At 38.3% G+C, this 288358-nt stretch overlaps 1 protein-coding gene and 1 pseudogene across 1 annotated transcript; one reads left to right on the forward strand and one right to left on the reverse strand.

Annotated features, from left to right (window-relative positions):
- Positions 1-46518: 46518 nt before the first annotated feature.
- Positions 46519-46632, reverse strand: LOC123830084 (annotated as a pseudogene).
- A 21354-nt stretch (positions 46633-67986) lies between these two features.
- Positions 67987-228666, forward strand: ABCA12 (ATP binding cassette subfamily A member 12). Its single transcript, XM_045853702.1, has 53 exons — positions 67987-68101; positions 81233-81326; positions 120174-120327; positions 129740-129831; positions 131889-131986; positions 134365-134550; positions 138679-138857; positions 144695-144807; positions 148911-148986; positions 152299-152417; positions 153615-153721; positions 158645-158898; positions 158989-159101; positions 160529-160653; positions 162303-162476; positions 164368-164532; positions 164837-165047; positions 166072-166211; positions 168230-168349; positions 171468-171558; positions 173916-174095; positions 174666-174981; positions 177750-177864; positions 184040-184369; positions 185445-185514; positions 185603-185737; positions 186732-186878; positions 187788-187974; positions 190080-190298; positions 191475-191671; positions 192355-192515; positions 193126-193362; positions 193704-193854; positions 196319-196571; positions 197173-197259; positions 197957-198050; positions 200799-200926; positions 202801-202888; positions 204544-204649; positions 209264-209318; positions 209888-210065; positions 211526-211641; positions 212582-212741; positions 213855-214108; positions 216166-216370; positions 217421-217530; positions 217831-217972; positions 219007-219141; positions 221016-221119; positions 222334-222426; positions 223517-223622; positions 226284-226421; positions 227750-228666. The coding sequence occupies exons 1-53, from the start codon at positions 68033-68035 to the stop codon at positions 227849-227851; spliced, it is 7779 nt and encodes a 2592-aa protein (XP_045709658.1). The 5' UTR covers positions 67987-68032; the 3' UTR covers positions 227852-228666.
- The last annotated feature ends 59692 nt before the right edge of the window (positions 228667-288358 follow it).

Genomic DNA, 288358 nt, shown 5'->3' on the forward strand with positions numbered 1-288358 from the left:
TACCCTGAGACAAGATTTTGTGAGTATAAGGACATGATCCTGTATATTAAGCTGGACAAGAATAGATGTTAAAAGTCACCAACAGTCATACTGACAGTTGAATATGCCTTCCATTCTAAAATTTGAACAAACTGTGACTTAAAATGTATAGTTGGAGTAATATTTAAGAGCTTGATATCAGTCTGTTTCCTGAGAGTTATTTGCTGAAAGGTATCTCGGTAAATTGTACCAAATAAAATAGTGAGTACCAAGCAAAAATCTGTTAGACTCCTGGCAATTTGTAGGGTTGTAGCACAGTGCTGTCACCGCGTGGTCCTCATCTGGTAGTATCTCAATATTGAGAAGCTTTTTTATAAAGGCAAATTCTCTTTGATATGGGCAATTTTTTTAAAAAAGAGAGCAATTTCTAAGTGAATCTTAAGGAGAAATAGAGCCCTGGCTGGCGTAGCTCAGTGGATTGAGCGTGGGCTGCGAACCAAAGTGTCACAGGTTTGATTCCCAGTCAGGGTACATGCTTGGGTTGCAGGCCATGACCCCCAGCAACTGCACATTGATGTTTCTCTCTCTCTCTCCCTCCCTTCCCTGTCTAAAAATAAATAAATAAAATCTTAAAAAATAATAATAACATTTAAAAAAAGAAGAAATAGAAAACTTAAATAGCCCTATAACTCTAGAGAATAGATGTGCAAAAACTATATACAAAAAGCTACAAAACTTTGCTGAAGGAAATCAAAGAAAACTTAAACAAAGGGAGATATTTGCCAAGCATAACTCGGAAGTCTCAGGATTAAGATAGCAATGCTTATTCAGTTCTCTCCATATTGAACCAATGTAATACCAACCAAAATCCTGGCAGGATAATTTTAAAGGAATTGACAAGCTTATTCTAAAATCTACATGGAAATTCAAAGAACCCAGAAGAGCTAAAACAATTTTGAAAAAGAAAAACAAGTTTGGAGGACTAATAGTACCGATTTCAAGGATTACTGTAAAAGTATAATATTCAACACAGTTTGGAACACAGATAGAGACACCAGACATACATCCACACATACCGGGCCCAACTGGTTGTCACAGATAGACTTGCGTGCTTTAACGATGCTGAAACAATTGGATATGTGTATGGAAAAAAGTAAACCTCTATTCATACAGGATACCATACCTAAAGCTAATCTGAAATGGACCTAAAAGTGAGAGCTCAAACTATCAAACTTCAGGAAACAAACAGAGGATAAACAAACATAGAGTTAGGCAAAGAGTTTTTAAAAAGGGCAGGAAACACAAACCATGAAGGTCATGCAATTTCATAGACCTGAGTCCTTACCTGCTGAACCGTAACCTCTGATTGGTGGAGCTCAGGAACCTGCTCTAACCAGCTCTGCACACTACAGTTTGACATGCACCATACATAGCAAGTATGAAAAAAATTCAAATTTCTCCTCATTTCACCAAGAAAGTAATTGGAGAGTAGAAGAAGTATGGGAAAGACCTCTGAATGTTTTGGGAAAAAAAAAAAAAAAAACAACAGACGTTGAGAGTTGAGACAAACTAGAGTGCCCAGTATGGGGCATGTTGCAGGAAGCCAGATCACGTGATCGGAGAGTTGAGGATAGGAAAGGATGAGTATGTGGTAGGGCTTAAGGAGTGGAAATCTTCAGGAGATTGTCTCAGCCTTAAGATTTTTATTTAAGGGACAAGGGGAAAATAAAGATATTGAATTCACTTTACCATTCTTTAAGAAACTCAAGTTAATGAATGATTTTAGAACATTTTTCAAGTTGCTTTTGGTGGCTTGATTATGTTTTGTTGAATTCAATACTACTCGAAGATTTTCCACGTGGGTCTCTGTGTTCCTAACAATTACTAAAGGTCTTTTTGTCTACTGCTCGATTACCTAACAACTATTCATTTCATGAATATGTGATGTACTTGAGAGCACACTTCTCCCAGGCATTGCTAGGTTATTTAAAAAGGGCCATTTCAAAAATGGGTCCACATCAAGGTGAATGCGTTGCCATTAACTTTGCAGAGTTTTGTCACCTCTCTCTGCATTACAATTTGGGTGTTAGGTGACATGCTTTAGGATGGTAGGTAGAGTTCACAAGAAAGCTTCCTAAAGGTTCACCTTTACAATGGCCCAGAGACATACCCTGTCTATTTAAAACGTGTGCTTTATGTCACGAATTCGATCCAATGTCGATTAAAATGTAGTCTGAAACACACAGCTGAAAGAGCTTGAAAAGGGGGCTCACAGGACTCACAGATTATAGAATCTAACATTCTAAAAATACTTAGACTGGCACCTGTCACCATTAGGAAACACTATATAAGTGTTTGATAAAAAATAAATTCAATAAAGTGCACACGTTTATCTATTATTAACATCTACCATATAGCAGGCACTGAGCAAAGTGCCGGGTTAAATGATGAGCCAAAAAGAGGAGATCCTTGTCTTCATCTAACTCAGGGTCTAAAAGTGAGACATGCAAATAATCACATAAATAAAGATATAATTAATTATAAATGGGGAATTAAGCATACTTAGTACACATAAGCCAAAGAGTAAGATTTAAGCTGAGTTCTGTGTCAAGGATAGGAATGAACTGGGCCAAGGATAAAGCATGTGTTCATTCTCTGGGCAAAGAATAAAATGGCACTTTCCTGAAAATAGAAGCAGGTTTATTTGATTTATAAAGAGAATGAGGCCTAAATGGGTGTACAATGAAGCTAGAGAAGGTAGGTAGGCATTATTTTTGCAAACCTATTAAACCATACTAACATAAGGATGTAGATCTTCACCCTAAAGTCAGTGGAGGACATCAGAGGTTTTAAAGACAGACTGTCTGTGTGAGCGTGTGTATATCTGCGTGTGTGTGTAAGAGGAGAGAGACTATTTGTAAAGAGAACTTTGGGCCCTGTTTGGAGAATGGGGTATGAGAGCTTAACGAGAGTCCACTAACTTCCATGAAGACCACTCTGACTGTGATGCTGGATTCTAGGTGCAGCATGGGGATGAACGTGAGCTTCAGGGCTCTCAAGAAGCATGTGGTCCAGTGTAGAGGCTCAGACAAGAGCACACTATCACAGAAATTTGTGAAAGCACAATAATAGTACTGCGTAGGGCAAGGAAGGCTACAGAGTAATGTTTCCCACTGGCCGGAGTGGTAAAATGTCACCACTAAGAAAAATGTTGGGGAAATTTACATGCCAGAAAGATCTGAGAAAACAACCACCACCATCAATTTGCACTATCATTTTATAAAGAAAGGACACATATTAATACCCCTCCCACAAAAAAAAAAGAAGAAAAGAAAAAGGGCCCTGACTGGTGTGGCTCAGTTGGTTAGGCATCTTCCCCCAAGACAAAAAGTTGCCGGTTCGATTCTTGGTCAGGGATGCAGCATTAGCTCTTGGTTGGGGTTGCATAGGAAAGGCAACAAATCAATGTTTCTCTGTTGCATCGATGTTTCTCCCCATCTCTTTCTCCCTCTCTTCCCTCTCTCTAAAAATAAATAAATTTTAAAAAACTGTGAAGGAGAATATCAAAATAAACAAAAGTTCTTTAAAATAAAATGAATTTCATTTTATTGAGAAAAAAGAGACAATATTAAAAGTTTAATGAGTAATGCCTGTTGGAGTTCTGAGAATGTCAAAACAGTTTTTTAATTTTGAAAGGAAATAGGACTTACCTGAGTCTTTTAGCAGCTGTGCTTATTATGGTTAGCAGAGATAAGCTTTGGGAAATTCACATGTGGGTAACCCAAGCAGAGGAAAAAGTCCTGTGTTATTTTCTGTAGCATACCATGGGCATTCAGTAAGCTATAGATCACAATTTGGGTAAATACAGTGAATATTAAACTAAGCAATTAAATAATAAAGCTTTGAACCTAATATCAAAAGCATTTAATTGCAAATTTGAAGCTTAAGTTGCTTTTTAAGAAAGTTGTTTACTTAAAAAGTATGTAAATGTGTGTGTGTTTATATACAATATACTTACTCTAAAATTTTTAAAAATATTGCTTTTAATTGATAGGAATATTGAGTAACTTTATGAATGCTACTCTTGACTTTATCTCTCCAGGTCTTTCTAGTTTTAACTAAAGAAGTAAATATACTTGTTCAACTTTTTAAAAAAGTGATGCACAATATCACTTTTTAAAAAAGATTTTATTTATTTTTAGAAAGAGTAGGAGGGAGGGAAAGAGAGAGGGAGGAAAACATCAATGTGTGAGAGATATATTCAATCAGCTGCTTCTCGCACGCCCCCTACTGGGGACCCGGCCCACAACCCAGGCAGGTGCCCTAACCAGGAATTGAACCTGTCTTCTCGTTTGCAGGCCAGCACTCAATCCACTGAGCCGCACGAGCCAGGGCACAATATCACTTTTTGTATGAATACTAAAAACAACATTTTGGATTATTAGTAAATGTTCCCAGTGGGCATATTTAAAATCAGGCTTTCTACTCAATATGATAGTAAAACTAGACCTTTTGGAGAGTTCAGTGAACTCATCATCATTTAATTAAAAAAAAAACAGTTGCATGATAGTAAAACAACTTTGTTGAAAAACAGAAAAAAAAGTGGTCTTTTTATGCCTTGTTTCCATTAATACCATGTTTGAAAACAATTAATTTACACACAGTTAAAACAAACTTGCAGATATTAGATTTGTATGCTTTTTGCATTGTATATTTTTTAAAACTATGTTTTATTAATTATGCTATTGCTATTGTCCTGCATTTTCCCCTTTTGCCTCCCTCCACCCAGTGCCCTCTCCTCCCTACTCAGGCAATCCTCCCACCATTATTCATCTCCATGGGTCATGCTTATAAGTTCTTTGGCTAACCCATTTTGTATTTGGTACTTTACATCCCCATGGCTATTCTGTAACTACATAGTTGTACTTATTTTTTTAAAAGATTGTATTTATTTATTTTTAGAGAGAGGGGAAGGGAGGGACAGAGGGAGAGAAATATCAATGTGTGGTTGCCTCTCATGTGCCCCCTACTGGGGACCTGGCCTACAACCCAGGCATATGACTTGACTGGGAATTGAACTAGTGACCATTACGTTCGCAGGTCAGCACTCAATCCACTGAGCTATACCAGCCAGGGCCTATTTGTACTTCTTAATCCCCTCATCTCTTCACTCATTCTCCCCCTTCCCCCTTCCATCTGGCAACCTTCTGGTAACCAACTTCATTTCTCTTGTTTTTAAAAGTCTCTACCTTTAACCTTCAGCCTTTTAATAACGATGGGTCTTGGAGTGGGCCTCTTTGCATCCATCATAATTGGGACTCTGCACTTCCTGGACTGCCTGTCTATTTCCCTCACCAAATTAGGGAAGTTTTCTTTCACTGTTTCTTTCAGATAGATTTCCAATTTCTTGTTCTTTCTCTTCTCCTGGTACCAATATAATGCCAATGTTGGACCTCTTAAAGTTGTGCCAGAGGCTGTTTATACTAACCGTATTTTTTTGGATCCTTTTTTCTTGTTTTTCTGCATAGTTGTTTTTTGCTTCCTTATGTTCCAAATCACTGATTTGATTTTTGGCTTCATCCATCCTACTGTTGTTTCCCTATGAATTGTTCTTTATTTCAATTAGTGTATCCTTCGTTTATGACTGGGTCTCTTCTATGCTGCTGAGGTCCTTACTAGGTTCCTTGAGCATTCTTATAAACAATGTTTTGAACTCTGCATGTGATAGATTGCTTATCTCCACTTCATTTAGCTCTTTTTCTGGAATTTTGATCTGTTCTTTCATTGGGGCATATTTCTTTGTCCCCTTATTTTGGCAACCCCCCTGTGTTTGTTTCTATGTGTTAGGTAGCACTGCTACCTAATAGGTAGCAGAGTTTGACTCTGTGTCTTGGCAGTGTGGCCTAATGTAGTTGGTGTCCTATAGGGTCCAGTGGCATAGCCTCCCCTATCTCCCAAGCTAGGCACTTGAGGTGTGCCCTTTGTGTGGGCTGAGTATACCCTCCTCTTATAGATGAGCCTTGGTTGCTGTTGGCAGGTCAAAGGGAGGGATCTACCCAGGCCAGTAAGCTGCAAAGAATGGCTGTGACCACTGACCACAAACCTCCACCCTCCACAGAGGATCAGTTGTGCAGGGGCAGGGTTGTGGTGTTCCAATATATTCTGTGGCTGTCCACTGGGTGTGTTGGCCCTGGGATTTACTGGGTGGTGCAGGCCAAGGTTAGCCCCCATCTGTATTCTGCCAGAGCACCCTGCCTGAGCTGTAAAACAATCTGATATGGCTGCGACTTGTGCTAGGCTTGGAGATTCCCAGGTGAAGCCAAGCTGTGAATCTAATCTAGCTGCTCCTAGGGCTCACTGAAGCCAGTGGTTGCTTTTTTGATAGGATTTAGGAGCCAAGACCAGCCATTCCTATGGAAAAGCAGTTTGGGTAGCCCCTAAGTAGGGTGAGGTAGAGCCTCCATGGATCTCCAAGGTGGGTCACACCATGTTGGCCATGTTGATGGAGTCTCAGATATGGTACCAGCCTACTGGCTCTATAGGAAGAGGGCTCAGCAGAGGGACAATGGTCTCTGCTCACCCCAATGCCAGACACTTGAGTCTTTCCCTATGTACCACTGGTGCCCTTCAAGCTGCCACCCTGGTGCTAGAGCTCAGAGGGAGAGATTCTGAGTAGGTGAGTTCATGTGTGAGTTCCTCAGGAGGAACTGCTTAGGGCTCCAACAGCCTCGTCCACCAACTCAGTCCCCACTGGTTATCACAGCCAGAAGTTGTGGGGACTTATGTTTCTGGCATTGGAATCCTGGGCCAGGGGCCTGGTGTGGGACTGGGACTCTTTGCTCCTAAGATATCCCTCCTGAAATTTTATCCATGTGGGTGTGGGGCCAGCCCATTCCACATCCATGCCTCTCCTACAAGACTGGATGGATGTGGTTTCTTCAATTCTGTAGTTGTCAGACTTCCATTCACCTCAATTTCTGACCTTCCCAAGTGACGGTTGTTCTATATTTTAGTTGTAATTTTGATGTGGTTATGCGAAGTGGTGAGCCATGTCTACCTATGTTGCCCTATTGACTGGAAGCTTGCATTGTATTCTGAATTTACTTTCTGCTGATTACTTTAAGGTAACCTGTGTAGTAAATTACATTACAATTCAAACTTTCCCAGTTAAAATGTTAAGCTCAATGTTAATGGCTCCTTCACTCTGTAACATCCTGCTAAATCTTCTAGCAAGTTCCCTAATGATCAAAGTTGTCTTCTTGCTTTGTGACTGCCTTGTCCTGGAGATGCATTGCAAAGAGTGAGGTGCATATTTACAGACAGAGGAAATCCTGCACTGAGAATAGCTGTCAATCAATCCAACTCCCTACTCTCCTTACTATAAAAAATGCTGATAAAGATGAATGCAATGGACAAAATAAACAGGAATAGAAAATGGAATAATTTGAGATCTCCTTACTACATCCTGGTCACAGATCATTGAAATGCAGTTCTATCATGATGTCCTTAGAATTAGAAATGTATCTTATTATTGCATTTGTAGACAGAAATAAATGTTACTTAATATTCTCAAAGCATTTGACTTGCACCACTTGTCTAGTTCAGCCTATGGGATTGAGTAAGAGACTTGTTTACTGATCTTACATACTCAGTCTTTAATGAAGGTATGACTACAGTTTCTATCCACAGTCACCAAGACCTGGGTATTGTCTATGCTAACACTCTTGGCAAAGGAAAAGGCACCATGAAAGAGGGATGCCTCCATGTTGTTGTCTTACCGTACAATCTTGGCAAATCATCAACAGTCTACTCTGCCTCAGTTCCTTCATCTCCACTGGGATCTTTTCCCAGGGGCTGTCCCTCCTCACCAACACACACACATACACACACACAGGGTGTGAGCTAATTGCTCATTATGCACACCAAATTAGTACCTTCCCTAATGGTATGTCTAATCTAGAAAAATAACTCATGTGGATTGCAAAGCTTGAATAGAATGCAGGTACATCTGAGGTACAGAGACACTGGTAGGGGGCAGGTAAAGCTCTTACTCGAAGCTGTGGTAGAAAGACCGATAGCACAAGAAATGGATTGGAATAGATTAGATTCATTACAAAGATATTTCCTGAGCTTCACTTATTTACCCACCTTACAGAAGGCGGTGAGAAGAAATACTATTAGACAATGGAGGGTGAAGCATGAAAGAACTGTAGGAGAGGGCTCAGTGGTGCTATTTATGGCAACTGCAGTTCATCCCCATGTCTCCCTCGAGTTAGACCGCAGTGCCTTTCAGGGGGACTTTTTTCAAAAAGAGTCCTTGGAATGCGACCTTTTTAGATTTAGAAGCAAGCCACTAGAATTAGTTAATGTTTAACTTTCTGTCCTCAGGTGCAAGAAGGTGGAGGAAATCCTGGTGATAATCTCGATGTAAAAAGCATAAACCTGTAAATCTGTGGGACAATTTGACACAGAGAGACAACCATTTAATCCCAAATGTAATCCTGGTTTATATATGTGTTTTTTGGGGACTAGTCATCAAATGTTTTACTTACAGGAATTTTATTTTATTATTTTATTTTTCAATGCTGCAACTTTATGGCAAATTCATAGAATTGACTCTCTCTGAAATGTTAGCTCTAATTCCTAAAGCTGAATGCACAAAGGAAAGAGAGAAAAGGTCTTAGCGATTTTGCTTTGCTTTATTTTATATTCGAGTAAATTATAATAACAGATGTGAGCTAAATTGAAAGTACAAATGGAGCGAGTAGCAGCTAAAACTTCTTTCATTGATATCTTCAGGACTATAAACTCGCCCAGGGGTACTTTAGGGCAAACAGATCAAATCAGAGTTCATTCAAGTGTCAACATTATAATGTGAGAAGAACAAGAGCATCCATTCTGTGTGAGGGCGAGAGGGAGGGACAATTCATTACCCACCAATAAAGAATGCCAAGACGGCCAATAGAGTCCCTATTGCTATTTTTGAAAAATATGTGGGTCAGCATTTGCAAGCCTGGCAAAACAAACAACTATTTCTTCACAGACTAGGACAAGCTGTATAATGATCAGATAGTACTTTGCTAGTTGATCATGATTAGTACTAAACTGAAGTTTCTGCCACCATCTGATTTTCTTTTATTTCATACTAGAAAATGGATTACTCCACATCATTGTCCTTATTTAATAGTTGGTATTACACTATATTATACATAATATATATTATATATGAGAACCATGCATAAATATAATATACTATATATTATATATTATGCTATATATGCACAAACATACAATATTATGGTCTGTCCAGAAGGTATCCAGCCATGTAATATGAAAAATAAAGACATTTATTGAAGAAGATATAAGAAACATTGTACATAAGATGATGATGCCTCAGTCCCCTTCAAAGTAGGCACTGTGGGACCTCACACAGTTCTCCCAGTCACCATCAGCTGCTCCATCGTATTTTCCTAAATTTCATAGGTGGTCTGAAATCTCTTCCCTTTCAAAGGTGATTTTAGTTTTGGGAAAAGCAAGAAGTCACAGGGTGCCAAATCTGGGCTGTAGGGGAGTGTCTGAGTCACTTGGGTGGTTTAATGTTTTGCCAAAAAACTGCAGAAGACATGATGTATGAGCGGGCACATTGTCTTAATGAAGCTGCCATTCACCAGTTGCCCATAACTGTGGCCTTCTGAATCATCCTAATAGCTTCTGCGGAGGAATGTTCAAGCTTAATGCAAAATTTGATGTGGATTTATTCCTTTATTTGCTCAGTTATTTTGAATGCAATGGCTACACAGTACGTTTGCTCAGTCAACAATGTCTACCGCCACCACTAACTAGTACAGTGAAGTCATCATTGTTCATGCATGCGCATACCAGGCCACTGTCCTTGGCTACCAGGTTTCATTGATGTCATGCAGACCATTCTTGTTACATTAACAATGGTTGGACTTGTTCCAGACAGACCACACACACACACACACACACACACACACACACACCATATACATACACAAATGGTATTATAACATATAAATTGTTATGCAACTTGTCATATTTTTAACAAAATATCAAGAGCATCTTCTCACGTCAGCCCACATTACATGGTTCTTATTGGTGGTTGCAGAGTATTCCATAGTCTCGGTATAATTATTTAAATAGACAATTCTGTGATTGAAGTTGTTTCCCACCTTTATTTTTTCCAATTTTTAGAATTATTCACTCAATTAAATTTTTTAAGGTTCCCCAGTGTACCGCCAGAGAGCAGGTTTTCAAGGGATGGTAAGCCTGGATGCCACCGGGCTGGCCTTAATTAAATACTGAGGTAGACCTGGCATGACCTTGATCCTGAGTTCTCAGAGACATTGGTTGATCTGGCAGAGGCTTAATAGTTTTAGCAGTGCTGAATATCTCCAACTTTTTGTTAAGTTTTAAAATACTTTAAAAATAAATTATATTCATTTAAGCCTTGTATGCATTGGCCATACTGCTAGGTTTTTTTCTAATATTAAACTTTTATTGAGTGAGGTATAGATTACATAAAATAACACTAACATTTATTCTAATTTTCAAATTTTAATTGTGGTATATATGATACATCACATATACATATATGGTATATGCATCATTGTTGGTATGTATAGTTGTATATAGCACATATGTATAAAGTTAAGAATCATAATAAAATGAATACTTATGTACTCACCACTCAAGTTAAGAACTAAAACTTGATTAGCACCTTAGAAAACTTAGAATGCTCCACTTCGACAGCATCTCCTCCATCCCCACCCCAACTCCAGGTTACCACTGTACTGATTTGGTATGAATAATCCCTTTGGTTTTCTTTATAGTTTCATCACCTAGTTTTGCTACAGATGCACCCAGTTGTGCGCTCGCAAACTAAAGTTTAAGTTTCCTTATTTTTGAGTCACATATACGGTAGGTGGCACCACACAGTATGTATGTTTCTGGGGCTTGCTTTTTTTGTTCATTCTGTTTTTGAGTTCATCCATGTTGATATTTGTAGACGATTATTCATTTTCACTAATGTACTATATTACATTACATAAATATACCATATTTTATTTATCCATTTTACTGGTAATGAATTTTTGTGTTGCTCCTAAATATTTGTTATCATAACCTAACATAATAGTGCTGTAATAAACATTTTTTTGGCTAGTCTCCTGGTGCACATATGTAAGATTTTCTGTAGACAGTGGTATTCGAACATTTTGCTGAAGTTGCACAGTAAAAAAAATGTTTTTTTTCACAATTCAGTTAACACGTATACATAATGTGTGAAGAAACAATTTTGCAAAACAATACTTACTAATTGCACTACATTCTGATTTGTCTATTCAATTCTTTTTTATTTCATTTATTTTATTTAAGATTTTATTTATTTATTTATTTATTTATTTATTTATTTATTTATTTTAGAGAGGGAAGGGAGGGAGATAGACAGAGAGAGAGAAACATCAATGTGCGGTTGCTGGGGGTCATGGCCTGTAACCCAGGTATGTGGCCTGACTGGGAATTCTTTTTTATTTTTGAATGAGGACGTCACAACCCACAGTTTGACATATCTTGACAGGAGTATATATATAAATATACCTAGAAGTGGAAGTATTGTGTCACTGTATATGCACATGTCCAAACTTATTGGAAAAGGCCACATTCTTTCACATTGGAAACACATTCTTTCAATGGTGTTTTGTGCCTCTTTCTTCATTCAGTCACTCGTTCCTTTGACTATTTTTCAGCTGGCCTGTCTTTTCCTTACTGATTCATATTGTACATGTGCTGGATGCTAATCCATATCAGTTAAATATATTGCAAATATTTTGGTCAATTTGTAGCTTATTTTCTCACTCTTTTAATGGTGCCACTTGAGGAACAAAAAAGCTCTTTATTTTTTAATCTTTCTTAAGGTTATTGATTTTTTAGGCCTTGCTTAAGAAATCACTTTTTTACCCTGAGGTCATCAGGATATTCTTTTATATAATCTTCTGAAAGTTATATATTATGTCTTATAAATCTTTAATCAATCTGAAATTGAATTTTTATATGGTATGAAGTAGGAGTCAAATTTCATTTCTTCCATATGGATATGCTAAATTATTTCAGTACTATTTCTTGTAGTACCTTTCTTCCACTTCTGCAATGCCAACTTTATTATATTATCTGTGTGGGTCTCTTCCTGGACTCTTGGTACCCATACTTCACTGTCTTAATTGTAGCTTTATAGGAAAGCTTACTATAGGTAGGTAAAGTTGCTTCAACTTGCTTTTCTTCTTCTGTTATGTCTTGACCTTTGTCCTAAGCTCTTCTGCACATATTATTGTAGAATGAGTTTGATAATGGCCCCAAAATAACCTTTGGAGATTTTGGTCAGGACCACATTGAGTCTCTAGATCAATTTGGGAAGAAGTGACTTCCCTGGGACAGAAAGTTTTCCCACCCAGGGACATGGTTCGACTCCTCGTTTCATTTAGGTTTACTTTAATGACTCCCAGTATGTTTTATAATTTTCTCTATAAGGATTTTCCACTTGTTGAATTTATTTAGGTGTATGTCACATGTATTATTGCTATTATATTTTTGTTGTGTAAAAATGTGATATATTTTAAAGTATTTTACATCTACAACTCTTTACAGTGTACTATTCTGTCTATACATCATTTGAGGTTTATACTGATACTATCATATCATTGATAAATAATGACATTGTTTTTCTTCCTTTCTGATTTTTATGTCTTCGTCCTCATTTCTTTGTTGTAATATCCTGGAGAACTCATGAACAATTTTGGCTGGAAGTGGGAGCAGCGGGCATCTTGTTTTGTTCCTGACCTTAAAGGGAACCTTTACAGCATTTGCCACTGAGTGCTACGCATGCTCATTCCGGTTTTGTGGTAGTGAAGCCACCTCCGACCAACACTATGAAAACTTGCCTCTAGCACTTCTTACCCTTCTCCTGCCTGATTTTCCCCATTAGCATTTATCATTATTACATATATTCAACTTTTGTACCATACATTCAACTTTTTTATTTGGGGTTCTATTTCTCAAGGAAGCAAGCAAGCCATACAACTATTTGACAGTGAATGAATAAATGAGCTGTTATGTTTGCATTTTACTCTCATTATTTTTATGAGATATATCTCCTAAATATTTATTTTTTTGTAAAGCCTTGCAAACTTCTAGAAGTTTCAAAATCACTATAACTATTTCTATTTTCTCCATCAATCTGAAAATAAACCTATCCTTTTTCTCCAAAGAAACTACAAGACAAATTTTGGATGTTTCTTCCAGTTTAGATATTTCCTCTCAAAATGATATTGTAATAATGATGTTTTATACAGTTGTTTATAGTGAATTCACAGTATTTAAATTATACATCTTTTAAAATTTTAATTGTTCAAGTACAGCTTTCTGCCTTTTACCCCCACCCCAGCCCACCTTCCCAGTCCTCCCCACTAAATTGTACATCTTGTTAATATGAACATTTATGACATTTTCCTCCCTAGGAAGATTTTCAGTTGTGAAGAACCAATTTACACTTGGATCAAATTTAATTTATGCTTCACTTGATTAAAACTCTTCCCCCATCCTATTACAAAAAAGTTTTAATGAGACTGAAATCACTCCATTTTAATACTTAATTTGAGTTTTCTAGCTCAGTCTAAAATAATAAATATTGCAGAAAGAGGCATATTTTTCTAACAATGAATTAGCTAAATTGTTGGGTATATATGTGAGCAAATCAATTCTGAGCCTCATATTTTTTATCTATAAAAAATCCAGTTGGTATGCTGGCTTATTTTCCTCTTCAATCTTCACCAGTCTTCCTTACCAAGAAATCTTCAAAAATAAAGTTGGCACTAGGATTCTTCTAGGAAGGAATGATATTTGGTTTGGAGAATAATTCTTAAATCTCTTTGCTAGTGGGGAGCAGTGTACACACGGGAAAGCGCCTTGAGTAGGGGTGGGGTGGGGAGCAGAGAAAGCAAAGACATCTGGGCCCAACAGCATGGGTAGGGGTTGGAGCTTAAGTTGATAAAAATAGTTAAAAGATTAAAAAAAATTTTTTTAAGATTTTATTTATTTATTTTTAGAGAGGGGAAGGGAGGGAGAAAGAGAGAGAGAGAATCAATGTGTGGTTGCCTCTCACATTGGCCTGCAACCCAGGCATGTGCCCTGACTGGGAATCAAACCTGCGATGCTTTGGTTCTCAGCCCGCGCTCAATCCACTGAGCTGCACCAGCCTGGGAGAGTTAAAAGATTTTTTAAGTTGGATGGTTACTATTCAATTTAAAATCTTTTGTGTTTCTTAAAAGTAAATATCCTCTATTTCCAAAATGGCCCAAATGTTACAGTATAATTTTCAAATTTAATAGTATGACTCTCATGCAAATATAAAATGTATGCAATTCATTAGTTAATACAGGAAACTATGATATGAGGCTAGTTCAAATGAGAATAAACATGAAATCAAGAATGCTGAAATGAATTTGCTAATAGATGCCAGGCTGGTTCACTTCTTACAGACCAGTAACATTTTGTGTTTGCAGTCAGTCTTTTCTGGGAGGCAGAACTGAATAGTATCTTTATGAGACCAACTTTATTTCCTTTGCTCTGGGTAGGAATCATTTGCATTCCTATCAGTTTTTGACAATCCTGAGAGAGTTGTAAAACAGCCTAGTTAATAGAAAGATAATCAGAGGTACACACCTGTATAAAACCAGGTAATCCCCAAGGGTCCCCTGGACCATATCTGGGCCTTCACTGATAGGACACACAGTAATCCCAGTAATCTATTTTGCTCATTTCCAAGTCACTGAAAATTTTTTCTTGGCAGAAGAGATGAGTAGATACATTAAGCTGTGTGAAAATTCAGGAAGAAGATCGGCGTACCTGTTTGCACTGATGTGTTGAGGGAAGAATAAAATAGCACGGACAGAATAATGTGACGGTTCGTGCAGTGATGAGACCTACTGGCCACTGGATCCCAACACTTGGATGATCCTAAGAGTAAAAACTGGGATGTCTCAGGGGAGGACGTTGATTACTTTTGGGAGGTAAACAGGGGCCCAGTCAAACTCCTCTGGATTTGAACTGACTAGGTGAGCACAACCACCACTGATATCATGGCATCACAACTGAATACCACTTTATGATAAAGTGGTATTCAGTTGTGGTAAGGGTTCTACTCAGTTGAGGTAAGGGTTCTACTTCTTTCAACTTTCATGGGGGAAGTTTTGGAAAAGAAAACATTTCAAACCTATTCAGTAATGGTAACATCTTCGAACACAGCAGTGATTTCATTCCTTTTCCAAAGGTTGGTTAGCACTTTGGTATGTCTGAAGATGAACAGATACGCTTTAATCAGCAATGGCTTTTGAAGTGCACCTGGTCATAGTGACTGAGGGTTATGCTTGTCTATTTTGCCCATCTCCGTCCTAGCAGGGGGTGTAGATGGCCGTTTGATGAGTTTGAGTTTGGCATCAACGAGGGAGATCAGATTCTGACTGGAGTACAGTTCCAACAGCCACATCAAAATTTGAAGTTGGCTGTTCTAGCTTCTTAATACTATAGTGTCATTTCACAATCTTTGGGAGACATTCAGGGCTGGTTCCATGTCACAGCAAAGCAAAGTGGTTGAAAATTCTGGTTCTACAGCCACACTCCCTGGTTTTGAATTATGATGCTCCCCCTCACCAGTCACGTAGCCCTCCACAAGTCACCTAACTTCTCAGGATGATGGGCGCATCATTTTCATAGAATTGAAGTGAGCATTAAATAAATCAATTTGTGTAAAATAAGCCTGACACATACTGAATACTATATATCTATATCTATATCTATATCTATATCTATATCTATATCTATATCTATATATATTATATAGTATGTGTGTATATATATGTGTGTGTGTGTGTGTGTGTGTGTTAACTTTCGTTCCTAATTGACAGTTTTAACTCACAAGGTCAAAGCTGGTAAAATATTTTCATGAGTGATAGACTTCCAAATATATACATGCATATAGAAAATTTAGCAGAGGTGTATGGTATGTGAATCAGAATTCTATCAGAGAAATAGAACCAGTAGGATATACACACATGCACACACACAATATGTATGTAACATGTATTCTACACATATATGCCTATTACATACAATATGTGTATTATATATGTATATGATGTACATATATAGAGAGAGATGTGTGTATGTATATATGTATATATACATGCATGTATATGTGTGTGTGTGTGTGTGTATATATATATATATAGAGAGAGAGAGAGAGAGAGGAGACTCATTGATTTAAAGGAATCAGCTTATGCAATTGTGGGGTCTGGCTAGACAAGCCCAATATCCATAGGGTAGAACAGCAAGCTGGAAACTCTTGGGCAGCAGCTAACACTCCAGTCCACAGGTGAGATTCCTTCTTCCTCAGGGAAACCTCAATTTGGCTCTTAAGACGTTTCAACTGATTAGACGAAGCCCACCCATATTGTCAAGAAGAAATTCCTTAAAGTCAGCTGATTATAGATGTTCATCACATCAGCAAAATACCTTCACAGCAGCTCCTGGATTAGTGGAGTGTGCTGGAATGGTGGTTACTGTAGCCTGATCGAGGTGACACACACAACTAACCATCACAAGAGGCTTTCCATTCTAGATTGTGCATCCTGCTGTCTAGGCTTTTTTTTTCCCCACTTTCTAATTGTTGTTCATGTACAGTTGTCTCCATTTTCCCGCCACCACTTTTCCTCCCCTCCCACCCTCAATCCTTTTCCCCTTTGGCTTTGTCCATGGGCCCTTTATACCTGTTCCTTGATGAACTTTTCCCTTCTTTCCCCCCTTATCCCCCTCCCTGCTTCCCTGTGGTTACTGTCCATGTGTTCTTTATTTCCATGTCTCTAGATATATTTAGCTTGCTTGTTTGTTTTGTTAATTAGGTTCCACTTATAGGTGAGATTCACTGCCTGGCTACTTCACTTTAATACAGGATTAAGACAAAGACATTCATCCTGGCACCACTTCACAGGCACCATTTATTTTTGATTCAGAGAGATACAATTAAGCAGCAATTTGTTAGCAATATCTAGCCACAATATCCAGAAGCTAGTTTTCTCACTTGATAGCACTTAAAGAAAATCAAGAAGTCAATTGTCTTGGCACAGGATTTGTCACCTCATAATCCACTTGGGGGTACAACTTTCCTCACTGACACTGAAGAGAGCCTTGGACTTGGGGATGGGCCTTGCTCCTCTATGTCCGAGATGCCCAAAGGATCCAACCTCACACAGCAAGTCAGTGTCTGAAATAGGTCCACAGCCAGGTTTTCTAATTCCCAGTTGAGTCTTTAATCTCTCCTGATCTTTTCCACTCCCCTATTTTTGACCTACATGTTTTCCTCAGCTGTTTCAAAGTATAGTGACAAAAGGGTTAGCATTAAATCCAATGATACTATAAAGCATCTTCAGATTTGCTCAGCAAAGTGAATGTTAAGTTAAGGCAGGCAAGTTAAGGCTATAATTTCATTATTTTTGTTTTATTTCTAATGGCAGTGGGGTGAATGGTAGAATATTGATAATATAATGCTGCTGATAAGCACAAGAAAATCTGAAGACAGAATAAATAGACACTTCAGTTTGAATCACTAAAAACCTAAACGTTTATTTTTTAAATATCTCAACCTGTGTGAAAGTGGGTAAAAAGCACTGTTTTATTGGTGTAGTGACCACTAAGAGTTACAAAATCTGTCATCCGGATTCCAGCAGGATTCTTCCAAGTGAACACTCCTGTGTGTGGACATGAAAGACGCAGTCAGGCTGGTATTAGAATTGCTGGTATTCGAATGAGCATGTCTGTCTCCGTACATGCTCATACAGAAGCCTTTTGATAATCAAGTGTCATTCATCTTTTTTCACCTCTAATGCCTAGAATATTCTTGACACATCTGGCAATAAATGTATGAGATGAATTAAGTGCACTCCTAGAATTAATATCTCCTACTTGCCCTAGCATAGGTGACTGATGATGGCAAAACACTTCCTAGTTCTTTTGAGATGAAACAAATAGTTTGTGCCTTTTGAAGTTCTTTCATGAATTCTCTCTTTCTGTTATTTCTTTTTTTTTAAAACTTTTTAAAAAAGGTTTTGTTTATTTATTTTTAGAGAGATGGGAAGGGAGGGAGAAAGAGAGGGAGAGAAACATCAATGTGTGGTTGACTCTTGAGCACCTCCCACTGGGGACCTGGCCCGCAACCTAAGCATATGCCCTGACTGGGAATTGAACTGGTGACCCTTGGGCTTGCAGGCCAGCACTCAATCCACTGATCCACACCTGCCAGGGCTCCTTATTCATTGGACACCTATTAATTGAACATCTAACTTGGGCCTGTCTCTTTTCTAGACTTTAGGGAGAGAGCAGTGAATAATATGAAATTCCTTGATCCCATGGGGCTTACATTTTAGTAAGGGATATAAACAGTAATCAGACAAATTGATTTATAAATTGTGGGCTGATAAATGCTAAAAAAAAAGTAAGAGAAGGAAAAGGAAACAAGGAAAGAAAAGAAAAAAATCAGAGTAAAAGTTTGTTCTAATGGAGAGTGATCGAGAGGAAGGTTGTCCTCACTCTCAGGGATGACTGATCTTTAAGTCCCTCTGACAAGCACGTCATAATCCCTTTACAACCTCAGTTCTCCAGTGTGCAATCCCAGTCCCTGTGCTCTGGAAGCTTCACTATCTCTCAGTAAGGAAAGAAAGCTACTTCCCTTCTTGTGTTTTGACAGTGTTAGTGTCCAGATCTTCAACCAGATACAAAGGTGTACTTCCCTTTGGGTAGGAATGTCAGGCTCTGAAAAAGGGTCTGTGGGTTCTGCTCCCTCAAGGTGTGGGGGAGAAGCTGAACCATCAAAGGCTACAACTGGGCTCCTCCCCAATTACCCAAGGCCAACTCCACTTGCTAGAGCAAACATTATTTTTTTCCTAAAACAACACAGTTTAGTCTCCTATGAGGAAATCATCTCTCACTTTGTAATGTGGCCTTGACTGCCCTGCTTGTGAAACAGCAGCCCGGGGCTGATCATGATAAGCAGCCTGTGACTACTTCCTGTGGCAGTTTGGGTTTGAGGGCCACAGCCCTACTTGGATATGGTGAGGAAAACCTCCAAGTTGTCTCAAGTCATCTCCCCACAGACTCAGGTATAATATTTGGACGTTAATTCTATAGGCCAAAGAGATGAAAGAATTGTTTTAAAAATCCAAGGACAGGTACCAGCTGAGCTTTAGGATGAATCTCAGACTAATGATAGGATGTACCGATAACAACAACAACAACAACAGCAACAAGTAGTCAGAAAATGACTGCAGGCTCTTAGATGGGAAGCACTGATGTCTGTGTTAACATCGTGGGAAAAGTCAGAGATAGATTCAAGGCACATTGCAGAAAGAAGCTACAGAGCTGGCAACAAATGAAATATGAGCAACAATGGAGAGATACCAAGGTTTCAAGTTTGGAAACCATGTGAAAAGAAATAAGGGAGACGGCAAGAAGTGAAGGGATGATTAGAGTCAGGATGTGGGGCTGAGGAAAGAAAGAGTCCTTGGCAAACGTGTGGAGTTTTAAGTGTCCATAGACATTCTATGCTGTCCATGAGAAAACTTCTCAGAAGCAGTTTTGCGGGTCCTGGAGTTAGATGTTAGCTTGAATCTTGCCTCCACTCATTGCTACTCATGTGAGTCTGGCAAGTTACTCTCTCTATTCAGTGTCTTCATCTGTAACACAGAGTTAACAGTTCCTTCTTTCCAGAAGGCAAGTAAACCACTTTTGTGTAATTCTTGGAATACTGTTAATGGTATATAAAAGTCATAAACTTTACTCCTTATTCACTGTTTTATTTAACCTTACTTAAAAACTCATATAAAAATCCAAAATTATCCACATGTAGCATAGGATCACTTCCTCTTTGTTTGGTTACAAGTTTGATTCAAGCTTGGTGGTCAATAACTCAGTTTGTTATATTGATGAGACACTTTTTTTATATTGATGAGATGCTGACAGAGTATTTGGCAAAACTCACTGCCTAAAGAGATCAGGAAGGTTTTGTACACTTTTCAGTTGGTATTCATGATGAGAATTATGTGCCAAATCTTAATCAAGGAGATTTCAGTTGAACATGTGTTTATCAAAGGGTTGATCTAAAAAGAAGGTGTCTTGTATAGAAGGAGTCCCCTCCCTGATGGGTGCACAATAGCAAATCAGTGTTGTGTGGGGTATGAACAAACAAGGTGTATCAGAACCATCTGAACGCCCTCAGGGCTTATGAATAAATGTAATACCCAGATGTGTGCTCTTGTGCTATTAGAAACAAAATGTCTACTTTAGGACTTGGCTATAATTCCTTCAAGTTTAAATGCTTGCTAGCTCCTTAAACTTAAATGCAGATCAGGCAATCGTTATACAGTTTATAAATATTTTAAAGAAGACCCTTCATTTATTCAACATTTGAGTGCAGGCCCCATGGAAGAGAGGAAGCAGACCTAGTGAAATTTGACAGATCTCACCTTGAAATTTATCTCTGACTTTCTTCAGATTCCTATACATCCCTGAGTCTAGTTCTCCCTTTAAAATGGAGATAATAAATCCACCTTGCCAAATTGATGCTATCATTAAATACAGCAATGTCTTCAAAGTGACTAGAGCTGTACTTGTATTAAGTAGACTTGATTAATTTGAATGTTGATATTATTAAATTAATATAATTTTGATGTTTTACACTATGTTTTATTGATTATGCTATTATAGTTGTTCCAGGTTTTCCCCTTTGTCTCCCTCCACCCAGCAACCCCAGTTCCTCAGGCAATCCCCACACCATTGTTCATGTCCATGGGTCATGCGTATAAGTTCTTGGGCTACCCCATTACCTATACTGTACTTTATATCCCCCTGGCTATCCTGTAACTACCTATTTGTACTTCTTAATTCTCTCACCTTTTCTTCCATTCCTCCATGATGCCCTCCCCCTGCCCCCAACATCCGGCAACCATTAAAACCCTCTCCAAATCCATGACTCTGTCTCTCTTCTTCTTGTTTGCTTAGTTTCTTTTTTAGATTTAATTGTTGATAGATGTGTATTTACTGCCATTTTATTTTTCATAGTTTTGATCTTCTTTTTCTTAAATAAGTCCCTTTAACATTTCATATAATAATGATTTGGTGATGATGAGCTCCTTTAGTTCTTTCTTGTCTGGAAAGCTCTCTATTTGCTCTTTGATTCTAAATGGTGTCTTTGCTGGGTAGAGCAATCTTGTCTGTAGGTTCCCACTTTTCATGACTTTGAATATTTCTTGCCAATCCCTTCTTGCCTGCAAAGTTTCTTTTCAGAAATCATCTGACAGTCTTATAGGAAATCCCCTGTAGGTAACTGCTTTTCACTTGCTGCTTTTAAGATCCCCTCTTTAGCTTTAATCTTTGTCAATTTAATTATGATGTGTCTTGGAGTGGGCCTCTGCATCCATCTTGTTTGGGACTCCCTGTGCTTCCTGAACTTGCGTGTCTATTTTTTTCACCAAATTAGGGAAGTTTTCTTTCACTATTTTTTCAAATAGATTTCCAATTTTTTGCTCTTTCTCTTCTTCTGCATCCCTATGATGTGAATCTTGGATTGCTTGAAGTTGTCCCAGAGGCTGCTTACACTATCCTCATTTTTTGGATTCTTCTTTCTTCTTGTTGTTCTGATGGGATATTTTTTGCCTCCTTATGTTTCAAATCATTGATTTGATTCTTGGCTTCGTCCACTCTGCTGTTGTTTCCCTGAAAATTATCCTTTATTTCAATTAGTGTATCCTTCATTTCTGCCTAGATCTTATTTATGTTGCTGAGGTCCTCACTAAGTTCCTGGAGCATCCTTTTAAACAGTGTTTTGAACTCTGCATTTGATAGATTGCTTATCTCACTTTTGTTTAGTTCTTTTTCTGGAGTTTTGCCTATTCTTTCACATAGGTCATTTTCCTTTGTCTACTTGTTTTGGCAGCTTCCCTGTGTTTGTTTCTACATATTAGGTAGAGCTGCTCTGATTCCTTGTCTTGATACCATGGCCTAATGTAGTAGGTGTTTTGCAGGGTCCAGTGGCACAGCTTCCCCTATCACCCAAGCTGGGTACTTGAGGTATGCCCTTTGTGTGGGCTGAGTACATCTTCTTGTTGTAGTTGAGTCTTAATTACTGTTGGTAGGTCAACAGGTGAGATTTACCCAGGCCAGCCAGCTACAATGACTGGCTGTGACCACTGACCACCAACCTTCACTCTCCCTGGAGGATCAGCTGTGTGGAGGCTGTGTGGTGGTGCTCCGACATGGTCTGTAACTTTCCACTGGGTGTGAGGGCTCTGTGGTTTCCCAGGAGGAACAGGACAAAGTCAACCCCCACCTGTATTTTGCATGGGACCTCCCTGCCTGAGCTATAAAGCAATCTGTGATGGTTGCTACTTGTGTTGGGCTTGGAGATTCCCAGGCTAAGCCAAATTGTGAATATAGGCTGGTTGCTGCTAGTGCCAGGCCTGGGACCACTTAGCAAGAGGTATAGGGGTTGAGTGTTTCTAGTTTGATAAGATTTAGGAAGTTGTGAAGAATGAGCCAAGACCAGCCATTCACGTGGGAAAGTCATGGTTAACAGACTGGGTGGGCCCATAAATTGACTGGGACAGAGTCTCAGGGAATTTCCAGAGTTGAGCAAACAGTGTTAGCCAAGTTGATGGAGTCTCAGATTTGGCACCTGCCTGCCAGCTCTGAGGCTCTGTGGGGGGAGGGCTCAGAAAAAGAACAATGGCCTCTGCCTGCCTTTCTGTCTCATAGGATGTTGTCCCCCAGCTCCCACCTTGATGCCAGACACTTCAGATTCTCCCTGTATGCAACTGGTGCCTTTCAAGATGCCACCATAGTGCTTGGAGCTCAGAGGGAGTGAGTCTGAGTAAGTCCATGTGTGGGTTCTTTAAGGGGAACTGCTTGGGACTCCAGAAGTTTCTTCCACTGACTCAATCCCTGCTGATTTTTATAGCCAGGAGTTATGAGTAGTTATCTTTCTGGCACTGGAAACCTGGGCTGGGGGCCTGGTGTGAGTCCAGGACTCCTCTCTCCTGAGATATCCCTCCTGAAATTTTATGCACAACACATGGATGTGGGACCAGCCGGTTCCACATTTCCACCCCTCCTACCAGTCTGGATGGATGTGGTTTCTTTAATTCTGTAGTTGCCAGACTTCCATTCAACTCAATTTCTGATTGTTCTGAGTGATGGTTGTTCTTTATTTTAGTTGTAATTTTGATATGGTTGTGTGAAGAGGAGAGATGTATTTACCTATGCCACCATCTTGACCAGAAGTCTAAGTTAGAATAATTTCTGACTATTAAATAAATGTTTAATAAATGGAAATTACTGCTACTATTATTGCATATGCGAAGTACTATAGTGCATAAGAGACAAGTACACGGTCCCTGCCATCCAGTGTCTCTAACCTCATGGAGAAATACACAACCCTCTTCATGGTGACATAAGGTTCATCCCAAATTTTACAAATTAAGAAATTCAGTTAGAGGCCCTAGCCAGGTAGCTCAGTTGGTTACAGCATCATCCACACAGGCCAAGTTTGCAGGTGTGTTCCCTAGTCATGGTACATGTGAGAATCTGCCAATGAATGCATGAATAATTGGAACAACAAATCAATCAGTTTCTCTCTTCTCTCTCTCTCTCTCTCACACATACACACACCTACATCAATACATTTTTTAAAAGGAAGAAAGAAATTAATGTAGAGTAGGTTTCACAGACTTTCCTGTAAAACATACAGTCTTCCTGAGACTAAGCTTGTCTTGTATTCAAACTCTTTTTAAGAAATGAGTTTTAGGTCTATCAAAGAATGATCAGTTTATAAGTACCAAACCAGAAATAGTTTCAACCCTCAACAAATTCTAGCCTAGTTGAGACCCTGTTGAGTGATGGCATCTGCCTGTGGTTTGGACAAGCAGAGGATTTGCTTCTATCCTGGTGTACAGCAGTGGATCACGATAACCTGATTTCTCTTCCTAATGAAGTGCTTCTGTGTTTCAGCCATTTCACATTTTCCTTCTGGCACATTTGACCCTGCAGAATAGTAAATGTAACTTTATCAGTCCTATCTACATGTAACAAAGCTATAAAAGTTTGAAGCACATCTAAGAGGCTGAGGTTCTCTCTTCAGGGAAGCTCACCTGATCTTTTAGGAAGCGAACTGCTTGAAAATGGATGAATATCACAAACCTAATATAGAGCAAGAGAAGTAAGGCACATGAGATTGCATATAACATGATTCATTTATACAAACAGGCAAAACTAAACTATATTATTAAAGGAGGGTAGGACCATTTTTTAGACAAAGCAAGAAGATGATGATAAAAAGTGTCAGGATAATGAGAGTTAGAAAGAAGGTGTAACTAGCTGGACTATTTCTCAACCACGGTGCCTCCCAGCAGCCCTCCACTGCTCTCAGTGGTGCTATTCTGGCTTTCCCATGAACTTGAAAATACCTTGGAAAATAACACCCCTAGTGATTTGGAAGGTATTACAGTTACTATCATTGCATAGCAAACCACTCCAAACCTTAGTGATATTTTTAAAAAATTATTATGCTCACAGGGTTACCCAAAGATTAGATAACTAAATTAATGGCTAATCTAGGGATTGAATCAAGGACCCCTGAATTTATGAGTTACTTTGGGCACTCTGGCTTTTGGCCTCCCTTTCATTGCAGCTTTTCCTCTTCCCCTCCAAATATTTTGGTGTGCAGGTAAGCAGGAATAATAGGGGAGGCAATTATTGTCTCATGTTTTTCATTTGCTAGGGAAACTGCGAAGCTGAGGATAGCTTTGAAGATCTGGCTATTGATTTGTCTGAGAGCTTTTCATCCACCGGCCTCTGCTCAGGCCGACACATGGTTGAGATAAGGAGAGAACAGAAGAATCAAAAATATGTTAAAGGAAACAAGTCAGCTGAAACACTAACTAGGGAATTGTAATTAGGATGGAGGAGGGAGGAATGATTGATCTTCAAAAACTGTCCAAAGAAAAATTGTGGGCAAGGTTAGACAGGGTGACCCACACCTTCTGGACCTCTACACAAGGCTGTTTGTTGTTTCGGCTGTAGAAGGGATCAGTGCAACTCGGAGTAAAACAAAAGCTTGGATTCTGACTGGGCTTTATCAGGTTCCTGCTGCGAGTGCTCTCTTCCTTACAGGTGAGGTTGGCAGGTCTGCTGACAGACTGGCTCTCCCCTCTCCCAGGGGCACAGACTCTTTCTGTGTGTGGTGTGTGGGGTAAAGGTCACGTGGCAGAAGCCGGCTCCGAGGAGTGAAACAGCCAGGAGCAGATTGGCCATTTATGCTCAGTGTTGGCTGAGCCATCACTGCCATAAAAATAAAATTCCAGGGCTTAGAGAGTTGAAGAGAATATGAAATACTTCTTTAAAAATTATTTATTTATTTTAGAAAGGGGAAGGGAGGGAGACAGAGAGGGAGAGAAACATCAGTGTATGGTTGTATCCTGTGCTTTCCCAACCGGGGACCTGGCCTGCAACCCAGACATGTGCCCTGACTGGGAATCGAACTGGCAATCCTTTGGTTCACAGGTCGGCACTCAATCCACTGAGCCACATCAGCCAGTGCTGAAATACTTGTTTAAAAATATTTGTGTGTGTGTGTATGTGTGTGGCAACTAATATACCAACCAAACCTTACTTAGGGTGGACATCACTGTGATTTTTCACAGTGACAACTTCTGAGCTCTCTTCCTTCAAACACTGTATGAATGGTCCTCCGCTCATGAAGGGACTTGACTCACATGTGTTCCCACAGTGCAGCATTTCTCACTCTTTCCTGGGTGGCCAGCTGTGCTGCTTTCGCCATTCCCGTGGTTTCCCGGACCTCCTTGCTGGCTCCAGCTCACCACCCCTCCCCCACCTCTTGACTTCCACGGAGGCAGAGGGGGTCCGCATGGGCAAGGCCCCAGCTCCCTTCAATTACGTTCTTCTTTCTGGCTCTTCTCCATCACATGGCTTTTACATGACTGTCAGTGGAAGTTAGTAAATAGTCACACATCAGTGAAAGACAGGCAGCAGGCTGAAAAAAGAAAGACTGAAGAAGTCTGGATAATCCCTAAACAGTTGTTAGTCACTTCTTAAAAGATGTCAGGGGTACCATTTTAGAAGTTAGCCTATAAAGAATATTCAATTTTTGGTCAACCAAAAGATTGTGCAGTCTTCTAAAATCAAACTGTCTCCATTTCTTTCTCTCTCCGAGTTTTGGCTACATTTTGGCTCATGGTTATTCTTTGAAATGACTTACTAATTATATGCAAAATAGAACAAGTTCAGCTGGATAGCACAGGCTATTCCCAACATCTCTAACGCACTTCATTGTTTGCCCAAGAGTTGAATATGATTGCTTTAATTTTTTACTTAAAGAAATAGAAAGTTCAATGATTTGCACACAAGATCACTTTTTTTCATTATGGAATTTGATAATCATTCTAAAAGTGTGTAGAAAGACAATAATTTTAACAAAAACTGAGCATCCAGTTATGTATATAATATCTTATGCATTGAAGTATGTCCTGCAAAGCTAATTGAAGATACTGAAACATTTTAGACTATCTGGCAGTTTTTTCACCCCAGCAATTTGGTATATACAGGCCTTATCTGAACTTCCAAATTAAGGAATAATTTTGCCTACGAGGCAGCCAAAAGCCAGTGTTGTGTTAAAAAACAAAAACAAAGTAACAGCTTGTGAATGAAATAGGCTGTGGTAAGAAATGACCAGGATGGATTGAGACCATCAGAAAGATGGTTTTAAGAATGTGTAGACACTTTGTAGTTTAAAACTAGAAGAAAGCAATTCATGTTTCAGTGCAAGCTCGGTACTATTTACATAATTGTCCTATTAAAGTTGAAATAATATTGTAGTTGATCCTTTACGTTTAGGAACTTTATTATAGAATAAATTTAAGATCAATACATGTGAAGTTCAAGAGACAGTCATTGCATGAAAATGTTGCTAGTGATAAAAAATCCTACAGTAAATGCCTAGAACATGAAAATTTACACTGAATTTTGCATTTAGATATGAGACTAGTATATAAAAATGGGTCTCTATAGAGAATTCTTAAAACCTAACTCTTGAACAAAACTTTGGGGTCTTCTTGCCCCCAAAAAGAGTCTTTCCTGTTACAAAGACCAGGTTCCTCTTTGCAGTGCACCAAGGTTAGTCTTCCCCACATACCACCTGGTGACGGTGGGGATTTTCCTCTTAGAGACGGACCATGCAGAGGTGAACAGTCCTGCTTTGTTCCTCACTGCGGTTTCCCTCCCCACTTCATTACATCAAGTGCAAGTTCATGTGAAGTTCAAGAGACAGTCATAACCTTCAGTGCAAATGAAGGTTATACAGCTTGGACTAGACACGAAGTCTCAGAAAGTCCCTTCCGGCCACTGAGATGTCTCTTCCCCTGAAATCTCAGGAGGCCCCTCACTAGGCCTTGGCTCCTCTGGTTATCTGTGTTGTCTGTCTTTTTTCCCCTGAAATAAAAATAACTTTAATTTTTGCCTTTATTATGAATTTTCATAACATTGCTTCTTTTTGTTGCTATAGCTTTTGTTAGCTGTAAGATCAAAGCTGCTCTATTCTTCCACCTTCTGGGATTCCTTTTGGATCCCAGACAAATATTCATTCCATTCACTCAAGCACTCTGCTATTTTGTTTTGGGGAAATCTTGGGGGGTCCTTTTCCCCATTATGAGAACGTAATTTCTTCCCCCGACAAATTCATTCAGCTGAACTCTCAGTCCATCACTGAAGCACTTTTAGACTCTCTCACCTGCTTTTCCACCAGCAACATGGGTAGAAAAATTGAACTCACCAGATATCAGTAGACCATCCAAAGGGAACTGCTCCCAATGTTCTAATAAATAAGCTTGGAATTAGATACAAAATCATGAGCATTTTTCTGAGTGGTTATTTGTTAGATGTATTTGTTCCTGTTTGGATTCATTGGGGGTTTGTATTTTTTTATTCTCTTTTCACTTTTGTATTTGAATAGGCAACATATATGTGTGGTTCAAAATAGACAAGTATTTTCAAAACACATGCACAAAGAAGTGTGTGCTTTCCCATTGATGCTCTTATATTCACACATACAGACAACCTTTGTAATTAGTTCTGGTTTATTTTTTCTGTGTCTCTTTTTGCAAAAATTAACAAATACATACATGTTTGTTTATGTTATTTTCCCTTTTTCTTATGCAAAAGACAGCACTGTGTATACATATGTTTGCTTTTTAACAATAAAAAGCAGTTCATAGAGATTTTTCTTTTTTTTTGTCAGTGTCTACACAATACTTCATTATATAAATATTGTAATAAATATTTTTTATGAAAATCTCAAAATAAACTTACAATGATGAAAACTTTACATTATAAAATGTGTTAAAGATTGAAAGTCTATGGAAGTATTATTGGGAAAGAGTTAGTGGATATAATACTCATAAAATAAAACTAGAAAGCTACAACTCCACATGATAAGATTTATCAATCACTAAAATCTGATACCAGAATCAAACATTTTTGACAAAATTTAGATGTATCAAATTTGACCTGTGAAAGCTGAGTTTGCTGGAGGAGCTATTAGAGAAAAAAGCACAATAGTAGAAGCTATAATTGAAAAAATACAATGTTCTCAAGAAATTCAATAGAACAATCATAGCTTTAGAGTAGTATTTAAGTTGGAAAAAATCGATCTCAATAAAAAGTAATTTCAGTTACGTTAAAGATAAAAGTGAAAAAAATAACTGTACTGTATAGAAAATTGATCAAAGAATCAAATTGGCTTAATGGAATAAGCTTCAGAAAATATTTTCTTGATGAAATGGATTATGTTTGCGTAATTCTACTTAAAATACTTTATACAGGATCAAACTATCTGCTGGGATATGAATGGTATCAGAAAAAAAAAAACACCAAAAACTGTCCTAGCATATCCTGGGCTCCTTTTCTACAAGTCCTTAACTTTTCATCTCCTCTTCTCTTCACTGTCTTCTAGGACAGGGGTCCCTAACCCCCGGCCACGGACTGGTACCAGTTCATGGCCTGTTAGGAACTGGCCGCACAGCAGGAGGTGAGTGATGGGCCAGTGAGTGAAGCTTCGTCTGTATTTACAGGCACTCCCCGTAGCTTGCATTACCACCTGAGCTCAGTGCAAACCCTACTGTGAACTGTACATGCAAGGGATCTAGGTTGCGTGCTTCTCAAGAGAGCCTAATGCCTAGTGGTCTGAGGTGGAGCTGAGGAAGTGATGCTAGTGCTGGGAGGGAGCCCAAACCTTGAACTCTAGGCTCAGGTCTGGGACCCTGCTTCTTATTTCCAGAGCTTTCTGATGTTTATCAGCCACTGTCCTGGCTAGACCTCTGAATATGACCTGCCCCAGACTACCCATCTCCAGGCTAACTCTTATTTAATTAAATGCCTACCCTTTACCAATACAGATTGTCATTAGCAGAGAGGTTTGACTGCAAAGAGACCATAATAAATCAGTTGCTTATGGACTCATATCAAAGCCCTATGAGTGAGTGGCAAGTGACAGTTAAGCTGGATTTGGTGGCAGGCTATAAAGCCATCTGTACTGTACCCCTCACCCATGCTCCATGGAAAAATTGTCTTCCATGAAATGGATCCCTGGTGCCAAAAGGGTTGGGGACTCCTGTTCTAGGGTCTTCGATGTATTATTTCAAGGATGCTTAACTGTGAATCAACTGATTTTTTCTTTGAAGCTCTTTTTCTCCTTCCATTGTCTAACAACTCAAAGCTTTCTTGCTTTCAAGCCCTTGACTGTATCAGGTAGATTTGATTCTTGTTTTCTTCTTTCCATCACCATCATGAGTCATATATCATCTTTGCTGACATTTGCATATTTCAAATATTCATTAGCATGTTGAAGAGAGGAGCCAGCCTTCCATGCGAGTGCCCTTGTCACCTTTTAAAGAAACTTATCCTCACCGTCTGGCTCCCTGTCTGTCTCCAATCTCTCCCCTAACCTAAGCTCTGGATTCCCCAAGGCACATTTATGCTATCTCTGGCTGGGCCAGTCCTTTTCTTGGTTGAGTCAATTGCAGAAGCCCTTGCTGAGGAGCTCCCATGATTAAACATCTCACCAATCCTGCTACCATTTCCCCGTTGGCACTGTGCCATGTCTTGATAGTCATATTTAGGCTTGTGCTTTGATAAATCTTCGATCATGTGTCCTAATTCCAGACTCCGTACACCTGTCTTCTTACTTTTTGTCCAAGTTTCTGTTTTTGATAGCCTGCTTGGTACATTAAGGCTGCATTGTCAGCCTTTTTAAGGCGTGGAGCCCAACTCTTGAACTCTACCCTCAGGTCTGGGACCCTGCTTCCTATTTCCAGAGCTTTCTGATGTTTGTCAGCCACCTTCCTGGCCAGACCTCTGAATATGACCTGTCCCAGACTACCCATCTCCAGGCTAACTCTTGTTTAATGAAATGCCTACCCCTTACCTCATGTCGAACCTCCTAGGCTTTGACCGCTTTACTAGACTCCTCTCCAGATAGGATTTATGTCAGATTATAGTTCTTTCCATTTTTAACAACACCTCTACTCTGTAGCATCTGCCCAAATGCTAGGAAATAATTTCTTGTCCAAGTCTTGGTTTGAACTTTTGTTCCAAATTCCCACTTTGACAAAACCTTTAACATATTTAAGTGCCTAGATTAGCACTTTAATGTATTATTCTTCACCTTTTGGGGGGATTACACATTAATGTTTATTCCCTTTTGGGAGAGATTATTTTTGATTTGTTGTTTGTTCTACAACGCTCTCTTATTTATTCTTAAAATAACAAATAATCTCCCCACTGTCTACATTTGGTCAAAGATTTCATATCATCATTGTTCCTAAAATAGGAAGGTCATCCCTGATTAAGGTATTGAAAACTTGTTATGTACCAGCCCACATGAAACACAAAGGTAAATAAAATATGTTGTTTGTCCTTAAGGAGCTCGCATACCTCACAATTACAACACAATATGATTAAATTTTCACTAGATGGAATATGCAAGGAACTCTGGGAGCAGAGAAGCCTTGACTTACCTGCCTTGGAGTAAGAGGATCAGGGTGGTCTCACAGCTTGAGTTGGTCCCTGAAGGATGAGTAAGAGTTTGACATTGAGGGCAAGTTATTCCTGGCTTAAGAAATAGGAAGTAGAAAGATACCCAGGCATGCCAGAACATGGCCCATTCCACTGAAAGAAGCATGAATAATCCAGGTGGCCCCATTGTAAGCTCTGTTGAGGGGGAAGGAGCAGGAAATATGGCTGGAGAGACAGGTTGGGGACTGATGGGGAAAGATCTTACATGCTATGCTAAGGAGTTGGGACCTAATTCTATTGGTGATAGGGACCTATCCCTGACAGTTGAGCAATTCCTCAACTACTTTATGGAGTAATCCAGTCCTTCTTGCCTGCCAAAAAATGTATTCACAGCATCTTAAGGAATCAGTATGACTTTGATATTCTAGAAGTTACATAACATTGGTATGATTCTTCCAAAAGGCAGATACCATTCTAAACTCTATCCTTACAGATATCTTTTCTCACATTTTACATTAAAATATATTCCCTTACTTTGTGGATACCTTGCAGAAAACTATACTTAATATCACTTGATATCAGGTTATTATGATATTCTAATTTTTATTTATTCACTTATATTTGAATTTTATTTGATTATAGAAAATTTTTAAAGGTTTTATTTATTTATTTTTAGAGAGGGAAGGGAGGGAGAAAGAGAGAGAGAGAGAGAGAGAAACATCAATGTGTGGTTGCTGGGGGCCGTGGCCTGCAACCCAGGCAAGTGCCCTGACTGGGAATTGAACCTGTGACACTTTGGTTCTCAGCCCTCACTCAATCCACTGAGCTATGCCAGCCAGGGCTGAAAGAAATTTTTTTATGGAGAGTAAATTTTTGTTTGTGTATTTGTGCATGCATGCATGAATATACTGTGCCTGTGAGTGGAAAAGAGAGACAGAGGGAGTGCGAGATAGAAGGAGGGAGGGAGAGAGAGAGAGAGAGAGAGAGAGAGAGAGGTAGGTGTGTCCTGACATGGCAATGTACATTTGTATTTCTCATGGTTGTTTTGAACATATATGGTTTCTTCTCTGACTTACTGTTAGGATAAGCTCTCAAATTTTTCTGGCAAGAGACTAACAGCTTTAATTTTATCATATAGTTCTATAAAAGAAATTATCAAGTAGCCATGAAGATATTTTCATAACTCTTCCCTTTTACAAATATTTTCAACAGCTGTGCTGAAGAGAAGCATAAAAATATACTCCTGAGAATGGTTGATTTTCTGCTTCATACGTGTGAATTTTAATGAAGTCCTTTATTTATTCATCATTTATATAGCATTACTATACACAAGGCACTTACTCGACTAGGTACTAGTTTACAAAGATAAAGGGTGATTCCCTGCTTTCTAGTGCCATCCTGGTATCTGTTAGTTACTTCCTCTTCTGTCCTCCTAGCTTGAGGCTACTTCACTGTCGTGGGCTTTGCCCCACCACCTTCCTCAGAAGATAGTGCTTGGACCACTGGAATTCACTGCCAGCATCAAGCCAGAACAGAAAATACATAGGCATTTACGTTCTCTCGGGGAGGCAATAGCCAATGACACAGGGATGTGACTTCATCTGAAATTTCTTCTGTGCCTGGCTCCCCATTTTCTCTCTTGCTTGTTCCACTCCCTACCAGTTTCCTCAGAGCACCAGGGTGATTTCCAAGCTAAGACGCCAGCCATGTGTACCAGGCAGGGTTCTCCAGAGAAACAGAGCCAATAGAATCTAGATATAGACAGACATATATATGTAGGTATATGTGTATACAGTCAATTTTTGTCACTCACAATGCACAGCAGTTATATTCTATTAAGTTGCTGGAAGGACTTAAATAACAAATGCTGAACCATTGTTCATGGGGGATACAGAGTGGGTTTCCTGGGGTCACTGGTCACACTGTTTTTGTCAACTGATCAATATATATTACATATTATAGATTATATGTTGCATATTACATACTATATATGTATTTGATTCATTAGCATTGAACTCATGGCCAACAGAACTCAACTCATGCCTGAACAAAACTTATCTAACACACATATGTTCTCTGTAAGGCATGTCACAACCTTTTTGCATCAGAAACACTAAACAGCATTTCAGTACTATGCTGGGGGTGGGATGGGGTGTCATTTTAAACAGCAAAAGAAGCATAAAAGTGCAAAAACTGTGGCATTAAATACACCACAAAAAGGACATGTCTTTATGGTATGAAAGCTGAAACAAGAAGGTTGAGATTTGCCCATCTGACCTCAGATGGGAACATGTGCTTTAGGTGACTCAGATTTTTTGCTCTACTGTGCATGTCCCCAGATGACTACAAAGGCACTGTGAGTATTGACCTGGGGGATACTAATACATTTTAGCACATAGGCAAATTGCAACTATAGAATCCACAAGTAATAAAGATCAATTGTATATGTGTATGTTTTATGTGTATGTGCATATATGTTATATAAGCATATTGCAATACATACATATATAAATATGCATATATTTTCTACATATACATATATACTGTCAACAAAAGGATGATAAACCCATACAGAATTTTATGAGTTTTTTAAATTTATTTGAGTCAAACTTACGACATGCTGGGAAGCAGAATCTCAAATGCTCTAGACAATGACAATTTTGCAGTTCTTTTTATAGATTTGGAATTAAGAAGAGAACATAAGGAAGATTACATGAAGACAGGAGAAAGCAAGATAGAGAAAATTCTATGATTGGATCGCAAGATAGTAGCAAGATTATGTGCTCCCTTGAGAGTGGTTACCCACTGAGGGGTCTGAAAAAGAGGATTCCTCTGGCATTTCCAAGGTGTGTTAACCTACAGGCACAAGAACAATGGGCAGGGTTTGACTACAGAAGTTATAGGCCTGAGGCGTGCCTACCCACCATCACCTGCTCAGTTAGGCATTATGGTCAGATCGCCCTGAGTTTATTTTTGGTCCTTGGACTTGTCAGACTCATTGCAGAGCCCCCTTTTTGTACACAATGCAAACACAGACACACTTGTTTATAGACTGGAAACTCAGGCAGGAGTTCATGCTGCAGCCTTGCAGAATTTCTTCTCAGAGAAAACTCGATTTTTGCTCTTAAGGCCTTCAACTGATTAAAGAAAGTCCAGTCATATTATTGAAGGTAATCTCTTTTGCTTAAAGTGAATTGATTGTAGATGTTATCCACATTTACAAAATACTTTCACAGCAAGACCAAATTAGTGTTTGCTTAAGTAATTGGGATAACTATAGCTTAGTGGAGCCAATGCTAAAACCAACCTTCACACCCTGTAAACAATTTTAATCTGAGGTTGGTTTCTTCATTCTTAAACTATCTTTGGCTATGTGGTCATCAAATATCTCCACTGACTATTCCTTTGCTGGGTTTCTATCCCACCAAAGGCTAGACTCCTTTCTTTTCTTTAGAAATATGAAAGATAATAATCACTTTGCTTCTTGGGACTATGCCTCCAGGGCATCATATTTCATCTCAAGGGATTTAGCTAAGTATTTTCTCAACCAGCTAGAAAAGAGAATTCCGTTTTCATCTTGTTCTGTCTAGATGGGGAGCCAGAAGATAAAGGGTTAATGGTAGATTTGAGCATGTGCTTGAAGGATAACTGGGATTGGAGGAGGCTAGATAGACTGGGTTTGATTCAGCAGGAGGGACAAGTGTGAAGAACCCAGGGGTGAGATGAGTGTGGAGTATGATCATGGGAAGAGAAATTGTTCTGGGCTTGTGGACTTTACATTTCATTTTGTGAGCTGTGGAAGGTGGAGACGGAGGGGTGGGCATGATCCATGTGGCAGAGACTTTTGAAAGAAACAATGAGTGATGAGGAGTTGATGGTACAAACACAGCAGCTTAGGCCTGACGTTTTTATTTTCATTCTCACCTAAAACTAACTCCTTGCATGTCCAGCCTGACTTTCAATGAAAATCTTTGAATACAGGCTGTTGGAGAGCAAAATTTGTCAGCCCCAAATGTGCCTCTCCAGGATGAGGATTATTTTATTTTTAAGAAACAAATGCCCAGGAAGAACCTATGACCATCACCCTTACTGCCTAAAAGAAAAATTAGATAGAGGGCCTGTTTCAGTAAGGGAGCTATCATCAGGGATAACTATAGCATAATCTGTACTAGGCATGATAGGGAAGGAAGTCTCACCAGGATCTAGAGGTCAGAGTTCACTCTGTGTCCCCTTGTCCCTGGATAGCCAAACAGATATTTGTTTACCAAACATTTGCTTTTCTATTTCCATATGAATTATCTTCTTTGAACCCTTTGAAATCCCAAACCTATCAACTACTTAGCTCAAGATGGCACATAAGCCTTACCTGTCCACCTTGACCTTGGACCCCATTCCTATGGATCCACTGTAATAACCAAATTAAATTTGGTTATTTTCTGCTGCTAATAAAGAGCATGTCAATTGAAGTAGTAGACCAGCCAGAAGAACTTAGAAAGTCAGAAGAAAATTTCCTCCTCCCTGACCAGGCTTTTGCTGTGCAGGCTACACTAAAAGTCCAGGAACACTGGGTGTAAGGAAGAGAAAGATAATACAGTAAAAAGAAGAATTTCGGGGCTAAACATTTAATAAATTACTAAAGAGAGTAATCTTTACCCCACTTGTCACTTGTCACTTGAGTGAACAACCAGGAGAAACACCTGAGACAGACCCATGTGCAAACATGGCTGTCAGAGGAAGTTGCAGCAGACTGGAAGGGAAACATTCCAAAATATATTAAAAAAAATCCTGCTCCTCTTTATTCGAGAGTGACCCTGATGCGTGCTGAGTGAGTCCTCTATTCTGTCCCCCAGCCTGTGAAATACAGAAATCACGAAGTATCGACTGAAAATGACTTTCTTTTGTTCCCTCTCTTAGACCTATGAGACTTTGGGAGGTATTTACAGGCAGTTCAAGTGTAAATGGATGTTGAGTAGTTCACACTTTTCAGAAAAAAAAAAAAAGAGACAGCCAAAACTCAAACAAGTTGCCTCCAGGTGCGTCCCAAATGGCATGTTGATTGACTTGGTTCAAAAAGAAATTAAGGATGTAAATGTGTTTGAGGAAATTATTACCCAAATCACAACATCCTCTTCAGACAGTGGTCTGATTGAATACTGAAAGGAACATTAAAAATCTTCCAGCAAAAGCCTTTGCCAAAGTGTTAAATGATAAACTGGTATGAATTCTCTTCTTGCCCTCTGAGAAAAGATCTTCTTTGCCTTTGATATTAACTCAAGTTTGTTTGCATGTATAATTCAGACACATTTATATGTAGCCTTCTGTCAAAATGTCGTGAGATTTCATATTTAGAATTACTAATACTTGAAGTGAGGTAATGAACATTAAAATTATTGGTCTAGACGACTGTCACCGGTGTCTTAAAGCAAATGGAGTACAGACAATGTGTCCCAAAGTGAATACGCTCGATCTGAAATAATAATCATTAAAATAGTTTTCACCTGTATATTAACCTTTTCAAAAATATTTTATATTTCTTACCTTTTTACATAGATAATAAACACCTGAAGTTTTTCCTGATCAAAGAATTCTGCTGTATTAATTGATCAGTTTATTCCTTCTATGTCAATAAAGGTCAGTCATTGTTAGACTCAAGAGATGTGGTATGAACAAGGCAGTAAAGGAAGCTGTTTCTGTGAAGTGTAAATGTTACAAAGAGGAGACAGATGATATAAATTAAGCAAATGTGCGAGAACCTCTCAGAACTTGGGCTTCCCCTCCCCCTTCTACCACTAAATCTACTATTGATGATTAATTTCATAAAATAACATCATCCATCATTTTAAAATATTGCTTATTTGATGAATTTTCAGCAGTAATTTTGTAACATGCCTATGTGGAGTTAGGAGCAAAGATGGAACAAAAAAGAATGTGAATTTTTTCTGATGTTGGATTTTTAAGTACCTAACAGATTGCACTTCCTTGTGCTTGCTCAAGGATGGTTAAGGGATAATTCTAGAAAAATATGCTGTTATTTTACTATTATGTGACTGGCCCTTTTTTTAAAAGATTTTATTTATTTTTATTTTTAGAGAGGGAGGGGAGGGCGAAAGAGAGAGAGAGAAACATCAATGTCCGGTTGCTGGGGGTCATGGCCTACAACCCAGGCTTGTACCCTGACTGGGAATTGAACCTGCGACACTGTGACTGGTCCTTTCATGATGCTCTGTTCTTGCAGGTTTGCAGGGACCTAGGAGCATAAAACATAAACAAAAATAATTCGTGTTGATCAGTAATCCATTCATTTGGTCAATCAACGAAAATTATATGTTGTAAGTTTTTCTAAACAATGTCCTGTAACTAATAATGGTAGTTTTCGATACTCAACCAACTGGAAAAAATGCACTTTTAGTTCTTAGTTGGATTGAGTCTCCCTCCCTCTCTCTCTCTCTCTCTCTCTCTCTCTCCCTCAGCTTCAAGAACTCAACAGTTGCTCTAGATCCCCAAGTTGAAGGCAGAAAGTCAGCATCCTCGAGGCAGGGCTATCTCTAGCCTTAACCCCTAATCCCATTTGTTGGGACCTTGTCTGTCTTTTTTCCAGGGACAATGTAATTTTTTTTCTGTGATATAATAAATGCACATCAGAAGTTGAGATGTGGTTGCACAATTATTGAACAGGTTGGGATCAGAGCAAACCAGCAGGAACTCAATTGAAGAGCCTGCTATATATATCTTTATGCAAAATGTGGCACAGGACCCAAGACTCTGGTCTCGTTTCAGTGCTGATACAACTTTCCAGATGCAAGAGGTGGGAGAGAGAGACTCAGCTCATCTGAGAACTAATAATGGATTTTTTTTCATTTGGCTGAGATTGGAAAATTACAAGATTATAGTTATAATTACAAGATTATATCTACATACTTTAGAAAGGATTGCACCTTGCCAATTTAATAAAGTTTCCAAATATACATATTTTTCCCCATTGTGTCATAGAGTGTTTAAATTGTACATTTAGGTCTATATCCCCTGCTTTAGAAAGAATAGTAAATTATACTTTTGTAGGAAAAAACCCCTAAAAAAATACCAAGCACTACTTTGAGGCAGAAACAATTAAATAATTCTGTGACGTCTGACAAGTCACTCCATATCTCTGGGCCTCAGTTTCTCTCATTTGTAAAATGAAAGGCATTCTTAGATGATCTCTAAGCTGCCTTTCAAGCTTCTTAATTCTTTATCCACCTTGAATAATCAGTCAGCATTAGTCTAGCTGTGCAGGGCTCCCTCATTCAGCCCCATCTGAAATCCACTTTCTCTGAGTCACCTCTCATTAAGTATGCTGGCTGTGTCCTCCAGTGACTTACAGGACTGCCCAAACGGTGAGGGGGAAGGAGAACATATTTTAAAAATTGAATATTTGACCTATTTCTGTTAATATATTGTATTTATAAAATATTTTTTATTAAAAGTTATTTTCATATGGAACAGCTATATGGGATGCTGGGGAATATGCAAAGTCCAAATACAATCAACGTTGAGTACATTTTGTTTTGCTAACTGTCTCCACACATTTGTTACATGAAAAATTATTTCCATGCCCGAGATGAAAATCAATGAACAATTCTGAAATGCTTTTTAAAAATAAATTGGAGCTGATATTTGAGAAGTGAAATTCTTCCATTTTTCATGATTGCACGCAGGCCTAGATTGCCTTACAGAGAATTCCCTTCTGAGGATCCTTTCCCGGGGCCCTTCCTGCTGCCATGTTTCTTTCTTTCTTTTTTTTAAAGATTTATTTATTTATTTTTTTAGACAGGGAAGGCAGGGAGAAAGAGAGAGAGAGAGAGAAACATCAATGTGCGGTTGCTGGGGGCCGTGGCCAGCAACCCAGGCATGTACCCTGGCTGGGAATCGAACCTGCAATACTTTGGTTCACAGCCTGCGCTCAATCCACTGAGCTATGCCAGCCAGGGCTGCTGCCATGTTTCTTAAGTCTGCTCATGCTCGCCTAGTAACCGCTTTTGCCTTTTCCCCGACATTTAGACTGTTGACCTGCTAGGTGAAGCTGCCAGTCTTTTCATTTTAAACACCTTTCTGTGGAACCATCTGTATTTATAATTTAAAAAAATTTTATTTCACTTTTTTGGTGTACAATTATGTAAGTCCTGACAAATATGTAGTCACATAACCAGCACCACAAGCAGGATGCAGAACAGTGCCATGTACCAAAAATTTCCTTGAACTGCCCCTTCTTAGTCACACCCTTCCCCAGGTCGACTGCTTGTCAATGACTGATTTGTTTTCTGACCTGAAAGTTTTACATTCTCCAGAATGTCATATAATTGGAACTACATAGTATTATTTTTTTGAGTTTGGTTTCTTTCACTTCTCAGAATGCATTCGAGATTCTTTTTTGTTGGTGCGTGGGCCCATATTTTGTTCCTTCTGATTGCTGTTCAGGACAGCACTACGGAGAGGTGCACGGTCTGTCTGTGCACCTGCTGAAAAAGGACACTGAAGTGTTTCCACTTTGGGGTAATTATGAATAATGCTGCTATAAAATTTGTATACAGGTTTTGTGTGAATGTAAGTTTTCGTTATTCTTGGGTGAATCCCTGAGTGGAATTGCTGGGTTGTGTGGTAAGTATATGTTCAATTTTACTAGAAACTGCCAAACTGTTTTACAGAGTGGCCATACCATTTTCCATGCTCACTAGTGACATGGGAGAGTTGCAGAAGTCCTCTGGTAATACTTGATGTAGCCAGGTTTTTTCTGTTTAATTTTTTTGCCAGCCTAATAGGTATATAATAAGATGTATTTTTTTAAAACCACAAGAATGTCTTTTACATTATGAAACAAAATACTTATCATTCCCATTTAATGTACTTGCACTTGTTTTAAATCACTACTATCTGGAGCAATCCCAAGGACCCTGAGTGGGCCTCTGTCTCACGTCTGCTTGGCCAAGAAGTTGTATTCAGGAGACTCATTCCCAGAACAAAGGCAGGTTTCCACAGTGACGAATCACGTGTCTTGAGCTACAGAAAGCAAGTGGATAGACTAGCTCTCTCGCCCCTTTAGCCTGCTACCAAGGGTTCAGAAATAACCAAATACTCTTCAGATCATGCTCTTACAAAACTATTTTAAATTAGGAAATATTTAAAATAATAAGAAAGACACATTTACTTTATAGCACAAGCTAAGATATAGGACTTCCAAGTTTAATATGAAATACGTGGCACCTTTCATCCTATTTTTGGTAAGAATTACATCTGAATCTTTTCTTGGAGCTGACTTCCATCCTCTCTTGATTGATAGAACTCCTGGTCTTTGGAGTGAGTGTGCCGCAGTGTTACAGTGTTCAAGGCAGGCTTTAGATGGACTGGTATGCTCACCATGACTTTTGTCCTTACAGAATCTCAAGTGTTTACTGTCTCCCTCAGTTACTTGACTAGCCTGGCTTGCCCTGTCTGCTTAGAACCTAGTATAGCTGGATGTCATCTCAAATAGCAGTTAGGGTCTCAAACAAGAAAGAAAAAACTACCTATAGTTGAAGTTACTATCAAAACTCCTTTAGGATGATGCCAGCTTGAGGCCACCACACTGTCTGGCGGCTGATTTCAGCTCAGCTAGTTTTTCCTCCAGCTTTGGAACAGGCTACTTGTTCTTCAGACGCAGTTGGCTTCTGCTTAGGGGCCATGTTGTAAGAAAACTGTCTTCTGTGTCTGAGTACCAGAATTCTATTTAGTGCATCTGATTCTCACACTATGAGAAGCTCAGCGGAGCTGAGATAAACTGAGAGAACAGATTTGTGTCTCTCACTTTCACTCATCCCGGGCATCCATTCGGCATACTGAGAGAGATGGCAGGTGGGATTTCTGGCACCAGCTTAATTTTTTTTTCTATTTGTCTTCTTTGCTTCTCTTTGCTCACCTTCCCAAGGTATACAGGTAGATTTCCACAAGAAAAATATTAGAAATGTTTGTGAGCCTATTTATCCATGCATGTAATGTAGTAACTGGGTACTGTATTCTTTCCCATTTCTTCACAATTACATGAGGAAGAGTTGATGGATTTTATATCCCTCTGAATGTCCAGCGGCACACTGGGCCAGCCCTGCTCCTGCCCTGGGCAGTGCCCCCTGCAGCGACACAATTGATGAGCTGACCCACAGAGCAGCCATATCCAGCATTGTTCTCGCGCGAGTGAGAGACATTCTGCCGCTGCTTCTAGCCGGGAGCCATGGCGTTCCCCACTCGAGGTCTATAAACGCTCAGGCAGATTATAGATTTGGGCTCATTAAAATCCGGCTTGAGAGCAATGGTGGTAACTAACAGAATATAATGTGTTATCGCTTCCATTTTCGTATTCTGAAACGACTGTGGCATTACTCATTGGAGATGCATTAGACTTTTTTGGACGTGGTTTTATGCAATTAACTTCACAAAAGTGAAAATGCCAACAAATTTCCAAAATATGGCAATGGAAATTTCCATGTCTGGTTTAATAATACAAAATAACCTGTAACTTTTATTCCATGCTATTTACTAACCACTGTTTGTATGTAAGAAACAATAATATGTAAAAATACATAAAAACTCATAAATGCACTTAATAAAATTAAAAATGGATAAGAGCTGAAAAACTGCTAGCACAGAGCCTTACATAGTAGGCCTTCATTAAGTATTCATTTCCCTGTTTTCTTTTATCCTTAACTCTCCATATTTAAAAGATGGTTTTGTTACAGGCCTATTCATGGTCAAAAGTAAAAAATAAAAAGGAGGGGGCAATGCTGAAGTTAGAAGAATTCGTCTTTGGATCATGCATTTCACTGGTTATTTTGGGAAGATAGCATGACACCATAGAAATATTATGCATCAGACAAACCTTATTCAAATCCCAGCTAGTTGTGCGACCTTAGGAAAACTACTTAATTTTCTGAGCATCAGTTTCTTATTCTTAGAATAAGCAAATATTCTTAAGATTCAAGGCAGTAGAGAATAACACTGCCCACAGAATCATTGTAATAATTTAGAATGAGGCCATTAAACACTCAATTCATTGAATTTGTTTAGCTTTGGTTTCAAACAACTTTCTGTGTAGTTTCTTAAGTAAGTCTCTCTAGAGGGAGATTTTATAGTGAGCACATGTGCTTCTGGAACTTCTCACTCATTGCTTAGTATAAACCAATGATTCGCACTTACCTAACTAGCTGTGTTGCTGTAACATAGAAAAAAAAATGCACCGCTTTCAAAAGCATAGGCATGCTGGCTACCAGTGTGTTGAGATCTCATCCTAAATGATGCTACCTTATCTCATGAGGGTGACTAAGTGAGTTCCATTTCTTCTTCCAGAGATGGACCAGCATTTTATGTGCAGGTGAAATTAAGGTTTTGAATCTACAAAGCTGAGGACTATGTGTTCAAGTGTATATATTTAACATGATAAGGAATGCCACCCAGGGAGACATGGACAGAAGCATTAAACTTCTTTCCAAACTACTTCTGCATGTCCTTTAAAATTTAAATTTAATTATTCAGAAATTCAAAACTAAACATAATATAAACATAAAAAGTATCACTTGGCTTATAATAAAAAGCTCCCAATTCCTGATACTCAAAGGCAACCACTTTTAACTCTGTAAGCTGTTTCTTCTGGTATTCACCTCCCTATTTCCAAATTTCATGCTTCTTGAATTGATTGCTTGATTTTTGGAGTTTTAGGCACTTTCTATTTATTTCATACTACGGAAGAAGAGGATTTTGCTATCTTATAAATACCAACTGATCTTCATCCCTTCTGCTAACTGACACACACACACACCCCTTCTATAGAGATAAATCGCAGTTTTGTTTAGAATCATTGAATCATTATAATGGCACGTAAGCTTTCTTCACAGCTGAGACATTGTTTGTGACTATGCTGATTGCACACCTTTTCTTGTACAACTTCTGTTTTTTCTATAATGAACAGTGAGGAATGGCCATGTCATGTGATCACACTGTAGGACCTAGTTGGGAACATATGCCTTTAAGTTCTTACCCTTCAGCGATCTCCTGTGCTTTGTGTTCTACTTATACAGCCATTACTATTTAGATGTTAGATTTCTCAGATTGATTCAAAAAATAAAATTTCCTCTAATTCCAATATCTCTGCATTTTATTTCTGCATCCTATTTTATTTTTCAATGGTTCTCTTTGAAAGGTTTCAGAACATGCTACCCCAAAATATGCTAATTTGGCATAGTGACTCTATTGTGCTAAAGGCACTTACCAGGTACAAGAAAGGCACTCTGATCTTCCTATTTCCTCTTAAAAATAGGAGATAAAACTCCCCTGTAAAGATGCTTTCCCTGACCTGGTGGAAAAGAACATTCTTATCACCAGAGTCTGGGAATTGAGGCTGAAAAGAACCTTTACAAATTAACCTTGTTAAAATAACCATTGTCTTCTTTTATCTCCTTATATGTTTCAGTTACTTTTTCACAATTACTACTCTTTATTCAACCTAGAATATTAGCAGTAGGCCTAACCACTCCTTTGAGTCTTTATTTTCTTGTGAAGTCTTCAATGTACATGTAAAAATAAAGTTTGCATGCTTTTCTCCCATTAATCTGTTTTATGTCAAATTAATTCTCTGGCTTAGGGGATGATCCTAAGAAGGTAGAGAAAATGTTTGCCACCACTGTATGTTGAAAGGTTTATTTCTGTATCATATATTTAATTTTCTTTCTTTCTTTTTTTTGTAGCAAAACATTCTTTGCTTGTTTTATGGACATCCTCTTTTCAATTGTTGCAGCATCTGCTCTTACCTTTTTAGCAAAATGGATTTAAATGCTTTAGTATCCTTTTGTTTACTCCCTTATCTTTGTTTTCTATGTGTTTCCTTTTTCTGTTTGTTCAGTCTCTGCATTTCATGTTAAACCTTCTCTTGTTAGCTGGTGGTTTCTGGCTGCTCATTTTAGAAGAAATATTATTGGGAGTTGTTTCTTGACACAATTTGGCAATCTGTGGACCTTGCCACAGGGAGATTGAATGTGGGGTCTTAGCAAAAAACTACCAAAATGATTTCTCAAGGTTTTTCTTCTGGGTGGATCAGTTTCCCCTGAAAGAATGTCTTTCATTTTCTACCTAATAATGTAAAATTGGCTGCAAGCACTTTGGGAATCCAGTAAGGACAAGGTACTAGTGAAGGGAGCAGGGGATTTTATAAGACCTTATACATGAAGAGCTCTGGAGAATGAACCACATTTTATTCATTGTAAGAACCACCATGGCATTGAGTTAGAGGCCTTACATGTTGCGACATGGGGGAGTGTGAGCAGTTTGGCTGGGACATTTGTCACACAGTTATTTGTCAGGATTAATTTAGTGTTTGCTTGATGCTTCATGTATATCCATTTAAAAACCAAAAGAGGATGAAGGGCCTTTACTGAAGCCCCATCTTTGATCAGACTGCACACATCCCTGAGTTTCTGGCTGTACAAGATAAAGCAGTCAACCTATGTATGAAGGGCTGAAACCAGTTCCTGGTACAGAAGCTATTATTAGATTCATAATTGTGAATGACTTAAAATTAATTTATTAATTAAATGAACATGTCATTGAAGTATGCAGTTTTGGTAAAGTGATCTTTACTTTGAATAATGCCCTATCCTCAAGTAGCTTATAGTCTAGAAAAGACACATGAAAAATTGATATACTAAATAATGATACTTAAAATAACATCAAAAATAATAAAATACTTAGGGATAAATTTAACCAAGGAGGTGAAAATTTACAAGACACTGATAAAAGAAATGGAAAGATATCTTATGTTCATGGATCAGAAGAACTAATATTGTTAAAATGACCATATTACCTTAAGCCATCTATGTATTTAATGTAATTCCTATCAAAAGTCCAATGACATTTTTAAGAGAAATAGGAAAAAAACCCCTAGAATGTGTATAAAACCACAAAAAAGTAACCAAAGCAATCTTGAGGAAGAAAAACAAAGGTGGAGGTATCACATTTCCTGATTCAAACTTCGTGGTAATCAAAACTGTTTGGTACTGGCATAAAAATAGACATAAAGACAAAAAGGACAGAACTGAGAGCCTGGAAATAAACACATACATATCCAGTTAACTAATATTTGACAAAGAAACCATGAAGACTCCGTGGGGAAAGGATAGTCTTTTCACTAAACGGTGCTGGGAAAACTGAATAGCTGCATGCAGGAAAATAAAATTGGATCCCATTTTACCCCATTTACAAAATTAACACAACATGGATTAAAGACTAAAATGTTAGACCCGAAACTCCAAAATTACTAGAAGAAAATGCAGGGAAGAAGCTCTTTGACATTGGCCTTAGCAAGTATTTTGGGGGGTATGACACTAGAAATGCAAGCAATAAAACGAAAGTTAATAGGACTATGTAATCCTATTTGTTTTAGCACAGCAGACAAATCAATCAGCCAAATAAAAAGGCAACCTAAGGAATGAGAGAAAATATTTGCAACCATCTATCTGGTAAGGGGTGAATGTCCATAACATATAAGGACTTCATAAAACTCAATAGCAAAAACAAAAACAAAAAAACCCCAAAACAAAAAAAGCAATCCAATTTAAAAAATGGGCAGAAGAACTGAATAGACAGTTTTCCAAAGAAGATATACAGGTGCCCAACAAATACATGAGAAGGTGCTCAGTGTCACTGATCATCAGGGAAATGCAAATTAAAGCCTCAGTGAGTTATCACCTTCTACCATTTAGAATGGTTATTATCAAAAAGATAAAGGATAACTTGAGTGGGTGAGGATGTGGAGAAATGGGAACTTGTACTTTGTTGGTGGTACAGCCACCTTCAAAAACAGTATGGAGGTTCCTCTAAAAATTAAAGATAGAACAGCCATAGGATTTAGCAATCTGATTTCTGGGTGTTCATCCAAAGGAAATGTAATCACCATTTCAAAGAGAGATCTGCACCCCCAGTTCTTTGCAGCATTATTCACAATAGCCACAAAGGGAACAACCTAAGTGCCCTTAGAGAAACGAGGCAACCAGAGGACTTCAGCAAATAGGAAGCTAAAGAGATTAACATCATCACACAAGAGAATAAAGAGGGTAGGGGAAAGCACTAGCACATAGCATTAAATGATGGAAAACTAGGTTAGACCTTTCAGCAGTGCTGGCCTGTCGTCCTTGAGGGGTGAACTCTGAGACCTGCCAGTGCTTTTCCACAATGGCTGCTGATCCTCACTGCATTGCCGTTCCTTCGAGGGTCAAGGGCAGCTTGTATTCTCAATCAAGAGACCAGGCTCAAAAAGAAGATGGTTTTTTAAAAAAGAAAACTTATTGAAAGAAAGATCTTGCAGAGCTATCGGCATCATTCCCAAATGTTATTTTTGAGCAAGGGGCCCTGCTAATCTTCTCTATATCATTCCAATGTTAGTTTATGTGCCATCAAAGCAAACACATTGCTTTGCTTATCTGTGATGCACACGGATGTGATGCCAAAGGGAGCTTCTTCGCATGACTGCCTTCAGGTAAATGGAAAACAGCCATGATTTAAGTAAATGTTATTCATCCAATAAAAATATACTGACAGTCTCCTTTTGAGTCAGGCACATTGTGGGCCCTGGGTCACGCCATGATATCGGTAGGTCAAAGATCCTGATGTGCGTACAATCCAGTGAGGGATACAGACAACAACAAAATAACTGCACACAAAAATATAAATTGCAACAGTAATAAATGCTATCAAGGTGATAAGCACAGGGCTATGGATGTTAGATTAGACATTTTTTTTAAGGAAGTGATTCCCCCAACCCCTCCAAAAAGAAGAAGAGTGAGTAGCTATGATCTTGGAGATGACGGAAAGTGTGTGCAAGGCCCTGGGGCCAGGGTGGGGGGATCCTGGTGAGACGGCACTGAGTGATGACCAGCGGAGAGAATTTGAGAGGAGAAGGGTGTGAAGAGAGGTGTCAGACCATAGTAGTTTTGGACCATAGCATGTTTTGTGGCCCATGAAGGAGTTCTGTCCTTTTCCTGAACATGAAGGAAAGGCATTGAAGGTCTTTAACGGTGGTGTGTTTCTGACATCTCTACATCTGGGCTTTGGAAAGATCACTGTGGCTGCCATCTGGAGAGCAATTTGGAAAGGTACAGGTTAGAGCCTGTAACACTGGTCAAAACTTACTGGGAACTGTTGCATGAAAGCAGCACTTAATTTATAAGAGAATAAAGCTGTAAAGGATATCAAGAAATTTAATCTGACATTCTCCTTTCAGACCTGTGGATGTTGCAAACTTTCAGGATAAATGACTTCATAAAGTCTCCAAGAAGAGAAAAATCTGCCGTATCTCTTGGGGACAGATACTGACATTTGACTTTATTACAGAGGATCCCATTCCAGTGTTTTAAAATGTGATGCCTTTTATTGAATAACCTTACAACAACAAGCTGGTATCATAGTTTCAATTTTATAGACATGGAGTTTAAGAAATTAGATTTAGTATCAGTGACTTTCTTCCAGTTCCCTGAGTTGTCCAGATGACCTGGCATTCAACAGAACTGTCCTGGAGCAAATTGGATGGAAGTCAAGTGCAATGTTACTTAGACTTGTTGGGTGTCTCCCTGAAGCTATTTCAAGCATGAAGCTACACCCTTCACCTACATTTTTATTTTTTATGTACACAATAGGTGCATTTTCGACTTAATTCACCATTCCTTTTATGTTACTTATTGACCTGTAAAGGCAGGTTTATACACAACAGTTTTATGAACTTATAAGGACTTTGCTGAGTTCTCATCCTTACTCTGTATGGATTCAACCAAAGCTGTGTGTCCAATGTAGTACAAATGGTAGGGTTTTCAAAGGGTTGATTCATTTTAATCTCATGGAAAATGGTGCATGTAAACTTTGTCTATTTTTTCCTTAGGTGATAAAGCATGAAGTCTACAAATTGTTTAAAAAATGAAATCAAGCCCTGGGTGGTGTGGCTCAGTGGATTGAGTGCTGGCTTGCAAACCAAATGGTCGCAGGTTCCATTCCTAGTTATGGCACATGCTTGGGTTCCGGGCCAGGTCCCCAGTTTGGGGTATGTGAGAGGCAACCACACATTGATGTTTCTCTCGCTCTCTTCCTCTCTCCCTCCCTCTCTCTAAAAATAAATAAATAAATTCTTTTAAAAAATTAAGTCAAATTGTTACAGTAATATTCTATCTTAAAGGTTAATTTTAATTAACATTTCTTGTTTGATTTAATTTGTAATATTGACTCCCAATTTTCTAGAGTTTCTAAGACATTTTAAAAGTGTATGATATTCTAAAATAATTCCTGGAGAGTGTCAGTGGGAGCAAGTTTTCATTATCTCTCTTCTCCCAAAACAGGCATACCGCTGGCCTGGAATCTGAACTCAGGATTTTTCATTAGCTCTTTTTAAATTGCATCAGAGAAAGTAGTTTAATAGTTTGGTTATTCACCACAGTAGGGCATTATCACAGAAGAAAATATTTTTATATCATAAAATGATATTATAATAGATAGTAGAATTTATCTTTGAAATGCTGGCCAAGCATACAGTGCTACATCTGGGTCATTCAACTGTAATTGCCTGAATAATTTGGGCAAAAGCCACTTATTTATTTTTAACTAAAACACCTGAGTAACAGAAAAAAGCCTGGGCTTTATCGAAATTATGCATATTTTTTATCTGAACTTTTATACCCTGTCAGGCTGGTACATTTTCCTGAAGAGATTTCTGATTATTTAGTCCAAGTGTTTTGAACTTATTGGGTTCTCTAGTTGACTAAATAGAAGTATGGGACAGTGAATTTAGTGGGTAAAATTAGTAGATAAAAGTTCAAGGAGCTGCAAGATGTTAACATAGTCTCTAAGTGTCTCTCCCAAAGTACTTAGCAGACTCCACCTTAACCCAGACCTCAAGATTAATATCTGATGTTGATACAATGATGGTGCTAAGACGGTGTGCTGGAGAGAAACTTCCTGCTTTTTGGCCATGTGTACTATGGTAGAAGAAGAAGCCTGCTAAAAGGTAAGCCCCATCATGTTTATAAGTCAGGGCCATCATTTTTATTCAACATAGTTTGTCTACTATACTGTGAGGGGTTAATAAGTGTTTGATTCTAAGCAAGTACTAATTTATTTGACATTTAGCGAGCATCTGCATGCATGTCTAGTATAGAACACACACAGAGACAAACATGTTAAGGCAGAATTCTATAAAATTTTCTGTTACATGATTAGGCCTACACTGGGTTCCAGAATTTTGATATAAGTATCCACTGTGGGTCTTCCTAGTCCAGGTATCTTTAATTCAGGATTTATAAAACCAACAAAAACATAATTGACATTAACCCTTAAGTAAAATACATATCCATGAGTCCATATTAATATAATAATAAGTGAATAAATGTGCAAAAAGTAGACAAGGGACAACACTCCTCTACAGAGAAAGGCAGGAGATAGAAGATCAGCATTATAACACCACAGCAGTAGTCGCTGCAGATCCTCCAGTGGGTGCTGAAATTAGTGGGCAAAAGTTTTAAGCAGGAGCAAGGTATTTATGTAGTTTCAAAGAACCTCTTCCAAAATAAGTAACTACACAGTGGAGAAAACTGGCAGACATCCCCTTGACCAGGGACTCGAGGTTAATGTCACCAGTAATAAGATATATTGACATCGTGTGCCCTTCGAAATAATGCCCTGAGAAGGGTTCTTCACCTCTCTGCTATCATTCCCAAGTAATGCAAACCTCATTCTGACCATGAGCCAGCAAGCCAAACTGAGGTATATTATATTCTGCAAAATGACTGACCAGTTCTCTGCAAAAGTCTCAAAGTTGTGAAAAACTGAGGCACAGTAACAGATAAGACACAACAAAACACTGTGAAATCCCGGATCGGTTGGATCCTGGAATAGAAGAAGAGGTCTTTGGTGGAGAAATGGGGGAAATCTGAATAGTCTGTCACTTAGCTGAAACAGTGTGGTGCCAAAGTTTTCTACTGGTTTCGATACTGGTGCTATGGCCGTGCAGCATTGGGAAAGCTGAGCGACGTGTATACGAGAACACCCTGGACTATTTTTACAGCCCTTCTGTAAACCTAAAACTATTTTAGATTCTGGTTTTCGTAAGTTATGTTTTTTCCTTTTTATTAAGTTTATTGGGGTGACACTGGTTAACAAAATGATACAGGTTTCAGGTGCACAGTTCCACAACACATCTGGGCACTGTATGGAGTGTCCACCACTCCTAGTCAAGTCGCCTTCCATCACCAGTTTCCCTCCATGCCCTCCTCCACCTCCTCCGCCCCTCTCCCCCAAACAATCACCACACTGCTGTGCATGTGCATACGTTTTTTTTTAAACAGTGAAAATGGAAGCTGACACCATGAAATGAGCACAATATTCACTGTTGAACGAATACCGAAAGTGGGGAAGCCTAGGTGGCTAAATCCTTCACCGCCTGTCTTCTGCTCCATCTCCACCATGTGAAACATGTTTGTTCCTTAAATATGGGCCTTTTGATATGTGGTAGTGGCTCGATGTGACTGTCATTAGAGGTAACATAATATTCTCTTGACTTTCACTTGTATCTCAGCTTTTATAGCATGCAAATCAATTTCAGCACTTCCCTAGAGAGGAATGGTGAGAGGATCTTTAGAGCAGGTGTCGTGTGAGAAATATTTCAGTCTCCAGATCAATCAGGGTGCTTATTTCTTCAGCAACTTCTGGGTCTTCAAAGCGCTTTCTTTGCAAACAACCATTAGTTGTTAATACATCTTGTTATGTGGGTATTATTATCTGCAAAGTAGAATATTAAGGCTTTTTTGTTGTTCAAGCTAACTTATAATTTGTCCCACCTGATAGCAATGTTCCTTTTGCTGGAATATCTTGTGTAAGAACATGGCAAAGCAGGTCTCAAATCTCTTGCATAGCAGTCACTTCCAAAAACATTTAGACAATTTCTCAAAATGTTAAAAATAAAATTATCATATGACTCTGCATATGATATTAACATACTCCTAGGTAAATATTCAAGGGAAATAAAAACACATCCACACAAAAATTTATACACAAATGTTAAGAGCAATGTTTTTCACAACAGCCTAAAAAGTGTATACGTACACTTGAAGTATTCAACTAATTAAAAGGAGTGAAGTATGAACAGATTCCACAACATGAACTTTGAAAACATCCTAAATGAAAGTTACAAAAGACCACATTCTTCATGATTCACTTACATTAAATGTACAGAATAAGCAAATCAATAGAACCAAAATACATTAGTGATTGCCAGAAGCTAAGACAGAGGGGAAATGGGGAATAATTGCTAATGACAACAGAATTCTTTTTGGAGTGATGAAATATTCTAAAATTATGATGGTTGATCAATTTTGTGACTCTACTAAAAATGACTGAATTGTATACTTGAAAGGGTGAATTTTATGGTATGTAAATGATATTTTAATGAAGCTAATGTTAAAAAATTATTTATGTCATATGGATTATTTGTGGTAGAAGTGTGATGGGAAGGGCTATCATCTTGCTCTTAGGGCTTATAATTTTATGTATCCTGCTGTTCCATGATTACATGTCTGTTCTATGTATGTTTGGGAGCATACACATACACATAGCACATTCAACAATACCGCCAATTGTTTAATTTATAATACTCATAAAATCAACATAATTATATCATAATATAATAGCTAATGTGATATGATATGATATAATTCAGGAAAAAATGTTCAGCAACATGTTTTCTAAAACTAATTTTGTATCCGGATTTATATCTTCAAATCTCAAAAATTCTTCATCTTCAACCATGAGAAATGTTTGGCAGTATATAGTTTTTTCGTTTGCACTTTAAACCTTTTTAGATTGAACTATAGGACAATTTTTTTAATATTAGTAAAGCTTGCTGTTGTTGTGGTGTGATTAATGAGAACAAAATGTGTTTGGGGTACCTCATTTTTCTTTAATAATTTCTATTAGTCATAGTTTTCATTATGACTGAATCAAATGTAATTTATCATGACTCTTTCTAACAGAAGTTTAGAAGATTTTCCTTCTGCTTCTGAAATTCTAAAGAAACAAAGTTGACATTTTGTTTGTAATTATTTCTCTCAGAATATGAAGATTGCAAACTAATTTTTTTCTTGAAATATTCAAGGTCTCTATATAATTAAATAACTAAGTTAAGTGATATTCTTAAAAGTTACTTTATTTACTGCTATAAATACTAGTACATTAAGCTATTCTACAAAGATTAGGAGCATGGTATTATCTAATTTCTGTTATTATTTTGTATTATTACATTTTTGAAAAATGAGGTATAATTGACATACAATATTGTATTAGCTACAGGTGTACAACATAATGTTTTGAGAGTTGTGTATATCATGAAATGATCACACCAGAAAGTCTAGTTAACTTTCGTCATGGTCCATAGCTGCAGAATTTTCTTTTCTTGTGATGAGAACTTTTCAGAAATACTTTCACAGCAGTGTTCAAATATGCAACATAGTGTTATTAACTATAGTTGCCATGCTGTGCATTATAGCCCCATGACTTATTTGTATTATTACCCAATTAAAAATTAATTGGGCTAATAATTATTATATTTGTAATAGTTATTCATGATTTGCTGCATTAGAAGTCACACCAAAATTAGTGACCTAAAATAACAATAAACACTTATTATCCTCACTTTTGTGGGTTAGAAACTTGCTGAGCCTTATCTTGCTTGGCAGGCCTGGCTCAGGGTCTCTGTTGAGACTGCATGCACAGGCTGGTCAGGATGGCGTCATCTGAAGCCTTGACTGGGGTGGCGGACCCGCTGCCAGGCTGGCTTACACGTAGGACTGACAAGCTGGTGGTGGTTGTTGTCTAGACCCCTCGTTGCCTCCCAATGTGCCTCTTCTCAGGCTGCTCGAGTGTCCTCACAACATAATGCCTGGCTTCCCCCAGGACAGGTGATTCAAGAGAGAGCAAGGCAGAAGCCTCCATGTCTATTTTGACGTAATCCTAGAAGTCATACTGTGTGATTATTGTTTACAGAGGTCAGTTCTATTCGGTATAGGGAGGTACTCACCAAGGGCAGAGATATCAGGAGGTGAGGGTCCCTGCGTTCCATCTTGGAGACTTGGTACCACAGTAGTCTTTGTAAAGGTAGCATGCTTGTGCATTCTGTCTTAGCCTTCATTTTAACTGTCAATCTATTTTCCTATTTACTTAACAATTTCAAGTTTCTTAATAATAATAATTGATTTTGTACTTTAAATGAACAGCTTTCCAAGCACATCATTGTCACCGCATTTTATGCTTGCTATAATGAATATACATTTATATGTCAATTGACATAGAATTTCAATGACAAGCACATAAACAAATTTCACTCCTAATTATATCTAAAAATTTTACCAATATTGGAAAGGAATAATTAAGATAGTAATAAAAAAATCCAAACAACATGTCTTATTCTTATGACTGACTATGAAATTTTGGTTAGGCATAATGGTAACATACACAGTGACATAACCATAGTGATACACAAGGTCCAAGTTGTCTGAAATGACATTTGCTAAAGTGTTTGACTCTGTCTTCCAGCAGCTGAGGCTGTAGGGTGAATTTCGGTCAAATAATGAGGCCAGAGCTAAACTTGAGGACAGTTCTACTATTAAAAAACCCGGTGACTTCTGATAAGAAACTCCACTTCGTCCTTACTAAGGAACTAGTGCTAACCCTTATGGGACTATAGCTGTCTCAGAGGGTCAGTCTGGATCACTGGGTCCACTTTGCCTTATCTTCCTCCACATTTCCTCTGTGCTAGAGGGTTTGATGTCTGGGGGGCATTCAGGCACTTGATTCCTGACTGTAAATGCTTTTTAACCTGTGCTTGGCAGAAAGACCAGTCTTGATCTTTTAATTTCATGTTGCTTCTTATCACCTGGGCAACAAAGAAATTCCACTTGTACTCAAGAGTTTCACAAAATCTCTTGCGAACATTTCCTTCCATCAGGTTTTGACTCTCATATCCCTTTAACTTCACTGATTCACATTTAGTTTAGATTTCCTGAAAAGGAGCAGATGCCATGCACTCCCCTTCTTATCTTTCTGTTCTAACTCATCCTCAAGTAAAATTCCTTTCTTTTCTTACTGTTATAAAACAAACAAAGCCTTTAGGAATATTCATGGACACAGCTGGGGAGTAGGTTTTGGGGGAAATCACTTGACACCATTAATATTTCAATCCCAGTACTTTCAGCAAAAGAAACAAGAACACATATGTTGAGATGAGGTTGAAAATTTACTCATGCTGCCATAAAATGTGCAAATAAAATGCAGCTTCATTTTCTTTAATAGATCAGAGCTTCCTTACAACATTTTAGTTCACTGGGTAACGTGGAGGAAAAGACAATTCTACAAACTTGGTAACATCGTTTAAGTCTTTTCCAGTTTACATAACCTTTTTATGATGGCTCAATGTGTTTGGGATAAATCTCAGTTTTTCATATTTCTTCTTACTGTTGTGATCCTCTCCAAGATGATGATGAAACTTATTGAGGGTTGAGTTTATGAACTAGAAGTATCAGCGGTCAAGCTGGTTGTGAGGTTTGGAAAATAGGAGGCCCACCCCACCGTTCCACATTCATTATGAAACCTCATTGGTCTCTTCTGGAATGACAGGTCTTGTCTGTTCCCTGGCCTTGTAACCCCTCAGGAAGTTCTCTCTGATACTGTGGAGCATCATGCTGGTACCCACCACCAAAGGCCACTCACCAAGACTAGTATTGAAGTTTTCCTACACTACAGTCCCTTAGTTGTTCATCTGATGAAGTTGTTCATCCAGAGAAGTACAGAGCACTTGCTTGAAGCTTTCCCTGTTCTGCAATCAACAATGCTATTTTATAAGAAGAAGTTATCATTTGAAAAATGTATTGAAACCAAATGCCCTTTTCTCCCTTCAAGTATTGTATGTAGATGTGACTGTTTCAGAAGCTTTTTAAAAATCAAGAGATAAAAAAAATTTTGAGAGGCTAGTTTCCAATACCTAAAAAGTCCTGCTTGACTTAAATTTTCATTTGCTATCAATTTCTTATGATTGCTGAACATTTGCATATCATCAGGTTGTTGCGGCCTTGCGTCCATCAGGGCCCCACCAGGGAAGCAGAACCAGCAGGAAATCTATATTAAGACATTTATGTCAAGAAGTCCACTTATGCAATTGTGGGGGCTGGCCAGGCAAGTCTGAAATGGGTAGCCTGGGACATGGGGATGGGCAGGCTCTAAGTCTTGGGCTAAACCTGCTACTCACAGGCTGACACTCTCGTCAGGGAAGCCTCAGTTCCACTCTTAAAGCATTTCCACCATTGAATCATTCCCACACAGATTATCTAGGATAACCTGTTACTTCAAATTAACTGACTGTAAACTTTAATCACATCTACAAAATATCTTTATAGCGACATTTAGCTTAGTCTTTAAGTGAATCCCTGGGGTTTTCCTGACACATGGCAAGACCATCACAGGCCCCTAAATTCTTGTCCCTAGAGGTTCTCGATGTTGCTCCTGATCTAATTTTCTATTCTTCATGCCTTTAAACATAGCAGCTCATGTGCATGTTTACCTGATAATTTTTGATATTTAAATGGATTCGTTACTAACTTACAAAAAAGAGTCAGTATATTCTAAATGTAGGAAATGCATGTTCACAAAAATCATGCATGATATTAATTTCTATAAACCTTTCTTAGTTCAGACTTTATATTTAACCAGAACCTTCCAAAAAGCAACCTTCTCTTAATTTGAAGTACAACTAAGAAGTCTTGATTTATACTTAGTTTTTATTTTAGTTTTTTAAATTTATGTTATTTATTTATTGTATTTTTTCCATGACCATTTATGTACTCTATATCCCCTTCCACCTTCCCTCCTCCCACTCCCCCCACAATCACCACGCTGTTATACTTTGTTTTTAGAATACTAGGAACAAGTCATTTACTGCTACTTTCCTTTTTCTGTGCTGACACTAACATTTTTAATACATTTGTGTGCATTTGTTCAATACTACTGTGAACATATAATAATTTCTGTACTAAGTCCAACCTTCTTTCCTCACTGATTCTGTATAATTCAAATAATACTTGCTTTGCATCACTATATCATATTAATGATGTCAAACCAAAGCCTTAAAATATATTAAAAAAACAGAACAATATTTAGTTATGACTTATCATTGCTACAGAGAAGTATTACTTTTATAGCTTGTAGAAGAATTGAACAATTCTTTTTTGAGTTTGAGTTATAATAGCAGAATCATATTAGAAATATATAATATTTGAGTTATAATAGCAGGATATATTCAAAATATATTCATTTTCATATTAGAACAAGAGAACATAGACAAGTTTGTCAATTCACTGAAAGGTTGAAAATTTGTACCACAGATGATTATTTGACACCTAATTGTTCATAAGGCAGTAATCCGGATGAAGCAGAACAAGCTCGCTTTAACTTACAGAAAGTATTAGAAACACAAAAGCTCCAAAATGTTAAATCTTCAAAAAGAACTACAGATCCCTGAGAATGTGTCACAGATCCCAGACGGGTCTATACTTCTAATCATACTGCTTTAGGGATAGAAAAAAATAGAAAGTGGCTATAGTTCATATGGCCTGATGTGTAATGGAATATTGCTTTGAGTTTGAAATAATTGCTGTGGAATTAATCTCATTATCTTCCTTGATTGTCATTGTTCTAGAAGTTCCAAGTGATCACACATTATTTTAGGTAGTAATAATAATATTAAACTATAAGGAGTGGGTGAAACTTTTAGTCCCTTAGGAGCTGCTGCTAGAGTTTTTCATGGAGGGAGAATAGCTCTTTTTCTAGTTACAGATCAGCTTGGGTATAAATGCATCCCTCTGGAGTCTGGAGCTCAGGAAGCATAGAAGCTTCAAAGAAGGAGGCAAAACTACTCAGCAAGAGAAAGGGAGAGGGATTTAAGAATGGGAGAAGCAAGATGGAGTAAAGAAAAGAAGTAGGTGGGAGGGGGCTAGAGAAGAGATTGAGTTGGTGAGATGGAGAGATCAAACAATTTGCGACCCACTACTCTGCAATAAAGGTAGTGTGCTCATCGAATCCTTTGTGTAGCCTTTTGTTTTTGTTTTCCTGTATAGACCAACATGGCTTCAGTTTCTACCTGTGTTGCATAGGATATTAACTCATGCCACATGCATAGACTTAAGAACTGAGGGACAGAGAGGCCCTAGTGAATATTCATATTGTTTACATTTATTTGATCCTTTAATTTAACTCCCTAACACATCCGTGGGCTAAGCAAAAGTGCTCTGCACTTTTAGACAGAGCATCTGAGCTTCAGAAACCGACTTAGCTGGGAACATCTGAGTGGCTTCTATCTCCAGCTCCTCACTAGACCCTCCTCCGCTCTTTTCCTCAAATCACTATGCTTCATTGCTAGGCAAAACAAGTCTGCTTGGAAAAAGCTCTCATAGTGTTCTCTCCCCTCATAGTCAGTGCCTTCTCTTTCAACATGATTTCTCACATGGCCCCTAGTTTAAGGAATGAAGCTGTTATATCAAAATGGCATCTTGCCAATGATTTCCTGAGGCAGCAGAATCACAGCATCAACACAACTACATTTCATGAGCTCCTTGTGCTACACAAAATGCTTGTTTGCTCTAAGCAGTGAACTTTCATTATTGAAGGAAGGCTGAAGGTTTGAGGGTCAAGCTGTAGGTGAGAATGGGATTATGTTTCCCATAAGAGCCTTAGTGGTAGGAAAGTTGGTGTAAGCCTCTTGGAGAGTTTTGACCAAGGTTCTTCTTTATTATAGTCTATATACAGATTACGACCAGTTTTCACAACAATTCCATGGTCCAGAGAGAAACCCAGGGTAGTAGCAGAATGGGCAAGATTCACTTCATTCTAGTCATTCAATTGTTACTTTATATTAAGATAAATTTTTTTATGTTATGTGTGAGTACTTCCCCATAAGAAGAAGGTTAATGTAAAAACTTAAAAATTAATGGACATGTAGTTCTTTAATTTACAATGGTTTTGAATTCATGTGCTTAGAAAAATACAGTGGGTGTATCTATATGCTACAATTTTTTTGTTGTTGTTGTTCAAAAGATCTGTCCAGTTTTCTGGCACAAGACTTTATTGATATGGCCATATGCTCTATTTGTCACATGCTATTGATAAAGCACCCATTACAATGCATACCTGGAGGGCCAGATGTTTCATTTTTATTATGCACCATTTTCTTTGCTTTTACAACCCATGTGTGCTCACATAATGGCTAAAATTTTGTAAATGTTTCTGTACATACTTATATGCTTTGTATCTCTAGCTACATGTTTATAAAGAAGCATATGTGGGCATATATTTATGTCTATAACAACACATACAAAAATGGATATTTTTGAGTCTGAACTTGGGAATTTATTTCATCCTATATAAAAAAATGGTATTATCTTGCTCAAAAGTCCAACTATCAGATGCCAATATGCATGATGATTAGGTACCCTTTTCCATTTCTATCTGATACCTTTGCTTCTCCTTTGTTTCAAAATATTGCTCATGGGGGGACAGGGCTGATGAAAGGGAGGTGCTGTTAAAGGGAGGCCATATGGAGGCCCCTGAAAATAAGGATCTTAATTCTCTGCAGACTGGCCTATCAATGATTTCTTCACCGAACTCTTCAACTAAAATATTTAACTACTGACTTGAATTGAAATCATTGACCAGTCTCTTTTCCCCAGTCCTATGCTTTCAAAGTAATTTAACAAGAATAAACATAGAAAGCATGTAGAAAAATTTTGTGTTGTGCAACACTGAAGGGACAGATCATGGAATCTTCTTTTTCCCATACTGAAGGTTCTGAATTTCAAGATGCTAGGAATGATTATTTTCTAGGTTATTCAAGAAAAATCAATTTTTCTTACAAAGCTGGGCACCAAAGGCTAAAACACATGCAGAAATTTGTTATTGTATTTTTTCAATAAAGAAAAAAATGGCACTAGATAAAAACATAGATTTGTCTTTTAAGCTGCTTTAGGTTTTATGGCAGAAAAGATGTGAGAAAACAATAGTCTTTTCATTTTTATGTTTTCCTTTAAAGTGAAGGATTAAAAGTTAATTTTTTTCTATTTTTAATCAATTGGCCAAAAATACCATTTTTCTTATTTCTTATTTCCAGAAGATTATAGAAACACATGTAATAAAATTAATTCAACATAGTTTACCTGTTTAACAAAGCAAATTATTACTCATCCTGGTTGAGTGGGTGAGTAATTCTTTGCAAGATTCTAAATCACCCTGAAATTCCCAGACTCACACGGCTCAGTGGTAAGTAAGATAATCAGTTTATCAAGCTGGCTCACCTGACAAGACCATGTTATTTGTGATGAAGCATTCTGTCCATTCTGCCTGTGCCAATTGTATCATCCTGAAGAGAAAAGATGCCTTATAATTTAGCTGGATTGAGTCTCGTTGAAACCTCCTTAAAATATGTCTTACTTGGTTTTGTGGATCTTTACCAGTTGTTTCCTGACATAGTTCATCCATCCCCATCATCAATGGAGTGTCTCAGTGCTGATAAAGCACCTGAAAATTCAGAATCTGATACCTCCTTCACACCCACCTGCTTCACAGCATTGGCTATCACTGCCTTACATCGAAGGTGGATCTTAGGTAATGAGGTATTAGCAATTGGTGCTTCATTATCTTAAATGTCTGGTGGAGCCCCACCCTTCTCATAAAAAAAAAGGATGCTGTTATTTTTGCCATGAGTTAGCTTCAGTTTCCCAACTTATTGCATGTTTCTACCTGGGTTAAATGTGTACACTTGCCTTGTTTTCTTATCCATGCTTGCTTTATGAGGTCCTGCTGAAGAACAGGCTTTGCAGATACAGAGACCAAAGTTCAAATCACTGTTCTGACATTCGATAGCTGTGTGACTTGGGGAAGATACTTGATAGATAATAGTATTGACCTCACAGGTTTATCATAGAGATTAGATCCTGTATATGATGACTGTCCCATAGGACCTTAGTGTAAAACTCAATTAATCATGGGGAAGAAGTAAATTGCCACTGATGCCATGGGCAAAAACCAGTTTGGAGGTGAAAGAGTATATTTACAAAGCTGCTTACCATTAAATACCCTAAACTATTTCATTTCACCAGCAATTTAATTCCACATTTTTCTCCATTCAAAACAGAGGTTTCAGGTCTGAACCTGAATCTCTTATTTTATTAATAATTTCATTTTCTCACAGCACCATTTCTACCATGCTCTGTCTCTTTGGCTGAGTTGCCAGAACTTCCCATTTAAATCCTCAAGATGGTATCCTGTGTTCTTATCATTAAAATCTCTAATTTCTCTAACTTTATCTTCTATTATTTCAAACCAGCACTTATACCTAGTCAGGCCAAGATTCTAACCATTCTTCAGGGACACAGAATTAATCCCCAACTCTTACTCTTTCATAAGGCAGGGTCCTTGTCTTCAAGGGTCTCAGAGAGCAGACAGCAAGACAGACAGACTGTAATAGTAGCTAGAAAGAAGTAGACTATATTTATGAACAGAGATCCATGGTAAAACAGATGAAGAGGTGATCAAGTCAGCCAGAGGTGGAGGCGTGGTGGGTGGAAGTGCTGGGAAAAGCTTCAGAGAGGAAGTAACATTGGAGTCATTCATCGAAGAATGAGCAATGAGCAGGATTTCATTTCGGGCAGAGGGAGTAGCATGACGAAAGCCTGAATGTAAATATCCTCATCGAGGGCATTCCAGCAGGTGACAGGAGGGATGGCTGAGAGTGGAGAGACACACCTGGTGAAGCTGGCAAGGGCCAGGCTGGCACTTTCTTTGATGCTATACCAAGAAGCCAAAATAGAGCAATCTTCCTTTTCTAAATTCCTGGTGCAATTATTCTTTGTGCATTTATTTTGATAATATTTTTTTCATTTCCAGTAGATAATCTACAAGTGATTTATAGGCTCTGAAAGAACCAGAAAACCCCTGAAGCTATTTACTTTCCTTCTCAGCTCTCCCCATGTCAAACAGTGCATAAGGTTGGAGGCAGCACAGAGATGAAAAGAACAGTTAGCATTTGAGTTCCCTCTCTGCTGCTGTTCTCATTGTCTTCCTTCTAACCAGGTGAACTTAGGCAAGCTACATCACCTCTCTGAATATCACATTTTTTCCTTTGAAAATGGGCATAATACTTGTTTCTACATGATAGGCCTCCTATGATGATTCAATAAATGCTTAACAAATGTTTGCTACTCAATTATTCAATAAACATTAATTAACCATGTACAATAGGGCAAAACCTGTGCTAGATTTCTACTATACAGTGGTGAGTTAAACAGATAAGACAGGGACTTTGCAGTCCAGTATTTCTTATTATTACTATTATTTTTTCAGTACAGATCTCTAATAAATGCTATTAAAACAAATTTGTGTGTCTCAGCTACATCAATATCCTGTTCATGATTGGACTGATTCTCTCTTGCCTTGGTTCTGGAGTATGCTACATGTCAGTTGACTGACAAGAGCTGCCACCTTTAATGCTCATGGAGCCCATCAACCACACAGTGTGCAGCCCTGGCAGGGCCACCATTCTAGTCAGAGTCAGCAAGTGAAGTGTCCTGGAGGGAATCCTAGAGAAGGCCAACTTCAGGAGAATGGTCAAGCAAGCTCCAAACTAACTGTGGCCATGGCTCAGTCAAATTTGGGCTGGTTGGTCCACTCTTCAAAACTTGTGATTACTGGAGTTTAGGAATGCAGAAGGGTGGGATTTGGGGATTAGCTAATTTTTGTTCAAGCTCTCCCATGATAAAGCTATATTTTTGTTTTTAATGCTGGTCATGTGAGTGAATAAAAACAAGCAATGCCTAAGTTCTGGTAGATGTGACAATTCTTTGCTTAGTAAAGGGATGAACCGACTGATCACTGAGAAGTAGAGTCACCAGCAGAGAAAGTGAGTGGAGGCACATACTATGGACAAAGACTTGGAAGTCATCCTAAAGACACGCTGGGTCTGCTGGTCTCTGGCAGAAGCCCTGGAATGATTGAGCGTGTGGCAGATCACCATAGACCTGACAAACACAGTAATTTAACTTCTCGGTACACCTGTAAGAATAAAATCTGTGAACAGTTTTCTGGTAAATTTTGTGGGTTGTATTTTTCTATTTTTGCCTTTGTTTATTTTCTGCTCAGTTTAGCTTTTTGCTTTTTTTAAAAAAACATTTTTTTTTCAGTAGCTGTGTGTCCTGGAAACAGCTTTTTTCTGGTTGCAAAATTGTTCTCTTTTCCTTCAAGGGGAAATCCTACGATATCCACCAATAGCCCCCCAATCTACAATCAGGGGTGGATTCAAAACTACATCTTACTCAGTGAAAAAAATTTCTCTTTAATCTCCTTCCACATTCTCTCTCCCAGATACTTATAGTTGGTCAAATAATTCCTTCAAGTTCTCTTCTGATCAATGGTTATAATTACTGATTTATGTAAGATATAATAACTTCTAAGATTATTGCTAGTCAACACATTTTCTACAATGAAATCTTAAATTATGTTTTTAAAATCAAATTTTATTTTATTTTTTGCTTTTATTGTAATTCCCCATTACCATTTAGTTCCCTTACACTCCGCCCCCGACAGTCACCACATTCTTGTCCATGTCCATGAGTCCTTTTTGCTTTTTGCTCAATCTCTCCACTCCCTACCCTCCACCCTACCTTAGTTGTCATCCTGCTCTCTGTCTATGAGTTTGTTTCTATTTTGCTTGTCAGTTCAGTTTGCTCATTAGATTCCACATATGAGTGAAATCATATGGTATTTGTCTTTCTCTGACTGGCTTATTTCACTTAGCATAATATTCTCCAGGTTCATTCACACTGTAACAAAGGTCAAACTTTCTTCTTTTTTATAGCTGGGTAGAATTCCATTGTGTAAATGTCCCATAGTTGTTTTATCCACTCATCTGCAGATGGACTCTTGGGCTGCTTCCATAGCTTGGTGATTGTAAATAATGCTGCAGTGGACATAGGGGTGCTTATGTTCTTTCAAATTAGTGTTTTGGGTCCTTTTGGATAATTCCCCAGAAGTGGGATCACTGAGTCAAAAGGCAGATCCATTGTTAATTTTTTGGGGTATCTCCATGCTGCTTTCCACAGTGGAAACAGAAATGTACATCCCTATCAACAGTGCAAAAGGGTTCCCCTTTCTCCACATCCTCACCAGCACTTGTTGTTTGTTGATTTATTGATGATAACCATTCTGACAGGTGTGAGATGATATCTCATTGTGGATTTAATTTGCATTTTTCTGGTAATTAGTGATACTGAGCATATTTTCATATGTCTGTTGGCCATCTGGATGTCCTCTTTGGTGAAGTATCTATTCAGGTTCTTTGCCCATTTTTTAATTGGATTGTTTGGGGTTTTTTGGTGTTGAATTTTATAAGTTCTTTGTAAGTTTTGGGTATTAACCCCTTATCAGATGTATCAGCTTGAAACCAAATTTTAAAAGAAATTTGAGAACCTTAAAGAAAACTCAGAAGCAGATATGGTCAATATAGATGCCAAGATGTAGAAAAGTGCAAGTACCATATGATTTCTCTCACATGCAAGGTATAAAACAGAAGGCAACAAATGAGCCAGCAAAACAGACTCAGAGGCACAGACAACAGTATGGTGGTTTCCAGAGGGTTTGAAAGGGGCTGAAGGGATGATTAAGAGAGCAAAGAGGGTCAAATATATGAGAATAGGAGAAGACTAGACTTTGAGTAGTGAGCACAGAATTCAATACACAGATGATGTATTATAGAATTTAACACCTGAAACTTACATAATGTTATTAATAAGTTACTCTAATAAATTTAATTTAAAGATAGAGTTATTCAGAATAGGGCAAAATTTGGACTTCTGATTGTCTATATACCCAATTTAAACTACTTTGAATGATATTTTGTGAAAGATTACCCCAGTCTCCAAGGAAAAGAGTGTGATGTTTGGTGCTATGACACGGTGTGCCTTCAAGAATAGTGCAAAAATAATCTTACATACATGAACCACTTAATGTGTAGTTTTGAAACTGTTTTGCAGAAATAATTCTGGGCAGTCATGAGATATAATAAAATACATTATCTTCATCAGAAAATTTGAGGTAGTAGATGAAAGTGCCTGAGCACAGGCACTTTTCTCAGCACAGGCTGAGAAAAAATCTTTCACCAAAATTAAATAAACAACAACAAAAGCACTCCATGATTATAGTGGAGAGGTGATGAGCAGATGCTGGGAGAAACCATTTGGAACTTTTTGAGTTGACCTCTGACCTGCATCAATCGTGTGGTGAGTCAGTACTTTTTAACCTGAAGTAACCTGCCTGAATAAAGTGACTGTGTGCCAGTAATGTACCTAGACACAGAGTCACATGTCAAATTCCACCTTGTCTTCATAACTGAATAATTTTTATTTGTGAGCCAAACCACTAGTGAATTGTAGTCTGTGCCAGATGGCAGAGAAAGGAGATGAGGAAGCAGGAGTTCAAGTCTTCAGCAAAGCTTGAGAAAGCCAGATGAATCTTGACACTGCATTTCTGACACTGTCAGCTGTCTGAAGAACACCGTGTCTTTAACCTTGTTTGGAAAACAATTAAAAGGCCAAATTCTTGATATTCAGGACATATTGCCTCATGAGGAATGGAGTCTTTACAGTAGGGAAAGAACCACATTGAGGCAATGGGCATGTGCCAGCATGGGTCCACTTAGCCCCAGGCTGGCTGTCATCAACACTGCCGAGTTGGCATGGAGACCAGGAAGCTGAACATGAGGGACCAGGAAGGGGAGCACTTGCTGCAGGTGTGAAGGGAGAACTCAAACATTGTTTTAACTGATTTCACAAATAGAGTGATGGAAAAGTGTATCGAAAGAGAGCTTTACCAGCTTTGGCTCAGAGTGATCATTGAGCACTGATCATGTATGAAGAATTACTGTCATATAAAATAGTCTAGGCTCTCAAAGAATTTGCAATGTAATGGGAAAATAAGACATACAAAAGTAGCAATAAGGGAAAAATGTTAAGTTCCTTGAGATAGGTAGAAACAAAGAATTATACTGGATTCAAAGGCAGGAGAGAAGATAGTTCTTGCAGTATATCTAAAAAGGCTTCATGGAATATTTGTTTTAGATCTGTGAAATATGCCATTGAAATTTTAATAGGAATTGTGTTGAATCTATAAGTTGCTTTGGGTAGTATGGACATTTTAATGTTAATTTTTCCAATCCATGGACACGGTATATGCTTCCAATTATTTGTATCTTCCTCAATTTATTTCTTTAATGTCCTATAGTTTTCTGAGTACAGGCCTTTTACCCCTGTGGTTAAATTTATTCCTAGGTACCTTATTTTTCTTCTTATTGTTGTTTTTGTTGCAGTAGTAGATGGGATTGTTTTCTTAGTTCTTCTTTCTAACTACATCAAAATAAAAAGCTTCTGCACAGCAAAAGTAACCATCAACAAAATGAAAAGGGATCCCACTGTATGGGAGAGCATATTTACCAATAATACATCTTACAAGCAGCTAATTTCTAAAGTATATAAAGAACCCATACAACCCAACACCAAGAAAACAAACAATCCAATTAAAAAAATGGGCAAGGGACCTGATTCAACACTTCTCCAAAGAGGACATCCAGATGGCCAACAGACATGAAAAGATGCTCAATGTCACTAATTATCAGAGAGATGTAAATTAAAACCACAGTGAAGTATCACCTCACACCTGCCAGAATGGCTACTGTCAATAAATCAATAAACAACTAGTGCTGGTGAAAATGTGGAAAAAGGGAACCCTTGTGCACTGTTGGTGGGAATGCAGACTGGTACAGCCACTGTGGAAAACAGTGTGGAGTTTCTTCAAAAAATTAAAAATGAAACTGACTTTTGACTCACCAATCCCACCTCTGGGAACATATCCTAAGAATCCTAAAACACCAATTTAAGAGAATATAACCTCCCCTCCCATGTTTATAACAGCGTTATTTACAATAGCCAAGCTATGGAAGCAACCCAACTGCCCATCAACAGATGAGTGGATAAAAAAGTCTGGTACATTTACACAATGGAAAACTATGTGGTTGTAAAAAAGAAGAAACTCTTACCTTTTGTGACAGCATGGATGAACCTGGAGAGTATTAGGCTAAGTGACATAAGCCAGTCAGAGAATACAAACACAATATGATCTCACTTATATGTGGAATTTAATGAACAAAATAAACTGATGAACAAAATAGTAACAGAGGTATGGATACATGGAATGGACTAAAAGCTGCCAGAGGGGAATGGGGACAGGGGACTGGATGAAAGAAGGTGAAGAGAATAGCCAAGAACATATAGGCATGACCCACGGACACAGACAACAGTATGGTGATAGCCAGAGGGAAGGGGGGGAGTGGAGTCAGAGGGTGGGAAGTGGAGTCAGAGGGTGGGAAATGGGAAAAGGGAGGGAATGGGAACATCTGTAATAGTGTAAACAATAAAAATAAAGCAAAAAAAAGACTTCATAGAAGATGTCAACTTGGGAGTAATTTTGAGAGGCAGCAGTTTAGGGAGGGGGAGGGCAGATAGAGAAGGTAGCATAAACAAGTCAGGGACCAGAAGGTACAGATTATGTTTGCCTATTGTAATACATACCCGTTTGGCAAGTGGTCAAGTGCTTGTAATATGCTGTCGGGAGGTGAGATTGGAAAATTGACTGGAGTCAGATGGTAGAGGCATTAAATATTAGAGGGAATGGGCTTTCATTAAGGTGTGTAAGCAAGGTGACTTCTGGAAGCCTTTATGCCACGGTTCTCCATTACATATCCCCTTAATCACTATTAAAATTACCTGGTGGGCCTATGTTTCCTTTAACCTGATTGAAAGAGCTTTTCTATAACATATGCAGGAATTCATGCTTCCAAAACGAGGAATCCATTGTGTGCTATTTATGTCACCTATTGCCACCTTTTATCTTCTGCATTTTGCTTAACCTAGTAAATTGTGATAGAAGGTGGGACCTAGCCCACATAGTCACTTCCCCTGAAATCCAAATATTCAACTCAGCTTTAAACTGAGCTTGAGACTTTCTCTGCACATCTAATGATATACTGATATTCGGAGCTTTTCAGCTTAGCTCTGGTCTTATTGACTTAAAACAGCTTAATGACACTGTAGATATTGTAAAAGTCACTGGACTAGAGTCTGTAAAATACTCCTTACGTCCTGCCTCTGCCAGCACAGGCACTATGTGGTAAAGTAGGCGAGAGAAACTAGGACAAGTCCTACTGGCCTGGCAAGAGTCCCACCTAATTCCTCATGACGTGTTCAGCGCAGGTGACACCTTCTTGAAGGTGTGGACAGGCAGTTAATTTCGTGGAGAGTAGGAGGTGTAGGTTCAGCTTTTTTTTTTTTTTTTACAGTCAGGCTTTATCCCAATGACATTCATTCTCTCTTTGAGTCTGGACTTCATACAACAACCAGCAACTGGAGGTTATTTTAAAATAAGCAAAAGCCACTGAAAGATCCTGGTCTGGGTCCTTATTTGGGAAGAAGAGTTGGTTGAGAAGTGCTCCTTGGTGAAGAATTAAGCCAATCCTTGCACAGGAAAAGAAGATCCGTGGCAGGGAATTGTGGGTTTCTTACCCCAAGTGCCAGGAAAGCTATGCCGTGAAAAGGCTTCTGACCCCTTGTCAACAGCAAGTTGGACCAATTCTTTTTTTTTTTTGAGGGGTAGAGTAAAAAAGACAATTTCTGTTGTTTGGAGTGTTTGAAGGATGGCTTCCCAGTTTCACCAGCTCCGGGTCTTGGTTTGGAAGAACTGGCTCGGTGTCAAAAGGCAGCCGGTGAGTGAAAATAAGGGAGCGGGGCTTGGGGTGGTGCTGCAGGCGATCATAAAACATGATGCTAATGAGGTAAAAAGAGAAGAGTCTTAATTTAATTTTTAAAGCAGGAAATAAGATAGTCAGAAATCATCCCTGCATCTGCCTTCCAGCTAAAGGCACTGGTCTCAACTTGCCCCGAAAGCAGCCTTTGATTTCAGTACAAGAGTAAACCAGGCTATGTCCTGGGCAAAGGAAAGGATGTGTCTTGTTAGCAGGGGGAATTGGATCTAGTGTTGAATTCTAACTTTCTGGCCAAGATGCTTTCAGAAGTTTTCTTAATGAATTTAGTTAAAAAATGAGATGAAGAAATGTATTGGATGAAAAGTACAATCGCATAGGAGAGAAATATACTTGAAAACCAAAAGCAATAGACAGCTTGGCTGAAAAGTAAGAAATGGAAAAGAAATAGTCTGAAGGCTGTTGGTGTCGAAAAGCTCCTACAAAATTTTAGTTATCTAAAAATTATTTACTAGACATGCCAAGCAAGGGCCCATGTGCGTGCCATACTTGCAGAGTCTTATGAATCACTTAACTTTACTGCTACAGTCTGTCTACTCTGCTCATTGCAACATATTTATTTGTCTTCTTACATTCGTGTTTGCTTTTTAAATTATAAACCTAGCTATTAGATCCTCATGAGATAGGGTACTGGTAGACCAAGAAAGGAACTGGCTTTTATGAGTTACCACATACTGGGAAGGATGTTTGAAAACTGGAGAAATCCAAAGAGACACTCAATATACTTCATTTTGGAGTGGTAATTCCCAGCCTTACATGAATAATATAAATATTGTGCACATAGTATGTGTCATAGAAACCAACATTTTATCTCTGCACCTTATCTTATTCTAGGTTTCCTTGTAGTGCCTGAGTCCTTTCATAAGTGTTCTGACGTATATATTAAGAGGGAGAAGTAAATGATCAAACCCTCCTTTGTGAATCTGGTGTGTAGAATTTAAGATCATAAATTGGGTTCTTGGTTTTGCTCCCTACCAGCTATAAGACTTGAGTAGCATAGCACAATTTCCCTGAGCACTGGCCTTCCCCTTTCTAAAATGGGCATGAGATCTCTAGCATCTATCTCATGGAGCAGTGAGAACCAAATGTGCTAATGCATTTCAAATTGCTTTATACATGGTGCCAAACACCTGGCAAATTGATTATAGAGGGATTTGGGGCAATGTGTTGGCATATTTTATTTGCTGTAATGATGAAAGGAAATCTAGAAGAAGGGGTTGTGGGAGAGAGAAAGAAATTTATATAAAGTTCTTAAGTGATGAAAACTTAATAGTTTAAAATAAAAGCATAGAGGAACTGAAAACGTATCAATTATTGCTGATGAACAGAATGCTGAAATTTTCTATTCTTCTTACAACTCCATTTTACCTAAAACTTAAAAACAAAACCCTCAGGTGAATAAAATACTTCACTGAGAAATTTTATCCCTAGAAACTCTAAGTTTCTTCCTTATGTGTAACATAGCTGATATAATAATTTTCTACTATAGACTTTTTTTTTCTATTTCTGCTGGACATGGCATATTAAGAGATGGAAGTTAGATATGCTAAAAGGTTTTTGCTCTAATACTGTATATTACTCTCATTAAGCCAAAAATCCCTAAAAAGCCCCTCTTCCTTATGTTTGTGCCTAGGGCAAGAGAATACATAAGCTATCAGTTTATTTTGGGACATCAAATGAAGTTAGGTTCACCTTGTGAGAATGGGACCTGGGGCAGAAACATCTTTGTTTCAGGAAGAGTGATTAGAAAAAGCCCAGAATAGGGGGTAATAAAGAGGGTTCCCCTGAATCCATTATGACCAACTACAGGAACACAGAGGCCTTTCAAAAACAGTGATGATGCCAAAAGGAGAAAGAAAGACAATTCTAAGTGGAGGGTGAAAGAGCAAGGGAAGGACCCAGGACTAACTCTGTATCTTGGTAGTGGAGAGACGACTTGAGGACACAGGTAGGAAGGATATGTATGGGCCAATGTTATTTAAGAGAGAAGAATGAGAAAATGAAGAGGTTGGAAAGTTAGGGTTAAAGATCTAAAAGGAGATGAGGCCCTGGCTGGCGTAGCTCAGTGGATGGAATGCGGGCTGCAAACCAAAGCATCGCAGGTTTGATTCCCAGTCAGGGCACATGCCTGGGTTGCAGGCCAGGTCCCCAGTGGGGGGGCCATGTGAGAGGCAACCACACATTGATTCTCTCTCTCTCTTTCTCCCTCCCTCCCTTCCCCTTCTCTAAAAAGAAATAAATAAAATCTTTTAAAAAAAGATCTAAAAGGAGATGAAATGAAAGAAAATAAGAAATATAGTCAAATTAGAAGACAGAGAAATGTGCAAAGCGGTGTATATAAATTTAAGGAGAAGACACAGTCTTTCGGTAGGATTTGGGGTTGTCATCCCTCAAGAAAGTATACTGTCTCTCTCTCTAGTTGTTCTGAATGGGTACTTTAACATATATGTTTATACAGAAGAAAACAGAATTTTAGTATGTGTGACACTGAAAATGTATAGTCCTTACTGAATGTAAAAAAAATGCTAGCATCACCCCTATGGCATTCTCGCCCAGTCTGTTTTCAAAAGACCCTATCGCAAAGCAAGGCAGTGGGAAAGACAGTTTGTAAATGAGGGAGACAGGGATTGTTAATGAAGCAACAAATGATATATGAGAAAGAATAAAAAAGAAATGAAGATACAGTAAAAATGTTAGTGTGGAATTACTAAGGAAACATTATAAAAATATACACTACAATAGAAAATGAGAGAAGAATTTCAAACAGCGATACAGTCTAAAAAATAGAATGATAACAAAGTAACTAAATGTTGGATTTGGCTGCAAAATAGGGAAGACGTGATCTTTACTTTTTGAGGTGATCCTCCTCAAAATTGTTCTTAGAGTAAATGTTTCTTTTTTTAAAAAAATATCAAACACCAGAATTCTGGAATATTGGGATTATCTAAATGCTTTTATTTTATAGAGTTTCAGAGTATTCAAGAGGCTTGTCCAAGGTCACATAGTGAATTTAAAGACTCAGAGATAGATCTATTCTTTCTATTACTTTCTGCCGCTTCTTAGTTGCTCCTGGGTTGAGTTTCCTTTCTCAATATTTTCTGATCTCTGTTTAGAGTTCAGCTCACCAACAAAAACACCATATTCACTATGGAGGCCTTAGATATTGCTGTTTTTTTAAAATATTAATAATAATATCAATTCTCAGTTACATTGTTAACCTAAAAAATAAAATGCGAAGGCAAGGGTTTTTATGAGAAAGGGAAGGGAAATAATTGCATGAAGGTGGAAGGAATTTCCACTGGTGCTAATAAGCTAGGATATTCAGTTGCTCTGTGTGGCTGTTTACTGATTCTAAAGAAGGCCTTGACTCTCCAGTCTTTGTGATCAAGAAGTCTGCTTTCCTGTTAGCGCCACAGATGGTTGTTTGGAAGACAAGGCTGCTCTGGCCCAATCCAAAGGTTATTTTGTCAAAGTCGAACAGTCCAAAGTTTCAAGGAGCAAGACGTGTGTGGCCTTTTCTCTGGGAAGGTGGCTCTGACTTAATTTTGAGTTGGCTCCATTTATTTTATTTTTCTTATTTCTCCATTTTAACTGAGATCTTTCCTTGAAAGCATTGCTGATCGACCAGTGGAAAGCAACATTGATCAGTTGTTGAAAGCTTCATTGATCTGTTGCTGGGAAGGCTCATTTCCAGTATACCATGTCCCATATAGAAGGGAAAGTGGTTTCTTTAGGAGTCTTAAGCCACATTTAAGCAACGAGGGGGTGCCAGAATAAAGGCAGGTCTTACTGTCGTGTTTCTTTAAGGGCAAACATCTTCTGTAGTCAGTTCCTTGAGGTTTTTCATATGAAGTCTCATAGGCCTTAATAATTATCTCAAAACTCTGAGCAGTCATTATCCAAGTGACACCTTTACAACATCAAGCTATGTAAAGCAAACAAAATTTTATAACAAGAACTTCTGTAATGACAAACAAAACGCTAAGCTGAATTTGGAGAATAAACCTGTGTAGGAGGAAATGCTTGAGTGTAGCTAGCTGAAAAGGTCAAGGGCCCTGGGATGTTATCAATCAGGTATTCAATAAGAGGCATTTCTGTGGAAACAAAAGAAAAACAAAGGTTAGGGGTAAGAAACCAGTTTCTGAGCCACAGGGGAAGCCAGTCAAGAAAAATTGTAGATGTCAGAGTTGAAGCATCTTTTGCAGTTTGAAAGGTCTCTGATGATGTCATCCATTGTTCAGGTAAATTTTCAGGTGGCTTACACAACATCAGGCATGAAGATTGTTCAAGCATGAGCAATTGTGGTGATTTCTGTGGGCTTTATATCAAGTTGTTTCCAGTCCGTATGCAGGGCTTCCGGAAAAATGGCAGCTTTAGTTCTCAATGATTCCAAGAAAAATTGGAAATGTTAGTTTGGAGAGTTGTAGCCAAATACTTGAGCCAACTAAAAGAATTCAAAATTTAATCCAGTTTACAGGCAAAAACAAAACCTTAAAGACAATTAGCAGAACTGATATCCATAAGTGTGTATTACAGCTTCTATTGAAACATAGTTTTTTCTCTCTCTGCAGTTATCCAATTTTTACCAAACACATTTTGCAAGCAAATTAGTTTTTCTATAATTAAGTCAAGTTTTAGTAAGCTTGGCCCAATTATCTACATAAGTGCATCAAGTATAACAATTGATTATATAGACTCTTTTAAATCTGCTTTGCTGGAACTTTCAAAAAGAAATCTTGAGACTGAACCTTTAATAGCCTCTTGAGGCTAAGAGTCCAAGCCAAATACTTGTCATCAGACTTCACCTGTAGTACCTTTAGATTTGGGTTAATTCCTCTCATCTTGAGGTCCCCAAGATATCCTGAGGTTCCAGTGCCTGCCAGGAAGTGACCTTCCTTACTCACCTGGTGAGGCTTCGAGCCTATACGTAAGGTCTCACGTTGATTTTTCCAAGGAGGCTCTTTTGGCTTCTAACCCAATTCATGACCAACTTATGACAGGTGCCTTTATTTGAGGCGTCCAGTGCTCTCCTGGCTCTTAAATGCTCTACCCATGTCCATTAATTTGGCAGCTCTGTCTTCTAAGGTTCCGTTAGCAGTAGCTTTTACCTCACGTGCACTTAATCCACAGTAACGTTTGTTTAAATAGATGCTGGTCTGGTGAGATCTGCAAAAACTGTCAGTTTGCAAGGGCCAGACCAGACAACAGGGTTTATAGCATTAAAACCTGTGTTGTTCCCTTTGGAATCTCTTTCTCATGACAAACAACACAGCAGCCAGAGACAAAGAAAAGAACATGCAACAAAAATTCATACCCACCCACCAGGGGGAAAAGAATCCCTGTGAGCTGCTCAACACCCAGGGAACTTCTTACAAGCGTGAAAGGAGCCCATCCTGAGGAAAATTCCTCAGGTGGTAGCAAGCTCCTGTGGCAGCACCACACGGGCACTGGGACACTTGTCCCCATGGCAATGCCTAACTGAGGTAATTTTCCCTTCTGGTCTCAAAGAAGGGCACTGACCTCAATCAAAAAGGAGGGAGGTCAGGGGCCTGAGAGAATTCACAGCTTCGGGAAGTGGGTGGTCCGTGGAAGAGGAGAACACAGAAGAGGCTCATTTGGGCATTTTACATGGTTCCAGGGAACTCTGGCCCATGAAGGGAAGGTCGCTTCAGGTCCCAATTCTGACACCATAATTGTTAACCTAAAGTCAAAAGCCAAAGTGAGAGGCAACAAGCATTTGAGAGCAAAGAATAGTTAACAAGGAAGCACTGGTTTAGGCAGAAACCTAAATTGTGTTCTGATTATGGGGTGTAGACAATGGATTTTTATGAGAAAGTGAAGGGAAATAGATGAATAGAAGGAAGGAACTTCTGTTGGTGCTAGTAAGCTAAGTTCTTCTTCAACTTTACACGGCTATTTACTGAGTCTAAAGAAGGTCTTTAATATTCAGTCGTTGTAGTCAGGATGTCCAATTTCCTGTCAGCTCCACAAACGGTTGTTTGGAAGACAGTAATGTTCTGCCCTGACCAGTTTATTTTTCCAAAGTCAACTATTTCAAAGGTTCACCGAGCAAGATACACACGGCCACTTCTCTGGGATGGTGGTTCTGACTCCATTTTGAAATGGCTCCATTTACGCCCTTTTTCTCAGTTGGAAAAATGAATACTAAAAGAGTGTGAAAAAGCACAGTACTCATGAACAGAAATGTTAGGTAATAGAGAAAATCAATTAGATGCACTTGCTACCCTGCTGGGTTTGTAATGTAACTCTAAAAATAATGGAAAGATGAAGATACATTCCACTGGAAATGGTTAGCAACAGGGAGGCTCATCTAATGAGATGCTAGTTAATGACAGGAAAGAGTCCTGGTGCCACCCAGAAACAGGGAGACTAGAGAGTGTAAGATGAGAGTTTATCTTTCATTAAGAAGATGGGTTCTGAATGACATATCAAAGAGTGATTTCTGATGTCTGTAGAGGGGGAATCTAATTCCAGATCTATAATCTGAAGAAGGAAAATTAACTTCAGCTCCTTATTTTCTGCTGTAACTTTATCTAGTGGATCATACTTTAGCTCAGCTGATAGAACTATTATTTTTCTATCACAGATATTCCCACAACTTGATAAACTTCTAACACTTTGGATCAAGTTTGACACTTCCTCCCCAAATTTCCACTTTGCTCATGTAACTTCCCCTCAGAGTGGCTAGAGGAAAAGGAAGACTTAGCTTCAAAATTTTGGAGCAGATTGCTGTATGAATGAAAATATTTTTTGGATGAAAACAATTTAGGATTAAACTCTAATCCTAAAATTTAAGATTCTGAATCATAGTAAAATAAACTAGGTCTTGTATAATTTACTCACCTATGTGTTTAAATGTCCCAGGCCCTTTTATCTTTTCTGGGTCTGCACCATGTCCTCCCTTAATACCTTTTAATTGTTAAAAAGAAAATTAGATCTACCTGTTGATTATGGTGCTTGTCACACAGCAGACATGCACATGCTATTAGTTTGGTCAATCAGTAGAAAGTAAAGGAGATAAAAATGTTTTAGGAATAAGAGCAATAGAGAAATAAATTAGCTTGAAGTCCAATAAAACTGTGTTGTTTTCACGTGAACTATAGAAAGTTTACCAATCTCCAAAATGTATTATAATCTATAAGTGCAGATTTCTAAAAAAATCCTTGATCCCAGTTTCCAAATGTGCCACATATATGGATGGCGGTGCTAACAGGCAGAAAGGCCCAATTAACTGAGAACTCTTGATACTTTTGTTTTCTTATTTTGGAGATTGAACTAAGGTTTATTGCAGAGCTAATGTACCAAGCCCTTACTTCAGAATGTGAACTTGGGAATCTTCTTGTTTTCATCAAGTAACAGTCATTCTTGACTTATGGGACAATTCGCAAAGGTACGAATCGAAGAGGAAGGAAGAGACAGTGTACTTTATTTATGGAAGCTTGGGCAAGTTTCATCTTCAAGTTTGCAATAAAAAGTTATGATCTGAGGTTACAGGATGACTTTTAAATTACTTTTAATGCTCTTATGGGCTGAACTAATAAAAGTATATTATTGTGGTCAAAGAGAGCTAGTAATCTGTTTTGCAATGGTTTGGCTACATAGCTTAATGGGACAGGTGCCAAAGCCAGGCACCCTGAGTTCAAAGGTCAGCTCTATCACTTAGTACTTTATGGAATGAAAGCTTATTTAGTCTCTTTAAGTTCCAATTTCCCATCTGCAAAAGGAAATGAGGTGATTATATTAAACAAGATAATGCATATTAAGTGTTTAACATGGTACGTTGTACATTCTAAGCAACCAATAACTATTAGCTATTATATTGAATTCTGATATAATTCTGATACAATTGTTAGGAGACCACTTGACAACCAGAATTTATGGTGGGACAGAAATTTTGAAATTATATTTAACAAGATTGCTGGAGGAACTGCACAGGTACCCAGGAAGAGAGGGGTACTTCGTCTCTCTTAAAATACCTGTTGAATTCTCATGTGAAAGAGGAGGCCAAACTAAGACAAATGAGTGTTAGTCAAAACAAGAAGATACTGCCTTGATATAAGCAGAAAAATCAGACAAATTGAGTTGTCCAATAATAAGGAAGTCTTATGAAATAGTTAACTTCTAGTCACTAGAAGTGTTCAAGTAGAGGTTGGATAAGCATATGGCAGAAATGCTTTCCCTGACTCTTAATGCACCAGTCATTCTGGACCTATTTCTTTTCCTGTAATATTTCACCTTCTTTTCCATCTGTGGGTCTTCACCCATATGTTTTTTCTGCTGAAAAGACACCCACTTCTTCTTCACACTCCATCCCACATACATATCTTTTCTTCTGCCTGACTCTTTCCATCTTTTAGGTTTTAGAATCAGCTCCCCTTGCTTTATCTTCCTTCCACACTCATTACTTCCTTTGTCTTAGCACTCATCCTCTATAACATTTGGTTATAATTATTCTTAGCCCTGGCTGGCATAGCTCAGTGGATTGAGCGCGGGCTGGGAACCAGAGTGTCCCAGGTTCGATTCCCAGCCAGGGTACATTCCAGGGTTGTAGGCCATAACCCCCAGCAACCGCACATTGATGTTTCTCTCTCTCTCTCACCCTCCCTTCCCTCTCTAAAATAAATAAATAAATAAAATATTTAAAAAATAATAATTATTCTTAATATTTTCTCAAAAGACTGAAAATATTAATTACTCTATCCTCAATGACTATTATACAGTATACAATAGGTGCTCACTCATTTTTATCTTAATAATAATAATAATAATAAATGATCACTATAGTTTATGTTAAACCCTAAGTTTCAATAAGACCCTTCAAGACTTTGATGGAATGGAGAGTCTTCATCTTAAATGTTTTACTTTTATTTATTTTCAGAGTTAGAGAAGGAATCCCCATTGCAATTTGAAAATTATAATGACAATTACTATAATTCATTTTGGACACAACCAATTTCAAACTACTCTAGTCCATGGATTCTATCTACCTATCATCTATCTATCTATCTATCTATCTATCTAACCATCATCTATCTCTGTGTCTACATATATTCTACATATATCCTATGGCTCTGTCTAGGCTTAGAAACAGTGGCATGCCAATAGCAACAAGCACACTCAACTCTCATCTGTCCACTACAAGAAGCTAGTATTTCCTAGAATATGGCTATTTTTCAGACTGGGACAGAAAAAGTACACAATGAGACAGAAATAACTTATAGAACCAGAAAGAAGAAAATAAATGTTATACACACATTTATAGCAATATTTCATGTCTGTACATTTTGGAAATCAGGAGTTCATATTCACATACTTACTTCTAACCCAACACTAAAAATTTTTGTTCATGCTAGTTTTCTCCTTTTCCATGTTTATAATCCCCCTGATGGATAGTGAGAAACCTGGCTCCTCTAATGGGGGTATTTACTTTTTGGTCAGCCTCCCTGTATCAAAGGAATTGTCTGGTCTTCACTCAGAACAGATACCTTCCCTACCCACCTTCGGCTGTGACATCCCTTGTCTGGTTGCTGCACTGAGGGTGTCCTCTTTAACTTGGTAGGGACCCAACTCCCTCACTGTGTCACTGTGGGGCCCCCAGTCCTAGCATGGACTTATCTTGCTGGGCACCACCCAAGAACTTTCAGGCACTGAATGTTTTAGGGGAAAAATGGGAAGAGAAAGGCAAAGAATGAGACATCTCAATAGAAACTAATCCCTGGAGAAATAAAAGGAGACAAATGTCATGGCCATTAAGAAATTATAAACTGCTCAGTGTACCTGTGCCCTTCCATGTCTGAATTGCCAGGGGAGGGGGGGATGGAAGGCAAATGAGGTATAGAGAGAAGTGTGGGCTAAATTAAAATATCAGCAAAGATATGAAACTCTTAAAAGCTGCTTTTCCCAAACTTTTCAAGTAGTCCCCGTATGTATGCATGTAAGATCAAAATGTTAGCCCTTTCTCTAAGCAAACAAGAAAAAAAAAGGCCATGACTCATCAGTTTAGTATTTGGATCCTTGACACCACATTGAATTCTAGGTTATTTATGATAATGTTTAGAATGGTATTGAGAGCAATCCTGCTGCTATGAAAATTTGAATTTTGTTTATTTCTTGCTTTTGTGATTAACTCGTCAACCTTAACATCCCTGCAATCACAGTGTGAATGCTTTAGTATTTATTATCCTTCTAAAATGCAGGGTGCAGAAATGTTGCTCAAACCTCTCTGATCTACAATCCCAGGGGAAATCTAATGATAACAGACTACTCATGGGCTTGCTGTGATTTTTACCTGTAACAGAGTCAAAGTTGCCTTCAACGACACTGATAGAGATTACGTTTCAGTCTGGATTTAAATTGTGTCTAAAATCAATTACCAAATTAACCAAAATATCTTCATGAAACCATCAAATTAGATCAACCAAAAGGCCTTTTAAAGATACCCCACAACAGATGATGCTTACTTGAATGTGAATGTACGTTTGTGTTGGTACAATTGATCTCAGTTACCCACTGATTTCTTCTGCGGTTACTGTGGAAAAATCAATAGATGCCTCTGAAAGTAGCTTTGGGACACTAACCCTACTCAGGTGAATTTGTTTTTAAAGAATAACTGTGGCCTCAAATATAAGACCAATGAATCCATAGATATTACATTTTTTAACCTTCACTCTTTACAGTCTACATTTCAAATGAGTCACTTAGAATAAATATGATACCTTGTGTCGTATCTATGGTCTTTGAAGAACGAACTTTAATTTTCAAGTATATCAGAAACTAAGCTATAATAATAACGCAACTTATTTTTTATAGCACTTGTATTTTTCCAGCACACTTTCTGTAATTCTTTCTTATTTGTTTCTCAGAACAGTATGATATCTTTTTTTTTAAAGAAAATCCTAGCCTGAGTATTTTGATATTCAGATCCTTGTCCCCTGCTCTGCTTCCCAATTGGGTATGTGACTTTGGTTAAATTGTGCTGATCTTCTGTGCCCCAGAGAACAAAAACGGGAGTTGGGTCAGATTGAGGCCTCTTAACCTCTTCTATGCTATGGCTGTCTTTGGCAGCCTCGTGAAACATATGGCTCTTCTAAGAATAAATAGGGTTACAAATAAAATGAATTATACTGAAATACAGTTATTAAGGCACTTAAAAGCAAATTTAGGAGATGGTAATGTGTGCGTCTTTATAAGCATTAAATAAATAAATACATACCACAAACCCGTAACTACTGTGATTTCAATGTCACAGTAAGTGCAGATGGCACTTTGAGGTATCTGCCACAACACTAATGCGACTTGAAAGTATCTGTGGTTTCTGTTGGTGAGCAAGTCACAGCCACTTCTAATCACGTTGTGGTTCATGGCTTACATCCATCATCCGTGGAAACTGCTCAAGTTCAATCATGAGCTAGAGAAAATAAAAATGTAATTTGTTCTTTCCTATCCAAGTTATGAATGCCCTGAATTCTACCCATTAGAGGATCTCAAAAGAACTTTCCAACAAAAATATCCCAGGACTTTATGAACAATCCTTCTGGTTCAGTGGGGTGGCATGTCCTTAGACCTGCTCTACCCCAAGTGTGGTGCTTGGAGAGCAGCACCAGCAGCGCCCACCTGCAGCTTATTAGAAATGCAGGATTCCTGGCTCTGCCTCCGATCTACAGAATCCGATGCTGTGCACAAGATCCTTCGGTGATTGGTATGCACGCTAATACTTGAGAAGAGCTGTATAGATTAGGCTGTTCGATCAGTCTGGGACCTTTTCAGCTATGATCAAACCTAGCCCCTTAGAAACCTTTACATCAATAATTGACTTCTTCCTTTTTACAAAAACTTGCTCTTAAACCCAAAGTCTAAGAAGTTGGTGACAGGCCTCCCAGCAAGGAGACCAGTGCTATGAGACACACAGTGGACATTTTCATAGAAAATTCAGGTCAGGAGCTGCTGGAGGATCAATCACTGGATGGGTCTAGATCATTTTGGAGAATTAACGAGCCCCCAGCAGCATTTTGAGATTTGGCAGAAGCACCTTGTCTCTGAAAAGTGGTGAAGGAATAATAGCAATCGGACCATAACCAGGCAGAAACATAATTCTAAGTTTTACTTGATTAATTATACACAAGGTTTGTCCTGTTAGGTTTGGTTTGAGTGCTATAATAGTTCGCATATCACAGTTAATGTTCATGTGAATACATGTTTGAAACATTTTATAAGATTGTAAAATATTAAGCAGTTAATGTCGTATGAACCAAATCATGTCTATGTGGAGATCAAAGCCACTCCTAAATTGTCTTACAGTGGAGTTCTCTAATAGAAATGTCAATGTGGTTATACATTTTTGAGTATCTATTTTGTACCCCTGATCGATAAGACACCGTTCCTGCCATAAAAGGCTTGCCCATTTATTTTGTGGGCCAGACAAAAAAATGTATTGACAGTAAAAGTATGTTAAGTTCTATGATAGAAGCATAGAACTCCCTCTATCATATATATAGTGGTATGGTAGGGGGTGTTGAATAAAACTTTAAGTTCCTGTTTACTCATCGACTCAATTATTCATTCATTTTTTGTTGCTGTTGTTCAACAATGTCTATTGAACCATTATCCAATGGCCCACATTAATCTTTCCAGCTGACCGTAAAATGGTGACTTTGGAAACTGTAAGACTGGTGTAGGGGGCAGTTGTGTGGGTGTTGCAGGCCCTGTTCAGAAGGCTGAGCCTCATCCAGCAAGCAACTGAGAAATGGGGATTTTATGTGAGGAGCTTACTAATTAGATTAGAATTTTACAAGCATTGCTCCAGGGGCAGTCATGAGAGGAAACTGGAAAGGGGTCTTCAGAAAGTCATTTTAAGGGTTTAAGCCTGGAAAAAAAAATCTTGTGTTCATTTCTAGTTCTCTTTCATTTAAAAAATATCTCATTCCTTTTTATTAATAATGTTTATAGGCAAATACCTGTCTTGTGTTGGAATTTTATAGTATGATGTATTTCATGTTGGGTTTTTTTTTGGTTCAGCAGTATAATTAATATTTTTTTCCTGTCATTATTCTGCAGCTGTGGACACTTGTCTTGATTTTATGGCCAGTCATTATTTTCATAATTTTGGCTATTACCCGGACCAAATTTCCTCCAAAAGCAAAACCAACTTGTAAGTAAATAAGATTTATTTGTTTCCCTAACTTTTGAATTCGAGTTAAAGTTTATTTGGATAGTACTTTAATGTTTCATTATAAAATTTGTTTTTTGAATAGTGTTTCCTTTTGAAAGCATTTGTAAAAATACTTAGTATGTTTTTCTTCAGTTTTTTTAAATTCATTAGAAAGATAAGCCTGTAATATTTATGTAGGAAAATACAAAGCATATAGGAGCCATGCTTTGTCTCTGAAATTTTGACTCATTCATTATTTATCTCATAAATCTCACCATGGTGTGTACGACATAGGCAAGCAGGAATCTCAGTTGGGTCTTCCTTTACTTTTGTGTTGTAGCAGAAAACATAGACTTGTTTGATCAACTGAATAAATGAAACCAAGGTTCTACAACAAAAATCTTCTTAACTCACTTCAGGGCAGATACTGGCGCGGTGCCAATGTATCGACACAGCTGAAGAGAGGATTGGTTTCCGATTACTGCTCTTTCAGTTACATTTAGTCATTGCCAAGTTATAAATTGGGCATAATGCCCAACGCTGTTCATTATTTGCTTTTGGCTCTAGAAGGAAAATGCAGAAAAGGCTCAGACAAGCCCTCAGAACTGAGGAGGGTGATTTTTTTAATGCCAATGATTTGACCATTGTTGTTTTTGCTTTTGTTCTTAAACTTAGGAGCTAGGTTTCTTAGTAGAAATACTTAAGTATTTTAATTAGAAATACTTATATTTTACTTAAGTAATTTACTTAAGTAAAAGTCAGGTGAGATGCTTCATGTTTCACAAAATTCATCTTCTAAAGTTTCTCGTTAATCTAATTTCTGTATTTCCGATAAATTTTGGCCATTTGTTATATAAGGAATACTGTGCTGAATTATTTGTAAACAGAATAATGAGCTAGTGGCATTTTAAAAAACACAGTCCTTTTCAGCCACTCAGTCCTAAAGAATAAGATGAGAGCCATGGTGGAATCTACTTAAATCGTACACAATAGAATACTTCAAAAATATACATATATCAATTCAGTTAGTGTGACTGACACATTTAAACCCTTGATGCTAGAATAAACAACTCCTTTTATTTGAAGAGGACCTTCTGATTCCTAAAGGACTTTTGCAGAGGTAATTATGTAGAATTGTTGGTGAGATTTTATTAGGTTGTTTATGAAAACAGCATAATTTTGTTCTCTTTATATTGTGTACATATTAGCTTTTTAAAGCAAATTAATTCCATTGTTAGAATTAATGTTCTTGCATATCTTAAGTACAGACTCAGCATAGTCTTAGCATGGACAGCACAGACTTAGAAATGATGCATTCATTACATAAGGACAAATACTCCAAATTCTTCTGGTTTAAGGTGCTAATTATTATTTGCTAATGATAGGGAGAGAAGGAATTTTTGGCCCCTTTCCTCAACTTATTTCCACCATTTCTTGCTTTTAAAGATTTTCAGTTATATAAAGTTTCTCTTATAAAACTTCCAAGAGAGAAATCTAAGGTGTGTGAGTGAATAATCTTGATCTAATTGGCAAGACCTGATAGGATTTAAAGATTCAAAGAGAAAATGATGAAAAGCTCTTACAATTCCATTAAATTGCAAAGAAGAAATTAGAAAAATTGTGACAAATGCATCATAGACCTAATCTAAAAATATCTGCAAAAATACAATAACTAAAAGATACCAAGAAGTTTTAGTACACTAAATATAAATATCCCAATAATAATTGATATAAAATACCAATTTTTACTATGGTCCATTATCATACTCCAATAATAATTAGCTATGAGACAGTTATATGTCTGTTTATGGGTAGGAGAGATCAAATTATGGGAAAGTTCAAACATTGAAAATATTCTCACCAGTTTCTCACTCAGTTTTTCTGAGATCTTGTCAGACTCAATCTAAAAAATAGTTTACTAGCTTGTTATTAGAACTAGAAGGGACTCTATCACTTTATAGATGAGAACACAGGGACCCAAGGAGTGTGTAATTTGCCAAAATTCAATCATGTAGGATAGGAGAGAAGGGTTTTGGAAACTACCTTTTCTTATTCTTTGTCCAGGAGATTTATAAAGTAGCTTACCCTCTTATACAAAGAGCCAAATACAAATTATGCCCAAGAATTCAATTCATCCTATAATCAATACAGTGTAAAATGCAATTTTATATTCGAAGGTGCTATTTTGTAGAGTAATTTTGAGAACTTAAAACTACTGTAGATAAAGCTACCTTTTCTTTTCTCTTGTAGTAGAGAGAATAACTTGAAAATGACAATTTGGATTTAGATATTTTTATTCTTTTTGTCGTTGTTATTTTTCTTTGTTTCTCACATCTATGATACCAAAAGATGAAAGTCATAGGCATACCTGGATCTTATACTGTGTGCCCTGGCACTTGGGGAGGTCATGGCAATGTCATTCACTTCACTAGTGAAAGCACCGGTGTGCGCAGAGGTCAAGTAACTTGACCAAGACGGCATCGTTAGTACGTGGTGATGTCAGGATTCGAACCTGGGCTCCAGAATCTGGTTTTAAGCTCAAGGATTCACATTTTTTTCTTCTTTAAATTTTTTGGATTTAGTCTTTATTGTATTTTTCCCCCATTCATTTAGTTCCCTTATACACCCCTCTCCCTAGCAATCACCACACTGTTGTCCATGTCCATGAAGGCCTCACATGTTTTACATCTAGTATCCAGTACTAATTTCTCATGTTGTGTTACTTAGATCTTGCAAACGTAGGCTAAAAATTAGATATCAGTATAAACACCTCTTCTCTGTGTCGTGCAATCAAGAGATAGGAGGGAGAGATACATTCCAATGTATGTATCAGAGTTACCCTACATATTAGCATTCAATGCAGAACGCTGCCTCTGTCTGACGAATCCCGCATGAGTCACTGTAGTGGTAGTACCATAAGAATCAGGTCCTGCGTATAAGCGTTAAAAATCCTTTCTGGGAAACTGTGACTTCTTCAGCGCTAGTTGGGCAACAGAGAGATGAAGATGAAACTTCAGACTACACCCCAGCTGAAACTCAGCTGTGGTGAGAACGGGAGTTGTCATCTTGTGGGCACATTCTGCTCCCAGAACAGCCGGACAGGTCTGTAGGACTGCTAAGTCATTCGGACCAAACTTCGTTAGCCACTCAAAGGATTCCCACCCTTGTGTTTTGATGGATGGACTTCTGGAGAGGTCTGGGTTGGGGTAAGGAAGCTGCTGCAGTCCCTTCACTGCATGGCAAACCCCAACCCAGAGCAAACGCTTCGTTTTGGCATCATCTGCTCTCACTTACTCTCTTCTGTGCTGCCATCAACAGCTTAGGTAACTAGCCTTTGCATATAATAAGTTCCAGGTAAAGGCACCTTCCAAAGCCTGCCAGGCAGGGCCTGATGCTGCTCATTCACCTGGGGGGAAAATGGGCTGAGGCCCCATGTTTGAATTAATTCCAGCCTCTTACAATCTCTACATGCAATAGCTTGTCAGAAGGCAAACTTCAAGCCAAAATATCATGGGTAGGAGCAAAGGAAAACAAAACAAAACTCTCCAAAATGCTTTTAGACTAAGCCAAGCTGTAATGTGCAGTGAGTTAATTTTGTCTCCTTTTAACGCGTTTATACCCCTGAAAGTACAGGTGAGCATTCCTAATGACTGTGGAACTGACGACTTTTCAAGAACAGTAAAATCCTGCCATAATGAGATAAGTGGACTCCAAAAATTCAGTCCTGCCAAACCAGGAGTTGCATTTTTATGAAGTTAATGAAAAACAACATTTCTGAAGTGGCAGAAAATGTCATTAAAACCACATAACCACACACTGAATTGAACCCCAACTATCTCGGGGCTGTCACTTTCTAACACCCCTCCCACTTTGGAAGACTATAAATTTGGCCCATCCCACATGTGAAAATAAGGGCTGGTGGAAGGCAGAAGCCAACTGCTGATTGAATTCTATCCAAATTTGTGTTGCCACAAAGTTATACTGAATACTACCCATCCAGGTGTAACCCAGTGGTTTTGGTCAATGCAAGATTGACATTCCTAGCATGTCTTGTGACCTCCATTGCATGCCTTTTGTCATCAGAGACAAATAAAAATAATAATAGGGATGAATACTTACTGAACACTTGACCATGTGTCAGTCACTATGCTGAGTGCTTCGCATATATTTCCTTAGTTAGACACACATCATCTCTCTGAACTATGTGATTTGATGGTCGTTATTTTAAAGGCAACAAAACTGAGACACAGAAAATGTTTAGTAATTTATCAATGTTCATATGGTTACTCTGTGACTGAGTCTGGATTTGAACCGTACAGTTTTTATGTGCAGACAGAGTGGTTTAATCCAGGTCATGAGTGCAAACCATGGCAGTACTAAGGGCTGGCTCATTTGAATGTACAGCATCTCCTTTTTCTCCCTTATACCACCTATTAGTGCTCTCCTAGACAGGATGTGCCTGTAAAAATGAACTCAATTGGTTTTTCTGCTTGTCAGCAGCTCCAGGAAAACATTGAGGAGGAAGATTGATATTATTGATTAATTGGTGTTTTGTGGGATCCACGCATGATGTTATAACTATACTACCTGAATGATTAAGAGAAAACTATTGTGTACTTTTCTGTTGAAAGTGTCTATAAGGCATCTCACTAGTGAGGGCTGTGAAAATTAGAGGAGTGAGGTTTCTTCCGGCCCCAATCTCTTGCTGCTGACTTTTTGAATAGTCTCTCTCTCTCTCTTTTTAAATGGAAGTGAAGGCAAGTGCGTGAGGACAGGATTCTGGGTGTGCCATGCTCATCAGAACATTGACGATTTAATAGTAATAGTAATGAGTGAGGGACCCCTAGTAAATAATTTGTTTTCTGTCTTGATTGGCTCAAAACCAATGTGGGTTTTGTTCTGGGAAGCTCAGAACTCATCATCATTCTTCTTCTGCCAGGGATTACCCCATCCAATTTCTCCATTCTCACATGTGCCAGCACCACTAGGCAGCTTCTCAGGTTAGAAACATCTGAATCATCTGACTCCTCCCTTTCCTTCATCTCCCACAATCACTAGCCTTAAAGTCAGAATCTATCTTGTGAAATGTCATCCTTCCTGCGACCTGCCACTCCAAAATTTCATTGTTTCATGCCTGGATTTCTTCTGTTATATAACTTTTTCAAATTTCCTCACCAGATGGTTTCCTAAAATACATTTCAGGCCTACCAAGTTTCAACTTCTGTTTGCCTAGGTTTCACCACTTTTCTAATCAGAATTCATCCACTTTTCTGCTCTTTCTGTCCTACAGCATGATGTCTGTGCCTGAAAAAGCAGGGTCTGAATGTGTCCCCCACATCCTGTCCTCATTCCTGCTTGGGTCCATGTGCTCGTGAATCATCCTCAATGTCTATTAAAAGTAGAGCTCACTTCTAAGGTTTGCCCTTTGGCTTTCCCTGGTCATTCAAACTCCAATTATTTCTCCTTTTTATCTCTCTTGCTGATGTATTGGACTATAGTGGTCTTTGAGTGCTTTATGGTTTAATCTTGACTCACTCGTTGGAAAGGCTGTGCATGAATACCAGAAATCACATCACATCACACTCATATTAAATACAGCGTGATCCCCAATGCAGGAAACAAAATAGGAGTTCACTATATTGGTCAGAATTGGATACAATTGAAAAGATTAATATGGGTGATTGAATTACAAAATACACCAAAGGATGAATAGAGAAAAAAAAAACACAACAACTCAGTGTGAATTTGAGGTGAGTAAAGGACGAGGAATTAGTTTGTTTGTGGCTTGATTATGACCTCTCAGATCCCAGAAAATCTCACTGTGCCATCAAAAATGTCCATCATGCTCATGTTGGGGAAAACAGTGAACATGAGGCTCCCTAACTCCTCCCCAGGCAGATCCACCTGAGAATTTCCATCACGAATATCTGAGAGCTCTTATGAATACATACCTAAGATTTCTGTGTGGGAGAGATGTTACAATCTAATTCTTGCTTAAGGTCCAGAAAATATCACAGCAGCTTTTGAATTTCACAGCCAAACCCCTATCACTCACTTCTTCCATCAACAAATCGGTAGTTGACAACTTTTATGGAAATGTGAGTGACCCTTTATGGCAACATGGGAGAGGAATTCTGTGAAACTCATAGAAGCTGAGATTGGGGTTAGATTGTGACTTTGCTTCCTGTCGCACTCTGCCCGGAGTTGTAGAAAAAGGGCAGGAGGAAGGTGGACATTGGCTCCCTCACACTCTTGCACAGGGACCGCTCCAGCTTCTGCTGGTAGTTGCCCATCTCCCCTCGCTGCTGACGGGAAATTCTGTCATTCTCTCATGCAACGCAGATGGACACACCTCAATGCCAGATAACATGACAAAAGGATTTCCCAACTGATGCCTGAGAGTAGGCTCGGTTCACAGGGTTGCATCACAGAACCAGAAGTACCTTGGACGGCAGTAAAAATCCAACAAGGAGAAAAATAGAGAGGAAAGGATAGCTGTTGATTGTGCCGTGGCAGATTTTTTTTTCTGTTCATTTCTATGTCATTTCTACTTTGATGATCTATCTTACACGCTTCCCAGAGGCGACAGCCTCACTGAAGGTGGCTCTGGGAGCCACGTCTTCTCTCTCCCTCTTCCCCTTCCCTTCCTTTGTAAAGAGAAGAGGGGCTCCCATTACTCACAGTCAGGAACCTATAATACTCAAGTCTATATTATTGAGATAAATAATTGGTTATTTCTAAAATCCTCACCAGTATAGTAATGTTACTTGTGGAGGTTGCCAGTATCCGCTGATGTTTCCAATATTCCCCAGAATCTAAGAGCCAGGTTAAACAAGGTCATTTCAGCCAATTTGCTTACAATTATCAGAGAGCAGAGAGCCCAGACACAGGCTCAGAGCGGAAGGTCTGGCTGCCTGGTGGGCGGGCGCTGTGTTTTCCTGAGGTTTTATTAAACCTTCTTCTAAGAATCACCCAGGAAACCTGGTCGACCAAACCTTAGTCATTTTATGCTTCTCTGTATTCAACTTTTCTCATTTTTTAAATTAGGTCACCTTGTATCCTGTGCTTTGATGGGTGAACCGGTGAATAATAATAGCCCTCATAGAAGAAATTCCACAGCCTACAATATTCACTGGTCTCTGGTCACTTAGAATTTCATTGTGCATTAGAATTAGAATGACCTATAATATTTTCACCTTTAAGAAAAGTATTTGTTTGAATAGTATATTTACATATTTATATTTATGTATAAAATTATTGTTATTATTACTGTTGTGAGAGGTGATATAGGACTTAGGGCACAGGTCCAGACCCAGACTGCCTGGCTCCAAATACTAGCCTTGGATGCTCTCTGAGTTGCTTGTAGCCTCAGCTTCCACGTGTGTATGTCGAGGCCAATAATAGCACCAACTTTCAGACAAGTTGTGAGAATTAAATGAGTTAATTCTTGTACACTTAGGAAAGTGCCTGACACATAGTAAAAGCTACATTAGTGTTAGATATTTTTATTATATTATATTATATGAGTAGAGTACAGAATCAATCATTGAGTATTCTTGAAATAATCTGGTATCTTATCATTATTTGACAGATAAGAAAACTGAGGTTTAGAGAATTTAAGAGACTTGATTAAAGTTCATGACTTTTATTCTTGTCATTGTCACATATTTTAAGAGTGCCCATTGTCTCTGTGTTGATGAAGTAAGCCATGGGCCTTGAGAGCAATCTGGTCTGTGGAGAGCAATAAGTATATCAGAAACTGTAGTGCAGTGGGATACATTCCACAGTGGAGGTAGGTCCCAGAGCAGACACAGCAGAGAAAATGGAGTTCAGACAACTTACCTGGACCAGAGCTGGGACTTCGGTAAGGCAAGTGCAGTGCAAAATTACAGGGCTGATAAAAACTACTCAGTAATTATGATAAATCATGTTTCAATACCATATTCTCAAATATCAAAATTAATTTTAAAAATCCAGGATGAGCAAAGTATCAAAATTTTATATAAAGTAAAAATCAGGATTACTGACTTTTCTTTGGCCTGGGCTTCCAATGTGGCTCATATAGCATGGCCTGTGATATCAGGACTGTCTTCACATGGAGGTCCTGTGTATTAGTATGAATCTTGAAGACTGAATAGTGGTTTGTCAGCTAGACAACTAGTGTCTTTGTGTTCCTAACAAATGGGCCGACATAAGTGAGGACACAGGACACGGATGAATCAGGTGGGTGGGGGTTGCCCTGGAAATGCTATGGGGTTAAAACATCTGTGGACTTCTCCATCACAGCTAGCTATTTCCCCAAACTTTTAAAAGCACCTCCTCCTTCAAGCCCTCACTTTCTTCCCGGATTTTTAAGTCCAGATTTCTTTCAAAACAGAGAGTTTACTTTTTATGATATGGGGGTTTTCAATGTACAACTAGCTCTAACCCCCTAATTTCCTACTGTCCAGATGAGATCAATACAATTTAGGACAATTTGGGGGAGTGGAAATGCAGATAACTAAGAAAATAATACAGGAATCATGCTATATTACAATATTTTTCCTCTTTGTCTTTTTTCTATTTTTGAGATTTACGAATAGATGTATTCACTCTGCTGTAACTAAACTCATCTAAATAAGCCTGTTGAAAGATGTGGACTCCAGGTTCTTACCCTAGACTTTTTGAACTGGCACGTGGTGAAGGAGCTGGTGGAAATGAGGTGATGGACAGGAGCTAGTGGTTGTGTGTGGGGTGATGGAGAGGACCAGATAGATAGCTTACAGAACATCCCAGGCAATTCTTAAGCAAGGTAAAGTTTGAGAGCAATCTCTTATCAACTTTCTTTTCTTATTTTAAAGTAGTTGCATTTTTTACTAGTTCACTGAGGTTAAAGCGTACCAGGAAATGCATTGAATTCTTTGAATAAGTTCGGAGAAGAATTTTGCTTTTATCTGAGTTACATTGTCACTTTCTCTGCCTCATTTTAGCCCTGGCTCTTTCATGGCTATATGCCTGTCCTCAGGATGTCAGAAGTCTCACACCATGTCTTTTCATTCTTATGTTGACAACATTTTCAGGACAGCTGAGCAGAATAGAATGCCTCCTGTCAGAGAGTGCTAAGGGTGCTGACTAAGGAAGGAAGTGTTCATAATTTCCTGAATTTTTATGCACAGGTGTTTTTCCAAGATGATGCCTTGATTAAGTTACATGCCCAGGGGAACCCAGTTCCACTCAAATGAATGCTGCTTTATATTCTACCATGGTATCACTATGCTTCTAGTTTCATAAATAACAGGAGAATGAGGGAAAGTGAAAAATCATTTCATTATTTTGAAATTGCTGCCCTATGTGGAGATGGTAAAAAGATGCATTTTGCTCTACAAGGAGGTGCCTAGAGCTGTAAAGGGTGGGTCTGCTTTCTGTCCTCGAGGTGCTTGGAATGGAATGGCGGTTGAAGAAACACACATAAAAAATTATGTGCCATAATAGATTTTAAAAATAAAAAGTTAAATGTAACTAAAGTAAAACTGTTAAATATGGCTCTTGGTGCAGGGCTTTGCATATAGTAGGAACTCAGCTACTTTTTGATTAATTAATAGTGACATGTAACAACAGTGCAAATACTTAAGAAACTAAGTATTAAATAGCAGCACTGGTAATACAAGTTATTGGATGTTTTAAAAGGAAAGAGGTTGCTATGAATTAGTCTCATCAAGAATTACCCCAGGACTTGAATTACGTTTGGAAGGGGAAAAACATGAGCGTGCTGGATATGCGACAAGAAGGGAGGTGCCCTTCAACGGGGAGGAAGGTCATGATCAAAATCTTGGAGGCAGGAGCTCTCAGGACTAACTGACTGGCTGGGGACAGGTGGACTTGCCAGGCCAAAACAAAGTTTTCACTGGGGAGCAGAGGAGATCCAGCTGGGTAGGTTTTCAGCACTAAGCCTGGGAGTTGGGCTTTTCTTCTGTAGTAACAGAAACACTGGAAGTCTATGAGGAGTTATTTAATTTTTCTTTCTAACACGGGAGGTAAACCAAAGGAAATTTAAAAGGTTTTCCACCGTAATTGTTTACCTTCATCCAGGTATTTCTATCACAGGCTTTGTTAGTCATCTATTGCTTTATATCAAATTGTCTCCCCAAACTGAGTGACAGCAATAATAAACATTTAGTTTCCTTTGGTTCTTATGGGTCAGAAATTTGGGAGCGGTTTTAGCTGCGCAGTTTTGGCTTGGAGTCTCTCATGAGGCTGCAGTCAGGAGTTGGGGTATTGGGGTAGGGCTGCCCTCCTGTGGCAGCTTGACGAGGGCTGAACCATCTGTTTCCAAGGTGGATGGTGCCTATGGCTGGGGAGCTGATAACTGATGGTTGGTGAGAGGCCTCAGCTTCTCCCTATAGTTTGTTTCAGTGTCTTCATGACGTGGCAGCTGGCTGCTCCCAGAGTGAGCCATCCAAGAAACAGTCAGGTGGAAGCGGTCCTTTCTACGACCTGGCCCGCGAATCCACAGAGCCTCACTTCTGCCACAGTCTCTTCATGAGAAACTAAACCTGACCCATATACAAAGGCAGGTGAATTAGTCTCCACCTTCTGAAGGAAAAAAGTGCCAGTGATTATGAGAACACATTTTTAAATCACCACACAGATAAACAAGAGTCAGTGGTACAGTAACAAAGTGCATTAAACATTCTTGAAATATTCAGGCCCATCACGTCAGAGTCCTCATGGGCTAGGGACCACACTGCGTTCCTGGCACCTAACCCAGTACCTGCATGAGGAGCATCACCTGTTGCTGTTTTATGGATGAAGGTGTTCATTTTCAAGGGTTTTAGTGACAGATCTCGCTAAGGAAGGGCTGAAGCCAAAATTTAATTCAGTCTTACTGCCCAAATCCTTTTCATATTCACCATGCTATCTGTTAAACAGAATCCTGCAGCTCCATTGGAAATACTGAACCTTGCTGTAGGTAGAGCTAACCAAACCGCTCTCTGTTAGATTGCCTGGCACTTAGTTGTCCACCAAGTATTTGTTGAATAAGTGAACAAATTTGGTGCAATACATGAAGGCTACAGATAAGCAGAAACCTGTTAAACCAGTCTTCCAACTCAGTGGAAAATGGGTATACAGGCCAGAATGCTTTCCTCTTGTGCAGGTTGTTATGTTGTCATTTTCACGGAAGGGATGACTTGTTTAAGGGTGGAAGTTAGATACTCAAAATACAGTAGATGTAAAGCTCTTGTCCAGGTGAAAAGCTTAAGACCACACACAAAGATTCTATGGAGGAGAAACATTGTATTATTCCATTGTTATTTTCTTTAAAAATTTTTTTTTATTGTTGTTCAATAGTTCTTTCTACAGTGAGAGTGGAGTAGAGCAGGAGAAATTAATGGGCACAGCAGGAATTTCTCTCATATGAATAGCATTAAGCATTGGCATTCAACCCACAGAAAATGGAAACAAATAAATTTGAGTACAGCATGGCATACCTAAGTTCCCATACACTTTTTCAAACAACTCTAACACTACAAACCCTGGAAAAATTTTGTAGCAAAGTTGAAGCCGATCTTCTTTGAAAACTTCACTCACCTCATTGGATCCTGTGAGCTTTAATGAGCTGTTTTTAAGGTTGCATGCTAAACAGAGCTATGAAAACCAGAAAGAAAAACAAAACAGAACTTTTTGCATGGATTACATCTTTTTCAGAAGCATGCCAAGAGCTGAGATTTAAGGTCTTTATTTTGTTTATTTATCTTTAGTTTTATGTGGAAATTTTACATTAAATATATAATCTGGGGAGTAAACGATAGGGACCAGTGAATTTCAAAGGCAGTTTCAGAGTTGGGGGTATTATAAATTCTGTGTTAACACTAGCTAATATGGCCAAACTTCCAGAACAATAAGCAATTTTTCTGCAATGTTAATGCAAACAGTATTACATTTAAGCTCAAGTAAAACCTAAAACAAATGAACGAGAGTGGGATTAGGTTAATTTCAAACATTAGGAATGTTGCCTAAGGTATTAGGGCTATTCTGATGCCTACTTTGTTACATAGGTTTCTAAACATTTAGCTGTGCTCATCCCCTGAACACTCAGCTGTTCATTAAACAAACATTTATTATAGCACTAGGTGGAATTTAAAGCAGAAGAAACAAGGTTTTTAGATAAAAACATCAATAATCAACTTGTGGGGACAAGATACACTGTACTTGATCCTACACCCATAACTGACTACCTAATCAACGCTGACAGCAGGAACAAAGAAGCTCACAGGCATTAAGATATTTCCTGTTGCACTCTTTAGAGGCTAGAGAAGTCAGAAAACTTAATGTTGTAAGTAGGATTCAAGCTGCCTCCTGAGGAAGACTAGCTGGTTTGTTGGATTGGCATGAGAAGAATGGGGAGTTTTTCAAGGGAAGAAAGAATTGACCAAGTTCATGGTGGTGGGATGTAAGGTGAATGGCCTTTGCCTCAGGGAGCCTTTCCTGAACCTCTGGACTAGGTTAGTTTTCACCCCCACACTACCCCTCTTTGGTCATTGTAATGTACTATGTAGGTACTTATTTGATGTTTGTGTCCTGGTCTCTTCTTCATGGGGCCTGTACTTAAGCCTGCCTTTTTAAAATTAAATTTATTCAGGTGACATTATTCAGTAAGGTTATATAGGTTTCAAGTGTACATTTCGATGATCCATGATCTGTGTATTGCACTGTGTGCCCCCCACCCAAGTCAAATCATCTTCCGTCACTGTGTATTTGGCCCCTCCACCCTCCACTCCTCCCGCCGCCCTTTTCGGTTTTCTATCCCACACATGAGTGAAATCTTACAGTCCTTAGCCTATTCTGACTGACTCATTTTGCTGAGCACGATGTTCTCAAGATCCATCCATATTGCCGCAAATGGCAGCATTTCATCTTTTCTTACGGCTGGGTAGTATTCCCTTGTATGCATGTCCCACGTCTTCTTTATCCAATCATCTGTCAAGGGACACTTCAGTTGTTTCCATATCTTGGCTACTGTAAATCATGCTGCAATGAACGTAGGGTTCATATATCTTTGTGAAGAAATGTTTTTAAAATGTTCAGGGGGGCACCCAGAAGAGGGGCTGCTAAGTCATAGGGTAACTCTATTGTTAACTTTTTGAGAAACCTCCATAATGTTTTCCATAGTGGCTGTACCAGTTTACATTCCCACCAGCAGTGCATGGGGGTCCTTTTTCTCCACAACCTCTCTAACACTTGTTATTCCTTGTCTTGTTGATAATAGCCATTCTAACAGGTGTGAGGTGGTATTTCATTGTAGTTTTGATGGATTTGTGTTAAGCCTGTCTTTTCCACCAAATAACAGCAGCACCAAGCACATAACAGATACTCAATAGATAAATAAATATCCCTTCCTAATTCCATTAGATTCTACAGAGAAATGAGTTTGAGTGGCTAATAATAAGAGTAAGAGACTCAGTGTCTCCAATACCAGGATGATGATATTGAGCTATCTTTACCAGATAATCAATAAAGAATAACACATGGAAATACAAATATGGCACTTTGGGTGCATTAATCAGATAGTGTGAAAAGGATAGATCAATAAACACGAGAAAAAGCTGGAGCAAGAGAAATACTTACACAGTTATTAAAATTATAAAAATTGATGGGCATTCTTACTAACAAAATTGGACAAACAACATGGAGAAGAATGAATGTCTTAAGTATATTAGGAAGAGTCAGTAGGATAGAGTGGAGATTGAATTGGGGGCAAAGCAATGATTGGAAGTGAGAGCACTCTCCTGAACTTGAATCTGAGAGTCTGAGAGAATAGTACAGCAATAACTATAACAACAGTGGTCCCTTTTATGTAATAATGTCTCTTCATTCTTATAAAAAAATCCTGAGAGTTTCTTTATTGTGAGTTCTATTTTATACATGAAAAAATTGAGATGAGAAAAGAGCCACTGGTCAGGCCCATGGGCCTTTGGTGGAGGTGTTCATATTAGGCCCAGGTTTGACCTTGAGAAGTCACTTCCTCTGAGCCTGTTTCTTCATCTGTAAAATGGGGATAATTAAAGTACTTACCTGATAGCATTTGGTGGGGGGAGTTGAATAAGATAAAGCATGTGAGAATTGGTGATACAGTGAGTGCTCAATATAAGCTTATGATGATTAGATGACTTGCCTGAGAATACACATCAAGTAAGGGGAAGAACTTCTGACCTAAACTCAGGTCTTTCGATGTCTTTGTTATGCAGATCATGTAGCTACCACAGAGAATAAAGACACAAGGATAGATCCGTGGAAATATTTGTTTACTACCCAAAGGACACTACTTAATAATTATAGTCCTGGCTTTAAGAATCACTGATCTGGTGTTTGAAGGGGAAAAAAAATCATTGGTTCTTAGCTTAGCTCTGCCAATCTCAATTATCCTAAGATTTGGGAAAGGAGGTGATTTGTTCTCTGGCTTCTATACTTGCATATGAGATCATATGTGTGAAAGTGTGCCAAGAGAAACACACTGGATAAAAATTCTCTTAATGCTAAATTAGTTCTATAATTGTTAGCAACAACCACTGTTAATGGAACTTGATTCTCTTCTTGAGTCTGCACTTTAAAACTGAAGGCAATAAAGATGTTACATCAACTATTTATAGCTCTGAAGTCAGGTGTATTTTCATAGAAGCAACATTTGAAGGAATTCTACTCTTTCCAGTAGGATTCAGACAGTGATCACCCAGGAGAGGTGACTTGATGAGAAAATGTTTTCTGAGAGCGGAAATAATCAGCAGCTTTCTGACCTACTTGCTAACTTGTAAAAAGTAGCCCTTGTTTTGCTATTATATCCTCGCTAGTATTTGTCTTGATTTTCTCAAAGATAGGCTTTTTAATAGTTTTAGAGAAGTAACTGGTACTCCTTTCATTTCAATATGCTCTGTTCCCATTCTTAAGAGAAGGGGCAGGACTATCATACAACAAAAAGCAAGAAAGACTACATAGTTTGTAAAGAATCTATTTGAGCCGAAGTAATTGGGAAAAAAAAACACCCAGCTTGAGCCATGGCTAAAAAGAACTCCATCAAACCAGAGTAAGGGTTAATTCACTTTAGTTATTCCTAGCATATTTCTGGGTTCCTTACTAATACAGTGGAAGTCTGAACTACCAAAGCCTTGTCTGGGTGTTTTAACCAAGACTTGAGCCTTTCCTTCTTAAATTTGTTCCAACTCCCCTAGCTCCTTCAATGTGCATGGTTCTTAGAGATGTTCAGTAAATATGTATGGGCTGGATGAATGCTGTGTGGAATGACTAAATTAGTGCATCACTGATGTTTCCCCCCAAATACCAACTCCCTGTCTAACACCAAAACTCTTTTGCCATCACTGATGGCAAATGCTTGAGCAGATTGAGGAATAAACCAGCTTTTTAAAAAGAATAAGTGTCTTCTTTCTCATTTTCTTTTTTTTAATAAAATAAAAATTCTCTCCTATGTGTTAAAATCTAAGGTGGGGCTGCTGACAAAAACCCCCAAATTAAGCTTCTCACAGCTTGATTTCCATATCTACCAGTCAACTCATGATAAATGAATCTAATCCAGCTTAGTCCCAGCCTTTGAAATCTAATGGTTTGTCATTATGTTAGAGTAGCCCCATTTCAATACCTAAGGAAGAATTATTTAGAAAATGTGGGCTTGTTGTAAGTGTTCAATAGATTCCTAACCCTTTTCTCAAACTGGCCACTCTGTAGGGTGGGGGATGGCTCCTCAAGCCTTCAGCTCACTCCGAGCAGCACAGTGATAGCGTTCCTTTCCCTTCACTCCCATCCTTCAGTCACCAAGTTCTGTCCTTCCTGTCTAATGTCTTTAAACTCTCTTCTGTCTCTGTCTTCACTGCCACCGCCTCAGTTTAGATCTTCATCCTGTCTTCTGCTATAACTGCAGTAGCTTTTCCTTAGGTTTCCATGCCCCTAATCTAGTTCCCTTCAGTCTCTCATATACTGATGCCAGTTATTTTTTAAAAACAGAAATCATTTCCTGTCATCCCTTTTTGATTCAACATTACTTTTGGAATAAAATCCAGGCTCTATTGCATTGTACCTAAGACCTTTTCTGATTATACTCTGCCCTAAGTCTTCAGCATCAGCTCTGGCCAAGGTCTCCTCCCCATCACTCACAACCACCAACTTCACACTCAGCCACTTTCAACGAACTGAGGGAAATGCTGCCATTATAAGTGGGGTCCAGGACATTCAATCATGTAAAAGGCAGAAGCTTGTTTTGCAAAGATAATGAAATGACCTGGTGAGCCAACTGCTCTATATCTGAATTCCAGTTATTGCATTATCATAGGGCTTTATTGCACTTCAGGCTCCTCAAGGGCTTTCTTACGTTTATGCCTTTGCATATATTATTTTCTTGCTTTCCTGTCATTGTCTCGGCTAGCTCTAACTTGTCCTTCAAAACTCATGGCAGGTACCACCTTCTCTAACACTCACCCGCCCACCTTACTTTCTGCACCCAAATTGTATTAGGAGTCCAAAGTTTATACTTTAATAACATGCCCAGTATCTGACCATATCATCACAGCATGCACTGTGCCAGTTCAGACACATGCTTGTCTCTCTTCTTTTACCTTCCCGAATCCCTCACCACCACCCCCCCTCCCCTCACCCAAAGAGAGTTTGTAAGGCCATTTAGGAATTTTATCTTTTTACATCTAGGTTTGCTCTTAAAACACAATCCAGTGGCAGGTCCAAAGAATAAATTTGTGATCTAGGTGGAAGATAAAGATCTGTATTTGGTATGAACTCTTTGAATGAGTACTTTCTATTCTGTGCTTTATAATCTGCTACAAGTATCCTGAGCCAATCTGACAATTCATGATTATTGGATTCTTCTTGGTAGACACTATTAGTAGTTGTCTGATAAGTTGAGATAAGTGAGCTCTATAGGTTTCCTCTCCCATGGTCTTGCTAGCAATTGGTATATTTACAATGAACAAATCTCACAGTTTGCCATCCACAAAAAACATTTATCAGCAAGCATGCACAAAAGAGATCACACAAGCTCAGTGCAATCTAGCTCTTTGCCCTTTGGAAAGGTGCATTGTGGGCACATGCAGCAATACAGGTAGCATTAGTGGGCATTAGCCCCAGAATTCCCTGATCAGTGCTGGAGCACAGGGCTGAATGGTTCTCCTAGACCACACATGCCCTCCGGAGGGTATTAGGATCTTAGTTTGTTGATTCTTTGCTGATGCTTTGTTTATGCAAAGGAGGAGGTGCTTTTTCAATATTTCTAGCCTTGGACACCAGTCATTTCCCTGATGAAAACTTACTTCTTATACCCTGTAGGCTACCTAACCCATTCTGGGGCAGGAGAAGCATTGTCTTTGCAGAGTGCCATCCTAGCTCAGGCCTGCAGAGTTTCTCCTTTAGGTTTAATTACTTACGGATGGTGTATTCCTGATTTGGGATCTTAAAAAGTGAACTAACAGCCCCTGAATTTTATATTAGCATTAACTTCAGAAATTAACAGATATTTGCTAGATTAAAATTAGCCAATGCTCTTAACTCCAGCATCCTGTTGCATCTTAAAATAAAGTATAGAGTAACATCAGTTAACTTATGTATTCCTTGACCTGTCAACAAAGGTTGTTGCCAGCCCCCTCCTAAAAATGGTGTACGTAGGTGCTGCTGACAGCAGTGGATTCTGGACAGAGGGCTCATGTAGCTCTGGCCAATGTAGCTGTTTGGTTGGATATTGTCCTGCAAATCGAAAGGTCACGGGGTGTGATTCCCAGTCAGGGCACAAGCCTGGGTTGCAAGTTCAGATTGTGTACAGTGGGCAGCCAACCAATGTTTCTCTCTCACATCGACATGTCTTTCCCTTTCCTTCTTCCTCCCTTCCTTGCTCTCTAAGACTTACAAACAAGTCTTATTTAGCAGAGAAATAGTATAAAATATTTCCCATTCCTTACTTTCTCCCTGTGAATATATTACGTTGTGATTGTTCTCTCATTGTCCTGTCTTCAGTGTAGGGGTCCTGACTTCTTCCACCACTATTATTACCTTTTATGTTTTATATAAAAACATATAATGGTCTTCTCAATTATATCTGGGGTCTGTCAATTATATAGTATTACTTGATCCCCTAAGTTTCTATATATTCAGTTTCCTTGTGGAGGCAGAACAGTCCTGTTCTTCCTCCTCCCTATCACAGTAATCCTAGTGTGCAGCATACTTACTTACAAACATAAAGAGCTAAAATGTTTATAGAAGGAATGGATGTCATTCCCAGTTATAGAAGGGAGAACCTTAGCCTTGTGTACATACTGCTAAAATGAAGGAGACAGAATTATAACTTATAAAACCAAATTAATTTAGACCAGGTCTTGTTGAAGTAAATCCCATTGTAAAAAATAATTATGTACCAGGAATTAACATTAATTGTGCTCAGGACCATGGTAAATCTTTTATATACAACATCTCATTTGATCTTGACAATATCACTTGGAGGTACATGCTGTTGTCTCCTTTTTGCCTTTAAGGAAAAGAGGGAATAAAATCAGTTAGCTAACATCCTACGGCAGGTAAAGCTGAAGCAAGCTTTAAGTCCAGGTCTGGGCTAACATCACACAAATCTTTATCATATCACCTTGTCAAAAATACTTTGAAATCTTCATCTGGTTCACTTAATTTCAATTAATATTTGCAACAGTGAAGAGTCCAGCACATCTGAAGTACAGGGAGCCAATGGCAATTGAGTTTGGATATTATAGCATAAGCTCCTTATATGGGCACCCAACACTGTGTCATTCACTCATTTGTTCCTTTGCTTATTCAACAATAATTTTTTGAGCTCCTATTCCAACCATACAATGACAGATCTATATGTGGCATGATGGATATATGCATGCACACACATGCACACACATATATATGAAACCTTGCAAGGAAGGCAAATTGCCCTGTATGGAGAATTGTAACTTTTAACATGTTCCTGGAATCAAATAAACACACTGACTCTTGTGCAGTTGAGATAATACTTATAAGAAACTCCGTCCAGGCTCTCTCTTTTAATGGTTAAGGATTTCCATTCAGCTTTGGTAGTTGAAGAGCTTTAATCATACAGCCATTTCAGGTCAGTGGAAGATTGTGTTTGACCTTAGCATCTGTAATTCCTCCTCCAATTTTTTATCTTCTAGCTTTAAAGAATTACAGGAAGAAAAGTACAACCATTTTGTTTAATTTGAATAATAAGACAATCATCTGTTGAGACTAATATTGACATTTGATGAATAAGAAAGGTCATTGTACTTTTTTGGTGCCTGAAATAATGCTGTCTATAAGCATAAGGTAGGATTCACATGTAAATTATATATTGACATCTTGGGCAGGTTGAAAATATTGTTTATAAGAAAGATAAAAGGTAGAAAAAGAAACTCCGTAATGATAATCATGAAAATCATAAAGACTAAGCCATACCAAAAACATTTCCATTTTGAAGTGGTAGTTCAAGGACAAAGCATACATAGCAGCTAAACCGAAGCCACTTATCATGGCATACCACATACCTGTGTCATTAGTTTGAATACCCATGATAAGCCCCTTGACATGCCACACGAGCCACTCTGCCTCAGTATACCCATCTGAACTATGGATTTATTTCAACCCCATTGTCCCCAAGAGAGCACCACAATGGTAAAGTGACTTCCGGTTAGCATACTCTAGAGAAAAAATGAAACGCAAGATTACACTAATCCAGAAGACGAGTGAGTGTGCTAGATTTTTGTTTCCGGTCTTGCAAATGTCGTGCTAGTTGTTTAGTATAAAGGGACTTGGACATATAACCTCCTTTAATGTCCAAGGACAGTAAGTTAGTACTTTCAGACCATGGGATACTCCTAGCCTTCCTCCCAGGTTCCCGCAGTGCATCGGAGCACTCTCTAGTTAACGCCTTTGTGCTGAACCCCCGAGTCCAGCTCTCTCACTCTGAGGCGCTGCTCAGGGACATTCTTGTGCTCAGGACAGTTCGCAGCCTCCTCTCTCTATCCAAGTTTCACATCTCATTGTCCATTTCCACAGACACGTGTTCTCTGCCAGGTGACTCTACATTTTAATGAACAATGGGCAGTAATCGCTGTGAATCTGTCAGGTATCTAATGTTTTACACAAATCAGGTAACATAATTTATTCATCTAATTTAAATGCACACATCTCTCAAGAACCATTACTATGTGGAAATGCCTATCATGTTGCCAAGTTAGGGAAGAGGATTTAATTAGAGGCAGGAGGGGACTTTCATACTTCCATCAGCTTTCAGATCACACAATACAAGCAGAATAATGTAGTAGAAAGAGTTTAGAATCTGAAATCACGACTCCTTGTTTAAAATTCCAACTTTATTTACAAATGTCCCTGAGCTTTCAGTACCTAAGTTCCCCTAGGAGGGGAACTGGCACTCACCTCCCATGGTTCTGTGAATAGAGTTCAAACGTGATGTTATTTGTGGAAGTTCTTTTGAACCTAAACCTAAAACATGTTATAGTTACATTTGGTCACACATGTTCCTGTTACAGTAATTGAAAAAGAGACCCCAGGAGTCAACTCTTTAAGGACATAAAACAGGTTAGGTGTATCAATATTTCAAAGACTGCTGGAGGACTGGCAGCTAGCAAGGGGCTTGTGCATGGAACATGGGGTCACAAACTCATGCATCAGCCTCTTGATTGACTCGTTATAGGTCATCGGTCCTTCTTTCCCCTCATCTCAGCCTTTTAAGCCCGTCAGGCTGGAAGCAGTGAGGAGAAAGAAGTCAAGTGGTTAAACAAGGAACACTGGCCATGTTTGGCCTACTTCCCTGTGAGCTCTGTGGCACAATTACAGAAGTCTTATTGCAAAATATTAAAAGATGTTTCATTTTTGTAGGGGGGAGAGACATTCTGTTGTTGAGGGTTGCTAGTACAGGGTGGGAGCCAGTAGGTGACTTCCTCAGCACTGAGGCTTGGACTTCATCCTGAAGGGAAGAGGCTGCTCAGAGGAGAGGGCATCAGAATGCCAGGAAGAGCGGACCAACTGCAGTGTAGCGCCTGCGTGCTGTGCAGCTGCACGTGGGCTTGAGGAGAGGGACTCACGCTTGCATCTGAGGTCTACGCGAGTGTGGGACACTCTTAATAAGAACAATGCAAGTAGTCCAGTAGCAAAAAAAATTGACCGTACCCTAATGAATTTTGGCTTTGTGTTAGAAACTTCAAGGTCCTCTATTTATTTTGGAGAGAAACCAAACTCCACCTGAATCTCTTCTTCCTGAGTACTCCTTCTCGTCCCCATTTCAGTGTCTTCTCTTGCATTTTGGATCTCTCCTAAGATGTGTATAAGTATATATATACTACATACTAGGTAATAAACTATATATACCCACACATTTAAATGTATACTTTTAAATATTAACTCTGTGATGAATTATGACATAAGTAGTGTTGTCAGAGTTTCCCTATGTCTAGAAGCAATTCAAGTAGGAACATAATAATTTGATCACCTTTATTTAGGGGGACAACTAAATCTAAATCCTATCTCCCCATTTTTGTTGGTTTGTTTTGTCAAGCAATGAAGGTGCATAAATTAAAGAGCCAATTAAGATATATTATAACTGGAGCTTTTGAATACAAATGTGCACAGTATCAGATGCAGACAGGGTAATTGATATCTTTCTTTTCCTGGGCAAATAGTGGCATCACAAAACCAGGCTTACTGTAGAAATTAATTTTTTAATTGCTTGCTGTAAAGCAAGCAGTTGTTGGGGTCAATCAACTAACTCTAACTTCTTGATCAACCAGTAGGGAAATACCTCAGCACTGGTCCAGAAAAGATTAAAAATAATGTGATTCTAAGGAGGGGGAGGAAAGAGACGCTTGACTTGAACTCCTTTGAAGGGCTGCCTGATGTTTCGAGGACTGTGTGTGTGAAGCTCTGTTCCTGCAGCCAGCAGGAAAAATGGACCATCGGATGGACCTCAGCACTTCAGATACCATTGTGGCCTCCCAGGGGGGCAGCCACTGGATGCAGGGAGGAACAGATGTTACTTATGGCCTCCAACTGGGTGGCCTCCGGGGTGTCGTTTCCTCCTGCAGTGCCTTACTTTTCTAATCTATACTGTGTAAATAAGCAATTTTGTCTCTTGTAAGTAGCTGAGGGCAGTTGTTACCTAGATTTATAAATATATATTTTTAAAGCATTCTGAAACTTAATTAAGAATATGTCTAGTTCTGTGATAAATCCTTGTAAATTTTTGAATTTTAATTACTCTTAAGGGAGGGTATCCAATTTATTTATTAAAGAAAAATTTTAAAACTACCCTGTAGGTATTAATTATAGACCTCATTCCATAAACAAGTAAGAAAAATGACGTGGGAGTAAAGATGCAAAACAGGCCTTCCAAATACATGCAGGATTCTCTGAATTACTGTATGGAACAGGAAAGGAAATCTTCACCCAGAAGAGTTATTGTAAGAACTGAGAAAAAAATATATGCCCCATGAAGAAATGCATATTAAGAATACAATAAACTGTAGTCATCCATTTGTTCCTTTACTCACTTACCCACTTATCTACTGGGACACCCAGCCCCAACCAATATGTTGGCATTAATCTTATTGGTACATCTAATTTTCATTTCTTCCCAATGTCCTATATTGTACCTGATTTTGTCAGCTTTTTTTAGATGTTGAAGGTCAATTGCCTGGAACTTAAAGTTTCTGTTAATTTTTTTTCTACAGATATTTTGAAGTAAGATGAAATTAAGAGTTGTGCAATGTTACCAGAAAGAAAAATTTTTAAAACTCTGGAGCTTATTGGGAAACCTGTGCATTCTCACCAGCAATAAGCAAAAGCTGGCAACTCATTCTGTTGACTTAAATGATGCGAAGCAAGAGGGAAAAAGATCAGGAAATGATCACATTGAATTGGAAGAAAATAGTGGGATTTACCCTGACTTACTGTTCCTTTGAAGTATCGTAAGGAGTCAGTGAAGTTGCATCAATTTTGATATTTTATAATTGGAGATCAGTTTGAGCTTTCAGGTTTCACCTATGTTTCATTTTTATCACTTATCAATATTTCAGGCAGGCACTGAGGATTCGATATCAAATGTTTAGTAAGGCCTCCTCATTTACACTTATTGTCCCAGAGCCAGAAAGAAAGTGCTATGATTTCACATTCTAAATCTTACGTAGTTGGTCACCTTTGTATTGAAAAGAAGCTCACCTCTGTCTACGGAAGGATTTTCTTCTGAGTTACAGCACAGCTTTGTGCTTCTTTCACCTTTTCCAGATATTGAACTGGGAGGAGAGAATGATGTGAGGAATGCAATTTTGGTATCTATTATCTCTGAAGACAAAGCACTTGAAGAGTTTTCACATCCTTCTGTTTTTCTCCGCATCATTAGGCTAAGAGAACAAAAGCACCTGCTTGCCTCAGACACAAAAGGGGCTGCTATAAAGTCCACTAAATATGCATAAAAAGGGACAAGAAGGAAGAAACAAAATATACAATGGTACTCACCCAGTTCATGTCCTGATTCATATTCCAGTAGAATGACTGGATTTATGGGAGGGATTTAATTTCATTGTTGCCTCAGAAATTTCTACTCCTGGGAGGGTAGTTCCAAAATAGGAAAAGACAGGTAATTCCATGGAGGTTATTGTGTCAATTAGATGTAATGCTCAGATATTAATGGCCTCAATAAAGATGGGATGACCAGGGTTTGCTTTGCTAACATGATGTACCCCATTTTTTCCCTGTTTCTCATTAGTCTTCCTAAGGGTAGAGACAGGAATGGATAGTTCTCTTGTCCACCAAGGGCATTTCCATATTAGATACATAAAAGGTGTTCAGTGGCACTTGATGGATTATTTAAATGAATGAGTAATGGTGCTACATTAGCTGATGTAGGCACAGGTACCGAAACACTATCTACCCAAGAAAGGGCAACAAAAAGCAAACAGCCTGATAAGAACAAGGACTTTTAAAATTAAGAAGGGATTGAAAGGCAACATTGCCACAATTTAAAGAGTAACAACAATTCTATGATAGCATCTGTGTGGCAAAGTCAGAGGAGTATTAGAGCAACACTCTGTCAAATAGTCAAGGAGGAAAGAAGCTTAACATGGTGCTCTGTGATCTCACGTTACTCTGGTCCACTTAATGATGGAGAAGGCTGACCAGAATTTGACAATGAAAACTGGAGGAGTCAGGGGGAATGAAATGGCATTGCTTCCCTTAGTTATCATTTTTAAAAATCTGAAGAGACTGCGGCGGTATGAAACTGACCAGCTAATAAAGCTGTATCATTTACCATTAATTGTGAGACTATCTTTAAAGCACTCCAGCTGGCTAATGGCTAACCTGTTTTTTCAATGTGAGGAGAGAGATCCTGGGAATTCACATTAGATGTAAGCTATTTTTTTTCCTTTAAGCAGGAAAAAAATTGACTACCCAGGCAGCTCACTTGATATACTTTTAATAAATTATGTCTTTTTTAACTTGCTGAATTTCCTTGAAGAATTAACTGAATATTTGCAGTTGGAAAAGCCAGTAGTTGGGACTTTGTTATGATCTTCCCACAAGGCTCCAGGCTCAGAATCAAGGGCGCTTTAAATAAGTGGAGGTGTAACAAATAAAGGGTCAGGCCCCAGGATAGTTCCAAAAATCAGCTGAATAAGCAAATATGTAGTGAGCATGTCAATCAGTTTGAACAGTGAGATGACTTTCAGAAACCTAGAAATGGTTTAAAAACATATTTATTAATAATTCAGAAAAAATGCAAATAAACGGCACATATTTGTCCACAACAAGTTGGGAGGGTTATGAGAAGCTCTTGAAGGACTCAATTAAGCTTGGTAATGGGGTAAACACAACAGCAGATGATGCTCAATGGAGAGAAAGACGGAGGTGATATATAATGAACAGTTTGGAGCCGCACATTTAATGAGTTCTGAATTAGCCCTGCCTCTCAGGAAGAGAGCTTCCCAGCTAGTGTCTTAATAAACATGGCCAGGAGGACATGGGCAGAAATCCTAGGTCAATGAGTTACTCGCCACATTTGCAAACAGGGATGGGATTTATCAACAGAGAGAGCATTGTTATAAAGCTGTTTTGGAATTGGTCTGCAGGCAGGATTACCTTATAATGAGTTTTCTCTGATAACTAAAACCTCCTAGTTAAGGTCCAATGTAATTCTAGTATATTATCATTACAGAGAAAAATGAGAAGTATTTCAAACACATTGGCAAGCATACAAATGGCAGAAACATTCATGTATTCACTACCTAACTCTATGAAACCTGAACATTTTTATGAATATTTCTTTCAGAATGTTGTTGTTTTGTTTAAAAGAAATCAAATATTCAGGCATCATCGAGGCCCCTGTGGAGACCTCCCAAGTCAATTTCTCTCTCTTCCTTCCTGCTTCCTTCTCTTTTTTCTTGAAGGAAACAAATATCATAATTTTTTAAATTTAATCTTTATTGTATTTTTTTTCATTACCATTTAGTCCCCTTATACGTCCTCCCCCTAACAATCACCACACTACTGTCCAGGTCCATGAGTGCTTTTTCCTTCTTGCTCAATCCCTCCACCCCCTAACCTCCCCCCACCACTCGCTGTCATCTGCTTTCCATCCATGAGTCTGTCTCTGTCTTGCTTGCTTGTTCAATATGCTCATGCTTATTTTGTATATTTGTACTACATCTTTATATACATGATCACTTATATAATACTATATCTTGAAGGGTTTTGAAAGATTCTGTGATTTCTGGATTTTATTGAATTTCATTGTTGTTGAGTGAGTTGACTTTTTTACCCCTTGCAGCTAGAAAGAGTGTCCACCATGAGGAACTGCAGCGTCTCAGTCAGAAGGTATTAGAAAGAAGCTGTTGTAGGATTTGGACTTCGGGTGATAATTGAGGAGGATCCTTGGAAGCAGGGTTTTGTTCTTAAATTGGTGCTGTCAGGAATCAGGGACAATTCAGTGATTCTTTCTAGAAGAGTGACTTTGAAATTTCCTTGTATGTAGCATGTCACATAGTTCATTTTCTTCTTGTCTTATTAAAAACTGTGTTGCCCTGAACCTTCATTTTATATGTCTACTAGTACAACTATATGTGTTTTTTCTAGTTTTTTTTTGAGATATAGTTGATGTATGCCATTGTATTAGTTTCAGGTATACAACATAATGATTTGACATACATATATATACACACAGTGTGAAATGATCACCACAATAAATGTAGTTATATCTGTGGTTATATATATACATCTATATCATATGGTTACAAATATTTTTTCATGTGATGAGAACTTTTAAGACCTACTCACTTAGCAACTTTCAAATATACAATACAATATTGTTAACTATAAACACTATGCTATATATTAAATCCCCAGCATTTATGTATCTTAAATGAGTCTGTACTTCTTAGCCACAGATTTTTATACTTTACATAAATGGTACACCATTCTAGAATCTTTTGTATTATGCTTTTTAAGCTGAACATTATGGTTTGCTCAGCATTGCATTTTGTATGTTTATCTCCATTGATTTATGCAGCTTTGGGGTACTCATTTTGACCCCTTCTTCCTGTATAGATGTTTCCCTATCTATCCATGGTCTTTTGATGAGCATCTTGGTGACTTTTTAAAATTTTTTCCCAATAGGATCGTGATGGATATTCTTTTATGTGTCTTGGGCACACGTGCACATGTCTCCAGGGTACATACCTGGAGCTATGCACAGTTTAAACTTTGTCAAATGTGGTCAAATGCTTCCCACAGTGGGGTTACTAAGTTCCTTTCTCCCTGCCAGAGAATAAGGGTGCCCATTGCCGCATATCTGCCCTGACACGTGATGTTGTCGGACTTTCTAATTATTTGCCAATCTGTTAGGTATAAAATAAAAGCTCATGGTCTTAATTTGTATTTTTCTGAAGTATTTTCTTTTCAGAGGAAATAACCTTCCCCCCCTATTTTTTGTCAGTTTTTTTGTTCATTACATTCCACATATAAGTGAAATTATATGGTACCATATTTTGTCATGTATAAGGTGTACCATTTTGCCCAAATTTTTGAGGGAAAAATAAGGATGCACATTATACATGAGTGTAATGATTATGTACCATGGGTATAATAAGGGGTATAATAATGTATAATGCAAAAGTGTGGGTGCTCATTATGCATGGTGAAATACAGCATTTGTCCCTCTTTGACTGGCTTATTTCACTTAGCATAATAATCTCCAGTTTCATCCATGCTGTCAAAAAAGGTAAGAATTCCTTCTTTTTATGGCCAAGTAGTATTCCATTGTGTAAAATGTACCATATCTTTTTTGTCTGCTCATCTATTGATGGGCACTTGGGCTGCTTCCAAGGTTTGGCTATTGCAAATAATGCTGCAGTGAACATGGGCCGCATGTATTTGATTTAGTTTTCGGGGCTTCTTTGGATATATCCCCAGAAGTGGAATCCCTGGGTCAAAAGGCAGTTCCGTTTTTAATTGTTTGAGGCCACTCCATACTGCTTTCCATAGTAGCTGCACCAATCTGCATTCCATTTTTCTTTGTGTTCTCCCCAGCACTTGCTGTTTGTTGATTTATTGATGAGAGCCGTTCTGACATGTGTGAGGTGATGTCTCATTGTAGTTTTAATATGCATTTCTCTGATGATTAATGAAATTGATCATCTTTTCATATTTCTATCGGTGATCTGTAGATCCTCTTTGGAGAAGTGTCTAGTCCTTTGCCCATCTTTTTAATTGGACTGTTTGTTTTTTGGTGTTGAGTTGTATAAGTTCTTTGTATATTTGGCATATTAACCCCTGAACTTTTTTCTTAGAAAAAATAGAAAATACTAATTGCTATGTTAGTAATTTTGACTATACAACTTAGGAAAATACCATTGGGGAATTTTTCTCTGCTTTTTCCCCGCTTTCCTTTCTAATGAGATAACTTTGATGAAAAGCAGTTGTACACTGAGGGAAGGAGAAGGCCAGTAATATGTTGTGGGTTACAAAGCAAGTTACAGGTCGCTTAAATTGTCTCTCTCTGATTGGCAGAGGTCTTGGTAAGGGAATCTTTGGTTTAGGAGAGAGTCAAGTCTGACAAGACGATGAGGTTGCTACCTCCCGGCAGCAGTACCTGAAAGAAAAGTTTGCGACATTCATTTTCCACCGGCAAGCTGTCACATAGATCATCTGTAAACAGGCGAATGTGAATACTAAACACCTAAGTATTACACACGCTGTTGATGGGTGACAGGATCCGGAACCAGACCCTGCTCTTCCCAAGTGAATAGACCATCTGTTGAATTAGTAAAGTTACTGAGCTTCTGCCTTTATGGGAGTTTTTTTTTCTCCTTTCTATACAATGATACTAGCAATGTATTTCATTGGCTTTATTTTTACACCATAACACATAATGTTCTCTGCGATAGTAACTGAGTCATTTTCTGAATTAAAAAAAATAGTTGTTAGTAACATACCTCTATAGACATAATTATTGAATTTTTTTTCTTCATATTATTATCTTGGTGGGTTACTAAGATCACCATTTAAAAAATTTTCTTTCCATATATTTTTCTTTTTTATTTCTTAATTTAAAAAGCTATTTTTATTGTATTTTTCCATTACCATTTATCCTCTGTATACCACTCACCCCCTGCAATCACCACACTGTTGCCCATGTCCATGAGTCCTTTTTCCTTTTGACTCACTCCCTCCACCCTTAATGTCCCCTCAGATCTGTCAATCATAATTTTGATTGTATATTAAGTACCTCATACTTCAACATGCTAATTTCCTTTTACAGGAGATTCTTCTGTTTGTAATTGTTGTGATGGATGGGTAGTCTAGATTTATTCTGCATGCCTAAGTGAGGAAATGATTCATGGTAGAGGGTTGTGGCTGTATAATAAATAATAGAAGGATGCTTTTAAACTCTCGATCCAGTCCAGTGCTTCACTCATTAGAGTAATTTCTAAAATTTCTGCCAATACATAGCTTCTGGCAACAACTCCAAAGTTAGTCTAGTGACCAGAAGGGCAAAGATTTGAGAAGATGAAGGGGCCATCTTTCCGACTAACCACCAAGCAACTTTACACTATTTTCATCATCTTGTTTGGAATTCTGTATACCACCCCATGATGACGGTGCTTCAACTTGGCAGTGACCCTTTGTTAAGGCGGTAAAGGGAGAACAGCTCATTGGTTTCTCCCCAGTCTTTGCCTCCTGGTGGCACATGCCTTCAGGATGGGTCACTCACTCCTCATTAATGACTGCAAATGAGAATCTGAATGTCCTAAGAAACTAAAGAAATGATGGGATGGTGAGCCACTTTCATTGGTGCTCCTGCTCTGGCTTTGAGTCTTAACACACTAAAACTTATCAACAGTCACCTCACTACCTTGGCTTAACTGTAGTAATTGAGCAAAACCCCTTAGTGGGGCAAATACGCGAGTACCCACTAGAGTACAGTTCTTGTTGCCTACGAGGTATGATTTCCCTCTGCCTAGAAAAAGCTGTGCATCTCCTGGCACATGTATTTATTTTTATTTTATTTTATGGACACTGTAAACTAGGGAAATAATCATTTCTTTAGTTTCTTAGGACATTCAGATTCTCATTTGCAGCCAGCATCGGATGACACGCAGGCCCTTGGTCCCTATTATTGTGCTGGCTTTATTTTTTCCCTCCCTTGTTTGTTCTAATTCTGATTTCCTCATTACCTAATTCTTTCCCCATTATAGCATGTGTACCTTTATAAGCCTCTCCAAATCCTTCTGGCATGAAATTCCCTTCTCCAAGCAATGTCTCAGACAACTTTTGCTGTAGGACTCCCACGAATAAATGCTGAGGTGCTTGCTGAATTGCTATAGTTAAGCCAAGTTAGCAAGGTGGCAGTTTATAAGGAGTTTTAGTACACAGAGACTCAAATCAAGATATTTCCTGAAGTAAAAAGTTCCCTCCTGGGGAAAAGATGAATACATTTTCATTTCCCAGGTCCCTTTTCAGTTGGGAATATGTGAGATCATGGGTTAAGGCACTCTTTTCTGAAGTGTGCCCCATGGAATATTGGTCCCCAGGATATTATCCAGGGCTACCTTAAAAAAACAGGAAGAAAAAGAAAAAGAAAGAAAGAAAGGAAACAATATTGTGTGCTCATATATGTGGAAATGTGAATCAACCAAAGTTATTCAGGATTTTTACTGAAGAACTTCTCAGAGTCTTTAATATGTAAATATATTCCCCAGAATTCAGTTCTGGCTTCCCCAGAACTGAAGATAAAGTTTAGTTTCCTGAACCCATTTGGCCCCGGAGTCTTTTATTTATGCAAATCCCGATGCTCCCCTGCTTCCACTCCCCCAGCCTCCAACGTTGTGATGGGAGAGGATTTAACCCTTCGTTTCTTCCTCCTAGGGCAGGCTTTGTGAGTTAACCACCTGGGCGGCTGGGTAATATGCAGTGGGGTCCACACTGCAGCAACTCGTCCCTCACAAGTCAGAACAGACGTGGAGGCAGGGAGGAAGCACGACTCCTCCAGAGCAGCCCCTCCAGTTGCTAGATGTTAATGGATGTTGCCTGATCTGCCAAAAGGAGGCAGTGTCTCTGGGAGGGGCTGCAACTCAGGGGGCTCATCCCGGGGCTCTCAACCCATGAGTGCCAGCCCAGCCATTCAAGTCGTGCGAACATATACCCCGCTCCCCATCAGCCCTTGCTGTTTATAGGGCACTTTCCTGGTTAGTCACGTGTAGGGAGAATTAGGGGACTAAGTTTTATAGGAAGAATGTCCCGCAACAAAATAAGGATTTAAGGTTTCTTTTCTTTTCACTTTAATTTAGATTTAAAAGGAAATAAAACAGTTGCCAAGGTCGTGTTTGCAAATGGCCATGGCAGGGAGATTTTTTCAAATGCAGTTGTGAATCTTTGTTACCGAAAGATAAGTTTCAGAACAGCAAAACATTAGTCACTATCAGCCCGTCTAACAAGGCAAACAGACCCCACTAACCCAAGATAAGCACAGGACTCAGCTTTCCTTGCCAAGTAGGAATATTTTGAATTGAATTAACGAGATGCGTATTTTTAAACTTCTCCAGATTCAGTCTATGTGGGAGTTTTTATCTGGCATGTGTGTGTTACTGTTCTGTCTCCAAACCTTTACTCAAGCCATTTTGTTTACAATTTAAATAGATCAGGCCTTGGACTTTGGAGTCCTTCACCCAACAGGGTCTCCTTAACGTTCAGAGAGGAGGGAGGCCCATTCTATTCTGGAAACTCACTAAGGTGAGTTATAAAGCCCTTTAGGCTGACATCAAGCCAGACAGACGCTTTAACATCAAAGAGATGCATCCAAAGTGATAGTAAGGTCCTCAGTCCAAATTACCTCCTCTTCTTATCTTAAAAAATAATAATAGTCAGGGCACATGCCTGGGTTGCAGGCCACGGCCCCCAGCAACCGCACATTGATGTTTCTCTTTCTTTCTCCCTCTCTTCCCTCTCTAAAAATAAATAAATAAAATCTTTAAAAAAGTAATAACAGTAATAAGCTAAATCTATAAAGAAGGCAGGAATCTTTTTCTGCTTCTTTTGTACCTGCAGTACCATAGCCAAAGTCTCTATGTTATCTTCACAGGGACACTTTTTGCATCTTTCATTGGCCGTGGTACTTGAAAGAAACCCTGAGGGATGTGGGGAATGTAGGAAAGATCCCAGCAGGTAGCACACCTTCTGAAATGACCCAAGGTTTGTTCTTGTTCTCTGTGGCTCTGTTCATTAAATATATACAGATGCCAGTCTTCGGAGTATAAGATCTTCTTACGTAATGCTTTAAGAGTTAGGCATCTTGCTTCAGCTCTCGCTGTCAGTGTCAGAGACAGTCTACCTTTTTGCCAATGAATTTGAACTTGGAAAAGCACCTGCACTATGAAGCAAGACTTGCCTGGGGAGAATTAGGAAGAATGTGTCATGGCACCACACCCACTAAGCAAGGTGTAATTGAAGCACTACACCAGTTGACACAGGTCCATATTATGAATTAGTAGGGAGAGAAACACATCATGCAATACTCCTAACCATTCACTGGCTCGAGGCACAGAGACGGGAGACCAGGTGGAGCAGCAGAGCCCCAGCCACTGACTGGAAAATAAGACAAATATTGCAACAGCAGTCTGATGAGCAATGGTAACTCATGATTCTCTGGGGCCTTTCCTCTTCTACATTTATAGTAGCTTACACAAGCTTTATCTAATTAATCTTCTCTGTGCCCTGTGAGGTGGCAAGACCCATTATCCATAATTTCGTGGATGTGGAAATAGAGATGGAGAGAGGTTAATTTACCTCTGGTGATTCAATGAATCAACAGCAAAACCAGAAGTGCTGTTTTTCAAATTCTCAATCTGCTCAGCCCAAAATATACTGAAACTCTGCTGAACAAAATGTTGTTTTCATTATTGTCATATATCGTGTAGTTCTAGCTGTATCTCTGGCATTTTATTGTTCACACGACCTTGAGCAAATTGCTTGTTCTCTTTGAGGTTATCTGCAAGACGGGTATAACACTTCTCTTGCCTATCTTTAAGACTGTCATGGAGCTCATACAAAATTATGATTGTTTAATTTCTCAAAAAATCAAGTTTTTAAACACATTTTTACTATTTATTTTCAAATATGTTACTTTTATGCATAATATTTCTGAAACTCTATAAAAACAAATGACTTCTACCTACATTTTATTTAATGAAGGTGTGATGAGCTTTGAAACCAGACTTTCTCTCTATCCCACTCTCTGTGTCTCTGTCTCTCACACGCACACAGACACACAGACGCACAGACAGAGGCGCACTATTAACCCACTTCCTTTTCTTTAGTATTTAAATGAAAAAAATCTTAATAGGAGAATGAACCTTACTTAGCACCTCACTTAGTACCAGACACACAGTATCTGTTCAGTAAATATTTATTGAATAAATAATCAATGGATTTACTTTGTGGATAATAAATTCACTTGTTGAAACTGTGGATGTCAATGTGTAATAGCTAGATTTTTGAGGAGGCCAAGATAAAGAGCCTATACCAATAAATGCTACTGGTTTTATGAATCAGTACTAACCCATCCATTTTTATAAGGCACACGAATATAATGCATTGTACTTACTATCTCCATTGATATCTTTTGATCTTACTATAATATTGGGACAAAATTTAAGTCTTTGTCCAACAAATAATAAACATAAAGATGTAGATTATGTTAAAATTCCAAATCACACAGTATTTCTGGGTAACCTCAGGAGATTTATTCATTTAGTGATTCATTTATTAATATAATTAATAATTGCTTACAATGAGTCAAGCACTGTGCTAAGAACCATGTAAGTTATTTTTTTCATATACCTAATTCTTTATCCATCTCTCAAAAAAGTACAATTTTTTGAGCTAGTGTTCATCTGCAGATCCAAAGTCTTATCAGTATTTAACCTTAGCCTAAGGTCTCTTTGGACCACAAAGGTTTTTTAAAAAGCTTTATTCAGAGGGACTGGAATCAGAAGTGTATTTGATGTGACCTGGTGATGGGCAGGGGAACAGGACCCACCCCCTCTGTCCCCCCTGCCCCGCAGAGAGCAACCCATCCTACAAAAGGAAGGTACATGAAAAGGGTAAAGGAGAACAGCAGCAGTCCTGTGGGTTCCCGATACAGCATTCTCAAATAACTTGAAAGACTAGCTTTATGCCACTGATACTTTTAGTTATGTCTTTAAAAATGTAATTGGGAACAAAATATGCTAAAAACCATAAGAAGGATAAAAGAATTTACTTCAATAAAATATGCTTCTGAGGTTAATTTCTTTTTCCATATTTTCTTTATTCATATCTGGTTACCTGAGTATTTGAAGATGACATTTCTGGACATGTTCATCTCATTTTGTATTCTTGTTATGATGGCAATTTTCTTTTTTGGTGTGGTGTTTAACAAGGAGTCTTACCATTTGTCTGATTAGAAGTCTTGATACTTATTTTGCCCATGTGACTCTGCATCCAAAAAACTTAAGAAAAATATAATCCCCACATGAATAACTTCATATTTTTAAAAAGCCAGATTTCCTTTTAAGATTTCTCATTTATGTCTTCACTGGAATAAAGACCAGATTCTTTTCACCTGGAAACACAAAAATACCACCTAGGTTGTGTTCTGACTTGCTTTGATAAAAACACAAAGAAACACAGTGGAAGTTCTCCAATTCTACAATTACTGTAATATCTACAGATGTCACCCAGGCAACCTACAGAAAGCTTCCTGAGCCTAATGGTGTCACATGGAAGTGGCTTCATTACTGAAAAGACTGTGATATTTCTTTCTTTAATAATGTAATAAACAGAAAGTAGCACTTCTGTAGACAACGATGATGGACAATGTGCTCCTGAATTTATTATGGAAGTGGGTAAAAAAATCCTTCTCTGCTGATGAAAAAGGAAAAGGAATAAAGGAGGATGTTGGAAGAATGCATTGATGGGTAAGAGATAGAGAGGTGACAGGGAGGAGGAGCAGAAGGAAGAGAGAAGGGAAATTGGAAGCAGTAAATGAAGGAGGTGGTGAGTGGAAAGCAAAGAAAAAAGATAGGGAATAGAGGAAAGGGGGTAGTCAGTGGATTAGATGAGATGAGAGAGCAGGAACAGGAGTGAGAACAAAAAATGCACAAGGCAGGAGAGGGAACGTAATGAGTGTGAGGAAAGGTCATCCTTCCAAACGTCAACAAAGGACAACCAGTAGGCCAAATCCAGCCTATGATCTTTTTTGTAAATAACGTTTTATTGGCATACAGCCAGGCCCATGGATGTACATGTTGTCTGTGGCTGCTTTCATGATACAACGCCACAGTGGAGGAATTGTGGCAGAGACAGTAGATCGATCGTATGTAGCCCAAAACTTAAAATATTTACTTTCTGGCTCTTATGAAGAAGTTTGCAGTCGAATCCAGTTGTTTTCAAACTTTAGCATGCAAGGGAATTGCCTGGAGGGCTTATTAAGATAAAGATTGCCGCCCTGCCCCAGTTTCTGATGACGCATACCTAGAGTGGGATCTCACATTTTCATATCTACTAAGTTCCATGTGATGCTGATGCAGTTGGTCCAGGGACCACACTTTTAGAATCACTGCTCCAGTCTTTACATTATGTCACACTAAGATTGTTCTGAATGAGGAGGGCTTGTGTGCAGAGAGAGAAAGGGTAATCAAGCTTGCTCTCTCTCTTAGGTAAAGATAGATGTTTGCTTGATATCACAATTGTTTACCAAGTTTCTATTGAAAAAATCTTTAGAACTGGATCTGTTTGTAAGGCTGATTTCATTCTTAATGAAAAATAAATTTGATTTAGTTGAACTCTTAGGTCATTGAGAGTTTGTTCCTAAAAATATTTTATAGTCTGGTTTGATTCAACTCCCTGAAATAACATTGGTTTCTTTCAATGTCATTACTCCTCTGCGTCAATAATGTTGACTGTATCCATTTAATGAGGGTGACCTTTCCCCTCCCATGGGTGACTCCTCAGATAACCTCACTGCCTCTGCCTGGAGCCCATAAAAAAATTAAGCCATAAGAGCTTGGAATTTTGCTCCTCACCTAGCCCATCTCACTCCCAGACTACACTGGAGTCTTCTGACTCTAATTTCCCCATGATATTGCAAGTTCTTCAGTAGCTTTTCTCCTAGAGATGGGATAAATATTGTCCTGGGTGTGAGACCTTTGGAAATTATGATACCAAGGATTTTATCATGCCTAAACACGCCATCCCAAGATCCTGACATTCCCCCCTCCCCCCTCCTTCCTGCAAGTAGTGCTGTGGTTTGCACAGTTACAACCTTTATTTGTGCCCTTAAACCTGTGCTCTGGCTGTGAATTTGGGTAACCAATTATGAGCCTTAAATTTGCATGATTCATGCTTGACCCATGGAAGTTCGGTGAGGGATAAAGAATGCTTTTCTGTTCCCTGCGTCCTAGGATAGAGGATAGAAAGAGGAATGTAATTTTAAAACCTGAAAGTGCCAGAGACACCTTCAGGATAGAATGAGTTCAGCTCAGTGTTAGCAGCTCTCTCAAACGTGTGAGGGTCTCATTCCACCCTTGCGCTGAGTGGCTACTCCCTTGCACACAGAACTGAGATGCACCAGATTGAAAATGCATTTTTTTTTACAAGAAAGCTTCAACAGAGTTTAATATGAGTTGATTCTGCCTTAGTTCTAGAGGATTTGTAGGTTTTGTGAAAAGTTGATGTGTGTGAGAAAATATACTAGAGATATCAAAGAAGGATGGGTGATGTAAATGAATGTTACATGCCTAGCACAGCGTATGGAATACAGGAGATGCTTAATAAATCAGTGCTATTGTTGCTGCAACAGGTCTCTTTGCCTTTAATGAGTGTATGGTTCTTGAAAAAAAAAAGGTGGTAAAATAAACAATGCAGGCAGTCCATGCTCTGCATGGCACGGTGTTAACCGAAACTTGTGCACATCCAAACCAATCCCTCATTTGCATAAACCCATTATGGCTGGTTGAATATCAATTATCTATATAGTTGTACAAAGTATATACAGCCTGTACTTTGAAGATCATGGGAACTTGTTTTTAAAAAAATCCTGAGAGGAATTTTCCTGTCGAGTAGACATGTATGTAATTAACCACAGCAAAGAATATTGTGGGTTTAAGTTCTTTCCCAGTCTTTTCTAATAATTTGCAAATTGTAATCAATGTCAGAAAAAGTAAAATCAGATGGAATGTGCCGCCTCTTCCCAGGTCTTTTTCCCATGACATTTTCCTTCTCTTCCTCTTCCTGTTACCATATGGCTTCTCTTGAGCTTCTGCTGTTTTCAGCACTGCCGGGCTCAGTCATACCATCACCTTGTTAAGTGGCACAGAACAGAGGGGTCAGTATTTTTGTTGCCCTGCTATCTGCCATCCACTTAAAAAACCCACTGCCCGTGTTAGGGATGGAATAGGAATAAGCCCATTTGCCAACCCACACCCTGAGTAAGCGGCCACAGTTTTGATTGGTGTAACAGGGTGGAATACCATTAGGAATGAAATTCCACTGCAGAATTGTAAAGGTCACGCTGCATGCAGTTAGTTCACTGGGGCAGAATTTTGTTAGAGAGGGATGATGTGACATGCTAACAGGCAATTTGACTGCCATTCTCCAGCTTATGCAAGAGAATGTACTACAATAAAAATATTCCAAGTTCACTGCAATTTTCACTTGGGTGTAATATTAGGAGAGACACTGACCTTTCTGGTGTCAGAAGCAGAAACTGCTTGGAAGGAAGTACTGAATAGTAAGGTGGATTTGTCTTTCTAATTTCTTCTGCATTTTCAAACCTTTGTTTCAGCTGGTATGGTTTTATGTATTAGTTATTTCTATGACTGCTATAACAAATCACCACAAACTTAGTGTCTTAGAAACAACACCAACTTATTATTTTACAGTTGCGGAGGTCAGAAGTTCAAACTTTACTCTTAGCGCTTATGGTGTCTGTAAGGAGACATTGCCCTGGAGGATCCAGGAAAATCTGTTTTCTTGCATTTCCCAGCTTCCAGCGGCCACCACTTTCCTTGACCCTTGGCACTTCCCCACCTTTAAAGTTAACAGTGTCACATCTTCCAATGTCGCTCTCTTCTTCTCTTCGGGCAAACTTCCCTGCTGACTCTTCTCTTTTATCTCCAATTGTCTTTCTTTGTGTGGATCTGTATGCAAGTTACACGAATGAGATATCTATTTATTATTCTCTCTGCTAATATATTAATTCATACTTAGCATTGTCACTCTTTTCTGTATCTTTTTACTTTTTCTTCTTTCTTTTTTGAAGTGAAAGCAGACATTTTTAATAATGAAAACACACTCTTTTCAACAGATTCATGCGGAAATTAAAGTTTTGCTTTTTAGTCTTCAGTTTGGAATTGCAGTTTCTAAATCTGCTGTTTTAGAAAGCTCAGTGTCCCCATGCCCCACCCCCCTTCCAAAGGAGGTCTCTAAAATTTCAATACCAAAACTAATTGCGGAAAGATTTTAACTTCATAGTTTGCCTATTGCCCTGACTCATGTGTATGCCATCTTCATATTTCATAAAACAAATGTTAAAATAAAGGTTTCAAAGCCCTTTACTCTCATAGCTTTTGTTTTCTGTGACATTAGTATTGAGGAAAATCTGAATATTCATTCACACCATTATTATTGGTTTTTAAATAGAAAAAATACTGTGTGCATAGGATAATTAATTTTGCTATTATATTAAATTTTGAAAACAAAAATATTTCTTGGTTGCTGGAAGATTGGCTACATTTATAATGACTTTAATTATAAAGGAAGATATATATATATTGTGGGAAAAACAGTTAATATATAGTCAATTAAAAGTAAAAATCACATGAAATATACTACCTAGAGGAAAAAAATCTCTAAAGAATTTTGTATATGCATATATTAATGCATTTTAAAAAGATTAGGACTATTCTGGTCATACATTTTTCTAACTTGCTATTTTTAATTAACAATATATTATAAACAGTTTCTATATTATTCAACATTTTTATTGATTGCATTGTCTTCTATCATATAGATATACGGTAATTTGCTTTGAAGACACTCTAGAAAACATTTTTGCAGCTACTTCCTTAGAATAAATCCCAGCAAAAGGAATTCATGGCATTTTTAATACTTCTGGTATTAAAGGGGACCCAAACAGTTACAATGCAGAGGGTAATTTCACAAAACAATGTTACTACTTCTCTTTCTCTTCCCAGGCAAACGTCATAGTGATGTAATTATTGTTTGTTTGTTTGTTTTTCATTTCAGGCTACCTTGCTCCTCGAAACCTCCCTAGCACCGGCTTCTTCCCATTCCTGCAAACCCTCCTCTGCGACACAGACTCTAAGTGCAAAGACACGCCGTACGGCCCACAGGATCTGCTCCGCAGGAAAGGCATTGACGATGCACTATTTAAAGACAGGTAGGGGCACTTCCCAAGTGTGTTCAGTTGTTTGAAGAGGTCAGACCTTATATCCTTATGAGGTATCCAGAAAGCCATCCTAGGTTAGATATGTAACTTAATTCTACATGTCTACCAGTGTGATGCTGTAAATATGAATGGATGAGGTGGTTACTAGCTGGAATTACCATGTGTATGTGGGATCAAACACAATCTACTTTGGATGAATTATCCAAACTTTGCTTTTTAAACTGTGTGCCCAAGGCAGTCCTCTTTGACTTCCCTCAAAGATTCTCTGTCCCACCTCAGGTTGTCAGTGGCATGTCACCCTGTGGCTTGATCATTAGCATAAGATGTAGGGTGATGTCAGGGGTGTGATTTCCTGGAAGAATAACATATTTATATTGCTGTGTGGTATTTCCCTGTATAACAGAGACCAAGAAATGCAAAAAAAGTAATGAAAAGTCTAGAGCAGACTCACAGATGGAGAGCAGATAACGGCTTGATGAGGGGAGTTGGGGGTGGAAGGATTGAGCAAAAAGGAAAAAGGACTCGTGGTCATGGCCAAGAGTGTGGTGGCTATCAGGGGTGGAGTGTAAGGGAGCTACATGGTAACGGGAAAAACACAATCAAGATTAAATAATTAAAATGTAAAAAGTGAGGCCAACATGTGTTTAAATTTATGGTGTGAGAGGCAGCTGAAGAATAAAAAGAGAGAACCTAGACTATTTACAATCTCAATTTTTCACCCTGGGATTCTAAACCTAGAGAGACCCCAGGAGCCCACCTGTCTGTAATGGTAAACAATATTATAATCCGAGATGACCGTGAGATCAGTTTGGCAGAGATGTATTTTTAAGTGCTTCTCAAGAAAAGTTTATATTGGACTATAATCAGAAATATTTGGTTCCCAAATTTTAATTTAAATTTCTTGGTGTATTGCTTCATTTCTCCTTTAATCACCTCATCATGATTTTGGCCATCAAATAACATGGGTGACACTTTAAGACGGAGCAACTACAAGCTGTTTAGCATAAAATATGAACATGCCAAGAACTGTCATGGGAAATGACTTGGGACACACATAATTGTTGGGTTGTTAACTCAATTGGCTTTGTTGTTTTGGTAAGTTATTTAGACTTGATGCTTAAAGCATTCTCATGTTCACTCAATGACTTATTAATTTATACAAGCAGTAATGACTAAGATGTTTCTGTGTGCCAAACATACACTGTAGGCACTGCAACACAGGTGAATTAGACAAATTCTCAGCCTATTTATCACTTTTACTCTAATGGAAAAACAAGCAAACATAATAAGCAAGCAAATAAATAAGCAGCATAATTACTGATAGTACGTGTGATAGCAAGAAGATAATGTAGGTGAAGAGGTAAAAGTTGAAAGGTGGGAATTTAATTGAGTGGTGACGGAAGGTGGCATTTAGGTAAAGACTGACATGGAGAAACCAGCACCTGCGTGTGAACATCTGGAACAGATTGTTCCAGGCAGATAGATAGCCGATGACCCTGAGGTGGGGCAAACACGACCATTTAGGGGAACAGAAAATCAGCTAATAGAGCTGCAACGCAGAGAGGAAGGATGAAAGTGGTAGGGAATATGTTGAGAGGAACACAGGGGGAACGGCATGCAGAGTCTAACATGCAGAGAAAGCAAAAGGATTTGCATTTTATTTTGGGTATGAAGAGAAGCCATTGGAAAGTTTTAAGCAGAGAACTGATGACATATCGTCTACAAGATGAACCTGTTCGGCATATGTTGTACAAGCGTCACCTCCACTAGCAGTAGTTGTAGTTCTCTTAAGGAGTCCAAAAGCTAATGAGAGCCTATGATCTCTTGTGCAGTCACTATAGAGGTAAGGTGGCAACATGGCATCCTTGGTCATTCAACCTGCTCACGTCACAGATGGTCTATGTGTCCCTATGTGAGTGGCAACTTAGGCATGATCTACACCTATGTTCTGGCAGGGGAGGTAAAATATTAAATCAATAGCAAGCATAGGAGATAGTGCAATGGAGAGTGCCAGAAGGATGGGGAAGCTAGCACCCTCCATACCCAACTTTCAGCTGGGGTAATCAGCTGGGGTGTGACTTGAACATTTCATGAACCAAGCATTAGAGAAGATATGGGGAAAATTAATGTCCACGTTTGTAAACTAGATTACAGCTCTGCCTGGGCCTTCTTCTTTACTTTTTTTTTAATGAAGAACTCAGCATGAGGGAAATAGTTAGCAGTATGTAAGAAGTATATGAATATGCCTCCTCCAAAAGGATTATTTTTCTAGGTAACGTGATAGAGAACCAAATTCATGAGAGTTGCCTGAGATGGGCTATTGAGTTAGTTTTGCAACTCTGATTAAAGTCCAGGTTTATTTTACCCTCTGTGGATTATATTCTCTAGACAGCTGACCATATCTGCTTTTTAAATTTTTATTCTATCCTCCAGATAGATTGTCTCGCTCAAGCTATATACTCAGTATTTTCTCCAAACTACCAAGTAATTGGAGCTTAATTTAGAAAATTACGTACAATAATAAAATTGCACTAATGATATTTCCCACCATACTATCAACTCTTATGCTCTATATAGCATACAGTGAAACTGAGTGTGGTTATTGCGTAAGCCGTTCCACTAAACTGCTTCCCTTTGGTGAAGAAAGATTCAGCAGCATAGCCTCATTAAGAGACAAAACGGTCTTCCTTTCTGTTTCGCAAGTGAGGCTAAAAATTCCATCTTCGGTCTCTTCCAAAGAGGCCCACAGTGTTTATTGTAATAGGATGCTCTCTGAAAGACAGGACAGTCACACGGCAGTCCCTCTCTGCTGGCCAGCTGCCCAGGGTGCTTTGATGTATTTTGGCACTGGCACTAGCCTTCTCCTTCTGTTATTAAATTCAGACTTCTCTACGCATTAGCTTCAGGATGAGGGGCTTTAAAAATAAAATCTAACACTCTACTCAGCACCAACTCTAACTAGCTGTCTGAAAAAAGACACGATCGCATTTGTGGTTTTCTTGCTCATTTGCGCGATGATGAGCCCACATCACAGGACTTGCTGGTGTGGTCCTTCCTCCCTGCCCTGCCTTCAAGAGCACCTCAGAACAGTGGGAGACCAGGCTGTGCTACTGCTCACACAGCTGGCGAGTGGCAAAGATCGTCCTCCCCAGCTCACAGGGTCATTATTCGGAGAAGCAGTTCCGCATTCCCGCAGATCCTATAGGGGGAATGCTTCTGGGGATTGGCTCCCCATCAATGTCGTGTCAACACTCATCCATGACCCGTGGTTTCCAAATTCAGATCTCCGTTCCTATCGAAAGTTCTCCTGGAGAACTTGAAATATAGCTAATCAGATTTTATTCAGGGGTAACTTTAAACTGCCAAGGCTTTTGTTTAGTATTTAAAAATATGTGTTTAGAAACTGACCTGAAGATATTATTGGGAATGTGAGATAAGAGAAAGTGGAGACACTTGTGTCCTCATTTGACTATAAAGATGCAGTAGGATATATAGGTGAAATCCTGGACTGAATTAATGATAGAGTAATTTATAACCATTTAGTAAGAATTTTAGTGAGTCTTCATGTAAAAATAAAGGTTAAAATGTTATTGATCAAAAAACAAAGTGGAAGGATGTCTTAACCGCCATGCATATATTTATTCAAAGTCTCCCCTAATATCAAATATCTTAAGACAAAGGAACATACAAAGGTATTTTCTAAATGTTAACATCTTAATTTATGTTAGTTGTTGATTGTTAAGTGGGCAGGCAGGATTATATTGAAGCATGGATGACCCTGAAGAAATAAAGTCAGGGTGAAATACAAGAAAATAATGAAAAAACAAATCAAATTTTTCTGTAAATGACTTGGTGGCAGGCAGGAAGTACAGTCATGTCAATCACTGATGGGATCCCAGTGCCATTACAGCATCCGTGGGTTCATCCTTTGTAGTGACAGGTCAATGATGAATGTCACCTGGACACTCATGAGATCAAAGTGGGTCTAGAGCGCATCCCGCATCTTTTTTTTTTAAGTGTCACTAGATATTCATATAATTCTAATTATGGGGAAAAGGGGAAAAATAAATAAAGAGTTAACTAATCCTTGGGGAAAAAAAATGAATATCAGGATTTTCTTTCCAGGATTTGCCATATGTGTCCTTTCTGGCAGGTATTCCTTTTATAGACAGACAGAATGTGCACAGCACACATGGGTACCACCTACACAGGTAGTCTTTCCACCCGCAGGAAATACAAAGACACCCAGGAAAAGTCATAAGATGATATAGAATTTATAGAAATGTGACATTTCCCCAATGTAACTGTTGGTTGACATGTCTGAGAAGCAGTAAAATCTACCCTGGGCCTGTTTTCCCTTCCGATCTCTTAAATTTCACATTTTGAATCCAAGAGTTTTCTTTTATTGACTTCCATTGCAAGATAGAACCCTTTGAGTACCACTGAGGCAGAATCTACTTCTTTAGCATCTTAAAGGAGAGGCCCTGAGCTATCTCCTTGCTATTCTTCATGTGGTTGTTCCAGTAAAAGTAGTTAAATGGTGCTGTGGGCCCCTTGGAGATTTGATTCAGGTTTTCTTGTGATGCAGACACCGGCCCTCAGTGTCCATGTCATTATGGATGAAATGAGACATTCACATGGACTACTGAGTCTGGCAGAGGAAAAGGAACAGCACGGCTTTTCTCTCAAGGGGAGCAAAAGCCTTGGCCCTTGCCGTGAACAGCCTTTATTGGGTTTCTCCGCACATTACATGATGGTCCTCATTTACTATGTACAGGTTCACTTTAGGTGGTCACCTTTTACAGAAAACCAAGGAGCCACTGCTGCTAATCACATCACAGAAAAGGGATATTTGCAAATGAAAAGGCAAAAGTAGTTGAACTGGTTACACTCATCCTTGGAAGGTTTAGCATGGATTTTAGGAAGTTACTTTTCAGTAAATGTCCTCAATTCAGGGTGAGGGAGTTTTTTAGTAAGAGTAAGATTCAAAGTAGCCTAGGCACATTGCAGGCCTGATTCCCCACAGGAGAATCTATCTGTGAGTGTGGGTTCTGTGTGTCTCCGAGTGGGAGCTGGGCCCACGCAATGCAAAACGGTCTTCTACATTCTTGCATCATCTAGAAGGTTGAATTTTCTGGACTCACATTAGCTTATATGCTGGATTCAGGGACATCTAAGTTTTGCATAATGTTCTAAAATACCTCTAAGAGGTATTCAGCCTGGGATAGCTTCTCTGAGATTTCCTTAGAACTATTCAGGGTTCCTGAATGGGACTTGTATGTCTCCTGAGTTGATTTTAGGAAGGAGATGTAAGGGTGAGTCGTCATAGAATAAATCCACATCTGTCATAGCCTAGATGAAGGTTTCTGGACCTCAGCATTATTGCTACTTGTGAACAGATAATTCTTTTTGTGTGTGTGCTAAACATTGCAGATGTTAAGCGGCATCCTTAGCCTCTGACTCTACCACTAAATGCCAATAAACCCAGCCCCTTCCAGTTGTGACAATAAAAAATATGTCCCTAGGCTTTGCCAAATGTCCCCTGGAGCTAAGGGAAGGAAGTGTCCACAGTTGATATCCACTGGCCTAGTGAAAAGGTAAAGGAAAACATTTAAGGTAGCAAGAGGTTTAAATTAAAGTTAGGATTGTAGAATCTTGCTCTATAAGAAGCACAGATGATAACTCTGATTTAGCAGCCCCTGTGATGCGTTCCCATTGTTCCCGTGCATGTTTTTACTTAGCTAATACAGTTAATGTGTAATTCCTTGTTTTCTTATTTGACTTGCACATGTATTATATATGGTGGGAACTTAATACTTGTTGGTGAGTTAATGAATGAATGTGGTGGATACAATGTAAGATTACACATTAGAGTCTGAAGTGTCACCCCTGGGATTTTTCCTCTTTCAAGGACCTTTGCAGAACCAGATATACAGCAATGGAAGGCAGACCAGGCTATGTAGAAAAGATGCTTCCATAGCTATCAATTCTTTCAAGTAATAGTTTTTATCACCTAGTATCTAATACTTGTCATGTGCTAAACACCCTAACATCTGCCAACACACACATTGTAGGGTTTTCTGAAGAACTGTAAAGCTGAAGAAGTAGACTGATAAAGAAATTAAATACTAAAATTAAAAAGGTGTTACAAAACCCTGAGTGAGGTCCTTTGCCTCATCCTGTCTCACAAGCCAATGCTTGCAAGTTCCAGGTCTGTGAGTAATAGGGGTGCATCTGGTTGCTGTCCAGAAATGTTGATGGTTCTAGTGTTCTAGAGGGATTATATATGGAGCATAGATGCACAAGCATGGGACTTCAGCTCCTTACTGATGGGTGAGGCTGTGTCTGTGCATCATCTCCTTTTGTGGGTGCTTTGACAGCTAATATTTTGGTGAGTGCTTCTGACAGGGCCCAGTCAGGCCCCTGATAAGCACATCTCATAGAGTATTCACAACAACCATGCAAGGTAGCTGTGTCATTCCTAATTTGCAGATGAAGGAGGCAATGACTGAGATGTTTTAGGAAGAGGCAGAGCTGGGATTCCAAAGATATTCTGCTACCCCTCAGCAGTACTGTCGCTTTTTATCTAATCAGCCATCTGATCTTGTGGTCCAGTGCTGCGCTAGGTGTTTGGAATAAAAAGATGGGTGAGACTTGGTGCCTACTTCCAAAAAAAATGTCACAGCCTAAAACGGAAAGGTGGTAGGAACAGGCAGGCAAACAAAGTGGTATAAAATACATATACAAAAGTTCTTAATTGTGTCAAATAAAAAAGGTACTGTTTCTCTCCTCTCATTTGAAATGTATAGTGCGCTGTCTGTAAGCATTGTCATGCTAATCACAAAGTTCAGAGATAACCATTATTAACTCAGTAAGACTATCTTTCTGCCTTCCTCTTGTAATTTAATGGAGAGTTAATGGAATTAATTACATTTGCTTGGGGGAAGTAGCTGTATTTCAACTTGCAGCTTTAATTTACCTTTTTACCCACACTATCTTCCATTTTACATTGATTTTATGGTTTCCATTTTAAAAGTTTAGAAACTAGTTTTATGTGTGTGTGTGAGGGTGTGTGTGTGTGTGTGTGCAGTGGCAGTGGACACACACCATCATAGCTCATGCTGTAAATGCAAAATAAAACTGAAAACAACTTGCAGGCAGACAGACAGACATTAAAGCACACACGATATCCTGAGCTCTCACCCCCAAACAGGAAGAGCCAAGGCCACACAAAAGGTGACAGGCCACCTCCTCACTTCCGTTATATGCAAGTCATTCACTGGTGACCATGGAATCCTGGACACTTCCTGATCAAGGACAGGTCCTGTTAGTAAAGAGGCCCCCTTACCCGGTGACTAGCCATTTTACTGTTGAGCAAATTCAGAACTGCTGAGCCAGCGGCCTCCTGGGAAGGCATGAGCTTGTTTTCCTTCGGTGTTTCAAGAACAGGTGTAGTTTCAGGGCTGTCAGCTGACTGAGGGAAGGTGGGAAAGGTGTCCTTTGCAGAGTGCATGCAGCTTTTGCTTCTCCAAACCCACACCTTCTTAGTTTCCCGTTGCCTCGTCTCTTCTCCCCCCTCCCATTTATTATTCAGTCTTCTTTGGCTCTTGCTCTTTTTTCATTCGTTTTGATCTTTGTCATTCTCCCTTTGGTTTTTGTTGCTGTCCCTAATCCTTAAAATTTTTATGAAGGCAGTGTTTCCGTATATTTTCAAAAATTGTTGATATTCAATAGTCTTCCTTATAGTGGTTCAAGCTGAAGTAAAAGAAAAAGTTGATAAAAAGAAAAATAAACCTGACTTTTTCAAGTTTTCTAAAACTTCTGTATGAGTGAAGGGAAAGGGTTCAGGTCAGTTCTTATTTTTATCTGAAAGCTTCCCATCCAAATAGTCAGCATGAGGAATGCGAAAAGATTTAGGGAAATACAGTCATGGTCATGAATAATTCAGATATACATTAAGAATGTAGAACTTTTGATGCAACCTGCACATTTTAAAGAGAATATTGAAAAACACTAGGGAATGAAAACAAATATCACCTCTTCTTATCATGTACAGTAAAAGGACACGCTGAGAAAAAACACAGGTTTTTTTTTCTTTCCAATTACAAATCACACAGTACCCTAGAACCAAGATTCAGATCTTGTTTCTAAAAAGTAAGTCAAAAGACTATACTTTCAGGGATCATTTCTATAGTTCATTACTAAAAAGGAAGTCAAATTGAACCACAGTATTAAGTAGAACTTCTTGCTTTTCCACTGTTATCTTTTTATATCATCTTCATGTAAGAACAACAGAAAATTCACCAACTTTTAGGACGTGTGAAAAATATTCATGTCCAGGTATCCTGAGTGATTTTACTCTTGAGATATATATACATCTATTTCAGGCAGTTCCTTTAGGTATATTGAGTTTTCAAGGAAATATGACATCCTCATTTTATAATAATCAACTAAGGAGGAGGTCCATTTTTTAAAAAGAGGGTTTCTAAATTGTGGGGATGGCCACAAATATTTTCTTCCCAAAGCTGGTGTGATCATGTACAAGGATTCCTAACAGCACAATGTTATTATTATTGTGCTGATATATTCAGTGCCATTAAAATCAGCCTATATTGTTATTCCTTCTTTTAAAATATATTTTTAAAGATCTTATTTATTTATTTTTAGAGAGGGAAGGGAGAGAGAAAGAGAGAGAAACATCAATGTGTGGTTGCTGGGGGCCATGGCCTGCAACCTAGGCATGTGCCCTGACTGGGAATCGAACCTGCAATGCCTGGTTTGCAGCCCAAGCTCAATCCACTGAGCTATGCCAGCCAGAGCTGTTATTCCTTTTAACATGCTGGTGCCTCCTGTAATGACACAAACCATAGTGCCTGGAATAGATTAAATACTCAATAAATGTGCGTTCTTTTCCTTCTTCCTTAACTGTCTTACAAGCATTTATCTCTGACAGTCTTCAAAATTCCATCAAAATTTAATATACAAAATTTATTTTTCTTTTAAAGTTGACAAATAAACAGACTTTTGTTTCCAACCCTGAAGCACCCTTGGACTCTTATCTAATTAAAATCCATCATCTTTTTGAAAGAAAAAATATGTATCATAAATGCTTTTGACATTTAGCTCCAATGCCTTAAGAATAATTTATTTTTTTACAAGATTAAGTAAAAACAACTATTTTAAACCTCATCTAAGTCATTTTCTCTGAGTAAGATTTAGTTTGTAGGATATCTTATCCCTTTATTGGTGTACAGTTAGGTGAGCACTTCCATTAAAATCCTGGAAAGTAGATGAAAAATTTGAAAGTTTTCCAAGAGCCCCAGAATGTGCCACATAACACATTGCTATAACTAACTGAACTTAATGTGGGCAAAGTTATAGAGTTCTTGTTTTTTTTCTTTAGTGCAATTCTGAGGAAGTCATCCAACCTGCAGAAGGACGGCAATTTATCACTCCAGAGCACCAAAGCTCCAGAAAGAAGACATGCATCACCAGGTAAGTTAGCCTCTTTCGCCAAGTTCAGAACAGGTCTTTGGAACAGCCAGTAAAGGTCTGCTATTTTAAATGGTTTATACTTTCAGCTTTTCAGCAAAGATGGAATTCCTAGAGTATTCTTACAAGATCTAAATGTTTACTATGGTTGCCTAAGTGGGGAGGTGCAATTATGCAAAATGCTCAAGAACAACTGCAAATTAAATTCTTAGTGAAATACTCTCTGGGAGCAAAAGCCTAGTTGGTACTAATGTGATGTTGAGAATTGCACACTTTGCCAGAATTGGCTAAGGACTCTGTAGTTGTTTGTGCAATGATTCTGGGATGGTAAGAAAGCTCAGAAATCAAAATTATTGGGTGGAATCACAGGCATTCGTGTAAACTTTCCATCTTACAGATGAGGAATAGGGGCCTAACGAGGTTGAGTGTGGAGACTACAGTCATCCAGCAGATCTGGTCCTACAACAATGGCCAGGCTGGGACTCTTTCAATTTGAGCCTTACTCCTCCAATGCAGCACTCAGAATCACAGTGGTTCTGTGTGATTGTGTTCTTCCTTCATTCACAGCAGGCCCATGGCCCATAAAGTAGTGTTCAGAAGGCCCAGAGGCTGAGATTTCTGAACTTTACACCAAGTGATTCTGATGCAGATGGTCCTGAGAAACACTCAGTAGAAGCCACAAATTGAGAATTCTTAAAACAGTAGGATGGTTTTACCTACATTTTATGATATTTATTGGGTACCTGCTATTGAGTCCCCATGGTGTTAAGTCTTGGGGACATATTAAGGAAGAAAACAAAAACTCCCATATGTAGGAATGTGATTGTACTTGGGAAAAAAAGAATACCATAAGATATTTAAGATTTTATGACATTAAATAACATTCTAATACAAGACACAGACCAAATGAGAAAAATCATGTGTTAATGTGGTAGGAATATGGTAGTGAGTGGTTCTGAGGAGTTGAGCTGCTATGAATGATCTGTTTGGCTGAATAGGCCAAAGCACAGTAGAAATAAAAGCATAGTGCTGTGGTCCAGTAAGCTTTGCTTTGCTCAGAAGCCACATATTATGTTTCTCACCTTGGCCAACCATCTCACAAATCTGTTGCCTTTGTCTAGAGAAATCAGTTGGTAGTTAAAAAATTTATCAGGGTGACATGGGTTAATAATACTATATAAATTTCAATTGTGCAATTCCATAGTACATCTGTATATTGTATTATGTGTTCACCACAGTTGGTAAAGTCTTCTTCCCCATGAGGACCATAATAAGGCATAGACCCTAATGATGATGGGTCAATGTATCTTTCTTTTGATACTAAGATTCTTTGCTGTGAGAATAGCAAAGTATTTCTATCCAAAATTTATAATATTTAACAGTCTGGCTTAATGAACTTCGTGCTATAGATATGAACATACTCTTCCACCTAATGTTCCTAACCCAGACCTGTCTACCACATTCCATATAGTATGAGGTCACTTCGGGATTTACTTAAGTGGAATGTACTGTAGTCTGGACTGATTGCTTTATCCCATTTACATGACCTGAAATATCATTCAGAAACCACTTTGGGGAGGAGAGAATGCATGATCCTAAGCAGATTTCAGCCTCCCAATTGAACAATTAAAGATGAAACTATTACCACCAGATGTGCATTGGCAGATCCTCTGAACAGATGTTGGGTGTGCTGGGCCTGTGGGGCTGGTGGAGGCACCTCTCATCCCCTCGGCCTGCACAGAAATTTTGGTTTACTATGCAGGGATAGTGGTGATGAAGTTTAATGACATGAACTGGAATGAAAGCAAATCACATCTGAAATAACTGAAAAACAACCAAGAGCAGACCAAAACCACCACAATTTTATGTGGGGAAAAAATAAACATTATGGAAGGTACCATTTTGCCATATGAAACTTTCATGGCCGATGCATATATTGAGCACATTCTCGTTGTGGGGTGCACAAGGGCACAGTGATATGTATGCATTCTTATGTGAACCTGCTTGTTTGTGTGCATGTGTTTAACAGCTAACCTATTCATTCTTTCTTCCTACTACAGCCACAGTATTTCCCAGTTCAAGTTCTGATTTGGAAAGTACTGGAACAGGTACTTTTAATGGTAGTGAAGTCCTTGCCAGGATCCTTGATTTGGAAAAGGTAATTTCACTCCATTTTGTAATGAACTGAAAATAAAAAACAGTTCCTTCAGGTCTTGGATATTTATTTACTTCCCTGTTAAGTCCCTTAATCAAACTTAAGATTTTCCTTAAGAAATAAGGCAGTGTTACATGTAATCTTTTTTATTTTCGTAAGCAGGAAAGAAAAAAGCTATATGAAAGCAAATGAATCTGTAACACTCATCAAGCTTGCTGCCCTGTTCATACTGATAATGCCTTTGGAAAAATTTCAACAATGGAAAAAATATCTCTCTAAAGTAGTGAAATCCTTTTCCTTAGCAGAATTTAGAGAGCTTATGTATGGATTTCCCTCTTATTTGCTAGTCATTTACCTTAATTCCAGATTGCAAGATAATACACATAATTTCTGTCAAAGGTGTAAACTGTCAGCCCGTGAGCTGTGTGTGTGAATAGAGATCTTAGATTCATTCATGCAAGTTATTTGTCTGGGTCCTGCCATTCAAGTCCTGCTTTATGTGTTCTTCAGAAATTATGAAGAGGTCACTTTCAACATTTTGCTATAGACATCTCTCTCTCTCTCTCTCTCTCTCTCTCTCTCTCTCTCTCTCTCTCTCTCTCTCATACACACACACACACAAGCACTTTAAATACATCTATGTCTTACGTAGTATACATTTGTTCCATCTGAATCCTGAGGACATATCTCTGACTTGGATTCATATTCCAGTGACTATAACTACTGCTGCTTAGTATGCCTCTGTTAGTTACCCTGAACACTCTGTATAATTAAGGCATCCCAATAAACCGGTTTATGTAAATAAGCCAAAGAACAACACAAAAATAAATGCCAGGAAAAGGCCCCATACCAATCAAACCAATTCTGTCTGTGCTGGTTGAAATGCAAGACTTTCCCATTCAGCCTCGTCTCAATGTTAAACGTCTAGTTTCAATAATAAAGAATAGTTGAGATACCTAAAGTGCCCTGTCTGGCATAAGAAGCCTCTGATATGCTCTGTTAATTCCAATGTAAAGCCTCTCCACTGCAAACAGGCTGGTGTGTAAACTAGGGAAAGTTATTTTATTTCATTCTATTTCTTGTATGTTGGTTCCTATAAGTAACCAGTCTTGCACTGGTTCAGTTAAATTCTTTAATATCTAGAAAAGAAATATTATTCTCAAAGATACTACTTCATTGTGTTAAAACTCCCAAGTTCTCTTTCTCACATGGAATACAATTTCAGAATTTTGTGAGGCAGCACAGAGTCATATATCCAAGTGGAGATAAGTCAAAAATGAATTTTCTATGTATAGATACATATTTTTAGAGTAGTTGGAGCAGTGAAGGGATGTAAAAATTAGGGTGACATATCGATGCCCTTGTCAGCAATCTCTGATTCCTCTCTTTTTCCTTACTGCTTTCTGCAACCCTTGCAAGAACGAGTAGAGAAATCATTTTGGGGTGAGTTTATGTGCAATGTTAGGAAGTAAATATGGATGAATGGCTAGAAGACCTGGCACTTACACCTTAGAATTAGTGGATACTGTTTTGTTCCATTACATTTAGAAGTTAAGTCACTGGAAGGCAGAGCATAGATTTTGTGATGTAAACTTAAGGGGAGAATAAAGTTAGTTGGCCATTACTTCACAGGTTTATAAGGATTAATTATTAGGAAGGACCCATTAAATATTACAACTAAATACCACTGGCTCTGTAAACATCTAAAGTTCATAATAGTGAATGTGATCAATATTATAGCTGAAAATATTGCCGCATCTGTGACTGATCTGTAGTGTGAAATATATGGGGAACTTATAGTGATTCCATAATGTAAGTGCTTTCCAATTATTGCTTTTGGTAATTATTTACTTTTATATATTTTCATATATATGAACATATATAGCTGTTACTGTTTTCCTTTTTTCTTCACAAGCATAATTCTTAAATAAAGTAATTGCTTTACAAATGAAACATAACCCATGTTTTTCCACTTCTCAAATAATCTGTTGGTCTTGAGAATAGAGTCTGAAGCTGTTACTGTTTGGAAGCCTTCCAAAGATCAATTTTCTATAAAGTGTCACAAAGAGTTAGAACACCCGAGTCTCTGCTGCTAAATGCCCAGGAAACACTAAACTTTTTAAGCCTGAAGATTTTTTTCCGGAGAAGATCTGATACATTTAGGTTCTCTGGTCAGAGACAGGAAATGAGTTCAGTTAAACAAATTCACACATTTGATGACTCTTCATGGGTAAACCCAGTGTCTTTAAGTGTTATTTTGCTATAAAGCAGGACCTTAAAATGACTATTGTGAAGATAGGTCAGTTTCCTTAAAGACTAGAATACTTCAATATCTATATTTACTAACAAAATTATTCTCCTCTTCTCACATACATTTTTAGCTATTGAAGCAAAATTCAACTTCAGAAGATATACGAAAAGAACTCTGTGAAACCTACCCAGGATATATTGCTGATAACACCTTCTCTTGGACCACTTTAGGGAAAAATGTTTTAAACATATTTTGCATGTCCAACATGACTGTTTTGGAGTCGTCTCTCCAAGAACTAACAAATGAATTCTCTCAGGTGAGTGTAAATATCTTAATATGATTAGATCCCATACACAATAGAAGAAACTGTATTGTTTTTACTCTTGTATACGCAATGCAACTCAACCTGAGTCAAAGAGCAGGTCAGTAGCTCACAAGGACTGCGAAATGCTGCCTGGAATATTTGCTGACTTTGAGTGTGGATTACTCACAGTGTCAAACTCTAAGGGGTGTTTGCTTTCCATTTTAATGTATAAAATTGAAATGATTTTGATGTAGAACCCAAAGTATTGCATTTTGGCTAAGGTAGATGTATGGTAAAAGTAAATGAAATATGGCTTTGTTAAATATGAATGCAGATTGATGGTTTTCCCTGAGATATTTAAGTGAGAATACTCAAGATGTAATGTAAATTTAATAAAGAAACTATTAACTCCATGCAAATCTCAGAAGTTAGAATAAAGGGTAATGTCTTTAATTTTTCTCACTAATACTGAATCTAATTTGAAAAGTTTATTTTTGGTGAAACAATATGTTTCTCTTTCCAGAATATACACTAGAACCAAAAACTTTATTTTATAGAGTGCTAATGACCATTTTTATAAGCTAGTCTTAAACTACAATGTGAAAATAAAACATTGATCTACATTTAACACAACCCCACAAAAGATGAAGTATTACAAAAACATACAGAATTGTCTTGAAATTTTATAAATAGGAATAAATGATATATGTCCACTTCTAATATTTTCCCCTTAATTCCTTGAATTTTATGATAAGTAATATTTATTAAGTACAGAATGTTTAAATTACCCTTCAGTAATCTGAGTTTTCCAAAAGAACCCAGTTAGAGACACTGTTACAATAATCCCAATTCATTTTGGGCACTTACAATCCTTTCTTAAGAAACTCAGCAGTTGTATAGAGTACAAGAGTGGTTAAGAATACATTGTTCAAGGAGAGTGCACATAGCCCACACTAGGAGGCGCAGCTGGAGTGCCCAGAGACATCCCTCTATGTCTCCTGGGATTTGGGTGAAAGGGCAGACTGTGCCACAAGGCCGTACAGGACACCTATTACATTAGTTCACTTTACCAATCCCAGGAGATATAGAGGGTCTCCCTACCACAGAGAAACAAACACATGGAGGCTGCCAAAATGGGGAGACAAAGAAACATATCCCAAATGAAAGAACAGAACAAAACTCCAGAGAAAGAACTAAATGAAATGGAGACAAGCAATGCATTAGATGCAGAGTTTAAAGTACTGGTTATAAGGTGCTCAGTGAATTTAGTGAGAACATCAACAGTATAAATAAAGACAATGAAGTATACACTAACTGAAACAAAAGATAATTTATAGGGAATCAACAGTAGATTAGATGAAGCCAATAATCAAATAAGCAATTTGGAATATAAGGAAGCAAAAAATACCCAATCGGAATAGCAAAATGAAAAATGAACTTTAAAAATGAGGATTATGAAAGGAGCCTCTGGGACAACTTCAAGCCTACCAGCACTTGCATCAGGGGAGCCAGAAGTGGGAGAGAGGGAGCAAGAAACCAAAAACCTATTTGAAAAATAATTAAAGAAAACCTCAGTAACCTGGTGAAGGAAATAGATATGCAAGTCCAGGAAGCACAGTGAGTTCCAAACAAGATGAACCCTAAAAGGCCCATACCAGGACAAATAATAATTAAAATGCAAAAGGTAAAAGACAAAGAGAGAATTTGAAAATCTGAGAGAGAAAAGCAGTTACCTACAAGGGAGCTTCCAAAAGAATGTCAACAGATTTCTCAACAGAAACTTTGGAAGCCAGAAGGGATTGACAAGAAATATACAAAGTGATGTAAAGCAAGGACCTACAACCAAGATTACTCTCTCCAGCAAAGCTATCATTTAGAATCAAAGCATGTATAAAGAGCTTCTCAGACAAGAAATAGCTAAAGGAGTACATCACCACCAAACTAGTATTACATGAAATGTTAATGAGTCTTTCAAAAAGAAAAAAAGCAGATCAAAAGTATGAATAATAAAATGACAATAAAACACATCTGCCAACAATTGACTCTAAATAACAAAATAAACAAACAAGCAGAATGGAAAGAGGCTCATAGATACAGAGAACATTTTGACAGTTGCCAGATGGGAAGAGGGTTGGGGAAATTGGTGAGAAAAAATGAAGGGATTAAGAAGTATAAATTGATATTACAGAGTAGTCATGGGGATATAAAGTACAGCATAGTTAATAATATTCTAATAGCTATGTATGGTGTCAGATGGGTACAAAACATATTGGGATGATCACTTAGTAAGTTATATAACATTTAATCACTGGGATGTTTAAATTAATATAATATTGTTTGTCAACTGTAATGGAAAAATGTTTAAAAAGATTTAATTTTTTTTAAGAGGGCATGACTGCAGGGGAAATTGCCAGCATGTCAAACTTTCAACAAAATAGAAAGGAGGAAATTATTAATCAGTCATGGTCTTGAGGTTAAAGTCTCTGGAGAGAACAGAAATTAAATTCAATACAAGGATGACAGGCAGAGAGAGAGAAAACACCACATACATAATGTACAATATATTTTTTAAAATTCTCATAAAAAGAAATAAACAAGTAGCTCAGTAGAAATTAGCAAGGATCTGAGCAGAAAATTCATAGAAAAATACAAATGACCAATAAATGTATAGAACACGATAAGACTCATTGATAATCAGGAACAATTAGATGTTACTTTTCTCAGACTAAAAAGAGTTGTTACTATTCAGCAATGACTAGATTGTGAGAAAGTATGTCCTCTGATAGATGGTGATGGGAGTATAAAATGTACTGTTATTTTAGAGGGAATTTAGAAATATTTATCAAAATGCTAAATCTGCATAATTTTTCTTTGGTTCAGCAACATCACCACTAGAAATCTATCCTAGAGAAACATATGTGCAAAAAAAAATATGTGTACAAAGACATTCAGTGAGGTATGTCTCTCCCAACTAGAATGACTCAAGCTTCATGAGAGTAGGAACTTTGTCATTTGCTCCTGTATTGGTAGTGGCTACATCAGTTCCTGTAACATAGTAGATGCTCATCAAACATTTGTGGAATGAATGAATGGTACTGAAAACTGGAAATTAATTTTCTGTTACTAGGAAATATTTACATCTAACCTATGGAATACTACAGCTGTTAAAATAAATGAGGTAAAACCATATGTACTGACATTGGAAGATCTCCAAGATCAAATGTTAAGTGAAAAAAAGAACAATAGTAAAAAGTTAAAAACAACATAAATTCCATTATTTGAGGAATGATTTACTGGATTGTGATTTACATAAATCTAATATGAGCATCCATTTTGAAGACAAGACAAAAACAGAACAAAACAAATTTAAAAAGAATTCATAGTTCAAACATATTCTCAGCATAAAAGACCTTGAATTAAGACAGAGAGGCCTGACTTGACTGGTATGAATAAGCGTGTTAAGAAAATTGCTTTGAGTAGAAGAAAATACTTTACTTCTGAAAGTACTAGCTGGTTCCTACCATCCAGAGTAAGAGCAAATGCCATGGTTTTGTTTATCTGTGTGCTTATAGTACAAGATGTGACTGACTGTTACATAGGTTCACTCACTATATTTATTATAACTAAGGGTCCTGATATTGCAAAACAACAATAGGAATATTTTATTCCATTGAGTATCTGTTATAAAGTAAACATTTTCATATATATGTATATATACTATATATATGAATATGCAGATATAAAGTTTTAAGGGTTCTCCACCCAAATAATAAATAATATAAGATCTACTAATGAATAGAGGGAAGATATGTTTGTGGCTCATAAACCAGGTCCTAGAAAAAACTAAAATACTACTCAGAAGCTGTTTAAGAAATTCATTTCCAAAAATACAATTTCAAATATACTTCTGTTTAACTATAAATGTGCCAATTTCTGTAGGTATATGGAAAAATGTAATTATATTTAAGAACAAAAAATAGTTATTGTCTTTTCAAGTGAAAGATGATTTTAAACAGATTGAAAATCTAAAAGAATCGCTAATGTGAAACTCCAGATGTTTAATGCCGTTGAAGAAAATGAGCCATGTGAGGACAAATGTTGAAGTCTCATTTTGTCCTGTTTGTGGTTTTACTTTTTAAGATTTCAAGGGACCCCAACAACCAGAAGGCAGTATTTCAGGATATAGTCAAGGCGCTGTCCTTCTTCTCCAAAGTGCAAGAGCAGACAGCTATATGGCAGCTTCTCTCTAGTTTTCCAAATGCATTTCAGAATGACACGACGCTAACCCATGTATTTGATGTTCTTCGACATGCAAACAGGTAAGAAAATGTAAGAATTAAGTGAAATGTCACTATTCACAAAAATGTCAGTTTTTAAAAATATTGCCTGTGAAGATCACCAGTAGGAAGGTAATTCAAACACAGCAAATAACACTTCAGCACCTTATTACAGATTTTAGCAATGAAGGTAAAGGTATAAGTTAAGCAAAGAAACACTAAGGGCATCAGGGTTATCAGAATGTACATTAGAATGTGAGGAGGAACACTAATGTTCTCAACTAGACTGTCAGTTGGTATCCTTGAAATCTGAGAAAGAGATGTATAATAGGCCCAACAGGAGATTGGAGTGTTGGCTCAGGCACAGCAAGAGCTCATGCACCTAGTATTTAAACGACCCAAGAATAAACTATCTCAGTAGGTTTTGGTTGATGCCATCCAGTGTACAACGACCCTCTTGGGTGGAGTCCTGAACTGAGCCACCTCAAGGGGAGTGCGTCTACCTCATGTGCAACCAGCCTGCAGATGATCTTTCTGAGCCTTCATATGGAGTTGGCTTTACTTAACATATACGACACAAAGATCTGAATAATTTTGCCAAAGAAACCTCTTTAAAGGTTTCTTTCTTCATAAAAGAGATCAGAATATGGCCAGCATTTAGAGTTTATCAAATGCTGTAGTTAGGTTTTGACTGTCCTGTCTAGTTAATTTGAAAATGTGCATTAAAAAAAATCAATGACTACATCAACAACTGTCAATTATTGAGTGTCCATTACCTGCTGCACATTTTACTAGCCCTTTGTATGAGGTCTGTCCAGAAGGTATCCAGCCATGTTACATGAAAAATAGAGACATTTATTGAAGAAGCTATCAGATACAAGAAGCATTGTACATAAGACAATGATACTTCGGTCCCCTTCAAAGTAGGTGCCTTGAGACCTCACGCAGTTCTTATAGTTGTCATCAGCTGCCCCATTGTATTTTCCTGAATCTCAGCAACAGTCTGAAATCTCTTCCCTTTCAAAGGTGATTTTGGTGTTTGGGAAAGCCAGAAGTCGCCGGGTGCCAAATCTCGGTGATGGTAGGATGGAGTTACCTTGGTGATTTGATATTTTGCCAAAAAAACTCTGCACAGGATATGGTGCATGAGTGGGCATGTTGTTGTGATGAAGCTGCTAATCACCAGTTGCCCATAGCAGTGAGCTTCTGAATCAGCTGAGTAGTTTCTGCAGAGGGATTCTCAAGATTAACTAAAAATTTGATGCAGATTCATTGCTCTATTTGCTCAGTCATTTTGAATACAACAGCCACACAGTACGCATGTTCATTCAACAGTGTCTACCACCCCCACTGACTGGTATAGTGAAGTCATCATTATTCATACATGCACATTCCAGTCCACTCTCCTTGGCTGCAGGTTACATCAACATAGCACAAACTGTTCTCGTAATGTTAACAATGTCTGGGCTTTTCCAGACAGACCTTGTATATATCACATTAAATCCTATAACTAAACTATATTTATCTTATTAATAAGGTAACAGAGGTCCATAAAAATTTTATTTGATGATTGTGCAACTAGGCAGATTCAGACCTGAGTTTTCGAACTCCAGAACCCAGCCTGCTTCTCTACAATGTCATTAAGACTACAGTGTATTCCATCTCTAATGTCTGATGCACCAGAAGAGAGTGTCCTCATCTTCTTTGGAAAGCTTCCAAGAGCTTACGTTTACTCGAAGACCTTATAATAAATCCTTCTGTTGGTCCGTTAATCTCATCTAATCCTCACAACAGGGCTCTGAGATGAAGACAACAGATATGCCCATTTTGTAGAAGAGGAAACAAACCCTTGTGGAAGTCACATGACTTCCCCAAGGTTCTACAGTTAGTGAGTGGCAAAGGCAGGACCTGACTGAACTCAAGAAATCTAAGTCCTGTGCTCTTTCCACAGTAGCATGTCATAACTAAATTACAGAAGGGGCAATATATTAGGAAATTTTATTTTCTAGATTGGTCCTCACTTTACCACTTAGGAAAATTTTTACTCACCCAAAATTTTTACACTTACTCTTCCTCTTATTTATATTCTGTCTTAGAAACAAATAGGTGAATCAATTAAAGGAGAAGAGGGATTATTTGAATGTATAGTATAACAATGGAAAGAGTCAAAAAACATTCAGACCACACTGCACACAAACTACAATGGAAAAAATTTTCAAAGATGGACAGCCCTAATTGTTGGCAAGAATGTAGAGCAAATAAAATGGCTAGTTAGAGTATAAAATGGTACAACCATTTTGGAGAACAGTGACAGCTCTAATGAAGGTAACAGTGGAGCCATATGATATGTTAGCTTTCCATCTTTAGGTATTTACCCAAGAAAATGAAAACATGCCCACACAAAGACTTGTAGGCTATTATTTATAGCAGATTTACTCATAAGAACTAAAAATTGGAGGATAAAAACAAATATTTATAAACAGAATGCCAGAAAATGAGTTTATTTATAAATTGGAATTCTACTCAACGAGAAAAAGAAACAGATTACTGAACCACCCAACAAGGTGAATAAATCTTATGATTATTATACTGGCAAAAGAACTCAAACCAGAAAATAAAAGAAACACACTGGATGTGTAGATATTGTATTATTTCATTTAAATGAACTTCCCATGTTGACAAAATTAATTTAGAGTGTTAGAAATCAGATCAGTGCACCCTGGAGCAAGTGTTGGGAGAATGAGCAAATGTAGGGGGCGGGGCTCATCAAAGTGCTTTGTATCTTATTAGTGTGGTGGTTACATAAGTATATAAACTTGGCAAAACTTATTGAACTGTAACCTGCATGTATCATATTACATGGGAATTACACCTCAATGAAGTTTGGTTACAAAACAACAAATAAAAAAGAAAAATCCCACAAAATATTATTCAGTGGAAGGTAGAAGATCCAAAAATACTTTAGGGTAAAAAATAAATGAATAAATGACTAAATAAAATACTTTAGGTATTACTTTGGTGGAATATAGTACATAGGAAGGACATTTCACTATAGCTATTTTAATTCTCTTAAAATCTAAAATAAAATAATTGCATATTAGAGCATTACACAATCGAGTTTGCTGTCAGGTAATGACTACAAATGTTGTAAACCAGCCTATATATTAATGAAGGAGAAAAAGGAAGTAGCTAAAAAGAAATAGCTTCAAGTTATTTTTTAAAATAGATGACATTCAACTTTTAACTACTACTTTTAACTACTCTTTTTGTTTGTGTGTGGTTTATTTATTTATTGCTAATTTATATATTCATTCTTTTTAATATGATAGCCTCTAGCCATATGTAGTTTTTGACTTAAGAAACTAAATTTTTAACTTTATTTAACTTCAGTTAATTTAAATTTTCAATATTGACACTTGATACTGTAAGTGGTAAACATTTTAGTATGTTTGGATCAATGTGAGAACCTACTTTTTCACCTGTAAATGTAATAGAATCTAAATACAGATTAAGTGTTCTTAAATAAAAATTTAGCATCTGAATTGAAATGTTCCTTAAGTGTCAAATACATGGTAAAGTTTAAAGACTTGGTGCAATAAAAGATTTAAAATATTTCATTAATATATTTATGTTGATTAAATATTAAAATGATATATTTTGGATATAGTGGATTAAATAAAATGTTATTAAAATTAATTTCTTTTTTTAATGTGACTACTAGAAAAATTGAACATGTGGCTTGCATTTTATTTCTGTTGGAAAGCACTTCACAAGCCAGTTTTTAAAGTTAAATTTCCTTCACTGTTGTTATTAAACTGAGGGCCATTAAAGGCCACAGTTTCCTCACAAAGGACTATATTTTATCACAAAACTATAATCTCATTGGCTTATCTTACTCTAGGAACTACATAGCAATTTTCATCATTTTCTCCAACAACTTTTTTAAGTTGCAAATTGTTATATAACTCAATCGCCAAAACCAGGTTATATAATGCTAGGGTTATGCTAGAAATGAGCAGAAATAAGCAATCACAAAAATCAAGAAGGGTATATAAAAATATTTATTATTTTCACCATTTATGAAGAAGCTTTGCTGAGGTATGTATGAATCATGGAAACTCTTTTTAAAATTATCTTCATAAGGCAACTTGTTTTGGGTAACTTCCATTATTATAAGATGACTAGCAGGAAAAATATCTAAAAAGTAAAATAAAAATATTCTGATCAGTAGTCCAAAGGACTTTAGAGAGAATGGGGGCCATGTGTCATTATTATTAAATTACATTTTAGTGAAACAAAGATGAATTAAGTCTGCTGACATTTTACTGATGATATTAACAACACTGATGCTGACAGTCTTAATGAGACTGCCACGTTTTCAGCCTCTGACAGTGTTTCTTTGGCACAGTGCATGAGGCCAGTCAGGCAGTGGGTCATGCTTGGAGAAGGCTGGTGGGGAGCTGGGACCTGAGACTGTTGAACTGGCTACCTGGTCACCAGGGTTCTTCTCCTCCCCTGCCATGCTGGGGCAAAGTTTCCGTGCCAGAAGCAAGTCGTAGAGTAGAAAGTACATGAACTTTGAAATTAGAGTCAACTCTGCTTATTAACAGGATAAAACTGTGTAAGTTATTTAATTTTTTTCAATTTTAGTTGACCCATCTTCAAAACAGGCAAATAAAATTGACTTTGTGGAATTATTACAAAATGAAATGAAATCATATATATGTTTACATTGATATACAAATACACCAATATCCATATGTACATCCTAATACTATACTAGAAACTAGGAGAACCTCCAAATCTGGCACTCTTAATGTAGCCCTCATTCATAGTTAGGAAGCTAAAATTAAAATAATCTAAATATTAAAAATGCCAAAAATATTGTAGAATGCCACCGACATGCATGCATACACTGTGTCTATTGCTAGAATGAGCCTTCAGTTGGCTGAGATACATAGGGAAAAACTATTAGCTAATTTGTACTACATTTAACTTTGCAATGACACAATATTAGCAAAGCCTTTTCTTCTACAGTTACTACTCTTGTAGATCAAAGCATTGCCTTAGCCTTGATCATTGGTATAAGTCACAGTATTTGTGAAATTCAGACATACGTGTACGATGCCAGCATTTTTAAAGATATTAATGACAAAAAGAGGATAGCATTTCTTAAGTAACTAATTGCTTTTTAGAAATATGCAATGAACTCAAGCATAAGTGAGTTTGCTGATTGTCCATCTCCAGTGCAGACTGCCCATCTCACTAGTGACATAATATTGGAAGACAGTGCCAGCTAGTCTGGGTATTAGTTCTGAGCTACCCCTGGAGTAGCGCCTGTGGACCACTTAGAGGGGAGAATGCAGTCTTTAATTAGGGCAAGCTCCATTTTTTTTCCAAAAACATAACCATTTATTTAGCAAGAGATAAATATTTATCAAATGCTTAAATAATGATTATTCCTGAAACTGGGTCCTTTATCTGGGTGTGATTTTTAGTGACAATAATTTCCAGTGTTGAATTTTTTCTTTACTTAGAAAAAAATGCTGTCCTTTCCTTGGAAGTAGCTGTTCCTCATCACTTATTTTCAAGTCTTAACTGAAATGACTGATGTGAACGTCTCCCTCACGTTCAGGGCTTCGAGTCCCAGTGCTTTAGACTCCTGGAGACGTGAAGTGCTCTGTCTGGTTCATGAACACTTTGTTGGGATTTTGTGCATGAACAGGCAAACAAGTAATTAAACAACAACCACAGCATCTTGTCTTTTCATGTTATAAGAAAGTTTTCTCTACTGTAGACATTTTCTCCTTGAGTGACCCTTTGTTTCTGTCTGCAAACCTTGCAATGCAATTTGGTTTAATTGTTCTTTGACTCGTTAGTGCGCTGCTGGCCGTGCAGAAGCTGTATCCACGTGTCACCACAAACGAAGGTTTCAGAACTCTCCATAAATCCGTTAAACATCTGCTGTACACCCTGAACTCCCCAGCTCAAGGTATTGTATTTCCATCTTACTGTATTCTGTTCTGTGTCGCAAAGCCTGTTAGAAATCTAAAAGATTGCATTTGTGGATGCTATTATTCTTAGGTGGGGGCATGTGCTAAGACTAAATCTAGATATCTGGCTAATAAAAGTGTGGAGAAAGGAAGAAATCGCTGGAAAAGACTCTGAGTTTCCAGGGTTTTTATTTAGGTGAAAAGGGTCTCTCAGTTTGTAAAACGATGTGTACACTTGGTACGGTAAACAAATATCAAAAGTAAGCCTCAACAAATAAATTTCTACCAGTACTTTTTGGAACAAAAGCCCACATTGAATTGCAGAATTTTTGCCTTGATTTCCACATGTTGGCTTTTTAATGAGGGGATTCCTTTATTGGTGAAAATATTCCACTCAACCAGCCATTTTGAAAATGCATTGTGGACATTGGAGTGTGGCTAGATCAGTATAAATCTCCTGCCAATCCCCTTGAGAAGGCTATATAGCATGTTGCTAGTGAGTCAGAAAATATCACCTTTGCATGTATACAATAGCATCATATACCACACATGTGGAAATGCACAACATATAAACACACAGAGAGAGATTTTGGGCTGTAAGGAGTAAGTCCCTATTTCCCAAGTAAAATGTTCAGTTCACATTTAGGTCTTCTGAATGAGTTTAGAATTCAATCTTTTCAATTGAGTTTTGTCAGCTTTTCAGTATGTGGACTTTCTCTTTGGATTACAAATAAGTATCGCAGGTCACAAGCTGATTGTTCATTGTAAGGTCTTGAACCATGCGTTTCCATGTGAAAAGCAGGTCTGCAAAGGCTTTGAAGAATTCTCACTGGGGGGTCTAACATACTCTTGGATACCGATTTCTGTTCATCTGGAGCATTTTGTACATCTACAATTGCAGACTTAATGACTGGCTTTTAAGATAGTTGTTAAATTCAAGGTCTTAAAGAACATTGGGAAACAAAAGACCCTTTAAAAAAAAGTCCAGGCCAGAAAACCAGACAGTGCACTAACAAACACCAATTATTTTTCTTTTTATATTTGCATTTTAAGGACTTGAGAGCTTCAAGTTTCTCCTTACCATTCTTTTCATCTTCAGCCTCACACCTTGTAATTACATAAAGTAAAAAGGTAAAGTTAAAAAGTGTTTCACAAATGACAAAGGCTCATCAGTGCTTTAGAAGCCAGAGAAGTAAGCTGCATGTATTCACTGAGGCAGCTAACCATTTTTTTTTGGTGAATCGGTTTTTTAATATTTGACAAAAGTCATGTTGCATGTCTGTGCATGTGCCAATTTTTTTTAATGTATTAAAGCATGTCAGTAGATGGTCCAAAGGACAAGGAAATACACATCAAGGAGGTGTGTTTTTATTTGAAAATTTGATATGCTTAATTAAATTTGTTTTTTAATTTCCTACTGTGACTCCATCGCTCTGAGGGTACCAGTGCAGGGGCATCAGTGTCGGTTCCAAAAAGTCTGTAACCCCAGGTTCCTACCTGTTTGAGTAGAAAACTTGTGGACTTTGAAAAATCCTTTTTAGGTAATTGTGGAAATCCTTCCGGAAACCAGAACTTGCCATTGAAGGCTGGCTGACCCAATGACAGTAGTTCAACAGCTCAGGGGTCTCTGGCCCCAACCACAGCCTCCTGCCACTTTGCCAGGCCACCTTCTGCTTAGTGTTCACAGCCTTGAACAGCATTTGTGAACACATTTTCTTCCTTGGCTTTACTGTCAGTTAAGCTGGGGCAGGGTGGTATCTCCTAGCAGACTGGCTTGGGTCCTCTCCAGTGCGTGACAGGGTTGATGGAGCTTTGAGAGTCTCATGCCGCTCATTCCGAAAAGGACAATAAAAAAAGTTGTATTTTTGTGTGTCCATGGTAAGTGCTTTGTTATCCTAAGTCCCTTTTATCATCAAAACAGCCCCATGAAATATGGTTATTAACTCATTTTACAAAGAAACCGAGGCAAGGAGAGGCAGGCCACTTCGCCTATGTTATACATCCAGCAAGTAGGGGAAAATCCTGGATCTGTCTACACCCAAAGCCAGGTCCCTTGAGCTCTTTGCTGGATGTCTCGCTCAGCCTTACTCACTGGGATGTATGCACACTTGATTCCAGGGTCTCTCAGGCCAAGTACTTGCCACCCCCAAGCCTCACGGTGGCTCCACTTTCAGTCTCTGATGAGATCTGGTTTTATTGTCCCAGACCCTTCCATGTGATACATTTTCCCACAGCCAGCACCTCATTCTCCCCATCCCATACTCTGCTTTCTACAACCTCCCCCACCCCATGTCCATCTCTGACTCAGTCTCAATTATGAACACACTTGAAGGTTTCTTCAGGAGCCTGGCCAGCAACCATGAAAATTTGGAGATGCTAAAAACACTTGGGAAGAAAGTTGTCTTTTAATTTCCTGTCTTAAGGAATTTAATTCTCAGCTCTGCCTCAGCAACTTTCCCTGCTTCACGGTTTAGTATTTAACACTTCCATTGAAACACTCTGAATTTAAAATAAATGAATAAAAATAAATAAAGACACTGAATTTTGAGAGCAAAGGTTACCTTTGTGACTCACTGAAGTTTACTCTTTTGCAAAGTAATATATTGTATCAAGTTATATCTTTAACTAGAAAGCCATTCTTAGTGGTGAAAGAGGTTATCTGTGCACTAGATTTTTTCCTATGTCTATGGGCACCAATTTTAAAGATGCCTCATTCTATAAATAAAAGAGTAAATTCTCACTTTTTAAAAGTGTATAACATTTCCCCTGATATTAAAGCCTATTCAGTGCAGTATTTTTCCCCAAGACACTTTATACTCTAGAAGAGAAAATGATGAGAAGAAAAAGCACCTACTAACATCAAGGTCAAGTCTATCATGGATATGTACAAAGTTAATTTCCATTAGTTACTCATTTTAGTAGCTCAATGAGGGAGAGAAACTCCATGCAATATATTATATGAATGACACTGAACTTGTTCCGTATTACCTTGGAGTTCAAAGTGAAAAACACTTTTACACACATGCTAATTTAAATGGACTATGTGACCAGCACTGCTCAAGTATGGATGACTCCACAATTTTGCACTAGGAACTCTTTGGAAGGCGTTAGGACACATTAACTAGAGAGAATGGGAGAGCTATTAATGCTGGTAATAAAATTTCCTGTTGAAAATGATCAGGCCAGTGTTAAAAATGACAGCACTGAAACATACTGTATTATTTATAAGGAGTAAGTAGTGTCAGAAAAGAAGACAAATAAGTGATGCCGTTTTCCTAAAGGGGCTGAATGAAAGCATTGGATTTATAATGTTTTTATTTATTCAGCAACCATTTCAAATATTTTCATTTTCAATTTTTCATGTGAATGTTATTGCACACTTACTCTTTACTGATACGACGTTATGTGGCAAGCTGAATCAGCAACCTATTTGACTTCTAAGGGCAATTCTTAATGTTAAATTAGATCTTCACATAAGGTTTCCCTTTGACCAAACTGAGTGATTACCTTCCACACTCCAAAACCTCATATTATTTGAAATCACTCGAAACAGTTCTGTTAAAATGAGCCAATTTGCATTCACAGCTGCATTCAGTTGAAATCAGTGGCTGCTTTTTGAAAGATGAGAAATATATATCAGTGATGGCAGATGTTCCTGTGTTCTAGACTACTGAAGGCAAAGAAAATCCCGCTATCCATGATGGAGTTGGCTTCATTTGATTAATAAGCCACATGGTTATACATGGGTGATTCTTAAGTACGATATTAAGAATAACCTATGTATAAATACTTAAGAATCACCTATGTCTTAGGATAAAATAATGTAACAGTTTCATGCACAAAGAACGAGTTTGTTAGAAATGCATGTGCTTAACCATTGGGATTGATTATTTTGATTAGTAACCATCTATTTTCTATAAATATCCTAAATGTTTTCAACAAAAAGAGCGTAGACATCACTTCCAAAGTCCTTTGGAGAAAAATTATGCATATTTTCTTCATTTTCCCTCTTTAATCTTACCCAAAATGATTTTTGCTAAGAAAAATAACTATTTTAAGCCAACATGTTAAATATTTACCTGGATAAATGTTGTTACTTTAGGCGGCTCCGATAATACAACATACTCGTGGAGCGAAGAAGATGGACAGTCACTTTCTCCAAGCAGCCTGGCAGCACAGTAAGTCTTTGTTGTTTTGTTGGTTTGTTCTAAATTGGAAGGTAACTTGGCTGCAACGATCAAAACAGTTCATAGACATAAATTCTTTTATATGTGTAAGACTATGGAAAAGGAAAGTCAATTGTTGACTGACCAAAGAAAAGGGTATATAGGTGGTGTAGTCAAGTTGAAACTTTGAAGGATCTCTTTTTCAATTCTAAGATTGCATAATTAGATCCAATTTGTCCTCTCTGGATTGGTTGGTTACCTTATGTCTATGAGGAAAATCTAGCTGGAGTTCCAATTTCCAACTCTTTTAAAGGTTTTTCATCATGAAAAAGGTATAAGCCTTCAATTTTTCACATTGCTATTTATTTCAGTTTTTAAAAATCGAAGTATTTCTTATGGCCATTCAAGGTAATGCAAAAATTTGTTTGCTTCAGTAGTATTTGGGTAGCAAACTGTTTATAGGTAATTCAATGTTGGAGTATTATTGGGGCATATAAATATGTCATCCCAGAAATAGGCAGTGGATATGACAGCAGCAACCTTGGCTTCTAAGGCCCATTATTACAAGCAGTTCCCTGTAATAACTGTAGCAGTTATTGTAGGCAATGCAAGCAGTTGCCTCTAGAAGCTGATTGAAGTAAATTCCTATATCAAGGCAAATTTAGAGATGACCTGTTATGTAAAAATTGTTTAGGCCTGATAAAATACACTATTGAAATTTTTCACTTTAGTCCCAAAGGACACATTTCTATGTTAATAGAAATTTGTATAAATAATAACAAATAGTAGGGCTTATTTTTAACCATGAATTTCTTCTTCTAAAATCAAATTTATGCAGTTATTTCTAATCTATTACTTAGCGAGAAGTTCTCCCACTCTGGGTAATTCTAGGCAAAATCCTTCCATAAACAACTACCTCCTATCTCTGTCCCACCCCTCTTCTCCTCGAGGGCGGCTGGACCACATGCTTCTCACGGAACAACTGGGCAGCCTTGGGAAGTTTCCCCCTAGCCAGGGTGCCGTGTTTCAAATAGCCTTTCATAGCTATCGAAAATGAATAAATAAATAAATAAAAAGCCTTGAGCCGCGATAACTGGTGATTATCGCTGAAGCCGGGTATCTCCATCAGGGCCTCGAGGCACCCACAGCATCGATAATGCTGACACCTCAGACCCACAAATTTCACAGCAAACACAGTTAGCTGCTGACAGCTCGCTGACAGTTTATTAGGGAGAACTCAGTACTTTAAGATGCTTCTTGTTGAGACTGATACCATGAAGGGATTTCTTATCTCTGCACTTCCTTTCTCTTCCCGCTTTAAAATAATTGCAGAGTGGCACACTTGGCATAAAATTAAAAAATTATGGTCCAGAGCTTTGTAAAGAAAGCTGCTCAAAAGTGTTTTTTTTTCTTAGCTCTTCTCCTTCCTCATTATTTTTGTTCTAAGGTTGTAGTTTTTATTGTTTTGCGTGTGTGTGGGTATGGACACTCACGCGTGCACACATCCACAAGCTCATCTCCTTAATGCAAGCGTTCATGTGGAGTAGACAGGATCACATATACAGGGTACATAAATTAAACCGTTAGAAGGGGTAATTGGATGTTTATACCAAGACAGTGGCACATGGATATGGAATCTTCATTTGGGGGCTATAGTAAATCCAATCTCAAAAATCTCATCAATCAAATATTATAAAACTAAGAGAATGGCTTAGATGATATTTCAAAGTCACGTCTAGCACAACATTCTTTTATTTTAAGCTTGAAATGTTATTGTGAGAACCTCCTGTGCCATTGCGTTTAGAACACAGGCGGCAAACACAAGGCCCGAGGGCTGAATCCTGCCCTCCACCTTGTTTTATCTGACCCAGCACCTTGTTTCTACCTAGTTAAGGAGTAGTTACATTTATACAGTCCTAAAATTACATTCGGCCCTTTGAAGGCCACCGTGAGGCTGATGTGACCGTTGGTGAAAACGAGTTTGACACCCCGATTTAGAAGGTCAGGCTCATATTTTGCTCTTGAGCACTACATCAGAATGGAAATGGCTCTATGCTATAATAACTAGCAGAAAGGAAGACAAACACAAAAGAGGAAAAGACAATACTGGGGAGAGAGTCCCTGGTCAAAAATGCACAAGCAAAAGCAAGAGGGCTTGGAAATGATTGCTATTTTCTTTTTACTAGGAAGGCTAGGGACTGTATTTATGTAAGGGTCAGCCATTGCACCAATTAGCTGTGCTCTGACTGCCAAGTCAGAGACTTTTCTTGACATAGATTTCTCTCTGAAGTTCCTGAAGGATCCAGTGTTGTTGACCCACATCTAAACACCCTGAGACTTTTTTCATGTTAATGCAAACATTTTCCTTCACACTTGCTAGTTATGCCAGGGTAAATCTTTCCCCTCGCTATTTGAAAATCCGAGTTAAACACATCTGACAAAACTAGTTAATTTGTGTATTGTACAGTTTGATTCAAATTAGATGGTCTCCAAATCAGTCATTGACATTTATCTTCTATCTGCCAAAATGAAATTCAACAGTAGGCATTAAGGGAAGAAGTTACAAAATGAATAGAGAAACAGCCTCACGGGGAAGCGAGGGGCATGCATAACGCACACATTTATTCACTCACATACATCTGCCTCAAAAATCCTAGGCATGTTCTCATTTACCAGTCAGAAAGAAACCATAAAGTAGTTAATTTGGTAACACAAAATTTGTTGATTGTTTAGAGTTTTAAAAAAATGTACATTGTTCAAATGGATGCCACTGTTTCTCTTTTACCACAGTGAAATGAGCTTAAATGTACTTAGAGAATGTTATAGGTGTAAAGAACCTAGCAGATCATCCAGCCCCTCATTAGACCACAGAAGAAGATGAGATCCAGTGTGGGGTTGCCAGGTTTAGAGGGAAAAGAAAAAACCGTGGGAGACTCATGGGACGTACTTACATCAAAAAGTTATTTATTGTTGACATGAAATTCCAATTTAACTTGGAGTTGTGTATTTTATCAAGCACTCTTAGCCCAGTGCTTTTTTTCTTCCCCATACATTGGCCTAAAAATTATCTTAATACTAGTTATGATTGGATATTAAAATAGTTAAATACACTGCTCATGCCAAGGGAAAGGCAAGTGCTCAGAGAACCCAGGATCAGGCTGTCACGGTGCACTTGGGCTGGTTGAGGGGAGACATCCTGATTCCCAGTGTTTCGATGCTCAAGTTAGCCTGTGTGTAAAAACCAGGGACCCACATGATCTCACAAAAATGGCTTTGCTTTATTTTCATGTGACTTAATTTACGTATTCTTTTCTAATTCTATAGGCTCCTAATACTGGAAAATTTCGAAGATGCCCTCTTAAATATATCAGCCGATAGTCCTTACATTCCTTATTTGGCATGTGTGAGAAATGTCACTGACCACTTGGCCAGGGGGTCACAAGGTAACATTCTTCTTATTCTCCTCTAAAGTAGTAAGACTTTTAAGACATTTGCTTAAAAAGTAAAGAAAATTTTAAAATCTTAGTTTCCAACCTGACTGAGTAGCTCAGTGGACTGAGTGCAGGCTGAAAACAAAAAAGTCGCCGGTTCAATTCCCAGTCAGGGCACATGCCTGGGTTGCGGGCCAGGTCCCCAGTGGGGCCCACGTGAAAGGCAACCACACATTGATGTTTCTCTCCCTCTCTTTCTTCCTCCCTTCCCCCTCTCTAAAAAAATAAATAAAGTCTTTTAAAAAATTAAAATAAAATAAAATCTTAGTTTCCATATGCATCGGTTTCAGTTTGGTGATTTGACATATCAAAGGAATATATAATCATATTATTATAATATTACTTCTCTTGCTATTGCTAGTACACCCTGGCCCCCTGGACAAACTTTCCAAAGGTCCGGAGTCATGAGGGGTTCATCCAACCCTTCATACATTTTCTGTGCCCTTAGTCATTTTAGTTGTCAAAAAATAATGAAGAATGAGAATACAGACTTCCAAAAGTAGATGTAAATTATGTGCACAAAGGGATCTTTGTGGCAGACTATTTGTACCTCCTACTGTTACACACTTTATTTTCAGTTTTCTTCCTATGTGGGCAACCATAAAAAATTGCATTTAATCAAAGGTTTCTTTTCTTTTAAAGAGAAAATATCTATGTTTTCACATTTCATAGGAGATAAGTATTCACTTATCTACACCAAAACTGTTTTTGAAACTTAATGGCAAGCAAATAGCACAACAAATAATTAACATGGTCTCCGTTTAGTGGGCATGAATTAATTAAGGTTGTAAGGGTATATTTGTGTGACAGTGATTACATAACCTGTTCACCCATATACACTTAAACTTAATAGTAGATCCAAAAGTCATAAATAAAAACATATTCAATTCACAGAGAGCCAAAATTGTTTAGCACCTTTGCTAGAAATATTTTTGTCTCAAAGCAGGCTATGTGAATATTTTTAAAATAATGAACTCTGTAGTCTCCATGGTTCAAGAAAAAGTTAAATTTTCATCTGTTTTATGTTTATACTGAACTAAGTTGTTATTGTAGAAAAAGTAATAAATTAGGAAAAAGGTATCTTTCAAATTGGTTTCCTAAATAACCTTGCAATTCACATAAGATAACTTTTCTTCCCTTTTTTTACAGAAAATTTAAGACTCTTGCAGTCTACAATTCAATTTAAAAAATATATTCTTCAAAATGGTTCCTATGAGGATTACTTTCCTTCACTTCCTGAAGTCCTGAAATCAAAAGTAAGCCCTGAAAGAAAAACATAAATGTCAACACTTCGGCAAGATGGATTTAGTTGAAGTTTTAAATCTCTATCTTCGTAAATATTGGTCTTATTTGGACTCTAGATTCATGCTGGGAATTGGTGACAGAAGTGTGCAGGTGTTAGGGTATTTTGTTTTTAATTGGTGGATGTGTCTGCATGAAATGACCCTTAAGAGCCGAGTTACAGTGTGCATATACATAAAAGAATGACTAAAAATATAGTCATCTCATGAAGCTTCATGACTTGAAAAAGGATTCATAATATTATTTCTAATTTGAGTTGTCTTTAGTTTTCTAAACTATAAAATCTGACTTCAAAAGCTGATAATGTTTTAGACTTTACAATGTGCTGAAAAAATCTCAGAAGTTGACTCGCTTTATTTTTATTATTGTCACTATGAGAAGAAACTAATAATTCATATTAAATCTTATGATATTGAAGAAAGAAGAGAAAGCAAGAAAAAATGAAAACTCTGAAGTGTGGATAAGTTCGTGTTTATTTGCATATTATTCTTTGTTTAGCTCATGCATATAGTATGCAGGTTATCATGAAATTCACTTCATTTCTTAAATAGCCCTATTAAATTTCAAAAGCAGTTTTCCTGGTAAGAACAGCAGTTTAATCTGATTTATGTAGCCAGGGATAAAGTAAAATTAGACCTTGTTTATTCAGGGCATGCGAGATGACTTGCTCTGGAGTCGACATTAAGCAGGCATCCAAATCACATATCCATGAATATTACAAATATATGTGCTAGTTAGACTACCTACATGGTAGTCCTAAGTCTTCTACACAAATCAACATTTTTAATGTACTCCATTTAGCACTACCTTAATTTGTGCAAATGAGAAGGAAGTTATGCATTTATCTGAAGAATATCTACTCATCCTTCAAGGACAAGTTCGTCATCCCAGTGATATTAGAATATCACCTGTCTTCCTGTTTCTTGGCCAGGATAATGACTTTGTGTGCACAGAGCATTTATTCATTCTTTCATTCAGTCTATCATCTGTACTCCCATAATACTAATCTATTTCTTCAAAATTCGTATCATCAATTGGAGAACTTGGAAAGGCAGACCAGTAATTGTAACATGGTAAGATAAGTGCTGCGGTATGTGGAAGGGCAGGATTCTGTGCGGGGAGGAGGGATATCAAGTCAGACTGCAAGGGATGGAGGCGGAGGGAAAAAAAAATGTCATAGAGGAGGTAATGCTTATTTGGAGTCTTGCAGGACTGTGTAGAATTCGGTTACAGTCCTACCTTCCAGACTTAGGGACCTACATTTGTAAGATGACAGCGGTGTGAACCTGAAGGACAGATACAGGCTACCTGGTGTCATGTGTCCAGCCCAAGCAGAAGGTGCCTGTGGGAGAGGCAGGAAAGGGGGGATGTGCAGAACCTGGGCCCAGATCCCAAAGACTGCTTTGTGTGTAGCCGAGGAGTTTGAACCTGATCCTGAAAAAGTTGTGAATTTTAGGGTGATAACTGCATTTTAGAAAGAGATCTCTCTGGGAGAATTGTGGAGGGTAGGTTGGAGGAAAGCCAAATAGGTGATATCTGAAGTAACCTAAGCAAAAATTGAGAGTGTGCACTATGCCAATGGCAGAGAATTAGAAGGGAGAGACACTTTCAAGGGTGCTGTACGAGGCTGAGTTAACAGGAAATGGTGGCAGGCAGTGGGGTGTGAGGTGTGAGGAAGAGATTCTGATGACGGAGATTTTCTGGCTTTTGGAACTTATACTTAGCACTATAATTTTCTGTATATATAAGGTCTATTTCCCTTACTAGAGTATAAACTCTGATTAAATTATGCATCTGCATCTCTAAAGCCCCTAGCACATAGTGGGAGCTTAAGACTTGACTTCTGAATGCATGAATAAGTGTTAAAGTCGAGCCTTGACCATGTAATTGTGTTATCTGGGCAACTACTCATTGTATTTTTCAACTTGCAAAGTAACTGAGCAGTGTACAATTTATGCTAGAGAAATAGAAAGAAAGCATTCTCAATCATTTACTGTAATGGAATGGGAATGGAGCTAAGAATAATATAAAACAGCATCTACATTTTTAATATACTGTTCCCCTAGAGGGTTATATTAAGAAAAAATTTCTAGAAGCCACCAAGATGGAAACAAATTACAATTTTGTCCCTTGGATAGAAAATGCATTTTCATTTGTAAAAGCATGGCTGCTATTTGCCACTGACAACCCATTTATCCCAAGACTACAAGCTCCATGAGGAATGTTGCTAAGTTTGTCCCTTTACTGTTATATCCTCAGCACCTGACACAGAGCGCGACACACAGAAAATATCCAGTACATATTATTGAAAGAATGAGGACAAACTATCCTAGAGTTTTACAATAAGAGATGCTTTTATTCCCCTGTTTGCCCTCCCTGGTAATTAGGACTCTGATTGTGACGGTCAAGGCCAGCCATTCAAAAACTTTATTTATTTATTATTTTTAAAATATTTTATGTATTTATTTTTAGAAAGGGAAGGGAGGGAGAAAGAGAGAGAGAGAAATATCAATGTGCGGTTGCTGGGGGCCATGGCCTGCAACCCAGGCATGTGCCCTGATTGGGAATCGAACCTGTGATGCTTTGGTTCACAACCTGTGCTCAATTCACTGAGCTACACCAGCCAGGTCCAAAAACTTTACTCATGGTATTCCTAAGAAGGTTTAGACCTTCCAAAATGTCAAATGACTGTTATTCATCGGTGACTTTTCCCTTGTTCCCACCCCTCTGTTCTAGCTATAACATTCTACTCTAGAACTTTTGTGTCCTCTCCGTCCTTCATTGTCTATTTTATTCCTTTTTCTTTCCAGTTGCTTTCATGGAAGTGTAATATGATTGGGGAACTGCAAATGAAGTAGATATTCCCTATGCTGGGCAGAAATATTCACAACACAATATGTTTATTGTTAACACTTTTACATTTTTAAATAGTACCCTTTCCCTAAAGGGACCAAGAGTGTTGCTGTTTTATAATTTTTATGCTTAACAGTATTCTGATGTGTACACCATCATGTCACATACAATTCTGATTCAGATGCATGTGGGAACCATAAGTACTAGGAAATGTAGTTGCAGCCAGAGATGGAATTAGTTACAGTCATTGTTCCAGTGAGGCCTGAGTCTTTACTAACTATGTGGAACAGGTTGGTGATAAAAGAGAGAGGGGCTCTATGTGAGGCTCTGACAAACCTTCAGTCTGGACTTGACATATATGTTTAAAGACAGAATTATAATTCCCTGAATTTATGTTGATTACTAATAACCCATATAGCACTAACATTCTAATACACATATGAACAAATTGATAAATACTAAATGGGTGTCATGAAGCTCCTTGCTAGATGCACCTCTCAGTGCCTTCCACAATATTGACCCTGAATTAGATTATTATTTCAGAGAACCAAATCTACCTCAATGGCATGGCAAGATTTGCATTTTACTTCTATTACTTTTATCTTACCAAGCCAAGATTATGCTATATGGATTTTTACTGGTTTCTCATACATGTATGCCAAACTTGCAATAAAAAAATATAGCTGGGTCTCTACTGAGGAGTAAAAGTCATTCAAATTTACTGCATACTCGAAGTCTCAATTAAAACAAGTATATTGGGCTACCAGTATTTACCCTTTTATATTTAAGAAATCACTAAAATAAAAGTCACTGGAGGATGTGCCAAGAAGGCTTGGCTCTGTTCATTAGAACTTTAATCATGCCTACACTGGGAAAAGTTGAAGGAACAGAGTGGCAAACATGTAGTTACAGCTGGTAAATGGTTGGATCTACCACATAATGGAAATTTCTCTCAGCACTAAGACTAGTAAGTAGAATTTTAATACATGTGAGTCCATTTTAAATACCTCAAATCTGGAAATCAATTAGAATATTAAATATTAAATATTGGGTTGCTTCCCCCTGTTGGCTATTGTGAGTAATGCTGCCATCAACAAATAGCTGTTTAAAATTAAACTCCCAATACTTTTAGGTATACTGTGTATATATATTAGGTATTGTGTATATTAGGTATATTGGTGTTAACAGATACAAGTCCATCTGGTCTAGTTATAGTGCACTTTCTTTTCTTTTCTTTTACTTCTGTGTAAAGTAGATTGTATAATAATTCTATTTTTAGTTCTTTGAGGAACCACCCTATTGTTTTCCATAGTGGCTACATTATTTCACCTTCCCACCAACGGGGTACAAGTGTTCCAATTGCTCCATATCGTTGCCAACACTTGCTATTTTCTATTTTAGTTTTTGTGTTGGTTGGAGGCATTTTTAAAAACAGTACCCATCTTAATGGGTATGAGGAAGATGGGCTTTTTTGAAGTTCCATACCAAACTTGCTTTGCTATCTTCCCTTACCCATAACTAATATATAAACTAAAATACAAAATTAGTTTAAATATTTGTGATTTAAATAGATAAAATTAAATGAAATCTTTTTAAACTTTGCATCTATAAGGTATGAGTACAGTTGGGAAAGATATGTCTGATAGGTCTAAAAGTTTTATAAAATTTTAAAATTTAATTTAGTTTTTGAAAATTTATTAGGGCGGCATTGGTCAGTAGGATCATATTATATAGGTTTCAAATGTACATTTCTGTTATACACGATCTGTATATTGCAATGGGTGTTTACCATCCAAAGTCAAACCGTCTTCTCTTACCAAATATTTGGTCTCCTTTAACGTTCTTAAGAGAGCAATAACCTCACCTGACAGAAAAGAGTGCTTCAGGGTAACACTGTTGCCGAATGCCAACTCACTAAACACATGAATGAATTTTTTGAAGTAAATCGGTTGTGCTTATTATCAACTACTAAGTATTTAGAATAATGTAACCTTGATTTGCCACTCTTTTCCCCCTTTGGAAAGGTGTCTCAACTTCGGCACTTGACAGAACTCCTTTGTGAACCCGAAACTTTCAGTTCGGTAGAGAAGCTGTGCCCGCTCTCTGATATGAACTTCAGAAACTTGTGTGAAGAGAGTGCGCTTCATGTGCAACTTCTGGAGGCAGCAGAGCTCAGCACCGAAATAGCAACCAGCTTACTGTACAACAACATCATCTCCAAAAAACTGAAAGATCTGCTGACTGGGGATCCGATCAAAATTAATTTAAATATGGATCGGTATGTTTTTCCACTGTCTTCTTCCTTGATGAAATCGCTTCTCAAATTATTGAAATGGCGAGTTCAATTTCCTCTTCTGTTCTGTTCCAGGTTTCTAGAACAGGCATTGCAAATGAATTACTTGGAAAATATTACACGATTAATACCAGCCATAGAAGCCACACTGCATGTCAATCACAGTGCAGACACTTCTGAAAAACCAGGTGTGTCCCTGTCCATATTTTAAATTCCATCTTATTAGAATGTGTGTGATTCTCATGCTGCAGTTTAAGGAAAGCTTTTTTGAAGTTCTCAACAAAGCCTGCTTCATATCAGCTCTTTCACCTCCGAAACCTGAAGCTTTCAAATGTGGTTACTCATCTAAAGTAAAGACACAGAAAGCTAGCAGAGAATGAAACAGGGAAATTTGATTTCACAATGAAAAGGTCTTCAAACATTTAACTAGTTAGACCAGTTACCTTTTGTTTCTCTGATATATTAAAGTGCATTCAATGGTCTGCCAATAAAGGTAGGATGAAATTTATTTACTTCTGTGAGAATAATATGATTTAAAAAACAAAATAGATGCACTGCTCTCAACATAAATTCAGAACCTCCTATTAGTATTCTGAGCATGATGCATCATGCAATGTTTCTTCTTTGCATAATACCTCAATACTGAACAGAAAGGCACTTAGAATTTCGGACAATAGGCAGCCACTGAAGTGGAAGGTCACTGAGTCCAAAAATAAAGGCAGTGTGTTTGCATGAGGGAGACTTCATAAAGAAGTTGAACGGTATTTGCAGAATGGAGATCACCATCTGCCAAAATGAAGTCAAAATATTATGCATTAAATGACCCAGATATGAAGTAATTATAATTACTGTCCTAAAAGAGTTTGAAATTAAACACATTCTATTTGAAAACTCCATTTTTAAAAAAGATTTTATTTATTTATTTATTTTTAGAGAGGGGAAAGGAGGGAGAAAGAGAGGGAGAGAAACACTGATGTGTGGTTGGCCTCTCGGGCACTTCCTTTTGGGGGCCTGTCCTGTAACCCAGGCATGTGCCCCTACTGGGAATCAAACCAGCCACCCTTTGGCTTGCAGGCTGGTGCTCAATCCACTGAGCCACATCAGCCAGGGCTATTTGAGAACTCTTTATAAACTATAGCATGCTGGGCAAAGTTATGGGAAAATGCCCTGTGCCCTGAGGCCCTGTGTTGTAGATTTAACACACCATGCCCTACGTTGACAATGTTATATAATCCAAGGTTAAAAATCATTTTGAATGTGTGTGATGTTTTAAATCAAATGGAGAGACATATATTTAGTTCACTATGTGATCAGAGTCTCTGAGGAAACCCTTTTTTCTTTGAATGAATCTTGAGTTGCAGACATCTAAGGAATGTGGTGTAATCGGTTACAGTAGGTTAGTGATACTGTACCAGGAACAAGTCTAAATCGGATAGAAGTACATTCTAAGGATGCAAAGTTTGCCAGAACTGGGAGACATTTGTTCCAGACACAAGAAATATGTGTTGAATATATGTGTTAGCTTAGAAGGTTTCTCTGTTTTAGTACAACTGAAAAAATTATATCACAATCAACATGTGAGTTTTTTTTTCTTTCCTTGTTTTTCCCCTTGCAGAACAGTTAATCGAAATGTTTAAAAATGTGGAAACACTGAAGGAAGAGATGCAGAGACTGACAGGACTGTCCAACAGGAGTATCGACAATATGCTGGCGATTCCTATCCCTGACAACAGAGCTGAGGTGGGGTGGAACGCATCTGTCCTTACATCCAGTATTTAAAAGTCTAAATAGCGTTAAATATTTGTTGGACATTTATCGGTAAAACACTGAGTAGTTGAATATAAATCTGGTGAATTTTCTATGCAAGTGATAAAATTAGAGGGCTAGATCTTATATGAAGACAGAAGAAAAATCCTGAAGCAAGAAAATATACCACTTTCTGTTCCTTTCCTTCTAGTCTTTCTTCCCTTCCTCTTGCCTCCTTGTTCCTCTCCTTTTCTTTACCCCCAGATGGTTTCCTTCAATAAGTGGTGACATCAATTCCTTATGTTCACTGTCACGATCACCTTATCGGAGGTAAATTTGCATCATAAATATCTATTATGATGATATCAAAGTTTCAGTAACCTAATTAAGGGACAAAACAGGAAGACCATTTATAATTTGTAAAAACTAAAATAAATATGAATACTTGTTTTTGTTTTTCATTTTGTAAAAGTCCCTAGACAAGACAATATATAACATAGATATGGTCAAAGGAAGTTTGTGGACGTTTTGCAGGTGTGATATACATTATTAGGGATGTGAAAATGAAAGTATCATTTCTTCCTAGGCTGATAATAGGGTTTGCTACTTGCAATCATTTATCCTTCATCTCTTTTCTAAGTCCATTGTCATCTGCAAGTGTCATAGAAGTTTTCCAAAAGAGCTGCCTCATTCATTCAAATTTTACATGTGACAGAGTGTGCCATTTTAAGCACAGCCCAGCCATTCTCCAATATTAGATAATGTTTTTTAAATGCCTCTAAGGCTGCCTTTGGAAAATACTTACATGTCCTTTTGTCATGTTAATCGCTTCCTCAATCCAAAAATGGAAACTGCTTTGACTTCACTTTTTTTCCTCTGGTTCTAGCAAATGGCATTCCTTCACCTTTTCCCTTTGATCTCACCTTTTGCTCATTTGATCCTAAGATTTAATTTCTGCAACTCTGCTTTTAGCTTCTGAAGAGCAGCTTCATTTTAATAAACTAAAGCCAGTAAAGGGAGAGAATTCATTCTTACTGCTTTCAAAAGGAAGAGAGAAAAGTTTCTGTAATCTGGAATTTCATAGGCTTTTCTTTTCATTTCAATTTGGTGGCCGTGGAGATGACATCTTGTTTCCTATATTTAACCCTCACTTTTCACACCCGCATTACTGCCCAGGTTGATTCACGTTACTGTGGGATTCTGGGCATTTTTCTTTGCCTTTCAGTTCTGAGCCCAAGAGTTCATTGGACGAGATTACAACTTTGAATGACTATAAAAATAAAATGCAATTTAAATAAACTAAGGTTGAGTTTTAAAGGCACCATGAGTGTTAAGTTAGTATTTTTCTGAAATTTACTCCAAACCAACTATTTTTCTTGGTGCCATCATGCAGCTAGGCGTTCAAGCAAGAAGTAATTGTACATCCCTCTGTCTCTTTCCCCTTCTTATTCCTTGAGCCTCCCAGTGAACTGCAGGCTTACTGCAGCTTTACTGGTAGTAATTACTGCTTTAAATAAGTATTTGATTCTGAGGACGTCATATTTTTTTAATGGAGTGTAAGAGTATAAGAAAAATTTCTCAAGATGGACAGATGGCTCTCAAAGGATTCACAGATAAAATGTTTTTCTTCCTCCGACTTGCAGATTATTTCTCGTGTGTTCTGGCTGCATTCGTGTGATGCTAATATGACCGATCCCAAGCTGGAAAGGGCGATGGAGGAATTCTGCAGCCTGCCTCTTCCAGAGCGGTCCCGGCAGTCTTACCTCATTGGACTCACTCTTCTGCACTACTTAGACATCTACAACTTCACGTACAAGGCGAGTTGCTGCCGATGAAATATCTTGATACTCATACTTTAGTATAAAATAGGCCATTACACATGTGTGCTGTCTGATACTATAAGGAATAAAATCCATTTATATAGCTTGTGGAAAATACAGCTTTATTTTAGAGTGACATGGGACCTTAGAGATTATATATGGCAAATTTGCACATTTATAGATGAATAAATTAATATTATTGACTTATTAACTCTCAGTTCATGTATTCAAGAGCAGGAATTAAATTTGAGGTATATATAATATATAAATTTAATATATACTATGCTAATGTGTGAACTATAAATGTTATGATAATTTTGATAGTGAATAAGCATTAATTTGTTAAGATAAAATTAAATATTAGAAACAGTTATTTTATTCAAGTAAACCAGAAAGAGATTTTTGGTGTGTTTTCAATAAAAATTTGTGTTTCATCAATTTAGATAGAAGCTACCATTATTATCCAGTGGAATAAAACAAGTGGTCACTATTAGAGCTCAGTAAAGTCAGCAATGACTTCATCTTGCAAAAAGTAGATGCTTTATTAGTACTTATTTAATAAAAAACTGAAAGAAAAAATAGAAACATAAGAAAACTAAGCACTCTGTTCACCCAATTCTAAAGTAGGTCAAAAATACTTACGTTATTAAAAACACTGAAAAATATGTCTCTCTCTTTTGGTACCAAAAAACAAAAGCAACCAACTGACTTACTTTGTTGAATCATAGCAAAAGGGATGAAAATGTTTTAAGACTACTTGTAAATAATCCTTTTCTGAGTCACTACTATATCACATCTATATATCTGTGATAACCTCTTATCTGGCTTCTCTGCCTCCACGCTTGCTCACATTTATTTGATAGCTCACATTTATTTGATAGCTCTTAGATCAAAGCTCTCTATTGGAGGGAGGATGCCAGTTTGAGCACCACTGTATACCCATCACCTCACCCAGTGCTGGAAACAGAACAGGCATTCAATTAATTTTCACATAATAAATGAGTAAGAGGATAAAACGACTTTAAAATTTTAAAATATTTTTAGTGTTTTTTTTTCTGCAGCAGAAATGGGATTAGGATTTATAGGATTAGGATTAAATAAATTATGTGAGCTTTGGGACAGAGCTTTTCTGCTTCTAAGGAGAACATTATGACTTTTTGACCAATAGCATACATGAAGAATGATATAATGGATATTTACCTTTCTGACTTTTAAAATCATTTTTTGGCAAGTTTATTGAGGTATTTGTATGCCATAAAATTCACTCAAGGGTACAGTTTAATGATTTTTTTAAATAAATGTGAAAAATTGTGCAACTATTACCACGATGTGATTTTAGAACATTTCCATCAGTCCAAGGAAAAGCCCATGTCCATTTGCAGCCACTTCCCATTCTGAACTCAAGCCCAGCAACCTCTACTCTGCTTTCTGTCTTCATAGATTTGCCTTGTTGAGACCTTTTACATAAATCGTATTACATACTACGTGGTCTTTGTGTGTGTTTTTTTCACTTAGTATAATGTTTTTGAGTTTCATACATGTTGCAACTTGTGTAAATACTTCATTATTTGTTCATTGCTAAGTAGTATGCCAGTTTAAGGATATATATTGTATCCTTTCACGTGGATTGTTCTCACCTGTTGGCTCTGGTGAGCAAGCCTACGTACGGCAGACCTTCAAGGCTTTGTGTAGACATATCGTTGTCATTTCTCTCAGCAAATCCCTAGGAACAGAACTGCTGGGTTTTATGGTATATTTGTGTTTAACCATTCAATAAACTTCCAAAATGTTTTCCAAAGTGGCCTTCCCTTTTAATATCCTCACCAATGGTGTGCGCAGGTTCTGGTTTCCCCACATAAATCATCTATTTTTATTCTGTTTCTTTTAGGTGTTTTTTCCCAGGGAAGATCAAAAGCCAGTAGAAAAGATGATAGAACTCTTCATGAAGCTCAAAGGCATCCTCAACCAGCTGGCTTCCGGCGCACACCCGCTGCTCAGCAAAATGAGGTCCCTGAGACAAATGCACCTGCCCAGAAGCGTTCCCCTAACGCAGGTAGGGAAGTCGCCCAGTGGCGTTCTTGTTGGAAAATTCCTTCTGTCGTATCAACTTGTATTTAAGATTAGTTATAATACATCGTTATGAATAAGGTACGCTGCAAAAAAAATCTGCAAGAAAACTCTTCTTCTCCAGCTTAAATTGAAGTTTCTCAGTCTGCATTTCCATTTGGGATACAAGTTTCAAAGGAATTGTGAAGTGTGGGAACTATAAGAATACTCTAAGTATTGTCAGGTTTTGCTCCTAGACGAACATCTGTAGCTCATACGATGTTCACAAGTCGTGGATTTTGGTCTCACAGGCAATGTACAGGAGCAATCGGATGAGCACAACCCCGGGATCATTCAGCACCATCTCCCAAGCCTTGTGTTCCCAAGGAATCACCACCGAATACTTGACCGCCTTGCTGCCCTCTTCCCAGAGGCAAAGGGGCAACCGCACCGAAGATTTGTTGACTTACAAATTAAGTAAAGAGCAAATTGCTGCAAAATATGGAGTTCCCACAAATGCCAGTGAGTATACTTCAAAATCAGCATGGTAATATCACCTAACAACATTGTCTACTCTATCTTAGCTTTTAATAATAAACGAAGTATTAATCTTCTCCGAATATAAAAATAGAAAACATTTATACCGCCCTTTCCGCATGTCAAGCATGTTGTGTATGTTAACTCACCCACTCTTCACCACGACCCCAAGAGGTACGCATGCCTGTATCTTCATCTCAGTAAGGGGGCAGAGGGCACACAGAGACTGAGGAATCTGGCCACGGTCATCCAACTTGGAAATAATCAGAGTTGTGACTGGGGCCCAGACGACCAGTCTGCCACAAAGTCTAGCCACTTATGCATAACGTTGAGAATTTGTCCGTCGTTAATCACGCCTTCCTTGCCAAGAGAGAACGTAAATACACACTTTAAATCTGTTCAGTCTGTATTTTTTTCTTAACATTCTAGAACTAGGAATCTACACCAGCGAAGAGAAGTTCCACAAACACAGCAGGACTGTGAGCTTTTAGTGGCACCTCAAAGTTATTTACCTCATCCACGAACTTTGAGATGTAAAACACGGTTGGCTGAGCTCTTCCAAGTAATATGTAGATGTTTAGTACAGCAATTGGATTGACTCATTTCTTGGTCTTTTTATTTATTCAGCAAACATTTATCAAACAGCTCCTGTATCTGGTGTATATATATGTATACACACGTATATGGATATGTGTGCATTCTAAATTAAGTGCTGGTGAGGTGGATCTATTGGAAGCAGTTTTGCAATGTGATTTCAATCTTTCTAACTCCTCTTGACAAAAACACCATCACTTTTTATGAGCGTGTTTGTTGTGTTAAACTTTTATACCTAAAAAAAAATAAAATTGTTACTGTGCTTTCTAACTTAGATATTCGGTGCTTCACATCTGTTAATAGTGCTAAGGAATTGTTTTGGGGTGTGATAACAATAATCTGTGTCAATTTATTACCATCTACAAATAGATTTGAAATACATACACTAAAATTTTTTATTACACTTTCTTTCCAGCACCATTTTGCTTCTCCCTTTACAAAGACATCATTAACATGCCTGCTGGACCTGTGATTTGGGCTTTCTTGAAACCTATGTTGTTGGGAAAGATTTTGTATGCGCCATATACTCCAGTCACTAAGGCAATCATGGAAAAGGTTTGTCCATTATAAATCAAAGTTTCTATCTTGCATATTAAAATGATTTTTAAAATAAGCAACTTCCAATTTTACCCTGACTCAGATTTCTCTATATCTTACCTACTATTACCTTTGGCTTTCTGAAACTGTTAATAATTCTCCACTTACAACCTGTCTATGTAAACAATGTAGATTGGGTGGTAGCTCTTTGAAGAGAAATGAACCATGTTGATACTTGACTATGAGGTTAGTGAGAGCAAGGCCTCGGATTTTTCAACTTATCTCCCAAAGCAGAATGTTTTTCGACAACTCTTGTCTAACTTTCTAAGCATGTAAAAAGAATGAACACTAGACAAAATAATATTGAAGCATTATATAACTAATTTAAACAAAAACAATCCCTAAATAATAGATTCTTGACTTCATATATATGGTTGTACAATATAACATCTTATATAGAATACAGAAATTGAGTCCTGGCTGCTGTGGCTCAGTGGATTGAGCACCAGTCTATGGACCAAAAGGTTGCTGGTTCAGGTCCTGGTCAGGGCACATACCTGGGTTGCAGGCCTGGTCCCCGGTTGGGGGAGTGCAAAGAGCAGCCAATTGATGTTTCTCTTGCACATGGATGTTTCTCTCCTTCTCTTTCTCCCTCCTTTTCTCTCTCTCTCTGAAAATAATAAATAAAATCTTTAAAAAATACAGAGGTTGAGAAAGACAACATTATTAGTAGTAACTATTGCTTATCTATCTGATTCAACCATAATAACATTTCCTTCTCACTTTTAAAATTGGCTTTAATGATTTGAATGATAAAGTTAACACCTTTAAAATGAGAGAATAAAAGTAAAAACAAATCTCTGTTTTCCTGTTACTTGTTTGCTAAACTGTAACTTATATAAGTGTAACATTATTGTTATGTCTATAAAAATGAACATGACGGATCACTGATTTCTAGAATGTTCTTTCTTTTTATTGAAATACATTTTAGTATCTTATTTGCTGTATTGACTACACACATCTACACAATTTTGCATAAATGAAGTCATTATAAGCTTATTTTCTAGTGAAGTCTTTTTTTTCTTTCCTTTTTGCTTGGTTCTCACCTCCTTTTTTTGTCCCTTCTTATTCTGCTCTTCTTTCCATGAAAACTCATGAATGTGAGCATTCAAGGATATGCCTTTTTATAATTTATGACATTTCTCTTATCCTTTATAAATTATTAAACTAGATATACATTCATATGCAGAGTTCTCTGGTCATTGTTTGAATTATTAAAATTAGGCTGCATTATAATACTTTCAAACGCATTGCTTTTATTCATACCACAGTACCTTGTGGAAATTTCTTCCAATTCAATAGGTATAATCTAAGTCATTCTTTTCTGAAGATTGAAAATTTTCACATCATAGAATTTACTCAGCCGGTCCTCAGTTGTTGGGTGTTCATTTTATATCAAGGGTTTATTTTTGGTTGTTGCTAATGTAAACGAGGTGGCAACAAATGCTCTTGGGTATTTGACTTTACACAAGGGTATTTTTATTTCAGGGAGATGAATGTTCATGATTGAAAGATTAAGAGCCATTGTATTTGATTTTAATGACTAATGTCAGATTGCTTTCCAACAAAGGCTGTAACATCTCTTTCCACCAGCAATATAAGAGTGTATCCTCTCCTTCTAGCCTTCCACGTTGCTGTTTTCTTTAGCAGTAAATTTGAGGGTATCATTTGTAAAATGAACAACTTGTGAGAACTGCAGAAAACATGCTTTTATTTTGGCTATAATTTCACTCTGAACATGAAGCAAACCCTAAATTTTCCAGAAATTTTATAAGTGATCTTGAACCTATAAAAGCTGGTATTTAAAAAGTTTTGACCATCTGGGAAATTTCTAGCAATATGTTTTGCCTCTTAGAAGTGTTTCTTTAAGTTATGTAACACAACATCCTCGAGAAGCCTTTTTGAAATATAGGAAAAATACTAATAAACAAGATCTGTTTTTCTTTACCTTATGTATTTTTTATTTTGTCTTTAAGTCTAATGTAACTCTGAGGCAGCTGGCAGAATTAAGAGAAAAATCTCAAGAGTGGATGAATCAGTCACCACTTTTCATGAATTCTTTCCACCTGTTAAACCAGACGATTCCGATGCTCCAGGTAAGAGATGGTTCTGTCACTCACTTTCATACAACTTATAATTCTTTGTGATTTTAATCACCTCCATTACAGGAATAGTAAGATAGGGACTCAGAATCTATATTCAGCAGATTAAAATTCCTCTCTTCCAGAGAGCGGGTCTGGGGCAGGATAACAGATCTGTCACTCACGTTCATACTCATCCCCCTTCTCGTATCACAGTTTCTCTGTAATTCAGAGATAAGCCATCGTACAAGTTGATATTGAGACATAGCTAGTGGTGGAAATCTGTTTCCCAAAAATAAAATGCTACAAAAATGAGTTAAAATATGCTTATTTATTTATTTCTGTACTTTAAATCATACTTTGCTATCATAACAGAGGCAGATGTCCTACAATACTAGTACTCTGGAAAAGAATGTTACATTTGGGGAGTTCTTTGGTTAAAACATATGACACTCTAGTTTTGGTTAAAGATTTGACCATGCAACTCAAATAGAGTGCACACTGGTTGAAAAGTAGAATTTGCTGTTCTTGTGAGAGATGTGGAATGGTTGGGAGGTGATGCAAAATAATGTGGAGAAATCACACAAAGAGCTACTGATAATTATGGACCAAGCAGAGTTGGATCAGTTATCTGTTGGAGAAGAGAAAATTTGCGGGAATGATGGCAATGCAAGCGCTTCAAAGGAGAATGGCTTGTCTATCAAGGAATTGACAGAGGCCCTTGGAAAATTGATGGAGCCCTAAAAATATCTATTTTTAATGCCTTTTTAAATAATCATACTCAAGAAGTCAATCATAGAATAAAGGATTTGAATTATACAACTTTGTCAGGAAAATTACAGCCTAAACATTCTTTACTCAGTCCTTGTTTTTACTAATAAGTAGTGCATAGTTATAATTACAACCTGATTTTTTATTATAAATGATATGAGTTTCTAAAACAGATATTTAATATATTTGATTAATATACAGTAAGCATTTCATCAAACATCTTCTCCACAATTACTATTAAATTTGGTTTTAATTATAAGGACATTCATTTTAAGTGTCCTCTTTCAGTGAATCTCAGATAACAAAGGCTACTTAGTACATTATCAGCATATGTGGAAGATTGCTTTTTCTGTGAACAGATAGATAAAAAGCCCACACATAATATTTCATTAAAGAAAGTTTTGTTAGCTAAAGTGGCAAATTAACAAAGGACATGATCTATGCATAATAGGTCTGAAGTGTGGTGATTTACTAAGAAGAAATTCTATGACCATATCCATTAAAGGATCATCATCTAACAAAAATATCTTTATTCTTTTCTAGATCAAAATGTATCATTATTCTTCATTATGAAGGAAAATCTTATTTCTGCAAATGTGCATGGAATTTGAAGTTTCACACTTTTAGCATAAGACCTGGCTATTCCATTTGTGAATCCTTAGGCCAGTTCTTTAATGTACTTGGTCTGAAGTTTATGAATCTCTACAATGGGTACTGATACCACTTCAGAGACATATGAGGATTCTCTGTGTAGAAACACTTAAACATAATATTGTATATCATAGAGAGGAATGGTTGTAAAAGGAGGTAGGGGGCAGAAATAAACTTTGATGGATCATCTCAGAAACACAGTGAACACAGTACTTCGCTTATTAGCAATGCTCTGATTCAGTTGGTCTTTCCATGAAACACAATTTAATTTCTGGTAAATAGTTAGGTTTTAAAGGACCTGGCTGTCATAGAATATAACTGTGTGATAGCCATCAGTCTGCATGCTACCAGCTACTCTTAGACCCCTCAGCAGACTTAGCAAATTAATTCTATTATATATACGTATGCTTCATGAATACGTATTATTCTTACTCATTTATCTCCATGATGACAAAACAGAAAATATTGTTAAGAAGGACAAAAGAAGTGGTACTAAACTGTCCTCTAAAGGGACAATCAACTTAAGCCTGACTTACATAAAAACTGGGCCATGAGTTTACACAGAAGACATACATAAACATTTCTTTAATCGAATTGAAATCTCTTCCTTCAACTTTCCCCTTGGGCCTTATTGTATGTTCTTAGGGGAATTTATACACTTTGTTTTTTTCTAAAGTTACTGCATTTATTGGGATGACATTGGTTAAAAAATTATTGAAGCTACGGTGTGCAATTCTACAACACATGGTCTGTATGCTATATTGTGTGCTCACCACCCCAAGTCAAGTCTCCTTCCACAGGAATTTACACACTTCTGTTGGCCCTAGCCTTGCCCTCTGTTATCTGTGCATAATCACAGTACTTGCTGCAAAGTGTTATTGAAAACTGAGAAAGCCACGGTAAATTCTATTAGACAGTGTCCAGCACATAATAAGTTCTCGGTAGGTATTACCTAATAGTACTTCTACAGTGATAGAAGTTATACATCCCAATTTTGAGAGATGGCTGTAAAGCCTTTTATATTTTAAAGCATTTATGTTTTACTTTAAAATTTTAAGTCTTTCCAAGGAGTAATTTAAAGTTTTATTATTAGCTTATTTTTCCATGTTCAGGTAGTTGCCGTTATTAGCATATAAAACATTACAATAATTTACACTTCACTGTTCTGATGAGTCACTCATCTCTACTTTACAGAAAAATAACCAGAAGCTGGAAAATGCTGAATGCTTGCTGAGAGCTTCACAGCCAGAAAGTAGTAGAACTAGTATACCAAAGAGCTGTGATGTCACATTCCATGTAGACAACCCAATTTTTTAAAAAATTATTTTTGTTTACATCAGTTCAACAAAATTCAACTATTAACCATCAAAATTTTGTATATAATGTGTTAAGAACAAATGCTATCATATCTATGGGAAAAAGAATTGCTAAATTGGATATGATCTCCCAATGCAGATCATTATGGTCATGTCTGGCTGTGTTCGCAGCTGACCAGTTTGTGTCTATAGACAAACAAAAGCCTAGCAGTCCAGGACATTACCAGCCACATGCTTTCTCTTTCTTTCTCGAGGATTGGTATGTGGCCCTTTGCAGTGTGGTCTATTCAGAACGCCCAGTAGTGGTTCCTTGATTTCATGGAGGGTATTATTAGCTGATGAGTAAACGTGTTTTCCTCTTTTAGTAAAACTAATTCTCTGTTATTGTTTGTTAGAATACATTAAGGAATCCCTTTGTGCAAGTTTTTATCAAGTTCTCCGTGGGACTTGATGCTGTTGAACTATTGAAACAGATGGATGAACTCGGTGAGTCCGTATTCACACAACTTTTATTCATTAGTGGTGTCAGAAATGTGAAAATCACTGTCCCGTACGACATCTTTTCCTTTTCTTTTGTATTTGTTTTTTCTCAGAAAAGTAAACTCCTGGATATATATCCATTTTCTTTCCCATTGGTTATACAAGTAGTAATGATTATTTGGATACCCAGTAACTGGAGTTAGTTTCAGCAATCATAAGGTGATATATTTCATGTAAGTGCAGCTTTTCCTAAAATCACAGATAGGCTGGGGGATTGCTAAGAGTAAGAAGACAGTTTTTTAGTTTTTGGTAGCTTAAAGAAAAGCAAGTCCTTAAGGACAAAGAAAGTTGAAATAGTTTATTTCTGGATACATCGAAAGTTTTTTCTCCACTGGCCTCAGAATCACTTGACTAACCCAGAGTGCAACTAGAAGAGGTTATAGAGTTAGCAAAAGCAAAACAAAAGCAATGTAGAGCTTTAAAAAAAAAACAACCTAAAAACTAAATCAGTGGTCAAGTTGGATCCTCCTTTAATGGTTGTTTAGAAGGACCAGACTGAAGAGAATCAAAGGAAATCGTCTGAACTCATGCATTCTCTCTGCCATTCCCACCTTCAACCTAAAGGATGCAAGACACCTAGTTCAGTCTGTCTGATTCACTGTTGCTATGCAACCATGGGGATGAGGAAGGGATTGGGAGCATCAGAAACTGGCAGCAGTAGAGCAAGTACCCTCCTCCTCATTCCTGGAGCTACAAGGACATAGTGCCCTAGGTCACAAACCAGTGGGGAGGAATTATGATTACATTTGTATTGTACAGTGTATATAATTACATGGACTTTATGATACCCAGCCCAGTTTGATTAAAGAAAGATATTAGTGCATTTATACTCTAAAAGTATCATTTAGGTAAGGAACCAAAATATCAGGGATCTACTACAAAGTTCTTATAAAAATTTTATCATTCCTAACTTTAAATATAGGATAGGATTTTTTAGAATTAAAAAAAACTAAAATGAATATAGCAATTGATGGTTGTATAGTTGTATATGTTGTATATGTAACTCAGTATCTGAGGCACTGTATAGTGTGAATTTGTGAATCACTGACCCTCATAACTTTTCTCTGAGACTGTCTACCAACATTTTCAAAGAATCCTTGGTGTTGTGTTAATTTCCAGTGGCCACTGGAGGACACTGTTCAACCACAATTTTGCCCCTCCCCCACCAACATCTGTATCCAGCAAAACATTTCAGTTTAAAATCTAATGAGAAATTCATTTAAGAAGTTGCCCTCTGTTAGAAATTTAGTCTTATATTAGACTGTGGAAGAGAACTGTTTAGGTTCTATGAGGAGGGATTTATGATATTCACAGCCTTCTTGGTATTCATAGTGGTCAAGTCAGTGAAAGTTTAATTGGCCAATGATTTATTAACTTCTGATTTCATATTTGCCCTTTGTCTCAGTTGATTTCTTCATGAGAAATCATGAAATTGAAGAGCAATTAAATTCTCTTTCTTCCCGAGTCATTACCTGAAATAAAATCTTGATCGTTTTATCTAGATTAATACAGATACCAATAGAGATAACCCACACAGGTTTTATTTATTTTTATTTTTATTTAATCTTTATTGTATTTTTCCATTACCATTTAGTGCCCTTATACCACCCCTCCAGCAATCACCACACTGTTGTTCATGTCCATGAGTCCTTTTTCTTTTTTTGCTCAATCCCTCTGACCCCTAATCCCACCCCCAGCACTAGTTGTCATCTGCTCTCTGTCTGAGTCTGTCTCTGTTTTGCTTGTTCATTCGGTTTGTTCATTCGATTCCACATATGAGTGAAATGCTATTTTTCTTTTTCTGACTGGCTTATTTCACTTAGCATAATGTTCTCCAGGTCTATCCATACTGTTGCAAAGGGTAAAACTTTCTTCTTTTTTATGGCCAAGTAGAATTCCAATATGTAAATATCCCATAGTTGTTTTATCCACTCATCACTGATGGACACTTGGGCTGCTTCCACATCTTGGCAATTGTAAATTGCCATAATACTGCAATGAACATAGGGATGCTTATTTAAAAGAATACATTTTTAAATTATCTTGTATTGTTGTTTGAGCTTGGATTTACTACACTTGTAACCGAACATTCTATTCAATGAATATGTGCACAACTGGACATATATTTTCCTAAATTTAGAGTACTAGATCTTTTTAGAGTAAATTCTATAACTTTCTATTATTTATAGTCTAGTTTGGCATGTACTTACCAAATCATTGTTTTTCCTCATTACTACTAGAAGAAACAACATTATACTATAACATTATAACATGCTTTCTGTCCGTTTGCTTTGCTTCTTCAGATATCCTGAGGCTGAAACTGGAGAACAGCATTGACCTCGTTGATCATCTGAACACACTATCTTCCCTGACAGTAAATATTTCCTCCTGTGTACTATATGACCGTATTCAGGCAGCAAACAGTGTGGATGAAATGGAGAGAGAAGCTGACAGACTCTCCAAAAGCAATGAACTCTTTGGAAGTAAGTTATTCTACTGAAGTTTGAGTTTCTCTTTCTACTAAAATTGGCCAAATTCTTCCCTCACCTCTTTTATCCAGAACTCAGAGAAGTAGTCTGGGCTGGGGGCGATGGTCACTGTCCCCTCTGATGTCCTTAGAAACAAGAACCTTTCATGTAGTCAAATAACCATATCATCCGAGCAGCTTTCAATTTATGTGTAATTTTGTTGGTATGCTTAAAATTAAGACTGAAAAGGATTTCATAGTTACAGGGCAAAGTCAAGTCAGTCCTTATAATTATCAAGATTAGTCATTGTAAAGTATGTGGTAGTTGTTTTTCATTTCAGTAAGTGGCTCAGAGTGAGATATTTAATCTGGCCACTCAATTTGTAATTATATCCTCAAACTCCTGCTTTGAATATCTGAGGTTGTTACTCCCAATTAGCCATCTTTTCTGTAAATTGGGAGCTGAGCTTACTGTCACATTACTACTCAATTGCCTGTTTGGAAATCCCCTACGTGTACCTTCCAAACAATGAATAATGTCAACCATAAAATAACCTTTCTGCTGTTGTTGCCACTTTATTTTTAGGTGTTATTTTTAAGCTTCCTTCTAACAGAAGCCAACACAGAGGCTATGACTCTGAAGATGTCTCTCTTCCTCCTGTCGTAAAATACACCATCCGCATGAGTCTCAAGACCTCACAGACTACAAGAAACATAAGGACTAAGATTTGGGCCCCAGGGCCGCACAATTCTCCATCACACAACCAGATCTACGGCAGGGCTTTTGTTTACTTACAGGATAATATTGAAAGAGCAATTATTGAATTGCAGACTGGAAGGAACTCCCAGGAAATAGCAGTCCAGGTCCAAGCAATTCCTTATCCCTGCTACATGAAAGACAAGTAAGTCCATGCATCCGATCAGCCCTTGTTAACAAGCAACCATTTTTTGAGAACTCATTTCTGTCCATTCATTCACATGTATCAGGGGGAAGGGATAACATTCACCAAACCTTTGTCAAATGCTTGTTTCCAGGGAAGGGTCCCGTCCACACTATAGGGCACAGCTCCACCAAAGCTGCTCATGGTTACCAACATGATGGGATCGATCTTACCAAAAGATCTATGTTTTCTTTATCATAACTCTTAGTTTTCTGAGGACTTCAGCTCCAGAATTCAGAGCATTTGACTCCAGCCTTGAGTGTACGACTGCATGATTTTCATGTTACCTACTCTCTACTGTTCTTACCTTTCTCTAGTCAAATAAGGGAGTTAAACCAGACAACCTTAAAGTTTCTTCCAACTCTCATTTAATTAAATATCTGTAAATACATGGTCAATTGTAAAGAAAATTTTGATGGAAGACATCATCAATCAACCCTCTGAGATAAATATTGTGCTACTTAAAACTATGTAACGTACGATGAGCCCACTTGCTAGGAATCTTTACCTACAGTGGTTTTGCTGAATGAACACAAGATGTAAGGACCATGTTTTTAAGACAATCAAATTTGGATGTTCAAGACATCTGCCAGGTAGCACTGAATGGCTCCTCCACTCTCACCCCAGCTTAACAAGAAAAAAAGGTCGGAGGACTTAGCTTTTCCAAGCTCATTCTCATACAGAAAAGCTTGAGACTGAATATTACCTTAAAGAAATTGTACTCATTATTTAGCCAATTTACTGCATTTTACATACAATTCAGGTGCTTCTGGATCTTTGTCTTTCTCTAGATGTATAGCTTCAAGAGCTGTATAAAGGTGAGAAGAGGTTATGTAACACTTTGTGCAGCAGTGATGGGGGCAGGCAGGTGCAGATTTTGTCAGTGAGTTGTCAAGGCGAGGTGCTGGTTGTGAGGCCAGTCAGGACTCTGCAGTCTGGACCACATGTGAAATGCAGTGACTTGCATTAACAGTGAAGAACTGTCGGTCCAATTAAATGAAAATTCTTATCTATTTTTTTCCCTTGTCAATTTTGCTACCTGGGATGGTGGGTATGTGGATGTTTCTTTAAATACTAAAAGTAATTGTGCTGTGCATTTTTTATGGGAGAATGATCATAATGCTTCATATGTACATATAAACTTTGTTGTATACAAAGTGCTTTCACATATGCTATTCCATTTGTTCCTTCCAAGAACCTCCGAAGGTAAGTGGGGGCAGGTGTTGTCGGCCATACAGATGAAAAAAAGAAAATTCAGAAAGGTTAAGTAACTTGCCCCAAATTGTAAAACTGGTAGTGCACTGGTCCTTAGATTACAAGACCAGCATATTTTTTGTTTATCCTGTATCAAATCTAAAATATACAATCACTTAGAAGAATCAATACAGGGGCTTGTTATTAACAGATGACGGCTTTTGCCTAATACTAGAGCCAGAAACAGCATCAAGGTTGGATCTGAACCAAGACAAAATTCATTCAGCCGATAATCTTTAAATGCCGACCCCATGCCAGACAGTTTCCTGGGAAGCAAAGGCACTGGATATGGCCCCAACCTTACTCCTTCCCCATCGAAAAACCCCTCATGTCTCTGATGGTGTTACACTTGGGATGCTAAAGTGAGAATGAATGATGGTGATGTCACGTTCCATTAATACTTGTCTTTTTCATAGGGAACTTGAAGGTAATTCCTTAGTCTTATAGATTAAAAAGGAAATGGCCTTGGGATCTTTCTCCAAGTAAAAGCTTCAGTGGAGCCTAATAATGCAAAACAAATCAGTTTAGAGTTTCTCTCATTGAAAACTACTCATTTGCTTAGCTCACAGCAAAGTGGCTAAAGCAGGAAGCTGTGGTTCTCAAAGTGTAGCCCCTGGATCAGCAGCATCCTATCTCCAGGAAACTGTTTAAAATGCAGATTTCCTAACCCACCCAAGTGATAAATCAGAAGCTTAAGAGTGGGGCTCAGAAACTGGTGTTTCAATAAGCCCTTCAGGTGATTCTAATGAGTGTTCACCTTTGAGAAATGCTGTATTTGAACTTTCAGGTATCATAGCAGGTCACTGAGGAATATATATGGGTCCCGATGGGGTCTTTCAGTGACCCTCTAGTTAGCATATTACCAGAATACACATTTCTACACTGTTTATGAAAAATTTCCTGAAGCATTATTTTAAGGAATTCAAGTTCTTTGTCTGCATTTTAAATGGAATGCTTTGAGTTTTATTTTATCTTATTTTGGATAATTTTGTTTAATAATCCCTATGAGCTTCCAGAGTAGGTGGATACAGTAATTTGGGAAGATACAGCTTTTAGCTAGATAAGCCAATTATCACTTAATTTTAAGTTTGTCTTTTAGATAAGAATTTGGTTTAAGCTGAAGGATTTTGAGCCTTGCAATTATGTCTATATAATAATTATTTTCCTGGACAAGACATATTCAAACACATTTTAAACAATTAGGCAATTTTATCTAGCAATCCAGAGCTGTGTTGTTTTTTGCTTTGTTTTGTTTTTTTGTTCTTGCAGCATTAGAGCAAGAAAATCATGGGCTTACTAATTCAGCTTCACATTTCACAAATGAAAGAGTTATATTAATGGTTATTCTCAATTTTAAAAAGCAGTATACTTTAAATGTAAGATGTGTTGTGTTCTTTTTATTGCTATCTGCAAGTATGACATTCATCTTGGTCACTGGATTCTCTGTTTGTTTGTTTGTTTTTGTTTTTTTACAGCTTCCTAACCAGTGTCTCTTATTCTCTTCCAATCGTGCTCATGGTGGCCTGGGTTGTATTTATAGCTGCCTTTGTAAAAAAGCTTGTTTACGAGAAAGACCTCCGGCTTCATGAGGTGAGTTGAGCATTTCTTCTTATTATGAATAAAGTATATTTCCATAATAATTACTATGATTTTCACTGTATGTATACAAACTCAGAAAGCCTGAGCCGTACCCTGTGAATTAGAAATCTATTTTATGAATCATAAAAGCAGCTGAAAATGCAGTATTACCCACTCCCCAAAAATTACAGAGATCTTCTTTTTAAGTGTTTCTGGGAAACAAAATCTGAATGATTCTGAATAAAATCTAAATACAATTTATAATCCTAAGAGTAATTTTTTGCCCAGAATGTTACCTATAGGACTTAAGATCTAACAGAGGAAGTTTAAATAAATAATAACAATAATACTATTAAAGCAAGAAGATTATTGGCATGGTAACTAAATGAGTCCACATACTGATATTAATATAGGTATAGATATGCAGTTGACCCTTGAATAATGAGGGGACTAACAGCACCAAACCCTGCACAGTTGAAAATCCACATATAAGTTTTGACTCCCCCCAAACTTCAGTCATCCCTTGGTATCCACAGAGGACTGGTTCCAGGATCCACATAGACACCAAAATCCTCAGATGCTCAAGTTCCTTATATAAAATGTCACGGATCAGTGCATACAATCAACTGTGCTCAACCTCAGATTCCCATCCATGGAGCGAAAATACTGTTTTTGATCCACAGTTGGTGGAATCTGGGAATGTAAAACCCAGTGATACCGAGGGCTGACTACATATTTATTGAAAAAAATGTGTATGTAAGTAGACCCATGGGTTTGGACTTGTGTTCTTCCAGGGTCAACTATAGATATAGGTAGACATAGACATTGACATTGACATTGACATTGACACTGACATAGACATAGACATATATAAAGACATATGGCTTATTTCTGCTCTCAGGAAGCAAATTATCTTTCCAGTATAATTTGTCTCCTTCAATTACCTTCTCCTCCCTCTCCCACTAATTCATGATTTATAGGCTAAGAATTTCATGTTAAGCTACTAAGTTAATAATATAACAATGGAAGATAGTATCTAGGATGTAAAGCATGAACTCTTCTTGAGCATATTCTTCATCATTATCCCCAAATCCAAAATATATTACTTCTCTTTAGAATTTATGAAAAAGCACTGTGTGATTCTTTTGGGTTGTATTGGAATAGAAATGATTTTATCTTCTTGTCCTATAATGAGTCTGTTCCTACACTTGTGAATGAAGAGAAAGCAGAAACATTTCAAAACTGGAGCACAATAATTATTGCAAGTCCTGGATGACAATCTGAAATAACGAAGTTAGAGTAACCTGTTAGTCTAATTGTGCTTTTCAGACTCAAATGCTTCTAGGCAATTGATTATTTCTCCTTACAAGGAACAAATTACTGCTTCATACTTTTGTTAGTTCAGCATCAGGCTTCCAAGGATATCCTACAGTCTGAACCTACAGTTCTTAGATTTTTTGTTCAAATTCTGGTTGATCCTCACAGCTGCATTTTTTAATTTCAGGTACAAGTTGGTAAATGTCTCATCAACTGGTTTGAGCCCAGTTGTATTCAGGATTGAGTATGATGGTTTCTTAATTCCAATTTAAAAACTTGGATCCACACCTTGGACCATAATTTTAGTTGCAAGTCTTTATCTTATATTTCTCTTTCAGATGTCTGGTACTTAGAAGTGAATCTTCATAGATTAAAGAAAAACTTTGAAGTAGAAAACCATAGAAACTAAAAAACTAAATTATTTTCTATTTCAAAATGAACATCTACCTTAGAGATACTATTTGTCATAGAAATACACAGTAAATATGTGTGTGTGTATATGTGTGTGTGTGTGTGTGTGTGTATATATATATATACATATATACATGTGTATATATATATATATATATATATATACACACACACACACACAAATAAAATACACACATTATATTATTTTCTGTTTAAGGATGATACTAAGTACATCTCTGTATGTCACCAAAAAGCATAATGAAGAATACTTTCTCAATTTAAGATATGAAAGGCATTTTAAATAAAGAACTACCTTCTGCTTGGTAGCTCTGTGTGTTCATTTTTCAGGCATCTGTCTTTAAAATTTAACCACCTGATCTTGGGGGTCAAAGACGTGTAATGAAAGATCAGTGAACTTGGAGTCAGAGAATCAGGCTTTGAGTCCTCCAGTTCATATTCACTTGGGCCCAATCCCTTAAATTTTCTGAGTGTTGTCATCAAACACTTCACTCAGCACTATATTTTCAGAATGTAGCTCTCTCACTGCCAGAAGAGAGAAGACATTCAATTACACATATTTTATCAGTTCCAAGGTAATGATTTTCTTCTACACATTTTAAAGCCTCTGAAATTAGGATGCATTTGATAGGGTGTCATAATTTATTTGGCAGTGATTTTTCTTTCTTGGTTGCATGTAAAATAATGGCACAGCCTAAAATTGGTAGTGTCCTAAATTCAAAGGAATCCGGTGTATTTGTGAGATGAATGGAAGGAGGTGAGGAATGACTAGAACATGCCCAGAGCCTCCTGCTCAGCCTCCCTCCACAGTCCACCATTCTAGACTAACCTCCTCCCTTTTAAAGATAAAAAAGCTGAACCCAGAAAGTGAGAAGTGACTTGTTGAAAACTATGGGGCCAGTTAATAGTAGATCTGGCTAGAAAACTCAAGTGTCTTGACTTCCAATCAAACCCTAGCTTCCCTCTTGCAATCTGATTTTACTAGCATAGAAGCTTAAGGACTTTTGAGGATGATAATAATTTCTTAGTTTATCAGAGATTCAAAATCTCTTTTTAATGCCATTATTTTTATATTTAGTTAAGGTGTAAATCTACTCACTCTCTGCTTCCTTCTATTCCAAATTAAATCAAAAAGGTAAAAAAAATACCTTTTTTTCCTGTAATTGTTTTCAAATCTGGACAAGAAAACCAAGTTAGTTGTTATTTCAATGAAACCATTAACTTTTGACCTTCTTATGATATGACTCCACTGAATTCCTTTAAGTTGCTGAAGAAGTTAGGGTAAATATTAATGATAAATAAGTTTATTGATGAAATTAAGACTGTAGTTTTTAAAAAATATTTGAAAATATTTTTCAATTGGGTTCTGTTATACATTCCTTCCTTTAAAAATCAAAAATTAAAGCCATATAAAAGCTGCTTTTTTAACACATGGAAGAGTTTTTTTTTACATATATTATATATGTGCATATTATATATTATTGTCCTAATTTATGGGTTAGTTTCATCCATTTGATCTAATATAAATCATTTATGGAGATTTATGGGTGATTTTACTGCTCATATTCAGTTGGAGTTGCTCTTTCTCAGTTTAGACAGGTAAGCTAAAATATCTGTTGGCTGCAGAGATATTACCAAGAACTACGCAAGCACTTTTAGTCCGGTGGTGCTTCACTTTAAACAACCTTTTATGCTTTTTTGACATACACTATCCATCCCCCTAGTGGGAATTTGGAACATTCCAAGTAATGATCACAACATCCTATGCGTCTTACTAAAACAATATATAAATATCTATTTTCAAGAGAGTTTTTAAAATTATGGTGGAAAATATTATTCTTTACAAATTGGTGCTTGACGCTCCTATTGAGTTGAATAAGTAAATATTCAAGTAAATATATGAATACTTGTGGTTTATTTTCCTGATAGAACCAATGCCAGTCCCTGTGCAGAAGCGTCTCCTGAATGTGACATACATTTATGCAAATATTTCTGAATCTCTTCTCATTATTTTCTGCCATAAACTGGGACAGACTTTGGCCACTGTCCAGAAGGGTTTCCTTTGGGCAACAAGTTATCAGGTATTGATGAATGGTTCTGGCAGGTTTGGAGGCTCAAGACATGTGACTCCTTACAAAGCTGGTGCCTGACAGCTGTCACTTTGAGGAGGAACCAATGACATCCAAGAAAGCATAGCCAACCATTCTCTGTGTGCCATCTTCTATCAGCAAGTTTGATCTTGTTTATTGTAACATAGTTGGCAGTGAATCTGGATAATTTGTGGATGGCTTACATGCTTTGACTCTTTATGAAAGCAGCTGTTCTCCTCATGGCATAAAATCCTGAAGTTTAACACTGAAGTTTGTTTCATGCTAGAATGTTAAGTAGTGAGTATTTTTGAGAGCACTGAACTCAGTTTGTTTCTATCAAAGGCAATAATGAGTCTCCAACTTTTACCAGTTCTTGGGAATAGGAATCTGGTCTTGAGTCTCAGAAATTTCAAAACTACAATGATAAGTACCTTTAGTTCTGGTCTTCAGGTTTGCCAAATTATATTTTAACAAGGCTATGAATGGAGAATTTTCTAGACATATAAATGTGTCCTACTGCAGCTTTCAATTGACAGGAAAGGAAAACACATTTATGCTTATTGAGTCAGCTTTTTTCACATCCTCAATAGTGTCCTGGATATTTTACATTCACTTTGTGAAATGTATTGACATTGTCTCCTACTGTCATACATTGGGGGGTAAATATTTTTGTTAGGCCACATAAAATTTGGTGGTGAACATTAGCTTTGGAATAGCCATATGGGTTCCATAACTCCTCATTTAATTATATTCAAATGGGCAGAAACTCAGTAAAAAAAACCCTCAAAATACAAATAGGAAGAAAGGTAAATAAAGAGCTAACGTATCATGATCATACTTGAGCAAGTGACTATCTCTGACATGTAGTCATGAAATGTGACACAGTAACTATCTCAAATGGGTTGGCGTGCAGGGAGAGAATTTCTAAAATAAGATCTATATGAGGTCTTTTTTCACACCAAAATGTAATTTTGTTTTCAATGGTGGATAAGTAACAATTGGAAGAAACTTCCATAGTGAATCTTTGCTCCATGCTTATTTTTTTTTACTTTGACCCACACATCCATTCCTATGGAAACATCGGGTGATGGGTCCTGGGAGGAGAGACGCAGTAGGGAGAACAGAGGGTGAGGAAAGGGCACACTTAAGAGGAAGAGTCAGAGGCTTTTTCTCAGTGGTGATTAGCTTAAGGCCTACAGCTTACACTGTTGGCAGTCAGGTAGCTGTTTCCATGGTAACAACCAGAACAGCAGAGTTATCAAAATGTGGTAAGTTGCAAAGGCAGAAAATAAAATTCACTCTCTCTTACTTACAGAGCAAAAGATCCAGCACATTTCCTATTTTTTTTCTAGACAAGTTAAGAAGGTGGGGATTGTAAAGTTAGTGGAATATTTCTTTTAGGTTATTTTCTATGAAATATTGGATTCATGGGCTTAATTTTAATTATGAATTATTAAAACTGGAAACCAGGGTATATAGGTTCTCTAAAAGTACCACACACATCACCACATTCAAGACAGCCAATGTCCAGGGGACTTTAGATCTTCCAGAACCCTCTTGAGTTAATGCACAAACATATCGTACTGGTCTGTTTTTCTACCTTTGTAAATGTATCACCAAGTTAAAAGAGTATCACCAAGTTATAAAAGAATATTAATTGAGAAGGAGATATAGAATATCTAAGATACATGAGTTAATTTTGTGTGTATGAATGTCTTCCTGAAAACAAAGATGACAAACCAGACCTAGACCACCGGTGACTTTAAAGATGGGGAAGGTGTGGCAAAGGACAGAATGTGTCCCTCCAAAGTCCCCACATTTTAAATGTTTAGGAATCAGGTCTGTTTTATTTCTCCCAGGAATATGAATGTTGGTTGTTTAGTAAAAAAATTATGTAGATTTATTATATGAGTCCCAACATTGAATTTGTTATGGTTTTTCACCCACTAGAAATAATCAGGACTGCACAAATGTCATTTTCATGTAAAATTCTTCAGGGGATACCATAAATTTTGATAGTCTACTCTAAACTAGTTTAATCTGCAGGCATCAGTTAGATACCAGTTATAAAATGGAATTGTAAAAAAAAACACCTTCACCATCCAAATTATTTACTATTTCATTATATTTGGTACACTCTGGGAGCATGCAATCTAAGATGAGCTGGAATAAATGGTCATGTTAATATCCTGTAGCAAGTATGCACCAATACTTGACTTATGAAAATGATTAAGATGCCTACCTAATTCATATATGTGAGTGTTTTGTGGGCATTTTTGCATGATGCCAAAAAATTGTTATTTGGGAATATATCAGCTTAAGCAGTACCTAATACTTTTTCCTTTTTACAGTACATGAAGATGATGGGTGTGAACTCCTGCAGTCACTTTTTTGCCTGGCTGATAGAGAGTATTGGATTTCTACTGGTGACCATCGTCATCCTCATCATTATACTCAAGTTTGGCAATATTCTTCCTAAAACAAATGGGGTCATTTTGTTCCTGTATTTTTCGGACTACAGCTTCTCAGTTATTGCCATGAGCTACCTCATCAGTGCCTTCTTTAACAACACCAACATCGCAGCTCTGATCGGAAGCCTCATCTACATCATTGCCTTTTTCCCCTTCATCGTGATGGTTACAGTTGATGATGAGCTAAGCTACGTAGTAAAAGTGTTCATGGTGAGTCAACGGTCACGTGGAATGGCCAGTGTGCAAGAAAAATGGACCCTTTTTTGTTGTGGTTTTTAGACTCTCACACTGAAATTCCATGTCACTTATTGAAATTTAAAAGTTTAGTCATTGCAAAATAAGCTTAACTGTCCTAGTGATAGTCAATTTTTCTACATCATTGTACACCCTACAAGCACAAGGCTATGAAAGGAAGCAATTTCCCGTAGTTTCTAAAACCATAAGTTGACATTGTTAAGAAATGGTTCCTGAAGAAATAACAGTTAGAATATCATATATCACATTTTGAAGAGCACCAAGAATTCTGACTTGAAAGCCCCTATTACTAGAATTATTCTCATATATCAATGATTTTCATGGTTTTCATGGCATACGACACAACTTACAGGCATAAAAACAAATGCACTGACAACACATAGTCAATTTTGAATTCCTTCCTGCCTTTTAATTCAAAAGTGCTCAATTAATTTAAGAAGTCTGATGAAAGCATTGAGATTATGAATTTTGGAAAGTAGAAGTAAACCTCTTTATTGACTAAGAGTCATATTAAAACTTTGCTTTCCATAAAGAAATAAAAGTGATAAATAACTTTCTTCTAATCTTGACTACTTTGGATTTAAACAAACTTTAAAATAATAATTTGTTGCAGTTATAAGTATTCAATCAGTTGCTATTTTAGTGTTATTTCCTCATAATACTTCTGTTACCTGAAATCAATTCATGAAGTAAAAACATAATTTGGCTTCAAACATTTCATTTGGTTTTTATCTTAACATTGTATTACTTTGTACTTATCTATTTTATAAGTTGCTGAGCAACATTTAATAAGTTTAGACATATATTTTGGACATATGACAAATTTTTTTCAAGTTATAATTTTCCTCCTCTTGTTTTCTGCCATGTCCTCTTCTCTTCTTTCAGAGTTGTAGCATGCATGGTAAGGGACCTCTGTATTTTTAAATATGATTTTATCTACATATGTCCAAAGTTTACATATGTCAAGGTCCATCTGGGTGAAAAGTATGAAATCTTCAAGAACTCTGATTGCAGTTTGTTCTCTTCACAGAGCCTCCTGTCGCCAACAGCATTCAGCTACGCCAGTCAGTACATCGCGCGATATGAAGAGCAGGGCATTGGTAGGCTCCTTTCTGTGAAAGTGGGTTTTTGTCATTCAAGACTGCCATATAGCTCACACACGAATAAATGCACGTGTTCACTTTGTAGGTCTTCAGTGGGACAATATGTACAGCTCCCCGGTTCAGGATGACACCACCTCCTTTGGCTGGCTGTGCGGACTGATTGTAGCTGACTCCTTCATTTATTTCCTCATTGCTTGGTACGTCAGGAATGTCTTCCCAGGTACGAACATACTCCCTACACATAACTTGCTTTTTATGGTTGTCACCGTTATGAGTTGGCTAACATATATTTTCTAATATTTGATTTACCACATATGATTTTTTTTAAAGATTTTATTTATTTATTTTTAGAGAGGGAAGGGAGGGAGATAGAGAGAGAGAGAGAAACATCAATGTGCGGTTGCTGGGGGTCATGGCCTGCAACCCAGGCATGTATCCTGACTGGGAATTGAACCTGCGACACTTTAGTTCACAGCCCGCGCTCAATCCACTGAGCTACGCCAGCCAGGACTGATCTTTAAAAATAAATATTTAAATTCCAAAATTAACCAAAACGCCTTCAGGATGAGACAATGCACCTAGGGGGTTCTTTCTCTGATGTTTCTTAAAAGGATGGAGTGAATTAAGAGGCATGGAATCCAGTCTTTCCAAGTGGGAGTACAAGGCAAAAGCCAAGTCTTTGCATTTGAAGGAGAATTTACCAAATTCTAATGGAAAATGACTAGTTGGATTTCCCCTTCTTACCTCTCAAGTGGTCATCATTTCTAGCACGCTTGGGAGTTTTCCATTAAGCCATATTTATATTTGTACAAATGTGTAAAAATAGAAATAAGATCAATGATTGCCTGGGACTTGGGTGGGTGCAGGGAGTATCTGTAAAGGGGCCTGAGAGAACTTTTTGAAGTTACAAAAATATTCTAATATGTGGTGATGGTTATCCAGTTTTTAAATTTTACTAAAATCATCTGACTCTGTACTTAGAAGGAGTAAATTTCATGGCACATAATTATATCCCAAAGAAGCTGTTTAAAAAGGAAAGATTTTTTTTAAAAAAGCTATGTTTTTTACTTGTAAAACTGAGAGTACTCTTAGTTGTATACAGTAAACAATGAAACTACTTCCTGAACCATTTATAGTCATCTGTTATTTAGCTATTGATGCTTAGTATTAACAATCAATTCATAGCTATCCTCTCGAATACATTTTTATTACAGGTACATATGGCATGGCAGCTCCATGGTATTTCCCAGTTCTTCCTTCCTACTGGAAGAAGCAATTTGGATATGCAGAGGTAAAGCATGAGAAGAGCAATGGCCTGATGTTTACTAATATCATGATGCAGAACACCAACCCCTCTGCCAGCAAGACAAGTAGGTCAACAACATGCATTGGTTATGAGAGAAGTGATATAAAATTTACATGATTAGTGATTTTAATTATGTTTTCCTAAATGGCAAGATTATTCTTTTCATCATGGATGAATATGTCTACACATACGTGTTTGGACTCTTATGGAGATTAAATTGTGGCTTTTTCTGGGCTCATTAGCTTAGTTGGTTAGCATATGGTGCTAATTAGTCCAAGATTGTAAATCCCTTTGTGGTCCAGTTAGACTCACACAGAGAAAAATTTTCTTGCTTGGCCACGGTCTGCACCCCAAACTCCAGCCATCTGTCACTAGTCATAAGGACTAACCAAGTAACAAGTATGGACAGTTTAGTGTAACCTATCACCAACACTGGACAGTTTAAAGTTCATATCTTACTGACATTTGGTGAGTAGTGTCACTTTTATAAAGCAAGGATGGCCCACAGAAATGGCCCTTTTGTGATGCCTGAAGGAGATGTGGAGAGTAATGAATGAACTGGATTCTATAAACCACAGGTCTGAGCTAAAGAGCCAGCCTTGTGACTGTGAAGTCACACCTTGTAGACATTTCTTCCTAAGTTGGTATCATCCTATTCAATCAGAGAACCAAACCTTAGGCTTGTTTTTTGAACATTTGAGATTTGCTGAATAAAACAGAATTCACTATAATGTTACTGTGTTTCTGGGACTGTATTTTCTGACAGAGAAGGGTCATGAAGACCTTAGAGAATGTAGCTCCACATTCTTTAACCTAGTGAGGAGGCTAAAAGCTATAACAGGTCATTTGTTTCCAGAATTATATTTTACATAGAGGGTTGTAATTTTAATTAAGAAAAAGTCTAACTCTGGCTGTGCTTTCTTTCTTGGTGAGCTTACAACAATTTCTCTTGATTTCTCTACAGGTCCTGAATATATGTTTTCTTCCAATATTGAACCTGAACCTAAGGATCTAACAGTCGGGGTGGCCCTGCATGGAGTCACAAAGATCTATGGCTCAAAAATCGCTGTTGATAACCTCAATTTGAACTTTTATGAAGGGCATATTACTTCACTGCTGGGGCCCAATGGAGCTGGGAAAACTACTACCATGTATGTTACTTTATAATGCTTATCATGGAAGCATATTATTCAATATTTCCTCAACTCTTTAAAAAATTAAGCCATTACATCTCCCAGATGGATTAAGATGGCTCAGTGCACAGGCTGAAGGATGGAGTCTGAGTCAGAGATCCCAAACTGTGGGCGCAAAGGCCAGATCAAGCCCACCAGACAGGTTTACTTCTACCTGGTATTGCTCCCCCCACCCCCAGTACTTCTTAAAATGTTTAATTCAGTGCCAATATTTAAAAATAAGGAAGTTTTCTAATTAAAAAAATATTCTTGGCATCTGTTAGATAAAACGAAGTTTTGGCAACATTGAATTCACAGTCTTGGATTGGGACAATTGGTTGGGGCATATTAGTGACTTTTCTCTTAAAGGAGGTATCTGCTTCCTCATTTACTTCTGGTCCCTACCAATTCATACAATCTCATGTTTCCAGGCTGTTTTCACTTATTTGCATTCTATGCTCACCTATAAGCTTGAGTTTACATGCTCTGGTATAAGCACACTCAGCCCCAGCTGCTCCTTCACAAGGAAGCCTTGCCTTGATTCCTAAAGAAATGAAAGAACCAGCAGCTCTCAGATACAGACCAAAAAGGGCAGAAGTGGCACATGCACTCTCCTATTGTCAGTCTTCATTTAGCTAGCATTTTCCTGTGTATGAATGGAGAAAAGATTGCAATGTTTTAGAAGTGGCATTGTTTAGATTTGGGGATGTGGTTATTTACTTGCTACACTCCACATTGCTTGTCTGGGAGCCAGCTCTAAGATGCTGTTGGCATTCTAACCCTTATTTGAGAAAAAAAGTCAGTAGCTGGATATCCTATTTAGTATCATCATAAATAAATTCAGTGGCTGCCAAGGTGTTTTTGAATTAATTTGTTTTGTAAATAAAGGGGGGGAAGGAAGGTCATGAAATGAGTGAACATGATATAACTGTATTATATGACCTGTTCAAATTCAGAGCTGGCTTTCTAGTGTGAAAAGAGTGCTTAAAAGGCAAGATCTCTAACAGGCAATGAGAAACCCATGAAGAAAAGAGACAGAGAAAGCTTTTGAAGAGGCTGTCATTTTAGCTGAGAAAGTCACCATCTTATTCTTCTGAATATGAACCTTTAATATAAAGAATGAGATATTATATGTGTTTTAATGGGAAGGATTGCATATTGTATTGGTTCCCTGTTTAGTCCGCAGTAGTCATTGGAGTTCTCAGCACTTGTTAGGTACTGAGACAGAGCAGTGAGAAAACAGATCCTTTCCCTGACCCCACAAAGCTTACATTTTAGTGAAGAAAATGGATATTAAATAATTGCCCAGTTTACCAACTATCTAAAAAATGGTCAGGAATTATCTAAGTGAGAATCGTCTAGCTACGAAGTGGACAAAGGGACTGGAGATGGCAAAGGAGTGTGCTAGAGTAGAGTTAGCAGCCGCCAGCAGCACAGGCAAGTGGTGATGCTGGCTTGCACTATGGCACAGCTGGGAAAATGGAAAGACGTGGGTGGAGTCACGGGACTAAGAGAGGAGGAAGAGGCAAAATCAGCTGGATCTGAGGCTTGTGCAACCACTGTATTAATTCACTAGATGGTAAAGGAGATAACACCAACAAGGACAGGTGGGAGTGCAAAGACCGTTAGTTAGTTTTTAACATGTTGAGTTAGAGGACCCTGGAAGGTATCTTCTGGAGACATAGCATAGCCTCTTAGATGTATAAAACAAGCCTGGAAGTGAGTGATGAGATCAGGGCTAGCGATCTACATTTGAGACTAACAACCTGTAGATACTATCTGATGCCAAGAGAGTACATCAGTTTGCTAAAAGAGAGAATGTACTGGCAATTAAGAAGTCCAACCACTTCTGTCATTATTATCATCATCATTATGTAGTATTTATGCAACACCCTAAATTAGGAAGAGCTTAATAGTAATCTTTATTTTTTTATTCCCATTCAATGCCATTTTGTTTCATAGTTTTACCTTGCCTAAGGAAATACACTGGTAACATTTTTCTGCTAACAGATGAGTTGTATTTATGCCTAAAATCTAGCTCTCATGCTTGGTTTACACCAACTTTATCATTTCTATATTTCCAGCTCCATGTTGACTGGACTGTTTGGGGCCTCAGCAGGTACCATCTTTGTTTATGGAAAAGATATCAAAACAGACCTGCACAGCGTACGCAAGAGCATGGGAGTCTGCATGCAGCACGACGTCTTGTTTAGTTACCTCACTACCAAAGAACACCTTCTCCTATATGGCTCCATCAAAGTTCCCCACTGGACTAAAAAGCAGCTGCATGAGGAAGTAAAGAGGTCAGTTATGGAAGGACTGAGAATATGCGTTGGCAACTCAAAGAGAAATCGAGCTACTGTAATAATACCAATAGGAAACATGTTCTCACAAACCAACTGATTTTTAGTTTTTTACTTCTCTGATGGTGAATACATTTAATATCAATGGAGGAATTGTTGAAATCTGTTCAACTCTGGCTTCTATATTGCCCCAAATCCTCTGTTTCTAATCTCCATGGCTACTGCACCGGTCCAAGCCCCCTAACTGGATCCCCAGGTCTATTCTCCCTTATCTAGTCTCTTCTGCACAGAGCAGCCAGGACAACCTTTGTAAACTGCAGATCAGAGTATGCCATTCTTGAGACCAAGACCCTCTCATGGCTTCTCACCACAGTCAGAGTGGAACTCGGTCATGTCTTTATCCAAGCCTACCTCTGAGGCCCTACTCGACCTGCCCCCAATCTCACTTGGGACTCATTTTGTTCTAGTCTCCCAGCATTCCCTCTGCCCTGGGCACACGGGCCCGGTTGCACACTTGCTCACACTAAGCCTGCTCCGGCCTCAGGGCTTCTCACTTCCTATTCCCTGTCCTCAGAGCAGCTTTTCCCAAACAGCCACTTGACTTTCTCTTCCACTTCCCTGGTCTCTGATGAAATGTCACCTTCTGAGGAGACCTCCGTATATAAAACTGATGCCTAAAACAGCATGCCCCAGGCGCTATTTATCTCCCGTCCCCTGCTTTATTCACTTGCATCGCACTCATCACCACCTGGCATATTATAAACTTCCTTGGCAATATGTTTGTCAACTAAATTTTCTCTGATCCTTCCTGATACACACACAGATTAGAACTAAACTGTTTATGGGTAGGAGCATTACCTGCTTACTTCTTTCCCCCAGCCCCTGAAACAGAGTCTGGCACTAAAAGGCCAGATTCTCTATAAATATTTGTCAAATGAGTGAACAAAAGAATGAGCCATGTATTCCCTCATGTTGTTTCTTGAGCACTAATTTTATAACTCCGACTAGATGATACATAATAAATAAGTATGTCAAGAATTTTCAATGGTTTATTGCACCTTGCTGAGCACATGATGGTTGTTTAGTGAATATCTATCATTTAGGGGACTTATTGTGTTTTTCCAATATTTAACTGGTCTATCTGTAAGAAATAACCACCATTCATTATTTTTGAAGGACTTTAAAAGACACTGGACTATATAGCCATCGTCATAAGAGAGTTGGAACATTGTCAGGAGGCATGAAGAGGAAGTTATCCATATCCATAGCTCTCATTGGTGGATCAAGGGTGGTCATTTTGGACGAACCATCCACCGGAGTTGACCCATGTTCTCGCCGAAGTATATGGGATGTTATATCCAAGAACAAAACTGGTATGAGTACCTTTTTATAGCTTCTCCACCCAACAGTTGTAAGTTTGCTCTCTGGGATCCATACACAGAAGCAAACTGAAGCCTTTCTGTTTATGACACCCACCAAAGGCCTCCCAGGGGCTCTTCTTTTTCCCAAGTCTTCGTTCCACCCAACTAAATTTCTGGACCAATCAGTTAATATCAATGTAGTCCCCACCGTGAGTTGACCACTTAATGGGCCTTTTTGAGAGCATGCAAATCCAGTAGACATTCCAAGTTCTGCCTAGAGGAGCTTAGAATCTAATTAGAGATACCAAACATACACAAATGAAAATAAACTGAAAACAGAATAAATAAGTGCTAACAGGATGTGAAGCAAAGAGCAATCAGAGCAGAGTGGATTAATCAGAGAGGAATATTCAAAAAGTCTTTAAAATTAATGCTTCTTCACAGTGGTGAAGGAAATGGTGGGGGTAGGGCGGTAAGGAGGGTTGGAAATAGAAAAAGAGAGACCTCCAAATATTTTAGGAGCAGCCCTGAATTTCTCTTTGGTCCTTTTGGAAGCTCCTTTTGGTCAGCTTTTCTGTTACCTCATAAATGTGAGTCTTCCCATAAATGGCAAGATTTACTTGTGCTAATTCTCTGTATCTTGGGAACTGTATTTTCATTTTTCATCCTTGGCTGTTCCACTCTGTGTTTTCAAGCCAGAACAATCATCCTCTCGACGCACCACTTGGACGAGGCCGAAGTGCTGAGTGACCGCATCGCCTTCCTGGAGCAGGGGGGGCTGCGCTGCTGCGGGTCGCCCTTTTACCTCAAGGAAGCATTTGGGGACGGCTACCACCTCACGCTCACCAAGAAAAAGGTTTGTAGGAGGGAAAATACACCTTAGTATGGGGTCATAAGTTAATTTTGTATGAAACAGAGGCAGGCCCTCTCCAACTTCATTCATTGCTAAAATTCCCTATTAGTATGTTAGAGTCATATTTCTCAAACCTGAGCAAGCCTCAGGATACCTGGTGGGTCTGGGGAAACTGAGACCTCCAGCCCCACCCCAAGAGTCTCTGATTCTGTAGGTTTGTCTGGGTTAAGGCTCCAGAATTTACTACATTTCTAATGAGCCATGTCACTCTCTGGGAGCAAAGAAGCAATTGTAAAGGCCCTGAGGAGAGGCTGTGCTGGAGCCTGAAGCACTCTCAACACAGAAAAGAGACTGTGGTTTCAAGTGACAGGGAGGATGGTGGGCAGTGAGGCTGGGGAAGGGATACAGTGAGATGGGAGAATGGAGCTGGAGAATGGTTATTTGCATGCAACCACAGGGACCCCCTGTGGGGCAGGGAGCCGCTGAAGGAAGGATGTGATTTCTGAGGCCGGGGGTGGCCCAGAAGAACTCACCACTCCCTGATCAGCACCCCAGGACCCTGCAGGGTAAAGACAAAGGAGCATTTAACTTCCATTTTTTTTCTTTCCCCTAGAGTCCAAATCTAAATGCTAGTGCAGTGTGTGACACAACGGCTGTGACAGCGATGATCCAATCACACCTCCCTGAAGCCTACTTGAAGGAGGACATAGGGGGAGAGCTCGTTTATGTGCTCCCTCCATTCAGCACCAAAGTCTCGGGGGCCTACCTGTCACTCCTAAGGGCGCTGGACAACGGCATGGGCGGCCTCAACATCGGCTGCTACGGCATTTCCGACACCACCGTGGAAGAGGTGCTCCTGGGCGTTTCTTAGAGCTGATATCATTGCTGTCCTGTTAAAATAAAGCTGTACCATTTTTTTTAAAGAACAGAAATATTTTTAAATGAACATTTCATAAAATCTTAAAATTACCTCCATATCATTCTTATATAAGACTGACTTCTGAGAAAAAAGAGAAAAAAACTGTGTTGCTCCAATGAGAGAATGCCTATCTTTTACATACAAATATGTTCACGTCAAGCTGAACTTATTTGTCTTGATAAATGTGATAAGAATGGAAAATCAAAATTGAGCCTAGAAACTAAAGATAGGTGTGATTGATATTAAGGAAGTATAATGTCTTTTCTTTCCAGGTCTTCCTGAACTTGACTAAAGAGTCACAAAAAAGTAGGGATATGAGACTTGAGCACTTAACACAAAAGAAGATTGGAAATGCCAGCACCAGTGGCACCTCGACCCCGGATGATCTGTCCGTGAGCAGCAGCAACTTCACAGACAGAGATGGTATGAATCTAAGGGTTCATTTTGCTTGATTTCAGTAAAGGACATAAGTAAGAAAATTCACGTGATAGATTTTGATTTTTGAAACTCAATTTTAAATCGTCTCTAAATTCAAAAAGCTTAAAGAAATATAAACTTTGAGTGAAGCATATTTACTCAAAATATATATTTTTAAATGTTTATTTATTGATGTTTTTTAGAGATAGAGGAAGGAAAGGAGTGAGGGGGAGAGTGAGAGAGAGAGCGGAGACACGGGAACATTGATCTGTTGTTCCACTGATTCTGCATTCATTGGCTGATTCTTGTGTGTGTTCTGACTGGGTGACCACACCCACAGCCTTGGCCATTCAGGATGATGCTCTAACTGACCTAACTACCTGGCAAGGGTCTCTATTTCAAAAAATAGCTTGAGAATGTTGAAGAGATTCCTTTTTAGGACAATGATGAGTATTCCTCTACCCACCAGTAGTCGTTTTCAACATGTAACTAACAAAGATCTCAGATTTGTGTTCAACAAGTTAAAATCCTTCTTGTAACTGGCACTATTCCACAGCTGACAAAGTAACCTTTTAAAGTAGTTCACTCACTCTTATTAGATATGTCTGAGTGGAGATAATAGTCATTTTTAAAAAGTTAAAAACATAGTCATCACTCACTGCAGAACCTCATTGGAAAACATGTCTAACCTTCCCACCTCTCCTAGCAATTCAGGTGCTGGGAAGAAATTCAGGCTTTGAGAAAATGCTTTTGGAGGAGGGTCTCTGAACTGATGAAGCTGGAGCCAATGGCTATGACTCTGTAATAATAGGTCTCTCCCCGCAACTCTTCACACAATGCACGATTGAAAAATCATGTTTCTTAACACAACTTTGAGGAATTGAACTCTTTTGAAAATAACTTCTATTCAGTTATTCTCTTTCTGACAGTTAACTTATTCCTTTGAAGACACTATTTATTTAAGGAAACATAGTAAAATATTATATAAATTATGGAATAGTCATTTCAACAGTTTGTTTAAATTGATAAAAATCTCCAGGAACAGAACTTTTAATTAAGCACTTGCCTGGCTCTAAAAAACTCAGAAAAGATCATCTCTAATGTTTGTATAATTCTGGAACTTGGAAGTCTCATTTGTCTTCCGCCTCATTCCTCATATATCATCTTTTGGGGAATATAATTGTCTACTCCATGGAATCGAGGACTTTGAAAGTGGTCATCTGCTTCAGGAAGTAAATGTTATACATTTGTCTCATAATTTGAAATATTTCTTCAGCCAAAATATACCTGTTATTGACTATATTTTAGAAATCTCATTTGCTCCATTTGATACATCTGTAAATCATCCACCTGTAATTTCTCAAGAAACAGAAAAGCATACTAATTAACTTAAAATATTTAGCTCCGTCGACAATTCCCCTCTGCAGAGATATGAGTTTGCATTTAAATTTGTTCACTCTGTTAAATTGGAGTTCATTTTAAATTAAGCAGCTTTGTATTTTTCCTTATCAGCTAAATGAAGATCATGATTTTTTGTGCTGCATAATTTGTGATGAAGAATTTTAACTACCCACAGAGCTGACAAATACTGTCATCTCATCACATGGCTTGCTTGGCGGCAGGCCTCAGGAAAGAATGTTGTATTTGGTCCTATTTTTTAAAGGGTGCTGCTGGAATTCTCAGGTGTGGGGGCACTAATGAGGAAACAGTTTACGACCTCCACAGCTTCTCTGACTCCTAGAGGCTGTGGAATTGTTCTTAGCACCCGAAGAGCATTTCAGAAAAGACAAGGGCAGACATTTTGCCTAATAAGTTCTTTTTTGTGACTCAGGTGGTAAAAAAATGTTGTTTTGAAATGCCATGTAATTACTCCAAATGTCTAAAGAGAATGTAGTGAACAGGTGTTTGAGCTAGAGTTATACTTCAGAGGAGAGCATTCTCCTTTTGTCACGTTTAAGGTGAAGCCACTGGACTTCACATTGAGAGTGAGAGCCAATGAGACTTATAATCATGAAGTGTGCCACAGTAGGAATGAGTTCTTAGACTAGGTTGATGTTTTGGTTTCTATTTATTGTATTTGAATTCAATCTCTTGGTGGAAGCAAACTCGTTAATATTAGTAATTAGCAATGCATACTGAGCCTGCACTGAGACTGGAGATTGGGGACAATGCTCATTTATAAAATTCTAGATATCCCTTTGACATGGAAAACTACTATGTGCATGATAATAATATTTTGCATATAGTGATTTATAATTTTCAAAGCACTTTTGCATGCAACACTATGACACGAAGTAGCTCAGGCTCAAAGCTGATAAATCCAGAGCTGAACTAAAATCCAGATCTTTAAAATATAAGATTTTCCCACCATACCACATTATATTATCTGCCCATAGGCTTTTGAAGTGACTCTATGAATTGATTTATCCAGGCTCCCCAGAACCATATCAAATCTCTTTCTCTTAACCAGACAAAATCCTGACGAGAGGAGAGAGGTTGGATGGCTTTGGACTCTTACTGAAGAAGATCATGGCGATACTCATCAAGAGGTTCCACCACACCCGCAGGAACTGGAAAGGTTTCATTGCTCAGGTTGTCCTCCCCATTGTCTTTGTAACCACTGCCATGGGCCTTGGAACACTGAGGAATTCCAGCAACAGTTATCCAGAGATCCAGATCTCCCCATCTCTTTATGGCACCTCTGAGCAGACTGCCTTCTATGTGTGAGTTTCCTTCCTTTACCCAAAGTGATCTTTCCACATTGCTTCCAGAGGTACGGTTGCACCTGAATGAATGCAATGAAATGCTGAAGAATAAGAACTTAAGGCCACAGTACTTAGTTCTGTCACAGGATTGGACAGTTTGATGTATTGTGACGTGACATGCCTACTGCCAACAAATAACGTTTAAGAGTTTGTGTGTTCGTCTAAAGATAAAGTTATAGTAGATCTTTATTTTTAACGACAAAACTTTAATCAAGAGAGTGAGGTTAGGTATGGCTTCCCAACTTATTGGAATGTATAGTAAATAATTTTTTATTGGTTTTACAAATTAAATAATAATGTCAGAATTTTGTGTAATATAATGTTATGTATACCATATGTAATCACTAAATGCACATGACAATCAGAAGAATAACAAGGCAGCCAAATGGAGATGTGTGGGTTTCTTCCTGTGACACTTTTTATCTCTGTGATTAAGTCTCAGATCTTTAAAACAGCAGTTGCCTAGAGAGCCTATTTTATTTATTACTTATGAGCAGCAGGTTAATATGGGGGACGAGTGAAGGAATCATGGATCTGTTTCTGGCCTTTAATGTTGCAGGAATTCTAACCCAAGCACAAAAGCCCTGGTCTCAGCAATGTGGACCTTCCCTGGCATCGACAATACCTGTTTGAACATCAGTGATATGTAAGTGGTTCTTGTCCTTTTTCTTCTCTTCCACATTCCACTCTGTGTGTGTGTGTGCACACGTACATGTGTGAGGGTGCTTGAGTGAGTAGATGTGGTTTGGGCTGGAGAAGGGCAGTGCAATGACAGAAATGTGTTTAACAGATGTATTCTGTGTTCTTTCGTTCACTCCCTGGCTATGCTGTAATAATAATAAAAAGATGCTTTATAACTTGTGAAGTTCTTTTCTGCACATATTTTAATTTCACAATCACAGCAACCCTGTGAATTACTAATCCCATTTTTAAGATGAAGACACTGAGGCTCATAGGGACTAAGATTCTTAAATAAACAAGTTTAGGCAGGAAGTTTTATGGCTAAAACTGAGACCCAGGTCTCGACACCAATTCCCATGCTTTTGCACTATGTAGCATTGCTCACTCAGACTTCCAAGATGGTACACAACACATGTGACCTGACATTAACGCATACTTTTGCTAAAGTATCCCCTTTCTGTCAGAGAAAGTAATGAAAAGAACAAAGAGAAGAATGTAATAAAAAAGCCCCATCCCACCATATTAAGACAGTTCACTGAACTTTGGTTTTAACACTGTTTAAGTACTAAGTGCTCTCTTTAAGTACTAAGATACTTTTCTATGCACATCCATAAACATGGGAATGCACACAATCCTCACTTCGATACCATTTTCACCTGCAGGAGTTGTTTAGAAAAAGACAGTCTGGGAGAATGGAACACGAGTGGAGAACGTATCACTAACTTCGGTGTTTGCTCCTGTTCAGAAAATGTCCAGGTAAGATGGAATTCAATTTTAGTGAAGTAGGGAAAAGAAAGAAATAAATATCAAAACTTGAAAGATCTATCTAGGTTACCAAAGAGTCAGTATAATTTCATTTTATGGAAGCCAGTAGCTCAGAGATGTGGACCTGGGCAGCTCAAACATACTGGCTTTGAACTTCAGGTCACTGTTGTAAATCCATCTCAGGACAAATTTCCAAAGGTGGGTAATTCCGTGATGGTCTTTGAGGAAACACTCCAAAGATGAATTTTTGGTTCCAGTTCAGGTCCGGCTAGAAAGCTCTATATTTCATGCAACAAAATGCCACCATAACTGTCATATTTGAAAACACAGTGAGACCACCCCCTGAGTGGTCGGCCGGGGAGTCAGTAATGTGGAAGTCCAGAACAGAACTCCCTGTGTCTCTAAGCAGCACCTCCAGAATGCTAGAAGAATTCGTGTCCTGAAAGAAACAGAAAAAATTGTCCAATTATCGTTTACCCTGTCTGTATTCTATAGATGTACACTGTAGGCCTATCAATTCAATAAACTTTTAAGAAAGCCAAATTCACTGGGGAAATTAAAGAGAGTCGAAGAAAAGAGATCACTATTAGTCTCTGCGAGTCACTGTGTTGTCAGCCTACTTTCCCGTGGAGAGGACTCTCACAATATTTTCTTCAAAGTTATCATGTGACTGTACCCTGAACTCTTTGTACAATATGTTAGAGTGAAAATGTTTTCAGTAAATGCAGCCTATTTTTGTGTTTTCATGCAAGACAGTTACTAACAATGAAAGCTGAGATTCAAAGGGCATCTTTTGGAATCCTTGCTTATTTAAATATTAGTCTTAACTGGTACTCAAAGAGTTTTCTAATCTCTCCTCTAATCTATTTAATTTCTGAAATTCTTTATGTATTTTGGTTAGCTTACAGTGAAAGTCAACTAACAGTATTTAAATTTGGAATCTGGATACATTTTTTTAATAAAAAAGAAAAACCGCAGGAGATTAAAATTTTTCAACCTAATACTCTGCTGATAAGAATCTAAATTTGTGTAAACAGTTTTTAAAAGTGTTTGGCAGTATCTACTAATGCTGAAGATATACATGCCATATATAATCAGTAATTCCATTCCTATTATATACCCACTGGAAATGGGAATAGGTTCACCAAGAGACGTATACTACAATATTTATAGCAATACTGTTCCTACTAGCTACCCAACTTTCCACTGGCAGTAGGGTGGAGAAATCAAATGTAATATATTTCCATTATGGAATTCTCTACAGAACAAAATGGGAATAATTGATATGCAAAAACATGTCTTACAGGAAGATTCTCACAAACAAAAGATGAGTAAAAAGGCCAAATACAAGGGAGTACCTATACTGCGACTCCGTTTATGTGAAATACAAAAGCAGGCCAACCTACCCTGCAGTGCCGGCTGCATTGCAGGTGGTAGTGACTGGGAGGGAGTGTGATGAGGGGGGCACTGTTCTGTCTCCTAATCCAGGGACAGGTTACATGGCTTCAGTTTATCAGTTCACCAAGCGGTATACAGTTCAATGTGTGCGCTTTTCTGTATGTATAACATAATTCAGTCTAAATTAAAGCTAAATTGTTACCCTGCATATATAAGGGTATCTTCTGATTTGTGAAACCAATGCCATTCTAGAATGTGACCTTCAGGTTGATACAACTTGATGTAAGGTGAAGGAAGTTCAGCAGTCATTTTTTAGAGCAACCTGCAACCCTAGGCTCTTGGTACACAGGTGTGGCACTAATCTCAAGGTGTGCGACCTTGTGTGAAGGGATGGAAAGAAAAACTGGAAAGACACTAGGCTTTCCCCAAACTAACACTTCATGGCAGTGAAACATGGGTAGCTTCCATGCGAAGTAAGTGGTCAGGAAGCGTAGAAAGCTACAACCATAAAAATAAGTGATTAAAACTAAGCTCTGAGATTGTTTAGTAGTAACGTACCAAAGCACTTAATTTTAACAAATGTGCAATTATAACGTGAGGTGCTGACAGTGGGGCAGCTGGGCGAAGGGTCTACAGGGACCCTGTATTATTTTTGCAATATTTACATAGACTTGTTATTTGGAATAATTTTAGACTTTTATAAGTACATTTTAGATTTAGATTTGCAGAAAAATAAATTAAATTTAGATTTAGATAGATGTAAAATTGAGTTGTGGCACACAGGTTTGGGACCTTAAAACTAATATAACACAAGCTTGCTTTATTTATTTATTTGTTTGTTTGTTTGTTTGTTTGTTTGTTTAGTTGTTGTTCGAATACAGTTGTCTCCGTTTCCCCCCCACCACTCAAACTTGTTCATCCACTGCCATTAGAGCCTGAGAATTTAAGCCTGTTATCTTTTCAGTTTGGGGCAAATATTTTGTTTCTTCTCTGTGAATTACTGGGGGAATTTAGTCATCTTAGCGTTTAGTGTTATTCTCCTAACATATCAAGCTTGTCAGTACAGTAAAAGAAAAATCGCACCTTAGTTGTGTTCTGTTTTGACTTCAAGTGAACCCTAAACACATGCGTAAGCTCTCTCTCTGTGATAACTGTTTGTTCTAATTTCTTGGCTTAGGCAAGATGCCTTCCTTTTCAAAGCTCTTTCAAGTCACAAGCAGATGTCACCCTCCATCAGTGACAATTAATAGACAAATCATGAGACTGAAGGTCCTTGCCATTTTTTATTTGATTTGCACTGCACTGGCCAGAAAGAACTTAATTTTTAACTTTATTTTTCAGGAATGTCCCAGGTTTAACTATTCTCCACCTCACAGAAGAACTTATTCTTCCCAAGTAATTTATGACCTCACTGGGCACCGCTTGGAAAATTATCTTATATCAACTGCTAATGAGTTTACACAGAGAAGGTAAATATACTCTGTTAATAACATTTAATTTAGCGTATCTCGCTTTCTAATTTTAATGCTAACTGCCTTCTGAACTTGAGACAATAGATGTAATGTCTATTGATTATTTACATGGTTAAATTATCTGTTTCATCTAAACGGCTTTATGTATTTAAAATTTAAGTAATAACTAAATTAAGATTCATTTGAGCAAATTAAAAAGCATTGATTTTTTTCAGCCTCAAAAATATATTGTAAAATTTGTACACTTTTTTTTCTTAAAGCAAGAGAATAGTTATTGAGTGAATTAAGCCAACCTGGAGAATTTTGAGGCATTGCTTTCAGTGACAAATGGCCTTAGTTCCAATACAAATATCTGCATGTGGACAAAATGTATACATGTGTAGCAAGGCTCTGGGCAAATACTTAAGTCACTTAAGCATTTGCCATGGATGTAAGATAGGTAGGCTTGCATTTGTGAAAACATGGATGGATCTGGGGGACACCATGCTGAGTGAAATAAGCCAACACAGAAGCACAAATACTGCATGGTCTCACTTATATGTGGAAACTAAAACAGTCAAACTCATAGAAATAGAGAGTGGTATGGTGGTTGCCAGACAATGGGTCAAAGGATACAGCAGTTTCTGTTTACAAGATGAGTAGAGGCTGGAGATCTAATGAACAGCAATGTGACAGAGTTAGCAATACTGTACTGCATACTTCAAATTAGCTAAGAGAATGGATCTTAAGAGTTCTCAGCTCATACACATAATACAGACAAAGGAAATGGTAACTATGTGAGGTGATGGATATGTTAATAAGTTGGATTGTAGTGATGTATGTCACAATACATATCAAAACATCAAGCTGTACACTTTAAATATATACCGCTTTTTTGTTGTTAATATACCTCAATAAAGCTGGGGAGGAGAGGAGTTGGTAGTCTTACAATAGCTACTCGTTTCTCCTTTCTTCTGTCTCTTCCCACTTTATTTTTCAATATACATAAAGGGCTAAAGTTAGCTGTAAAACAATTAAAATCTACAGATAAACAAAAAAAGAAAAAATAGTCTCTCTCTCCCCAAATACAACCACTGTTGGTTGTATATCCTTCCAGAAATTTTCTAGTCAAAGATACATGCAAATATTTTCAACAAAATGGGGTTGATTCTAAAACCTGTTTTTTTTAAGTGAACAATATGCTACAGTGTTCTTTGCATGCCAAAACTATAGCGCTACAGCATCGCGTTTAGGATGACAGTCACAAGAGGATCTTACCAGTGTGATGTACCGTTATGTATTTAACCCAACCCCTATTGGGACAATTAAATAATCTATTCTTTAAAGTGCTTCTTGGATTTTTTAAATTCAGTTTGTATTATTAAGAGACCATGAACTGACAGGTAGTTACAGAGACACAGCTCACCTTCAAATATCCAGGGAGAGAAAACACATGGCAAGAGGGGACAAGCTAAGGAAAAAGTTTGGGGAATTAAAGAAATGGAGTCATTAAAAAAAACAACTGATGTTATGTCTCTTTAATATTAGATTACCTAAAAAAGGATATTTAAGTTCAGAGTCTTAAGATTGTGGAGATGATGCAGATCCAGTTAAGTTGGAGGAATTTATTAGATTATATGTCATTGATTTTCAGAATGATTACTCCACATTTGCTATTATTTAGAAGGATTTTTTACTTCTAGTTATAATGTACATTTTAGACTAAAATATGATATATCAAATTGATAAACATGTAAAATATTTGTCAGGCAGTATTTATTTCATACTGTAAATGTGTTCCTAATGGAAGGAAAAGACTGTGCTCTTAACCATGTTAGATCTATTTGTGACTATTTTCTCCATCAAACAAATATAAATTGTATTCACTCTAGATACGGAGGCTGGAGCTTTGGGCTGCCTTTGACTAACGACCTTCGTTTTGATGTAACAGCAATTCCTGACAATAGAACACTTGCCAAGGTAAATTTACGAACTTTCTTCTGGGATGTCATATAAATGAGAACGTGAACTTGAAATGTTCAAGCAATTTTATATAAGGTAACAGCAAAACATAGGTATAAAACATTTGAAAAGCAGTTTGGAGTAATACAAACCCCACAGCACAGTGATTCTGGTCCTGTGTACTTACCCCAGGGAAACGTGCACACAGAAGTACCAGGATCCATATACAAATATATACATAGTAGTGTTTCTCACGTTAGCCCAAACCACAGCCCCAAGTGCCCATAGACAGTAGAACCTTTTAGCAATGGAAATGAATAGACTTAGTTCTATATAAAATACAGGCTAAGTCTCCCAAACATCATTCATAAGCAAAAGAAGAGACAAAAAGGAATACATAACTGTAAATGCATTTACTGTCAACTTTGAAATTAAGCAAAACTTAACCATATTGTTTAGGGGTGAGAAAATTATGATTTGGAAGGACACAGAGGGTCAGCGAGAAATTATTCTGGATGCTGGCAATTTTTGTTTCTCAACCTGAGTGATGGTTCAATAGGTGTTCTCCTTTTATAATTTTTTGCTAAACTTGTTTCTTAAATAACATGGAAACGTAACAGAATTTGATGGAGATAAAGAAACCCTGTTGGCTATTTTTTTCTTCTAGATCTTACCTGTGTCTTGAAGCAAGCTAGAGGCACAGAACCACACACATGTGGTTAGCCACACGATCAATAGTGGTCTTAGGAGTTTTCCGTTGCCCTTCACACGTTTCTCATTTGGTAGCAAGAGACACATACAGACTTGGGGGCAGTGGAGAACCAATATTCTCTTAGTTACTGTATTAAGCCAAGCACTAGCATCACCTGTTACACAAACTACCTCATTTCATCCTTACAATACCCTCCTGAGATAGGCATTGCGCTGATTTCATAAGTCGTAGAGAAAGTAGTAGGACGGAATATTTGTTCCTTCCCCCCTCCCTCAACACACAGAGTAAATATTCTTGTACAAACAAAGCAGTTCTAACATTAAGTAATTTCTCTATAAATCAGATTTGTAATTTTAAGTTATCAATGGGGTTTCTTGAATTAAGGCCCCCCCCCAGTATTTTAAATCCCTCTGCTATCCACAAAAAAGTAAAGTAACTCACTTTTTTGAGGCTTATCATTAGGAATAGTTAGTAGGGGGATTTCAAGATTATCAATCTTATTGCTAAGGAAACAATGTTTATCAAGGTATTTAATTTTGTTCTACAGCCTGGCATACATGTCATTTGTTTCTATTATAATTTTTAAGAGCCAGAATGCCTCTGTTTTAGTCTGAGAATCACTATAGGCCAGCCGTGGAGATGGAGATAATAACACGTTCTCTAGTTTATTTAAGGCTTTGCCTACAGAGCAGATCGGGACAACTAATAACTTGCAGCTATCATACCAAAAGAAATTATTTTCCCAGTTTCTGTCTGTCTGTCTAAATTTCTGTTTAAGTTAGAAACTTAGAAGTCTGTAGTCTACACTCTGGGGAGGTGGTTCATAATCTTCCAAGGTGAAATAAGCTATTGGGCACAGGTACTCTTATTTTAAATATAAATTCTATAGGCAGTCAGATGTAAAAACTGCCTCATTTACTTGCACACAGTTCTAACCTTGCCCTCTTTTGGAACTGCACAGGTGTGGTATGATCCAGAAGGCTATCACTCCCTTCCAGCTTACCTCAACAGCCTGAATAATTTCCTCCTGCGAGTTAACATGTCAGAATATGATGCTGCCCGACACGGTAAAGTTACTTACACAGAGCTTCTTGCCTTGCAACGTTTGCCACCGTCCATATGAAAATTCACATTAGATCCCACGCTTCCCAGTGGGAGGTATTTCATGGTACCTAAATCTCAGATCTTTAAAAGGAGTTTAGAAATTGCTACTTCCAAACTACCACCAGCTGGAAGATTTGGGATAATCCCCTTAACTTCAGGTTAATTTAGTTCCCTTATTTATTAATTCAGGATAGTAACGCTTACTTCATGCTTATTTCTGTTCTCCTACCTGCTAGTTATATTTCGTAGGAAAATATTTTATAACTATTTATTCATGCATAGGCTAAAAAATAAAAAACAATGTCAATAAGTATTGAACACAAATCTAAACATGAAGACAAAACTTTTACACTAAAAAGTTCTGTACTTGACCAAAGTGTTACCATCAATTAAGCACTTACCATATGACACATGCTTTCTATGTAGTGTTGAGAATCCTCACAGGCACCCTTTCGGGATGAGTGTTATTGTTCTCTACCACTATTTGTCAGGAGTGGGATTCGAAACCGTGTCTATCTGACTCTTGACTCTTCACTTTTCTGCTGCTTCCCTATACTCAGCCAGTTCTACTTCAGTTCGATTTCCCAAGAGACTTCCACATAGTTTTAAAATAGAGTCTATAATTTGAAAGAGACTGATTTACTGTTTTCTAATTCAGTTATTGTCATTCAGGTCATTTTTTTCTTCTTAAGTCTTGCTCAAATTATTTTGCCATACTGATCCTAAAAAAATAACAATGAAGATGAAAAAAACTAAGTAACATATCTGCTGGCCAAGGCTGAGTCTCTAGCCTGGTAGATAAGCTAACAAATAACCTATTACATAGAAAGAAAAGACACGGCAAGTCTTTGAGAAATGCTGGGGCCAGTTTTCTTCATCTCCCTGCCGTTGGGCATAATGGTGTACGCTGGATGTTCTGGTGACTGTACCAGTAAACTGTGGGGTCCAACAGGCATTCTAGGAACAGGATCTCTTGGAATCTGTATTTCAGAGAAACAGCATTTTTCTCCCAACTGCTTTGGTATTTTCCCAGCAGGAGAAACCATAAAGAGACAACAAGATTGATAGAGTCCTGATCTAGAACATCAGTAAAGGGCAAAGTCAAAAGTGGTAAATTAAGTTAAATGGTGACCAAAGCCAGGTGAATCTGGAATGACCTGGTTTGAAAGACTACTGAACACTTGACCTTCAGTAGGATGTCTCATTCAGAGTGAAAGACATTTATTTGTTGCTGGAACAGGTATGGAAGTGCAAAAACTATAGAAATTACTAAGGGAAAATGTAGCCGAGGTATGTAAGTGAGAACAAGAGACCAGTTCCACTTTTGAAAGGTCACCTATTGCCACCTGCATTCAGAGTTCATTTATTACTAGTGCTCTTTACCAAGACCAAAGCAATGGGAATCACTGGACCGCACAGGCTAGTTCTGGCTCCCACCATTGTATTTTTTAAGTTGAGTATAAAGAATTAAGAATTGTGGAACATACATTCATACTGACCCCAAAAGGAAGTTTATATTTATTTTTAATTTAAAAACAAGGCTTAGCATGAATTATATAGAGATTAATAGTAGTATGTCTTCTATTGTTTTAATTAACTTTTCTTAGACTTATGAAAGTGGTAACCTTCCTCCTTCTCTGGAAAGAGTTCGATTTCTTTAAAAGAACAAAATCCAGCCCTGGCTGGCATAGCTCAGTGGACTGAGTGCGGGCTGGGAACCAAAGTGTCCCAGGTTCGATTCCCAGCCAGGGTACATGCCTGGGTTGCAGGCCATAACCCCCAGTAACCGCACATTGATGTTTCTCTCTCTCTCTCTCTCTCTCTCTCTCTCTCTCTTTCCCTCCCTTCCCTCTCTAAAAATAAATAAATAAAATCTTAAAAAAAAAGAACAAAATCCATGTCACCCCAATACCCTTGTTATTTTGTGATGCATAGTTGAGGTCTACCACAGCAATACTGTCTTTAAAAATCAATGCAACTCGTCTCCTGCCACCCACCCACCCCCAACTATACTAGGTGTTGTAAAGCATTTTTTTCTTGGATTCTACACAAACTGGAGTTTTTGCTTTAGCTGTAAAATTGATTTTCTTTGAATTCTCACATGCTATTAAAAATCTTTTAATTAGCTTTTCTTTATAATGTCAATATCTATTATATTCATGTGGTTTCCCTTCATGGTTAATTACACAGGAAAATTCTGTTCTTGCTTCCCAAAGAATAGGTTTGCTTGTTTTCACCAACAAATGTTATAAAATGAGGCTCTTTTTCAAAATAACTGATGCATTGTTCTTGCCCCCTAGTGTTTATCCTTCCCCTTTATTGCAATAGTACAATGGTCAATGGGAAGTGTCTCATTTTAGATTCACAACTGTAGAGACAGCATCAAATGTGTTACTTTTAATACATGTTGTATGTGGGGGAAATAATTGAAAATTTAAGATAGACTAAATTTTTAAAATATGTTTTATTGATTATGCTATTACAGTTGTTCCATTCCCCCTGACTTCACTCCCCTCCACCCTGCACACCTTCTCCCACCCACATTCCCCCGCTTTAGTTCATGTCCATGGATCATACATACAAGTTCTTTGGCTTCTACATTTCCCATACTGTTCTTTCCCCCACCCTATTTTCTGCCTGCCATCTATGCTACTTATTCTCTGTACCTTTTCCCCTTCTCTCCCCCTCCCATTCCCTTGTTGCTAACCCTCCATGTGATCTCCATTTCTGTAGTCCTGTTCCTGTTCTAGTTGTTTGCTTTTGTTTTTGTTTTAGGTGCGGTCATTAATAATTGTGGGTTTGCTGTCATTTTACTGTTCATATTTTTTATCTTCTTTTTGAAGATAGACTAAATTTAATAAGCATTCATTGAATAATCACTGTCCTGAAAACATTATGCTGGATGCTGGAGAACCACAGGGAAGATTTTTACATTGATCTTTAACCCTGACACATTTACTTGATTTATCAGCTAAAGACATGTATGAAAACAATTGGTTTGGCACCATCTTTTGTAGTGGATTACACATCTTTGCAGAGATTCCTGTAGTGAAATAGAGTGTTTCTTGATTCTAAAACACAAAGCAGAAATTTTTAAAAATGTTGTTCCCCTATGTATATTATAAGGCATCAACTAGGTTTATGTAGGGTCCCAAAGAAATATTGAATCTCTGTAAAAGGAGATCCCATTAATTTACCAAAAAATAGATAAGAAAGTTTGTTCCCCAATGATGTTATTAAAATTCTAGCCCAAACTGGTTATTATTACTATTAGTTTGTTTTACTTCAACTACATACTTTTTTCTTTAATATATTACAATTGAAGAATTCAACTTCAAAGTATGTCACAGTCTATTTAATGAAAAAAATGGAAATTTAAGCTAATTGAGAGAGTAGAACTTTAGAATAATTCTCTAACATTTGGGTGTTGTGAAGGGAGGGGCCTTCATACACTAATGCAGGGTCCGGGAGAAGTAAGGCCTGCTTGAATGTGGTTGGTAGTGGTAATAATATGGGTGTAATAATTTGTGGTTTTAATTTGAAAATTTCACCTAAAATGTCATATGGTGTGCTTGAGTGTGATATTATTATGTTACAGAATTACATGCTTATGATTTTGTAATAAATTATTTTGTAATAAAAATGGGGCATTATTTGTGCTGGACCCTGTATAATGAAACATATGCTATATGAGCAATAGGTAAGGAAGTTCTCCCTCAGCTAATGGCTCTAGGAACAAGTATTTAAGGAATATCTTCCTTCCATTCCTTACCATTCTTTTCCAAAGTATAAACTTTGCCTTCACACTGTGGTCCTTAGGGAAACTGTTGCCAGCCCATTCTGATGCTGGCTAACCAACATCTTCTAAGGAAGAAGAGGAGAAAAGCTTCCTTCTAACTCAGGAAGTGACACTAACTGTGGGAGGCCCCAATAATTTAGGACCATGTTGGGATTAAGTGACTACTTTTCTGAAATCAGCGAGTCTCTCTGAATCTTCCTTGATCTCTATATTTTAGTGAAAATCCCTTGGCATGGCTGAAGCTCCAAGCCATGGGTTGGAGAATTCTAGAACAATAGGCACCGTAGAAATAGTGTAGTTAAAGAGTAGGAGGGATCCTCTGAGGAATGTGTTTCCTAGCACAGCCAATAGCACAATGAAGAAGCATGGGGATGATGAGTGGCTGTTCTTCAGGAGATCCTCATGTAATTGGCCTCCCTTTAGTTGCTTCTTTGCATGCCACACATTTCTGAAGTACAGCAGATAGAGAGAAGAATGTAGAAAACAATTACTTGAATATAACAGAAAGGAACAATGCTATATAAGACATGTAAATTCTTGCCCCTTCCCTCAAAATTCTATACAGAGTCTGAAAACTTTTTTTTTCTTTTTATGTGTCTCCAAATGTATGGCATTGATGAGATTGGAAGAAAAGTAGTTTCCTTTAAAAGTGTGTCCCCAAAGTAAAATTTTTGAGATCATAGCATAGGAAAAAAAAGTATCGTGTGTTATTCTCTAAAAATTGATACTTCTGAAGTACTCAGTACCTGCTAATGAAAAGAACTGTCTCTGCTTTAAGGTATCATCATGTATAGTCACCCTTACCCAGGAGTGCAAGACCAAGAACAAGCCACGTGAGTACATATATACGGCATGACTGCTTCCTCCTTGGCAGAGTCCAGCCTCTGCATCAAGTCCTGTAATTGGGAATCACAGTTGTATCTGAATGAATGTCAATCTTGAAAAGCTGGTGTAATATAACTCACTGACTGGGATAAAAGGACATTTCTGAAAGAGCGTACAGTGGGAGTGCCAAGTTGAACTTGATATAGATTCACAGAATCTGCTGCTTTTGTAAGTCGAGTGCCTGAGTGCTTCATCGTCTCAATTTCCCTGCATAACATTTAAGCAGTATTTCTGTGCTCAGGAACTATACATCCCTTGATGCATCCTGTAACCCTTGGAGGCTGAGGTTTTTGCTGTCGAATATCCCCAGTCAATTCAGATGCGCTAGAGTTACATTTATTCCAGGGTCACAGCCGAGTCATGCAGGAGATATTATCTGGCTGCCTTGCAGGGAGACTTATTTGTGTCCCAGCCAACCCTTAGACCGTTTTGTTGATGGTTTAGTCATGAATCTCCTTGAAAGGAAAAGAGTTCCCAAAACTTATGTGTGCTTTCTTCTCCCTATTGCTCACTATAGAATGAGCAGCTTAATCGATATTTTAGTGGCACTCTCCATCCTGATGGGCTACTCTGTCACCACGGCCAGCTTTGTCACCTATGTTGTGAGGGAGCATCAGACGAAGGCCAAGCAGCTGCAGCATATTTCAGGCATCGGCGTGACATGCTACTGGGTCACAAACTTCATTTTTGACATGGTGAGTAGCTTGTGGATTTGCAGGAAGATGGGATTGATTCGAGTAGGAGACATCAGTTTTATATTTGAGATTTATTTAAGCTAGTGTGTTCAGATTGTTACCATAACCTAAGTAAATAAAGAAAAAAATACTTTGCATTCGGCTTATTCATCCCATGGTTGGATAATGTGCTAGAGCTATCTTTATTTCAGGGTCGCAGAAAAATCCACCTGCCCTCATCTCCATGGTCGGAGGACCACCTGGACTAGATCCCCCAGGACGCTTGTCCAATGTAGATTTCTGGGCCCCACTCCAAACCTATTAGATCCCTGTCTTGGAAACAGACCTGGAAAATATGCACTTTTAATACAGTTCTTCAGGTTGTTTTATGCTCGCTGAAGTTTGAGAACCACTGCCGTGGAGAAACAGAAGTTTCACAGAATACCCAATAATCAAGGTTGTAAAAATTTTAGCAGTTAATTGTGAAAAGTTTGAAGTAACAGCCCTTGCTGAATGACACATTGAAAAAGATTAGTAAGAACAATAAAAGATGAATGTTATTGATAGCTCTCTCACTTGCATAAAATGGTCCCAGAGTTCATGGGTTTTTTTGTTTTTGTTTTTGTTTTTTAATAACTCTAAATGGGCCTGGTGATTTTGGTGAAATTGTCTGGGTTGCCGTAATGATCATTGGCTTAAAGGATTGGAGAACAATTAAATGCCTATCTATTTTGTGAATGTATCCAGTGAGGCCTGAAATGCATTTGCTGTAGAAGTCAAATCTAAAAGAATAGTAATTACTCCTCTGGACTTAATAGGAGGTGTAATGTTAAGAAAGCCTCCAAGTGTACACACTTCTGTGAAGAGCTACTGTTTAGATTCTGTTGTCATATATCTGGCTCTCACTCCTGCTTAGGAGATCCCTCCCACCCACACCGAAATGAAATGATCAACTCTTTTATCACGAGCATCCTGCTGTAAACTCTAAACACTGAGTTCTTTGTTCGCATGCCTGTGATTCCAAGAATGTGTGGGCCCCGCTGCTCTGCTATTTGGCAGACTGGCTCACACTGATAACCAAGCCTTAGAAATCAGCCATCTGAGAGAGTTCCAGCGTTCAAAATGAAATAAATTCTTTGAGGGCTGAACCTAATGCCAGGATACCTGGCTGTCTTTTCTTTGTCACTGAACCTCTGGCACCAAATCCTTCAAAGTCTCCAAGCCTGGAGGCAGAAACGCTAGGGACTCCGTGTATACCTGTACAGATGAAGGCTGGCTTGACCTCCTACCGCAGGAGACAACTTCTAGAGTGAAATCAATGTAAAATAAGCTGAATGTTACAAGCAACAGGAACATAAGTAAAAATGCATTCCTTCAAATATTTCCAGGTCAACTTGTTACAGTTTTAAACTAGATGGCCTATTGATTTTTCTTTAAACATCCTTGCTATATATTGAACATTGGTTTACATATTCTTATAGGTCTTCTATTTGGTGCCCGTGGCATTTTCAATCGGTGTCATTGCCGTTTTCAAGTTACCTGCTTTCTACAGTGGAAACAACCTAGGCGCTGTATCTCTCCTGCTCTTGCTGTTTGGGTAAGCTGCAGTGCAAGAAGAACCAACAGAATAAAACTCTCCTAGGCACAAGCTGAACCCAAATCTCACTAGCTAACTCACAACTGCCTTGGGTTTTCATTAGCCCTGAGTGATGTCTAACAATACATCATTCTTGCTAGTTTATAGTTTGTAAAGTACAATACTTCTGAAAGTCAATGTTGTCATTAAGAGTAATATCAGCTATTCATTGATGAACGCTTACTAGGTACCAACTGTCATGCTTAACTATTTACATATGTAATTTAATTTTCATAAAAAATGGAGGCTTTAGATGTCTAAACTACACACATAATGTTGTTTCTATATTAGGTTAATATAAGCAATACAGATTGATACAATCCATGCTTAAAGTAGCACTTCATTCTCGCCTGAATGCATGGTTCTATCCATTCAGTTAGCAATTGCAGCTGATGAGGGATCTCTCTGTCTCTAGTTCTACTTCATTACCCCAAAGATTGCTCAAGTATTTGCTCAAAACCAGACAGGCAGCTTCTAAGCATACCTTGACTGCGTAGCTCGCTTGCTATAATACCATTATTTCCCTCAACTTTAAATTGTAAGATTTATATTGATTAAATCCATATTTCTGAAAAGAAAAATAAATTCTTGCTTGGGGGGGCATGTAATACCATCTCTAGGAGGAATTAATTTGAAATTATAATGATGTAGGCCTGCTCAAGTTTCCTTTAAAGAGAGGATTCTTATTGTCATTTTTAACACATCCTTTGGAATTTTTTGTTGTTAAAGAGAGTAGGAAAAAAAAGAGGCATCTAGCTACATCATTCTTAATGTTTATTTTCACAATGGAACCCCATCTAAGTATGTATGTATGTATAGATGTATGTTTGATGTATGCATGCATTTAATAAAGGATAACAGCGAGTGCATAATTTTAACTCTCAGTATTATTAACATGCAGGTATGCCACATTTTCTTGGATGTACTTGCTGGCTGGGCTCTTCCGTGAGACAGGAATGGCTTTCATCACTTACGTCTGCATCAACCTTTTCTTTGGCATCAATTCCATTGTTTCCTTGTCAGTGGTGTACTTTCTGTCCAAGGAAAAGCTTAATGATCCGGTAAGGTCCTTTATTAGTCTGCTAAACTTCAGTGGATGTCTCAAATTCTTCAGTACGTCTAAAGTGGAAAGATTTTCGGTATCTTGCATTCTCTAAATGGAAAAGAGGAATTTCATTAGATTCTCTTAAGTTTAGTAGAGGAAAACTACAGCCTTTAAAATGTTTTTTAGGCTCCATCTAGGTTAACCACTATGATTGCAGGCACCTAGTGGCAAAACTATTGACGTATGATAGGGCTCGAGTGGGGTGATGGGGTGCAATCAGGTATATTGTATGGCACAACAAAAATCATGCAATCAATTGGGCAGCTAAACTCTTTACTCATTAACAAATTGTTATGGTGTAGTAGTGACGAGGACAATGGATTAGTTATATGACTATGGATTAAGATTCATTTCAACATTCACGGAAAAAGTATCCTAATTCATTCCCTTTCAATCATGTGTTGAAGACTACTTTATTGTAAGCATCACTTTCTATTCAGAGCTGACAATTATGATTAGTGAGAAAGGAAGCACTAACAGTGCCAGGCAATTGAATGGAAAAATAGAGAGGAAATGAAGTGAACCAAGGAAAAAACAAGCACACTCCAGGAGGAAGGAAAAAATTCATGAGATGTGCACGGTTGGCCCCAAGTGTGAATAATGTGAAAATGAGCCATTTGCTTCCCATTAAGATGGGTTGCTCTCTCCTTCCATCTCATTTCACCATCTTAGTCCCTCTTCAAATAGAAATAACCTTAGGTTCTGAAACTGTACTTTTCTAAATTCCTCTACTCAGACACCTACTGATACCCTGTCAGACTCCACCACCTTGGCTGTTCCTGCATTCCTACCATTAAAACAGGCCCAGAAGTGATTCGGTCTTCAGGGTTTGGCCTGATACCTTAAATCATCTCAGGAAAAATGTAATTCTTTCTGCTTGTACTTTAGGAATGAATTCCCACCATTTATTTGGTTGCAATAAATATTTATAAGCAAATTCAGCATATATGTGAAGTAATTGCCAATCTAGGTAAACTTCTCAGGTTCCAACATTTGTCTACATCTAGTTTTAAGTTTGTGTCACTTGGTTGGAAGTCTAACACTGAGCTTCATTTTTCTCTTATTTCAGACTTTAGAACTTATTTCGGAAACCCTCAAGCGGATTTTCCTGATTTTCCCGCAGTTCTGTTTTGGCTACGGATTGATTGAACTTTCTCAACAACAGTCAGTTCTCGACTTCTTAAAAGCATACGGTGTGGAATATCCAAGTGAAACCTTTGAGATGGATAAACTAGGTGCAATGTTTGTGGCTTTGGTTTCTCAGGGCACGATGTTTTTTTTCTTACGACTTTTAATCAATGAATGGCTAATAAAGCAATTCAGGTAAATACATAGTATTTGACATCCATGACAAAACTCAACTCAAAATATTCAGGGAGGGGTCAATCTATCTAAACTTTTCCATTAGTATAGAAATGTTTTGCTCAAAAAACGTTTTCAAAAATTGTAGTATGATTTACCATTCATTTCACCAAAAAAATAGTTATCAGATCTTACTATGTGTCTGCAACTATTGCTGTAGACTAGAGAGTAACGTTAAGCACAATTGTGAGTATTAAAGAGCTTAAGACTGAGTACTGGAGAGAAATGTGTACATAAACGAACAATGCAATCTGCTTATGTTGCTTGGGTTTGGAAGAACAGAAAATAAAAATGGGGAAAGAAGATTGAGTATGTAGCATATTAGAAATAGATTTGGAAAAAGAACATTGAAATATTGAGGACAGAATCATAAATGCACTGATCATTAACCCAGCAATTCCATTTCCAGGAACTTTTTTTACCACAGATATGCTCCTAAATATGTGGCATTATGTATGTATAAAATTATTCATTATAGCAAGCATTTCCTAATAGCAGAAGAATGAAAACAATCTAAATGTTCTTTATTTATGGACTGGTTAAATAAATTATATACATATATTCATAACTTAAATGCCATGCAATCATTAGACAGAATGATGCAGTTATTTGTGTAATATTTGGGATTACTTCTAATATTTATTAAGTGAAAAATGCAGGGGTTAGAACTATGTGTAAAGTATATTACCATTTGAGGTAGAAAAGAAATATGTTATTTATGCAAATATATGCATACACTATCTAATTATTTGTACCTGTGCTGAAGAGAACTGTATATGGTTGAAGGAGTTTTAATTTTCACTGTATGTTCTTTAGTACCATTTTAATTTTAATTTTGATACATGAGGTACACATATCACCTATCCAAAAACAAAACTTAAGTTAATAATAATGAAAGGAATGACAAGGGCAACAAAAGAAAGAAATGTTGGGGCATATTTAAGAAATGAGTAATGCCGTTTGTTTAGAACAGAACAAATGCAGTGAAATAAGAGCTAGAGTGTGTGGCTGGGAGATTATGGAGTTTATTGAATGCTTGGTCAAAGAGATATGGTTTGGACTTCGTTCAACAAACAGCCCATTAAAGGTTTTTGAATAGAGAGCAACTTAATCAAACGGTGCCCTGGAAGTGTGATTTTGTAGAGGTAGTGCAGATTGGAAGGCAAGAGTCAGAGACACTGGAGTAATGTGAGGTTCCCGGAAAAATCTAGGTGAGAAAGAGTAAAAGCTTATCATGGTAACAAAAATAGACAGAAAATGATTGGCGGCAATGGCTGGGTATGATAAGGCATTTCTGGTGCCAGCAGCCTGACTGCATGAGTGGACTTTGGAATGAAGAAGATTCAAAGAAAGCACCATTAATTGGAGTCTGTGAGGATATCATTCAAATACACAGGAACATTGGGAAGAAGATCTAAACTGATTAGTTGGGTTTTTTAAACTTCATTTTGTTTGGTTTGCTTTGGTATTTGTTAAGCACGATCCTGAAGTGAGTTTTAAACCTAGTGAGTTTTCAGGCCTGATAACCTTAACATATTGCATTGATCCTAGATAAGGCATTCAGAGTCAAAGGATAATAGAATAACATTCATATTATTGATGATAAAAGAAGAAATAGGATTTTTAAAAAGGGGATCACTGCTTGTAGAATTGTAAGTGTTGAGTCTTATTAATGATTCTGGTGTGTGTTAAGGAGTAAATTTCAAACCCAGACTGACCTCCTTGTTACTAAAATTAGGGATCTGATTTGTAACAGTGAATCTGTAGGCGTTCACGGCTTGGAGAGCAAAAGCCGCTTTTCAGATTGTATAATGAATAGGGTGAGAAGCACTTTATACTATTTTTTTGCACTTATACTAATTTTTAAGTTATTTGAGAATCATAATGTATAACAAATTTAAAACAAATCGAGTATGGGATAGCACACTTTTAGTGAAGTGAGAACCCATTAAAACATGTCAGAATTGAATGGTGCCATTTCAAACTCATCGATGCAAATCACTGGGTTCATTTTTCAGACTCTTCTTCCGAAAATTCAGTTCTTCACCTGTGATCGAGACAATGGATGAAGATGAGGATGTGCGGGCTGAGAGGTTAAGAGTCGAGAACGGTGCTGACGACTCAGACCTGGTCCAGCTCCACCGTCTCACGAAGACCTACCAACTCATCCACAAGAAGATCATCGCTGTGAACAACATCAGCATTGGCATCCCCGCTGGGGAGGTGAGGAGCCATGTTTTGTGTCTGACTGCCCTCCCTATTGGCGTGACAGTGACAAGTACAAATCTTTATCTTTCCTGAATCTTTTTTCTAAAAACATGAAAGTCAGCTTCTGAATCTTTTGATGGATTCACTATATAAGATGTACACAGGTCCAAGTGTTACTCACCCTAAAAATCTTCCCTCTTGGTAAAGAGGATTTATCATACACCAAGTTCTGAGCACCCCCCCAAGTTACTGCCCTCCTGGGGCAGGCTGGCAGGCAAGCAGCCTGGGGAGGGTGCTATCTTCAACTTCTGGTTTCCAGGCCTCTTCACAGGAGAGCATGAAGAAATCAGTTGTCAGAAGGCAGGTACCAGGACTGCATCCACGTTTATTCATAGAAGGAATATTAAGGCAGCTTGGAAAGGAGAAAGAGAATGTGGGCCTTTCCCTTAGTTGCGAAGTAAATGTATCAAATTTATTCAGCAGTATATAGAAATGATTGCTTCAGTAGCTTTTTTAGTGAAGTTGTGATTAAAGTTTGTGTGACTAATGTGAATTCTGTCAGTACAATGACTTTGTCAGGTTAGCATACCCTACCTGGGTATTTTATCATGTCACACAAATGTATAAAGGGAAAAGAGGAAAAAGATACATAAGTACCCATGTGTTTTAAAATTGCTTCAATTATATTTGGCATACGGTAGATTAGTTTCATGTGTACAACTCAGTCATTAGACCTTTATATAACTTATGAAGTGACCACCCTGATCGACCTCGTACCCACCTGGCACCATACATAGCTATTACAAGATTACTAACTATATTCCCTTCGCTATACTTTACATCCCAGTGACCACTCTGCAACTAACAATTTAGCACCCTTTTCTTTTAAACTAAAGAGTTTTATCAAATGCCAACTGAGCAGTACAATACCCATGACTGTTTCCAGTGATTTATTTTTCTCGGTAGTTTATTTGACCCAAGGAAAGGGAGGAAAGAGACACAACAATAACATGTCTTTGGTTTGAATCGAGGTTTACATCTTTTATTTTTCCTCCCACTAACCAGTGCTTCGGCCTTCTCGGGGTGAATGGAGCAGGAAAGACCACAATCTTCAAGATGCTGACTGGAGACATCATTCCTTCAAGCGGAAACATTCTGATCAGAAATAAGGCTGGGTATGCAAAACAAACGCTTTAATGTACCCAGAGCAATATAATTGAATGAGAAAAATAATTAAAGATCATTTATGTTATTATAGGGTTACATTATTAAAACCTCAGGGTAAAAAAAAAGAAACAGCTATTCCAGCAAGCAGAGGTTTTTAAAACTTCAAGTGTGGCTGTGATGGTGGGATTATTTTACCTCTTTTTATCACCAGTCACCATGACCAAAATAGAGCTGCCTTCCCATCGTTAGGGGACAGGGAGGGAAACACCTTTTGAAGCTCATCTGTGTTTTTGATTCTCCCAATTTAGATCTCTGGCTCACGTGGACTCTCACAGCTCCCTCGTTGGCTACTGTCCTCAGGAAGATGCCTTAGATGACCTATTAACTGTGGAAGAACATTTGTATTTTTATGCCAGGGTACACGGAATTCCAGAGAAAGATATTAAAGAGGTGAGTATAAGTGGAGCAACCTAGGTTATTTGAATACCATAGTGTTTCTGCTTCCCACCTGTCCACCCTCAAGATCAAGTTGACATCTGCAAAGCTGTGACATTTCCTCCTGACAATGACAGTGGACACAGTATTAGCTTGATAGCGTGTATCGTATTCACACCTATGAGCTCAGCTGGAGAAGTGGCTCAGGGGGGTGTGCTCAGTTACTTTTTAAGGAGTATCCGATAAAGGATCGCACTCACCTTGGCTGTGGGTGGAGCATTGGCTGGTGATGCCTGCACACCCTTTTGAGTCCAGAGAAGTATTGATACATGGAAGTAACTACAAAATGCCCAAGTAAGATAGAATAACTTCCAATTTGATTTTTCAAATGTGGCTTTGTACTTCCCCAAAATTGTTTGCTTTTGTAATGGAATGGTTAACTCTTAGGGTAGTTTCCTCTATTTTTGCCACCCCAGGGAACTGTTGAAATCCCCCTTAGGATTCCTCCGTTTGCCAGGGCTATTAAAGTACAAAAATAGCCCCAAGCACTCATTGTGTCTCAGTTCATGGGCTAAAATTCTGATACTGGGTCAGTTTGAAAAAGGCTTAAAGGCTTTGTAATCACTCGCCCCTCAGTAGGAAGAAAGATGAAACAGGGCGGACAATCAATGGGAAACCTGCCCTGAGAAAGGCTGGTTTCTGTTTTAGCGTTTACACATCACAAGGAAACCCTGTGGTAACACAGCAGAAAGAACCATCCGCAGCTGTAAACACAAACACACACACACACTCACACGCACGCACCTTTTGGGGGGAAATCCTGCTTGAAAACGAGCCTCCACAGACCCGCTTTTGTCTCTTAGATGACTATTCATTTTAAGTGGACCTGTGGACATAAAAGTAAAATATATGTTAAGTGTTTGAATTTTTTAGGTATCTCTTCACTGGAAAACTTTCTTTTCACAAACAGCTTTTACGCTCGTTTTTGTTCAGTGCTTTAAGGGTTCTGGCAGAAGAAGGTCGACCTAACGCTCTTTTCCGCCCCACAGACGGTTCATAAACTCCTGTGGAGACTTCACCTGATGCCCTACAAGGACAGACCTACCTCCATGTGCAGCTACGGCACGAAAAGAAAGCTGTCCACCGCGCTGGCCTTGATAGGGAAGCCTTCCATCCTGCTGCTGGTAAGAGCGCCATGGTGACCCAGGCTGCTGTGGGGATTGGAGCCACCCACCCAGCTGTGGGTGTAACATTTCATTCTCATTATTGGAATAAATATCGCTAACGAGCTCACGATGATGTGCTGGTGATTTTGCAAAGCATTTTCCCTGTATTATCTCATTAAAGGAATTTACATCAGCAAATAATGTGTTGCCACAACAATGGGTCCCCCAAAGTGTTTCTATCTGGAGCCTGCGCTGCAGTAGGTTCCAGAGGAAACACTTGGCTGGGAGTGGGAAGTCGATGAAACAAATTCAGGGCATGCAAATGAGCCAGGAAGGGAATAAGGTAGAATGTGATTCCCAGTTACAGCAGAAAGCAGCTCTATTGGTAACGAATCAGGTGAGCCAGCGTGTTTTTAAACTTCCAGAAGGGAGGAAAGACACATTTTAAAAAGACGTGTTGTGCTAAAATTTTATGCCCTTGTTACTTGAAACAATGAGCTGCCGAACTTGGGAGCTGATCAGTTATCTATCATTTTATCTGAATTTTTTTTAAGGCGGGAGTTAGAAAATTAAACTGATCACCTGGAAATGTAAATTAAACACAGGGGTAACGCTCTTCCCCCAGGTCAACTATTGTAAAAGTGTTTATTTCAGAGAAATAAGCTTGCCCTTATTTTGGGAGATCCCCTTCGTCTAACTCCAAAAGAGCCTTAACTGTATGCAATAAAAATCCACTTATAAATCACACATTATTCCAGAGATTAAGCCATGCAGAGGATCAATTCATGTAAACAGCCCAGATAGAGTGATGCACAGCCCATCTTTCTATAATACCAGCTTGTAATGTGTTATATCCCTGCCAATCGATGCTTGTAATGGAATTTTATTGTGTAAGTGTCCCTTAAATTGAACAAAATCCTTAGGCACTCCTGTGAGATAACAGATGTAAAGTACTTCAAAAAGTTACAAGTGCTATGCAAATGTTATATGTTAATCAGCCTCACTGAAATACAGGCTATTTCAGTAAAGATATCATTATTTTGTTTTATATGTGTTTGCTACATACGCTATCATCTTCAAAAAGAGAATCTGTAACAGTATAACCTTTTCTGTTTCCCCATATTACCACTCATTTCTTTCTTTAAATTTAATTTTAAGCCCTTACAATAAAAACAAGCCTCTGGTGATCCCATATAATACTTTCCATTACAGATACATATTTTTAATTTTTACCTAATCTTGACCCCCAATTTGCTTGTTTAATCATCTATTAGGACCTATTATTGCTTGCTTAGATTATCCATTGCTACATTTTTAATTTTATGTCTGAACAATTTTTGAGACATCATTTACTTTCGAAATATAATTTGCATCTTTCTACTTGGTAGTTTCTGTAAATCTCATGCTTATTTCCCCAAGGAGTATGAAATTTCAATTAATGACATAAAACTAAAAGTCCCCGTCAACTATATTAACTGAATAATCAAATTGTGTTCTTTCCACTTCACGCGGCGGATTATCACCCACAGCCACGGGTCTGCTATCTTGTTGCCGTAGCTTCAAATACATATGTGACAATGCAGCATTAACTGTAAAAACTCTGCTTTGTCAGTAATTGAAGCAGAATTTTTTCCGGAGAAATATGACACAAGTGTAAAGTAACAGGATGTCAGCTTCAATGAGACACTTTTTAAAACAGATTGACAATTTTAAATGATTGATTCTGAGCTTTTTGACAGCAGCAGAAAGGAGTCTATTAAGTATAAAACAAGTCAGTCACAGGGCTTTGCAAAGCGATTTCTATCTAGGGAAGGGAGATGTCGTGATTTATGTTAAGAAGCTTGTCAGAGATTAATTAATTTGATACATTTTTCTTGCAACTTTCTACTAAGGATGAGCCGAGTTCTGGGATGGACCCTAAGTCGAAACGGCACCTCTGGAAGATCATTTCAGAAGAAGTGCAGAATAAATGTTCTGTCATCCTCACATCTCACAGGTAAACTGCGTGTGGGAACTTTAAGGTCAGTCGGCACCATTCTAGGATGATAAATGGGAAAAGGTAATTCCCATGTAATATATCTGATGATGAATGTCCAGAATCAGGTAAAAGTATTTTATGCTTATAGTCTTAGGAACAAGTCAGGCAGGTTACACTGTGAGAATCCAGCTCCTGAGGTGAGGCAGGGCCTAAGGAATCTTTTTATAACCAAATTTCTTATGATTTAGGGCCCTCACAACTGAGCTCTGACTCCCCATTGCATACCACATCATGTTCAGCATCTTTCAGCTTGGTGGACAGGGACTTTCATTATCTAAATGTCTACCCTTGTTCCCCTGTGATGCCCTCTTCTATCAGCCAGTCCGAGTGCCTTGGGATTCCATACACACTCCCTGACCTTTCCTGCCCCCATGCCCTGGAAATGATCTTTCCACAAACAAAGTCTCTCCAAGTTCTAAGCTTACCAGTCCTTTACAATCCAGCTCACAGACCTCCTTCTTGAAGGAGACCCTTTCAGTCAGTGAAGTAGAAAAGCTAGTGGAATATTTTATCCATGCTTTTCTCATAAGGTGACCTTGTACAAAGTTCATCCTTTTATGGTCATTATCATATCACAGAAAAAGTATTAGATTTGTTTATAATGAAGAGATTTGTTTCTGTGCTAACCTTGCCCTAACACACTATACCACTATATGTTCTGGAGATAATCATTTATTTAATTATCATGAACTTTTGGATGAAACGGACAGAGTGATACTAAAGATTCCTCCAGTCATCACAGTCTATGAAATTAGAAAGTATATAATCACATGCAGGTTAACTAGTTTTAAATACAAAATCATAAAAATCAACCGAGTATGGATTACGAAGCATAATGAAAAGGACTCAGTATTAGTTTGGGAACATTTCTTGGGAAATGTAGGTCTTGCCTGAGTCAAAGCTTGAAGGAGCTTGAAAGAATAATGTGCTTCATGAAGAAGGCATTCCAAGTGAGAGAGATGGCCTCAGGCCTCAGGAGGAGTTATAATAAGCCCTATGTGAAGACATTTAGTTTATATTAAAAGTGGTTTTCATTCTTCAAGGGGAGAGCCATATTCAGGAACTACAAGAGTATGTGTGAAGTGCCACAGTGAAATAGTTAAGCTCCTGTTCATGAACTGAAACCCGATTTTCTGTGCCCAGAATTCTGATGTGATTGTGCTGTCTTTCAGCATGGAAGAATGCGAAGCTCTCTGCACCAGGCTGGCCATTATGGTGAACGGGAGGTTCCAGTGCATTGGGTCTCTGCAGCACATCAAGAGCAGGTGAAGAACAAAAGCGCTGTGTAACACACAGTGTAGGGTGACCCATCCAGTGGCACTCTGCTCTCCCTCAGGGGATCGCCTCAGCCGCCGACCCCGAGATGCGTAGTAAAACAGGAATGGAGAAGCTCATCACTGAATCGGATTAAAGTTAAATGATCTTAGTGAGAGTCATATGTCTTTTTAGTCAACAACCCCCAAACCTACCAGGCCTGAAAGCTGTAAAAAATATTAGTCCACAACCAAAACACCATCAAGAAGCAGTTTCACGAGTTTACTCAATAACATATTAGACCTTGACGGGTACGTGAAGGCATAGCTTTTTTTATCTAGCATATTTACTGGCCATTTGCACAGGCTTTCAGTAAGGTATTTAACATTTTTATCACATTCAAAACCTTTTAATCAAGATACATTGGGAAAATGTGCATATATATCATATTAACAAATTACAATTAAATTAATAATTTATATTTGCCAGACTGCATATGAATTTATCTCCAAACTTCATGACATTATACCTTTATCTGTACAATTGTCTTTCTTATACAATATTATTGGCCAAGGTGAGAAAACAGAGTAGACGAAGCCTCATAGTGTTGTTCACAAAAAGTCTGTTGTGACTCATTCACAAACTCTACCCTTGGTGCTAACAGTTAGCTAGTATACAAATTTTTTTAAATTTATGTTTAAAACCCAGTGATGTCAATCATTACCATTGACACCAAATCTCCAATGATTTGCCTGTCGATACCTTGTTTGCTTTAAATGATGAAGTGTTTAATCCCAGAAATTGACATCAACTGTCAATTCACGGATGTCAAAGGAAGCCAAGAATTTATATTTCCTTTCAAATGCAGCTTTTGTCCCAAGAGCCTGACTTTATAGAGTGGTAGACATACATTTTTAAAAAATCATGGCAGTGCACTCTTTCCAGTTTGCAGCATGCCCTGAACTTTTATGACAAAATAACAGTCTTTATATAAGAAAAGGACTGTAATGGTTAGCTTGGGTCCTGTTTCATTATCTAGAATCCCAGGGGAGCGATTTCAGCAAAATGTAACTTACAGTGTTTTGCACTTTTTCTTTCTAGGTTTGGGCGAGGATTTACGGTCAAGGTTCATGTGAAGAATACCAGAGTTAGCATGGAGGCTCTCACAAGGTTCATGCAACTGCACTTTCCAAAAACATACTTAAAAGTAAGAGATTAGCCTGCCTCTTCATGTTGACTGGTTTTGATAGTCTTGTATCATAGTGGATGTTAGCCATTTGCAATGTGACCATAGCTTTATTAGTAATCTTAATATATCTGTTAGTTAAAGATGCATAAGATACTCTGAAGCACACTTAGTATAAAAAAATTGGAACTTCAAATTATTCTATTCTTTAAACAGAATCTTTAAATATCTCCAAATATAGTTACAAAAGTTATATTTTTGTAACTATTAAAGGTAATGTTGTTTTTTACATACCTTTATTTATTTCTTCCATGCAAAGACTTTATGACCATACTGTATTAGTATTTCAGTTATATGAACAAGTATGTTTCTTCTGAGAAAAAAAAATTAGAGTTCCAGAATGTCACAGCCAGAAGAGATTATCTCCTTTTCTCCCCTCATCTGAAAGATAAGCCCATGAAGGTTTGAGCAGGACTGCTTGAAAATCAAGTTCTTAAAAGCCACACCAGTTGAGACATTGTTCAATTAATTTCACCTTACCTATACATTTCCATCGGATGGACACATATGAATATATGGCCATATATGTCACATAGTACAAACTTAAAATAAAATAAGTGTATCATTATAAAACATCTTTGATGTACAGGTAATTTGTACAAGGTGATTATAGCCAATCACTGTTTTAAAAGGAAATCACCTGTGGAATGGTGAAAAGAAATTAGAAGTTTTGAGTTGAGTCAAGCTCTCCCTGTATGATTTTCAGCAAGATACTTAAAGTCTCTGAGCCTTGTTTTCTCATGTATAAAATAGCAATAGTGACATCTATGTCACAAGCCTGGTGTGAGAAATAAATGATAAAATGTCCACAAAGATACTTCTTTAAGGCACCATAGTGATGTGAAGTGGTTAGAGACGGTAAAATAGAGTGTGTTTTTAAAAAACAATTATTTTATCTCTGCCAAATACTTTTGCCTCAACCTCTCAAGCTTTGTCTAACTTCTTCAGGAAGCAATAGCTTCTATGATTCTTATCAAAGCCCATTTCCTATCACCTAAATTAAAATAAAATTTAAAAAATTAAAGGACACTTTCCTTGCACAAATTGCCTTGGTCATGGTGCTTTTTCTTCCAGTGACTTTCTGGATTGAAGTCCTGCTCATTCACTGAGCGATTCTATCACATTGGCCCTTGTCTGTTCTCATGGGACCAGGCCATGCAAGACAAATGCAGTGATGATAAAAGTCTCAGTTCTCCTAAGCAGACCATTCTTCACAAGTGTGTGGTTGTTTCTAGATATCTAGAAGGGAAATAGTAAAAAAAAACTACTGGGGAGTAAAATAAGTAAGAGCCTGACCGCAGTGACAGGTGTGATGTGGAAATAAGTCAAGGAGAGGGGCTACCCAGTGAGCACAGATGTGAGAGGAGGTTTTTCCAGCAACCGAAGTCTTGAGTCCCAGGCTGAAACACACAGTCTTGGTTTAACCCATATAGCTTCACGGCGTAGACTATGGAGCAAGAAAACATCCTGACTCAACTCTGTTTTGGGAAGATTACCCTGGCTGATTTGGGACAATACTGTATTTTGCTGAGTATAATGTACTCTTGTGTATAATACATACCAATGTTTTTGGCCCAAACTTTCAGGAAAAAAACCTTTCATTTTACTTTTTTAATTCAATTTGTATTCATTTAATTTTAGAAACAAACCCGATTATCATATTCCAGGGTACTGTTTTGCATACAGATATTGTTATTGCTTTCTAGAGTTACACTTTTAATGCATGAACATAAATAAAAGAATTAAAGACATTTATATAATATAGAACTAGTACTACCCATGTATAATGTGTATCCATATTTTCCCCTCAAAAATTTAGGCAAAAAGTGTGCATTATACATGGCAAAATACAGTATATAGGTGTATGTGCTTTCTAGGCTTCTGAAGAGGCTGTTGCAGTAACTCAGATGCAGAATGAAGAGTCTCAGGTTAAGATATTGACGATACCCACAGAGAGGAAGGGTTAAACTTGAAAGTTGTTTTAGAGGAAAAATATATGGGATATGATGACTGATCAAATATGCAAAAAAGCAACATGTTAAAGATACTCCAAGGAAATAAGAATAGATTACTAAGTAGATGTATGGCCTAACATAAAGGAATTGAAGAGAATTCTAGGTTGAGTTATAAAAAAAATGTAGTGTTATTTCAATGAGATTTTTCCTAGACAGTGCTGTTGACATCTAGCCTCTTTAGCCAATACAAATTGAGCAGCTAATTCTTGGCCTTTTGGAAGAATTCTAGCATTTAAAAAAAAGAAATTTCTGAAAGTAATCTCTGAAAAAGTTTATGGGAGCTGAGAGGATAATCTGACATCTGAAACACTATTCCACAGAAGTATTTTTTACAGGAAAGACTATAATGACTCTATAAGTGCATATCAACATAGAGTGCTTTGGAATTTTCATTACCTTTTTAATTTGTTTTCTCTTTGACATTCATAAAACTTTTCATCTCATCTTTGCAAGCTGTTAGTTTCAAAAACATACCCATTATTTACACTGTAGTGTCGTTTTCAGCGGAATGAATTTCAGTGTTTTCCTTGGCTTTTGCTCAAGTATTGACTCGTCAAGTCTATGTTACCTCACATTGCAAAATACATTTTTCTCTTGGTTCCCTCAGGATCAGCACCTCAGCATGCTCGAGTATCATGTGCCAGTCACAGCAGGAGGAGTAGCAAACATTTTTGATCTGCTGGAAACCAACAAGGCTGCTTTAAATATCACGAACTTCTTAGTGAGCCAGACTACTCTGGAAGAGGTAAGCACGTGCACAACATCACATTAATTATGGCACATTCTGTTTGTCTTTTCAGTGACAGTCCATCTGCTTTTAGTTGAAGGACTATCTAATCTTCTACCTGAGAAATTTAGCTTCATTTATGTCTAACCACATTTTGGGATGTTAGGGAAAAATATTAAAAGTATTATGGTAACTATTTTTAACAGACACAAGAAGATTTTTTTCCTTTCTACAAGATATCTGTATCCATCAAGTTCTATGTATGTGTAAAGCAACAGAACATTACTTTCACCTGCAAAACCAAACACTTTCCTTATTTTCTCCTTGATGGGTTTCGTATACAGCATTTCTATTGATGGGCTTCCTGGGTTAGAGTACGATGGGATACCTAGAGAAAGTTTGGTGCCAGAGTTTTAGATCAGCTAGATTCAGGAAACCGAAGTGACAAAGGCAGAATTCTTCTGTTTTAGTCGTGTCATGTCTTAATTACATTTATGTTCAGCAACTCGAGGCTTCCTTGGGCATCCTATATATCCTTTGCACTGCATTAATTTTGTTTGGCTCAACCAACCTGTTGTATGGGGCATTTAATCACGTCTCACTAAAACAGGCTTGAAAGTGAGGCCTCCGGGGCCTGTGAGCCAATATACGGTGCTGCACCTTATGGATGGTATTCTGCAGGGGCTTTCGACCAGTATTTCTTTTCTAATACGGAATATCTAGCCTTTGGCTTATAACTAACTACCAGCACCATGTCCAGCACAAAGCAGACTCTCAATATTTTCTGGATGAATTGATGACCGATAGATTTAATAATTTAAGCAAAGTGATAAAGATCTGCCTGTTAACTAATTGGCTTCCTGAGCATAAAGTTAATGTGAAATTCCTATGCAAATTTTATTTTAATTCATTAACTCCTGAAATGAGTGAAATTCCCCTCCACAGCACCATACAAGCATTTGATAAGGGCTTGAGTGGGGACTCCTTGTTTATACTTCAGAGAGATATTGATATGGATCATATAGATAAAGTGGCTATAGCTGTTCAATTATTAGGTTGGATTTTTTATGATTATAAATGTAATTATGGTTATAGATACAGGTATTATTTTCAAACTCCAATTAAATTTGAATTCCTAAAGGAAGGACCCCTAGTGAGAGTGTGTATATAAGTGTTGGCATGGCCTATAAAACTTAATATTTTTATTTGATTTTATGGGCCATGTGAGTGCAAGGATGCGTGTGTGTGTGTGTGTGTGTGTGTGTGTGTGAGAGAGAGAGAGTGAACCTAATTTCTTCCTTTTGCTTACCAAGCACTAATGCCTTTATTTCCCTTGAAAAAACCAGGTTTTCATCAACTTTGCCAAAGACCAGAAATCCTATGAAACTGCTGATACCAGTAGCCAGGCTTCCACCATAAGCATTGACTCACAGGATGACCGGTTGTAGTCTTGGCATCTCCAGCAAGCTGGCCTCAGCAAAGCCAATGGCTTCATTTTGAGGAAGAACCGCAGAAGACATCCCTTCCTTGAAGATACTACTTCCCTAAAATATCTTAATTTTGAAGTATTGTACTGTATAGAAACTTACAATTGTGTAAGACTAACAAATAACTTTAAGCAGAAAGTTTTCTTTCTAAGGTCACTGAATGTTGTTGCTACTGAAATGAACTCCTCTACACTCAACACTGTGAGCATGCTAATGTGTACGGTGGCAACTTTTATGCCAAAATGAACCACCTGCAGATAAATGTCTTAATTTATTACTTTCAATAAAAAAGAGAGCTGAAAAAGCATGGTTATTAGTGGATGAAAACTAAGAGTGGAAAAGAAAAGTAAGGTAGCTTGGAGTAGGTAGAATTGGGAGAGCAAACAAAATATTTCCAGAAAATATCAGAATGAACATCCTCATGAATACATGTATCTACTGTGACGTGAAAAGTGCTAAGGGCCAGATTAGCATCGGCAGGAAGCAGTGGGCACAGTGTCCACAAAGAATATGTCACTTTCTGTACCTGTAAATACTTGCAGACATACTGAATCAACGCCCCCAAATGGCTTTCTACAAGAATGCCGGAGGAGGGCAGTTTACCCTGGTGGTAAACAGGACTTAGAGGTGTTCCTGCCGTGCCTCGATAATAAGAAGGCATCAGGCAGAGCAAGAAGCTGCTTGCTCTTCAGGGAAGAATGGGTGTGTCAGCTGGGCAGATACAAATCCCGAAAACTGATGTGGAATCTATGTGCTGCTGGCAGGCGAGGTCATTTTTTTTTAAGCTCTCACAAAAAGCTTCCTATTCTGGGTCTCTCTGCAGGAAAGACTCCTGTGGAGGAAAAGCGAATATGAAGATAATTTTCAGCTAATTGCCCAGCTGACCCAGAATTATCTTTGTGGCTATCAGATTGACTTCATAATAATGCCAAATAATATGGCCCTCGGGGAAGGTGTTTTATGTAACATTTGTTTGTGTGTGTGCGTGTATAAGTTTGCCAGTTTTGGCACAAGTGTTTTTGTTTTGAACATTAATAAACTCGAGGTTCAGAAACAGAAACAGTTCATGAAGGCATTTCATTGGTTAGGGAAGAACCAGGAACCTAAAAATTGGAGCCGCACGGCTGACAAGGTCCCATGTGATCTGCTCCTGCTCTCACCCCTTTGCCCCGCTCTCATCCCCTTCATTCTTCCCTCCCTCCTTAGCATCTAGCCATTCCAGCCTTTCTGCAGTTTTTCCAGAGCAGTACCAAGCTCCTTCCCATCTCCCGACCTTTGCTTATGTTGTTCCTCCTACTTGAAATGCTGTCCCCCCACTCTTTATTCCTAGCTAACAGTCTTCAGAAATGTCATTCTTTCTCTGAGAAGCTTTCCTTCCCTGTGTTCTCAGTTTCAATCCTGTCCCCCACCCCATTCTACTACTGTGCTTACTGTACCTCATACTTTTCTATCAGAACATGCATCCTAATTTGGGATATATCCAGACTAACAATATACTTGTATATCTTGACAGTTGGCAACAAAATTTCTCTTGGGATAGAAAATATCTTTGTTGAGTATAATACATAAATAAACCTTTGGAGTAGAAGGTATAACTCTAAGAGGATAAATGTGTTCAGGATCCCAACTGACAAAAAAAAAGAAGGAGAAAGAAGAAAGAAAGAAAGAAAGAAAGAAAGAAAGAAAGAAAGAAAGAAAGAAAGAAAGAAAGAAAGAAAGAAAGAAAGAAAGAAAGAAAGAAAGAAAGAAGAGAGAGAGAGAGAGGGAGGGAGGAAGGGAGGGAGGGGAAAGAAAGAGAAGAGAGAAAGAGAGAGGTGGAGGGAGGGAGGGAGGGAAGGAAGGAAGGAAGGGAGGGACGGAGGGAGGGAGGGAGGGAGGAGGGAAAGAAAGAAGAAAGGAAGTCAGGCTCCATGAAAGAATAAAGGGATGGGATTTGTTTATTGTTCATTGTGTTCATTATTGCGGCTGTTGGTTGGTTGCTGGCTTCTGAGCAATGATAGGGTGGGAAGCAAAGGGAAAGGAGAGAAAAGAAGGGGAGAAAGGAGGAACCAGTGAGGTGATGGAAGGCTGAGTACTGGAGAGAGAAGAAAGTCTAGTGAGGAAGTGGAGAGGTTGAATGGACTTCTAGCCCACGAATATCCAAATGTGTTTTCGCTTTCATTTGTTATGCAGCTATGCTGTGGCCTGTGCTCATTACCCATAAATCTTCATTAAAGTCAGCCACATTTACAGAGGCTGTGTGTGAATGAGCATCTAGTGGAAACTGAGCAAGGGATGTCTTCTTTGAAAGGGGTGCTGAACAATGACTGTTGCATCACAGAGAAGGGGGAGGCTCCCAGATGCATGCGGAATGGAGCTTCTGATCCCAGAGAACACGGGTCTGGATGTTTCAGCCCATCTTATCTGCCTCTCAGCAGGCAAGGAAGCCTGGGCTGCCTTGAGACAACAGTAATTTCACTTTTGTTTGAGTGCGTATTTAGTATTTCTCTCCCTCACTGGACATGAAGCTCTATGAATACAGAAGGTCTATTTTATCTTCCTCCTGTTCCCACCAGTACCTACACGCACAATAAATATTTGTGGCATTCAATTAATATTTGTTGGTTAAATGGGTGAATAAACAAATGAAAGAGAAATGAAAGAGAGGCTGGCATGCAGGCATGAAAACCAAGCATCTGTATTCTGCGTAAGTCTCTGAAATGCAGTGAAGTTTCTCAGGAGGTAGTTTATTCCTGGAGAAGAAAAAGGAGAGACAACGCTTGATTCCACAATACAGAAATTACTGTGATTGGATCTGGATGGGAGGATTGTTGATATCTTTTTTGAAATCAGAATTCTAGTGCTCTCTTCTTGGTCTTTTTGCCTGTAGAATGGATGATGTATAAGAATTTCATGGTACATTTTTACATATGAGTAAGGAACATACATGAAAAACAATTGGACCCACATCCCTTCTGTGTTCTCCATGAGAGATGGTGGGGTGGTGGGGACAAGGAGCAGGCTTCCGTCCTCTCGCCCCCATGGGACCCCGGGAGCCTGCTTGCTTCACGCGGGTAAGCTTCTCAACGTAAGTATTTAAATACAATGCCAGCAAACCAAGAGGGAATGTTTCCTTTAGCATCCTTTGTTGCAAAGCTGATCGACTGTCACTCCCTTCCTTGTACACCCAGACTAGTTTCCCATAATCTGTAGGATTAAATGTGAACTCCTTCACTGATCCCCAAAGCATTTCGTAATCCAGCCCCCAATGCCTCCACCTCTCTTCCTCACGTAGTCTACGCTCCTGTAGTCTCTTTAGGGGAACCTTCCCAGACAGCCTCTGGCAGCATTAGTTGTCCTGTCCTCCGTTAGGAAGGCATTGTGTGCATGCCTCTGCACAGGTATTTCCACTATAAATCATCTCTGTGTGTGTCCCTCTCTTCCCATTACACTCTGAGTTCCTGAAGAGCGGTGAACTATTTTTCTTCATCATGGCCTCTCCCATATTGAATGCACTATCCACATATTGGTGCTCAATCGGTCGTTGAAGGACCAGACAAGTCTATTTCAATTTACAAATACTTTCATAATTTCTGCTTTCACTTTTTTGCAATTATGTTTATTTGACTTTGAGGAGGCTGGCTATGAAAATTTAAAGTCACTGCTGGGGAAATTAATTCAATTAAAATGTTGACTCTGCATAAAGCATACTTCATTCAAATGTCAAGCATTGGGCATGCTATTATTTTATTAACAGTTTTACCTAGTAAGTCATCTGCCCAAGTATATTAAAATGAAAATATCATTTAAAAGCAAATACTTTCACCCAGATAGAGTTATGCTTAATCGCTCCCATTATACCATTAAAAAAGAACACTCAAGTAAGATATGTAGTTAGGGTAATCTCAGCCAGCACTTACCGACAGTTTGTCACGTGTGAGACACTGAGTCAAGTGCACCACACTTTTTATGTTCTTATTTCATTTTCACAGCATACTTTCAACGTATGAACCTTTTTTCGTTAATTGACGAGGACACTAAAGGTTGGAAAAGGTCATTTTCTTGCCCAGAATCAAACAACAAAAAAGTAAACTGGACTCCAAGGACCCCCTCCTTCCCCTCAAACAGGCTTGAGTATGTGGACTCGGACCCGTACGCTCACTAACAATGCACACAGGAGCTGCACGAGCTGTGTTCCTGTCGGGTTGACCCAGCCAGGGAGCTCTGGCCCCGGTGGCTCCCAGTCCTGCTGCTACACGGCTGCTGCGGCGCACATCTCGTGCACGTGAGGAGGCTGTCCCTGGCCATCCTCTTCCACCAGAAAGCCTAGCCTTCCACCCCCCGCATCTGGTATTTCTCACTGAGAACCCCAACCACGTCAGCTACACATGTATTTACTGATCATTTAAGTGTATTTCAACTCAAAAATGTTTGCTTAGTACTTACTGGGATTTTGTTGTTGTTGATGTTGTTGTCGTTGTTTTCAATAGGACATAATTTTCTTATTTTATTTCTCCCTCCATTTTATATCCATTTACAGTTTTACATTTTATTATTCCGTTCACGTGGGAACAAAGACTCCCATCGTAAGGGGAGCCAGCACTATGAAATGGTCTACCTCCTAAACAAATTATATCCAAAGTGGCTCTTTTAATACGTTAAAACAGATTTTCAGTTTTTGTTACATGGGGTCCATTGAGAAGTCTCTAGTGAAAGAGAAAAGCCTCGACTGAAACTGCCACCCTCGGCAACTGAGTCGAGTCACAGGCCAAAAACTTTCTCAGAGATGAAAGCTCCCCTAGCAAACCTGGAGGAAATATTTAGTACTACCAGAGAAGTTTTCCTTTCCTTTGTCAAAGCAATTGAGTTGCTAAATGAAGATATTTATTTGTTACATATTATTGGACTAAAAATTATAAGCAAGATGTACTGAAACTTTCTGTCTGGTTCTTTGCTGAGGTGCAGACTAACAAGCACGGACAAACTAAGTTAGGAAATTTTCTTTTTACGCTAACCTGCTTTAAGGAGGTATCTTGGCCCGTCTTAGGGAGAGCTTTAAAAATACTTTCCCATGTACAGAGGTCCCCCCGCAATCCTTCCTTGCTAATAAAATTAAAGGATAAATCCTCTTATTGAATAATGTATCCTTATTAAAGAGAGAGCTTATAACCTTTCTTGACAAATGTGACCTGTCTAGCATTCTCAGCTCCCTCCGTGAACAGGGAATCTGTAACCTGATCCCTAGGTGTCAAGTGCATTACAGAGAGTTAGCACTCTTGTTTTTGCTTTTGGTTAAATTTTCTTTTGCAAATCCAACTAAGGAGAGAGAACAGGCTGACAGAGACAGAACTTGCTAAGATGCCCCCCAGCCATCCTCACCCCTTTTTCTCGAGTTCTTGAGTGATTGATTTTCTTGCTTGAGTGTGGGTGGGGCCTGTGGCTTGCTTCTGACCAGCGGCTATTGGGTCAGAAGGAGAGTACTTTACGCAAGATTGTAGCTTCCCAAGAGGTCACATTGGGGAGGCCCACTGGCAAGGAACTGCAGGCGGCCTCCGGCCAACACCTGTAAGGAGCAAAGACGGCCTGCAGCTGACAGCCAGCAAGACACAGAGACCCTCAGTCTGACCACCTGCAAGGAACTAACCGCTGCCAACAATCACCTGAGTTTGGAAATAGGTTCTTCCCCAGCCCAGCATATGGATGACAAAACTAGCCCTGGCCCACACACGGACTGCAGCCTTGTTTGAGAACATTTTTCTCTGAAGTAATTCTTCTCAAAGTATGTACGTCTAGTCATTACTCAATGATGTATGTAAAAAGCAATCCTATTCACCTGATTGTCAAGATGATTTTTCTTCATCTCTCTCTGCTAAATGTGTTAACCCTTTGGTTGGCTTTTGTTTACACCTATACCATTGTTATAAGTTACAGAAAGTCATTAGCATCATCAGCTGCTGGCGGATTGATCTCAATTTAATAATAGCTAACATTTATATTACAAAGTTTATAATTACATTCTTTTTTTTTCTTTTTTTAAGATTTTATTTATTTTATTTTTAGGGAGGGAAGAGAGGGAGAGAGAGAGGGAGAGGGAGAGAGAGAGAGAGAAACATCAATGTGTGGTTGCTGGCGGTTATGGCCTGCAACCCAGGAATGTACCCTGGCTGGGAATCAAACCTGGGACACTTTGGTTCCCAGCCCGAGCTCAATCCACTGAGCTACGCCAGCCAGGGCTATAATTACATTCTTTACAAAGCAACTTTGTATGTACGAAACCATTTGACCCTCACAGGAACAGCCCTGTGAAGTGTTATTGTCCTTAGATAGAGAAATAGGATCAAAGGAATTAAAGAACTCCCTGCAACAAACACACTGTATTAAATTATAATAGCTAGCTATATTGTTAGTTCACCCTAAACTATTTTATGATTTCTGTGGCTTTCTTGCTCTTGTTCAGGATTGTCTCAATGAGGCCGTCAATGATGGTGGCCCCACTCCATCCCAGCATTAGGTTAGTCACAGAACCCCACGATTAGGTTAGAGATTGACATGTGATTCCAGCAAAGTTGGCAACCACCCTTTATTAATATTTAGATTTTGGGAGAGCTATTTCCTTTTTCGGGGACTGCTGCACTGAGTGGAGAGGAGCCTAGGGCTCCCAGTTGCCTTCATGTCCATAATGTTACAAAGAGCTTGCATACCAGACAAAGTCAGGTAGAGACAAGCAGAACTGACCAATGGAATAGTAAACCAAGTTCTGATGAGTTTTGGTTTTTTTAAACCACAGGATCCAGCCAAGCCTGAAGGACCACTCTGAAAGCTACAGAGGACACACCATAGTGAGGCCAAGTGGAAGTCAAGGCAACCTGGGATACCATGCAGCAGAATAAGGTGATAGCAGAGATGGCAAGAAAGAGTCAGATCAACGTGTATTGTGGAGGCAAAAATGACAGGACTTGTTCAGTGAGGAATATGCGAGAAAAAAAGGGAGACAGGAACAAATTCAAAGGTTTTGATTTGAGCAATGGAATAAACAGAGTTGTCATTTCCTGAAGTATGGTGCAAGTGGAGAGGCCAAGGCAGGTGTAGGAGAAAAAAATTAAGAGCTGGGTTTATGGTACACCAATTTAATATGCTTGTTAGACATTCTAAAAGAAATGTTCAGTGACCCAATAGATCAGTACATCTGGAGTTCAGGAACGTGATCAAACTGGAGAAAAACTATGGAGGTCGTTGGCATAGAGGTGGACATTCAAGCCACAAGTCTAGAGGGGATTATTCAGCCAGATGAGTGTGCCCAAAGCAGAGAAACCATCTAACGGGGGCATTACACTATTTTTCAAGTAGAGAAGGAACATCCAGAAACAACGTGTAACATGCAAGTCAAGGGAAAAAAAGTGTTTCTGAAAAGGAGGGAGTGACCAACCTTGTCTAGACAGCTGCTTGGGCAAATCCAAATAAAAACTGGAAATTGACTGTTGGATTGACATGTTCAGAGGTGACCATGACAAGCGAAGTTTCTGTGGAATGATAGGAAAGAAAGCTTAGGAATGAGTTCGATTAAAAAAAAAAACAGAAGGGGAAGTGGAAATGAAGTACATAATTGACTTCTTCAAAAGAGTAAGGGAGAGGGGAGCAGAGAAACAGGCAGATGTTGGAGAATTGCTAGCTATCAGGAGACAGAGCTTGTATGTTCTAATGGGGGCAGGAAAGAATCAAGGTTCCCAGGGGGAGTGCCCGCTGCCTCTGACAGTCTCCAGGATGGGTAATGTTGCCTGTTCCCTGGGTACTATTTTCCTTGTTAGGATTAATGACAGAAGCCTGGACTTCCATAGCTTGTGATTTGGGCTTCCGTGGCTTGGTCAGAATCTGGTAGTGCTTCCTGTATGTTTGTTACATGTTCTGTTTCTCCCTCGGGCACTGCAGGTCACCCTTAGCTCAGAGGTCACCTAGTCCTGCCAGGGTGGGGACCAAAACAGGAATACTGCTCTCAAGTCAGTGCCAGTGCCAGACTCAGTAGTAGGTGGCCAAGCCGAGACCCAGGGTCCCCTGTATTGAACCATCCCTTGCAGTCCAGTGTACTTTGACGTGGCATGTCCCAGTGTTGCGCGTGGGTCACCGGCCAGCAGTGACCACGGAACGCTGTGGATGGCTCAACGATAAACACGCGAGAAAAAACAACACATGCACAGAGACAGACTAGTTTCTGTGGGGAAGTAGGGACAAAATGGCCACCCCCCTAGTGGGGGAGCGTGCTGATTTACCGTCCATACCTGCTTTTATTAGGCTCATTTTGCATAATAATTCAGGTAAAGTACAGTACTCATTAGGGGAAGTAAGGAACTATAGAAAACAAAGAACTCTGCCGGTCTATTGAGTTGGGAGTCAAAGAGCTGTAAGACTGAGGAACAAACTAACTTCCTCCTAAGACCCTTCTCATTCAACTGAGAGCATTCTAAACAAAGAAGGTTTCATAGTAATTTACATATTCTTTCTTAGGCCTGATCACCCTGGGGAATCCGCACTTCTCAGTACCGAGCTGCACCACCCTGTCATTGTTTCAGGCTTAGGTGGAACAAGGGAACTAGGTAACCAAGAGATAAGGAGATTTTCTCCCAGACGCTGAGAACTCAGGCTATGTCAAAGCCGAGGAGTGAGGGTCCATCACCCCCTTTTGCTGCAGCCCCCCAAGTCCTTCTTTTGGGGGGGGCCTCCCAAAAGTGATCGTGCCCGGCTTGGGTCGTTCCCCCCGTGGGGAATCTTACCTGTCTTTGGCTAACAGACCAAGCTTTTTGGGGTTCAGCAGCAGAAGCAGCATACCTGCCAGGGAGATAAGCTTTTGTCTCCTTGCTGCCTTACAGTTCCAAGGGCGTTCCCTTAGCCTTAGCCTAGGCGGGGGTTTCAGCTTCTGATACCAGTCAGGGCGGTTCCCAACATCCCAGAGTGACATACCATAGCTCACCTTCCACATTAAACTCAATTAACGAACATTTAACACACAGAGACATGCGCACTCTCGTGTCAAAGCACAGAAGGTAGAAAATTAGCCCTAAGTTCATTCTTCTCTCTTCTTACCATCTATCTCCCTTTTCCTTAATTTCCCAGAATGAAGAGCCAGCAAGCCTTCTCTACATCAGATCCCCCTTCTACAATAAACAACAAACATTAAGAACAGAAGAGTGTTTTTTTACATTACAAGAAAACTCTGTGACCTGAAACTTATTCCCCGTTTTCCAGACTAAATTATTAACCTGCAAAATGGGATGGAAGGAGGAAGAGTCAAAGAAATTTAGCAAATTCATTCCTAAAATAATGTCCTGTCCTTCATGTTACAGTCCCGCTGCCTTCTCCTAATTTGTTTGCCATGAACTGGGGATTACCTGGGTCATTCCTTCCACACCCTTTCTGAAATGTTTCAAATCCCCTCAATCCCCTCCCTTATAACTCCCCACGACCCCCAGCAGATAAATGCCTTGGGCTACAGTGAGAGGCATCATAATCAGAAAGCACGCAAGAGAAAACTTCAAAGGCCAGGGGCTGTGGCGGGTCCATCCAGGCAGGTGTTTTCCTCACGGAAGGGCAGGCATTGCCTTCCGCTGCACCACAGCTCTGCAGGCTCAGAATCATGCCTGAGCAGCATGCAGAGACAATACCTCCCGTGGGTGGACTCACACGAAAGCCCAGCATACTGATGGGTAAAATCTGAGGGCCAGATCACTCATTTACAACGAGAACCTTAACTGAGCATTCTACACCCCGGCTGATGTGTTTTCTGTCCCCACAAGCGCACTGCATGGAAGCCAAGCTTTAATCAGAAGGTTGCTTGCTGAGCAGAGGCTTGGGGCAAGTTAATTATATGATTCCAACATTTAATGCCACCAGGCTTCTTGAGCCCGAAGCATCCATCTCCATAGTAGCGTACACCTTCAAAAGACTCATCCTTGACTCTGAAGACTTGTTTCCCTCACAGACCTGAGTGGGCCCTGAGCTCTGCCATTCTTTCTTTGTCTCTCAGAAGCTCTTGTCAATGCTTCTGTGGCCAACCAGCTCCCTCTTGATGGATCCTTATTTCTTTAGACATGATAATATAGCACTTTCGATTCAAGATATAGCATTTCAGATGTAGCTAGTGATTTTGTGTCATCGTTATTTATTGATTGTAATGCTTAACTCAGAGCAATGTTCCCCAATAATAAGAATCAATTAGGGCCCGTTGTTTAATGGTAATACAGCTTCCTGGGCCCTCCCCTGGAGATTCTGATTCAGTAGGTCAGCTTTGAGAACTATCTGCTGTAAATAATTGATATCTCACTGAAAAATTTCAAAAACAATATATAACTCCTCAGAGTCTTATCAAATTTTATTAGTCTTTGGTTGCATGGACAGAATTATAAATTGCATTGCATATATATATGTGTGTGTGTGTGTGTCCAGTTACTAAAATTCCTTGAAAACTTTTATTATAATTATAGCATTAAGTTAGAATTGGAAAGGAGCCTTTGAGATATTAAATAATGGTTTTAAATGATGTAAAAATCAAGTTATACCCTAGCCTTTTTAATCTTAAGCTTATGTTTGAAAAATCAATGCAGCTTTTTAGAAGATGGATATTCACTCAATTGCCATATACAAAAGGAAAAACAGCTGAGCCTGCTTAAGAGTCATTTCCCAAAGAAGCTCTTCCCCATGAGACTGCCGTGTTGGCACTCCTTTGCTTTCACAGCCAGGTGGTCCACAGCACTTACAGGTACCAAAACAGCTTCTAAAGTAGTTGTCCCATCTGCTTGTGTAGTAGTTGCTCTATTCTTTCTTGTTTTCTTAAAATACAGTGCAGAATATGAGTCATGTTGAGCTGTTCTTAAAAAGGAGGCTTTGTCTCAGAATCATATGTGAATCATTTAAATCCTATCTAACAATCCAATTAAGACATTAGGCATTATGTTTTAGTTCAGTGAGCAAGAACCACTGCAGAAAAATGTTTTGTTTTGGTTTTTTACTAAACTGATTACTTTCAGATAAGTGGCAACAGAAGTATACCTCTATCTCTGTAGATTTTACCACTGAAAAAGTGAATGGTTGTTATGACATTTCAGCAAAATAAACTTTGTGAATATTTTTTCAATTTTTAAAATTTAAATATCTTTTAATAAAAGCAAGAAGCACAACAATGTTATATATATATATATATATATATATATATATATATATATATATATATATATATATATATTATTTTTTAGAGTTCCATGAAAGTAATCTTACATCAATAGATGTGTTAATATTGTAGGATGACATGAGACTTGGCTGTCAGTCGACATACACAAGCATAACACAGAGATGGGGGAAAAGAAAAAGATTTTAATTAACAAGCCCAAATTGAGGGAGTGGGGGATCCCCCACTCTAAGCCATCCTCTTCTGCAAAACAGAGAAATCCCCTTGTTCACAAAAGGACTGAAATCCCAATCCAAGCCCAGAAACTCCCCTCCATTCTTAACTGTAGTCCAGGGATGGGCCTCATCTTTCCAGCACCAGGCTTTCTCTCTCTGCTGGGCCCCAGTGTCCAGGGCTGCTTGTGCTTTCAGGGGCCAACGAACGTTCCAGCTCACGCATCTGTGCACTGCTCTCAGGGCGAAAGAATGGGAGCAGTCCAGGACCCATGCCATGTGGCACAAGGCCAGTGTCCTGCCCGAGCCTGCTGCTGGCAAGGTGTATGTGCCACGCAGGCCTGCTCGAGACCACAGGAGCAGGGTAGCACAAGAGCCACAGGTGCGGCCTGGCATCCTGTGGGCCCATCGCTGGCCAGGTACATGTCCTATGGGCACAACTCAGCCTCCACTGGCTGGTTCCTGACTGTGCAATTGCGAGCTTCTCAAAAAGAGGAGGACTTCTGCACACCCCCCATCTTAAATCTTTCCCTACAAATCCTACGTGCTGTGGGGGTGTTCAAATTCCCATCCAGTTGGGGCCACCATTCACCGTGAGCGTCGGCCCAGCACGCTGTGTCTCTGCCCGTCCTCACTGCCAGTATCTGGAAGTGGGTAGAAGGGTTTTCTAGCAGTGCAGGGGCACCAGGACTCTGCCAGGAGTGGGGTGTCACGTTGTTACACTTGTGCTTTGACCTTTTTAATCCCTCACAGGCTCTGTGTATACTGCCTCTGGCTGTGTCATGCCACGCTGGTCCATTGCCAGGGCAATGCACACTGGCACATTCGATAGCTTATTTACTCTTGCCTCAGGGGTATGGAGTCATGCCCCAGCTCTGATTTCAATCCCAGGCTGCTTTAGGTAGTTCCCAACCCTCTCAGGGGTCTCCTTCTCCAAGGAAGGCAAACTCTTTCCCAGGCTTCTGCTTCAACCCACTGCATTGGGGTTTTCTGCAACCCCTCCCTCCCGCTGGGAAGTCAGCCTCTTGCCCCGGGTCAGGGTTCCCCCAGCCCCTAGCAATCTGGCCAGACCCCCCTTGTTACATTAAGGTTTAATAAAGGTAAAATCATTTCCCTAATTTAAAAACTACAATGCATAAAGCATCAGATATTTCTAAAATACTTTCATTCATCATTCTCATTATGTTTTATTCCATTAATATTTAAATAATTTTAAAGTTAATGAATTAATATATTTTTACAATCTCCCTTAAAACTTAAAGCATTACAGAAGATTAAAATGTCTTTGACACCATTCACAATTTGGGTTCCCTCCTCATCTCTCCAGAGAAAAACTGCTGTAATGAGTGTGTCTCACTCAACATTTTAGAGTTTTAAATAACCTCACAAATGTGCGTGCATGTGAACAATGCCAACGGGAAACAGAGAAGCTGGCTCTCAGTTCAAGATCTGCTGGACCTACCTATACCAAAAAACAATAATGGTAGATAACATGTAAAAGGAAAAAGAAAACCATACCTGGACTCAAAAACATTATTTAAAAGATAGTCTGTTTCATAGACCAGAAACAGCTGAAATAAGGACCACAGCTTTCTGAAACTCTGGGTCCCAGAGCAGGTGAGCAGGCAATGGGGAGCAAAGCGGACTAAAATTACCCCAAATGAGGTCAGGGGTACCAGAGTTTAGTTACTTATGCATCCTCAGTGAATCCTTCTTTAAATAAAAACGTGATCCTGCCTTAGCATGTGTAGACAATCAGACCCAGAGGGTTAATCACCAGGTAGTGTGCAAATACCTCCATGAAAATGGAGCTCATGGGAAAGGTCATATGGTTATATTATACTCTTCCTCACGTATTTCTTTTCCTCCCTCTGTTTACTACTTCTTTCCTACCATGTTTCAAGGGTGGCAGTGGGATCTGTCCACTCCAGGGCAGATAAAGTTAGTGTACAACATCTGTAGAGAATTTAAAAAACAATAATAGAACCAATTAAAATACATTGTTTTTTATTTCCACTTAGCTCCAACAATTCCAAACAAGGCCAGTGATAAAATATCTCAAAACATCTTTAGCCAATGTAGGTTCTAAACAATTGATGCAGTTACTACTGAATTTTAATAATACGTAAACTTCAAGTTAGAAATTTTAAAAAATTATTTATCCTTTAGTGAACATTGTATTCTTTTTTGATATTTTACTTTATTTTTTATTTTTTAATCACTGTTTTTTATTATTGTTTGAATACAGTTGTCTCCATTTTCCCAAATAGCCACACAAAATTATGAAGAAGAATAAAGAGCCAACATATCATGTTCTAGGTATTAGTTTGAAATTCAAATTTCCAGTCTTAAAAAACTGCAACATCTGACATCACTGGACCTTCATCTTTGCTTGTCAGCAATTGGCTGAAGCTTATCTGTAGCTAGGGATTTGTGTGGAGCACAACCCCCATAGCTACAAGAATGTACCCCTTGTTGGGTTCTTTCTATCTTGGACTGGCCCTAAAAAACATTTGAAATTGTGGCTTTACAAACTTTCTTGCCAAGAGTTCCTCCTACCTACTTTCCTTTCAGCTTTTAACCAAATAATACTTATTGAATATGAATCTTCATTCATTCATTCATTCATTCATTTAATAAATCTTTGTTGAGCATCTACTAAGTTTTGAGCAGTGGGGAAACAGCAATAAGCAAGACAAAAGATTTGCCTCTGTGAAGCTTACATGGTGTTTGGGGAGAGGTGAGGGACAGAAAACCAATGTGAACATAATACGTTATTTTCAGGTAGTGGAAAGAGTGGCCAAGTGAGGGAACAAGACATTTTTGCTACATTAACCTCCAGTTTAGGGGAAAAACTGGCATAGATTAATTCAGTTACATGCACACTGGAGAAGTCATTGATGAAAATTTAACTAGACAAGGTTTCCTTATTTGCAGGAAAAAGGAATTGATTGTTTTATTTGCTTGCATATATGCACTCTATAAATGGGAGAAAGCTGCCTGGTGACTGAGGAAACTTAGCTCTTCTTTAGCTCAAGAACGTGCTTCAGAGGCACAAACCATATGCATCGTAGTCTGCCCAGGACAGTCCTGATGAACACCCGTGGACCAAGCTTAGTTGTTCATAAGGCTACCTTACATTCTCAAAACTGTACAGTAAATTATGTGCTCAACTATTTATTAGGAGGGCTATATAAAATATTAAATAAATCATATCAACACGTTTTAAAAATTATATGATTACACTGTTTATTTAGAGGGCAATAAACTATATAATTTAAATGTTAATGATATCAAATACCATTAAGCAAATGCGTCCTAATTTTGAATGAATAAAATACATTCAGAAATTATATATTTCCCAATAGCTGATGAATGCTGGCCTTGTGCTCATTGCATCTTTTTTTGTGTGTGTGATAAGGACTAGGCAGAAGGCTTGGGGTTGAGAAAGAAGAACTTGTGATAGGGGAACTTAACAGTTAAAGATTGAAGCCTTAGAGGTAGTTGATAGGCATAAGTGATTAATGCATGTGGATAGCTGTTGTTCCGGGAACTGGAATGCATGACCTATATGGCTCCAGGAGGTTGACAAGCAATTCAACCTTTGTGCCCTGGGTTCTGTAAGCAAGACGTTGTCTGAGCCATTGTGTTCTAGTGGCGGAATGCAAATAAAATATTGTTGATCAACAAATAAAGAAGTACTAGGAAAATCACCACCATACTTGCAACTTTTATCCCATTAATTTTTTCTCCAACCCTCTTATCAACCTGTTTTTCTCCTTATAAAAAGGTCAGCTGGAAATGAAGTGTTAAGATGGTTTTTGAGCATACATAACCCATCTTCTCAGATCACCAGCATCTGAATAAAGTGCCCATAAAGATTCAATGCTTGTCTCTACTTAGTCTGATAATGACAGGCAGCAGCAATGCTGATATTTCTGGTTTCACTTGCTCTAGAGAAAAGGTTAATACTAGAGCATATGGATAAAAAAGGAAACAGAATTTACTTTCATGACATGTCTTAATCATGGGATGGATCATATCAGTTGAGGTTACCGAGTATATTTTACTTTATGTTGAAGGATGTGCCTTGGAGATTGAACGATAAGCTGTTCTTTAGTCAATACATTGATTTTTGGTGATGAAATAGATAAGTAGTTTAAATATAAGGATTTGAAAGGAGTTTTCTAAGAGCACATAGGAAAAGCTGTCCACAGAAAGCCTGGGAGCTAAAAGATTTACTCAGCTATTTGCTTATTGTCTTTAAAGTGACTTAACAATAATCAGACCCTGCATTAGTGGCCAAACTGGAGAGAGAATAATAGGTCTCAAATATCTACTTCCAGACCCAAGACCCAAACGTGGCTGGCAGTTTCATCCCACAAGCAAGTCCATACCCAATTGCAGCTTCTCTAAGTAGTCTGTACAAACTCCCTCCTGGCACCAAGATCTAACTTCAGAACAAGCTCATTTCCCAGGAAGAACAGCTTATAGCCTATTATATCTCCAACTAGACAATAGAACAGAGAGGTCAGAGTGGCATTCATTCATCAAGAACAAAGTTTTCTTCAGTTTCTTGGAAAGGAACATCTATGCAGAGCATACTTTCTGCCTGGATCAATATTATGTGTTGTAATCTCTTTAAAGAACATGACATCCACTATGAATGTCAAAAGGAGAAAAGAAATATACCGAAGGTAATTTTGAAGTGGTTGCATTCAAGTCGTAAATACACTCACTGAAACAGCATGTACCTCTCCTGATCATAAGAATGACCATGAACATACAGAAAAGTGAAAATAAAACCGGAACAAAGAAACTAAAAGCAATTAAGCCATTTCAGTTGGGTGTGATTTTCCTAGCTGTGTTCAAGCCTCACAGTAGAAGATTCTAGTTTTTATTTCAAAATGAAGTGGTTCATGTGTAAACTCTCCTCACTACAGGGGAGATTTTTGTCCTCACCCTCGTCATTGCCATTACCATTACCGCCTTTAGCACGGTGGAGGATCCCAGTACCCCTTAGCAACGCCCTCTGTCCCTGGTGAAAAGTAAAGAAAGATTTTCTTTTAAAAAGTTTGATATCCTTTTCTTTTCTTTTTTGTGTCTGATCTTTACTTTCCCTCCTTCTCCTCCTGATTTTGATTCTGCTTCTTCCTGAGCTGTAAAACCTAAAGGGGGTAATTATTTTAATTTTAAAATATAGTTCTTATGTAATTTGTTCTCCAAAAGAGTTTATCCTAGATAGTTTTTACTCAATAACTTTAAAATTTTTTTAAAGATCCCAGTATTTAGTATATTTTAATCTTAATCAATGTTTACAGATCTGAAAAGTTTAAGAATTAAAAGAAAATCACAACTTGGTAAGGTGTCTCAGAAACCATCGCCTGACTATGAAACAAATATAATGGGTGAAAAATCTACCCTTAATCACATAAACACATGGAAGATTGCCAATTTTTTTCTTTACAGAACTAACGGATACAAAACTGAAAACACTCTTATCACAGAATCTATCAATTTCATTCCTTGGAATATGTCCAAGAGAGTTAAAAACTTATATCCACACAAAAACTTTATACAAATGTTTACAGCAGCTTTCTTCCTAATTGCTAAAACTTGGAAGCAACCAAAATATCCTCCAGTAAAGGAGTAAATAAACTGTGATACATCTACACCATGGAAAAAAACAAGTTATAAGCTATGGAAAGACATGGAGGAACTTTAAATATATATATATATATATCACTAAGTGGAATTAGCCAATCTAACAAGGCTACATACTGTATGATTTCAACAAGGTAACATTCTGGAAAAGGCAAAACTATAGACACAGGAAAAAGATCTGTGGTTCCAGGGCCTGTGGAAGAAGTGTGATGAAGAACACAGAGGATTTTTAAGGTAATGAAAATACTCTGCATAATATTGTCACGATGAACATATGTCATTTGTCGTGGTCCAGACCCATAGCACGTACAACACTTAGAATAAGCCCTAGGTTAAACTAGGGATGCTGGGTGATTATGATATGTCAATGTAGGCTCCTTGCTGGCAAACAAATGTGCCATTCTGCTGAGTGATGTTGAATACAGGGAAGGCTATGCATACGTATGGGCAGGGGCAGAGGGGAGATCTCTGTGCCTTCCTCTCAGTTCTGTTGTAAACATAAAACTGCTCTAAGGAGATAACATTTTTAAAAACCTAGTAGAGTGTTATTTACAACACTTTCTGTGCTTCAAGGTGGGAAGAATAAAGGCTCTTCTCAGACATGATGCGGTATTAACAATATGTGGCATGATTTTTCCAAGAACCTTAGCCAAGGTCTGACATTTATGCTGAGAAGCAATGAAGGATTTAGACAGATAAAGAGGCCATAAAAAATGATACCAAGTAAACCTAAAATGGAGCAAAACTGAAAATGCTATGGTTAAATATAATTTATTCCCTGCTATAAAGCAAATGTTTTAATTTTATAAAGCATTACTGATGAATCTACATACTACTTCCTCATTAAATCAAAGAACCTGAATGTCCAATTTTTATTTTCTTTCCTCCCAATTTATTTTAATTAAACCGAAAGAGAGGAGATGAGTGAAAAACTAATACAGTTAGAAACATGCCTACAGTAACCCATAAAATAATCTCTGAATGATCTTAATCATCATAGTGATTACCATTAATTTAGTCGCCATTGTTTTTGTGTCTACAAATAGAAGGGTCATCACATTTCATGGAGTATCCTGGTTAAATGGTAAATATTATCTGTGGAAGCTATGTCACCATATAATCTGATAAAATAGACCAGACCATTTCATTACACTGGCCCTAGACAACCTAGACCAGAAGGAAGACCTACAGCAGAGATTCAAAGCCCTGGCAGCCCTCTCCCCTAATCCAGCCCTCCCTTGTACATGGTTTCCAATGGCATAGTGTTGGCTGGCAAAGTATTTTAAATTTTAATTATTTGCCAACATTCTGAAAAGCAAGTTCCTCTTGAAATCTAAATGTCAAAAGAGCCACATCCAGCATCATGGTCTCCCCAACCCTGTCCCATGCCCCCTAACTGCTGAGTGGAAACGGTCTGTCCACAGGAGATCAGGGCATGACTTGTTTCTGATGACACGTGCACAATTTGTCTGTCACGTTGCCTCCAGCTCAGAGTTTTTCCTAATCCTGCGCCTAGTCTCATGTTGCTGGCCATTCAAACGGAAGAACTTCCCCCCTTTTTTAAACTGAGTAACTCTCTAGGCCATTATATCCTCTTCTATTTTCATGATGATACTTACCATTCTCTGAAATGACCTTACTCGCTTACTTGTTTCTAATCTGACCCCACCTACAGCTGAACTGAAGCTCCAACCTAGCAGAGATCACAGTATCCCCGGTGCTTAGAATGCTGCCTGATATATTGCAGGCGCCCAATAAATATGTGTTGGATAAGTGAGCAAATTTATTATCATGTCTGCATTGTTGTTTCTCACAGAGCAGAGAAATTTTTCTGCATACTCATGCCCTTGTCTAAAGGCCCCAAGATAAGGAGTTACATTTTAAACAATGAAAATCCCAATAGACCTTGGGCTGCTTGCATGTAAACACATTGGGAACTAAACTGACGGTCATTAAGGTGATCGATAGGGTCATTGACATTGTATGAAAGACCACCATAGGTATATTTCCGGCTGTATTAATTTCCTAGTCATTGTCTCTCCTCATTTTAAATTAAAATAAATGGAAGAAAATATGTGTTAACATGATATTGAAGTACATGAAAGTCTGACCTAATTCAATTAAAGTGTATATTGTTGGAAGGAAGGAAGATCAGGAAAGGTTGGCTGGATAAAGCTATCTTTGGCTGACACATGAAAGGTCTGTCATCTGTGTGCGTGATTATCTTTTTCTGAGTCCAGTAGTATCACTGGAGAATCTCTCAAAACAAATTTCAGAAATCGCTCCTAGATCCTAAAGAAACATCCACAGAGAGAAAGAAGAGTGAACATTGAAGGTGGAACCTAAGACTTGTTTACTTCTATGTTCCCAGAATTCATCACAGTGTAAACTAGGTGTTTAATAAATATTTACTGACTTACTGACTGGCAGGAGAAATAATCAGATGCTGGGTTCTTGATGGCTGCCGCTGGTTCAAATACTCCACAGGCTTAAACCTAATATCTTAGGCTCAATTAAGCTGTAATGAAATAAATACTGGTTTTGCTGTATTGTGTCTTGGAGGGAAAGCTATTTGTCACCATGAAAAATAATGATTGTTTTTAGGCTGTTGAAGCGCCCTGCTGCAGTACATTCAGCTCCAGCAATCTGAATACGACGCCAGTCCTGTTTTTCATGTTAGGTTCCATACACATTTTTAAAGGCATATAACAAGGCACTGTGTCCTGTCACCAGCCAAATCCAGATAGAATTGACTATAAATATTCATTAGAACTTCCCTTTACCTCCCCTTAAAAACACTCTATTGAAATGGAGATTTTGACTTTTAGGATAATGAAGACTATGAAAAAAAGCCTTTATTCTTGAAAAATTAATAGATTAATAAAACGGAATTTCTCTCTTCATTAAATGAGCTTTCGTTGTTTTTTTTTAAAGAAAATTTCAGAGTATTGTGCTTCTTTTTATTAGGAAAGCACCTTGTCTTTCAGGAGGTGAAATGCTCTTTAATAATGTGCTAGAGTTTCTGTATTCTCTATTAATCTTCAATTAAGTGCAGCTGAGTTATATTTATTTTGGTGATGAGTGAAACTTTGAAGGTCTTCTTTGGCACTGGTTAAAATATGGCAGGACTTGGTTTCTGCTCCTTTAGTTGGGGACTCACTAAACAAGCCATCTGAAGTCTCCTTTGCATTCCGCAGAGTTGTTTCCTTTTCTGTCAAAAGAGAAATAAAAGAATAAAACAATAAAGTCAGTCCTGTGAGGATTCATAAGCTCCTGCTTACACAGTGTTCTTGAGTAACATTTTGCACTGAAGCTTATTTGTTTGGGGGAGACCATCTGTATTGATCATGGATAACCAGAAAATGAAAATAGAAAGATGATTTAAAAATCTTTTCGAATAGGAACATTTGGAAAAAGGTGAAATCTTCGTTTAGTTGTTTGATTCTTCTCAGTTGTCTCTTTTGTGTGGAAGGGAATTGCCCGACCCCTGGGGAACCTAGACGCCACAGAGAATCCTACCTGATGAAAAGCAATGACTCGCTGTTGCCCTCCGCCGTTCAAACTGTGTCTATCAAGTCCAGCTTCGGATTGAACAAAACAGGTGCCCTGGTGTTTTCACTTCTGCATCTGTTGTGGACTGTGGTTATAGTACTGATGTCTGTTTCGTCTGATTGGTTTCCATTGTGCTTTTGCCTCTGCTCGGGGCCTTGTTTCACAATTGTTTCACTAGTCAGCTGGTCTCTGCCACATTCCATGGACAGAGTGTGATTTGGTTTCTCAGTTCCTCACATCCTATTGTTCTTTGTTAGTGGGAACAGTAGTTTCTCGATGAGGTTTCTTTTCCAAGCGTTGTAAAGGGGATTTCTATAATTTACTTGTAATAGATTCAAGAGGCTTAATTGGAATTATTTTGTGAATCTCTCATAAAAATATGTGATGTATTGATACTAATTATTTTTTTTAAAATATTTTAAATTTTATTGTTGTTCAAGTGCAGTTTTCTGCCTTTTCCGCCTACTACTCCCCCACCCCAGCCGTCCCCACCTCTATTGGTACCAATACATCTGCAAAAACAAACAAAAGTTTACTGGAAATAAAACTACACTCAGTTCTTTGTAACTTTATTTTACAAACATAGTAATAAAATGCGATGTCAAGTGTTGGTAGGTAACCGCTGCCTCCTCAATGTTCATGCTCCTCCCCCTCCTCCCTTCTCCCTTGCTAGCCCGAATGACACGCAGCTACCGAGTCTCAAAATGCCACACATCAGTTTCTTACCTTTCCTTGCATCTAGGTCAAAGGCATGTGACCCAGTTCTAGCAGAAGGGACCCAAAGGAAAATTGGTTAGGAGACTTCTAGAAAAGGTTTTCCTTCCTATTAACAGAAAGTACATAGAGGGAAACTGCGTGTGTTGTGGCAATGTTGTCAACACTTGGCACCCAAACTGCAGCCACACTCTTACATCCAAGGGGTTTAAGTGAACTTAAAGTCCTAGACGATTCTCAGGGAATCTTTAGCTGAAGTATAGAAAGGCCTAAATCTTTCATATTATTACTGAACTGTTGAACCAATCCTGAAAGCACCCAGCCTTTGGGCTGTGTGTATGGGCATATAATTACGCCACTTCTATTAAGCCATGTGAGTTAGATATTCTATAGTTGTAGGCAAAAACACATGAGAAAACACCACATCTATAGTAAATTTGGTTATTGCGATATAATTAATACAGAGCTATAACTATATCAAATAATATTTTCCTAAAATTCTAAATTATAGCTGTTTGAATGATGTCTGTTATGTTCTCTTACTGAGGCTAAAGCAAACCTGTCCAATAACAGTTATTTTTCTGATTCAGTACTGAAAAATCACTTTTAAATATATTCAGGTTCTAATGGCATTTTCTGCCTTAAATATGGCATTGCTAATTTGGCCAGAATTCTTTGTAGACTGGTTTGTGCTTATTTATTTGTTTGGTGTGGGTTTTGTTTTTCACTCTAAATTGGTTTGGAAGAGAGCTTGCGCAAAGTCAGCTAGAGCTCAATTAAAACACTCCAACAACTGGGACTTGGTAAAACTAAGATATCGTACACCTGCACACACCTACACGCAACAACACGAACTACAGGTTGCCAGGGATGAGCAGTTTTTTAAAAGTGTCTTAATGTTGGATTCATTTCAAGTATACAAAGAAAAAAACCTCCCCTCATTTTTCTCACAACTATTCACATATATTCTGAAAAAAAAAAGCCTTCTCTTTTCAGTTAATACCAACAAAACAGGTGGGTAATTTATAAGCCTATTGCCTCCTCACGACGGAGAATAACCGAGAGTTACCTGATTTCCTGCAGCAAGGTCAGAATAGAGCTATAATCTACCATGGGTGATTTGGGGGGAAGAGGCTGGCTTTGCGAAGAAAGTAAACAAGCACTCCACTTTGGCTGATAGCCTAGATAAATGTAATGTGTGAGTGGAGCCACAGAAATGGGATAAGGATTAATGGAGAGAAGGAAACATGAATTTCACATTAAAAAGATTAGGGAAATCCCAACCTTTATTATAAAATATCTGTGAGCCTATAAAGATGATTTATAATACTGGCAAAGCTTTAGCTATGCTTTGGTTAATGCTCCTGGGAGGCTCAGAAAACATAATCCAATTTACTAGTGGTGTACAAAAGAGACACACTTTAAAATAATTGCTATTTTAAACTGTAGCTTTTGTGGGGTATTGGCATCTAACCACCACATAAGGATTAGCAGAAATTGTTAAACTGCCACTTTAAAAATGTGGTATTTTGTGTACTGTATTCCACAGCCCATGGCATGAAAAGCCGACTATGAAAAAGAATTGTTTCAACTAATGCGTGTACCTCACCTTGGCTGAGTCACCACACAGAAGGAAAAACAGAAACAAACCAGAAGTCGTGAAGCAATACCACCTCTTAATTAAACTTTTTGAGTCATCCAATTTTGCTGTTCTCAGGGAAAACCAAGCTGTGGCTAATACACTGTTATGTTTTTGAAAGCATATCCATCTTTTTAGGCATTTGTTTTTTCAAAACTCACTAGATTCAGGAATATTTTTGGTTCAGAATGAATTAATTGTAGGACCAAAGTAGAGAAATATGTGTGATGTCTTACTTCTCTTATCCCTTAACCTTATCCCTTGGAAGAAATACCCTTCCAAATTATAGATCAAATTAGGGTAACTATTGCCTCATTTTCCCAGGTTATACCTGTTGTCCAAGTATAACAGTTAATAGCCCCCTTTCCATTCTCACTGTTTAGCTTGACCATAAATACATGTTCAGCCCAGACGTCAGATATGATGACAAACGTTAGGTGGCTCTGTCCATTAGTTTGGATATCTGCATTAAACACAAGCATTATCAATAAAGAGAGATTTTTTCCAAAACGTTTTCTGAGCTCTATTAGAGACTAAGTCAATGAGCATAGCACATGCAAAAGCAAAAACATATAACTGTTTAATGTAAGAGATGATGGTAAATGGATTCTTATTCTGTCTTTGGTTGTTTTCTGACCTAAAAGTTTTCTTCCTGTTCTGTTGCAGCACAAGGATGTAATATTTAAATGTAAAAGTTCAATGAAATTTCTTGTGTTCCCTTTTCCCTTACTAATATAATTTTAGTTGGGCAAATGACCATTAGAATAAAGACTACATTTCCCAGCATTTTTGCCGTTAGGTAAGGCCATGTGACTAAGTTGTAGCCAATGAGACACAAGAAAAAGTGGTCGTACAACTTCCTGGAAGAATAATTAAGAGAAAAAGAATATACAACCCATCAATACGGACGACAGTGCAGTAATGACCAGAGGGAACAGGGTGCTGGGGCTGGGTGGAGGTAGACAGGGTGGGGCAATGGGAACATCTATAACAATGTCAACAACAGAAATTTTTAAAAAGAAAGAAGTTAATTTTTCATCCTTCTTTTGAGCAAGTTTAACGCATGTAAATACCACCATTCAAATACCACCACTCAAATACCGTGATACGACGACATTAGCCTAGGATAGGGGAAGCAAACGTATTTTTAAAGAGCCAGATAGTAAATATTTTAGGCTTTCAGGGCCATATGGTCTCTATCTCAACTACTCAACTCTGCCTTTATAGCCCAAAGCAGCCATAGACAATACAAATATTAATAGGTATGGCTGTGTTCCAATTTTTTTTTTTTTTTTTACAAATTGGCCAGGCCAAAGTATGCTGCTGGGCCCTGACTTTGACCAGTGTTCTCAAGCATGATTCGCTATAGAATCAACTGGGAAATTTAATTTTTTCCATAATAAAATTTATTTTATTTTTCCTCTGATTTTTAAAAATTATATTTTATTTATTATGCTATTACAATTGTCTTTATTTTCCCCCATTTGTCCCCTCTCCACCAAGTGCCCCCTGCTGCCTCATGCAATGCCCTCACCATTACTTATGTCCACGGGTCATGCGTATGAGTTCTTTGGCTACTCCATTTCCTATACAGCACTTTACAACCCCATACCTATTCTGTAACTACGTATTTGTACTTCTTAGTCCCCTCACCTCTTCATCCATTCTATCCCTTCCCCATTCCATCTGGCAACCTTCCAGTAACTAACTTCTTTTCTCTTGCTTCTAAGAGTCTCTCTTTATCTTTAACCTTTGACCTTTTAATAATGATGTGTCTTGGAGTGGGCCTCCTTTGCATCCGTCATAATTGGGACTCTCTGTGCTTCCTGGACTTGCATGCCTATTTCCTTCACCAAATTAGGGAAATTTTCTTTCATCATTTTTTCAGATACATTTCCAATTTCTTGTTCTTCCTCTTCTCCTTCTGGCACCCCTATGAGGCAAATGTTGGACCTCTTGAAGTTGTCCCAGAGGCTCTTCATACTATCCTCATTTTTTTTGGAGTCTTTTTTCTTTTTCTTATTCTGCATGGTTCTTTTTTATTCTTTATGTTCCAAATCATTGATTTCATTCTCAACTTCATCCATTCTATTGTTGTTTCCCTTTAAACTGTTCTTTATTTCAATTATTGTATCCTTCATTTATGACTGGGTCTTTTTTATGCTGCTGAGGTCCTCACTAAGTTCCTTGAGCATTTTTATAAACAGTGTTTTGAACTTTGCATATGATAGATTGCTTATCTCCATTCTGTTTAATTCTTTCCTGGAGTTTTGATCTGTTCTTTCATTTGGGGCATGTTTCTTTGTCTCCTCATTTTGACAGCCTCCCTGTGTCTGTTTCTATGCATTAGGTAGAGCTGCTTTGACTCCATGTCTTGGTAGTGTGGCCTAATGAAGTAGGTGCCCTGTGGGGTCCAATGGCACAGACTTCTCTGTCATCCAAGCTGGGTACTCGAGGTGTACCCTTTGTGTGGGCTGAGTACACCCTCCTTTTGTAGATGAGCTTTGGTTGCTGTTGGCAGGTCAAAGGGGGGGGATCTACCCAGGCCAGTCAGCTGCAAGGACTGGCTGTGATCACTGATCACCAACCTCCATCCTCTGTGGAGGATGGGCTGTGCAGAGGCAGGGTGGTGGTGCTCTGACATGGTCTGTAGCTGTCCACTAGGTGTGTTGGCCCTGGGGATTCCTGGGTGGTGCAGGCCAAGGTCAGCCCCCACTTCTGTTTGCTCGGGACACCCTGCCTGAGCTGTAAAGCAATCTGAGATGGCTGCTACTTGTGCTGGGCTTAGAGATTCCCAGGTGAAGCCAAGCTATGACTCTAATCTGGCTGCTGCTAGGGCTCACTGAAGCCAGCTGTTGCATGCTTGATAGGATTTAGGAGCTAAGACCAGCCACTCTTGTGGAAAAGCAGCTTGAGTAGGACTACGAGATGGGTGGGGTCGAGCCTCTGTGGATCTCCAAGGGTCGCACAGTATTAGCCAGGCTGATGGAGACTCAGATATGGCACCAGCCTACCAGCTTTGTGGTTGGAGAGCTCAGGAGAGGGACAATGGTATCTGCTCTCCCCAATGCCAGATACTTCGATCTCTCCCTGTATAGCACTGGTACCCTTCAAGCTGCTATCCCGATGCTGGAACCCAGAGGGAGTGAGTCTGAGTAGGTGAGTCCATGTGTGTGTTCCTCAAGAGGAAATGCTTAGAGCTCTAGCAGCCTCCTCCACTGACTCAATCCCTGCTGGTTTCCACAGCACTGGAATCCTGGTGTGGGGGACCTTGTGTGGGTCTGGGACTTCTTGCTCTCAAGATATCCCTCCTAATTTTTATGCACAAGGGTGAGGGGCCAGCCCATTCTGCATCTGTGCCCCTTCTTCCAGTCTTGATGGATGTGGTTTCTTCGATTCCATAGTTATCAGACTTCTATTCAACTTGATTTCTGATGGTCCTGAGTAATGGTTGTTCTACATTTTAGTTGTAGTTTTGATGTGGTTGGGCAAAGAGGTGATTCACGTCTGCCTACGTCACCATCTTGACCAGAATCCTCTCAACTGGGGAAATTTAAAATACACCACCAATATCCAGGGCCTACTCCCTCAACTCCTGATTTAACCATTCTGGGGTGAAGCACACGTTTTTGTTCATAGGTTCTGCTATAACTCTCCTGTGATTCCTGGGTAGAGAAATGCCCACCATAAGCTGCTTTTCACTGCAACCATTACTAATGTCAAGATATTCTAAAGAAGAAACAGTTAAATGTAATGGATGTTTTTGTCTCTATCTGTTGTTGTGTCTCTATCTGCCCTTTCTCAGAAAAAAAATTGTGACAGCACTTTTTTTTTTCAAGTTAGACTGTCAGTGGCCTAAAGGCTCTGGATGCTAACAAGATAATAGAGGAATAAACTCTACATTGATGCAGTTATCCCATGACCTGTAACAAATAGTGCCTTAACTTTGAAGTAATTAGGATTCATTTTTAAAAATTTTGTATTACAGTTGGCATACACTATTAAATTAGTTTTAGGTATACAACATTTGTGATTCGACATTTATTGGGTTGGTTGAAAAGTTCATTTCATTTTTTTTATAAATGGCTCTAGTAGTGCTTAGTCGTCTTTAACTTAATTTGAAACAATTTTATTACATTGATTGTGACAGCTGTCATATCAGGGTGCATTTAAAAAGAACTTATCGAAATTGATGAATTTTTGTGTAGCCATTTTACTATTGAAGATGGAAGAAAATAGACATTTTTTACATATTATGATTTATCATTTCAAGAAAGGTAAAAATGCAACTGAAACTCACACAAAAAAAGATCTTTGCCGGTCTTAGAGAAGATGCTGTGACTGATGGAACACGTCAAAAGTGGTTTGTGAAGTTTAGTGCTGGAGATTTCTCCTGGATGATGCTCCACAGTCAGGTGACCAGTTGAAATTGAGAGCAGTCATATTGAGCCATTAATTAAGAACAATCCATGTTATACCATTTGGGAGATAGCCAACATACTCAAAATATCCAAATCAATAAAGTTATTGGTGAAAATAAAAATGCGTCTTTTAATTTTTGGAAAAAACTAAATGGACTTTTTGGCCAACCGATACATAGATACATACCTTACTCTGTGATCAACTCTCATAACCATCTGTCACCATGCAAAGCTATCACAATATTATTGACTATTTTATCATTTACCTTTTTCACTTATTTTTCCAAACTCTTTTCCTCTGGCAATCGTCAGTTTGTTCCCTATTTCTCTAATTCTTTTGTTGTTATATTTTGTTTGTACATTTTTTAAAAATTCTACATGGTAAGTAAAACCATACGGTATTTGTCTTGCTCTGTTTGACTTATTTCACTTAGCATGATAACCTCTGGGTCCATTCATGTTATTGCAAATGGTAAGATTTCTTTCTTTTTATTGCTGAGTAACATTGCAGTGTACATGTATACCACATCTTCTGTATGCATTCATCTATCAAAGGACTCCAAGCTGCTTCCATATGGTGGCCGTTATAAATATTGTTGTAATGAACATAGAGATGCATATAGCTTTTTGAATTAGTGTTGTCATCCTTTTCTATGGATAAATACCCAGAAATAGAATTATTGGATCATATGGCAGTCTTATTTTTTGTTTTCCGAGGAATCTCCATACTGTTTTCCATAGTGGCTGTGCCAATTTACAATTCCACCAACAGTGCACGAGGATTCCCTTTTCTCTGTGTGCTCACCAACACTTGACTATTTGATAATAGCCATTCTGACAGCTGTGAGGTGACATCTCATCATTTTGACTTGCATTTCTTTATGATTAGTGATGCTGAGTAACTTTTCAAACACCTATTGGCCATCTGTATGTCTTCTTTGGAGAAATGTCTCTGTGTCCTCTGCCCATTTTTATTGAGTTATATGAGTACCTTATATATCTTAGATATTAATCCCTTATCAGATATATCATTTGAGAATATCTTTTTAAATGCCATAGATTATCTTTTCATTTTGTTGATGGTTTCCTTTGCTGTGTGGAAGTTTTTAATTTGATGTAATTCCATTTGTTCATGTTTGCTTCTCTTCTCTTCTGGAAGGACATATTCAAAAAGACAATCCTAAGACTGATGTCAAATAGTTTACCGCCTGTGTTTTCTTCTAGGAGTTTTATCGTTTCAGATCTTACAATCAAGGTTTTAATCCATTTTGTTTATTTTTTAATATGGGATAAGAGAGTGGTTTCATTTTTTTTGCATGTATCTCTCTAGTAGAGTTTATTTTTTAAGAAATATTGTGTAGGGAACAAAATTTATTTAGTCACTTTGTCAAACTTTTAGAAAAGTGAAACTGATATTCATCAAAGTTCTACAAATATGTTACAGAGGGAAATGACATTATCTTCAGTTTGGGGCATATTTATATATTATATTTTAAAAGTACCACTTTTGATTATTGTTGATTTTAAGTTTGAAAAGAGCTATGTAATCAAAAGAATTATGAAGCATCCAAGTATGTTACCCCATAAACAAAATTGTTTCCTGTGAAACTGTAGAAATATATTAGCATATATAACTATGTCCTGTAAAGAATTAGGTACAAATTAAAGAGGTAGTATGACTCAAGCGTTAAATGAACCTGACGAAAAAGTGAATGGCTACAAGACAGTAACAATTTATTTTTTTTAAGATTTTATTTATTTATTTTTAGAGAGAGGGGAAGGGAGGGAGAAAAATAAGGAGAGAAACATGACTATGTGGTTGCCTCTTGCACACCCCCAACCAGGGACCTGGCCCACAACCCAGGCATGTATCCTGACTGGGGATTGAACCAGCAATGTTTGGATTCACAGACCGGCACTCAGTCCACTTAGCCACAGCAGGCAGGGCAGTAATAATTTATTCTTATGCCGATCCCTAAGTTAATGTTCCAGAGAACAGATGCTGACCCTTTGAAGTGCCATCATTTTTAATAGATTGTGAGAGAATTCTTTGAAGTGTCTGACACAATTTTGTACCCTGTAGAACACAACTGAATGGTTCAGTTATGATTTGATGACTCAAGACCATCATTACGGGCATGAGTTATCATACCAGACCAGGACACATTGACATATTTGAGACCTTAGTACCTCACCAAGTTGTGAAGATAAAACTGAATTCACACATGTCAGGCCTTAGAAGGGTGCCTGGCACTCACATGTTATTTCCTTCCACTCCTTTATTTTGGGGGATGTTAAGGTCCTATCTAGGGCATCAAGAGAGCTTACCATTGGTTAACTATTTAGAACATGATGAGGCAAGCCGGGAGAGAAATAGCATCTCTGCATGTAGCACAGGACCTGGCACTAGCAGGTGAAAAGCACACTCAGACAAAAGATAGGGCTGAAAACAGATATTGAAGCCAAACGGCAGTCAAGACTTGGTCACCCCTCAGTTCTTCAGCTTTGGCCTATACAGACAGCCATAGGGTTTCACAGTTTCATCAGGGCATCCAAAAATGAGAAGCTAGCATTGGGGGCTTGGATTCGGGTCACTTAGTAGTTCAGTGGACAGGAGGCTGGCATTGGAAATGTCCCACATGTGTTAAAACAGCCCTATTGACGAAATAGGGATTCATGGACTGTCGGTAGACTCTGGGAGGGCAGGACCCCAATCCAGGAGAGATTTGAACATCAGGTATCAAAATAACACCCCGACAAACAAGGACCTCCATTGAAGCCAAGTTAGAAGAATTAAGAGAATTGGGGGCCTCAGGAATAAGAGGACTCCTGTTATTAGAACAGAGACAAGCCTTCAGGGTCAGATTCACACCACAGATAACTGAATGTAGAGCCTCAGAAGGTTGATATTCAAGTGTTTAAATTTCTATTTACCTTGGGAATTGGGAATAAAAGTGAGTTTGTAAAAAAAAAGACCAATTGGCCCCAGGTTTTGTATGGTAGGGAATAGAGCATGGGAAAGGGAGAGAAATACTGGGATTAGGAAGTTGTTAAGGCTTCATAGTTCAGTTATTTCTTGCTGCTGTCAGTCAGCTTGGCCTTAGCAGTGCCTCCCATCCCTGTCCCCACCAATCCATGAAGACACTTAGACTTTATCCTCAGCTAAAATACCCCAAACTGTATTTACTCTAATTGTGTGCAAAGAGAGAATGAGCTCTCTGAGTCCAGCCTGGGATGGGCCTCTTATAAATAAGTAACTACCCTTGAGAATCCAGACTTTCTTGTAGTATAATTTTGGCTGCTCTAAAATCTTTTCAGCTTTCTTCAGCACTGTATCATATGTTTGCCACAATAAGTTAAGTGTCGTCAAAATAAGCGAGATATTGATGTTATTTCCACTGATTCATTGCATTATATTTAACAGTCTTACACATGCACAAAAAAAGATTTGTTTCCCCCATTCCCCTCCCAATGACACCTTTCTCTCCTTTGAGGAGCAATCGAAACGGTTTGATCTTGCTGCCTCCAGAGAGTGGCTCCCCCAGCAGGGTTCTCCTGCGGCGTTTGAAGCATCCCGCTCAGTTCCCGGCTCTGCCACAGAGTTCCCCTTTGTAATGCTGACACTGCTTGAAACCGGCCCCATGGTTTACCCCGTGAGCTCAGAAGGCCACACTGCCTCTGTTCCCCTCACCTCTGGTTTCTCCTGCCTCTCTTCAGGGACCTAGATTTACATGTGGAATGCCCAGTTTTTACTGAGGTCAGACAAAATCATGTCTATCCACTGAATTTGAGGCACCAGATATTAATAATTTTGAGAAACTAATTATCAAGACATCTCTCCCTGGGCTCCCTAATTTTACTAAGTAACATTTAGAACATTGCCGGGCTGGAGAGTTCTACCTGAATTATTAATTCCATGAGCCTTGAATATTGGCTCCCATTTTTTTTTCAAAGAGTGATTCCCAAATAGAATTAATTCCTAAAGTTTACTCATATCCCTCTAGTCCAGAGAAAGGATTGTTTGCCAGTTCTTTTCTCTGCAGAAGTTTTAAAGGCTTAGCAATGAGACCTTCACTACTGATATGTTAATTCTGAAACTGTACCTCTTTTTGTCTTTTCTTAACCAGTATTGTATTCACCAAGTAGCCATTGGTCCCTATTCTACTAGGTATTTCTGCTATAGTGTTTGGTTAAGGCTCCTGAAAATGGGATTTTTTAAACAGACAACAACTTGATGACCATCTCATGGGAAATGATATTTATTGTGTAATAAATAAAATAAGCATAAACTTTGTTTTTATTCTGTAATAAGTTAATAACTCTTGCATTGAATTTCTACCACCTCTTTTCCCCAAGCTTTCCTGACAATAATTCTTTACACCAAGATGACAGACTGTTCTAAGATCTGTCAACACTGGGGAAGATCCCCTAATCTCATCTAGACAGTACCTCGAGTCTTGGGATCATAATGATTTGAAAAGTGTGGGTCAATGAGAATACATAACTGTATTCTCTATCAACTGCAGCATCAGTGTCTGTCCAGATGATGCAACAGTGCTTTCAGTCACCAGGGTCTTGAATCATTTGAACTGCTCCGAATCCCCAGTCTGGCACTGCCAACCTTCAAGAACGGACAATAAGAGGTTGTACCCAGTCAGAAGCTGATGTAGGCTTTGTGGTCCTGAAGCTTTTGCAATTTGAAGGCGCCCCTTAAGAAAAAGAAAACATAAAATTACCAGAATAAACTTACGTCCAAAATGTTTTAAAAAGTAGACATTACAGTCAACTTACCTGAAATGATTTTAAAAATCAGAAGTCTGTTGAAAGGGGCAATCCCTCTGTCCCTCTCAAGTTGCAAATCCAAGAAATGTGAGCCAGGGATTGTTGGTGGTTTGGCCTCCAGAGATGTTGGCTGGTTGCATTAGAACATAATTAAATCTACACATAGAGTCAGCGATGAGAGACAGAAAGAAGCAACCTAATCTCTGTTGTACATAGGCCCAGTGTAGAATCATTTTAAAGATGTTTTAATTAAGCAAATGAGATACACTGACACCGACTTGGACATGTAAATGGTACCACCTTTGTCACAGGTCATGTTATATATTAAAGAGCAGAGAAAACTCAGATAAAAATAATGGAATATGAAAAAAAGAAAAATATGGCTGAAAATGATAAAATTAATAGAAATTATCCTAACATCAAAAAAAATGGCAACAAAAGCATTAACTTCTGTTGATGGACCATACAGTGAGGTGACCCTAAAGCTTGATCGTCATCCACCTCACAATGAATCTGCTTCTACTTAAAAGTTTCCTCCAAGTCCCTGCACAAGGTCCCCTGAGATATTCCGGCACAGAGGGGGATGTGGCTTTGGTAAGATCCAGTTACAACTTCCATTTGTCGTACTTGGAAATAAAAAGATGTCTACACATGTCTAACTCATCCATGAGGCATGCGTACAAGAGTGAAAAAAGAGAATCCCTAACTAAAGTCGCTTGAAGAACAAGAGATGTAACTTGTACTCATGCCCCCTTGGGTCAAATATTCAGCACGCGTTTCAGAAAGGAGATTCTTTATGAGAATAGGGGCATTATCTGTTAGTTTTATCTATTCTCTTAAGAAAGGAAAGTCACGTTACACATCAGTGTCAAGGTTCTCAGACTTCAACTGGAAATTTTCACTAGGATCTCAGTTAAGACTTTTTCTTCTAATAGATCAACTTTCTCCTTAGCTCGCACAATATCCAGTTTCATTCTACCACTTGAGCTGTCTGTCCATCATCTCAAAGACAGTTTCCATCTATGTATATATACGCCTTCTGAAACTATCTCAATGTCTAGATATAACCGTTTTTCCTACATCTTTGCTACCTGTAGTGCAAATCCTTACAAGTTTGCTTTATTTTTCAGTTTCTCTACCTTTTAAAAAAATTTATGCCACTTATTTCCTTAATGCTATCAGTTCTCTGGCTCCAGGTTGTTTAAATTTTAACTCTTGTCGTCTGTATCCTCTGTGTTGCTTCTGATTCTCCCTGCATACATCTCATTGATATTTGCCCTCGAGCTATTACTTTTATGTTTTCTTCTTTGTTTCTTTCTTCAACTACTTGTAATACTTGATATAATGGGAAGAGTTATGTATCTGTCCTTTGGGAAATGTGATCACTTTGGCAGTAAAAGACCAACCTGCTCAAAGAGACCCCACTTTCTAGCTTCCATACCCTGCCTTTTCAGGATCCTCCTGATCAATGATGTTCTCTTTCAAGACAGACAATAGAACAATAGTTTGTTCTATTTTGGAAACTTGGAGGAGTTTTCAAAAACCTCCAAACTACCAGTGCCAGTTTGGAGGTTTTTGAAAACTTTTACTGATCACGCAATTATTTTTAAATGCACGTTCATTGAAATGAGCCAGAAACAAATAGCTGGCTGACAAGGAAGAGTTTCCAGTGGAGTTATGCAGCCCTCAGGTAAACTCGTTAAGACTCCACTGCTGGAAGCACAGACCTACATGGCTACCAACTCGCTTTTCTACACCCAGCATCGTTCCTTGTAACAGGGGGATAAAGATTCCCCTTCGCTATTATACAAATAAACTATTTATAATACGTTTTTCTTTTTTATTCTCCATCTAAAAAATTCACAGTATATCTGGGACCCATAATGAATTCTAGAGACAAAATTATTATAAAAAAATGAAGAGGAAGATCTCCATTTGGAAAGGGTTTTTAAGGAAGATGGTGGTGGTCTGTTTCTCACTGGCAGGAGCAGAGCAGCAGCCATGATGCAGAGAAGTAGTGGTTAGTGGTTAGTGGTTAGTGGCAAATCTCCAATCTATTAAATAAAGCATAATTGAGTTGAATCACTGATAAATACTCAATTATATAAACTATAAATTAAATTACCAGTGATATGAGAAGTTGTAATTATTTTTTTCCACATCACTTGCCAAACTGAGAATTTACCAGTAAGGATTTTGCAATATTTTCAGGGGAGGCAATTGGTATTCTCGTGGTGACTGGCTTGAATTGCAATTCCTCTAATGCACACATTCAATTACTTCTCATAGAAAGGATTCAGAGAAGTTTCCAACCCACCAAAGGCAGGCTTGACTTAAAAAAATATACATACTTTGGTGTTATTCAAGTTTTTTCTTAATGAAATAAATAAAGTGAAGCTCAGTCATTCTGTAACAAAGTATCATGTTACTTTAAACTAGAATAACATTCAAATAAAAGACTTTTTTAAAAAAATGGATCCATAATTAGTAATATTGTCTCAAACTTTAAGAAAGAATTAGATAATGCTAACTAGACTAAGTCCTCTCAGAAAGACATTGAGTTACCATGTACGTGAACTAGAGTCTAGACCAGGTTAGATTTCTGGGATACACGAAAGAATTAGTGTGAACCAGTCAGAGGTTATGTCAGGAAGCTATGAGAAATGAATTGCAATCTATTGGTAACTGAGAAAATGGGATTCAGGTCACAGCCATGTACCATGGATTGGTTCAAAGGTTGACACTCTATTTAGATCTGAGTGAATATAGCCAAGTATGGTAGAAAAATAAGAAAAAGAAAAAAAGCATCAATAGGAGATCTGGAGAGAGAGAGACAGAGACAGAGAGATAGAGAGAGAGAGAGACACACCAGTGACAGGAGGGCGGAAAGGAGACCCTGGCTAAGGAAAAGCTGTAGAGGCAAAACCAGGTAAGACTGGAGTTCTACAAACTGATTCAAGTCATTAGGGTCAAAGTGTGAGGGAAAGCAGAATTTGCCACACAAAAATGTGCCTTTTGGGATACTGATTATTTTAAGCTGGAGCACCTGCTCCATGAAGGGAGCTAGCATCATAGATAACTTTATGAACTAGGTGTGATAAACAGAAAGGAAGCTACCAAGACCCCTTTGATCAAAGTCCTCTCTGGGTCCCATTATTAAAGATGGCCCAGCAAACATTTATTTACCAAACATTTGTTTTTCTATTTCCAGGTACAGTGCCTTCCTGGCATTTGAAGTCCCAAACCACAACCTCCCTTTCCACTTAGCTCAAGATTGCATATAAGCTTTAACTACCCAGTTTGTCTCATATTCTCCTGGAACCCCCATATTTACATACATAATAAATGTGGTCATTTTCCCCTGTTAATCTGTCTCATGTCAATTAAATTATTAGTCCATCTAAAAGAACATAGTAGGGTAGAGGGAAAATTATTTTTCCTCCCTACCACTACCTGCATAAGTTGTTCTCAAACTTCTCTGATTGCTTACCTTCTTATACTCACTTTTTACTAGAGGCAGAAAAAGAAGTTTTAAATGGTCAAATTCACAGGCTCTGAACTCTAGGCACAGATGAAAGGATGTGGCATTCACACACTGGGCATCAATTAGGTATCCAACACCGAGCCTTCACTGGAGGTGATGTAAGTGAGATAAAAGACTGCATAGAAGATTGTGTCCTGATTTAATATCCAGGAATAGCTCAAAGTACTTACACCAAAGGTTTTTCCAGCATGTGTTTGATCACATGAGCTTGGTAAGTTGTACCCAACCTCTAGGCAAAGTGTAGCTTGGGAAATCAACCTACCTTAGCACAATAGAGTTGGAATTAAATCAATGTCCTGAAAACAGAAGTGACAATAAAATATTCCAGGTTTCTATAATATTTCTGAATGATGAAAGAGGGAATTAGAACACACTGGAGAAAATAATGAAAAGAAATTAGGACGGAATTGGGACAAAACCGTGAACTATGGAAGTCTACACCACCTTGGAAACAGCTGTCTCATTTTCTCTCATGGTAACATCTCCCTTTCCTGCTGCATCCTAGCTGTCTATGCTCTCTGCTGCCACACATGGGAAACCTTTCCTTTCTCCTAAAGTATGATTGGCTGAAAATCTACTAAAGCATTATTCACCCTATGGGTGTTTTCATTGCAATAGGTATCAAAGCAGTGATCCAAAGAAGGGTCATCAATATATATGCAGCTATGCCTTCTCTTTGGTCACGGCATGTATAAAAGATGACATTCTCTCCCTCTGAGACCAGAGAAGGCCACAGCATCATCCTCTACATTGGTGCTCAAGGTAGCTACAAACAGCTCAACAAAGTGAACAAGCCCATAAAACTTACCTGTAATTCAGGATCTATGTCATACAACTCTAATGGTTACATTTTAAATATTAGTCAAGATATATGAATGTGGAGAACTTGTGAACTATACGGAAGGATAAATCCTGCTGTTGAGTATGATATTGAAGAAAAGTGTTAGAAAAACCAATAATGAATCACAGAACTCATGGTAAAGGTATCATAAACCCAAATATATGAAAACAACAAAATGCAAAGAGGTTACATACAGAATCATAGATGTAGATTGTTCAGCAAAGATTGAAGCACTGTTTGAAATTTTTTATTTGATTATTTGTTATAGTTGTCATAGAATGGATGGCTAATATTCTCTGCACACTGATATGCAATGTTTCTGCTCTTCAAAAAACAAAGCCGAAATTACCGATCTAAATTACTATGCCCCATTCAAAGTAGCTGCCCTGACAGAACATACATTTACTCCAGCCATCCTACCATTGCTTAAGACAGTTTTAGTGCTCCTTTAGAAATTGCTTTCAGAGCCCGAAGCTATTTTTTTTTACAGTCCTCAGTAGTGGCAAATCTTCATTGTTTGACAGGGGATTTGATTTTTTAGAGATTGCCAAAAGTCAAGACCAGTGAATAAAGTAGTTGGTTAAATTGGATTAGACTGCTTGGGATTTCAAAAATAAGGTGAGCTAAAGTTATGAGCCTAATATTCTCAGGTAGCTCATAAAACACTTAGGGGCAATTTAAAGAGGGAATTTTTCAAAAAAGATTTTTAGTTCTCTCTTTCATAAAATGAGTGGATACCACAAGATGATCTCTAAATTCCCTTCCAGCTTTATCATTCTGTGATTTCATTATTCATTTATGTAAACATCTTGAAAGCTTTGTTGCTACTTTTAAGACAAATAACACAAATCTGAACATGATTAAAATTTTTTTTAATTTTAAAAACAATATTAAAAGAACACACATTATGTTCCTAATTACACTGACACAGATTTTTATTTGCTGTAAAGTGAAGGAGAGTCTTGGATAGATGACCCTTCAGCTGTACAATGACAAGCAATTGTATTAGTTACCTATCCTTTTAGACCAAGCTATTCCAAAATGTAGTGGTTTAAAACAACATATTATCTCACAGTTCCCGTGAGCCAGGAATATAGGCATGGTTCATCTGCGCCCTTTGCTTCAGGATTTCTGACAGGCTACAGTCAAGGTGTCATCTGGGTTGCAGTCACCCAAAGGACCTGCTTGGGAAAGATGTGCTTCCAGGCTCACTCACATGATTATCGGCACTATTCAGCTCTTCATGGGTCTTGGTCCTCGTTGGCCATTGGTGGAAGGCTGCCCTTGGTTTCTTTCCACATGAGTTTCTTTATAAGGCATCCCATAATACAGCAACTTGCTTTATCAAAATAAGTGAGCAACAAGTCAAAGAAAGAGAGTGTATGAGCAAGAGATGTCATGGTCTTTGTAACCTAATTGTGGAAGTGATATCCCACAACTTTTTTTTAAAGATTTTTGTTTATTTATTTTTAGAGAGGTAAGAGAGGGAGGGAGGGAGAGAGAGAGAGAAACATCAATGTGTGGTTGCTGGGGGCCATGGCCTGCAACCTAGGCATGTGCCCTGACTTGGAATGAAACCTGCGATGCCTGGTTCGCAGCCCGCACTCAGTCCACTGAGCTACGCCAGCCAGGGCAATATCCCAGAACTTTTGCTATATTCTCTTCTCTAGAAATGATTAATTATGTCCAATCCAGTGATTGATTAATTAAGGGGTAGGGATTACACAAGGGAGAGAATACCAGGCAATGTTATTAAGCAACCTTTTACTGTGGACCCCAATTATTCTATCTATTCCACTTGAAAAATATACTATCATCTCTCAGATCCCTATAAAACTCAACCCATCACATTAAAATCTAGTATCACCTCATCTAAATGATGTTCAGATGAGGCTGAGTCTCCTTGAGTATAACTCTGTAAGTATACAGCTCCAGTTCTTTTATAGCCATGGACTTGTGAAACTAGAAAGATGAATTATCTGCCCCCCACTCACACAATACACACTGGTGAGAGAGACATAGGATAACAGATAAAGACACTCCTGCTCAGAAAGGGAGAAAATGAAGAACACATACGTTGTGTCCTGCTCTGTCCATTTCGGTCCATGCCTGCAATATTTTCACTAATAATTTTCCCAAAAACTTTTTTGGGTTTTTAGTGTGTTTCATTGATATTTTCCTTATGAAACAAAAGCCACACCCAATAAATCCTTTTGAGAAAAGCTCTTTTCTTGGACTTCTATTGAGGTGGCTGAAAAGCACAGCCCTAGAGCTCGCTGGAGAAACTATTGTGTAATTAAAAAGATCCTTGGGGTACATTTAATCACTTCAAGGAGTACATTGTGCAACTGAATGAAATTCTGACCCTTTGTTTTTTTTAAGTCTTTCAAAAATGTTGTACAGTCATACCACTAATACATCTGTTTAAGTGTCCCACAGTCAGGCATTGCATAGCTACCAGTGCTAGCAGTACACAAAAAGACATTTAAAAAACATGTATAATTCTCCACTATATTTGGCCTGCCCATGCTCTGGAACCCTAGGAGCTCTGAAATTATCATTTTTCTATGATCATTAATTTCACAGCTACCCTGCCTCATGGACCTCTGTACCACAGGGTCTGCTGCATCTGGACCTATGGTACAGACATTACTTGCTGTGGGTTCCACTTAAAACTGTCACAACACTGTTCCAAGTGTGCAATAAAGTACCTTAAGAACTCCCCAAATCTGCCAGGCATTGTGGATGGAAAATGTGAAGACACATTAATATGATGTCATCAATTCAATGGACCAATGTGACACTATGCAGATGTTTAAATTGCCTAGGACCCTCCAGACAATATCATGACAGCAAGTTTCAGAATTAACCTAATGAGGCAAGATCATAGATATTTATGATCTTGAATAGAAATTTTTTCTGAATCTTTTTTTCTGATAAAGATAAAGAATGTGTGTGTTATATATATAAGTATATGTGTGTGTGTGTGTATATATATATATATATATATTTGCCAAATTAATGACTGCATGCCATGTATCTGAAGCTATATTAATCTTCTGTAACAAAGATACTTCTTCTAGAATAGCAACTGCAATTAGTGCTACTACTTGGTTTAATTTTCAGTAATCTATTTTCATCTCCCAGGATCTATCTCCGTTGTTCAGGGAGCAAAATAATAAATTAAATGGAGACACAATGGGTCCATGACCTCTGCATCTTTGATTTCCCCCTAGGATGATATATATATATATATATATATATATATATATATATGTATATATATATATAAAATAAATACAGGGTGGGGCAAAAGTAGGTTTACAGTTGTTCATACAGGAAGTAATACAATAATTAATAAACAATAGTACAAGAATAAACTGTGTTTCACATACTCACAACTGCAAATCTACTTTTGTCCCACCTTATATTATATCTTTTACTTACAATGTTGTACAGGTTTGGGAGGAGGGAGGAGAGTTAGAAAGGAGTTTTAGACATTTCCACTTGACCTTACCACTGGATTAACTCTGATTCTGCAGTCTAATGAACTACTAACTATCAAGTATCTCCATCCCAATTATGTCCTGGGACAAAGAAATAAGAACTTTGTGCATCAGTGAACCCAGTGAACCAACTAGTATGATCTGGGCCTACGCCAGAATTCCATTAAGTCCCTGGCCTTTGCAGGCTTTTGTGTTAACATAAGGACAGTGATGCTGCTTTATGTTTGGTTATCATTTTCAACTCATCTGACATTTCACATTCCTCAGAATGTTTGTGTGCTACCGTTTCCCCAAGATTTGCTTATACAAGTGAATGGCTATCATTCCTGTTGGGAATGACTGGCCATTGTGTTACTGGGTCCCTTCTTCTTCAGGAGGTAAGTGCACGGTCAGAAACTGACACAGGTACAGAAAGTAAATGTGAGTTTGTAACTTTTTACTTACTTGATTGTCTTCAGTTTTTTAGTCATACCTTTGATTTATACCCAAAGGAGTGATGTTATTGCCTCTGTCCTTGGACCTATGCCTTATACTTTAAAAGGAGGTTGTTGTTTTTCTTTCTATATGTACACATTTTAATTTGACATCTCTCCAGATCAGTGGTTGAACATGATATTAGTGAAGTCACTTGTCATTGTTTGATCAGATCAGTATAGATCCAGTGGATTACTTTCTACTTAAGGTGTAATCCTCCATACTCTCGGGCCCAGGACAGGAAAAAGCAGCAGAGTTTTTTCAACTCTGTCCCCTCGATCACCACTTTGAATCTGTTATATCAGTAATATTTGGATACACATACTCCATCAGCATTACATGCTACAACCCCAGTAGGAAATAGTATTTTAAGAGTGTATTTTTCAGTCCATAAGGGTGACGTGAGACTATCTGTGAGTACGCAGCTTTGATCTCACCTGAAATGACATGCAGTCATTCTGGATTCCGCAAATGAGCCTGTCAGTTGGCAACAAATGCCATGGCATACTATATTTGTCTTAGATTATTTTCTTTTTATGACAGATGATAGCATGTTTTTGAAAGCTTTGGCATAAAAGTTACGTTATCTGTGACCTTTCCTGGCTCTGCTTATGGCAATTATGTCTCAACTTCCACAAGAAAATTGATATAAAACAGAGTTCCCAATCTCATCAAGATCCCTTAATGTGCCCTAAAGCAATAATACATGACTTATATTTTTACTTCAGGAACTTAAATGTAAATGACATATCATTACCCAAAGGGTTATATTTTGCATCTGACAGATATTACCTTTCTAAAATCTTATATGGCTTATATAAGTTTTAATAAAAATAGTAAATTTTCCCATGTAGAAGGTAACTCCTAGTTATTATTAGTTTGATCCATTTGAAATTGTCAGCATTTGACAGTTTTTGACCTATAAAAATGGCAATTCCATATGATTCAAGCTAACAACTTTATATATAGTAAGTTGTTGCATTTTTCTTTATACACGTGATAAAATGTACAAGAAAAAATTGGTCATTTTCTCTCTCAAACTTTACTTCTATTTCTATTCCTTATCTTGATGAATGCACCATTGACTACTCAGTTGCCCAAGTAAACCTGGAAGTTATAATTAAGTCTTCCATCTTCCCTTCTTTTTATATCCAGTTGGTAATGAACTCTATTTTTTCTTAAAATATTCTAAAACTTCAATGCAGGCTCCATTGCTACTGTGACTGCCTTGGCTCAATTTATAATCTGTCACAGATGGCGTTCCCCGGGAAGCAGACTGAGGTAGAGATTATATACAAGAGATTTATTAGGGAGTGTTCTTGAGATTTCAACATGTTGGAGAAAAGAGATGGTAGTGATGGTTAAGTGGACTATTCTGCTTCTAACTCATGGGTCCTGGACCAATGTATTTTAACTACAGGGCAGTGGTGTCCTCCAAAGTTCATCAGTTTAAAGCAAGATTTCTCAACCTTGGTTCTATTGACATTTTGCTAGATTATTTGCTAGAACCAACCTTGGTTCTACTGACTGAATAATTCTTTGTTGTGGAGGATATCCTGAGTAATGCAAAATGTTTACCAGTATTCCTGGTTTCCACCGACTAGAAGCCAAAATCAACCCCCCAAGTGGTGACAACCAAAAATGTCTAGACTTTGCCAAATGTCCTCCAAAACTGCCCCTGATTGAGAAGCACTGGTTAAAGTATACCCTTTACTTTAGAATGGAGAATGGCATTCCATCATTGCAAGGTATGGACTTTGGGCTGGTATTTCACCTGTGCTGCCAGCTCTCTAGGTGGCACAGAATGTGACAAAGGAACCATTGGTCATGCACTTACTGCCACATTTTCTTTGCTGTTAAATGGTCCCTTGGTCTAACACAATGTATGTAAGATACCACATGAGTAGAGCAAACTATTTCATAAACCCTCAAATAATGGGGCTGGTTGAAGCCCTACAGACAAAAAAGTAAAGCAATACTTGAAATATCTATCTCTTCCTGACAAAGGAACAAAAAAAATAGCTGTTTCTTGCATGGTAAAGGGGATTTAATATAATTAACTGGCTACCAAATAGCTGATTGTTCTCTTTGAAGAATGGTGCCATATGGAGGAGCTCAGTGTTAGTTTCTTCTGCTGAACGATTGAGCATTTGGTAGCAACAGTGGCTGAATCAGTCTTGATAAGTGAGAGTCTGTGCAGTTGAGTTCCTGCATAGCCTCTAACCTTGTCATCATGGCTACTCATTCATTTGCCCTTTGTGGTAGCATTAGTGTAGATGAAGAAGAGACTGGCTGATATCAACTGAATGAGTTTTTGACATGCCTGATTATTTAATGCCTTTTCCATGGTGAATGCTTTTCCAGTGCATTACATGTGATACAAATATTTCCAGAAATGTTGGTGCCCACATGCATATACTTACCCATATGCCTCTATCCCAGACCTTCCAGGTCCCTGTCCTCTTAGCCAAGTTATTTGCTACCATGCATGTACTTGTACGTGTTCTAGCTTCCAGGTATATCTCTTTTCACACAAAATAAGGCCTAAGTGCATCATCCAAAGTCCCACTCATCAAGAACATTTGTCCTCACTATTATCTTTCAAAGCACCTGTAACCAGGACCTTAGACTAGCTACTATCCATACCAGCTGGAACCCACATACCAACTCACCCCACCAAAGAACCACCATTAAATTTTTTTCCTCTGTCAGCTGAACATAAAGAAACCAATAGGATGTGAACTGAAAGGGTGCTGATGATACTGTGGTGGGTAATACATGGGTCTAGTGAAATAAGAGTTTCCAAACATTACATAGAGGAAAAAATCTAAACACTTAAGAAAAACTATGAAATAGAGGCACCCAACTCAACAGAAAACTGATTAAAAGGAATAGTTAACAGAGAAAAGAAGACTAAATGACTATTCAAAGAATAAGTAGAGATCATAGGAATCAAAACTCTGATCCCTAAAATAAAACATTCAGTAGATGGGCTGGCTGACCTAGTGAGAGGACCAACAGAACTCAACTGATCTCTGAGAATTTAGTTCAAGAAAGAAAGAGGCAAACAGCATCCGGAAAATTAAAACTAGAGAATATATTCAGATGTTCCCACAAGCATTCCAGAAAGAGAGAGCAGGGGAAATGAGAGGAAGAAAATTACATTTAAAAAGAAGAGGAGAGGAGAAGGAGGAGGGAGAGGAAAGTAGGAAGAGGGAGAAGGAGGTATGAGGCCCACCACACAACTGAGGGCTGAAGTAAAAAGACCAACATAAACACGTATCCTACAGATAGTTCAGGGCCTAAGACTGCAGAGGAAATTTGTAAAGACTTTCAGAAAGAAAACAAACAGACATGTACCTAGGAAGTATTAAAAATCAAACTGGTGGCCAGCTCAGAACCCCTGTAATTTTACATCCCCAGGGAGAGCAGTTCACACTGTGCTGCCGAGGAGCTAATCTTCCAAGGCTGAAACATAGATGGTACTTCCTGCCGGTGTTCAATACAGCGCCCTGGTCACACTTGTCACTGCTAATGGTAAAAGCTGGAAAATGGTGGGTAATCACTTTCAAGTTCTGAGTGGGAGTTAGCTCAAATCCAGAATTCTATGCCCAGTCAATGTAATGTGAGAGCAAAATAAAGACAGTTTCAGACATACCAAGCTCAAAAGGTGTCCATGTCCAACTCCTTTCTGCAAGAATTCCTAAACTCCTGCAGAAGAAAAAAATCTAATTAACAGAAGTAAGCAAAGACATCTTCGTGGCTGACATACAATATCTAACACAAGCTAATCTGACTATGGGAGATGATGAGGAGGAAATGTAGGGTGGAATTGAAGCAAGCTATTGTTGTCTTGTTCAGCAGGAGGCCTGGTGGTTAAGAAATGCATTCGGCTTCAAGTAATTGAGAAATCCAGCTCACAGAGGGGTATCTCTTTCTCATAACAATTTTGGATAAAAGAAGCTGCTTGATGTCGGTCCAGAAGCTCGGTGACAAGCTGCCTGTCCAATTCTCTCGGCACCTTTCTCAGGCTTAGCATCTCATGGTTACGAGGACGCCTGCTGCAGCTTCTGATGGTACAGCCACGTCGACAGTCACAGACAGAGCAACGGCAAGTCGTTATTGTCTCTCCTATGAAGAAAGCCGGAGAAGATTTCTAGTATGTCTTATTGGCCATAATTCATAGCATTTGACAATCCAGCCTAGAAAGGAACCCGGGAAAAGAGTACTGTAGCTTTTGCCACCCCTTTGTGAAAGAAGGCAAGGGGGAAGGGGTGTGTGGAGGATGGTGGATGACCCAATCCAAACAGAATGCCTGTCCCAGAGGCTAAAGACGCTGATTCACTACAGACGTTTGATAGTAAATGGGATCTGGAAATGCCACCCCTAAAATATGCCATTCTGGCACAAGGATTATTTTGAGCTGAAAAGAATTAAGAAAGAACACAAGTAGGAAGAGATCTCTGCCCTTTCTGGCCTAAAAGCTAGACATCAATTTTCCCCTGTCAAAGCGACAGATTTTTCCCTTCTCCTTGTACCAGGACAAGGAGAATGACCTTTGTCACTGGAGACAAAGACCCAGCACTGAGATGAGACTGTACACACAAAGCTTACTGAAATAACCTTTATTTGTCATTAGTTCCCCCTGTATTTCCTAGGGATTTCCCCACAGTTTTTCATCCTTGGAGCCCAAACCCTCCCTCCTTTGTGAAGAAGTATATAAGCTCCTGAGTCTAACTACTTCTTTTTACTCCTTTTCTGTGAACTCCCACACACATAAAAATATTAATACATTTGTTCCTTCCTCCCCCCATTAATCTGTTTTTGTGTGTGTGTGTGTGTCAGTTAAGTTTGCAGGCCCCCGTAACTGGATTGTAGAGTATAGAGAAAAAGTTTTCCTCTCTGACGATAAAAAAGTATAAATTCAAAACATGTTTACAAATCAAGAGTAATTATTAGTGTAAATATATGGGGAGATGCCAAATACCTGCCTCCTAACCGCTCAGAGGAGACTAGTTTGCTTTGCCCTGTACTGAGCATAGGATCCCTTGCTTTGAGCTGATAGGATCCCAAAGCTGCAAGAATGAGGTGACCCCTGGGCTATTTCCCCGTGAGGGCAGAGTAAGTTTTCTACAGGATGTTTGTTTTGCTGGATGTTATACACAGAGCTGAGTTGTTCACAAGTTTGAGAACCAGGAAGACAAGGAAAGAAATTAGAATTGTGGCTCTCTCAGTACCTTTGCTGGTTGTCAGGGAAATGTTTTCTGGTGCTCTAAACAAGCAGACTCCAAATATATGGGAAACATGGCCCTATCTGTAACAATGCATGAGCACACACCCTTCATGGATGTATTTTTGGTTTGTAAATACACATATGAAGTATTAATAGTAAATATTATATAAGGGCACCAGCATCAAATGGTGTTTTATTACTGATAAAGCTAAATTTCTTCTGCATTTTTAAGATGCAAAATAAACATACACATCCTAAAACAATTTTTTATTTACCTCATTCCAGAGACCAGTGCTTGCGCCACCAGATTTGGAAGCAACCTGAAATTCCACTTGGGAAAACAGGCCTGCCTAGAAGAGCCCCGCAATAGCACAATATGCTCCAAGGAGGCGTTCTGATCCCCTGCCTCTCACGCAAGGCATTCAGATGGGCAGGCTGCCTGAAAACAAGATTGGGGATTTCTTTGTATAGTGATTGTTCGCCCTAGTGACTGTGAGTGGAATTCAGATCATTTTAAACAAGCAGAGGATTCGCTGAGTCACCTTGACTGTCTGAGCTGGCAAACCTGCAGCAGAAACAGAGGGGCAACAAGTGAAAAACGTTAGAAATTTCTAAACATGCAAAAATGAATTTTAAATATCGAAGTGTAATAAATTATAAGTGAACAAGTATAACTTGCTTTTCTCATTGCTTATAATAGTTCACAGGCAAAAATTAAGATATATTACAGTACTAATATTTTCTAAAAGAACGACCCCCATTTTTTTACACATAAGATAAAGGCCCTTTTAATTTTGGTTTTATGCTGTTATCATTTGAGTTTATCATGTCAGTAGCATGAAACAAACATACAAACTTTACTTGAAGCATTTTTTAAATGATGTCAAAATCTAATAAAATTAGTGACCCAATTCTTTCCAATAGCTCCAATGTATTTCCTTTCTTAAACTAAAAACATGGGTAAAAATACCATTTCTTTTCAGATGATTTTACATATTAAAACTATGAAGTTCAAATTAAATTGATCTATTTACTACTGTTCATTGTGCTCTATTCCCTTTACAAAATTGATGTTTCATGTTCAATTGTTTAATTTCAACTAAAATTGGAAGGCCAAAGCAACTTAGGCTATATAATAATAAAATTACCTTACACTGGTAGAGTTCCATATTTTTCAAAGCACTTTCCCATTATTGAATTTTGCCTCACAACAAATCTAGTTATTATTATTTCTCTTTTGATATATGAGGAAAATAAGGCATCAGAAGGCGAAGTGACTTGTTTTTAGTTACATCATTTAATTAGTGGTAGAGCTAAGGCTGGCACTGAATGTTTCTGCATCTGTTATAAGGTTCTTCTCCGATTATTCCATGAATCTTGGTATTTTCATGGAGCTGAGCCAGGAGTGTACACGCACTGGTAAACTCTAAGCTCTTCAATGCGGAGTTCAAGAGGGCTCAGTTCTTGGAACATCCTTCCAGAGTCTGCAAAAGACTGTGGAGACTGTAATGAGCTTGGCAATCTAGTCTTTGGGGGAATAAGGAAGGTTCAAGATCATACCTGTCCAACTGAGAATCAAATAAATGCATCATCAAGGTTAAGGGTCAAGGTTAAGTCCAAGAAAAAGCCTTTCGTGAAGTAGTAGCTTAGAAATTGATGGTTAACTCAGTCTGCATGGATGTTGTTTTAGAAATAGCGAGTATTCCTGGAGAAAGACCACAGGTCTGAGGCAATGTGAAACAAGAGAATTCAGGGCCTTTTCTGTCCTTCAATGGATAAGACTCTGCAACAGGCCCTGGCTGGTGTAGCTCAGTGGATTGAGCACCGGTTTCGATTCTCAGTCAGGGCACATGCCTGGGTTACAGGTCAGGTCCCCTTTGGGGGGCATGTGAGAGGTAACCATGCATTGATGTTTCTGTCCCTCTCTTTCTGTCTCCCTTACCCTCTCTCTAAAAATAGATAAATAAAAAATAAAAGACTCTACAACAGGTACCTATTAACAGCTACAAGTTACTGGAGAATATAAGCATTTTAAGACACCCAGTGCTAGAGACTGCAGGGGAAGATTTGAGGATTAAAATAATGTCAACATCACACTTCAAACAGGTACCTGGGAGTATAGACATCCAGGAATGCAGGGATTCATCAGAGCTTGCATATCAGTTCTGACCATACAGTTACAGGGAGACGAGGCCCCGGCCCATGGACCAGGACTGGAGAGATTGTGCCAAGATGGATTCACACAAAATGATCTGGGACAAAGTTTATCCTGGTGGCTCTGGCTAGTTACGGGAACAATTCCCAGTAAGATGTATCTGAAGAAGTTCAGATAGCCAACAGAGAGGGGCAAAGTGGCAAACAAATTTGCCAACATTTCACTACTGATGAAGATAATTTAGAAGGAGAAAAAAAGGGAGGAATTTTGCTGCTTTCAGGTTGTAAGAAAACCACAAAGGATTTGCAAAGGAAAGTACCAGTTGAAACTTGGGCACCGAGAATTCCTTGTTATAATTTAGCTTCCCAGCTTCAGCCTAATGCCCCACAAGAAGAATTCCCAAAGAGAGGAAACCCGGTTCCCACAGAGGGATGCCCAGAAAAGCTCCAGGCCCTGGTTTGACGTCGCTCACTGACTTACAGGTGTGCAGGATGCCTATCCGCTGGCAGGATAGGTGTGACCACCAGAGCACCAATCCCTTGTTATTCCAAGGAAAAAAGGGGTGTTGGGCCATCTGTTGAGAGAAACAGTCAGCTTCTTTTCTTTTATAGGAGAAATAGGCATTTCAAAAGAGAGTACGTCTGAGAGGCAAACTCTACCCTGATCCTCCAAACATGGAGGCTAAAAGGTATTCCAGCTTGTTAGGTTCACCTATCATCCCAACACTTTTTTTTTTTTTACTCAGGACAAGGAACCTGAGGGAGGGGCTCGCATAGACCCAGTACATTCATGCACCACATAATGACATTGTCATAAGTGATGGACCACATATAGGATAGTGGTACCATAGATTGTAATGGGGCTGAAAAGTTTCTATCACCCAGTGATGTCACAGCCATCATAATGGCATATATAATGTCATAAGGCAACACATTAGTGCTGTGTTTGTGATGATGTTGGTGTGAACAAACCTACTATACTGGCAGTCATATAAAAAGTACAGCACATGCAATTATGTACAGTACAAAATACCTGATAATGATAATAAATGACTATTTACTGGTTTACGCAGTGACTTTTTATTGTTATTTTAGAGTGTCCAATCTCAACTCACGCAAAAATGTTTGCTGTAAAGCGGTATGCCACGTTATGCCATCAGCAGCCTCATTCGTCTCCCCTTTACTGTGGCAAATGCTCTGGATGCTCTGGAAGTCGTGAGGAATCTGGAAATTAGATGGAACCTAGAAAAACTGATGGTACATCAGTGACATTTGTATGCTCCCATGTTTTACAGAATGCCAGGACATTCCTCTCAAGTGAAGGACAAGTGATGTCACCTTCTTCAACAAATTAAGAGGCACAGTGCTTTAGCCCTCCTTGGGTGTGGGAGATATGCTATCAGTTGTGTTCCTGACCTCACGTTCCGGCTGCTCGCAGGCAAATCTCCAACTCAGGTTCCGCTTGGTCAGCGCAGCCACAGCAGGGCTGAGCCCCAGTTGTCAGGGATAGTAACCTACTCATTAGCACTAAACCTTTCATTGGCTTTTCCCCTTCCCCTTCTCTCTGTGCCATGTCCTGCCATGTTCCCCAGGGTTAATTACCTCCTAAATAATGTCCACTGAAATCCTTGCTCTGGATCTGCTATTGGGACCTAAACCAAAACAGTCCGTAAGGATAGAAACAGGGAGAGTTATTACTACAGAATTACTGCAATAGTCCCGACAAGAGATAATGATGGCATAACCACAGTGGGTGGTAGCACTGGAGGTAATTGGATGTGACCAGGAGTGGCTGAAATTTAGATATATTTTGAAGTTACATGTGTGAGTTGGTGTACGAAGAAAGATAAAGGACTCCAGGATGTCTCCAAAGATTTTGCTGAGACTCACTAGAATGGTCGTTTCTTGCAAGTGAGATGAAAATGACTTCAAGAAAAGCAGATTTTCTGGGGAAGATACAGCACTCAATTTTGACCAACTTAACTTTGAGAGTCTTAGTAAGTTTTCAAGAGAGGCTTTCAGGTAGGCAGTTGGACACATGTGTCTAGAGTTCAGGAGGAAGTTCCACATGGAGATGTAGTGAGAGTCATTGATTTACAGATGACATTTCGAGCAATGAGCTCATTGAGACAATGAATATAGAGGCAAAGAGAAGAGGACCAAGGCCTAAGCATTGGATCCCCCCAGTGTTAAAAGGCTAGGAAGAAGAGGGAAAGAAGAGAAGGAACGAAACAGATCAAAACCAAGCTGTCTATCTCTGGCACAGAGGGAAACCCTGGGAAGTGGGATGCTGGGGAGGCCAACAGGGCAACAATACAGTGTATCAAGGAGCAGGGAGTGATTCGCTGTAACAGAGGTTGCTGGTAAGTCAGGTCAAACAAAGACAGATTTATGAGTGGATTTAGCAATGGAAGATCAGTTCCAACCCCATGACAAATTTGGGGTATCCAAAACACTTTGTGAGTCCAGTGTTTCAGCAGATATCTGAGTATTCCTGGGGCTAAAGAAAAATCCAGTCTTTCTCAAGAAGATAGGGAGGGTATGCATGAAAAAAGGAAAGACTCTTAAAATGAACTGGTTACCTGGAAATTTCGCCTCAGGTTAGCCTCGTCATTGACAGGAAAACATTGGGAATAATATAAATGTCAGATGAACCAACTCCCCATGGTGCCCTGGGGGGAGATTCACAATAACACCAAATCTCCTGACAGTTAAGCCAGGTTAATTTACTGAATGCTTTTGTGATAGATTTTGCTGTAAAATAAAAGGGAGTGTAACTTCTACTGAACAATAGTACCTGAAGTTCCCATCGCAGAGTGTTTGGCTAATTCCAGTCAATGGGTGGTCTCTAGATGCCCTGAAAATACTGGCTGGATTCAGGATGTTATAGCCACCCGATAATAATAATGCTGGAAGTCATCTGGCAGCAAGCCTCAATAGTTCAATAGGAACCCAAGTGAGATAATGTCAGAAAGCCAATACGTACAAAGTAACTGACTCCCAGAAAGTATGGGGCAAAATAAGCCCATGTAATCATTTTATCTATTTTCTATGTAGTAAAAAAGTGTTCCGTGCCTATCTTAACTTCGGTACAAATAATACATTTTTTTCCTCTTATGATATCACTTGAATTTGGTCCAGGAATTACCTTTAGCTTACTTCATCAGCGCTCAAGGTCGTCTTGATGTTTGCACTTCTTCATCCACCATCTTTCTCTTGACAATAGTCACTCTTGGGATAAAAATAGTATCCACCTATAGGGCTGTTAAGAGGGTGATGTGATTTAACCTAGCTAAGTCACTTAGAACAGCACTTGGAAAAGCGTTTGTGCTCTATGTCTGAGTGTTGACTCTTACTTTTACCTGGAGGTGATAAAGGTCCTCCCTTTGCATGGCTTACCTGTATATATGGGTTTCTGCTTCTTATGACCATGACAATGGTAAAATATAGAACTTGTCAAATCATTGTGACAATGAGCCCTGGCTGGTGTAGCTCAGTGGATTGAGTGCGGGCTGTGACCCAAAGTGCTGCAGGTTCAATTCCCAGTCAGGGCACATGCCTGGGTTGCAGGCCATGACGCCCAGCAACCACACACTGATGTCTCTCTCTCTCTCTCTCTCTCTCTCTCCCTTCCCTCTCTAAAAAGAAATAAATAAAATCTTTTTTAAAAATCTGTCAAATACTTTAAAAAATCATTGTGACAATGAAAATTTCCAATTTTAAAGGTATGGATACGTAGGAAATGATGATCTTGAGATGTCTAGAAACCCTACAGTTTCTGGAGATAAAGGTAAGCATGAGTCGCTCATGCTTCAAAGGCATGATTAGTCTCGAGATCTTTGAGTCTAAGAGAAGTGATGGTCATACCTTAAATGAGTATTTACAGTAATTGCACACTTCTAAGAAAACTAGGAGACATGTGTTCTTCTGCCCCACCCCTCATCTTAGATTCAGCAGATCTTACCTTTGGCCCACAGGGTTCGCTGCGCATTGTCCGAGCCTGAATTTTCTTTATGAGGAGGCTTGGGTGGTGACATAAACACTGAGAACCTTGCAGAGACTGGGAGCTTCAGTGATGGGGTCCAGTCATTCTTCCTGGAGCTAATGCCTTCTTGGGGTGCAGGGAGAAGGTGGGGTCCAGGTTTGTCACTCCCATGTCCCCTCATCATCAGCCCCCCCCCACCAGGAGCCTCTCCGTTTTTGTCACGTCCAGCTCCCCATCTTAAAGTTTCAGAGACCCTCCCCTTGCTTGGACTATCTTATACAAACTTTTCTGAACTCTGCAAAATAAGTTCTGGGTCTCCACCCAAAAGCCTAGCTGGGACTGAGAGGGCATGAAGAGAGGGGTCAAAACAGTTCTTGTGTCTCTGGTCCATCTACAGCTGTGCAGTCAAACACAAAGTAGAGTATCTCAATGAATTATCCTGGCACATAGTAATAAAATGGGCCACACCCTCTCCGGCCTCCGACCTTCACCCACGCTGCCCCCTTTGTCTGGAATATGCTGCTTTCCCTTCCTCCCACCCAGCCTTCACATCGAGCTCCACATCACTCAGCAAATTTATTTAATACCTTGATTGATTGTTTTAAACTATCCACACAGACTAAAGATTTCCTGAACATAAATGCACTTTCGCACACGATATTCACTAGCACAGCTGAAAGTGACGATGAGGAAGCCTCAGAAAGCCTGTGACTAGCCAGGTTTCCCGTTAAAACTGGCTCCACCCAAAGAGATACACCTTTTTCAAGAGCTGCTGCTCCACGACCCTCTCCTTCACCCCTTCCCAACCTCTTCCCAAAGAAAGGCGCTCATTTGCATCTCAGTGGAAATGTAAATTCAAGCGTTAAGTTTCCCCCAAGCATTTGCAGGTTACACCGAGATGCTTTGTGGAATGAGACACATGGTTCCCCAGCAAAGTGAGGTGAAGCTGCAGGGATGGTTTTATTTATTTCACTGCAGAACTGAGGGACTTGGGCCTGCCCTAACCTCTCCCTATCAGTAAAATAACATGTATTTCGATATTCTCAAGGGCTAATTTGAAAACCAAATGAGATGCTGTATTTGGAAATCCCCCCAAACTATAAAGTATTACACAAATGTTAGCGTTACGATTGGTAAGTTTTATAAATTTCACATTCATTGGCATTCAAGGCAAATCTGGAGATTCCTTATTCATAACTCCCAGATCTCTCAAAGTTGCTATGTAATATTCTGCATTCAGCAGAGGTTGGAATTCCATGTAGATTTAGGGACAAGTTCTGAATATTTTTACAAAGCAAGAAAGCATTTTTTCTTTAAGAATAGAATGATATATGGGTCTTGCAATGATTTTTTAAAAATCTTTTTTGAATTTTCTCTTTGCCTCAGTGGGATTCTCCTGAGTCTTTTTTACTTTTGTTCTAGAAGCACATTTTACCTTTCTGTTAATACATGACTTGGCTGCCAGAGGAGGACCAGGAACTGGGTGGGTCTGCCCTGGCATGGTCTGGAAATAGGTTCTTGTGGTCCCCGGCGGAAGAATTTCAAGGACACACAGGACGATTTTCAGCAGTAGTGGGCAAGCTGTAGCAGCTACAGTAGCGACTGTGTGGACTCAGGAAATGAAGTTACAGAAGCAGCAGGAGTGCTCTGCCACTGCTCACTGCTCCCCTGGTTGCTAGTCTCACGGGGGCCCTTAGAGTTTAGGAGAAAGAAGGGCAAAAAGTGTGTGCCCGAGACAAGGGCATGGGCGTGCTCAGGGGAGAGCTTGCAGGGCACAGATGCCCTTGAAGAGGCTGCCGCACTCGATGAGATGCTTCCCGGTGCTCAGGGGGTAAAGTGCGTTCGCTGCCCCCAGGTCACCACGGCTGATGCCTCATTCACCACCAGGTGGTTCCCTCCACTTTGCTGTGGAAGAAGTCCAGCTTCTGGGCCCGCAGGCTCACACTTGTGCCCACCAGGCCCAGGAGGGTCGGACCCCAGAGCTGCAGTGCCATCGCCCTGGCAACCTAGGCTCCAGAGGTCCAGCTCAGTCTCTGCTCCCAGCTGGCACCAACATGCTTATCTGTGTGACCTTGGGCACATTACTCATCTTCTCTGTGCCTCATTTCCCCCATGTGTTTGTCCACCGCCAAGGCCTGATGGCCCCTGGACTGTGATTGGCTCTGTGCTCTGGCTCAGCGGGGCTCCCACCGAGACAGACCTTTGTTTAACTTTTACACATTTATTTCCTTGGGTTTGCGGAAGAGAACAGGCTTTCTTTCAGACTACCCAATCTCTTTCCTGGCTATTCCTGGGGCTTGTGCGGGTGCCATTCCTCCATTCAACACCTTTCCTGGGTCTTCCAGTCGTTTCATACTCTTATCCGATGGGATCTTTTTCCGAGGCTAGTCCCTTCCCCTTCATATGGCTTCTCCTGCACAGGCACTCAGTCAAAGGAATTTCTTTATGTTTTCTTTAACCCCACCCCGGGGTGAATCTGCTGAACAGTACTCCCTGGGGTGACTGAAAAACATCTTTCCTGCCTACTCAGAAGCCCAGAGTGACTGTGAAACTGTCCTTTCCTAGTTAGTCCCACTTAATCAGGTATCTGGCTCCCCTCTCTTCTGTTAGTGCGGTATCAAACCAACTGCCTCTGCCTCCTGGAATAACTTGAAATACCGCTTTTTGTCTGATCCCAGAGCTAAACTTTGATATTTATTTTAAAACCTCATTTCTTCACTTTTAATAAAAATTAATTAGATCCTGCATTACCTCCTAGTTAAGAAAAATATATTTTATTTATTATTTTTTACAAGTGACTCACACAGAGCCTTGTTTTTTTTAAACTACTTTTTTTGTCATACCCAACATGTACAATTCAAAAATTAGCATGTATTTCACATCTCCTGCATAACACTAAGGGACTGTATTTTTCCTTTGATGGAGTACTATGAATTTGCATGATTAAAAATGATCATTGTCTCCCATATTGAAAATTTGTTTAAAGATTTCCAAGCAGTTTAAATGTTCCTTTTAGTGGTCTTTGTGCATCTGTTTATTCCCTGCAGCCAAAAAATAGTTTTAGAAAGCAGACAGTGAATTATGCTGGGAAAAAAAGAAATTTAAAAAATCCGTTAGTCTATTTTCTGTTAAAGTGATATGTACTAGGTAAGAGTATGTCTCCTTATGTGACTAGGTCAGAGGAAATGTCCTCTCAGCCAAAATAAAATGAGACACTGAGCTTTTCTCACACTGATGCAGTCACTCAAACGCAACCAACCAACCAACTAACCAACAAATCCATTCATTCATTCATTCATCATCCTAAAATCTAAACCTCTTCATCATGGGTGTCAGAAAGTCAGCAGTTCATGAGTCAGCACAGTTAGACTCTAGGAATGTTGATTGTTTTCATTTATTTTTACTCATTTATTCACTCGTTCATCCAGCAAATATTTTTGGCCACATTTGTGCCAGACAGTCATTTAGTGAACAAGCGCCTGGTCCAGGCATTCAGATGAATAAGAGAGAGATAATTTTCTGTTCCCATTGAGATGATGATCAAGCAGGTAGCAGCAGACACGAAGCAAACATATAAAACGAGATCGTGGAGCCAGGTAATGAGGGACACTGATTGGCACAGAAAGGGAAGGTGACTCATCTCCACTGGATGTCCAGGAAGACCTCACAGAAGACATGAAGTCTATTTGAAGATCTAAAAACAAGAGGTAGACAAACATCCAGAAAACTAAGGGAAGAAAGAACATTCCTGGCCCAGGGAACAGAAATGCAAAGGCCCTAAATCAGAGACAGACGTGGCCTCCTCAGCATCTCTGTGAGAAGCCAGTGTGGCTGTAGTTTAGTGAGCAGAGGGGAGGGAGATTGGACATGAAGATTCAAAGTGGACGTAGAGGCACATCATGAAGCTCCTGAACACCAGAGTCATATTTGAGTTTTATTCTGAGTGTAAGAAAAAGCCATTAGAGAGTTTAAGTGGTGAAGTAACAGCATCTGGTTACATTTACAACATCACTCTGGCTGCTGTGTGGAGAACGAATTGTAAAATTGCTGGAGTAGAAATAGGAAAACTAACAGCAAAGCTACTTGTAGTGGACTAGGTGAGAGGTGGTGTAGACCAGGGTAAGAGCAGAGGAGATGAAGATAAATGAACAGTTAAAAATACTAGGGTAGATATTGAGGAGGAGATGAGTGAAAAAGAAATCAAGGATGTCTGTTAAATTTTTGCACTGAGGCACTGTGTCAATGGCTGTGCTATTTTGTCAGGTAGGAAAATCAAGGGTTCTATGAAGAGTATGAAATCCAGGTGGGAGAAAGTAGCTTACCAGAATAATATATCTACCAGGTTGGAGAAAAAAAAATCAATCAGTGCAGGCTAGGCTGCAATTAAGGCAGAAAGAAAAATGGTCCTTCTAGAGTTATCTTTTCTATGCACAGAGGACTAACCAATGGGCACAAGCAGTTCAGTGGACAGTAGCTCGGGCAGGGCGGTGATTGTGTCAGGTGCAGAACACATAGATTCACAGCAGTTTTTAGAGAACATTATAAAACATTGATTATTTCATGTCATCACATGAGTTAGGAAATACTTTACTTGCAGAAATATGCATACATTGTAGATCTAGAAAAGTTCCTATTATATAAGCATACATTCAAGAAATACTTGTTGAATGAATGCAAATATGTGTTAAATATAAAATAATTATGAGCACACACTCATGAAAAAAGTGACCAACTAAAACATCATAAATATATATATAGGTGAAACTATGTATAGGTATGTTTATCGACACTTTCTTATGAGACAGATGGTAGCAATAACCAAAAAACAAAAACGGACACACAGATGAACACATAACAACAGGGTTCCAGCAGGCATATAGTTTGAGAACCACTAGAATAGTAAACCCCATTCTTAATAGGAGCCGAAATTAGATCCAGTTATCAGCTTCTGCACAAATTACTTAATTGGAGACTGTCAAACACAAACATCTACAGAAGCTCTGAAAGAAATCAGTGAGAAGGGGGTCCAGACCGATTGGAAATGGTGAGTGTGGAATAAACTAGAGGAGGCTTACTTGGTTCCAAGGGGCAGGATTTCTCAGTTCTGGCACATAGTTACTGTCGTGCCGCAGGGGGAGTTCCACACTGCCAGGCTTTTTGTTTTTTTTAATACCTTCAAATGTAGGCAAGTCCACTTTTTAGAAAATGTTGCATAAGCCAAACAAAACATATCCACAAGCCAACTTTGGTTCTTGGACTCTTAAATTTGAGCTTGAATTTAAAAGCATTATTTTTTTGCAATGGTTCTTTATATTTCAGACCACGAACCCCTTTAAGAATCTGATGAAATTATGGATACTTATCTCAGAAAAATCTCTGTAAAATGATGTTTTGCTTAACATTTCAGGATGTTTGTGAATCCCCTGAAGATTATTGACTATTAAGGATTCCACAGACCTTGTTTAAGAATCCTTCCTTGAACAAATGCAAAAGTTAAAATATTATAATGCTGTCTCTTTCTTCTTCAACTGACAGAAAGCTCAGACCCAGATCTGTGGCTCAGATATAATAGCTACATAAAATCTTCTCATGTCTGCTTTTCTGTTTGGTCCTGACCTTCTACATTTTCTTCTATTTTTTGAAATTATGGATTCTTTATTTATATTTTAATTTTCTATTTTATTGCCAGCCTTTTTGAAATCTATTTGCTATTTTTGAGAAACAAATTAATAACAATAGTTCATTGCAACATGAATAATACTAATTTGCACATATACCATTCTTTTATATCAAGTAAAAAAGCAAGCGCCACTGTGAGCTGGTGACAGTCCTCACACCTTCCTTTCTTTTCTCCTCTCCTTTTCTTCTGGTCGGTGTTTCCTCCCCTCTTGTCCCGACTGTGTTTACGTCACCTTGTGCTCAGAGTTCTTCACGGCTGTCCCTAACCCAAGCCTGTTGCCCATCGCAGAAACCTGTGTCCTCAATCTGCTCTGGGTGGACTCTCTGAGACCCCTGTTGATGTCTTTCTCTTTCAGCAGAACTTCTAAAGCATGTGCTGCCTATCTCCTCTTGACAGTCATAACCTGCTCTATAATTCCACTAAATGTTTCACAGGATGTGCCATAGTGTCGCGTAGAGTTTGGTGTTATGCCCCTGTTTCCATAAGCCCCTCAGCATTTGTCAGAGTGGTGAGCCTAGTTAAAGGCTCAGTAGACACGGACAGAGTTCGATGGTACCGCTGCTGATTTCAAAGCCCCTATTTTCCCACTTTTTGCAAATAGGGCAAATCATTCAAAGAACGTGTCGTGTTTAAAATCAGCTTTCACCTAGGGATGAAATGAAATCTGGGTCCTCAGGGAAACATGAGGATTTGGGCAGATGAAGGATGTTCCTGTTCAGAAGCTGTAAGAACTAATGCTGTAATTGATTGGCCTGGATTCTAGGGATGATTAAGTGGCCATAGATCACTGAGAAATGGAAGATTAACTAGAGAATATGTTCTGTGCTATATAGTAGTAAGCTGGGAGTTTACTACTGGGGTTTCTGATAATTTTTACTACTGGAGTTTACTACTGTGGCATTTAAATCTAGGGTTTTGATGATTTTTCAACCCATTTTGCGTTTTCATCCAACCTATGCTATTAGACTGCAAGTTACCAGACTTTCCATGTAGCCTGTTACTCATTGCAACATGTAGCCTTCAAAGAAATGCTAATATGGCTTCTAAAGGTTAATGTTGCCAGTGTCAGATTTTTCTAGGCAACTGTTTAAAAGGCTTGACATTTGCTGAGTAGCCCCTGAGAAAGAATCCTCTTATTAAAAGTGCACTTCCTCCTGGAACATAGCATTTAAAGGAGCTAGACTCATTCGGCAAACATTGATTGAGTGCTCTCTCTACACTGGGCCTGATGATATGGGAAAAGGGGGGTCTCTGGCTTTGAGACAGTAGAGATACGGAGTTTAAATAAAAACAACACCTACCCTTTGGCTGCACCTGCCCCTTTGGCGGGGAACACAGCACAGCCAGGAGAGGTACCCTGAGTATAGAAAGGAAGACCACCATGCCCAATGGTGACTCTGGAAGGGGGTGGGGTACAACACCTTCCTGGAGGAAATGCCAAAGAAGTTGAGTTTTCAGAGATGGGTAAGATTAAGAAGTTTACATTTCTGACATTTATCATCATCATCTACTAACTGTCCACTGTTTCTTACTTATTAAATGTATATTGCGTAAACTATCATTTAAGAGCCAATATCTCCGTAACTAAAATTTTGCATATGCAAACTACTACTGGGTATGTAGTAGCTATTCTGAAACCTATGTTTAACTCACTCGGTTGGTAAATTCACTGTAAAGAGTTTAATTGTATAATTTCTTTTTAAAAAGGAATCACTGTGAGGTGGAGTTAATCCTCACACCTTTCCTTTCTCCTCTGCTTTTCTTCTTGTTGGTTATTCCTGATTTCATGACCTGTGGACTAATAAGGCTTACTAAATAATACAATTGAGAAGATATGATATATTCAAGGGAGAATACCCAAATGCATTCAATTTTTCATTATCAGTTACAGCTGTATACAAGGCTAAAAAACTTGCTGAGTGCTGAAGGTAAAGAGGAAGATGGGTTGGATTTGAGAAAACTGTGTATAGTTGTTAGTAAATCTTCATTAAATTTTTAAGTTATTTTGAAGTTTGTTTTTCAAAAATTTTTTATTGATTGATTTGAGAGAGAGAGATTGTTTTGTTGTCCTACTAATTTATGTATTAATTGCTTGATTCTGACATGTACTTTCACTGGGGATTGAACCCACAACCTTGACATACCCAGGCAATGCTCTAACCAACTTAACTACAAGGCCAGGGAAAATATTCATTGATTTCGTGCATGAGGGAAGGTACTTCTCTTTGGAAGAAAGAAAGGAAAAATACCTTGGTTATAGACATGAATGCAAAATCAAGTAAACCTGAGAGAACCACACAGGAAAGACCAAGCTGCAATTCATCTGATTACAGCAGACACATTAAGTTGAAGCAAAGCAGATGAGGGGACGTGATAGGAACTTAAATGTCTGAGTGTTAGGGCTGCTCTAGTGAGTGGGAGCCCAGTGAAAATCCCTAGCATCCAGACTTATCACTCAGGCTTCTTCTACCATAATTTGGTGTCTGTGCTTTATATTGTCATGAATGTGAAATCTTCAGAGAGGTAGGGTAACACAACAGATGTGGCTGCAGTTTCCATAGGTATTGTTTGGAAGAAAGACACACCAGTTACAATGATGCAGCATTTTCGTATTTTTCTTTGCACCTCTCCCAGCAATATGTAATTTTTAATCCCTCTTGGGAAATTTTAACTCTTTATGTAATTTTTATACTACTAAGTTTTAAGAACTTACATTTTGATATGCATAAATTAAAATTGTTATGCAATTAAGTTTATTGAAGAACTTACAGTAATTCAAAGCAAGACTAACAATGGAGAATCATCTTAAGACAACATTATTGTTTATATTATTTCCATAACCTGGTCTTATACAAGGACACTTCTTTGTTACTCACTACTTGAAATGTGAGTTGAATAGTATATATGAGACATAG

The sequence above is a fragment of the Phyllostomus hastatus genome, unplaced genomic scaffold, assembly GCF_019186645.2.
Source record: "Phyllostomus hastatus isolate PE091 unplaced genomic scaffold, TTU_PhHast_1.1 phas_contig_137, whole genome shotgun sequence".
NCBI classification, from domain to species: domain Eukaryota; kingdom Metazoa; phylum Chordata; class Mammalia; order Chiroptera; family Phyllostomidae; genus Phyllostomus; species Phyllostomus hastatus.

Bases quoted from the DNA above. Each gene is read 5' to 3' on its own strand.
- ABCA12 (XM_045853702.1), top strand. From the start codon at position 68,033: ATGGCTTCCCAGTTTCACCAGCTCCGGGTCTTGGTTTGGAAGAACTGG. The intron at 148,987-152,298 runs GTAAGTCTTTGT...CTAATTCTATAG, and splicing joins CCAAGCAGCCTGGCAGCACA to GCTCCTAATACTGGAAAATT. The intron at 160,654-162,302 runs GTGGGGTGGAAC...TCCGACTTGCAG, and splicing joins TCCCTGACAACAGAGCTGAG to ATTATTTCTCGTGTGTTCTG.